Source organism: Dreissena polymorpha, chromosome 5 (assembly GCF_020536995.1).
Source record: "Dreissena polymorpha isolate Duluth1 chromosome 5, UMN_Dpol_1.0, whole genome shotgun sequence".
Lineage (NCBI taxonomy): Eukaryota > Metazoa > Mollusca > Bivalvia > Myida > Dreissenidae > Dreissena > Dreissena polymorpha.
Genome location: NC_068359.1, coordinates 6310295 through 6520294, shown reverse-complemented (window position 1 = coordinate 6520294; position 210000 = coordinate 6310295). Strand labels below are relative to the sequence as shown.

The 210000-nt window shown below is 34.8% G+C and overlaps 7 protein-coding genes and 2 long non-coding RNA genes across 10 annotated transcripts in view; 3 read left to right on the top strand and 6 right to left on the bottom strand.

Annotated features, from left to right (window-relative positions):
* Positions 1-17284, top strand: part of LOC127882377 (uncharacterized) — a 21303-nt gene extending 4019 nt beyond the window's left edge. Inside the window, exons 6-12 of the mRNA XM_052430976.1 lie at positions 1-181; positions 2830-3320; positions 3618-3809; positions 4712-4797; positions 12923-12979; positions 14669-14750; positions 17107-17284. The exon at positions 1-181 is cut by the window's left edge and continues 90 nt beyond it. Coding sequence (XP_052286936.1) covers positions 1-181; positions 2830-3320; positions 3618-3809; positions 4712-4797; positions 12923-12979; positions 14669-14750; positions 17107-17231 — 1214 coding nt within the window. The 3' untranslated portion in view covers positions 17232-17284. The remainder of the gene's footprint in view (positions 182-2829; positions 3321-3617; positions 3810-4711; positions 4798-12922; positions 12980-14668; positions 14751-17106) is intronic.
* A 2223-nt stretch (positions 17285-19507) lies between these two features.
* Positions 19508-25473, bottom strand: LOC127880567 (antiviral innate immune response receptor RIG-I-like). The gene is made up of 5 exons (XM_052427883.1): positions 25311-25473; positions 23830-23971; positions 22947-23189; positions 22585-22752; positions 19508-22069 (listed from the first exon to the last, which is right to left on the bottom strand). The coding sequence occupies exons 1-5, from the start codon at positions 25461-25463 to the stop codon at positions 21441-21443; spliced, it is 1335 nt and encodes a 444-aa protein (XP_052283843.1). The 5' UTR covers positions 25464-25473; the 3' UTR covers positions 19508-21440.
* A 723-nt stretch (positions 25474-26196) lies between these two features.
* Positions 26197-34025, bottom strand: LOC127880563 (antiviral innate immune response receptor RIG-I-like). Its single transcript, XM_052427880.1, has 8 exons — positions 33934-34025; positions 31692-32181; positions 29924-30103; positions 29351-29437; positions 28712-28870; positions 27455-27543; positions 27011-27271; positions 26197-26826 (listed from the first exon to the last, which is right to left on the bottom strand). Exons 2-8 carry the CDS (start codon positions 31930-31932, stop codon positions 26620-26622), a joined length of 1224 nt encoding a protein of 407 aa, XP_052283840.1. The 5' UTR covers positions 31933-32181; positions 33934-34025; the 3' UTR covers positions 26197-26619.
* Positions 34026-38143: 4118 nt separating this feature from the next.
* Positions 38144-153972, bottom strand: LOC127880561 (antiviral innate immune response receptor RIG-I-like). Its single transcript, XM_052427877.1, has 31 exons — positions 153655-153972; positions 153101-153201; positions 148122-148214; positions 147568-147668; positions 145926-146063; positions 136479-136579; positions 135401-136028; positions 134812-134976; positions 134206-134484; positions 132554-132617; positions 131062-131160; positions 130764-130925; positions 128046-128270; positions 127783-127836; positions 125483-125587; positions 124349-124486; positions 123864-124226; positions 123604-123666; positions 110454-110543; positions 101441-101566; positions 99096-99161; positions 83123-83350; positions 64080-64168; positions 63227-63475; positions 62888-63053; positions 61910-61996; positions 61512-61684; positions 60979-61120; positions 60540-60782; positions 40656-40823; positions 38144-40447 (listed from the first exon to the last, which is right to left on the bottom strand). The coding sequence occupies exons 7-31, from the start codon at positions 135980-135982 to the stop codon at positions 40074-40076; spliced, it is 4500 nt and encodes a 1499-aa protein (XP_052283837.1). The 5' UTR covers positions 135983-136028; positions 136479-136579; positions 145926-146063; positions 147568-147668; positions 148122-148214; positions 153101-153201; positions 153655-153972; the 3' UTR covers positions 38144-40073.
* LOC127880565 (uncharacterized) lies at positions 51434-53182 on the top strand. The gene is made up of 2 exons (XR_008049583.1): positions 51434-51702; positions 52402-53182. It is a non-coding gene; the product is annotated as an uncharacterized LOC127880565 (long non-coding RNA).
* Positions 153973-163534: 9562 nt separating the features above from the next.
* On the bottom strand, positions 163535-166483 carry LOC127881335 (antiviral innate immune response receptor RIG-I-like). Its single transcript, XM_052429093.1, has 3 exons — positions 166327-166483; positions 166046-166213; positions 163535-165837 (listed from the first exon to the last, which is right to left on the bottom strand). The coding sequence occupies exons 1-3, from the start codon at positions 166481-166483 to the stop codon at positions 165206-165208; spliced, it is 957 nt and encodes a 318-aa protein (XP_052285053.1). The 3' UTR covers positions 163535-165205.
* Positions 166484-172419: 5936 nt separating this feature from the next.
* Positions 172420-180021, bottom strand: LOC127880564 (uncharacterized). Of its 2 annotated transcripts, none has more exons than XM_052427882.1 (6): positions 179661-180021; positions 174726-174864; positions 174339-174395; positions 173491-173604; positions 172850-172984; positions 172420-172577 (listed from the first exon to the last, which is right to left on the bottom strand). In XM_052427882.1, the coding sequence occupies exons 2-6, from the start codon at positions 174769-174771 to the stop codon at positions 172444-172446; spliced, it is 486 nt and encodes a 161-aa protein (XP_052283842.1). In that variant the 5' UTR covers positions 174772-174864; positions 179661-180021; the 3' UTR covers positions 172420-172443. The 2 variants fall into 2 exon arrangements, with proteins under 2 accessions (XP_052283842.1, XP_052283841.1); XM_052427881.1 differs by having other exon boundaries at positions 179665-180018.
* An 8950-nt stretch (positions 180022-188971) lies between these two features.
* The window catches only part of LOC127880562 (antiviral innate immune response receptor RIG-I-like), a 22366-nt gene continuing 1337 nt past the window's right edge, over positions 188972-210000 (bottom strand). The window contains exons 3-19 of the mRNA XM_052427878.1: positions 200670-200811; positions 200121-200225; positions 199228-199365; positions 198746-199108; positions 198476-198538; positions 196196-196408; positions 195929-196018; positions 195357-195584; positions 195006-195094; positions 194625-194873; positions 193031-193196; positions 192692-192778; positions 192302-192474; positions 191651-191792; positions 191190-191432; positions 190840-191007; positions 188972-190619 (exon numbers count right to left, since the gene is read on the bottom strand). Coding sequence (XP_052283838.1) covers positions 189997-190619; positions 190840-191007; positions 191190-191432; positions 191651-191792; positions 192302-192474; positions 192692-192778; positions 193031-193196; positions 194625-194873; positions 195006-195094; positions 195357-195584; positions 195929-196018; positions 196196-196408; positions 198476-198538; positions 198746-199108; positions 199228-199365; positions 200121-200225; positions 200670-200697 — 3168 coding nt within the window. The 5' untranslated portion in view covers positions 200698-200811 and the 3' untranslated portion in view covers positions 188972-189996. The remainder of the gene's footprint in view (positions 190620-190839; positions 191008-191189; positions 191433-191650; positions 191793-192301; positions 192475-192691; positions 192779-193030; positions 193197-194624; positions 194874-195005; positions 195095-195356; positions 195585-195928; positions 196019-196195; positions 196409-198475; positions 198539-198745; positions 199109-199227; positions 199366-200120; positions 200226-200669; positions 200812-210000) is intronic.
* The window catches only part of LOC127880566 (uncharacterized), a 7780-nt gene continuing 7439 nt past the window's right edge, over positions 209660-210000 (top strand). Inside the window, exon 1 of the long non-coding RNA XR_008049584.1 lies at positions 209660-209870. This is a non-coding gene — a long non-coding RNA (uncharacterized LOC127880566). The remainder of the gene's footprint in view (positions 209871-210000) is intronic.

The following is a 210000-nucleotide window of genomic DNA, read 5'->3' as shown; positions in this document are numbered from 1 at the left end:
ACGTCACTCTTGAAAGAACACCGGCACGCCGAGACGATCACCATAACCATGGACACAGCTCATGCCACTTCAACAGTCAACAAGGGCACCATAGCTACTGCCAATACAACGGCCATAATAGCAACCACAATGGCGGCAGTAACCACAATGGCGGCGGTTCATCTCATGGAAGCCATAACAAGTAGTGTTAAATTAAAATTATCAATATCACGGCCGTAAATCAGGGGGCAACCTCTTTTTGCTATGCATCGATAAATTAACCCATGCTACTTCCGATGTGGCGCTAAGGACCTGGTGTTTTGATATATCATGGATAATTCTATAGAGTGAGTAGGTTTATATGTGTTTGTCAATATGTATCGCCTTATCTTAACAAGAGCACCGCATAACGGGTGCCAACGCTCGGCTGCGAAAGCTTGTCAGAATTTTTTTAGAGGTCACAGTGACCTTGACCTTTCACCTTGTGACCCAAAATTGGGTGTGGCGTGTAGAACTCATAAAGGTGCATCCACGTATGAAGTTTCAAAGTTGTAGGTGGAAGCACTTTGATTTTAGAGCATATGTTAAAGTTTCATATTAGAGGTCACAGTGACCTTGACCTTTGATCTAGTGACCCAAAAATAAGTGTGGCGTGTAGAACTCATTAAGTTGCATGCACATATGAAGTTTCAAAGTTGTAGGTTGAAGCACTTTGATTTTAGAGCGAATGTTAAGGTTTATGTTAAAGTTTTATATTAGAGGTCACATAGACCTTGACCTTTGACCTAGTGACCCAAAAAATGGGTGTGGTGTGTAGAACTTATCAATATGCATCTACATATGAAGTTTCAAAGTTGTAGGTTGAAGCACTTTGATTTTAGAGCCAATGTTAAGGTTTTAGCACGACGCCTACGGCGGATGGCGGACGAGCTGGCTATGACAATAGCTCGGGTTTTCTCCGAAAACAGCCGAGCTAAAAATCAGGCAATGCAGTAAGATTCAGCGAAGATGTTTTCATCCACAAAAGTACAGACACATAAAATAACAACCCATTTGGAACGTGATGACCTAAATACGTTGTGGCATGGAGAAGTTTTTAACAGGAAGTCGATGTATTTTGCCTGAATGACGTGCATTTTGCCACCCAACGAAATCGCTAACAACATTAAACAATTGCTTTGAACATGTATTAGTTTTTTCCATGCAAATTAAGGTTTCTTGTCGATGTAATAGATAAAATGTTACTTTTTCAAAAGAGAAGAAGCCAATTTCGGGGGGGGGGGGGGGGGGAGCTAATTACAGAAGGTGGCGCAAATGCACATTTTGAGCTATTTTAATTTTCGATGCCGACCATACACTTTTGTGTCGTATTCCAGGTTGAGTTTTCGATATTTTTTTTTTTTGATTCGAACATAATTATATATAATTAAAAAAGCAAAGTCTACATTACTATGAACAAACATTTTTAAAAAGAGCATTTGAAGATTTCTGTCGATGAATATACAATATAACTGTAAAAGATCTTGATTATCAAAAAGGAAAACAATCAAAGCCGGAGCTATCCAATTTTTTGCAAATGTTAGTAGGAACAGACGACATAGTTTAGCCTATATTTCGTTGACCTTTGCCTTAAAGTAAATTAATCAATTGGAATAGGAGACAAAACTCATCGTTTCAAGCAGAAGTAACATCTTTTAATTATTTCGTGAATAATGTTTCTTTATAAGCACATTTGTTGGAGAAAAAATATTTTGACAATTTTGAGAATTGAATTGTTGGATTTATTGAATGTGACATATTTTGGGTTTATATCGTACATTATGTTGTTTATTCATGTTATTAACTTCTTAATTTAGTATGTTACACATATATTTACATATTTATTTTTTTAATAAAATGTGTATATGTTCTGTATAGATTCAAGTATTTGCGTAAAAAAAAAGAAATATGAAAAAGGAACATTATTTTTCAAATGTAAGTCATGTGATGATTCATTTATCGTGCATTGGCACCGCCTCCTGTCTTTTGCGCCACCGCCTTGGCATTGGGTCCATCTCTTTTGGATTTTTTATTTTATTTATTTGGTCTGTAGGAAGCAAATGTGTTTGTACATGCAGCGACTAGTGGATGTTGAACGCAATCGGTTGATGTCGTTCGCTAAATAATCGGGTGGACATTTGCTCGTCACACAGGCAAAAAACATCGATTTGCTTTCAAAAAACTGCACAATGCCACAACTTATAAAGGTCGCCGCGTTTCCAAACAGGTTGTGATTATGTTAAATTATGAGAAATATATGTGTTGCAAAAACATATAAAACATATAAACCCCGCTCACCCAGAAGAATTATCCGTGCAATTCTGGTCTTTATCGCAACCTCGGAAGTAGCAATGGCTAATTTATTAATGCTTCGCATATAAGAGATTTCGCCTATGATTAACGACCGTGAAAGTACCAAAACTTGCAAATTGTGTATTCTTTTTAACTGAACGTAAATGCTTTTTTGTTATTTTTTAGCCTATTTAGTAATCTTTGAACATTGAATTATTTAAGTCGAGAATGAAAACAATGAGTTTTTAAGCTGTTAATTGAGGACTCAATCAGTTCTTATATGTTATATAATACCTTAAAACAATTATATATAATGGCAAACTAATTGTACGACCAAAATTGAAATACTGTTTAAAGGTGCATTCACTTGCACGGAGGTGGTCTGATACGGATGGTATTTTCGTTAAGTTGAACTAGTATATATACTGCAACATTCGACAACTTAGTCAATAAGCGAGAGGTGACCTTAACACTTTAATATAAATAATGTTTTAATAACCATCACGCTTACAAACACAGCCCTGTCTCAACTGGACACTGCATGAGCAACCTTCACAACAATCACCATGGTTTCACGACCTCCCTGAACGCGCACTTCCATCACGGTCATCACGGACACTGCCACCTCTACTCCAATGGTGGTCATCTGCACCAGCATCAGGGAGCTTCCCTTAGCTACAACACCCAAACTAATCAACTGGAATTCCACGTCAGCACCCCAACGCGCAAATGGACTGTCCAAATCCAGATTAACCTCAATTTCGGTGTGACCCACCAAATCTCCACGTCGTGGCATCCGCAAACCGGTGCGCATGTAACGGTTAACAACAACCATGTTGGTTCCTGCGGTTTAGGACGGCCCCATGCAACGCCCCATAACCAGGTTGTCGATCTGCGATTGGGCGACGGGCACATTAACATAGCTGTGAATGTGAACATCAACATGTCTCTCTCAGCCCTTAACATGTTCCCGGCACCGACCTGTCAACTCCAGCAAGCTGGAATTAGTGGTAAATGGTTACCTGCTATTTCATTGTTAGAAGTTATTAAGTACTCATAGTAAAATAATTTGCGATAACACATTTCACGTTAAGGAATATCTCAAACAGATACTAAACTCCATTTTGAACAAACACGGATACATGATAACGTAAATGATACATGCAAATGAAAAGGAATAAGCTGTTCAGAAAATAAGAAACATACAGAGCACAGCTCAAAATACAGGTCATCAAACCAGAACAAATCATTTATTATTAAATACACAAATATATACATTTCATCATCTACCCGCTTACTTTGCATAGGCCCATACACACTGGCAGCTCCTCCTGCAACCCAGCCGACTCAACCAATAATGACGACAACACCTGCCCCTGCTACTACTGCCACCACCACAACTGCTGGTGCCACGACCCAAACGACGACGTTGCCTCCTGTCACTGCGACAACCACGCATGCGCCGACCACCTCAACAGCGACCACTCCGACTACCACAGGTAATGGAATGAATGAAATGGTATTAGTTTATATATTTTCTCCCATGAATTTCCTCCCTTTTGTTGATGAAGTTGTTAATGGGTTAATTATCCCAACGATCAACAGAAAATTTCTCATTTGGTCAAATCTTCAAACACAAAACACATAAATACAATACAATACACACAAAAAACACGTAAATAAAACAACAACATACAGCTGTTAGAAGCAAGCGTTCAAATTAACATAGATACTCGCATTTAATGAACTACGTTTGTGTCATTAAAAATTCAACGCGACTTCAAACACATAATTTTCTAAACTGTAAAACGTCGTGTGTGTTTAAGTCGATTGCTGATTAAAGTAGACACTAATGTATGCCTTTCAAACACGAAAACAGGGTCTTAAAGAACAATGGACAAAATACTATAAAACAATAAAAAAATTATTATATGTGGGTACATTTCTCCTTTTACAATTAAAGCTTTTTTAATAACCTACTAAAACGGTTATAATACTCTTAATTATTAAAGATTTATGTCAATAATGATTGGCTGTTAACTTCTATGGACATTTTTTTCTTGAACTTTAAAACGAAGTATTTAAATGCTTAAATATTTCGCAAATAAGTTAATACGTTGATACTTGTATTAGTCGTGTTCTGTAAAAACTGGGCTTAACGAATGTGCGTTAAATGTCGTTCTAGATTAGACTGTGCACCCCGCAAACGCTGTAAGAGAACGACAAAAATTATGATTTGACGGTATTTGTCCTTTGAATTAAGTCATGTCTTAGTGAAAATCAAGATTAGGCGGAAAGTGTTGTCCCTGATTAGACTATGCGGACAGTACAGACTAGTCTGGTTAGAAATTTAACGCATATGCAGTAATCCCAGATTTTCCAGAATGATATTTGTTCGCAGTTCTGAAGGGACCGGCTTGCTACGAGTATAGTTGGCAGCCGAGTATTGGGTCCGTGCAGACACAGACGCGGTGTGCACCAGGAGAGGTGAGCCCCTATCTAACACACTGTAATAACTATACCAGGAGAGGTGAGCCCCTATCTAACACACTGTAATAACTACAGGAGAGGTGAGCCCCTATCTAACACACTGTAATAACTATACCAGGAGAGGTGAGCTCCTATCTAACACACTGTAATAACACCAAGAGAGGTGAGCCCCTATCTAACTCACTGTAATAACTATACCAGCAGAGGTGAGCCCCTATCTAACACACTGTAATAACTACAGGAGAGGTGAGCCCCTATCTAACACACTGTAATAACTATAACAGGAGAGGTGAGCTCCTATCTAACACACTGTAATAACTACAAGAGAGGTGAGCCCCTATCTAACACACTGTAATAACTACAGGAGAGGTGAGCCCCTTTCTAACACACTGTAATAACTACTGGAGAGGTGAGCTCCTATCTAACACACTGTAATAACTACAAGATAGGTGAGCCCCTATCTAACACACTGTAAAAACTATACCAGGAGAGGTGAGCCCCTATCTAACACACTGTAATAACTACAAGAGAGGTGAGCCCCTATCTAACACACTGTAATAACTACAGGAGAGGTGAGCCCCTATCTAACACACTGTAATAAATATAACAGGAGAGGTGAGCCCCTATCTAACACACTGTAATAACTATAGCAGGAGAGGTGAGCCCCTATCTAACACACTGTAATAACTACAGGAGAGGTGAGTCCCTATCTAACACACTGTAATAACTATACCAGGAGAGGTGAGTCCCTATCTAACACTGTAATAACTACAGGAGAGATGAGTGCCTATCTAACACACTGTAATAACTACAAGAGAGGTGAGCCCCTATCTAACTCACTGTAATAACTACAAGAGAGGTGAGCCCTTATCTAACACACTGTAATAACTATACCAGGAGAGTAGCCCCTATCTAACACACTGTAATAACTACAAGAGAGATGAGCCCCTATCTAACACACTGTAATAACTACAGGAGAGGTGAGCCCCTATCTAACACACTGTAATAACTATACCAGGAGAGGTGAGCCCCTATCTAACACACTGTAATAACTATAGCAGGAGAGGTGAGCCCCTATCTAACACACTGTAATAACTATAGCAGAAGAGGTGAGCCCCTATCTAACACATTGTAATAACTATAGCAGGAGAGGTGAGCCAGAATCTAACACACTGTAATAACTACAAGAGAGGTAAGCCCATATCTAACACACTGTAATATCTATACCAGGAGAGGTGAGCCCCTATCTAACACACTGTAATAACTATACCGGGAGAGGTGAGCCCCTACCTAACACACTGTATTAACTATACCAGGAGAGATGAGCCCCTATCTAACACATTGTAATAACTATACCAGAAGAGGTGAGCCCCTATCTAACACACTGTAATAACTACAGGAGAGGTGAGCCCCTATCTAACACACTGTAATGACTATAGCAGGAGAGGTGAGTCCCTATCTAACACACTGTAATAACTACAGGAGAGGTGAGCCCCTATTTAACACACTGTTATAACTATAGCAGGAGAGGTGAGTCCCTATCTAACACACTGTAATAACTACAGGAGAGGTGAGCCCCTATCTAACACACTGTAATAACTATAGCAGGAAAGATGAGTCCCTATCAAATACACTGTAATAACTACAGGAGAGGTGAGCTCCTATCTAACACACTGTAATAACTACAGGAGAGGTGAGCCCCTATCTAACAGACTGTAATAACTATAGCATGAGAGGTGAGTCCCTATCCAACACACTGTAATAACTACAGGAGAGGTGAGCCCCTATCTAACACACTGTAATAACTATACCAGGAGAGGTGAGTCCCTATCTAACACACTGTAATAACTACAGGAGAGGTGAGCCCCTATCTAACACACTGTAATAACTACAAGAGAGGTGAGCCCCTACCTAACATACTGTAATAACTATACCAGGAGAGGTGAGCCCCTATCTAACACACTGTAAAAGAGGTGAGCCCCTATCTAACACACTGTAATAACTATAGCAGGAGAGGTGAGCCCCTATCTAACACACTGTAATAACTATACCAGGAAAGGTGAGCCCCTATCTAACACACTGTAATAACTATACCAAGAAAGGTGAGCCCCTATCTAACACACTGTAATAACTATATCAGGTGAGGTGAGCCCCTATCTAACACACTGTAATAACTACAGGAGAGGTGAGCCCCTATCTAACACACTGTAATAACTACAAAAGAGGTGAGCCCCTATCTAACACACTGTAAAAACTTTACCAGGAAAGTTGAGCCCCTATCTAACACACTGTAATAACTACAAGAGAGGTGAGTCCCTATCTAACACACTGTAATAACTACAGGAGAGGTGAGTCCCTATCTAACACACTGTAATAACTATACCAGGAGAGGTGAGTCCCTATCTCACACACTGTAATAACTATACCAGGAGAGATGAGTCCCTATCTTACACACTGGAATAACTATACCAGGAGAGGTGAGTCCCTATCTAACACACTGTAATAACTACAGGAGAGGTGAGCCCCTATCTAACACACTGTAATAACTACAGGAGAGGTGAGCCCCTATCTAACACACTGTAATAACTATACCAGGAGAGGTGAGCCCCTATCTAACACACTGTAATAACTATACCAGGAGAGGTGAGCCCCTATCCAACACACTGTAATAACTATACCAGGAGAGGTGAGCCCCTATCTAACACACTGTAATAACTATACCAGGAGAGGTGAGCCCCTATCTAACACACTGTAATAACTATACCAGAAAAGGTGAGCCCCTATCTAACACACTGTAATAACTATACCAGGAGAGGTGAGCCCCTATCTAACACACTGTAATAACTACAAGGGAGGTGAGCCCCTATTTAACACACTGTAATAACTATACCAGGAGAGATGAGCCCCTATCTAACACACTGTAATAACTATACCAGGAGAAGTGAGCCCTATCTAACACACTGTAATAACTATACCAGGAGAGATGAGCCCCTATCTAACATACTGTAATAACTATACCAGGAGAAGTGAGCCCCTATCTAACACACTGTAATAACTACAAGAGAGGTGAGCCCCTATCTAACTCACTGTAATAACTATACCAGGAGAGGTGAGCCCCTATCTAACTCACTGTAATAACTACAGGAGAGGTAAGCCCCTATCTAACACACTGTAATAACTACAGGAGAGGTGAGCCCCTATCTAACACACTGTAATAACTACAAGAGAGGTGAGCCCCTATCTAACTTCACTGTAATAACTACAGGAGAGGTGAGACCCTATCTAACACACTGTAATAACTACAAGAGAGGTGAGACCCTATCTAACTCACTGTAATAACTACAGGAGATGTGAGCCCCTATCTTACACACTGTAATAACTACAGGAGAGGTGAGCCCCTATCTAACTCACTGTAATAACTACAGGAGAGGTGAGCCCATATCTAACACACTGTAATAACTATAGCAGAAAAGGTGAGCCCCTATCTTACACACTGTAATAACTACAAGAGAGGTGAGACCCTATCTAACTCACTGTAATAACTACAGGAGATGTGAGCCCCTATCTTACACACTGTAATAACTACAGGAGAGGTGAGCCCCTATCTAACACACTGTAATAACTATACCAGGAGAGGTGAGCCCCTATCTAACACACTGTAATAACTACAGGAGAGGTGAGCCCCTATCTAACACACTGTAATAACTACAGGAGAGGTGAGCCCCTATCTAACACACTGTAATAACTATACCGGGAGAGGTGAGCCCCTATCTAACACACTGTAATAACTATGCCATGAGATGTGAGCCCCTATCTAACACACTGTAATAACTACAGGAGAGGTGAGCCCCTATCTAACTCACTGTTATAACTACAAGATAGGTGAGCCCCTATCTAACACACTGTAATAACTACAGGAGAGATGAGCCCCTATCTAACTCACTGTAATAACTATACCAGGAGAGGTGAGCCTCTATCTAACACACTGTAATAACTACAGGAGAGGTGAGTCCCTATCTAACACTTTGTAATAACTATACCAGGAGAGGTGAGCCCCTATCTAACACACTGTAATAACTATAGCAGGAGAGGTGAGCCCCTATCTAACACACTGTTATAACTATACCAGGAGAGGTGAGCCCCTATCTGACACACTGTAATAACTACAAGAGAGGTGAGCCACTATCTAACTCACTGTAATAACTACAGGAGAGGTGAGCCCCTATCTAACACACTGTAATAACTATACCAGGAGAGGTGAGCCCCTATCTAACACACTGTAATAACTACAGGAGAGGTGAGTCCCTATCTAACACACTGTAATAACTATACCAGGAGAGGTGAGCCCCTATCTAACACACTGTAATAACTACAGGAGAGGTGAGCCCCTATCTAACACACTGTAATAACTATAGCAGGAGAGGTGAGCCCCTATCTCACACACTGTAATAATTATACCAGGAGAGGTGAGCCCCTATCTAACACACTGTAATAAGTACAAGAGAGGTGAGCCCCTATCTAACACACTGTAATAACTACAGGAGAGGTGAGTCCCTATCTAACACACTGTAATAACTATACCAGGAGAGGTAAGCCCCTATCTAACACACTGTAATAACTACAGGAGTGGTGAGCCCCTATCTAACACACTGTAATAACTATAGCAGGAGAGGTGAGCCCCTATCTAACACACTGTAATAACTATACCAGGAGGGGTGAGTCCCTATCTAACACACTGTAATAACTACAAGAGAGGTGAGCCCCTATCTAACACACTGTAATAACTACAAGAGAGGTGAGCCCCTATCTAACTCACTGTAATAACTATACCAGGAGAGGTGAGCCCCTATCTAACTCACTGTAATAACTACAGGAGAGGTAAGCCCCTATCTAACACACTGTAATAACTACAGGAGAGGTGAGCCCCTATCTAACACACTGTAATAACTACAAGAGAGGTGAGCCCCTATCTAACACACTGTAATAACTACAAGAGAGGTGAGACCCTATCTAACTCACTGTAATAACTACAGGAGATGTGAGCCCCTATGTTACACACTGTAATAACTACAGGAGAGGTGAGCCCCTATCTAACTCACTGTAATAACTACAGGAGAGGTGAGCCCATATCTAACACACTGTAATAACTATAGCAGAAAAGGTGAGCCCCTATCTTACACACTGTAATAACTAGGGATGGCAAAATTATTCGAATATTCGATTGAATGGTCAGCATTCGAATAATAAAAATGATATTCGCATATTCGCATTTTTATCCAAACGTAATTTCACCAAAATTGAATGACTTGCGAACCGCCTGCTAAAAAGCAACCAAATCACCTGGGAGTAACATATTTGACGTGACGTTCTTCGTGTCAAACTGATAACGCGGCCCGTATCAGTGTTGATTGCGCAATGCAATATACACGCTCTAGGAAAGGCCCCGACTGTTGTTTGACAATGGGATGCCAATTAACGGTTTCAATTGACTGGCGAATAATAATTTAGTTTTGTGATCATAGTATGTACAGCCATTAAAATGTGTGAATTACTAAAATCGCGCAATGCAATATACTTACTATAAGAAAGGGCCCGAACTGTTGTTTGTCAATTAGGTACCAATTAAGGGCTTCAATTTTCTTGCGAATAATAATTTAGTTTTTGTGATCACAGTTTGAACAGACGTTTAAATATGTGAATTTCTCAAAAGTAACAGATGATATAAAAACAATCATCAAGGAATCTTAATTCAAATCTGAAAATGCCACCAACCCCTTCTGCAGTATGGAATACTGTACACGGTCTGCGGATAAGAAGACCGCAACGTGTAATGTGTGTAAATTTAGTTTTACATACGCGCGGTCTGCTACAAATCTGTGGAATCATTATAAAAATAAAATTATATGACACGATGTTTTTCATTCTATTTGTGCCCGATCACAATATCGGTCATAGAATTAGTCGCCAGCGATACAATATTTCAATAGCAACGTTAATAAGCAGCCTCGTATTAAGCAAACGGATATAACTTACAAACCAATGGAAATTAACACATAACAAGGTAAAATCAATCCAGCCGTTTTATGCGAATATTCGAATATTCGATTGAATGAATTTGCGAACATTCGAATACCGATATTGGTATTCGATGCCATCCCTAGTAATAACTATACCAGGAGAGGTGAGCCCCTATCTAACACACTGTAATAACTACAGGAGAGGTGAGCCCCTATCTAACACACTGTAATAACTACAGGAGAGGTGAGCCCCTATCTAACACACTGTAATAACTATACCGGGAGAGGTGAGCCCCTATCTAACACACTGTAATAACTATGCCAGGAGATGTGAGCCCCTATCTAACACACTGTAATAACTACAGGAGAGGTGAGCCCCTATCTAACTCACTGTTATAACTACAAGATAGGTGAGCCCCTATCTAACACACTGTAATAACTACAGGAGAGATGAGCCCCTATCTAACTCACTGTAATAACTATACCAGGAGAGGTGAGCCTCTATCTAACACACTGTAATAACTACAGGAGAGGTGAGTCCCTATCTAACACTTTGTAATAACTATACCAGGAGAGGTGAGCCCCTATCTAACACACTGTAATAACTATAGCAGGAGAGGTGAGCCCCTTTCTAACACACTGTTATAACTATACCAGGAGAGGTGAGCCCCTATCTGACACACTGTAATAACTACAAGAGAGGTGAGCCACTATCTAACTCACTGTAATAACTACAGGAGAGGTGAGCCCCTATCTAACACACTGTAATAACTATACCAGGAGAGGTGAGCCCCTATCTAACACACTGTAATAACTACAGGAGAAGTGAGTCCCTATCTAACACACTGTAATAACTATACCAGGAGAGGTGAGCCCCTATCTAACACACTGTAATAACTACAGGAGAGGTGAGCCCCTATCTAACACACTGTAATAACTATAGCAGGAGAGGTGAGCCCCTATCTCACACACTGTAATAATTATACCAGGAGAGGTGAGCCCCTATCTAACACACTGTAATAAGTACAAGAGAGGTGAGCCCCTATCTAACACACTGTAATAACTACAGGAGAGGTGAGTCCCTATCTAACACACTGTAATAACTATACCAGGAGAGGTAAGCCCCTATCTAACACACTGTAATAACTACAGGAGAGGTGAGCCCCTATCTAACACACTGTAATAACTATAGCAGGAGAGGTGAGCCCCTATCCAACACACTGTAATAACTATACCAAGAGGGGTGAGTCCCTATCTAACACACTGTAATAACTACAAGAGAGGTGAGCCCCTATCTAACACACTGTAATAACTACAAGAGAGGTGAGCCCCTATCTAACTCACTGTAATAACTACAAGAGAGGTGAGCCCCTATCTAACACACTGTAATAACTATAGCAGGAGAGGTGAGCCCCTATCTAACACACTGTAATAACTACAGGAGACGTGAGTCCCTATCTAACACACTGTTATAACTATACCAGGAGAGGTGAGCCCCTATCTAACACACTGTAATAACTATAGCATTACTTGTTATTTTACGACCCTAAGATCTGAATTGGCATTCAGATAGAGCGTTATTCTTTTTGTCAATGTTTTGCCTGTAAGGTACATGTATCGGCGATGGATTACTTGCCTAAAGTAGAAGTATAACGAATGTTAGTTTAATGTCTTTTCTGACAACTTTTCGTGAGTTTCATATTTTTATATTAAGACTTAAAAAGGAAATATTAGGCATTCATAAGTTTAATTATTAATGCACGCCTTTTACCAAACTTAACGTCTGGAAATTCTGCTCGTCAATAATGAGCCGTCAATGAGATGGTGTTAAGCTTCCTAAACTCGGATTTTTTTTATATCAATCAATGCACTTCCACCTGAATACAAATGATAAAAAACTATTCATGTTGGTAACACCACTATGATTATGTTAAACCACTAAGTACTTATGAATACTGGCGTAAAAGACTTTTTGACCATATTACATCGAACACACGTATATTCAATCTTCGTTGTCAACATATGATTCTACAATTATCGCCAATTTTGTTTGATGCGATATTGTTACAGGCAAAAGTTACATTTTTCTTGCATTTTGTTTAAAGGTGTGTGTCCTGTACAACGATCCGAAGGGATACACAGCGAAATGTATGAAGAAGGATGTAAGTTATTATATAAATGGACCGTGCTCTGTGAAAAGGAGTTTAATGCATGTGCGCAAAGTGCTGTCTCATACTAGCCCATGCAGTCCACAGAGTATTATCAGGGACAACATTTTCTTTTTTATGCCCTTCTTAGCAAAAGTTTCTTGGGTAGAGGTGTCCATGATTAGCCTGTACGGACTGCACATGCTAATCTGTGACACCACTTTACGCACATGCATTAAACCCCCTTTTCACAGAACACGGTCCAAATACTTTTTATTGGCATATATAATTATCACACCTGAACACATTATGCTCTTTACGGATGTTGTTATGTCAGTTGTCAGTTGTTTTTTCGTGCGTAAGTTCTCCCGCGTATTAACGATTTTTTTTTGCGCCTGAACCAATGGGCAGATTTGTTATTTCTTAACTGCACAAACATGATTATTGGCGACTCACGTTTAAAGGTGTAAAAATTGTTCCGGTATATTTTATATATAGGTCAACACAGCTAGATTTTGCAAATTACTAGAAAATTTTATTATTTAGCATATAACTTTGCAAATAGTTCGGTCTAAATCGTCAAGGCCAATGGGTGTTATATTTGGCATACAACATTGTATGGTAGTCTTATACAAAGTTTATTAAAAAAATGTCTCTGGGATAAAAATTCGCCCCGCCCGGGGTTAATTTGGAAAATATGATCGAATCTGGACATGACTTTATTTTCAAAGCCATCAGGCATCCTGATTCGAATACTTGTTCTTATGATATATATCCGAACTGATTACGGTATAATCGAAAAGTTCTTCACAACAATTCTATTGCGTCGGGCAAGATGAGAGGCTTTAGGCATTTGAGCATCTTTAAAAAACATCTTTACCATAAAATGTGTCGCGTTCTGAGAAAATTGGGCTAAATGCATGTGCGTAAAGTGTCGTCCCTGATTAGCCTGTGCAGTCCGCACAGGCTAATCAGGGACGACACTTTCCGCTAAAATTGGATGTTTGCTAAGAAGAGACTTCATTTAAACGAAAAATGACATAAAAGCGGAAAGTGTGGTCCCTGATTAGCCTGTGCGGACTGCACAGGCTAATCTGGGACGACACTTTACGCACATGCATTATGCCCAGTTCTCTTAGAACACGACTCAAATAATCATACGATATGCATTCTCAAGATCGGACTATATAGTAAAAAAGTAAATGACACAATGGCACAACACGACGAACCAAACTGCCTGAGCATGCAAAGGAAAGCGAAATCAACATTTGTCATTTGACTCCGGGGGTCTGCTGACAAAAACGTTGATTCCGCTGTAGTTGTGCGAAAAAGACAAGTATATGACTCTGAATGTCTGCAAATAATGACGGTTGTCATGGCGCGGAAGTTGTCGGAGAAAGGTGTGTCTTGTAGATTTCTATCGAGTTCAATTGGGATTTCACATATGAACATCCTCCGCAGAAAACTTGTCAGTTGGGTAATGGTGCAAAATAACGGAGATGTCTAGTTCCTGATAGTAAAATTTGTCTATAAATGCTCGGTATGCAACCAATACACTTAAGATCAGTCTGAGATATTTTAGGGTTAAGCGGCGAATCTAGCCCGCGATTTTTGCTTTCTGGAAGCAGTGTGTTGCTTCAACACCACATATAGATCCGTATGCGAGGCATGTTTAAGTGTCTAGGTGTCTTCATGTCATTGTAGTTGTGCGATGCGGGTAAGACTCTGGCCCCTGGGTCGTGCTGGGAATGCTGCGACAGCTACCTGTGTAACGACCATTGCTCAGGTAAAATCAATAAGTTCTAGGTCACCGTTTCGCGTGATTTTTATGGAAAAAATCGATGCTTAATAGAGCATGTAGAAATTATAGAAGCGTAAAATATTTTTGCGTTTGCTGTGTTGAAAAGTTGCATAATTATGCTTTGCATACTTTAAAATACATTATAAAGATATATAGTCTATGGCATTATCATAACATTACAAAAAAAGAGTAAAATAATGAAAATTGTTATAAGGTCATATAAATGCGGAAGTTTAAAAAATAATCTACATTATGCTGAGGAACTTTTAATTTAAATGTAAAAACAGCAATTTTAGATAATAAAGTTAACATATAAAGTTAGGCAACGTTTTTACGTCACATGTAGATAAGATGTTAATGTGAACTCATATATATGCTAAATGCAGTTATGTAGAAACACCACAGATATGTGGTCTCATTTCAATAATCTAACATGATATAAGAACAACTCTTCGGCCAGTATCAGTTGTAATTGTAATCGTATATCATATGCCTAAAAACAAAACTTAATCACTATTTTTTTGCTCACTTGAATCAAAGCGCCGACGGCATTGAACATCTATTGGCAAGATACAGAGAAATTTCTGCTTAAGTAAATATGAAAGGAACAATTGGCTGAATGTAAATGCTATCAACAAGAACAGTTTTTTGTTAAGGATAAGAACAAATAAATGATCAGAAACAAGAAACGATGAACTGTTGCAACAATCCTATTTAAATGGGACACTCAGAAACACGTTTCAAGGGAACTTGCCAGCAAGTAAATGCCCGGATATAAATGTTATTTCTGATTTGTTGGACGTTTTGATCATGCTTTTGTTTTAATTAGGAGAAAAATAGTTCTCTACATATCTATCCGGTATATGTTTATTGAAAAAACGAAGTGAATATTTTATAACTATAACAATCTCCGTTGAGATATGTGGACAAGATGGTAATTAACGTAATCATAACATCATTATAATTTTATAGCCTGAAAGACTTTTCATTCGGAAGCTTAGATCAAATATATTGCTTTGTTTTTCTGTTTTTTGTTTGTTTCTACTATCATAACTGTTACGATCGCTTTATTTTCATTTTTAGCAGAAAGGGACAATTCGTTGTTGTTGTTGTGTTTTTCTTGGTGTTTTATTTTACGACAACGATACTTACGCAAAATACTACATGAACGCTGTATTTTGGAGCACACGTTCTGAAAGTTTTAAACCTTAGCCGCCCCAAGTCTCAAGATAAATGTTTGACGCCAACAAGTTTAACGATATTACAACCTAACACAATCGTCAGTCGTCTGCAAGAAATAAAACAATTATTTATCCGTTGATTTTGTTGAAACACAATAAGATTCACCTTGTTATACACATAAGTTCATATATATATAGTATAGTAAGTATTTAGCAAAAATGTTAGGGACATAATGTACGGTTCCCTCAACCGAGCGTCCCCTGGTATTGATCATTTTGTTAACATTAAAAAACGAGACTCTCCTGATGACCAAACGCGCATGGTTTCAATTTTTTTAAATACTTTCATATACCAATGTTGCTCTTAAGAAGACTGGCCGATAGATCAGAGAGTAGTTAAATTGTAAAAACAATTTATACAAATATTTAGTTACTGTTTAAGTTGATATACACCTTGTTCTGGGAATAAAATGCTTAGTTTAGTTGACCTAAAGCTATGGTTATTCCGATGTGACGTCTCGATACGAGGTAGCCACGCGCATAGTGAATGATATTGCGGGTGTGTATGGAACTATCGGCATTGCGATAATAAATAATGTAAAAAAAAATTGGACATGGATTTGAATGGATTAAAATATTGTTTTGAAGGTTAATAGGTTATTGTTGCATTATTTGCATTAATTTAGAAATTAAGTTACTTGTTGCCTTAACTTAAGAGCTCGATACGCGATAACCAGAGGATTTTATTCGACTGATAGCATCTATGAAACAAGCGGTGAAACTGCGATAATTTAATCAAGCTATCGTTCCACTCCACGATTTAAAGGTTATTGTCCACATATTTTGACAATTATTAATTGTCATTGAATATGATTGCGTACAAATATTTCATGTGTTTAATAGTCTTAACTACTTATTTAGAAAGAAACAACGTTGAACCGGAGGCTCGGACGCACTGCGCCACGCAAAATGTAATGAAAGTCCGCGAAACATAACAACTATAGTTATCGTTATCTATATCGTTTGCCAATCTCCTGGCCTTTCCCGACCGCAATAACACGCACCTGACTGCGAGACGTGTTTCTTATTTTTATTACTATTCTCTATTGGTAAACTGCTAACAGACTAAAAATGATTCCAAAACATTAACTTCATTGTAGCCTCTTCAACTGCGACATGCGCAGACAAACCCGCCTGTCAAACTATGATTGCCACCGGATATGACGTATGCAGCGACACCAAGATGGCAGTCGACATTTGTAGCAAGACTTGCAAGATTTGCTAATTTCTATGAAAAGGTCCATAACCAAGCTTTACCTCAAATAAAAATATTCGCTTTGTTGCGTTCTTTATGTTTGTAGAGGTGAGTCATGTGCAATGACCCGAACGGATACACATCAAAATGTACAAACACGAATGCTTATAATTATTTATTGTTTTTAAATGTAACATATTACAATTGTATAATTAATATCATACAACAAACATAGATAAACGTTTTCGAAATAAGACTATATATGAGTATATAATAATACATGGTAAATGACATAGCGGTACAACACAACTAAGAAAACCAGTGTGAGCATGCATATGATAATGTGCAGCTTGTCTGCTGTTAATAATGATTTTATCGCATAATAAATGTGCGAAGCAGTAAAGAATCTAACCTTTGTTTGTTGCTGGGTGTGCTACGACAGCAATCTGTGCAACTACAGTGGCTATGATTATAGAATATACTTTGCCAAGCAAATGTGCTGTGTTCTCTTAGCGCACTACATTGAGTAGCAATATTTTTCAAATGTGTTCTTTTGAGTGTTTTAAGTAACTTAATGTTAAAATGAAACAAACTTAATGCAGGTTTTATTTCAAAATACATTAGGCTTGAAGCCCATGAGTACACATACATATAACAATGTAGTCAAAAGTGGTCAATGACATACAGACATATACGTATATAATTTGTTTGCAATATAAATTAAGATTTAAAAATAAAAGGAATTTGCAACTCTAAAGACATGCATATTGAAAATAAACAGCTATTTTAACAGGTAATTATATTTATAACAGTATTAACCGTTACAAACTAATTTAAGGTAAGTATATAATATGCATTTTATAGAGTCGTATCTTATTAAAATATAGTGGAATGTTCTAAGAAAGTGTATAAGTTCGCATGTTATTTTTAGATCATACAGTTGACTTATTAAATCCTGACTTTTTACATAATTACATGTACATCAGATTTTCCTTATAACTCAGACATATCCCGCATATGTGGTTAGTTGAAACTTCACAAATTTTCAGCGTCATTACCAAACTAAACCTTATATACAAATATTTTCTTGAAACGTTTGTTATTTTGGTTATACAGTATGTCGGTGTAATATCTACATCTCAAAATTGTCTTGAAAAAGTATTGATTTATTGCAAATTCGAAAGCCTTTTAATCAGGATGAGCTAAAACATCTTCAATCTTTTTCGTCATATTTTAATAAAGTATGCAAACATGATTTAAGAATCACTTATCTTTAATTTTACTCTGTAAAACGAAAAACATATACTCCATTTTGTACGAAATCAAATTAAAGCGAATACCATAAATAAATGAAATAAATAGCTTAATACACGTATTCATAAAGGGTCTTTTTCGCGTATTTTTTGAATGCTTTGAAGTTTGTGAGTTAATGCGTAAAATGTATAATTGCAAACATCTGAACTTACGAGCTCCAGTAAAAAACAATAATATAATTACACAAAGAAAATAAAGTAATGCAGAAAAGAGCTCGAACCACTGGCCATTGGAGTTTATAGCTTAAACTATTCGTCCATAGGTGCTGCTATAGAAATTGTTGCATTTTATTCTTTATATAAGCAATCCTCGTTATTTCACGAAATATAACGATAACAACAGAACTCTCCAAAATATTCAATCGCTTCGCGTTTTTAACACTTTATAACCTTCAGATTTTCAAATCGTTAAACTATTCATGCAATCGATATTGTAAAGCATGGCAAATGATCAGTATTACTGTTTAATTGCAAAAAGCATAACTGCAACAACAATTTACAACTCTGAAACATTTTTCTCAATTTTGTCTATTTATCAACATGTGAACAGGTCCTTTCAAACTTGGTGTTAACTTGGATAAATAATCGCAGACATGCTGGGGATGTTGATGTCAATCTGAAAAAATCAATATATGCCGGCATATGAGTGCCATATTCTGGTACACGATCTTATTAATTATACAGAAGTTAAGACAGACAGACAGACAGAATGTTTTATTGACGTCAAATTTACAGTTTATTGTCATCCACAAATAGTTAGTCATATATCAACATATACTTATGTCAACGTTAACATAATTGCTTTTAATTAAATATAATATTAATCGCGTATGGTTTATCACATACATAATAATACATTTTGAGTGATTTTACACAAATAACAGAATATGCAACTGTTATAAGAGTTTTGTTCGACTTATAAATGATTAGTCAATTTTTGAATATATATAATAAATTCAACAATTAAATTGTACATAGAATTTAGAGGATGAAACTATAACATAGTGCAAGGTAAAAATGAGTTATACAGCGTTTTGTCAGACAAGCAAGTACACTAAAGAATAAATTGAATTTAAATATTAGGTAGCACAAAAAATGCGTTGATTTTTATGCGAATATACTATTCGATTAGTTTCACAAAAATGACAGAGGATGAAAACCATAAACAAATACAGTCAAATGAACGTTAGACAAGAGGAGTTGGTAAAAAAACAACAACAACAACACAACACAACACAACACTTACAGATGAAGAGGAATAGATACATTAATATTTAGACAACTATGTCCAGGATGAGTTATGTTGGATCATGTATTAGGGCTCTACAGATATACTTGCTCAGGTTTTTCATTTGCTGTTTGTTTGATGAACCCATTATTTCAACAAAATTAAACATACTTGGTTTTCTATAGTAGTATGCTTTGATACACTCTTTTCGCAGTGAATTGAAGGCTGGGCATATCATAATGAAATGGTACTCGTCTTCAATATCCCTGACATGACATTTTGTACATAAGATCTTTCTATATTGTTATGTCTACCTGTTTCAATGGCTTATTTAAGGTCTGATATCAGCCAAATCGCCAATAATAACAACAACTTTCTTGTTGTCACGCTTTGGTATTGTATATAGTAATAATGGAAACTAATTAGAAAATTCTCTTTAGTCAAGCCGTATTTTCTATGTTTACCGGTAACTATGTTATAACTATATTTAATTTTATTTTGTTATAAAGAATTAATGGTTTTGAATTCGGGTGAAATTCTAAAAAAATGTAGGGGTTTACTTATATGCTTTACAGTTTTCATTGCAATGACACTTCGATCGCGTGACTTTTTGAATAGTTGTATACATAAATAATTATTCCGCATACATTTTCATCAGATTTCGTAAATAGTGGTTGAAGTGAGATCTACCTTCGCCTACGACAAATAGACACGTTGTGAAATTATGCGTAATGTATATGGTGTCCGCCTAACGACAAGGAGGTCACGGGTTCAATCCCACGGGTTCTTTAGATCTCCCACTTGGACACCAAGTACTTGTTCTAGTTCAAGGAAACGGTATTGAGAACATTTTAATTAAAAAGTAAGTACTTCAAATGCAATCGAGCTAAAATAAATAGGTTTAAATTGAACTAAAACAATTGAAAAATAATACACAACCCAATATAAATATTCGTTGTCTACATTACATTTAATGGAAACGACTATTTTGGTGCAACCGACTGTACAAGGAACCGATGTTAATGTGAACATATTTCAAAGATGTTTAAACATACATTTTGTTTGCTTTAATTCGGCGCTCTTCGAAGGCAATTAATAATTTATTATTTGTTTAAAATATCGAAAGAAAAACACGTTTACCATTGTAACGTCGATTGTATGGTTTATGCCATATTTTGTTAAAGCGACTCGATAAACTCACGCTTGCATATGACTGGCAAAGGTGCAATTTTTCTTCGTTTAGCATCGAACTTTTATCATCAAACACACTCAATAACTTGTTGTTAATTTACCATATGCAGCTACTTATCTTAAGCAAAGTTTTGCCACAGTATTAAATATGGAAATATCTATTGGTACCCTCGAAAAAGTATCTACAGGTACGTACAAAACTGAATATCTGACTAAATAACAAAAACGATTATTTTATGAAAAAAACTTTCAACAATATCTTGTTGGCAAGCTAACGTCTTCATTTAAGGAATTCATGGCGGTAAAACTGTCTTCCAGTCAGACGTCAGAGAAAAACACTGTCAAGCACTTATTTTTGTTTTACCATGAAACAGAAATAGGTTGAACTGTATAATTTGTCAGTGAACTCGTTTAGAAAATGCATGCATATAATCAATAATTGTATTTATAACACAACTATACAAAAGTAATCCAGACAAAATATTAATTACGCCTTTAATGTGCATTTCATTGGCCAGATACACTTGCTTCAGTCTCATTCTGATATAATTTAGGTATATCGTCCAATCCTATTTCTGGTACTTCATATGGCACGTCCAGCCACTGCTTATATTGCGAAATGACACCAGTTAGGGTATTCTTCATCTTGAACGACGTAAGCTTCAAGGTGTAATAGTAGAAACCATCTCGGTCGGAAACTACACCCCATTCCCATGGACACTTTTTGCAATTCATTTTAAGCTTCTTGTCAAATTGATCATATTTCTTTGGATTCTTATGAGGCATTGTCGTAACCTTTGATGGAAAATCCTTATCTACAACAAAATGATGTTTTCCGATCTTTCGAACATTAGAAACCAAACATGCAAATGCACTACAATGCCGACACATAATTTCAAGGTCAACGAGACTTCTTCTACTTGTCTTTGCCTTTTCGTACTCGATTTTGGTCCGGTGTTTCTGCATTTCATCAGCTTGAAAATTCTTAACTTTTTGCCCAATGCGTAAATCACTTTTATTAAGCTCCTCAATAGCTTTATACATCATGTTTGCTTTATACGCGTTAATCTCTTCTTGTTCCAATAGCTTATCATCCCCCATTACAGTAATTGTTGCTCCTTTCTTTCTGCTTCGACCTGGAAACAATGAGATTAAATTAGAGTACATTCGTTTGAAACAAATTAATGCATGTTCAAGTTGTATTATCATTCATAAACAATTATTGTATTGAAATTGTGTGTTCCAAACAATAACCCAGTATGTGTTTTTTTTCGTGTTTATTTTCATTATGCATATAATTATTACCTATAATAAAACGTTATGCAAATTTAAATTATAAAAATTTCCACCATAAGTTAGCATTCCCAATAATATGGATAGCTTAATTCGATTGATGTGAATGTTCAAAATTAATAGGTTTTACACACAAAATACTTGAAATGAACCATTATTCTATGATAAATACTCGTAATGTTTTTCATAAGATGCACACATATAATTTGTATTGCAATTAAGTAGTGTTTCGTTCAAGAATGTGACTTCTGTTTGTATAAAGTTTGTATAAACAATATACATATTTGTGGACAAAATCAACACAAATAATTCAAGAATAATATCTTATGTATAAGAATCTGGAGAGAAATTATCTCACCTTTCATTTGAATCATGGTGATTTCATTCCCAGAATAGTTGTAGTTGATGACGATGTTGCAATCCGGAACGTCAATGCCCTCTGTACCCACTGACGTAGATACCATCACCTTGAAATAACCGTCCCGAAATGTCTGCAGTATTTCATTCTGAGCACTTTCAGTCATACCTGGAAAAGACACATTTATCATTGTGTTTTTCTATACATATACTAGTTACCTGTATGCTTGCTATGCGAAATGAGCCTCATCGAAAACAAGTTAAAATACCATCGTTAACATTGTATGTGTAACTATAAATGCCTTCTTAAATATTCACCAATTAATTGGCTCTGTAATTTTCTGTGCACGTGCACATGTATACCTTCATCTGCCAACTTGGTTTGCTGACCATAAAATGGACTGACCCGAGCACCGATTCTTCTAAGATCGGTTTCCAAAAATTGGGCTAGCGCGTGGCATGAAGCTCTTGCCTTTACAAATACAATCGCACGTGATGCGTCTCCCTTTTCTAAAATCATCGTCTGAAGCCGTTCGCTCACAGTCTGCACGTTTGGATTTGCGGCATCTTTGTCGTTTCTCAGCTTTATTAAATTCTTCTGTACGTCTGAAACAATTCGTTATTGTTCATAAGTCATTCGAACTGTAAATATATGTAATTTATGATAATTTTACATTATAAATGTAAATCAACAAACACGATGAAATAAACTATATAAACATAATCACCAGGATTTAAAAGAAGAAATATTAATATTAATATAAAAGTATAGTTTATACAATAATAATATTCATTCGTTTTAAAAAGACCTTGTATGTTGCCGTTTTATCTGTGAGTTTATGATAGGAAAAAGGCATGGTGTTTCAAAAAGACACTGTCAGTATTGAACTGAAATATTTTAAAATGGTAAAAAAAACGATTAAAGAGGCAAACTCTTGTATTTTGGAACAATTATTTAATACAGAAAGCACCTAACTGTACCAGATTTCACGAATTGTGAGATATTCTGATTAAAACAGTTCAATATTAACAGGAAACCGAACTGAACCGAATTGAACTTTGAAGAAACGAGCTCAAAATAATTGGAATGAAACCAAGGATGCGGGTACAGTTTACATGTCTAGAATTAGTAATTATGTAAATGTTATTTTTTAAAAATCCCAATACAATACGTATAACATTTCTCAATCGAAGTGATTCGATTTCCTCGTCGATAAACTAACACCTATAGAGCTATATGTATAACCTTTCAATTTGTCAAACAACTTCTTTTCCATTTTGGAATGTTTATTATGGCCCTCCGCTCCTCGACTGTGCCTCTCTGCAAGATACCTGGCTACATCTGTGATTTGAAGTAGATTGCTGACTTCTATCGCCGAGTTATACACCTGAAGAAATACAGTGCTGTAATTACTGGCGAAAATAATGCAATACTTCTTAAAACATGTAAATATTGTAATAAATTATAAGTCGGGCAAACAGATCGAAATGTATCCCGCACAATAACTAGCCATATATTTGATATCAAGAACTTTTCGATGTACTCACAATGACTGTACTTAATCTGATTTCTCTTTTGTACCTATTGATGTTGTTGGAACCCATCTAGACCGTTTATGCAAATAAACATTGTGGATAAATAAATTAAAAACGATGATTCATTAGGATCTAACTACTCTACTGAAGGGATTTACTTCAAACTTAAAATATAAACAGATGGTAAGTAGAAGAAGTGCAGTGACTAAAAACAATAACTCTATCTACCTTAGTTTTTGAAATATCTCCCTTTATTTAATTTCAAAATAAATGTTTGTCCTGAGCATAACTCTAAATCTACTGAAGGGATATACTTAAAACTAGAAATATAAGCAGATAACAGCTAGGAGAAGTGCAGTGAACATGGACCATAACTTTATCGGCAGTAGTTTTTCGATTATCTCCCTTTATTTAATTTCATGAAAAAAATTGTGTTCGTTTTGTCCGGAGCATAACTCTAAATCTACTGAAGGGATTAACTCTTAATTTAATTTGAACACTGAAGTTTTCACTGTGAAATGAATAGATGAGTTTAAGGAAAAATACAGTGATCCAGTAACTGTTTATAACCTTCTTTAATAATTACCTCCTTTTATTTCATTTCCAGATATTTTATTCTTTACAGCATAACTCCAACACTATATAACTAATTCATCCTTGAAATATAATTAGATGACACGGTGCCATGTTTTACAAATATTATTCTACCCCTAAATAATGTTTTCATACAAGCAAACACATTTCGTCGGGGATGGCCATGTTAACATGCCTCTTGTATTATTTGTAATTACTGGCACGCACACAAGTTGTACGCAATCACTATTAACGTCGAGGATGTTGACCCTTAGATAAATTCTTCTTTTTTTTCTTTTAAATTAAATATACATAAAACAATGCCAACTCATAAACGCTTTAACTTAAGTAGAAAGCACATAGTATTACATGGGTTACTTATAAATATTGATTAATCCTAAGTTAAGTCTGCCTGGCTAGATCAGTTGGAAGAGCTCATTCTCCGGCCTCTGATTCAAAAGGAGCAGTTCTCAGTTACAGGCATAAGTGTGTGCATAACATACATGTAAACCAATTAACCTAGGAAAGTTAGAGTAAGTAAACGGATCGCCATGAATGGCTGAATAACTGTTATAGCGGCGAACACCCATCCAAATAAATCTTAATGTTTTAACTTACATTTAAATATACTGCGCATGCACTGATATCCCGTGACATTTGCGGATCATGTACGCTAGAAAGCTGAGCACGCTTTTCAAGGTCCGCTGTCCAATTGTTGTACGCCTGTGTATCCCTTCCAGCGGGACGGTTTTCTAACAGCAAATCGATCATGCGAGGTTGAAGAAACAGCAGTTCTAATTCAAATCAGAACCGTAATTAAAATTATGTACGAAGTGTGTAACAGTTTATGTATAACTTTCAATGTATTTGTTGGTGCGAATCTGTTTAACGACAAAACTGTACATACAGTTATATTTAGAATAAAATGTATTTCCATTGACTAATATTTCACACAGTCTAATCTACTAAAGTACATAAGGTAGTAACACGAATATGGCAAGCTCACGTATTTTCAGGCTGTACAACGCATACTTCAAATCGTTTTCGATATAAAGTTATTATGAACAAGTATTATTGTTTTTTGTCCAACAATTGTGGTGAAATTCGACGAGACCGCACATAAACTCTTGAATAGTAGTGCTTATCAAAAGATTCCTAAAGCATAAGTGTCATCATATGAACTATCTGGAGACAATACACATCCGGAAAAGAAAATGACACAAATACAATACGATTTGAAACAGAACAATGGTAATTGAATACGCATATGAGACTTTTGTTTGATACTTAAGATATCAACGTGCATATGCTAAGATAAAAAATATCCCGATCGGTGAATGTCCGACACAAATAAACACTTATAGTAATGAACATGCTCATGCATGTATTGTTGTGTAACTGAATCGCTTGCAATGGATCAACATAGCGAAACGCTACGTTAAAAAGAACTTGTGCTTATATTATTTGCATTATAGAAACATTGGGTTTAATATTGAGAAGCAATTATGTATCTTGCCTTCAAGAAGGGATTCTGCATCTTCGATTGCAGCCAGCAAAATATCTTTGCACGGATCAAGGTCCTTTACAGTCATCTTTATTTTTTCTGAAATTCACGCGCATACACACAAAAAACAATGACTAGATTTACAATCAGTAATAGCTCCATTAAGAAAACACACTAAAACATAGGTAATTCGAATTATACAGTAACCGGCTTCATTGTGTAAACCAATAATATACACACAAACACGAACGCATGCACACACGAACGCACACAAGGACCGCACAAGCAAACTTTTATATTCTCACGACTGTAGAACGTTTAACACAGAAAATATTTTCGTCTTTCATGTACTGATATATTTAGGTTCGACGACTCGTCATGTCAATACATACGCTGATTAATCATAAGCTGTGTTTTGTTCATTTAGTGAAATTTATATGAGATATATCTATCCTCAATCTTGCCTTCCTTCGGCGTTATAACCCATTTCTTCAAACTCTCCCTGCTTCGAACTACGGTAGATATCGGTGGTATCACATCCAGCAATGCACACACACGTAGAATGTTGTCGACAGCTTCGTCCACTGTACTGGACCTACCAACTCCTATGGAAGCAGTAAGACCAACAATCTAGAAATATATATGTACATCACACAAGTATAAAACAGTCCTTCACGTAAATGTGAAATGAATACAAGGATAATGTCTTTTATCATACGGAATGTAGCATTCTCGAAAATAATTTGGGATGTATCGGTATTATGTGGGTACATAAATACTATTAAAATATAAATGAAATCAAACACTAGCAAACCTGCGGGAGTTGGGTTTGTCCGTCAACAGTGTGCATTTGTTTCTCTATTAAATATTTTCTCGCAAGCATTGCATAGGGCTCGTCGCCTCGTGTGTTATGACACTCGTCAAACACAAGAAGAGAAAATTTGGAAAGGCTTTGTACGTTCCCGCTGTCAAGAGCGTTGATCAATATTTGCGGTGTAAAGCATATGATGTCTTGCATGGAAATGAAGGCATCGACATTTCTTGACTCTTTATCATCTTTGGTCAAAAGCTTGGTCTAAAATACACGTATACTTGATACATGTAAATGCATCATTACTATGGATATGATATGGATTGTTACTACATTAATGGTAACGAAACTTATTTTTTAATGTGTTTCATTTTTGAAAAAAGACTCAAACATAGTCTTAAGCTAATAGTAACTGCTGTGTGCTATATATGCAATTGCTACACTTACTTTGCAATCAGGAAGATATTTCCTGAAGAGATTGTATTGTTGTTTTATCAGCGCACTCGTCCGTGCCATAAACGCTACTTTGCGGGTACCTGTTAAACGTTGTGTAACACGACAAGTATAACAAATGAAATTAAAAACAAGCAAACCGATATATAGATAATTGGATCGCTCATTTAAGTTTAAGGCGCCGTTACGACTGGTAAACAGTTAAGCATGTCGGGGTATCTTTGCAGTCATGTGCGGACAATAAATAATACTGATAGTGATAATAACAAAATAAGTTTGAAAATATAATCACTCTCCAAACTTTAAAATGTTTTCTCACGCCGGAACGGAAGATTGAAAGTGTTTAATATAGAATATTTAAAAAAATGGTATTTACTACAATATTTTCAGGAATTAATAAGACCCGCCAAGAAATTGTCAATGTTTACCCCATACATAGGGGTTATACCCCATAGATAGGGATAGGGGTTGGACAATGTTTTGTGGAAAATAAAGAACCACTCACAAATAATTATTTTTAAGATATTTATTGCATACATAATAAGGGAACCAAATAGCCCCCTTGGGCGAGGATAGTGTTTACCTCAGGATCTTAATTGGCAAAGGTTTCGGTCTTAATTTCACAGGGGTCCACGTCTAATAGTTGTTGCATAATTGGACTTCGACCGCAGATATTTAATTAACCATCCTGTACAACTTACACCCTATTAATTACTGGATATAGTCTTAAACGTTCGCTTAACAGCTCTTTAATATAAATGATAACCTTCACACACATTTGCAATACGATGTGTGTAAAGTAATTTGAAAAGATATACACATGAGACACATCTACATAGTTTCTTATTTAAGCGCAATTGGAACTGAACTTAAAATGAAATTAGTTATATGTATACACAATTTAATAGTAATATCCAAAGATAACACATACAAATCATTTATGTGAATATAATGTAAAAACACGGACGTTCAATGAATTAGTATCTATGTTCATGGATGGAATAACGAATAGTCTGCAAATAAAATTCAATATGGTAAAATTAGCGACCGTTCTCCGTCTAAATACATGTACATTAGCCAAATAAGTATAGCGTGCACGTAAGACCTCTGAACAAATTACTGATTCTACAATAACTGATTTGATTATACAAACATATACAATCAACCCATTATCGCTCTTCCTTGATAAACAAGAACATGAAGAAGCAAAAGGGCATTACATTTACATGTGTACACATTTTATATATTTACCTTTAGATGTCTGTGAAATATGCTTGTCGATAATATACAGAGCTACCCATGTCTTGCCCGTACCAGTTTCAGCGCAGATGATGGTGTTCTGTCCAAGTAAAGCCTTCTCTGCAAGTTCCTTCTGATAATCATGAGGTGCGTAGATCCGCTTATGTTTTTCTTCAAAAGAAACAGAAGCTACGCTTGACAATACATTAAACTGATTGTCCAAAAACATATGCTATTATTCTGATCTTAATAAACTATCCAGGCAAACATGTACACATGTTGACAAATATGTTCATAATAAACATTTTGCTACATAAGCAGTAATACTATTATAGTAACGCAAGAAAAAAGAACAAATCTATCTAAAATTTGGTTCGTGAACTGGACCAGCTTACTCATGGTGGGTACATTTGCTGTTCACAATACAGAAATCGGTTCATTTAGCACTGATTATATAGTTTGAATTACTCTCGATATAAAATTCCAACGGACGCACGAACCAAAAGCAATTGTAAGTTTCGCTCCTATGGAATTGAACGGACAAATTAACAATTAAGTATGCTGAAAAGAATCGTTATTTCATGTTTTTAAACAAATACGCCATGATAATCAAATCACATAGTATAGATAGATAATACAATCCATATTTACCCGGTAAATCATCTTCGTCGATGTCGCTTCCTCCATTTTCGGATGCATACTCATTATAGTCATTGGAATCTTTATTGTCGTCGCTTTCTGGAAACAAACATACCCCATAAATGTGTACACTAAGAAAAAGGTAAATAAGGCAAATTCCATGTATTAAATGCATCGAAACGCGTTCATGTATTTCCGAAAGAATGGGATGCAGTTGTTTTTCACGCACCCGAGTGCCACGCAAATGAATAAGTAGAATCCGAGTTTCGTTTATCTGTGTTTAATAGAATCGTTACAGAAGCATTCAAAACTAGTCGTATCAAAGGTATAATTTTGAAATTCACTAAGCTTATTTATATTTAAATGGACAAAAATAAATAAAGAAATACTGCCTCAGTAAATCAAATACTTTTTGTTCATTCGACTTTGATTTTAAAATATAGATAATTACATTGGATTAAACACAATTTTTTGTTTTTTTGGAAATATGTTGCATAAGATACAATACAGTAAACGCATTAGTGTAAATTTTTTTAATCGTAAAAGTAATATATTTCAAGAGCACATACAAATTTAATGTATTACCTTCGTCAGATCTAAGCCGTTTTGGTTGAGTGGTTTGGTCTTCTGAGTTCATTTCATTAAGGCTGCTACTCCTTTCCCTTTTTATTTGCCCTGCTGATAGTGTATCATCTGCTCCAATCGTTTGTGGTGAATTCCCCGCTGAAACTGGCGTGGCACATACGTCGTTGTAAGGATCGGCATCTACATGATATTATACCAAGGAATAATTATGCCATTTATGTCGTATTTTGCTCGAAAGAAGTCGATGTATTCGACATATGACAGGAAGTCATATGCCATGGACAGATTAAATTTTAAACTTCGACCTCTATCGCAAGACAATGACGTAGTGATTGAAAATGAAAATGATATGAAAACTAATACCGATTTCTAAAATATTATATATGCTGTGAACAGGGATATATGCAAGTCATTTCACGCTCAATGTCTATATCTATTCCACCGGATTTTAACGGATATGTTCCTTCAATAAAAAGTCGTTTCATGCAACAAACTGTATGATATTCAATCTTGTATACTCAACTTGTTGTTCCATTTATGTGAACATGTCTTTTTTAAAACGACATGCTCATTCATAGGTTCAAGGTTTCCAAAAGAAGACTATAAATGTTGTTTACCCGCGGGACATCGGTAAAAAAGCATTGAAGATTAAATAAGATACGTTTAATCGATATCATGAATGATCAGGCTTATCTACCATATATGACATAATTATATGTTTGAAATGATTTTCAAGAAAACTGTAAGTAATTGCTAAAATAATTATTGAATTTGATAAATAACACATGCTTTCATTTGCTTTAGGTCTAGTTTAAAATGTATAACAAATACACAATCTGTTTTAAGTTATGTACTTGTTGAATATAATTATCAACCGATATTTCTAGTGTTAAATGATGTAACCAACATCAACTTCTTATATGAGCTTTTAAAATGTAAAATCAAAAATGACAAGCAATCATATTTACACAATATTCAAATACGATTCGTCATATACACTTCAGTAACTTTATAAGTGGCTTTTTTTCAAACCAGAAACCTGAACATAATTAGATTCTATTGAATGTTTTCAGAAAACACGCTCGTTTTCGCTGAAAGAAAACGTCTACATAATCGTTTACACACTTTCATTGGTTGATTCGGTGCATTTTGTATCGGATTAAAAATATAATTTGTTAACCGATCTTTACTTCACTATATAGTACATTGAAATTGTGGACATTCCACTTATTGATGTATAAATTATAAACCCACGGTAGATAATTTGCTGTTGATACGGTTGTGCAGTGTTTCCTAAGGTAGAACAAAATGACGTGTGTGCGTGTGTTTTAATGCTAAAACTTATTGCATGACACAAGACATATTTTTATAGGAGCGGTATTTTAAAAGTAAGACAATGAAATACTGATTCACAGAATGAATATGCGTGTGAGCCATACATAGATAAAGTAATTGTTGTTTAAATCGGTTTGATGGATTTATTCGTACCCCTTTTGTTCTACAGTCATCGAAAATATTCGCAAACTTTAGACATATTTCAACCCATATAGCAGACATTAATTTCTATATCGTTTGATAAACGTTATTGTAGGCATGTGTGTAAGGGTTGTGTGATTGTATACACGATTAATTTCCCCCTTTCCATAATGCGAATGTCTTAATCTTTTCAATTAAAAGATAATTGAAGGTACAATATCTCACTACATTTAAATTTGTCGGGATTTTGGTTGCGAGTGAAAACTATATTTAACACTATGTTTGTACTTACTGTGACATTTTGTAACATTTTCGCCTGATATCGGCACATTTTTTGTCAAGGCATTAACATGTCCATGCAAAGATTCAATGGCCGACATTATCTTTGACGTTCCATCGTGAAAAGTTTTGTTCAATGTCATTTCAGCGTCTTTTATAGTTAATTTTATTTCACTATTTGCAGACTCGGTGTGTTTCTTTATTGTTGTTAAAACCTCTTTTGTAGAATCGTGAATACAATCCTTTATTTCCATGTGTGTGCCTTCCGCATTTGTTTAAATATATATTTTAGATGTGTCAATATCCGCTGCAAGATTGATTTCAGTCAACTTAATTTCACTCTTTACAGACTCAATATGTCTCTACATTGTTGACAATACCTCAGTTGTAGAATCTTGATTGTGGTTTGCTTAATCCATTGCGGTGTCTTCGACTGTAAGCTTTAATACATTTTAGATTGTTCAATTGTGGTCGGCGATTTGAAGTTGCAAGTTTTCATTCCCCTAAATCAACATGAAAATTTAAAACTCATTATTATTGCGATAAACTACAACGTAGACAAATATAACGTATTATTACTACGACAACCACTACTTCTATTCCTACTTGATTTTGCTTCGCTTGCTTTATTTTATAACAACTCAGTTACTGGTACACGCAAGATAAATACATATTATAGAGATGCTTTCTACAATAAATACATGCATATAGTTGCACATTTTTATAGCTAAAATAAACAAACAACGCATTAATGTAAATACATGAAAATCAATTGAAACATTAAACGTAGACTATAGTTTCCTTGCATTTATATATTTGTTTTGGCACTAGCAGGTATCTTTTAGATTTATAAACAAAACAAAACAAAACAAATAGTGTATATGGATTTAAGGAGTATATTTGTTTAATTCGATTTCTCTAAATAAGCCGGTGTTATATTTGATAAATTACACGCTATCGTGTAAATATGCACATGTAATAAACGCAAGATTTATTGACAACGCCACTTTACGAATTTTATCGTATAAGTAAGCATACCGTTTAAAAAACAACAAAATATGTTTCAAATTAAATATGTTATTCTGTTCATTAAGTCCGTGTTAAACGATTTCTTGATTATAAATTTGAAACTATTTCTGAACCGATGACGCGCTAATTTTCGAAACAATCGTCATTTTTTAAACATTCTAAACATATTTCATGCATCAACTTGTTTGCAAATCTTTACGTTACATAACGTTTTACAAAACAGTATTTAGTTTAACCGCTGAAATGTTACCATGTAGATCTTGTCGAAATCATGTACTTTTACTCTAATAACAGAATGATATCATAAACCGATAAGCCAGGACAAAGATGTTCGTTACTCTACCCTTTGGTCCTCACGTTATGAAGAGAAGACAAAAAAGAAGACGTTCCTTAAAGTATTATTAAAACCATTTTGGCTTGTTTTCATCTGTATTTTGACTTCTATTTTCTATTTCATTAACATTGGAAAACTTCACAAAAATGTGGCCCAGTTTGAGCCGTGTAGACGGGTTATCGGTTGAATATAACACACAATTTAATTACAGTCTCAGCTCTTAACGTAAAGAAAAACATCATAATATGCAAACATATGATAGATGCTTAAAAGGAACAGTCAACCGCCCTTGACGAAAAAATAAAAGTTCTAAAATACCGTATTTTTTTACAGTTATTAGTTTATATTGATTAAAATATCACGACTGGTATATTACATTACTTGAATAAAGTTCTAATTTTTAGTATATTCGGTAATAAAAATTCGCGATGTGAAATGGAAAGTACATCGCGAAAATAGGTGACATAACGATATACACACTATAAATAATGCAAGTATATTGATCATTATATATAAACAATAAATACAATTCACTACGCATGCACAATTTGCATTCCTGTGTTTACCACGTGACGATGATGATCAATCTACTTGCGTTATGTATAGTTAACTGGTAGTTACCTGGTACCTGTACCCTGTAAAATGTATTACCGAACATACTGAATATATGAAACCTTAACAACTTTTTTCAAGTAATGTAATATACCAGTCGTTATATTTTAATCAATATAAACGAATAATTGTAAAAATACGGTAGTTTAGAACTTTTCTTTTTTCTCAATTGACGGTCTCTTTAAGCCTGCATATTAAAACGGATGTGTACTGAAATAGCGGTACAGTTAAGTTTTACGCATTTTCTCTATAGTTATGATATGCAACTAATGAAACATACCTGTGTACAATCTACTCCGTAACGAATATATTACGATAGAGACCCTGTTGTCTACCGATATTTAATGAAGTGCGCACGATCGAATGTCGAGTTATATTGACGTCATGTAATATGATAACGGACGGGATTTGTATACTTAAACTATGCCTTCATATGATTCTAACGAGTCGGACGGGTAAAACTAGCGCTGTACATTAACAAATCAATAGAAGTAAATCTTTGGTATGCGGTAGTTATTTTTACTTCACTGAAGCGACAAGGGTGAAACAGTATTTAGCAGACGATTTTATCATATGATTTTCTTTCCATCTTCTGTCTATTTAATAATGTGGTGAATAGGAGGATTTGACATTTTATGTTATCATGATCACTTATCATTTTCCTTCTCGACCTCTTGTCGATAACACACGACCCCCACACGACTCATTCACGACGTCCACTCAATCATCTTTCCGATTTCCGCACGATCATCTCGGCCTATACGCGAGCCCTATACGATCTCAGCTCGACCAAGTGGACCTCAGCTTTCGCTACCAGATCTTCACACGACCAGATCGTGATGGTCGTACTACAGTCTTACAAAGCGATCTAAAATAACTCGGGTAGAGGTCGAGCGGATCGGGTACAGAGCTCGTGTATGGTCGAATAGCAATCGGGAAGTGATCGTGTACGGTCGAGTAGCCGTCGGGTAGCAGATCTGTACATCAAATCGAATAGAGGTCGAGTGGATCGTGTTGCGATCTAAAATAACTCGGGTAGAGGTCAAGCGGATCGGGTACAGGTCGTGTAAAAGATGTCTATCCGATCGCCACACGATTGCTTCACGATCAACTCGATCTTCTACTCGACTCATACACGACCACTTCCCGAGCGCTGCTCGATCCATTTCCTTCTCAACCGCTACTCGATGTTTTTTGACTTGCCAAAAAATATTGGGTAGGAAGCCCGACCAATGCCGACCTACCCGACCGCCCCCGACCACTCATGCCGACCGAACCAGACCAGTACCCGACCGCTTGGTCGGGCTTGATCGAGTTGATCGCATCGGCAGTGGGAACCCAGCTTAACATACATATTAGCCATTATTATCAAGATGTGTTTACCTATCATGCGGATATATCAAACCGATTGACAAGATTGCGTGGAAAAATTAGTCTACGTCATTTGTTTGTTTCAGTCGAGCTTTGTCCATTTGAACACCGACATATTAATGGCGTTATTGACGAGGGACAGATTGACATTATCAAATAATAATAATAGTAGGAGGAAAAAAAGCCGAAGATGATAAAAGCAAGAGACCGATGCACATAAACGGACAGACAAACTGTTGGTTTAAAAACAGTTCAACCTGTTGAGCAATCGTCATTCCCTCCGCCATCCCGCATGTGTTTTTGCATACTTATATCAAGTTTTGATATATAGAGAATAACAGATTACTGTCCCATCGTTTTGTAATATATCAGGCGAGGCTTAGAATAATATAATGGCGAGGCTTGCCGATTATTTTATTCGTGCCGAGGGACGATGGGACAGTAACCTGTTTTTCTGTTTATCATACCACATTTTCCTAAAAACCTGCAAAACAATCTATTTTGTATATTTAAATGTACGGATCCCCGCTGATTTTGCTGATCCGAATTTTACACGTTGACATACATGTAGCAACGGCGTTCGAAAGGACGACACGAATAATCGCTTATTTTACACATCTTATACAGAAAAAAAGTTTGACCTACGAATGGGAAGAGTACACCCGCTTTAATAATAAACGTATTGAATTGGAGATCTGGAATGGACTGCAGCGACAAATTCAATCGAAGAACACACTTCCCCGAATAGTTTTGAGACGCCATTTTGGAGATGTGTATTGAAATTGACATTTTGATGATGGAGTCAATATTGCCATAAGCGTGTTAAATCGTTTGTTTAAATAGTTGAGGATTAGCATACAGTTATCATTTGTCTTGACTTTCTGTGCAACACTTGCGAGTGCAAAGACTACATCGATATTTAAGATTTATTGCCCGATTGATGACGTCATTTAACTTCTGTAGTGCGGGTTGATGTGATTTAAAAAAAAACGTTTTTGTTATTTATGACTTTAAACTAGAATACAATATGTACGTTCTTGGTATCAAATTGATTGTTTTGTTGAGCCTGATTTATGTTGATAGAAATGGTTGACTTTATTGCAAATTCCACATAACTCCAACATTGACTGATATAAGAACTTCCTGTTGACCAAGATATACAAAATATACCAGGGAACGTTATATCAGGCAGATATCAATGCGGTGGTATGATGAATTGTTAGATCGTTTTTTTTAAATAAAATATATACCATCAGCATACACTATATATAAGTCGAGAAGCATGGACGCCTAAACAAAGACCTGTGTGCGGGCAATCATGAACAATAGCAGAGTATTTCTTATATGTTTCGTCAATAAATGTTTTAAACGTAAGGAAATTTTATTTGCGATTTACCATATGTATTTAATTGAAAATCATGTATTAAATTTCGCACTGTGATAAAATGGAAACGCCACATTATAACGCAATATAACTGCACACACCCCTATATTCGTAAATTTTCTTTAAGTACTCTATAAGCTGAATTAATTTTAGCAATACACAATGTCATGTTGTTTGCAATTAAGAACTTAACCGAAAACAAAATCGACTATTTTTGCACCGTCTTATTTCTGCCGTTTTCCAGTTGAATGTAACACATTTCAATGCAATGTTTTACTACAGTCTCCCACATTATTATTGTTCGTCAGTTAAAACGATGCTGGCTTTGAGAATATGAGACTGGAATTTGTTAAGTTGTCCAAACCATATGGGAGACATTAACAAGAGTACAATTTTGGTAGGCCTTCATTTTAGAGTAACGTTCGTGAATGTTGGCAACTCAAATTTCGTTAGGGGCATACTTTAAACAATGATATTTGTCATCGTATATATTAAAAAAAATATTTCCCACATAGAGCAAATTGGTTTCTTCATCTTTATTTTTAAATACATAAAGGTTTCTAAGCATTTTCGAGACTATGCTTGAAAGTTTGAACGCATGAAAGACGCTAAATATATGAAGTGTGTGGATGTGACGCGGACAAAAATACTTAGATTGACTTTATCAGCCTGAAATAAGGAAACTGTCGTACAAAGAGAATTTTGAAAGATAAAAAACTAGTGTTATACGCAATAACATATAATTTGTTCCACAAAATCGATATTTTGTTCGTGTACTTATTTGGAATTATTTCATATTAAGAAATGGTCGAGCTCGTAATAAAGTAATCGGTAGGGAGTTAAGGTGTCGGCCAAGCGAACGAATGGAGTTGAGTGTGGTCGCTTGGCGAAAAGTAGTGTCAAGATCTTCCGGGCAATTTCAATAGAAGCGGTGATGTATCTAACAGTCAAACATTTTGCATAAAGGAAGAATTACAATTGTTTTTGAGAATCCCTTGACGCTTTAAAATTGGTTGATTTGTTGACACAATTTGTTTGTAAATTGTATGTCAATGCATGTGTTATGATTGAAACGTGTGCCGTACATTTAAACTTGAGAAACTGTGTTACTTCCGTTATTTGGATCTACCCGACAAATATCTGTAACAGGTTTTGATGTACCAGCAGTTTTAATTTTGTGTTTGATACATTTGAACAATCATACACCGTAAATAAAGCTGAAATATTATCCATTAGATAGATCTGCAAATAAACGATCTTTAAAAATACCAGTGAAAACAGATTTAAAGTCGTCTTAAGTTTTAAGATTTGTTTAATGTCTTTTAATCTGGTCCATCACCACGTCTGTTTGTTCAACGTTTGCTTCCAGTAAATGCCGGGTTGTCCGGAGCTGTGTCTATGCGTCTTTTTTGTTCGCTTTGTTTCATACCTTTCAATATGTATGGTATGGATTTATTAATTCTTTACACTCTGTAGAGAAACAGATTCAGCATCTTTGAACTTTTAAATAATACATGGTCACACTTCTCCTTAAACGTTTGATTTTTATTTCACCGTCTGATGAGTAACAGATGGGAGACTTTCATATTTGCACTCTCAAACGCGGAGTTACTGTAAACTGGAAAAAACAAACAGAGATACAGGTGGACAAGGAGGAAGGTTACATACATTTGTAATTTACAATAATGCTCGTTATGTCGTTCTTTGGACTCACCAACTTCGAGCAAGGATTAAAAAAAAAACGACCATTTATTATAAACACCGTAACGAACTCGCTGGTATGTTTAAGTTATACATGCATCTAAGCAATCACAACACTATATAACAATAAGAACATAGCAAATATCTTATAGTTATTAAATTTCATTCAACAGATTAATCAGCGTCGATTAAAACCAAGCCCTTAAATATCAATAAATATGGTCCAGTGAACGTTAATGTTGGCCGAATATTTCACAGAAACCTACTTTTTTAGCGAGATGCGATTTAATGCTCGAAAAATAAAGTACGTAGTGATTATATACTTTTTGTGAATTTACTTTTGAAACATCACCAGAGTGTTTATAATGTACGAACAAATTACATACTCGTTATTATTATCACGAAATAAATTAAATGTCTTTAATAATAGCAATACACTACTTCGTTTATTTTAACGAGAAACAGTTGTAGGCTGGGATTCACAACATGTTCATGCACATTAATAAACTATTCAAAGAACCTTCACATCGCAAACATTTAACAGTATACACACTAAGAAGTATATAAACGTACATTAAATCTACAGCACCAAATAAATGTTCATATGATAAATGTTATTTATATATAACTGCATAGATAATTTACGAACAAACATGGCTTTTAAACGAATACTACTCTGTTTAAACTATACAAATAATGTTCAATTTTTCAGATGGAAAATGGGGTATATATATGTTGAGACTTGCTTTAGATTTAATAAAACGATAATAAAAATCAAAGCGTGAATGTATTTTATTTCGTATTTTTGCTCGTGGATTAATTCTATATTGTATTTGTTAACTTCGAAAGTTTTTACTACTAAAGTAAGTGTTATGAGCATAAGGTTCCCTTAAATTAATTATATTTGAAAATGCCGAACACACATAATTAAAAAATATGCTACGAAATACTAAAACTCAAACAACTAGTTATACTTCGAATATTGGAAAACATATTCATGCACATTAATATACTTTTAAAAGACTCTTCAAATTTGAAACACATAACAGTATACACACTTCAAAGGTTATAGACGTACATTAACTACACAATACGAAAAAATTTATCACAGTATGTTATTAAGTTAAATAAATGTACACTAGTTGTAATAAACATATTCATAAGATAACTTAAAAAAACTATGTATCTATCTGTATGGACAAATTTACGAACAAACATTGCTTGTTAACTTATACCATTCTGCTTAAACTGCACAAATAATGTTCATTTCCTCTGATTGAAACTATGGTATATGATGCCACTTGCTTTAGATTTAAGAAAACAATAACACAAATCGAAACTTGACTGTATTCTATTTAGTATTTTGCTCGTTTATGAATTCGATATGAAAGTGTTTCCTTCGATAGTTTTTACTAAATTCGAGGTTTTATAAGCCACGTGATACCTTTAATGAATTATATTTTAAAACATCGCACATGCATAATTTAAAAATACGCTACGAACATCGTAACTCAAACAACTTTTTTAACTTCGATCATAGCAAAATGCACATGTGTAAAACATATTTTACATATCCACATTTTCTTTTTTTACATCAAACACAGTTTCATGTTTTGTTTTTATTTTAGAATATTTATAACATTGATGACAATCCATTCGTCCGCCCACAACACAGTTACACACTGGACATTTAATAAAGGAACGGTTTACTCGGGAGATGCATTTCCTTCCGTCTCATTCCTGAAGTATTTCGGTATATCTTCTGGTCCCAACTCTGGTACATCATATGGGACATCTAGCCATTTCTTATGTTGCGAAACGACACCCGTTCTCATGTTCCTAAGCTTGAAGCATTTCAGTTTCAGAATAAACAAGTCGACACCATCGCAATCAGCTACTATGCCCCAGTCCAATGGACACTTTTTACAATACATCTTCCCTTTCTTTTCTATGCCATCGTATTTCTATGGGCTTTTGTGTGGTTTTGTCGTAATCTTTGATGGAAAGTCTTTTGCTATCACAATATGCTGGCCTCCACGTTTTCGCACATCTGACACCAAGCATGCCATGAAGTTGCATCGCTTACACAGAATTTCGAGGTCATCTTCCGATCTTCGACTTTTCTTTGCCTTTTCATACTCCGTTTTGTATCTGAGCTTTTGCATCTCATCGGTTTGAAACATCTTCAATTTATGTTCAACAGCCCGTGCATTAATTTTTTTCAACTCACTTATTGCTTTGTACATCATGTTTGCTTTATACGCGTTGATCATTTCCTGTTCTAATTGTTTTTCATCTCCCATTACGACAATCGTTGCGCCTTTCTTTCTGCTTCGACCTTATAACATTTTCGGATAATAAACATATATAAGATATAAACACGACAAAACAATTTTACAGAGCTCATTAAACCACCACAACATTATGGCATATTTTATCAAAATAATTACGAACGGATTTTATTATTATTTTCAACCTTTACAGTTGTTCAGATTTAAGTTTGTAATGGATATACATCGAGTGCGGTTACTTAAATTGATCCCGACCTTTCATCTGAATCTTTGTGATTTCGTCTCCGGAGTAGTTGTAGTTGATAACGATGTTGCAGTCCGGTACGTCAATACCTTCTGTACCAACAGAAGTACAAACCATCACCTTGTAAAAACCGTCTCTGAATTTCTGAAGGGTCTCGGTCTGGACAGCTTCGGTCATACCTGGAGCGATAAAATATATGCAGGTGATTGATGTATACATCCAAAAGATACACTACTTCTGTTGGTTAGGAAGTGTATTTAAGAACGTAGTAACTTCAATATTAAATGTATACCTTCATCCGCTCCCTTTGTTTGTTGTCCATACAATCGACTAGCCTTAACTCCGATCTTCTGAAGATTTTCATCCAAATATTTAGCTAGCGCTCGGCATGTTGCTCTAGCCTTTACAAAGACAATCGCACGTGAATCGTCGCCTTTTTCCAGTATCATTTTTTGTAGCAGTTCGCTAACTTTCTGCACGTTCGGATTTGCTGCATCCTTGTCGTTTTTTAATTTATTGAGCTTCCTTTGAACATCTGAAACAATGCAAAAACAAGCCTTATTTTGTTATATTTATGTTTTATCGACTTAGCGAGTGAAAATTATATTATTATGCACATACATGTTTATGCCAATGAAAGCAAAGTTAAATCTAGAGTGGCGACAATATATATACAATAAGAAGAGTGTCGAAGTTAGTAAGTGTTGAATGTATTTTACAATTATTTTACCAATAAGATTATCCAACAACTTTTTTTCCGTTTCAGTATGTTTCTTCCTGCCCATCAATTCACGGTGATGCTTCTCAGAGAGATATTTGGCTACATCGGCGATTTGAAGAAGATTGCATACTTCGATTGCAGAGTTGTATACCTGTAAAACATGCTAGTTGTGTTATTTCTAAAACAGAGACATATACGTATATTTAATTACCATGACATTCAGTTCTGCACATCTATAATAATCCTATGAATGCCCATGCTTTGTATAAAGGTCAAACATGCATGTGTGTTTAGGATTGAAACTCCAAATACTATATTCCCATTAGACATGTACTTATTAATCGAAGGCGTAATCTTGTGTTTTAATATTGTATATGCATTTGACTATGTTGTTAAGATTAAATAAAATGTGTCTAGCTTATCCAACCGTTAATCAATTAAACAAATACTTCAGATTAAATGGAAACCTTTACATCCATTGAACATGTGCAACTCGATTACTTATTAGCAGAAAACGCTTAAATGTACATATTGTTACGTACATTCAAATAAACTGCGCACGCACTGATATCACGTGATATCTCATGATCATTTACATTCTGTTGAGCGCTCTTTTCGATGTCCACCGTCCATTTGTTGTATGCTTGGGTATCTCTTTCACCAGGGCGCTTGTCGTACAGCATGTCGATCATTTCAGTTTGGAAATACATCATTTCTGAGAAAGAGCAGGTTTATAATAGTAAGGCTATATTTTTTTCTATGTAGCAAAATATGGCTTATCAAAATTTAGTCGTTTACATGTTCATAATTCTTTGCAGCACGAGTTTTCCCACACTCGATAAGGTGTTCTAAAAAGCTTTATTTTAGTACATATGCATGTGGAATATGTTAGTTTCTCCGTATCGCACATTCGTTAAATGAGCACAAAAAAGGTTTCCTGCCTTCGAGAAGTTTTTCCGCGTCTTCCATTGCTTCCAATATAATGTCCTTGCAAGGGTCAGGATTTTTAACGATCATCTTGATTGTTTCTAAATCATAAAACAATCTCAACCTGAAACTTCACTATAAACACAAACAAAACATAAAAGACACATCAACAGAAAGTATCAATTCATATCCGCATGTAAAACATACCGGTGTTCTTTACGCGACTAGATGTTCATAGTACCCATTAACAAACTTTCACAAAAGAAGGTGTAACCAGTTATTAATTCTTTTTAAAAGTTTTCTCATTTGTGTGCATGTTTTTTTTACTTATTTTCGTTACTGTACATCGAGTCTCTTGGTCGTTGTTTCCTTCCCGCTGTAGCAGGAGAATTTTATGAATTGATTAGGAAGGACATGCTTTTTAAAAATTTAATATGGGCTCTACTTTGAGGTTAGTATAAGTATCTTGATTGCAATAGTGTTTTAATAACAATTATGGATAATATATTAGTTTTTTAAAAGTATTTATCTAATAAGTTGTGCATTTATATAAATTTGTTATGTTTTTCTTCGACTTAGTAAAATGTCATCGCTTCATAGAAAAGCACATTCCTTTATTCAAATCACTATTTATGTATGCTGCATTCAACTTGCAGAGGCTAAAATATTCACGGAGAGACCAGTATATGAGGGTTTAAAGAAACCATTCCATAAAATGTAAGATAATGAAATTGTGATAAATGTATGAATGTATTATGCTGGCATATATGTATGTTCTATAGTTACCATTATATGCTTTTTTTAAACAACTTTGTAAACAAGCCACTAGATGACCATCATATCGTAGCACTTAATAAAATAGACATAATCTTATAAAAGATTGTTTCAAAACCAAGCACTCGTGGAACACTATACTATTTTATACGTATATACACTACCACTATTACAAAGAGATATTATTGCTGATCATATTCGTAATATGCATTTCGGTACATGGCCATTGAATTACCCTCCTCCGGCGTGTTCACCCATTTCTTGAAACTCTCTCTGCATCTCTCCACGGTAGACAGAGGAGGTCTAACATCTAGCGATGAACACACACGTAGAATGTGTTCGACCGCGTCTTCCACCGTCCTAGACTTACCAACGCCTATGGAGGCAGTAAGACCAACAATCTGAAAAAGTTGACATTGTTATGGACTTAAGATATTTGAAAAAAGTATTCTCCTGTAATAGTATCGGGTTCGAAAGTGTAATATTCCCAATTGAGAAAACATGTTTACATTTACACCTGTTGAATGCAGTGTTAATTATTAATATTATGTTTTGAAACATTCAACAAACCTGCGGGAGCTCCTTTTGTCCATTAGCTTTTTCTACCAAATATTTTCTCGCAAGTCTTGCGTAAGGCTCGTCTCCTCTTGTGTGATGGCATTCGTCGAAGACAAGAAGAGAGAATTGGGAAAGGCTACTTATGTTACCACTATCAAGACTGTTGACCAATATTTGTGGCGTGAAACATATAATGTCGTTCGTGGGGATGAAGGCATCTACCATTCTGGTATCTTCGTCATCTCCCGTTATAAGCTTGGTCTATCAAATCAGGAAGAACATAATATGACTACATTATGGCTTAAAAAATGAGGATTGTTATTTTACGTTTTAGTTCAGACTTCAATCTTGGTATAAACAGAAATACAAATAAAGTTTGGTATCATCAGATGGCCCTCAATCCGAATCTCTACCGAATACTACCCACCTAGCTTATGTTGTCTTTAATTAATCTCAAAATTGATACCTAAGTTTTATTTATTTTTGTTACCATGATCTAAACTTGTTTTCTGACAAACAATGTGATAATACGCATATTTCTTGTACGACCCTCTATCCACTTTTTAAATTGCATCGACCAAGCTTATTCGTTTTTGGGGTATTAGTCCTTTCCAATTACAACGGTAAGAAACAGCTAGCTATAACTCGTAAACTTACATTGTAATGTGGAAGATACTTCTTGAACCGGTTTGATTGTTGTTTAATTAAGACACCAGTCCTAGCCATAAACGCAACTTTTTTAGGACCTGTTTACGATATTGTAAAACAAAAAAGCAAGGCTGTAATATATATATATATATATATATATATATATATATATATATATATATATATATATATATATATATATATCAGCTAGCGTCTATACAAACACATTAAAATGCACGTTTTGATTATTTTTACAGAACCATTGGTTATTATAGAAAATTAACCATGGAAAGGAATTTAGGTTGTATGCCATTCAATTGTGTATGCGCATGTTTCATTTAAGTTACGGAATGCGTACATACGTACAAATGCAATCTAATCTATACTTATTGATGAATAACATGTTTATGTATTTGCCTTACTTTTAGAAGCCTGTGAGAGGTGTTTGTCGATGACATACAACGCTACCCATGTCTTTCCTGTCCCAGTTTCAGCACAGATGATCGTATTCTGGCCACGTAGAGCCTTCTCTGCTAATTCCAGCTGATAATCACGAGGCTCGTAGGTCCGCTTATTTCGTTTATTTAATCCTTTGGTCAAGGCTCCAGTAGCCTCTCTTGTATATAAGGTTTCCTTGTTTTCAAATCCTTCTAAGAAATGAAACAAAGATGTTACAGGCGGGGCAATAAAGTAAATGCAATTGCCAGATTCTTTTTTTTTAATTGAAAATTATTATATAACAAGTATTATATATTTCTGTTATTTTAAATGGCGTTTTTTTATTTAAAAGTTAAGAACAGCTTCATCATTTGAATTTATAATGATCATAATTAATGTTAATAAATGGATCTATAGCACGAGAGACATCTTAGCGGATGCGAACACCAAATTTTGAAACGTTACTACAACAACATTGTTTAAAGTCGCTGATATATACTATATAGATTCATATCAAGTCTGCACCTTGATTGTCATCATTTTCCTCGAAGTCGCTTCCGCCATTTTCGGAATCCCATTCATTCGAATCAACAGAATCCTCATCCGAGTCATGCGCTAAAAATGCACAATACTACAAATGCTTGTTTTTGACACAGTATATATTGCATAAAAGCTGAAAATCATAATTAGATTATGATTATTTCAAATCAAACTATTATCGTAATTCTCTTTAAAACTGTTGAATAAGACACACACCAATAATCTACATTAACGTGTACAAATCGTTCAAAAAAACGTACCAACATTATCTACAGATTTGTTCCTTTCCGGTTTAATGTTGAGTACTTTCATATTGTCTTTAAGAGCTTTTGTGTCATCAACGATGCTTGTCATAGCTTTTGTATCCTGACACTTATATGACGACTCATCGTCTTTAAATGCCCCTAACGACCGAGCTGTTTCAGGGAGACAGTTTAAGTCATTGTCGGGTTCAGCATCTACCTGGTCTAAAAGCACATACATTATTAGACAAATATAGTGTGCATATCATTTATAAAGTTAGGCAATATTTTATACTAAATTATACATGACAATACTATTCATGCATATTGTTTCGTGTAAAAACAAATATAATGAAATGTAATGCATTAAACAGGCATTTGCAGAAACCTGTACGAGGATGTGGATGGAAACAAAACCTACTTCCAAGTATATATTTCATTACATATTCGCCTTGTAAAGGTTCGTTAATTAACAAATTCTTACATTCTTCGCATGATTTCTGTCAATACCGGTATACATTCAAATGACAAGACCGGGAATGGTGGAATTAAAACCAAACAACTGATCGGGTATTAAACGTTACTCACCAGTCATAACATGCTCCTTGAGTATGTCTTGGTCTGCCAATTTATTCGACGATGAACCTAAAGCAAACACATAATTTAGTTAAATATGCATTTATCTAAGGGGACAATAATACTAACATGTTTAACTCCACACAAGACCATGCCGTGAAAGCTCAAAGCTTCCTCCATTTTCGGATGCATACTCATTATAGTCATTGAATCTTTATTGTCGTCGCTTTCTGGAAACAAACATACCTCATAAATGTATACACTAAGAAAAAGGTAAATAAGGCAAATTCCATGTATTAAATGCATCGAAACACGTTCATGTATTTCCGAAAGAATGGGATGCAGTTGTTATTCAAGCACCCGAGTGCCACGCAAATGAATAAGTAGAATCCGAGTTTCGTTTATCTGTGTTTAATAGAATCGTTACAGAAGCATTCAAAACTAGTCGTATCAAAGGTATAATTTTGAAATTCACTAAGCTTATTTATATTTAAATGGACAAAAATAAATAAAGAAATACTGCCTCAGTAAATCAAATACTTTTTGTTCATTCGACTTTGATTTTAAAATATAGATAATTATATTGGATTAAACACAATTTTTTGTTTTTTTTGGAAATATGTTGCATAAGATACAATACAGTAAACGCATTAGTGTAAATTTTGTAATCGTAAAAGTAATATATTTCAAGAGCACGTACAAATTTAATGTATTACCTTCGTCAGATCTAAGCCGTTTTGGTTGAGTGGTTTGGTCTTCTGAGTTCATTTCATTAAGGCTGCTACTCCTTTCCCTTTTTATTTGCCCTGCTGATAGTGTATCATCTGCTCCAATCGTTTGTGGTGAATTCCCCGCTGAAACTGGCGTGGCACATACGTCGTTGTAAGGATCGGCATCTACATGATATTATACCAAGGAATAATTATGCCATTTATGTCGTATTTTGCTCGTGAGAAGTCGATGTATTCGACATATGACAGGAAGTCATATGCCATGGACAGATTAAATTTTAAACTTCGACATCTTTCGCAAGACAATGACGTAGTGATTGAAAATGAAAATGATATGAAAACTAATACCGATTTCTAAAATATTATATATGCTGTGAACAGGGATATATGCAAGTTATTTCACGCTCAATGTCTATATCTAATCCACCGAATTTTAACGGATATGTTCCTTCAATAAAAAGTCGTTTCATGCAACAAACTGTATGATATACAATCTTGTATACTCAACTTGTTGTTCCATTTATGTGAACATGTCTTTTTTAAAACGACATGCTCATTCATAGGTTCAAGGTTTTCAAAAGAAGACTATAAATGTTGTTTACCCGCGGGACATCGGTAAAAAAGCATTGGGGATTAAATAAGATACGTTTAATCGATGTCATGAATGATCAGGCTAATCTACCATATATGACATAATTATATGTTTGAAATGATTTTCAAGAAAACTGTAAGTATTTGCTAAAATAATTATTGAATTTGATAAATAACACATGCTTTCAACTGCTTTAGGTCTAGTTTAAAATGTATAACAAATACACAATCTGTTTTAAGTTATGTACTTGTTGAATATAATTATCAACCGATATTTCTAGTGTTAAATGATGTAACCAACGTAATTAGCTTATATGAGCTTTTAAAATGTAAAATAAAAAATGACACGCAATCATATTAACACAATATTCAAATACGAACCGTCATATACACTTCAGTAACTTTATAAGTGGCTTGTTTTCAAACCAGAAACCTGAACATAATAAGATTCTATTGAATGTTTTCAGAAAACACGCTCGTTTTCGCTGAAAGAAAACGTCTACATAATCGTTTACACACATTCATTGGTTGATTCGGTGCATTTTGTATCGGATTAAAAATATAATTTGTTAACCGATCTTTACTTCACTATATAGTACATTGAAATCGTGGACATTCCACTTATTGATGTATAAATTATAAACCCACGGTAGATAATTTGCTGTTGATACGGTTGTGCAGTGGTTCCTAAGGTAGAACAAAATGACGTGTGTGCGTGTGTTTTAATGCTTAAACTTATTGCATGACACAAGACTCATTTTTATAGGAGCGGTATTTAAAAATTAAGACAATGAAAAACTGATTCACAGAATGAATCTGCGTGTGAGCCATACATAGATAAAGTATTTGTTGTTTAAATCGTTTTGATGGATTTAATCGTACCCCTATTGTTCTACAGTCATCGAAAATATTCGCAAACTTTAGACATATTTCAACCCATAAAGCAGACATTCATTTCGATATCGTTTGACAAACGTTATTGTAGGCATGTAGGTAAGGGTTGTGTGATTGTATACACGATTAATTTCCCCCTTTCCATAATACGAATGTATACTTAAAAGATAATTGAAGGTACAATATCTCACTACATTTAAATCTGTCGGGATTTTGGTTGCGAGTGAAAACTATATTTAACACTATGTTTGTACTTACTGTGACATTTTGTAACATTTTCGCCTGATATCGGCACATTTTTTGGTAAGGCATTAATATGTCCATGCAAAGATTCAATGGCCGACATTATCTTTGACGTTTCGTCGTGAAGACTTTTGTTCAATGTCATTTCAGCGTCTTTTATAGTTAATTTTATTTCACTATTTGCAGACTCGGTGTGTTTCTTTATTGTTGTTAAAACCTCTTTTGTAGAATCGTTAATACAATCCTTTATTTCCATGTCCGTGCCTTCGGCATTTCTTATAATATCTATTTTAGATTTGTCAATATCCGCTGCAAGATTGATTTCAGTCAACTTCATATCACTCTTTACAGACTCAATATGTCTCTGCATTGTTGACAATACCTCAGTTGTAGAATCTTGATTGTGGTTTGCTAAATCCATTGCGGTGTCTTCGACTGTAAGCTTTAATACATTTTAGATTGTTCAATTGTGGTCGGCGAGTTGAAGTTGCAAGTTTTCATATCCCTAAATCAACCTGAAAATTTAAAACTCATTATTATTGTGATAAACTACAACGTAGGCAAATATAACGTATTATTACTACGACAACCACTACTTCTATTCCTACTTGATTTTGCTTCGCTTGCTTTATTTTATAACAACTCAGTTACTGGTACACGCATGATAAATACATATTATAGAGATGCTTTCTACAATAAATACATGCATATAGTTGCGCATTTTTATAGCTAAAATAAACAAAAAAAGCATTAATGTAAATACATGAACATCAATTGAAACATTAAACGTAGACTACAGTTTTCTTGCATTTACATATGTGTTTTGGCACTAGCAGGTATCTTTTAGATTTATAAACAAAACAAAACAAAACAAATAGTGTAAAGGGATTTAAGGAGTACATTCGTTTAATTCGATTTCTCTAAATAAGCCGGTGTTATATTTGATTAATTACACGTTATCGTGTAAATATGCACATGTAATAAACCCAAAATTTATTGACAACGCCACTTTACGAACTTTATCGTATAAGTAAGCATACCGTTTAAAAAACAACAAAATATATTTCAAATTAAATATGTTATTCTGTCATTAAGTCCGTGTTATACGATTTCTTGATTATAAATTTGAAACAATTTTTGAACCGATGACGCGCTAATTTTCGAAACAATCGTCATTTTTTAAACATTCTAAACATATTTCATGCATCAACTTGTTTGCAAATCTTTACGCTAGATAACGTTTAACAAAACAGTATTTAGTTTAACCGTTGCAATGTTACCATGTAGATCTTGTCGAAATCATGTTCTTTTACTCTAATAACAGAATGATATCATAAACCGATATGCCAGGACAAAGATGTTCGTTACTCTTTGGTCCTCACATTATGAAGAGAAGACAAAAAAAGAAGACGTTCCTTAAAGTATTATTAAAACCATTTCGGCTTGTTTTTTTCATCTGTATTTTGACTTTTATTTTCTATTTCATTAACAATGGAAAACTTCACAAAAATGTGGCCCAGTTTGAGCCCTGTAGACGGATTATCGGTTGAATATAACACACAATTAAATTACAGTCTCAGCTCTTAACGTAAAGTAAAACATCATAATATCCAAACATATGATAGATGCTTAACGGAACCGTCAACCGCCATTGACGAAAAAATAAAAAGTTCTAAAATACCGTATTTTTCACAATTATTAGTTTATATTGATTAAAATATCACGACTGGTATATTACATTACTTGAAAAAAGTTCAAATTTTCAGTATATTTGGCAATAAAAATTCGCGATGTGAAATCGAAAGTACATCGCGAAAATAGGTGACATAACGATATACACACTATAAATAATGCAAGTATATTGATCATTATATATAAAAAATAAATACAATTCACTACGCATGCACAATTTGCATTCCTGTGTTTACCACGTGACGATGATGATCAATCTACTTGCGTTATTTGTAGTTAACTGGTAGTTACCTGGTACCTGTACCCAGTAAAATGTATTACCGAATATACTGAATATATGAAATCTTAACAACTTTTTTCAAGTAATGTAATATACCAGTCGTCATATTTTAATCAATATAAACGAATAATTGTAAAAATACGGTAGTTGAGAACTTTTCTTTTTCTTCAATTGACGGTCTCTTTAAGTGTATAAGCCTGTATATTAAAACGGACGTGTACAGAAATAGCGGTACAGTTAAGTTTTACGCATTTTCTCTATAGTTATGATATGCAAATAATGAAACATACCTGTGTACAATCTACTCCGTAACGAATATATTACGATAGAGACCCGGTTGTCTACCAATATTTAATGAAGTGCGCACGATCGAATGTCGAGTTATATTGACGTCATGTAATATGATAACGGACGGGATTTGTATACTTAAACTTTGCCTTTATATGATACGAACGAGTGGGACGGGTAAAACTAGCGCTGTACGTTAACAAATCAATAGAAGTAAATCTTTGGTATGCGGTAGTTATTTTTACTTCACTGAAGCGACAAGGGTGAAACAGTATTTAGCAGACGATTTTACCATATGATTTTCTTTCCATCTTCTGTCTATTTAATAATGTGGTGAATAGGAGGATTTGACATTTTATGTAATCATTATCACTTATCATTTTTCTTTAAAGTTCCAATATTTTTGTAAAGTGAGAACGATAATATAAATACTTGCCAGGATACAAAGTACTTCAACATTTATTTTACAAATCAACGCTGTCTGATGAATCGATATCATTTTGTAGTTTTAAAGCTGCTAAGTAAGTCCTGCTATAGAAAATTCAAATTGCAATCGAGAAAAATGTTTAAAAAATTGATTTGTGGGTGAATCATGTTTGTTAATTATTTTGCGTCGAACTATTGCATTTTTGTGGTAGTTAGTTTAGGTTTTCATGATGATCCCAAAACCCTTGTACCGTTACACAGCTCAAACATACACAGACGTGAAAATGTTAACGAATTGCACGTAAAGCTGTAAATACTATTGAGGCCAATCGTGTGCTTTTGTAACACACATATTAGCCAATATTATCAAGATGTGTTTACCTATCATGCGGATATATCAAACCGATTGACAAGATTGCGTGGGAAAATTAGTTTAAAAATAAACTGGAAGGTGCACATAACGACGATAAAGAAATGAAAAACATTACGGTAAGGAAATCTTTAAACTTGATAGCGTTATGCGTTTTTTTACACCAACTTCTAATTGCCATACATTTGAATTGACACTTATATGGACACTGTTTATATTTTTAGTACATACAATATAGATGATACTTAAATCACTTCATGTACGTGCACTTATAGTCAACATTCCGATAACTAGAGTAACCGTGTAAACTATTAACGTGCAGTATGCGTCATGCATAAATTCCTATCCTACGGAAGCAAATGCAACTCAAACAATATCTAGAGCAAACAATGCGCTGAATACATGCACAACATCACTACATTACTCGTTATCTTTTATGATTACATTGATTCAATCTAAGTTGTGTCGGTATAATTTATGATCGTATATTTAGTGAGGTAATAATCACAAAGACTCTATGGATCCGCACCACAGGGTCGATGTCATATGCTTTATTTACATTTGATTCGAGTTATCGCAGCTGCATTACCATATGCACACAAAACAAAGAGGCAATACGTTTTGAATAATAACAAAGCAGTCGTATTTTAAATCGTGTTTAAATATCTTAGAGAATATTGATTGTAATGAATTTATTGTTTACACAATTCCAAAATAAGAAACAAAACATTCCTTTTATCAGTTGCATGACGTATGCTCCATCACAGTGCGTCGTAATTTTGCGGTATTAAATATCTACGTCATTTTTTTTGTTTCAGTCGAGCTTTGTCCATTTGAACACCGACACATTAATGGCGTAATTGATGAGGGACAGATTGGACATTATCAAATAATAATAATAGTTAGATGAAAAAAAGCCGAAGATGATAAAAGCAAGAGACCGATGCACATAAACGGACAGACAAACTGTTGGTTTAAAAACAGTTCAACCTGCTGAGCAATCGTCATTCCCTCCGCCATCCCGCATGTGTTTTTGCATACTTATATCAAGTATTGATGTATAGAGAATAACAGGTTACTGTCCTATCGTTCTGTAATATAGCAGGCGAGGCTTAGAATAATATAATGGCGAGGCTTGCCTAGCCATTATTTTATTCGTGCCGAGCCTGATATATTACAAAACGATGGGACAGTAACCCGTTTTTCTGTTTATCATACCACATTTTCATAAAAACCTGCAAAACAATCTTGTTTGTATATTTAAATGTACGGATCCCCGCTGATATTGCTAATCCGACTTTTACACGTTGACATGCATGTAGCAACGGCGTTCGAAAAGACGACACGAATAAACGCTTATTTTAAACATCGTATAGAGAAAAAAAGTTGTTTGACCTACGAATGGGAAGAGTACACCCGCCTTAATTATAAACGTATTGAATTGGAGATCTGGAATGGACTGCAGCGACAAATTCAATCGAAGAACACACTTCACCGAATAGTTTGGAGACGGCATTTTGGAGATGTGTATTGAAATTGACATTTTGATGATGATGTCAATATTGACATAAGCGTGTTAAATCGTTTGATTAAATAGTTGAGGATTAGCATACAGTTATCATTTGTCTTGACTTTCTGTGCAACACTTGCGAGTGCAATGACTACATCGATATTGAAGATGTATTGCCCGATTGATGACGTCATTTAACTTCTGTAGTGCGGGTTGATGTGATTTTTAAAAAATAAACGTTGTTGTGCTTTATGACTTTAAAATAGAATACAATATGAACGTTCTTGGTATCAAATTGTTTGTTTTGTTTAACCTGATTTATGTTGATAGAAATTGTTGACTTTATTGCAAAAATTCCACGTAACTTCAACATTGACTGATATAAGAACTTCCTGTTGACCATGATATACAAAATATATCAGGCAACAATAAATCAGGCAGATATCAATGCGGTGGTATGATAAATTGTTAGATCGTTTTTTTATCAATAAAATATATACAATGAGCATACAATATATATATAAGTCGAGAAGCATTGATGCCTAAACAAAGACCTGTTAGCGGGCAATCATGAACATTAGCAGAGTATTTCATATATGTTTCGACAATAAATGTTTTAAACGTAAAGAAATTTTATTTGCGATTTACCATATGTATTTAATTGGAAATCATGTATTATAGTTCGCACTGTGATTAAATGTAAACGCCACATTATAACGCAATATAAATGCACACACCCCTATATTCGTAATTTTTTTAAGTGCTCTATAAGCTGAATTAATTTAAGCAATACACAATGTCATGTTGTTTGCAATTAAAAACTTGACCCAAAACAAAATCGACTATTTTTGCACCGTCTTATTTCTGCCGTTTTCTAGTTGAATGTAACATTTCAATGCAATGTTTTACTACAGTCGCCCACATTATTATTGTTCGTCAGTTAAAACGATGGTGGCTTTGAGAATATGAGACTGGAAATAGTTAAGTTGTCCAAACCATATGGGAGATTTTAACAAGAGTAAAATTTTGGTAGGCCTTCATTTAAGAGTAACGTTCGTGAATGTTGGCAACTAAAATTTCGTTAGGGGCATACTTTAAACAATGATATTTGTCATCGTATATATTTAAAAAAAATATTTGCCTCATAGAGCGATTTGGTTTCTTCATCTTAATTTTTAAATACATACATGTTTTCAAGCATTTTCGAGACTATGCTTGAAAGTTTGAACGCAAGAAAGACGCTAAATACATGAAGTGTGTGGATGTGACGCGGACAAAAATACTTAGATTGACTTTATCAGCCTGAAAAAAGGAAACTGTCGTACAAAAAGAATTTCGAAAGATAAATAAACTAGTGTAATACGCAATAACACAATTTGTTCCACAAAATCGATATTTTTTTTCGTTTACTTATTTGGAATTACAACATATAAAACAAGAGGGCCATGATGGCCATGTATCGCTACACTGTTTTTTATGCGAAAAAAGCGGGCAATGTGCATGGGTTGAAATTTACTTAAGCATGTGACTTTCTCTTTCTATCCCTCGTCCCACTGGGCGCTTAAATTTGGAAGGGTGAGCATTTTTATATATAAATTTGGTCCCAGGGGCATAATTTGAACAAACTTGGTAGAGAACTATAAGATGTCACTACTTACCAAATTTGGTAGCCCTAGGCCCATTGGTTATGGACAGGAAGATTTTTAAAGTTTGCACAAAAGAGGCTTTATATAAGCATATGTTCAGTTTTGTGACCCCTGAGGCAGAGTATAATTTGAGCCCAGGGGAATAATTTGAACAAATTTGGTAGAGGACTATAATATGTCACTACATACCATATTTAGTAGCCCTAGGCTCTATAATTATGAACAAGAAGATTTTTAAAGTTTGCACAAAATAGGCCTTATTTAAGCATATGTTCATCTTTGTGATCCCCGGGACAGGGTCAAATTTGACCCCAGGGGCATAATTTGAAAAAAACTTGGTAGAGAACTTTAAGATTTTAATACATACCAACTTTGGTAGAAATATGCCCAATGGTTATGGACAGAAGATTTTTAAAGTTTGCACAAAATAGGCCCAATATAAGCATATGTTCATTTTTGTGACCCCTGGGGAACGGTCAAATTTGATTCCAGGGGCTTAATTTGAACAAACTTGGTAGAGGACTATTAGATGTCACTACATACCAAATTTAGTAGCCCTATGCCATATGGTTATGGACAAGTAGATTTTTAAAGTTTGCACAAAATAGGCCTCATTTAAGCGTATGTTCATTTTTGTGACCCCCAGGGCAAAGGTCAAATTTTACCACAGGGGCATAGTTTGAACAAACTAAGTACTGAACTATTTGATGTCCCTAAGTACCAAATTTGGTAGCCCTAGTTCCTACGGTTATGGACAAGACGCTTTTTAAAGTTTGCACAAAAGAGGCTTTATATTAGCATATGTTCATTTTTGTGAACCCTGGGGCAGGGTCAAATTTGACCCCAGGGGCATAATTTGAACAAATTTGGTAGAGGACTATTAGATGTCACTACATACCAAAATTGGTAGCCCTATGCCATACAGTTATGGACAAGTAGATGTTTAAAGTTTGCACAAAGTAGGCCTTATATAAGCATATGTTCATTTTTGTGACCCCCGGGGCAAGGTCAAATTTGACCCCAGGGGCATAATTTGAACAAACTAAGTAGAGAACTATTAGATGTTACTACATACCGAATTTGGTAGCCCTAAGCCCTACGGTTATGGAAAAAAGATTTTCAAAGTTTGCACAAAATAGGCTTTATATACGCATATGTTCATTTTTGTGACCCCCGTGGCAGGGTCAAATTTGACCCCAGGGGTTAAATTTGAACAAATTTGTTTGAGAACTATTAGATGTCACTACATACCAAATTTGGTAGCCCTATGCCATACGGTTATGGACAAGTAGATTTTTAAAGTTTGCACAAAATAGTCCTTATTAAACGTATGTGCATTTTTGTGACCCCCGGGGCAGTTTCAAATTTGACCCCAGGAGCATAATTTGAACAAACTAAGAAGAGAACTATTACATGTCACTACATACCAAATTTGGTAGCCCAATGCCATACAGTTATGGACAGAAAGATTGTTAAAGTTTTCACAAAATAGGCCTTATATAAGCATATTTTCAATTTTGTGACTCCCGGGGCAGAATCAGATGTGACCCCAGGGGCATAATTTAAAGAAATTTAGTAGAGGACTATTAGATGTCTCTACATACCAATTTTGATAGCCCTAGGCCCAATGGTTATGGACGAAAGATTTTGAAAGTTTTCACAATATAGGCCTTATATAAGCATATGTATCAATTTTGTGACCCCCGGGGCAGGGTCAAATTTGACCCCAGAGGCATAATTTGAATTTGGTAGAGGACTATTAGATGTCTCTACATACCAAATTTGATAGCCCTAGGCCCAATGGTTGTTGACGAGAAGATTTTGAACGTTTTCACAAAATATACCTTATATAAGCAAATTTTCATTTTTGTGACCCCCGTGGCAGGGTCCAATTTGACCCCAGGGGCATAATTGAACAAATTTGAAAGAGGTTCACCCCAGGAACATTCCTGAGAAATTTCATCAGAATTGGACCAGTAGTTTAGGAGAAGAAGATGTTTAAAGGAAAAGTTAACGCACGCACCCACGCACGCACGGACGCACGCACGACGGACACAGGACCATGACATAATCCCCGCTGGCCTTTGGCCAGTGGAGCTAAAATGGTCGAGCTCGTAATAAAGTAATCGGTAGGGAGTTAAGGTGTCGGCCAAGCGAACGAAAGGAGTTGAGTGTGGTCGCTTGGCAAAAAGTAGTGACAAGATCTTCCGGCCAATTTCAACAGAAGCAGTGATGTATCTAACAGTCAAACATTTTGCATAAAGAAATAATTACAATTGTTTTTGAGAATCCCTTGACGCTTTAAAATTTAATACATGGTTGATTTGTTGACACAATTTGTTTGTAAATTATATGTCAATGCATGTGTTATGCTTGAAACGTGTGCCGTACTTTAAACTTGAGAAACTGTGTCACTTCCGTTATTTGGATCTACCCGACAAATATCTGTAACAGGTTTTGATGTACCAGCAGTTTTATGTTTGTGTTTGATACATTTGAACAATCATACACCGTAAATAAAGCTGAAATATTATCCCTTAGAGAGATTAGCAAATAAACGATCTTTAAAAATACCAGTGAAAACAGATTTGAAGTCGTCGTAAGTTTTAAGATTTGTTTAATGTCTTTTAATCTAGTCCATCAACACGGCTGTTTGTTCAACGTTTGCTTCCAGTAAATGCCGGGTTGTCCGGAGCTCTGTCTATGCGTCTTTTTTGTTCGCTTTGTTTTATACTTTTCAATATGTATGGTATGGATTTATTCATTCTTTACACCTGTAAAGAAACAGATTCAGAATCTTTGAGCTTTTAAATAATACATGGCCACACTTCTCCTTAAACGTTTGATTTTTATTTCATCGTCTGATGAGTAACAGATGGGAGACTTTCATAATTGCACTCTCAAACGCGGAGTTAATGTAAACTGGAAAGCACAAACAGAGATACAGGTGGACAAGGAGGAAGGTTACTTAATTTACAATAATGCTCGTTATGTCGTTTTTTGGACACACAAACTTCGAGCAAGGATTTATAAAAAACGACCATTTATTATAAACACCGTAACGAACTCGCTGGTATGTTTAAGTTATACGTGCATCTAAGCAATCACAACACTATATAACAATAAGAACATAGCAAATATTTTTTAGTTATTAACATTCATTCAACAGATTAATCAGCTTCGATTAAAACCAAGCCCTTAAATATCAATGAATATGGTCCAGTGAACGTTAATGTTGGCCTAATATTTCACAGGCTTTAGCGAGATGCGATTTAATGCTCGAAAGATAAAGTACGTAGTGATTATATACTTTTTGTGAATTTACCTTTGAAACATCATCAGAGTGTATATAATGTACGAACAAATTACATACTCGTTATTATTATCACGAAATAAATTAAGTGTCTTTAATAATAGCAATACACTAGTTCGTTTACTTTAACGAGAAACAGTTGTGGGCTGGGATTCGCAACATGTTCATGCACATTTATAAACTATTCAAAGAACCTTCACATCGCAAACATTTAACAGTATACACACTAAGAAGTATATAAACGTACATTAAATCTACAACACCAAATATATGTTCATATGATAAATGTTATTTATATATAACTGCATAGATAATTTACGAACAAACTAGGCTTTTAAACGGATACTACTCTGTTTAAACTGCACAAATAATGTTCCATTCTTCAGATGGAAAATGGGGTATATATATATGTTGACACTTGCTTTAGATTTAATAAAACGATAATAAAAATCAAAACGTGAATGTATTTTATTTCGTATTTGTTGATTAATTCTATATTGTTTTTGTTAACTTCGAAAGTTTTTACTACTAAAATACTAAAGTAAGTATTATGAGCGTTAGGTTCCCTTAAATTAATTATATTTGAAAATGTCGAACATACATAATTAAAATATACGCTACGAAATACTGTAACTCAAACAACTAGTTATACTTCGAATATAGCAAAACATATTCATGCACATTAATATACTTTTAAAAGATTCTTCAAATTTGAAACACATAACAGAATACACACTTCAAATGTTATAGACGTACATTAACTACACAATACGAAATAATTTATCACAGTATGCTATTAAGTTAAATAAATGTACACTAGTTGTAATAAACTTATTCATAAGATAACTTAAAAAACTATGTATCTATCTGTATGGACAAATTTACGAACAAACATTGCTTGTTAACTTATACCATGCTGCTTAAACTGCACAAATAATGTTCATTTCCTCTGATTGAAACTATGGTATATGATGCCACTTGCTTTAGATTTAAGAAAACAATAATACAAATCGAAACTTGACTGTATTTTATTTAGTATTTTGCTCGTTTATAAATTCGATATGAAAGTGTTTCCTTCGATAGTTTTTACTAAACTCGAGGTTTTATAAGCTACGTGATCCCTTTAATGAATTATATTTTAAAACAACGCACATACATAATTTTAAAATACGCTACGAACATCGTAACTCAAACAACTTTTTAAACTTCGATCATAGGAAAATGCACATGTGTAAAACATAGTTTACATATCCACATTTTCTTTTTTTTACATCAAACACAGTTTCATGTTTTATTTTAATTGATGACAATTCATTCGTCCGTCCACAACACAGTTACACACTGGACATTTAATAAAGGAACGGTTTACTCGGGAGATGCATTTTCTTCCGTCTCATTCCTGAAGAATTTCGGGATATCTTCCAGTCCCAACTCTGGTACATCATATGGGACATCTAGCCATTTCTTATGTTGCGAAACGACACCCGTTCTCATGTTCCTAAGCTTGAAGCATTGCAGTTTCAGAATAAACAAGTCGACACCATCGCGATCAGCTACTATGCCCCAGTCCAATGGACACTTTTTACAATACATCTTCCCTTTCTTTTCTATGCCATCGTATTTCTTTGGGCTTTTGTGTGGTTTTGTCGTAATCTTTGATGGAAAGTCTTTTGCTATCACAAAATGCTGGCTTCCAAGTTTTCGCACATCTGACACCAAGCATGCCATGGAGTTGCATCGCCTACACAGAATTTCGAGGTCATCTTCCGATCTTCGACTTTTCTTTGCCTTTTCATACTCCGTTTTGTATCTGAGCTTTTGCATCTCATCGGTTTGAAACATCTTCAATTTATGTTCAACAGCCCGTGCATTAATTATTTTCAACTCACTTATTGCTTTGTACATCATGTTTGCTTTATACGCGTTGATCATTTCCTGTTCCTAATTGTTTTTCATCTCCCATTACGACAATCGTTGCGCCTTTCTTTCTGCTTCGACCTGACAACATTTTCGGATAATGAACATATATAAGATATAAACACGACAAAACAATTTTACAGAGCTTATTAAACCACCACAACATTATGGCATATTTTATCAAAATAATTACGAACGGATTTTATTATTATTTTCAACCTTTACAGTTGTTCAGATTTAAGTTTGTAATGGATATACATCGAGTGCGGTTACTTAAATTGATCCCGACCTTTCATCTGAATCTTTGTGATTTCGTCTCCGGAGTAGTTGTAGTTGATAACGATGTTGCAGTCCGGTACGTCAATACCTTCTGTACCAACAGACGTACAAACCATCACCTTGTAAAAACCGTCTCTGAATTTCTGAAGGGTCTCGGTCTGGACAGCTTCGGTCATACCTGGAGCGATAAAATATATGCAGGTGATTAATGTATACATCCAAAAGATACACTACTTCTGTTGGTTAGCAAGTTTGTTTAAGAACGTAGTAACTTCAATGTTAAATGTATACCTTCATCCGCTCCCTTTGTTTGTTGTCCATACAATCGACTAGCCTTAACTCCGATCTTCTGAAGATCTTCATCCAAATATTTAGCTAGCGCTCGGCATGTTGCTCTAGCCTTTACAAAGACAATCGCACGTGAATCGTCGCCTTTTTCCAGTATCATTTTTTGTAGCTGTTCGCTAACTATCTGCACGTTCGGATTTGCTGCATCCTTGTCGTTTTTTAATTTATTGAGCTTCCTTTGAACATCTGAAACAATGCAAAAACAAGCCTTATTTTGTTATATGTATGTTTTTATCGACTGAGCGAGTGAATATGATATTATTATGCACATACATGTTTATGCCAATGAAAGCAAAGATAAATCTAGAGTGGCGACAGTATATATACAATAAGAAGAGTGTCTAAGTTAGTAAGTGTTGAATGTATTTTACAATTATTTTACCAATAAGATTGTCAAACAGCTTCTTTTCCGTTTCAGTATGTTTCTTCCTGCCTTCCAATTCACGGTGATGCTTCTCAGAGAGATACTTGGCTACTTCGGCGATTTGAAGAAGATTACACACTTCGATTGCAGAGTTGTATACCTGTAAAACATGCTAGTTGTGTTATTTCTAAAACAAAGACATATACGTCTATTTAATTACCATGACATTCAGTTCTGCACATCTCTAATAGTCCTATAAATGCCCATGCTTTGTATAAAGGTTAAACATGCGTATGTGTTTAGGATTGAAACTCCAAATACTATATTCCCATTAGACATATACTTATTAATCGAAGGCGTAATCTTGTGTTTTAATATTGTATATGCATTTGACTATGTTGTTAAGATTAAATAAAATCTGTCTAGCTTATCCAACAGTTAATCAATTAAACAAATACTTCAGATTAAATGGAAACCTTTACATCCATGGAACATGTGCAATTCGATTACTTAATAGCAGAGAACGCTTAAATTTACATATTGTTACGTACATTCAAATAAACTGCGCACGCACTGATATCACGTGATATCTCATGATCATTTACATTCAGTTGAGCGCTCTTTTCGATGTCCACCGTCCATTTGTTGTATGCTTGGGTATCTCTTTCACCAGGGCGCTTGTCGTACAGCATGTCGATCATTTCAGGTTGGAAATACATCATTTCTGAGAAAGAGCAGGTTTATAATAGTAAGGCTATATTTTTTCTATGTAGAAAAATATGGCTTATCAAAATTTAGTCGTTTACATGTTCATAATTCTTTGCATCACGAGTTTTCCCAAACTCGATAAGGTGTTCTTAAAAGCTTTATTTTAGTACATAAACATGTGAAATATGTTAATTTATCCGTATCGCACATTTGTTAAATGAGCACAAAAAAGGTTTCCTGCCTTCGAGAAGTTTTTCCGCATCTTCCATTGCTTCCAATAAAATGTCCTTGCAAGGGTCAGGATTTTTAACCATCATCTTGATTGTTTCTAAATCATAAAACAATCTCAACCTGAAACTTCACTATAAACACAAATAAAAGACACATCAACAAAAACAACCAATATGTAAAACATACCGGTGTTCTTTACACCACTAGATGTTCATATTACCCATTAACAAACTTGCACAAAAGAAGTTGTAACCAGTTATTAATTCTTTTTAAAAGTTTTCTCATTTGTGTGCATAGTTGTTTTAACTTATTTTCGTTACTGTACATCGAGTCTCTTGGTCGTTGTTTCCTTCCCGTTGTAGCAGGAGAATTTTATGAGTTGATGAGGAAGGACATGTTTTTCAATAATTTAATATGGGCTCTACTTTGAGGTTAGTATAAGTATCTTGTTTGCAATAGTGTTTTTATAACAATTATGGATAACATATTAGTTTTTTAAAAGTATTTATCTAAAAAGTTGTGCATTTATATAAATTTGTTATGTTTTTCTTCGACTTAGTAAAATGTCATCGCTTCATAGAAAAGCACATTTCTTTATTAAAATCGCTATTTATGTATGCTGCATTCAACTTGCAGAGGCTAACATATTCACGGAGAGACCAGTATATGAGGGTTTAAAGAAACCATTCCATAAACTGTAAGATAATGAAATTGTGATAAATGTATGAATGTATTATGCAGGCATATATGTATGTTCTATAGTTACCATTATATGCTTTACTATACAACTTTGTAAACAAGCCACTAGATGACCATCATATCGTAGCACTTAATAAAATAGACACAATCTTATAAAAGATTGTTTTAAAACCAAGCACTCGTGGAACACTATACTAATTTAAACGTATATACACTACCACTATTACAAAGAGACATTCTTGATGATCATATTCGTAATATGCATTTCGGTGCATGGACATTGACTTACCCTCCTCCGGCGTGTTCACCCATTTCTTGAAACTCTCTCTGCATCTCTCCACGGTAGACAGAGGAGGCCTGACATCTAGCGATGCACACACACGTAGAATGTAGTCGACCGCTTCTTCCACAGTCCTGGACTTACCAACGCCTATGGAGGCAGTAAGACCAACAATCTGAAAAAAAGTTGACATTGTTATGGACTTATAAGATATTTGAAAAAAGTATTCTCCTGTAATAGTATTGGTTTCGAAAGTGTAATATTCCCAATAGAGAAAACATGTTTACATTTACACCTGTCGAATGCAGTGTTAATTATTAATATTATGTTTTGAAACATTCTACAAACCTGCGGGAGCTCCTTTTGTCCATAAGCTTTTTCTACCAAATATTTTCTCGCAAGTCTTGCGTAAGGCTCGTCTCCTCTTGTGTGATGGCATTCGTCAAAGACAAGAAGAGAGAATTTGGAAAGGCTACTTATGTTACCACTATCAAGACTGTTGACCAATATTTGTGGCGTGAAACATATAATGTCGTTCATGGGGATGAAGGCATCTACCATTCTGGAATCTTCGTCATCTCCCGTTATAAGCTTGGTCTATTAAATCAGGAAGAACATAATATGACTACATTATGGCTAAAAAAATGAGGATTGTTTTTTTACGTTTTAGTTCAGACTTCAATCTTGGTATAAACAGAAATACAAATAAAGTTTGGTATCAAGACCAAACAAGTGCTTCGTAACGGACAAAACAGCAGTCTTTTACCGGTTGTTGTCGGGTTATGAACAGGATCTCCAAAAGTTTCATCGTATTAATACTTTTTTATTTATAGCGTGGTATATTTTGTTTAGTTGTCAGATATTTATTTTAATAAAATCAACTACACTTTTGGTCTGCACAAATACTGAAAAAGCGTGCATATTCATCAGATGGCCCTCTATCCGAATTTCTGCCGAATACTACCCACCTAGCTTAAGTTGTCTTTCATTAATCTCAAAATTCATACTTAAGTTTTATTTATTTTTGTTACCATGATCTAAACTTATTGTTTTCTGACAAACAATGTGATAATACGCATATTTCTCATACGGCCCTCTATCCACTTTCTAAATTGCATCGACCTAGCTTAATCATTTTTGGGGTATTAGTCCTTTCCAATTACAACGGTAAGAAACAGCTAACTATGACTAGTAAACTTACATTGTAATGTGGAAGATACTTCTTGAACCGGTTTGATTGTTGTTTAATTAAGACACCAGTCCTAGCCATAAACGCAACTTTTTTAGGACCTGTTTACGATATTGTAAAATTAAAAAAGCAAGACTGTAATATATATATATATATATATATATATATATATATATATATATATATATATATATATATATATATATATATATATATATATATATATATATATAAATAAATAAATATATATATATATATATCAGCAAGCGTCTATACAAACACATTAAAATGCACGTTTTGATTATTTTTACTAAACAATTGGTTATTATAGAAAATTAACCATGGAAAGGAATTTAGGTTGTATGCCATTCAATTGTGTATGCGCATGTTTCATTTAAGTACGGAATGGGTACATACGTACAAATGCAATCTTATCTATACTTATTGATGAATAACATGTTTATGTATTTGCCTTACTTTTAGACGCCTGTGACAGGTGTTTGTCGATGACATACAACGCTACCCATGTCTTTCCTGTCCCAGTTTCAGCACAGATGATCGTATTCTGGCCACGTAGAGCCTTCTCTGCTAATTCCAGCTGATAATCACGAGGCTCGTAGGTCCGCTCATTTCGTTTATTTAATCCTTTGGTCAAGGCTCCAGTAGCCTCTCTTGTATATAAGGTTTCCTTGTTTTCAAATCCTTCTAACAAATGTAACAAAGATGTTACAGGTAAATGAAAGTGCCAGATTCGTTTTTTTTATTGAAAATTATTATATTACAAGTATTATAGATTTCTGTTATTTTAAATGGCGTTTTTTTATTTAAAAGTTTATAACAGCTTCATCATTTGAATGTATAATGATCATAATTAATGTTAATAAATGGATCTATAGCACTAGAGACATCTTAGCGGATGCGAACACCAACTTTTGAAACGTTACTACAACAGCATTGTTTAAAGTCGCTGATATATATACTATATAGATTCATATCAAGTCTGCACCTTGATTGTCATCATTTTCCTCGAAGTCGCTTCCACCATTTTCGGAATCCCATTCATTCGAATCAACAGAATCCTCATCCGAGTCATGCGCTTAAAATGCACAATATTACAAATGCTTGTTTTTGACACAGTATATATTGGATAAAAGCTAAAAATCATTATGATTATTTCAAATCAACAATTATCGTAATTCTCTTTAAAACTGTTGAATAAGACACACACACCAATAATCTACATTAACGTGTACAAATCGTTCAAAAGAACGTACCAACATCATCTACAGATTTGTTCCTTTCCGGTTTAATGTTGAGTACTTTCAAATTGTCATTTAGAGCTTTCGTGTCATCAGCGATGCTTGTGATAGCTTTTGTATCTTGACACTTATATGACGACTCATCGTCTTTAAATGCCCCTAACGACCGAGCTGTTTCAGGGGGACAGTTTAAGTCATTGTCGGGTTCAGCATCTACCTGGTCTAATAGCTCATAAATTATTAGACACATATAGTGTGCATATCATTTATAAAGTTAGGCAATATTTTATACTAAATTATACATGACAATAATATTCATGCATATTATTTCGTGTTAAAACAATATAATGAAATGTAATGCATTAAACAGGCATTTGAAGAAACCTGTACGAGGATGTGGATGGAAACTAAACCTACTTCAAAGTATATATTTCATTACATATTGGCCTTGTAAAGGTTCGTTAATTAACAAATTCTTATATTCTTCGCATGATTTCTGTCAATACCTGTATACTTTCAAATGACAAGACCGAGAATGGTGGAATTAAAACCAAACAACTGATCAGGTATTAAACGTTTACTCACCAGTCATAACATACTCCTTGATTATGTCTTGATCTGCCAATTTATTCGACGATGAACCTAAAGCAAACACATAATTTAGTTAAATATGCATTTATCTAAGGGGACAATAATACTAACATGTTTAACTCCACACAAGACCATGCCGTGAAAGCTCAAAGCTTCCTCCATTTTCGGATGCATACTCATTATAGTCATTTGGAATCTTTATTGTTGTCGCTGTGTGGAAACAAACATACCTCATAAATGTATACACACTGAGAAAATGTTAAATAAGGCAAATTCCATGTATTAAATGCATCGAAACACGTTCATGTATTTCCGAAAGAATGGGATGCAGTTGTCTTTCAAGCAGCCGAGTGCCACGCAAATGAATAAGTAGAATTCGAGTTTCGTTTATCTGTGTTTAATAGAATCGTTACAGAAGCATTCAAAAGTAGTCGTATCAAAGGTATAATTATAAAATTCACTAAGCTTATTTATATTTAAATGGAAAATAATAAATAAAGAAATACTGCCTCAGTAAATCAAATACTTTTTGTTCATTCGACTTTGATGATAAAATATAGATAATTACATTAGATTAAACACAATTTTTTGTTTTTTTGGAAATATGTTGCATAAGATACAATACAGTAAACGCATAAGTGTAAATTTTGAAATTGTAAAAGTAATATATTTAAAGAGCACATACAAATTTAATGTATTACCTTCGTCAGATCTAAGCCGTTTTGGTTGAGTGGTTTGGTCTTCTGAGTTCATTGCATTAAGGCTGCTACTCCTTTCCCTTTAAAGTTGCCCTGCTGATAGTGTATCATCGGTGTCAATCGTTTGTGGTGAATTCCCCGCTGAAACCGGTGTGGCACATACGTCGTTGTCAGGTTCGGCATCTACATGATATTATACCAAGGAATAATTATGCCATTTATGTCATATTTTGCTCGAGAGAAGTCGATGTATTCGACATATGACAGGAAGTAATATGCCATGGACAGATTCAATTTTAAACTTCGACCTATATCGCAAAACAATGACGTAGTGATTGAAAATGAAAATGATATGAACACGAATACCGATTTCTAAAATATTATATATGCTGTGAACAGAGATATATGCAAGTCATTTCACGCTCAATGTCTATTTCTAGTCCACCGGATTGTAACGGTAATAATCCTTCAATAAAAAGTCGTTTCATGCAACAAATTGTATGATATACAATTTTGTATACTCAATTTAATTTTGTTGTTCCATTTATGTGAACATGTCTTTGTTAAAACGACATGCTCATTCATAGGTTCAAGGTTTCCAAAAGAAGACTATAAATGTTGATTACCCGAGGGACATCGGTAAAAAAGCATTGAAGATTTAATAAGATACGTTTAATCGATGTCATGAATGATCAGGCGTATCTACCATATATGCCATAATTATATGTGTGAAATGATTTTCAAGAAAACTGTAAGTAATTGCTAAAATAATTATTGAATTTGATAAATAACACATGCTTTCAACTGCCTGCTTTAGGTCTAGTTTAAAATGTATAACAATTACACAATCTGTTTTAAGTTATGTACTTGTTGAATATAATTATCAACCGATATTTCTAGTGTTAAATGATGTTACCAGCGTAATCAACTTCTTATATGAGCTTTTAAAATGTAAAATCAAAAATGACACTCAATCATATTTACACAATATTTAAATACGAACCGTCATATACACTTCAGTAACTTTATAAGTGGCTTGTTTTCCAGACACCTGAACATAATTAGATTATATTAAATGTTTTCCGAAAACACGCTCGTTTTCGCTGAAAGAAAACGTCCACATAATCGTTTACACACTTTCATTGGTTGATTCGGTGCATTTTGTATCGGATTATAAATATAATTTGTTAACCGATCTTTACTTCACTATATAGTACATTGAAATCGTGGACATTCCACTTATTGATGTATAAAGTATAAACCCACGGTAGATAATTTGCTGTTGATACGGTTGTGCAGTGGTTCCTAAGGTAGAACAAAATGATGTGTGTGCGTGTGTTTTAATGCTTAAACTTATTGCATGACACAAGACTCATTTTTATAAGAGCGGTATTTAAAAATTAAGACATTGAAAAACTGATTCACAGAATGAATCTGCGTGTGAGCCATACATAGATAAAGTAATTGTTGTTTAAATCGGTTTGATGGATTTATTCGTACCCCTTTTGTTCTACAGTCATCGAAAATATTCGCAAACTTTAGACAAATTTCAACCCATAAAGCAGACATTCATTTCGATATCGTTTGATAAACGTTATTGTAGAGATGTGGGTAAGGGTTGTGTGATTGTATACACGATTAATTTCCCCCTTTCCATAATTTGAATGTATACTTAAAAGATAATTGAAGGTACACTATCTCACTACATTTAAATCTGTCGGGATTTTGGTTGCGAGTGAAAACTATATTTAACCCTATGTTTGTACTAACTGTGACATTTTGTAACATTTTCGCCTGATATCGGCACATTTTTTGTCAAGGCATTAACATGTCCATGCAAAGATTCAATGGCCGACATTATCTTTGATGTTCCGTCGTGAAAAGTTTTGTTCAATGTCATTTTAGCGTCTTTTATAGTTAATTTTATTTCACTATTTGCAGACTCGGTGTGTTTCTTTATTGTTGTTAAAACCTCTTTTGTAGAATCGTGAATAAAATCCTTTATTGCCATGTCTGTGCCTTCGGCATTTGTTATAATATCTATTTTAGATTTGTCAATATCCGCTGCAAGATTGATTTCAGTCAACTTAATTTCATTCTTTACAGACTCAATATGTCTCTGCATTGTTGACAATACCTCAGTTGTAGAATCTTGATTGTGGTTTGCTAAAGCCATTGCGGTGTCTTCGACTATAAGCTTTAATACATTTTAGATTGTTCAATTGTGGTCGGCGAGTTGAAGTTGCAAGTTTTCATATCCTTAAATCAACCTGAAAATTTAAAACTCATTATTATTGTGATAAACTACAACGTAGACAAATATAACGTATTATTACTACGACAACCACTACTTCTATTCCTACTTGATTTTGCTTCGCTTGCTTTATTTTATAACAACACAGTTACTGGTACACGCATGATAAATACATATTATAGAGATGCTTTCTACAATAAATACATGCATATAGTTGCACATTTTTATAGCTAAAATAAACAAAAAACGCATTAATGTAAATACATGAACATCAATTGAAACATTAAACGTAGACTTTAGTTTACTTGCATTTATATATTTGTTTTGGCACTAGCAGGTATCTTTTAGATTTATAAACAAAACAAAACAAAACAAATAGTGTAAAGGGATTTAAGGAGTACATTCGTTTAATTCGATTTCTCTAAATAAGCCGGTGTTATATTTGATAAATTACACGGTATCGTGTAAATATGCACATGTAATAAACGCAAGATTTATTGACAACGCCATTCTACGAACTTTATCGTATAAGTAAGCATACCGTTTAAAAAACAACAAAATATATTTCAAATTAAATATGTTATTCTGTACATAAAGTCCGTGTTATATGCTTTCTTGATTCTAAATTTGAAACTATTTCTGAACCGATGACGCGCTAATTTTCGAAACAATCGTCATTTTTTAAACATTCTAAACAGATTTCATGCATCAACTTGTTTGCAAATCTTTACGTTAGATAACGTTTTACAAAACAGTATTTAGTTTAACCGTTGAAATGTTACCATGTAGATCTTGTCGAAATCATGTACTTTTACTCTAATAACAGAATGATATCATAAACCGATAAGCCAGGACAAAGATGTTCGTTACTCTACCCTTTGGTTCTCACGTTATGAAGAGAAGACCTAAAAGAAGACGTTCCTTAAAGTATTATTAAAACCATTTCGGCTTGTTTTCATCAATATTTTGACTTTTATTTTCTATTTCATTAACATGGAAAACTTCACAAAAATGTGGCCCAGTTTGAGCCCTGTAGACGGGTTTTCGGTTGAATATAACACACAATTAAATTACAGTCTCAGCTCTTATCGTAAAGTAAAACATCATAATATCCAAACATATGATAAATGCTTAAAGGAACCGTCAACCGCCCTTGACGAAAAAATAAAAGTTCTAAAATACCGTATTTTTTACAATTATTAGTTTATATTGATTAAAATATCACGACTGGTATATTACATTACTTGAAAAAAGTTCAAATTTTCAGTATATTCGGTAATAAAAATTCGCGATGTGAAATCGAAAGTACATCGCGAAAAAAGGTGACATAACGATATACACACTATAAATAATGCAAGTATATTGATCATTAAATATAAAAAATAAATACAATTCACTACGCATGCACAATTTGCATTCCTGTGTTTACCACGTGACGATGATGATCAATCTACTTGCGTTATTTATAGTTAACTGGTAGTTACCTGGTACCTGTACCCAGTAAAATGTATTACCGAATATACTGAATATATGAAAACTTAACAACTTTTTTCAAGTAATGTAATATACCAGTCGTTATATTTTAATCAATATAAACGAATAATTGTAAAAATACGGTAGTTTAGAACTTTTCATTGTTCTCAATTGACGGTCTCTTTAAGTGTATAAGCCTGTATATTAAAACGGATGTGTACGGAAATAGCGGTACAGTTAAGTTTTACGCATTTTCTCTATAGTTATGATATGCAAATAATGAAACATACCTGTGTACAATCTACTCCGTAACGAATATATTACGATAGAGACCCGGATGTCTACCAATATTTAATGAAGTGCGCACGATCGAATGTCGAGATATATTGACGTCATGTAATATGATAACGGACGGGATTTGTATACTTAAACTATGCGTTCATATGATACGAACGAGTGGGACGGGTAAAACTAGCGCTGAACATTAACAAATCAATAGAAGTAAATCTTTGGCATGCGGTAGTTATTATTACTTCACTGAAGCAACAAGGGTGAAACAGTATTTAGCAGACGATTTTACCATATGATTTTATTTCCATCTTCTGTCTATTTAATATTGTAGTGAATAGGAGGATTTTACATTTTATCTAATCATTATCACTTATCAATTTCCTTTTAAGTTCCAAATATTTTTGTAAAGTGAGAACGATAATATAAATACATGCCAGGATACAAAGTACTTCAACATTTATTTTACAAATCAACGCTGTCTGATGAATCGATATCATTTTGTAGTTTTAAAGCTGCTAAGTAAGTCCTGCTATAGAAAAGTCAAAATTGCAATCGAGAAAAATGTTTAAAAAATTGATTTGTGAGTGAATCATGTTTGTTAAATATTTTGCGTCGAACTATTGCATTTTTGTGGTATTAAGTTTAGGTTTTCATGATGATCCCAAACCCTTGTACCGTTACACAGCTCAAACATACACAGACGTGAAAATGTTAACGAATTGCACGTTAAGCTGTGAATACTATTGAGGCCAATCGTGTGCTTTTGTAACACACATATTAGCCATTATTATCAAGATGTGTTTACCCTTTCATGCGGATATATCAAAACGATTGACAAGATTGCGTGGAAAAATTAGTTTAAAAATAAACTGGAAGGTGCACATAACGACGATAAAGAGATGAAAAACATTACGTTAAGGAAATCTTGATAGCGTTATGCGTTTTTACACCAACTTCTAATTGCCATACATTTGAATTGACACTTATATGGACACTGTTTATATTTTTAGTACATACAATATAGATGATACTTAAATCACTTCATGTACATGCACTTATAGTCAACATTCCGATAACTAGAGTAACCGTGTTAACTATTAACGTGCAGTATGCGTCATGCATAAATTCCCTATCCTACGGAATCAAATGCAACTCAAACAATATCTAGAGTAAACAATGTGCTGAACTCATGCACAACATCACAACAACACTCGTTGTCTTTTATGATTACATTGATTCAATCTAAGTAGTATCGATATAATTTATGATCGTATATTTAGTGAGGTAATAATCTCAAAGACTCTATGGATCTGCACCACAGGATCGATGTCATATGCTTTATTTACATTTGATTCGAGTTATGGCAGCCGCATTAACATATGCACACAAAACACAGAGACAATACGTGTTCAATATAACAAAGCAGTCGTATTCCAAAATAACAAACAAAACATTCCTCTTATCAGTTGCATGACGTATGCTCCATCACAGTGCGTCGTAATTTTGCGCTATTAAATATCTACGTCATTTGTTTGTTTCAGTCGAGCTTTGTCCATTTGAACACCGACACATTAATGGCGTAATAGATAAGGGACAGATTGACATTATCAAATAATAATAATAGTAGGATGAAAAAAGCTGAAGATGATAAAAGCAAGAGACCGATGCACATAAACGGACAGACAAATTGTTGGTTTAAAAACAGTTCAGCCTGCTGATCAATCGTCATTCCCTCCGCCATCCCGCATGTGGTTTTGCATACTTATATCAAGTATTGATGTATAGAGAATAACAGGTTACTGTCCCATCGTTTTGTAATATATCAGGCGAGGTATATATTAATATAATGGCGAGGCTTGCCGAGCCATAAATTTTTTCGTGCCGAGCGTTTTGTAATATATCAGGCGAGGCTTAGAATGATATAATGGCGAGGCTTGCCGAGCCATTATTTTATTCGTGCCGAGCCTCATATATTACAAAACGATGGGACAGTAACCTGTTTTTCTGTTTATCATACCACATTTTCCTAAAAACCTGCAAAACAATCTATTTTCTATTTTTAAATGTACGGATCCCCGCTGATATTGCTGATCCGACTTTTACACGTTGACATACATGTAGCAACGGCGTTCGAAAAGACGACACGAATAAACGCTTATTTTAAACATCGTATAGAGAAAAAAAGTTATTTGACCTACGAATGGGAAGAGAACTCCCGCTTTAATTATAAACGTATTGAATTGGAGATCTGGAATGGACTGCAGCGACAAATTCAATCGAAGAACACACTTCACCGAATAGTTTGGAGACGGCATTTTGGAGATGTGTATTGAAATTGACATTTTGATGATGGTGTCAACATTGACATAAGCGTGTTAAATCGTTTGTTTAAATAGTTGAGGATTAGCATACAGTTATCATTTGTCTTGACTTTCTGTGCAACACTTGCGAGTGCAATGACTGCATCGATATTGAAGATTTATTGCCCGATTGATGACGTCATTTAACTTCTGTAGTGCGGGTTGATGTGATTTTTGAAAAATAAACGTTTTTGTGATTTATGACTTTAAACTAGAATACAATATGTACGTTCTTGGTATCAAATTGTTTGTTTTGTTTAACCTGATTTATGTTGATAGAAATTGTTGACTTTATTGTAAATTCCACGTAACTCCAACATTGATTGATATAAGAACTTCCTGCTGACCATGATATACAAAATATATCAGGCAACGTTATATCAGGCATATATCAATGCGGTGGTATGATAAATTGTTAGATCGTTTTTTTATCAATACAATATATACAATGAGCATACAATATATATAAATCGAGAAGCATTGATGCCTAAACAAAGACCTGTTAGCGGGCAATCATAAACATAAGCAGAGTATTTCATATATGTTTCGACAATAAATGTTTAAAACGTAAAGAAATTTTATTTGCGATTTACCATATGTATTTAATTGGAAATCATGTATTATAGTTCGCACTGTGATAAATTGGAAACGCCAAATATAAATGCACACACCCCTATATTCGTAAATGTTCTTTAAGTGCTCTATAAGCTGAATTAATTTAAGCAATACACAATGTCTTGTTGTTTGCAATTAAAAACTTGACCCAAAACAAAATCGACTGTTTTTGCACCGTCTTATTTCTGCCGTTTTCTAGTTGAATGTAACACATTTCAATGCAATGTTTTACTACAGTCTCTCACATTATTATTGTTCGTCAGTTAAAACGATGGTGGCTTTGAGAATATGAGACTGGAAATAGTTAAGTTGTCCAAACCATATGGGAGACTTTAACAAGAGTAAAATTTTGGTAGGCCTTCATTTAAGAGTAACGTTCGTGAATGTTGGCAACTGAAATTTCGTTAGGGGAATACTTTAAACAAAGATATTTGTCATCGTATATATTAAAAAAAATATTTGCCTCATAGAGCGATTTGGTTTCTTCATCTTTATTTTTAAATGTTTCTAAGCATTTTTGAGACTATGCTTGAAAGTTTGAACGCATGAAAGACGCTAAATACATGAAGTGTGTGGATTGTACGCGGACAAAAATACTTAGATTGACTTTATCAGCCTGAAATAAGGAAACTGTCGTACAAAGAGAATTTTGAAAGATAAATAAACTAGTGTAATACGCAATAACACATAACTTGTTCCACAAAATCGATTTTTTTTTCGTGTACTTATTTGGAATTACTACATATTAAACAAGAGGGCCATGACCCCTGAGGCAGAGTAAAATTTGAGCCCAGGGTAATAATGTGAACAAATTTGGTAGAGGACTATTAGATGTCACTACATACCATATTTAGTAGCCCTAGGCTCTATAACTATGAACGAGAAGATTTTTAAAGTTTGCACAAAATAGGCCTTATTTAAGCATATGTTCATCTTTGTGACCCCCGGGATAGGGTCAAATTTGACCCCAGTGGCATAATTTGAAAAAATTTGGTAGAGAACTTTAAGATTTTAATACATTCCAAATTTGGTAGAAATAGGCCCAATGGTTATGGACAGAAGATTTTAAAGTTTGCACAAAATAGGCCCCATATAAGCATATGTTCATTTTTGTGACCCCTGGGGAACGGTCAAATTTGATCCCAGGGGCTTAATTTGAACAAACTCGGTAGAGGACTATTAGATGTCACTACATACCAAATTTAGTAGCCCTATGCCATATGGTTATGGACAAGACGCTTTTTAAAGTTTGCATAAAATAGGCTTTAAATAAGCATATGTTCATTTTTGTGACCCCTGGGGCAGGGTAAAATTTGACCCCAGGGGCATAATTTGAACAAATTTGGTAGAGGACTATTAGATGTCACTACATACCAAAAATTGGTAGCCCTATGCCATACAGCTATGGACAAGTAGATGTTTAAAGTTCGCACAAAGTAGGCCTTATATAAGCATATGTTTATTTTTGTGACCCCCGGAGCAGGGTCAAATTTGACCCCAGGGGCATAATTTGAACAAACTAAGTAGAGAACTATTAGATGTCACTACATACCGAATTTGGTAGCCCTAAGCCCTACGGTTATGGACAAAAAGATTTTCAAAGTTTGCACAAAATAGGCTTTATATAAGCATATATTCATTTTTGTGACCCCCGGGGCAGGGTCAAATTTGACCCCAGGGGCATAATTGAACAAATTTGAAAGAGGTTTACCCCAGGTACATTCCTGTGAAATTTCATCAGAATTGGATCAGTAGTGTAGGAGCAGAAGATGTTTAAAGGAAAAGTTAACGCACGCACCCACGCACGCACGGACGCACGAACGACGGACACAGGACCATGACATAAGCCCCGCTGGCCTTTGGCCAGTGGAGCTAAAAATGGTCGAGCTCGTAATAAAGTAATCTGAAGGGAGTTAAGGTGTCGTCCAAGCGAACGAAAGGAGTTAAGTGTGGTCGCTTGGCAAAAAGTAGTGACAAAATCTTCCGGGCAATTTCAACAGAAGCAGTGATGTATCTAACAGTCGAACATTTTGCATAAATAAAGAATTACAATTGTTTTTGAGATTTCCTTGACGCTTTAAAATTTAATACATGGTTGATTTGTTGACACAATTTGTTTGTAAATTGTATGTCAATGCATGTGTTATGATTGAAACGTGTGCCGTACTTTAAACTTGAGAAACTGTGTTACTTCCGTTATTTGGATCTACCCGACAAATATCTGTAACAGGTTTTGATGTACCAGCAGTTTTATTTTTGTGTTTGATACATTTGAACAATCATATACCGTAAATAAAGCTGAAATATTATCCATAAGAGAGATTAGCAAATAAACGATCTTTAAAAATACCAGTGAAAACAGATTTAAAGTCGTCTTAAGTTTTAAGATTTGTTTAATGGCTATTAATCTGGTCCATCAACACGTCTGTTTGTTCAACGTTTGCTTCCAGTAAATGCCGGGTTGTCCGGAGCTGTGTCTATGCGTCTTTTTTGTTCGCTTTGTTTTATACTTCTCAATATGTATGGTATGGATTTATTCATTCTTTACACCTGTAGAGAAACAGATTCAGAATCTTTGAGCTTTTAAATAATACATGGCCACACTTCTCCTTAAACGTTTGATTTTTATTTCACAGTCTGATGAGTAACAGATGGGAGACTTTCATAATTGCACTCTCAAACGCGGAGTTACTGTAAACTGGAAAGCACAAACAGAGATACGGGTGGACAAGGAGGAAGGTTACTTAATTTACAATAATGCTCGTTATGTCGTTTTTGGACACACAAACTTCGAGCAAGGATTTTTTAAAAACGACCATTTATTATAAACACCGTAACGAACTCGCTGGTATGTTTAAGTTATACATGCATCTAAGCAATCACAACACTATATAACATTAAGAACATAGCAAATATTTTATAGTTATTAAAATTCATTCAACAGATTAATCAGCTTCGATTTAAACCAAGCCCTTACATATCAATGAATATGGTCCTGTGAACGTTAATGTTGGCCGAATATTTCACAGGAACCTACTTCTTCAGCGAGATGCGATTTAATGCTCGAAAGATAAAGTACGTAGTGATCATATACTTTTGTGAATTAACTTTTGAAACATCATCAGAGTGTATATAATGTACGAAAAAATTACATACTCGTTATTATTATCACGAAATAAATTAAGTGTCTGTAATAATAGCAATACACTAATTCGTTTACTTTAACGAGAAACAGTTGTGGGCTGGGATTCACAACATGTTCATGCACATTTATAAACTATTCAAAGAACCTTCACATCGCAAACATTTAACAGTATACACACTAAGAAGTATATAAACGTACATTAAATCTACAACACCAAATAAATGTTCATATGATAAATGTTATTTATATATAACTGCATAGATAATTTACGAACAAACATGGCTTTTAAACGGATACTACTCTGTTTAAACTGCACAAATAATGTTCAATTCTTCAGATGGAAAATGGGGTATATATATGTTGACAATTGCTTTAGATTTAATAAAACGATAATAAAAATCAAAACGTGAATGTATTTTATTTCGTATTTTTGCTCGTTGATTAATTCTATATTGTTTTTGTTAACTTCGAAAGTTTTTACTACTAAAATACTAAAGTAAGTGTTATGAGCGTAAGGTTCCCTTAAATTAATTATATTTGAAAATGTCGAACATACATAATTAAAATTTACGCTACGAAATACTGTAACTCAAACAACTAGTTATACTTCGAATATAGCAAAACATATTCATGCACATAAATATACTTTTAAAAGATTCTTCAAATTTGAAACACATAACAGTATACACACTTCAAAGGTTATAGACGTACCTTAACTACACAATACGAAATAATTTATCACAGTATGTTATTAAGTTAAATAAATGTACACTAGTTGTAATAAATATATTTATAAGAAATACTTAAAATACTATGTATCTATCTGTATGGACAAATTTACGAACAAACATTGCTTGTTAACTTATACCATTCTGCTTTAACTGAACAAATAATGTTCATTTCCTCTGATTGAAACTATGGTATATGATGCCACTTGCTTTAGATTTAAGAAAACAATATTACAAATCGAAACTTGACTGTATTTTATTTAGTATTTTGCTCGTTTATAAATTCGACATGAAAGTGTTTCCTTCGATAGTTTTTACTAAACTCGAGGTTTTATAAGCCACGTGATCCCTTTAATAAATTATATTTTAAAATATCGCACATACATAATTTAAAAATACGCTACGAACATCGTAACTCAAACAACTTTTTAAACTTCGATCATAGGAAAATGCACATGTGTAAAACATAGTTTACATATCCACATTTTCTTTTTTTTTTACATCAAACACAGTTTCATGTTTTGTTTTTATTTTAGAATATTTATAACATTGATGACAATCCATTCGTCCGTCCACAACACAGTTACACACTGGACATTTAATAAAGGAACGGTTTACTCGGGAGATGCATTTTGTTCCGTCTCATTCCTGAAGAATTTCGGGATATCCTCCAGTCCCAACTCTGGTACATCATATGGGACATCTAGCCATTTCTTATGTTGCGAAACGACACCCGTTCTCATGTTCCTAAGCTTGAAGCATTGCAGTTTCAGAATAAACAAGTCGACACCATCGCGATCAGCTACTATGCCCCAGTCCAATGGACACTTTTTACAATACATCTTCCCTTTCTTTTCTATGCCACAGTATTTCTTTGGGCTTTTGTGTGGTTTTGTCGTAATCTTTGATGGAAAGTCTTTTGCTATCACAAAATGCTGGCTTCCAAGTTTTCGCACATCTGACACCAAGCATGCCATGGAGTTGCATCGCCTACACAGAATTTCGAGGTCATCTTCCGATCTTCGACTTTTCTTTGCCTTTTCATACTCCGTTTTGTATCTGAGCTTTTGCATCTCATCGGTTTGAAACATCTTAAATTTATGTTCAACAGCCCGTGCATTAATTTTTTTCAACACACTTATTGCTTTGTACATCATGTTTGCTTTATACGCGTTGATCATTTCCTGTTCCAATTGTTTTTCATCTCCCATTACGACAATCGTTGCGCCTTTCTTTCTGCTTCGACCTGACAACATTTTCGGATAATGAACATATTTAAGATATAAACACGACAAAACAATTTTACAGAGCTTATTAAACCACCACAACATTATGGCATATTTAATCAAAATAATTACGAACGGATTTTATTATTATTTTCAACCTTTACAGTTGTTCAGATTTAAGTTTGTAATGGATATACATCGAGTGCGGTTACTTAAATTGATCCCGACCTTTCATCTGAATCTTTGTGATTTCGTCTCCGGAGTAGTTGTAGTTGATAACGATGTTGCAGTCCGGTACGTCAATACCTTCTGTACCAACAGACGTACAAACCATCACCTTGTAAAAACCATCTCTGAATTTCTGAAGGGTCTCGGTCTGGACAGCTTCGGTCATACCTGGAGCGATAAAATATATGCAGGTGATTTATGTATACATCCAAAAGATACACTACTTCTGTTGGTAAGCAAGTTTGTTTAAGAACGTAGTAAATTCAATGTTAAATGTATACCTTCATCCGCTCCCTTTGTTTGTTGTCCATACAATCGACTAGCCTTAACTCCGATCTTCTGAAGATCTTCATCCAAATATTTAGCTAGCGCTCGGCATGTTGCTCTAGCCTTTACAAAGACAATCGCACGTGAATCGTCGCCTTTTTCCAGTATCATTTTTTGTAGCTGTTCGCTTACTATCTGCACGTTCGGATTTGCTGCATCCTTGTCGTTTTTTAATTTATTGAGCTTCCTTTGAACATCTGAAACAATGCAAAAACAAGCCTTATTTTGTTATAGTTATGTTTTTATCGACTTAGCGAGTGAAAATGATAGTATTATGCACATACATGTTTATGCCCATGAAAGCAAAGTTAAATCTAGAGTGGCGACAGTATATATACAATAAGGAGACTGTCTAAGTTAGTAAGTGTTGAATGTATTTTATAATTATTTTACCAATAAGATTGTCAAACAACTTCTTTTCCGTTTCAGTATGCTTCCTCCTGCCTTCCAATTCACGGTGATGCTTTTCAGAGAGATACTTGGCTACTTCGGCGATTTGAAGAAGATTACATACTTCGATTGCAGAGTTGTATACCTGTAAAACATGCTACTTGTGTTATTTCTAAAACAAAGACATATACGTCTATTTAATTACCATGACATTCAGTTCTGCACATCTCTTATAATCCTATAAATGCCCATGCTTTGTATAAAGGTTAAACATGCATATGTGTTTAGGATTGAAACTCCAAATACTATATTCCCATTAGACATATACTTATTAATCGAAGGCGTAATCTTGTGTTTTAATATTGTATATGCATTTGCATATGTTGTTAAGATTAAATAAAATATGTCTAGCTTATCCAACCGTTAATCAATTAAACAAATACTTTAGATTACATGAAAACCTTTACATCCATTGAACATGTGCAACTCGATTGCTTAAAAGCAGAGAACGCTTAAATTTACATATTGTTACGTACATTCAAATAAACTGCGCACGCACTAATATCACGTGATAATTCATGATCATTAACATTCTGTTGAGCGCTCTTTTCAATGTCCACCGTCCATTTGTTGTATGCTTGGGTATCTCTTTCACCTGGGCGCTTGTCGTACAGCATGAGCATTTCGATCATTTCAGGTTGGAAATACATCATTTCTGAGAAAGAGCAGGTTTATAATAGTAAGGCTATATTTTTGCTATGTAGAAAAATATGGCTTATCAAAATTTAGTCGTTTACATGTTCATAATTCTTTGCATCACGAGTTTTCCCAAACTCGATAAGGTGTTCTAAAAAGCTTTATTTTAGTACATATACATGTGAAATATGTTAATTTATCCGTATCGCACATGTTAAATGAGCACAAAAAAGGTTTCCTGCCTTCGAGAAGTTTTTCCGCATCTTCCATTGCTTCCAATAAAATGTCCTTGCAAGGGTCAGGATTTTTCACCATCATCTTGATTGTTTCTAAATCATAAAACAATCTCAACCTGAAACTTCACTATATACACAAATAAAAGAGACATCAACACAAAGTACCAATTCATATCCGCATGTAAAACATACCGGTGTTCTTTACACCACTAGATGTTTATAGTACCAATTAACAAACTTGCACAAAAGAAGTTGTAACCAGTTTTTAATTCTTTTAAAAAGTTTTCTTATGTGTGTGCATAGTTGTTTTAACTTATTTCGTTACTGTACATCGAGTCTCTTGGTCGTTGTTTCCTTCCCGCTGTAGCAGGAGAATTTTATGAGTTGATGAGGAAGGACATGTTTTTCAATAATTTAATATGGGCTCTACTTTGAGGTTAGTATAAGTATCTTGTTTGCAATAGTGTTTTATAACAATTATGGATAACATATTAGTTTTTTAAAAGTATTTATCTAATAAGTTGTGCATTTATATAAATTTGTTATGTTTTTCTCCGACTTAGTAAAATATCATCGCTTCATAGAAAAGCACATTCCTTTATTAAATCGCTATTTATGTATGCTGCATTCAACTTGCAGAGGCTAACATATTCACGGAGAGACCAGTATATGAGGGTTTAAAGAAACCATTCCATAAACTGTAAGATAATGAAATTATGATAAATGTATGAATGTATTATGCAGGCATATATGCATGTTCTATAGTTACCATTATATGCTTTTCTTTACAACTTTGTAAACAAGCCACTACATGACCATCATATCGTAGCACTTAAGAAAATAGACACAATCTTATAAAAAAATGTTTTAAAACCAAGCACTCGTGGAACACTATACTAATTTAAACGTATATACATTACCACTTTTACAAAGAGACATTGTTGATGATCATATTCGTAATATGCATTTCGGTGCATGGACATTGACTTACCCTCCTCCGGCGTGTTCACCCATTTCTTGAAACTCTCTCTGCATCTCTCCACGGTAGACAGAGGAGGCCTAACATCTAGCGATGCGCACACACGTAGAAAGTAGTCGACCGCTTCTTCCACCGTCCTGGACTTACCAACGCCTATGGAGGCAGTAAGACCAACAATCTGAAAAAAAGTTGACATTGTTATGGACTTATGAGATATTTGAAAAAAAGTATTCTCCTGTAATAGTATTGGTTTCGAAAGTGTAATATTACCAATAGAGAAAACATGTTTACATTTACACCTGTCGAATGCAGTGATAATTATTAATATTATGTCTTGAAACATTCTACAAACCTGCGGGAGCTCCTTTTGTCCATTAGCTTTTTCTACCAAATATTTTCTCGCAAGTCTTGCGTAAGGCTCGTCTCCTCTTGTGTGATGGCATTCGTCGAAGACAAGAAGAGAGAATTTGGAAAGGCTACTTATGTTACCACTATCAAGACTGTTGACCAATATTTGTGGCGTGAAACATATAATGTCGTTCGTGGGGATGAAGGCATCTACCATTCTGGAATCTTCGTCATCTACCGTTATAAGCTTGGTCTATTAATCAGGAAGAACATAATATGACTACAGTATGGCTAAAAAAATGAGGATTGTTATTTAACGTTTTAGTTCAGACTTCAATCTTGGTATAAACAGAAATACAAATCAAGTTTGGTATCAAGACCAAACAAGTGCTTCGTAACGGACAAAACAGCAGTCTTTTACCGGTTGTTGTCTGGTTATGAACAGGATCTCCAAAAGTTTCATCGTATTAATACTTTTTTATTTATAGCGTGGTATATTTTGTTTAGTTGTCAGATATTTATTTTAATAAAATCAACTACACTTTTGGTCTGCAAAAATACTGAAATAGCGTGCATATTCATCAGATGGCCCTCTATTCGAATTTCTACCGAATACTACCCACCTAGCTTAAGTTGTCTTTCATTAATCTCAAAATTCATACTTAAGTTTTATTTATTTTTGTTACCATGATCTAAACTTATTGTTTTCTGACAAACAATGTGATAATACGCATATTTGTCATACGGCCCTCTATCCACTTTCTAAATTGCATCGACCTAGCTTAATCAGTTTTGGGGTATTAGTCCTTTCCTATTACAACGGTAAGAAACAGCAAACTATAACTAGTAAACTTACATTGTAATGTGGAAGATACTTCTTGAACCGGTTTGATTGTTGTTTAATTAAGACACCAGTCCTAGCCATAAACGCAACTTTTTTAGGACCTGTTTACGATATTGTAAAGCAAAAAAGCAAGGCTGTAATATTAATATCTGTCAGCGTCTATACAAACACATTAAAATGCACGTTTTGATTATTTTTACAGAACAATTGGTTATTCTAGAAAATTAACTATGGAAAGGAATCTAAGTTGTATGCCATTAAATTATGTATGCGCGTGTTTCATTTTAGTTACGGAATGCGTACATACGTACACATGCAATATAATCTATACTTATTAATGAATAGCGTGTACATGTATTTGCCTTACTTTTAGACGCCTGTGACAGATGTTTGTCGATGACATACAACGCTACCCATGTCTTTCCTGTCCCAGTTTCAGCACAGATGATCGTATTCTGGCCGCGTAGAGCCTTCTCTGCTAATTCCAGCTGATAATCACGAGGCTCGTAGCTCCGCTTATATCGTTTATTTAATCCTTTGGTCAAGGCTCCAGCAGCCTGTCTTTTATATAAGGTTTCCACGTCTTCAAACCCTTCTAAAAATATGATCGAGTTGTTACAGGCGGAGCTTTAACAGTAGAGTTACTGATTTTTCGCATTTAATCGGTAAAAAACATTCTATACATAGATGATGACGTCACTACGTTATTGTCACCTCTTTACTAAGACGAATGACATTCCCCTGGTTTGGGGAATAATGCTTCCGCCATAGTAGTTCTGCGTAGGAATAAAAATGTTAATAATGAAAGAAATATCGCTTTTTAATGTGTGTTTACAACGGAATGTTGTTTAAAGAAATGTTATTTAATTATGTGTTAATGTGATTGTTAATCTCTATTAAGACTGATTATCAGAAGCGCTTTTACCTGATCTAATTTCGCTTTCACTTTTCACTCGTAAAAGAGGTGCTACACACAATTCCTTTCTCGTTAGTACACAGGTCAGTATGACCGGTGTGCCCAAAATGCGGTAAAAATCGCTAAAAAAGCGTTTAAACCGATTTAACCGCTTAATAGATTTTCAGTGGTTATGAAGCGTTTTAAACGGATTCCATCGGTTTTTAAGCGTTGTCATCCGTTGGATTGCGCAACCACTTTTTTAAAACGAGTTTACGCAATTAATCGATACGCATGCGCATTTGTCCAAGCCGCTGAAAAGCGCTGAATGGGCAAAGCCTAACAGAGGTAGTAGTGTTATAAAATATTTATTTATAGATCCTTGCTTATCCATGTGATCCATTTTCAGTTTGAACGTTATTATTATTACTTTTATTGTGTATCCAACTAAAGTATATGTTCTTTAAGAAATATAATTTTTATTGCAAAGCCTAACAATTTGCGATATAAATAATTTGTCAAATGTTTTGTGACATAAATAAAGTATTTTACTGAAAACCAAATGCTATTAATTATGTGAATTAATATTGGAGCAGTCATTATAATTATTGTAATGAATGAACCGCGTTAGTTCATTTATACATGTAGATCAGTATATTTTGGAACACACAAATGCAGGTGGTAAATTGAAGAGTAAAATAAACATACAGATAATTCATTAGATTAAAACAATTATATTAATATAAAACATTTTTTAATCCTTTAATGAACAAATAAATCAATATAGGTAAATTGTGTTTTTGCGCATTGTAGTACGCGTATATGCATGTAGCAATGATTTCATAATTTATGTGTCAACAACGTACTCGATCAACATAAATACTAGTCTAATTTATAAGACGCTCAAAGAATTTAGAGTTACTTTTTATAAATTGTTTGGAATATCCAAATATTACCAAAATAAAAAGCAGCCTAAAGCCACACAACTTATTTGGAATAGTAAATTTAAGTATTAAATAAGAAACATATTTTATCTATGCCAATTCAAATATATCTGGTGGATACAAGATAGAAATCCGTTTTTTTTGCACTAAAAAATAAAATAAAATAATAATCGCTTTTGTTGAAATCGACGTATACGTCTAGAATTTCTACTTGCAATTTTAAAAGCGGTACCGTTTGAAAAATAATAAATTACTTGCTAACTAGGCTATAGATTTAATTTTATCTATACCAATACGATTGTGTCTGGTTGTTACAAGGTAGAAATCCATCGTTTTTGAGCTTTAAAACTGATAAATAATCGCGTTTGTCGAAACGGACGTATACATATAGGAATCCTACTTTCGGTTTTAAGAGCGGTACCGTTTAAAAAATAATGAATAACTTGCTAACAAGGCTATAGATTTTATAATTTTTTTGCACACTTTCAAATTGCATCTATATGAACTGCAGTGAATTTTTGGGCTCAAAATTACCACCTCTTACAGGCTGTTTCCCAGTTCCAAAAAGTGAAAAAGGCTGTTTCCCAATTGCAAAAAACAACATTTATTCCCAAATATCTCACCGAAATTTTTCCCCCAAAATATGCCAAAGTTTTTAAATAAACTCAATAGTTAGTTTATTGAGTTTATTATGCAGAAATTTAATTTCTTAGCACTTAATAATATGAATTTTAGAACGCAGTTGAATATGCACGTATGAACAATTGGTATACTTTTATTTATAATCATATTAAACATGTTTAATTTTTCCTAATTTCCTGGTCTATCACGATTTTTTCCCAATCACCTTAAAGGAACAGGCTGTACAATATAAAGCGAAGAAAATTCAGTGTATTTCATTTCAAAGTCACAGGCTTATATATTTGTAGAACGTCAACATGTTGGACGAAATAAATAACACTTACGTACGATGAGCTTCCTATGTTATTATTAAGAATAAATAGTTTTTAATCAAATGTATGATTAAACATTGTTCACCACAAAATGATATATCATTTTGATGCTAAAATAATCGTAATATAACATGTTTACAAGGTCAGCCTTTTACAAACAATATATAAAGATACAGGTTATCAATACTTTACGACAGATGGTGATACTGCTGCTGCTGCTGATGATGATGATAATGATGCTGATGCTGATGAATGTAGTTGATGCAGTTGATGATGATTAAAAGCTCGAGCATTCGCTGATTGCAGTCGAATATTTATGTTTACTGAACCGCCATTTTATCAAAAATACAATCTTATGTTTTCTAAAAAGTTATTTATTATAAATGATACAATTAAGTTTCGGTGTGTTTTGAAGATTTAAATTATTTTGGAAATTATAGTAACTTTTAACATAATATATATAGATCAGTGTTTTGCCAACCACCTTTTGCCAACCAGTGGGCGGAGTCTGTCTTCAAATAGCAGGTTAATGTGACGTCACTCGTCAACTTGTCTATTGGTATTGGCATTGGTCATTTCATTCAGTAACATTCCCTTTCGACTTGTTTTGATTGTTACTGTTTACAATCGGTAATTTACACGCATGCGCATACACTGGTTGACAAAAGTGCTGGTTACTGATATGGAAAACAATTTAAATATGCAGGTGGGTTAGGGATTTTGTTCCTGGATTAATCCATTAAGGATCCCTAAAAAAGATTCCTTATCCAACGAATTTATCCAAATTCGTTTGTATTCACATTCCCAATCTGATTTTTGTGGGTGAATTTCATTAATTCATCCCTTCAAAGGATAAATCTCTATGGACAGTCTTAAGAGGTGAATATGGATAAAATAAGATAAACCAAGCGCAGTCCATAAAAGGGATGAATTGGGATGAAAAGGCAGAGTTAATCAGTGCCGTCAAAGAGTAGAAGGGTCTTAAACAACTTTTCTGAGCTGTATAATTTACTTTTGTCGGTTGTGTGCATATTAAAATTGATATTATAATGTTGCATACACAATAGTTTATTTAAGCTAATAAAGCGCATCATTTGTAAATTCAACAAATAACTGTTTTTGTACCCAAGATTCGCAAACGAAACTGTGCGTATTTTTTTAACACAGTACAACTAGGATTATATGTGATAATATTTGCCATGCTGCATTTAAATCGTGCAATCTTATATACAATGCATGCATAATTTTTGTTAAATATTTGAACCTCTTTGGTATGCTTTAACTTAATTGGTAAATAACGTATTAATGAAATCTTTTTACTGCTGCCCATCATCATAAGTTTTATAATCCTATTATATTTTGTATGCCCCCGATAGAGTGGCATATAGCAGTTGAACTGTCTGTCCGTCTGTCTGTCCGAACACTTTGACATTGGCAATAACGTTTACAATATTGAAGATAGCAACTTGATATTTGGCATGCATGTGTATCTCATGGAGCTGCACATTTTGAATGGTGAAAGGTCAAGGTCAATGTCATCCTTCAAGGTCAAAGGTCAAAAAACAAATCCAATGAAAGTAACAAGCTTTAAAGGGAGATAATTTATATTTATTATTTGGCAGGTTCAGATCAGTTTTACAAAGGAAGGACTATTTTTAAACGGATATAATAAAAAAACAAAAATAAATAAATCAAAGCGGGGCAGTAAGGTGCATTGCGTTTCTTACAAACACATCTCTTGTTCCTTATTGTGTTACAAACTATCCGGCCTTTTTAATCACACTCCTCCAGGGTAGCAATCATTAATAACTTATGAAATATTATCCATACCAATGATCAACAGACGATAAATAATTTTCAGACAAGTAATTTTGTCTGTATTTGATATTTTCTCAAATTCAAAGTATTACAGCAATCATGAATGTCAATTGCCCCTGGAAAATTTTGGTCCGGGCAAGTGATATGAAAATCTAGTTGTTTGGTCAGGCAAGTACATGTAGAAGATTCGAAATAACTAATCAACACAATTATTTGTGAATAAATGGGTTATGGCACAAATTTACTGAGGTGGTGTTTTTAAGTGTAATACATGTATAATTAAGAAAGGGGTCTCAAAGTTGTTTTGGGGAACATAACCTGTGCTCTCAGGTGAGGGAAATTACGCACCATTTTTCCTAACAGGAATTTAACATAAACACAAGACACACTTAAATACATTGTCAAGTCACTTGATACCGGTAAATCTTTCATACCTGCATCTATTTACATATTTCACTTAATTTAACAATTTATTTTGATTGTGAACATTGTGAACTTCAACTTGACAGCTCTGGGTCTTAATCAATCAATTTGTTTAAATGTTGGGGGAATATCTGAAATGGGTGGCAAAATATATACTTCTTTGCAGGGTGAATGCCCCCAAAACCAGTGATTTAGATCCCTGATATATGATTATACAATCGCCCCATTCAACAAGAATATTTTGTATTGTGAGGACTATAAACCTTAATCATGTGTTTACAGTATATTTGTTGAATACATGTTGAATCATTTAATATACTTTTTTTACTTTTTTGTAAATTTGTCATAAGGCCAAATTTGCTACACGCTGGAGGTATTTCCATCTGTTTATAGTGTTAAAAATGCTTTTAAGGCTAGTAAATTTAATTTGTATATGTATCATCAAGTTTTTTTATTTAATCAATTGTTCTAATCGTATACCAGGTACTGTTAAATGATATATGAGCATGACTAATTTGTGTAACATCTAGTGGGCCTCTACAAATATTGCTCAAAGTATGACCATGGGTTCAAAATAGCCCTGCCCTGGAGGCGGCCAAAGTGTTAACATTTTGTATCCATATTGTAAACATGTACAAAAATCACCAAAATAACAAGGCCTAGATTATAAGTATTTTGCATAAGACATATTCAAGTGGACCTTACCAAGTTTATTCATATTAAGGGCCCTGGGTCAAAATAAGCCATGCGATCGGAACCAATGTATTTTCTTTATATCTTTATAGTAAAACTTCTCCAAAACTGAAAACATAGAGCATATGAATTTGGCATGTACCATCTTTTAGATGACATCTACTTAGATTTTTTCATTAATTTCCCTGGGTTCAAGATGAGTATTTTCGTATGTATGCAGAGTTTATTCTCACTTTTGGGGGAATGGGGCTTGGGCCCTTTCAAATGGTTGATTTACATAAAATAAATAACTTTCAAGGGGAATGCTTTTAAGATCCAAAGTAATATCTACAGGGCTTTTATTGGGTCATATACCCAATGGCAAAACATATCTAATTTTCCCAAATCCAGTAAAAAAATCCCAATGGATTGTTTCAGTTTTAAAAAATTAGAAAATTTAGAAATAACCATGTTACTGTTTTATTTTAATTGATATCATTCTAGTTTTAATGTTTTACTTTGTGCACATCATTAATATTTACTAAAAATAATTTCCCAAATGTCTGTGAATTGACGCTTTAATTCCCAATTTCAAGGGAATAGGTCATATTTCTTACATGGAGAAAAAAAGCCCTGATCTAATAAATACCTTTATAATCCTTCAGGGTGTTTTCTGGCCATTTTTGGACAAAGAGTCTAGTCAAATTAGGATGTATTTTATTGGGGAAAATAGCTTTAAGTGGGATTTTTTTACCAACAGCGAAATATCACATTTTATTTGCATTCATTTATACGGACTTAAAACATGTGTAAGTGATTTCCACCACTCCACCTAAAAATATCTTGTTTCCACATTTTCAATTGGGAATTTGATCCCTTTTGGAAACTGGACCGTTTGCATTGGGATCGCGTCCATTTTACGGCCTCAAATACAGAGCAAGAAATCCCCAGTCATCATTGATACTTTTGGTGATTAAAAACATGTTTGAATGGTATTTAGTAATTGCTTCACTGTAATAAATCTAAAACATGTATATACGAATAAGTAGTTTTTAATCAAATGTATGATTAAACATTGTTCACCACAAAATGATATATCATTTTGATGCTAAAATAATCGTAATATAACATGTTTACAAGGTCAGCCTTTTACAAACAATATATAAAGATACAGGTTATCAATACTTTACGACAGATGGTGATACTGCTGCTGCTGCTGATGATGATGATAATGATGCTGATGCTGATGAATGTAGTTGATGCAGTTGATGATGATTAAAAGCTCGAGCATTCGCTGATTGCAGTCGAATATTTATGTTTACTGAACCGCCATTTTATCAAAAATACAATCTTATGTTTTCTAAAAAGTTATTTATTATAAATGATACAATTAAGTTTCGGTGTGTTTTGAAGATTTAAATTATTTTGGAAATTATAGTAACTTTTAACATAATATATATAGATCAGTGTTTTGCCAACCACCTTTTGCCAACCAGTGGGCGGAGTCTGTCTTCAAATAGCAGGTTAATGTGACGTCACTCGTCAACTTGTCTATTGGTATTGGCATTGGTCATTTCATTCAGTAACATTCCCTTTCGACTTGTTTTGATTGTTACTGTTTACAATCGGTAATTTACACGCATGCGCATACACTGGTTGACAAAAGTGCTGGTTACTGATATGGAAAACAATTTAAATATGCAGGTGGGTTAGGGATTTTGTTCCTGGATTAATCCATTAAGGATCCCTAAAAAAGATTCCTTATCCAACGAATTTATCCAAATTCGTTTGTATTCACATTCCCAATCTGATTTTTGTGGGTGAATTTCATTAATTCATCCCTTCAAAGGATAAATCTCTATGGACAGTCTTAAGAGGTGAATATGGATAAAATAAGATAAACCAAGCGCAGTCCATAAAAGGGATGAATTGGGATGAAAAGGCAGAGTTAATCAGTGCCGTCAAAGAGTAGAAGGGTCTTAAACAACTTTTCTGAGCTGTATAATTTACTTTTGTCGGTTGTGTGCATATTAAAATTGATATTATAATGTTGCATACACAATAGTTTATTTAAGCTAATAAAGCGCATCATTTGTAAATTCAACAAATAACTGTTTTTGTACCCAAGATTCGCAAACGAAACTGTGCGTATTTTTTTAACACAGTACAACTAGGATTATATGTGATAATATTTGCCATGCTGCATTTAAATCGTGCAATCTTATATACAATGCATGCATAATTTTTGTTAAATATTTGAACCTCTTTGGTATGCTTTAACTTAATTGGTAAATAACGTATTAATGAAATCTTTTTACTGCTGCCCATCATCATAAGTTTTATAATCCTATTATATTTTGTATGCCCCCGATAGAGTGGCATATAGCAGTTGAACTGTCTGTCCGTCTGTCTGTCCGAACACTTTGACATTGGCAATAACGTTTACAATATTGAAGATAGCAACTTGATATTTGGCATGCATGTGTATCTCATGGAGCTGCACATTTTGAATGGTGAAAGGTCAAGGTCAATGTCATCCTTCAAGGTCAAAGGTCAAAAAACAAATCCAATGAAAGTAACAAGCTTTAAAGGGAGATAATTTATATTTATTATTTGGCAGGTTCAGATCAGTTTTACAAAGGAAGGACTATTTTTAAACGGATATAATAAAAAAACAAAAATAAATAAATCAAAGCGGGGCAGTAAGGTGCATTGCGTTTCTTACAAACACATCTCTTGTTCCTTATTGTGTTACAAACTATCCGGCCTTTTTAATCACACTCCTCCAGGGTAGCAATCATTAATAACTTATGAAATATTATCCATACCAATGATCAACAGACGATAAATAATTTTCAGACAAGTAATTTTGTCTGTATTTGATATTTTCTCAAATTCAAAGTATTACAGCAATCATGAATGTCAATTGCCCCTGGAAAATTTTGGTCCGGGCAAGTGATATGAAAATCTAGTTGTTTGGTCAGGCAAGTACATGTAGAAGATTCGAAATAACTAATCAACACAATTATTTGTGAATAAATGGGTTATGGCACAAATTTACTGAGGTGGTGTTTTTAAGTGTAATACATGTATAATTAAGAAAGGGGTCTCAAAGTTGTTTTGGGGAACATAACCTGTGCTCTCAGGTGAGGGAAATTACGCACCATTTTTCCTAACAGGAATTTAACATAAACACAAGACACACTTAAATACATTGTCAAGTCACTTGATACCGGTAAATCTTTCATACCTGCATCTATTTACATATTTCACTTAATTTAACAATTTATTTTGATTGTGAACATTGTGAACTTCAACTTGACAGCTCTGGGTCTTAATCAATCAATTTGTTTAAATGTTGGGGGAATATCTGAAATGGGTGGCAAAATATATACTTCTTTGCAGGGTGAATGCCCCCAAAACCAGTGATTTAGATCCCTGATATATGATTATACAATCGCCCCATTCAACAAGAATATTTTGTATTGTGAGGACTATAAACCTTAATCATGTGTTTACAGTATATTTGTTGAATACATGTTGAATCATTTAATATACTTTTTTTACTTTTTTGTAAATTTGTCATAAGGCCAAATTTGCTACACGCTGGAGGTATTTCCATCTGTTTATAGTGTTAAAAATGCTTTTAAGGCTAGTAAATTTAATTTGTATATGTATCATCAAGTTTTTTTATTTAATCAATTGTTCTAATCGTATACCAGGTACTGTTAAATGATATATGAGCATGACTAATTTGTGTAACATCTAGTGGGCCTCTACAAATATTGCTCAAAGTATGACCATGGGTTCAAAATAGCCCTGCCCTGGAGGCGGCCAAAGTGTTAACATTTTGTATCCATATTGTAAACATGTACAAAAATCACCAAAATAACAAGGCCTAGATTATAAGTATTTTGCATAAGACATATTCAAGTGGACCTTACCAAGTTTATTCATATTAAGGGCCCTGGGTCAAAATAAGCCATGCGATCGGAACCAATGTATTTTCTTTATATCTTTATAGTAAAACTTCTCCAAAACTGAAAACATAGAGCATATGAATTTGGCATGTACCATCTTTTAGATGACATCTACTTAGATTTTTTCATTAATTTCCCTGGGTTCAAGATGAGTATTTTCGTATGTATGCAGAGTTTATTCTCACTTTTGGGGGAATGGGGCTTGGGCCCTTTCAAATGGTTGATTTACATAAAATAAATAACTTTCAAGGGGAATGCTTTTAAGATCCAAAGTAATATCTACAGGGCTTTTATTGGGTCATATACCCAATGGCAAAACATATCTAATTTTCCCAAATCCAGTAAAAAAATCCCAATGGATTGTTTCAGTTTTAAAAAATTAGAAAATTTAGAAATAACCATGTTACTGTTTTATTTTAATTGATATCATTCTAGTTTTAATGTTTTACTTTGTGCACATCATTAATATTTACTAAAAATAATTTCCCAAATGTCTGTGAATTGACGCTTTAATTCCCAATTTCAAGGGAATAGGTCATATTTCTTACATGGAGAAAAAAAGCCCTGATCTAATAAATACCTTTATAATCCTTCAGGGTGTTTTCTGGCCATTTTTGGACAAAGAGTCTAGTCAAATTAGGATGTATTTTATTGGGGAAAATAGCTTTAAGTGGGATTTTTTTACCAACAGCGAAATATCACATTTTATTTGCATTCATTTATACGGACTTAAAACATGTGTAAGTGATTTCCACCACTCCACCTAAAAATATCTTGTTTCCACATTTTCAATTGGGAATTTGATCCCTTTTGGAAACTGGACCGTTTGCATTGGGATCGCGTCCATTTTACGGCCTCAAATACAGAGCAAGAAATCCCCAGTCATCATTGATACTTTTGGTGATTAAAAACATGTTTGAATGGTATTTAGTAATTGCTTCACTGTAATAAATCTAAAACATGTATATACTATCTTTTTAAAATTAGTGTGACATGTTGTGCACTTTTGTTTTTGTTGGGGCGGGAGTGCCGGACTTAGGGGAAATATACCTTTTTGAGGGGGGAAGTGGGGATTATTTCAGCCCAAAACAGTCACACAAACCAGGGCTAATTTTTTTCGCTCTCATAAAAAAATGCAAGCAACTTAAATTTCAGCTCGTGAAATCATGGACATTCTCGTCGCAAATAATGCGGGAAATATTAAAAAAAAGAAGTTTTGCCATAAGTCTATAGAATAATTTAACTAGCACTGAACCTTGATTGTCAGATTTTGACCAACCTTATAACAAGTGTCACCATATTGTCACCATATTGAAACCATGGAACATATTGCTTATCAATTTACAGACCTGATGTCTATTTGGAAACTGCTTTGTATAGACGTAACTATGCAGCATTTATTATGCGGTGACATGATGCACATGATGAAGTGTTTTTGTGTAATAAGATAAATTATGTATGTATCTTATTAAAGAGATATAAACACAAAAATATCTCCTTTGATAATTGGTCACATGGTTAGGCATGTATTGCAGGCACATAAATGTACTGAATTTCAGTTCCATCAATACATTCTCAATTTGGATACCAAAATGTTTAGTATTTTATTTTATAAAATTACTATGTGATGAGCCACAGATGGGAATTCTCACACAATGCAGACTCAGGCAAACTAGGTCGCACACATAACATACTTATGATCAACTAAATACAAATGTAAGGTGCAAGTCATTAATTTATGAAATATCCATGTTGATTGGATGATGAGTCTTTGTGCAAATGGTATTTGTCCTATTATATAAAAGAAGTAAATTTATTTCCTTGTTTTAATGTTATTAATATTTTAAATGGTATATTTTACTTTGAAAATGACTGGGTTATGTCTATGAAATATGTGTTGAATTAAAATTATCAGCAAGTGGCTACTTGAATATTCTGACCTTTAAATTTTAAAATTTTCTAGTTTATTGTATGAAGTCAAGAAGATTATCAGATAGCCCCAAGCTAGTGGACCACAAGTAGTTCTTATCAGCGTTTGATTGGGCACCCTACTGTGCCCTTTCTGCAGTCCCAAGCATTCAATACAACTAAGGATATTCAGCTTCAGCAATGATCGGTTAAATCTCTCTAAAAATGGTATTGAACTGTTGGTATTGGTCAGTATTTTTATCACCATTGTAATTGAACATGAAAAAACTAGTGCTCATGTTCACAAACCGATTTGAAATAAATTTCAATATGATTGTGAACTTACGTTTAATAGTAATCCATTGTTGTTTGTCAAGCAATAGTAAACTTCCACTGTCAGTGTGATACTGTGTCATGAAATGCCATTTCTGACTATGACTCATAACAGTAAATAATGTAAAATTGGAAGCAAAACAAAAACATAAATTATTGTTCTTCTTGTATATGAATACAAAATATTGTACTGCTAGCCACGCTTCAATCAAGTTTTTCAAATAGGCTTTAAAATGCTGACACAACCATTATTTATATGCAAATTGGAATGTTATGTGAAAATTGTGATTTGATCACTCAATGCAAATTACATATTTACAAACATGCATATAATGTAAAGTTTTTGAACTTTATGAAATACGGACATTTACCCGTTCATGACTTTTCACTAGGCGGGCAAATAACCAGCCATAAACAAATACAGGGCAACAATTACCCGTTCATTAACAATTTACGGCGGACATTTACCCGGTTGTGAATAACGAGGAAGAGAAATTCGGGTATTTTGTAGTTAATTCATGCGTGGTATATCGCGAAGATTAACAAACTGTGTGATCTGTTTTATATATAATTTTAATCATGTCGTGTGTAATCACACAAACAATTAAAAGATAGCCAAGGCAAAGCAAATCAGATAATTAATCCATTTAGATGTCAAAAACCAAAATGTCCTTACTACTTATTAATTATATACTCAACATGTGCTATTTAAATCAGACTCCTGTCTTCAGCTCAATAAGTTGAGAAATATATTTTTTAATAGTAAGCGTGAATACGACTTCTTTCTATAGCATAATGAAAACAATAAATGGGATATTTACAAGTCTTAATAAGCGGCCGGATAAATGTCCGCACATAACTTTTAACGCTCGGGTAATTATGCGCCCTGTAATTTATCTAGCCGGGTATTTGTCCGCCTAGTCAAAAATAATCAACGGGACAAGGTTCCACCAGGTAAATATATGGATACCGTTTTTTACATTTAGTATTGAAACACTAGCATATTTATTACCTATTAATTATGACATTTGATATTTTTGAAATGGCATAAATATTTATCTTAATACCTTTTGTTTATTTAGTCACAGTTTTTATGTGTTTTGCCGTGTATTTATTCTAGTTAAACTATAATCAGTAATTGCACTTGACAGGATGAACATTGTGAAGAACATCCATTCCAAACGCGGGATATTAGATCTACAGGACAAAAACCCTCCCGTAATTTCAATAGGGGGCAGACATAAGCTCTCCAGTGAAAAAAAACGGGGCGGACAAAAGCTCTCCCATGTAAAAAGTTACCACGGACACTAGTTTATTTCGTTTTATACATGACTTATACTGACCAAGTCATGTACAAAATTATGTCATATTAATTTTTAAGACATTTGTTTTACAAAAAACACAGTAGACACTTTAGATAAATACACCCAACACAAAAAATTAACTTCAATTATGTTCACCTGCACAGTCACTTCTGTTTGATGTAATGATCAAATGTAACTTTGAGTAACTGCTACTAATTAATTAATGCAGCATGGTGTGAAGCAATTGCATAATTCGGTGTTTAATTGCTTTTAATTCCGTCTGTGTTTATAATAATTCATAATGACAAATTTAATACTCGCGACATATGACAGTTAATTATTATTTGACAGTTTGAAATGTCTGTAGCAATCGAAAATTATTTTATGCTGCGCATTTATTGTTGCACGAAAATCATAAAGAGGTGACACTAAATGTTTTGATACATCAGTTACTTTCCTTTTGAATCCCGGAATAAACCCCCTTCGGAAGAAACACCCTTCCCTAAAAACGGCATAGCGGAAGAAACATCCTTTAACATGTTGCACACACGGAAGAAACACCCTTCCATAGCAGAACAAACCCCTTTCCAATTTTCAGACAGGCGGAATTAACCCCCTGCATAATTGTTATTCAAACTGTTCGATAACCATTTACACATAATTCAATTCAAATGTTTTATGTTTGAAGCAATAATAAACATATTGCATATTACATGCTCACATTAGTATCATTACATTATATATTCAAGCTGTGAATTTCAAACATCGTTATCGAGATAATTTACCCATTTGAAAGAAAGATGGTAGATAGAATTAATCAAGATGGTAAAAAAAAAGAATAATTTATGATAGGAAAAAAAACTGAAGGATAAAATAGACAGAATATAATAATATATATTTACATTTATTTACAAAGATCAAACAAGCATATATTAAACAAGCAATAAACACATTGTCGATGAACAAAGACTTTAAAGGTCATCAAAAGCAGACGCATAAAAAGGCGTCAGTTTGAGGCAATTCGTTTATAAAAAACACACACATTTATTATCAACGATAAACAAGCATATGATAAATAACACTAATCACATAGTTGACGAAAAAACTAATGCAGATGCATAAAAATGCGTCAGTTAGTAGGAATGACCAACACACATTTATTTAAGCTGAATGGGACAAGTTCCACCCGGGTACTACTTCCCCGTACCCCGGGTATTTCAAGTATACTTCACCGTACACGGATTTTCAATTTATACTTTTAGGTACCCCGGTATACTTAAAGGTACCCTTTCTTTCATAATTAAATAAAATTCGTACCTAACATGTTTTTCGTACCCAAACCTGTCGTACCCACATTTTTTTCGTACCCAAAATTTTCGTACCCAATTTTTTTTTCGAACCTAAATTTATTTCGTACCCAAATTTATTTTGCTTCCCTGAATTGTTTTAGCATTTTTTTGGGACTCAAAATTTGTCGTACCAACATTTGTTTTCGTACCCAAAATTGTCGCACTCACATTTTTTGTCGCACCCAAATTTTTGTACCCACATTGTTTTCGTAACCAAAATTTTCGTACCCACGTTTTAGTACCCAAAATGTTCATACCCACATGAGACACATTTCTTCGTTATCAAACAGGGGAATTAAGTCGGACAATAAACTTGTGAGCGTGCTTCACGTCGATCCCCTCATCTATTATTGAATTATGTTTATCCCACAAACAGTTTCCTACAGATATGTTTTGAATTTGTGTTAGGATTTGCAATAAGATAATATTTCTTAAATAAGATATGTTTAAGTTGAATACACACTACAAGCAAAAATAATTATAACTTTAAAACTGAAAATGGATAACACATGGATAAGCAAGGATCTATAAATAAATATTTTAGGACACACCTACCTCTGTAAGACTCCGCCTATTCAGCGCTTTTCAGCGGCTTGGACAAATGCGCATGCGTAGCGATTAATCGCGTAAAATCGCTGTAAAAAGTGGTTGCGCAATTCAACGGATGAAAACGCTTAAAAACCGACGAAATCCGATTAAGACGCTTAATCACCCCTGAAAATCTATTCAACTGTTTAATCGGTTAAAAAAGCTTAATTTTTAGCGTTTTCTTTACCGATTAAACGTAGAACACAAACGGTAACGCTACTGTACTACCAGCATCGTTTAAAATAGCCTAAACTTTATCATCACAGACTGAACCGATCAATCCGTGCTTTGTGTCAGACAAATAAACATAACCTGAATTTGCAGGGCTCCTGGCTTAAACATTAATTTTGATAGGTTTATAGGTTTACGAGGGTCTCCACAATTAAGAATAAAATTTATATTACTAAATTAAAACAATTAATTTTGATCGATATGTTTTCGGTAATATTTAAAGTGATATTATAGGCATCAAACAGTTTATAGGTGTCTATCGCAACCGTTGTTTATTTTTCGTGTTTTCACTTCATATTCACTTATATTTGTTAATGCAGAATCAACATACTAAAACAACATCCCGGAAAGAGAAAAATAATGCATTTGAATATCAACCGTACTTTCGTTTGACGACTGATCATGCATGTACGATTTGAACCTAAATTTAGTTTTAGTGCAGATTCGTTCATACGACACAAAGACACAATTTTGTTTTACGGATTATTTCGGCTTACAGGACTGGGTGGGTCACGTAAGATATTAAATATAAAATATATTTTTTATAAACAACTGGTAGCAAGATGAGTTCCAGATAATTGGTCAGTAACCACATTTTAACTAACTCTATTGACCAGTTAATTCTGTTCAGCTCAATTCAACTGTGAAAAATGCCCATAATATCACTTTAAGTAAGCCATATAAATATGGCATTAAAACAAATTACTCTTACTTTTGTTAGTCTATTAGGCAATCATAAACAATTGTTCAACATAACATGTAAGCGACATATCATGAGCATAATTGTCTACACTTTATGTGCTAAGTTCACTAATGCCAAACAGGCAATACTTTCGAGGTCGCGCTTAATGTTTGCAAGCATTCAATTCTATAAAAATGATCTTCAATTGTAAAACCTATATCAGATCTAACTATAATGAAAACTATTTTGCAGATACCGACCTTGTACGTAGACTACAAAACACTCTAAATCCGTTGAAAAAGCGTCTTCAATGCACTTGTATTGATCTGTAATGGGTAATTAATAAGTTTCATTTACATATAATGATGTAAGATGACATCTGTGATAATTGTATAAAAATGTATCATACTATGGACGAGAAAGATAATAAACCAAAACAAACACGTACAATTTGTTTGAGTTTCCAAATCGAGATGAATCGATTTTCAAGCTAATAATGACTAAATCATTTACATCATGGCTTGAAAAGTTCCATCCACGATAATATATTCATTTATTATTTTAGATAAAATACATGAACTATATATTTCGAATACTTTTTCGGCTAAACAATGTATTATGAGGTTTTCCCCCCTTGTTAATGATGGATTGTGGCAGCATACAATTTGTTTCTTAAAGCAGATATCACGCATATTTATTGACATTTATTTAGTTAAATGACATACATAAATGAACAACTTTAAAAAGGCGAATGTGTCTATAGAATAAATTATTGAAGGTCTTAGAAAAATAAAACAAATAAACCGAGGAAGGGACTCTTAAGTTTTGCAAATATATGGACAATTGGATGTCTCTCTTAAAACTCACCATAACAGCTTAATGCTTATAAGTTGTTCCATTTGCAACAAAAAGGAAACACAAACTAAAAATAGATCATAATGGTCCTTAGGCTCCTACATGTGATTTCAAAGTGTACATGTTTGGGAAGACTGATCTAGTTATCTACTTATATTTTGTATGTGTGTTTGCTTTACACATGTTTTAACACGGTTTATACACGGCGGTCTCAATCATCAGACTAAGTACCATGCTTTCTGTCAAACTGAGTGTGAAACTATTAAACATATATTATGGGAATGTACGCATGTCAATCAGTTAATAACTGAATTATTTTCGGGATGTAATTATTTTTTCGATTTTTTAAAATATGCCTTGATTCATACTTGGACATGCAATACAAATGGACCCTTATACTTAACATGTGTTTTGATAAAAATGTTTTTGTATAATTGTAAAATGAGTAAAACTTAACCCACTCTAAAAGCAGCTAAATCGTACCTAGATTTGCATCGCCATGTACTTTACAATATTTTTTTTCATGATCTGCGTCAACGAAAAGAATGGGAGCTATTGTTACCCCCTTTCCAGTAGTTGTGTTTTGGGACTTAATTTTTCTGTTTTGGTCAAGTATTACTCTAACAAATGCTTTTTATATTGTTATGTTGAAGGTTTTGCTTTTGAAATGTAATTAAATATGCATGTATTGTCTGTAAACTCTGTACGGTGTAACGTGGGATGCCCTCGACCTTCGCACACATATTCGCGAGGACAACAACAAGTACCAAGCTTTTCAGATTCACATCTAGCATGCTCATAGGTTTGAACTGATAACACATTTTTTGATCGCATATAACCCAATTTCAATATTTACATAGTGTTTGTCACTATAATTTGATCGATTATATAATGGTTACAATGTTTCTCTAAAATTTTATCTGGAGACCTAGATTTGATCCCACATAATCATTTTTAGATCTAGATGTTGTGAAAATTCTGGATAAAATCCATCAATATTGAGGCAAAACTGTCGAGTCGAAGAAGCAAACAACGTTTAATCTATACTTTGCTTGGTGACGTAGTTTTTAATTCCATATGAGTCCATTGTTACGTTCGTTTAGACATTGTAACAAGATTAATCAAGATGGAGTTAAACGCTTGTTTTCTAAAATGGTAACACGGGTTTACCTGGTAATCTAGTATTTTAACCCTTTTTTATCCGAACTTTGCCATATTATAAATGTTATAAACACTCTTGCCAAGATCAATAAAACTGAATCAGAAATATTTCTTCTGCATCGGTAACATGGTAGTTTTTTCTAAGGTTTAATCGGGTAAACTTGACGTTATAAACACTTGACTCGGTTTTGAATTCGGCCAAGATATTGTCAAGATAATGATTCCGGGAAATTTAAATCAAGTTTAAGCCACAGTTGTGGCCTTTTTAGTGGTAATTAGGTCAATTGTGAAAACGCATGATGCAAGACGAACGACGACGGATATAGACGGACCACATAAGGTTAACCTTAGATGATTCATGTTCATAGCTCGTTGACGCATGAATAAAAGAGAACCTCCAATTTAAACATATTTGTTTAAATATCGTGACGTACACAACATAACCACATAATATGTTTCCGATTAATACTACCATAAAGCTCCAACAATGTAATCCATTTTTAATATCAAATATATGCCATATTTGCGGGTTTTCATGGTCAAATTAAAGTGAAGACAAACTTAATTTAGCGTTAAAATTATCACTTACCATTACACGCCTTTGTAAATAATGCCCAATGTCCGTCCGTAGATGTGTTTTTCATCACAAGAAGAACATTAGTGTGTTTATGTTTTTCATCGTCGTAGTATGAACTAAGTTTTTCGATTCGGGGTCCTGAAACGATGACACTGAGATGAAACATGTGTTAATATGAATAACCTTTTTCTTCTACGTTTTTGTGATTTTATAATAATCATTATAATTTGATGTTGATATTTTTTTTTCTAGGTAATACATGTGGGGCATTTGTTACTAACAGGGTATAACCGTGAAATAATATTCTTTTGGCCTAGTATTTGGGAGAATTTGTCTCGAATTTAAACTCGGCCTGGATATTTAAGGTAAGATAAAAAAATGTATTCTCTATAGTGGTAACCAGCTTAAAGTGGACGACGCACACCGGACAGCGAATAGCGGCGGATGCCAGACATAGGATGATCACAAAAAACACACATTGAGATCATATGAGCTTACAATACACAGAGCCATGGCGTTCATGTTTTTTTTTTTACGGAACAGAACAATTTTCGTTACATCATTTAGACTAAGCGTCTGATCCCGTTTTACAATGTTTGTGCAAAAGCTTAGACTTTTAGCGTGTTAACCAGCTACATTTTGTTTCTATCTTGTAGGCTAGTTGTTGACCACCGGTGTTCAATTTTCGAACACAACTGAGATAACATGGGAAAAAAATTCCGATAAGGTTTCATAAAAATTGGGCATCACATTAGGTCCATAGATTTTCATTTGTTAAATGTTTACGACAGACGGAAGTCGAAAGACCGCAAAAGGTGATAACAATAACGTACCATGATAACGTTGTGCTCAGGTGAGCTAAAACTGGGTCTCGGTTTACATACTTAGATACGAACAGTGAATATAACATAATTTTCAATGACTCACCGGTCAATAATGTACACAGAGTATAGTTCATTTTGTTTGTATGGCGTATTGAGTAGATTAAAAGTTAATATAACATTAGAGATCCAATGAACACATACCATATACTCAAAGTCAAGGTCATCATTAAAGGTCAAAGGTCAGGGTCAAATATATGGGGGGCGACATAGCGTTTCACAAACACATCTTGTTTGATATATATAAGTCTCATTTTGAAATTCTGTTTCAATAGTTTTTTTAAGTCCAATATTCTGCCTCATTTTGGACCAAGTACCAAGACTCTGTCTTGCTAAAATGCATAGTGCTAAAATTCTGTCTTTTTAAAATGAAAAGCATAAAAATTATGTTTGGTATAATGATATGTACAGATGAAATTCTGCTTCATTGTAATTCTGCTTAAAAAATCTGTACAGATTTCGAGGCAAATTCTGGGTATGTGTCCTCTTTGTACAGAATAAATGAATTATGTCTTGATTCTGGGCAGATTTTGTACAGACTCTGTACAGACTTTGCATAGACTTTTCGTACAGGTGAAACTCTTCTATTCTATGAATGGAGTAATGCATTACATGTGTGTTTTTATGATTTATACAGTATTGTTAATTCTCAGAATATTCTTTTACGCTGTATTATAATAGATAAACATGTATTAATTAAACAACTATACAACTTAAATAGGTTGGTATATTATATAAGTTATTAAAATTGCTTCAAATTACACGGAACTCAGGTGAGAAATTGCTTATCTATGATATTGAGGTTAACGGCTAATAAAGTGCCAACCTTTTCCTTGTGTTTATATAATCCTACTCATTAAAGGCTTGGGCTGATTGTATGCAAAACAGTATTCAGTTTTTTAAATTATTGTAACACGTTGAACATCTTTATATTGGACAGGTGACTGGGACCATGTTGAGAATACTTTTGTAAGCGTTTCTTAACAATTTCATCAATCAAGTATATTTGTTCCTAGTGGTCTTATGTTAATAAAATTTTGACTTTATAAAGGGAAATACGGTGTGCATCTTTAATTGAACATATGTGATGTCAAAGTAGTGACGAGCTAAAATGGTTACACAATGACACAACTATGAAATAATTATGTAGAATTACATTAATCCACAAATACCATTATCCAAACATCCGTTTTCTTTTCCGACTTGTTACTGCTTTTACTTCACTTTTATTTTACAGACAAAACACTCGCCCGGAATTCGCGCCAATCCACGAAATTCGATGCACATAACAACTTTTCTCTATTCGTAACGTTTGAGCGATTAAGGTTTTATTGGCTTTTACGAAGAAACAAGGATAACGTCCAATATATAATTATAACAATGTGTTTGAAGTTTTAAAACACAATTATAATCGCGTATGTGCATGAACAATATTGTTTGTCAAAGTAGAAACCATTAAATCCGTAAAAGTAATCGCTTTTGCCAAGAACAGAATTATTTTACGAATGAACTTTGTGTTAGTTTCTAAGAACATTTTTTCATGTAAAACGGTTTTAGCGAAAAATTCACTTAAAATGGTGTAAGCAATATTGTTCTAAGAAAATGTTAGACATAAGTGTCTAAGTAAAATAAATGTAAGAGTTACACTAAATTAAATATCTATTTCGTCTGCCTCTACAAAGATTTACTTAAGTATGGACCGGATGCCACAATTAGCCCCGCCCTGGGACGGAATGTGTTTTCCTTATATGTCTATAGTAAAAACGGCAAAAATCTTCTTTTCTTTTGCATACAACATCGTCAAGTGGACTTCTGCATAGAAGTAATAGAATTAATGTCACCATTGCGGTTCACAAATTGATCAGTAAATACAGAGTTAATTGATAAAAAAATAATGAATGTCAAATTTTTGTTTCCTCTCCAGAGATGATTCTCCGTTACATTTGCATGGAAATATATTGAAACTTAAAATAAATGTGTTCTGTTATTACGCTGTGGTGGTGCACACATACATTTTGTTCGGATAGCCTTGGTATTTCCATAGATATGCCCCCTTGAGATTTGTTTTTCGCCGAGATCTGTTTCTCAATAACTACCGCATGGTAATTCAGTAACTAGTGCATCGAAGTTAAAGTTACTATGTATCATAATAATGCTGTTGCGCATGACCAAATACTGTTGGGACAGTCTCAGTATCTCGAGAGTTATGTTCCCTTAATTATTTAAGAATATATTTTCTCAATAGGTATTGCATGGCAGCTGGCAGCTCAGGAAACATGTAATATTATTCATCAGTGATGAACAAACAGCTTGGTAAATTAAGTTATGCCCCTTGATTGTAATTTTATAGAATTGTGTATGCCAAGAGCTGTTTCTTAGTAACAATCCAAAGGCAAAAGGGACATTTGATAAAAAAAACTTATAACAAAAATGTTAAAAAACAAGAGGGCCAAGACGGCCCTAGTTCGCTCACCTGAGAGGAGTCGGTTCATTCAATCTTTACCAAATGTCAAACTTGATCTAGATATTGTCCAGACAAACATCCTGGTCAAGTTTAATCATTTTTCATCTGCGAGTCATGATCAATATACCTATGAAGTTTCATGATCCTAGGCGTAAGCATTCTTGAGTTATCATCCAGAAACCATTTTTCTAAGTTGAGTTACCATGACCTTGACAGCAATTGTGTGAAAACGTTATATGGCACTGTGACCTTGACCTTTGATCTAGTGAACTGATAATCAATAGGGGTCATCTGCGAGTAATGATCAATATACCTATGAAGTTTCATGAACGTAGGCATAAGCGTTCTTGAGTTATCATCCAGAAACCATTTTACTATTTCAGGTCAACGTGACCTTGACCTTTAACCTAGTGACCTGAAAATCAATAGGGGTCATCTGCTAGCCATGATCATTGGACCTATGAAGTTTCATGATCCTAGGCATAAGCGTTCTTGAGTTATCATCCAGAAACCATTTTACTATTTCAGGTCAACCCGACCTTGACCTTTGACCTAGTGACCTGAAAATCAATAGGCGTCATCTTCGAGTCATGATCAATGTACCTATAAAGTGTCATGACCCTAGGCATAAGCGCTCTTGAGTTATCATCTGGAAACCATTTTACTATTTCGGATCACCGTGACATTGACCTTTGACCTAGTGATCTGAAAATCAATAGGAGTCATCTACGAGTCATGATCAATGTACCTATGAGGTTTCATGATCCTAGGCCGAAACGTTCTTGAGTTATCATCCGGAAACCATTTTACTATTTTGGGTAATCGTGACCTTGACCTTTGACCTAGTGACCTGAAAATCAATAGAAGTCATCTACGAGTTATGATCAATGTACCTATGAAATTTCATGATCATAGGCATACGCGTTCTTGAGTAATCATCTGGAAACCATTTTACTATTTCGGGTCATCGTGACCTTGACCTTTGACCTAGTGACCTGCAAATCAATACGGTTATCTGCGAGTCATGATCAATGTAGCTATGAAGTTTCATGATCCTAGGCATAAGCGTTCTTGAGTTATCATCCGGAAACCATTTTACTGCTTTGGGTCACCGTGACCTTGACCTTTGACCTAGTTACCTGAAAATCAATAGGGTTCATCTGCGAGTCATAATCAATGTATCTATACAGTTTCATGATCCTAGGCATAAGTGTTCTTGAGTTATCATCTGGAAACCATTTTACTATTTCGGGTCATCGTGACCTTGACCTTTGACCTAGTGACCTAAAAATCAAAAGGAGTCATCTGCGAGTCATTATCAAACTAGAAATGGCGCGGCAGAGGCCGACGCGTATCCCCACGCCGAATGCTTGACCTAGGTGTGCCCCAGGGTTGGTAATGGGGCCATGCATAGCTGAGATTGACCGTATTGTCATAAGAGAAGTTCATCATCAATTAGAAGTGAATTGGTGTAGAAATGAAGAAGTTATAGTAAAAGGCAATTTTGGGTGGGTGTGACATATGTGGGCAGGGCGCCCCAGGGTTGGTAATTGTGCCATGCATAGTTGAGATTGACCGTATTGTCATAAGAGAAGTTCAGTATCAATTTGAAGTGAATCGGTGTAGAAATGAAGAAATTATAGTAAAAGGCAATTTTGGGCGGGTGTGGTCTATGTGGGCGGGGCCCCAGGGTTGGTAATGGGGCCATGCATAGTTGAGATTGACCGTATTGTCATAAGAGAGGTTCAGTATCAATTTGAAGTGAATCGGTGTAGAAATGAAGAAATTATAGTAAAAGGCAATTTTGGGTGGGTGTGGTCTATGTGGGCGGGGCGCCCCAGGGTTGGTAATGGGGCCATGCATAGTTGAGATTGACTGTATTGTCATAAGAGAAGTTCAATATCAATTTGAAGTGAATCGGTGTAGAAATGAAGAAATTAAAGTAAAGGCAATTTTGGGTGGGTGTGGTCTATGTGGGCGGGGCCCCAGGGTTGGTTATGGGGCCATGCATAGTTGAGATTGACCCTAATGTCATAAGAGAAGTTCAGTATCAATTTGAAGTGAATCCGTGTAGAAATGAAAAAATTATAGTAAATGGAATTTTTTGGTGGGTGTGGCCTATGTGGGCGGGCGCCCCAGGGTTGGGATTGGGGCCATGCATAGTTGAGATTGACCCTAATGTCATAACAAAAGTTCAGTATCAATTTGAAGTGAATCCGTGTAGAAATGAAAAAATTATAGTAAAAGGAAATTTTTTGTGGGTGTGGCCTATGTGGGCGGGGCGCCCCAGGGTTGGGAATGGGGCCATGCATGGTTGAGATTGACCGTATTGTCATAAGAGAGGTCCAGTATCAATTTGAAGTGAATCGGTGTAGAAATAAAGAAGTAAATGTAAAATAACCTAAAAAAATGAGTGATAATTTCTGACGCAGCCCCACCCCAACCGCTATAACTTTTGACCCAGGGGTCAGATCAAAATTCCAAATAGTGCAGGGTCGCACATATGCTCATAGCTACCATGTGTGTAAGTTTCAAGGTTCTAGTGCTTTTAGTGTAGGAGAAGATAGTGGCCAGGACGGACGGACAGACAGACGGACGGACGGACGGACGGACGGACGGCGGAGATAACCACAATATCCCCACCTTTTTTTCAAAAAGCGTGGGGATAAATACCTATGAAGTTTCATGATCCTTGGCATAAGCGCTCTTGAGTTATCATCTAGAAACCATCTGGTGGACGGACGGACCGACATGAGCAAAACAATATACCCCTTCTTCTTCGAAAGGGGGGGCATAATGAGAAAACTGCCCCCTCCCAGCAGCCATGTTATTCAACTGACCGGAACCAAATTTGAACTCAACTCTCGTATCAAGGAAACAAATGTTCTGAGCAAATTTCATGAAAATTGGGCCAAAAAAGTGACTTCTACTGTGTTCACATGTTTTCACTATATACATATAGAGAAAAATGCCCCGCCCACTGGCAGCCATGTTTTTTCACCAATCCCAACCATTTTCAAAATCGTCCGAGATATCAATAAAACCAATGTTTTGATTAACTTTCATGATGATTGGGCATATATTATGACTTCTAGAGTGTTTACAAGGTTCCTCTTTAGCCAAATAGGGAAAACTGCCACTATATACATATAGAGAAAAATGCCCGCCCACTGGCGGCCATGTTTTTACACCGATCTCGACCATTTTCGAACTTTACAAGACATCAATTGAACCAATGTTTTGACCAATTTTCATGATGATTGGGCAAAAATTGTGACTTCTAGAGTGTTTACAAGGTTTCTCTTTAGCCAAATAAGGAAAACTGCCCCGCCCACTGGCGGCCATGATTTTCAACGGATCGGAACCACTTTTGAACTCAAACAATATATCATTAAGACAAATATTTTGACAAAGTAACATGTAGATTGGGCATGAAATGTGACTTCTACAGTGTTTACAAGGTTTTTCTTTTTTTTGACCTAGTGACCTAGTTTTTGACCCAGCACAACCCAGTTTCGAAGTCGGTCGAGATTTCATTGGGACAAAGCTTCTGACCAAGTTTCATGAAGATGGGACAAGAAATGTGGCCTCCAGAGTGTTTACGAGCAAATGTTAACGGACGGACGGACGGACATACGACGGACAAAGACCGGTCAGAAAAGCTCACCTGAGCAATCAGGTGAGCTAAAAACAAACGAAGTAGGGATGGAACTCCTGACTGAGGGGTGATAAGAGGAAATAACGTGAGACAGCGTTTTAACCAACTGAGTTATTTTGCTAGTTACATATAAGTTTACTTGATTACAGTGACATTGATCATTCAATAATAATGACGTCAAAATGAAAACATCTAAAGGGCCAAACAAAAACCAAAAACTTTATATAATGAATTTTATTTCAAAACCCATATATAAATTTCTCGTAAAATATACTCAGTATAAACCGTAATTATATGTTAATATTATATTCTTATTTTTGTTCAGACTTTGTCTCCTTGGGGCCCTTCAAAGTGACCTTTTCCCTTTCAATGTTTAATATCTTATTTTGGTTGTCGTAGAAAAGTTTCGTAAGAATGACTTGATCAGTTCAGAGTTGTACCCTTTAATTGCAACTAAACGATAAATTCATTTGGCGCGAGATACCAATTCAGTTACTTGTTCAGTGTGTCTCAACCCCAACATAACAATGCATGACACATTTTGTTTTGTATGATCCCGAAGGGCGGCATATAGTTTTTCAACTGTCCGTCAGTGAGTCTGTCCGTCCGTCCGAAAACTTTAACCTTGCCCATAACTTTTGCAATTTTGAAGATAGCAACTTAATATTTGGCATGCATGTGTATCTCATGGAGCTGCAAATTTTGAGTGATGAAAGGTCAAGGTCATACTTCAAGGTCAAAGGTCAAATATATGACTTCAAAGTGGCGAAGTAAGGGGCATTGTGTTTCTGACAAACACATCTCTTGTTGTTCCAGGGATCCAATGGCAGACACTTAAATGTTTTGCTCCAGTCAAGCCTGCGGGATGGCCCTGGAGCAGTGCCAATTAGAGTTCCAAACTATGTTGAACACCTCAACCGTGACCAGCAAGATGTGCTCCAGGACATTCTTCAAAACGACAAGGAGCAAAAAAGGCACCATGACGGAGTCAGCAATGGCATTTGTGACATGTGAGCAAATAGCAAACTTTGTTTGTGTAAATTCGTGAAACAAGAATTTCGATGTCTTTTCAAAGAAGATTGACAAGCCAGAACAATTGATTTTAGGTTTAAGTAAATGTGTCAGTAAAGTTCGAAACCAAAATGAGTTGGGGGCATCTGACATCTGTTAAATGTTAACGACAGTCAGGATTCGGACAATTTTCAAGCATTTGATACGTTTGAATTAGATTGTAGTAGTTTGGATGTTGGTTTTGTTGGTGCGGATAGTTATTCAAGTGTTTCAGTGAAAGGTAGTTTGGTTGTTGGTTTTGTTGCTGCGGATATTTTATCACGTGTTTCAGTGGAAGTTCGGTGCTCTCGTGCTCTTAGTGAGCAGGATGTAGGACTAGTTGGTGGTGATCAGTCTGATGTTAACAACAGTGATCGGGGTGTAGAAATAGTTTGAATAGGTCGGTCACGTGTCGTTGATAGTAGGAGGGCTGCAGGAATAGTTGGTGGTAGTCCGTCTGGTGTTGAAAGCGGTAGAGCAGAAAAAATAGTTGGTGGTAGTCAGTTTGGTGTTGCTAAATATAGTGCACATAAGACCCGCCTTTTTATCGGTTTTAATCGCTACGCATGCGCAATTAAATAAGCGCAAACAAACGCTTAAAACGGTTTAAAACAGTTATAAATGAAATCGCTATTAATCGCAACCTTACGGAACATAATCGCTTACTCTACTGTAAGTGATTGTCAGGCTCGATTTATTTAATGTATATATTTTTTTTATAACAAGATAATGGATTTCAAGTCTAAAAAAGGCCATTTTTGGACTAATTATTCTTTAACAACTTGATCATTTGAATATATAAAAAGCATAATATAATTTAATAATATATAAGAGGAGGGACATCTTATTTTAGGACGAGGTCCTTAATTTATGGAACGGTACTTTATATAAATAATTAAAGGTTAAAGTGAAAAATACGTTACATATTACATTATTATTAAGCGCTGGCATGTTTTGTATATATCGTCTTACCTTGCTTTTCATCGATTTCATCGAAGTCACTTCCGCCATGTTCCGAATCCCATACATTTGATTCAATAGAATCCGCATCAGATTCACGTGCTAAAAAACACACTTCTGTAAATGCTTGTTTTGGGCACATAATTCATTGCGTATAAACCAAAATAAATATATCTATCGAAAATAAATTAACTATTGTAATGCTATTCTTAAACTGTTGACTTAAATACACACCCTTTATTTGCATGAAATTTTACAAATCAGTAAAGACAACTTACCGGCGTCATCTACATATTTAATTCTTTCCGGTTTAATGTTGAGTTCTTTAAAATTATCATAGTGACCTGAAAATCAATAGAGGTCATGTTCCAGTCATGACCAATGTACGTATGAAGTTTCATGAGCCTAGGCCTAAGCGTTCTTGAGTTATCATCCGGAAACCATTTTTCTATTTCGAGTCAATGTGACCTTGAACTTTGACCGAGTGACCTAAAAATCAATAGGGGTCATCTGCCAGTCATGATCAATGTACCGTGAAGTTTCATGATCCTTGGCGTAAGCATTCTTGAGTAATCATCCGGAAACCATTTTACTATTTCGAGTCTCTGTGACCTTGACCTTTGACCTAGTGACCTGAAAATCAATAGGGGTCATCTGCAAGTCATTTCCAATGTACCTATGAAGTTTCATGATTCTAGGCCTAAGCGGTCTTGAGTTATCATCCGGAAACCATCTGGTGGACGGACGGACCGACATGTGCAAAACAATTCTTGATTGCAACAAAGCAACACTGCAAATAATCAAAACATAACCTTGATTGTCACAACAAATGTGTACTGCTAGAAACACGTTAGTGAATTGATTCACGTCATCAGCCTTGTTTCTGGCAGGAAAAAGCGTTGATTGGAAGTTTGATGAGCAATAGGGATGAATTTTTGTATGATTTAGAGATGTATTTGTCAGAAACACAATGCCCCCTATTACGCCGCTTTGAAATAACATTTCAATATATCATTTGGCAGGTTAAGAAATTATCTCCCTTTTAAAGCTTATTACTTCCCTTGGATCTTTTTTTTTGAATTTTGAACTTAAAGAATGACATTGACCTTTCACCACTTAAAATGTGCAGCTTCATTAGATACACATGCATGCCAAATATCAAGATGCTATCTTCAATATTGCAAAAGTTATGGCCAATGTTAAAGTTTTCGGACGGACGGACGGACGGACAGACAGACGGACAATTTAACTGCTATATGCAACACTACAAGGGGCATAAAAAGGAATTAAAATTCAACATTTTCTAGCAAATGCTACCAGTTTACCAATCAGCAGGTTAACCTGTTGGATCCCTGGTTTCAATTAATTCACTTATGTTACTTTTCCTTTTTTCCTCAGCAGTTTGTACTAGCATTCACATTATTTGTTAAGCTTTCACATGTGGCGATATCCAGGGGAGGTTTCAGTACAACAATACAAACCGTCAGCAGAGCTTTCATCAGTGGAAATATACAGGGGAGGTTTCAGTACAACAATACATACCGTCAGCAGAGTTTTCATCAGTAGAGGTATCTAGGGGAGGTTTCAGTACAACAATACATACCGTCAGCAGAGCTTTCATCAGTGGAGGTATCTAGGGGAGGTTTCAGTAAAACAATACAAACCGTCTTTGTAGCTTTTTTTGACCTTTGACCTAGTGACCTGAAAATCAATAGGGGTCATCTGCCAGTAATGCTCAATGTACCTATGAAGTTTCATGATCCTAGGCGTAAGCATTCTTGAGTTTTCATCCGGAAACCATTTTACTATTTCGAGTCACTGTGATCTTGACCTTTGACCTTGTGACCTAACAAGAGCTGTCAGAGGACAGCGCGCTTGACTATTCGAGTGCTTGACAGCATAACGTAAGTCATCATAGGGAAATTGTTTATATTAAATAATTTATTAAATAATTTATAAGACGATCTTTCAAAAATAAAAAAAGGAAAAAAAAAAATTTTTTTTTTTTGGGGGGGGGGGGGGGGGGTAGGGGGGGTAGGGGGGAGGGTGAGAGAGGGGTATAATGCGGGGTGTGGTAATAAATTGTTTAAAAAAAAATCTTATTTTTTTTGGGGGGGGGGGCATGGGTGGGGGGTACGGGGTAGAGGGGAGTGAGAGGGGGGTATAATGTGGGGTGTGGTAATTTATTAGATGTTTAAAAAAAAAATATTTTTTTTGGGAAGGTAGGGGGGGGGGGGTGAGAGGGGGATATAATGTGGGGTGTGGTAATTTAGGAGATGATGTTTAATTGTTTTCAATTTTTTTTTTGGGGGGGGGGGTAGGGGGGGGAGGGGGGAGTGAGAGGGGGTATAATGTGGGGTGTGGTAATTTATAAGTTGTTTAAAAAAACATTTTGGGGGGAGATGGGGGGTAGGGGGGGTCGGAGGGTGAGAGGGGGGTATAATGTGGGTTGTGGTAATTAATGAGATGTTTAAAAAAATATTGGTGTTTGGGTGGGGGGGGTAGGGGGATAGGAGGGGAGTGAGAGGGGGGTATAATGTGGGGTGTGGTAATTTATTAGATGTTTAAAAAAAATAATTTTGGGGGGGGGGTGGGGGTGGTAGGGGGGGGGGGTGAGATGGGAGTCTATTGTGGGGTGTGGTAATTTATTAGATGATGTTTAAAAAAAATTGGGGGGTGAGGTAGGGGGAAATATAGGTTGGGGTGATGTTGGTAAACAAGTATGCAAAATATAATAGCAATATGTCAAGGGACAATGAAAAAAATAACAAATGATCTCACACTGACATGAACAAATAACCTCTATTTATTAAAAATGAAATTTAAACTTATTGCATTTGTTTCCCCTGTATATAAGAAATATATAATAGTGTATTACCTCCCCTGTCCTGCTTATATTTTTATTAATCAACAAAATTAAACATTAACACAATCTTTAATATACAAAATGTACAAAAAAATCTCATATTCTGATAATATTTTTACTGATCCACTTTATTTTACTCAAATGATGATGTTTCATTGGACTGATAATTATAGATTAAGGATTACAGACCAGTTGCTTCAGTTATATTGTTCAGAGGTCGCCCTGTTGGCCGCGTAAGCGTTCTTGAGTTATCATCCAAAAACCATTTTACCATTTTGAGTCACCGTGACCTTTGACCTAGTGACCTCAAAATCAATAGGGGTCATCTGCGAATCATGATCAATGTTCCTATTAAGTTTCATGATCCTAGTCCCAAGCGTTCTTGAGTTATCATACGGAAACCACCTGGTGGACGGACCGACACACCGACCGACCGACAGACATGTGCAAAGCAATATACCCCCTCTTCTTCGAAGGGGGGCATAAACATATTGTTTTGTGTGAAACACTATAATAAATAATAATTCAGTGAACAGGCATTTGAAGAAATATTTGTACAAGAAGTTAAAGATAGCCGTACGCACATTTATGCCTTTCATTCCATATCGAGCTAGATTTACTTTGATTTACTATGTTAAAATAGTTATTCAAAGAAATACACAGTTGAAATATTATTCCAATTGCTTTTCTATATGTTATACAACAAGCTAAGTTTAACACTTCAACAAGCATAATAACTGCAAATAGGTACTTTCCAGAACAAAGGTTGAATTATTATAACATAAATTATATATAATATACCATTGTTTTCTGACACGTGTCATTAAAATCAGTGTTTTTTGTTCAAAATAATAAACCAAACTAAATACAGTATGTGTACATAAACACTTGGTAGTAATAATAAAAAATTAATACCTTCCAAAACGTGTTCTTGCATATCAGCATGACCGGTGACGACTTCGGGTGCATCAATAGGCCCTGTTAAATAAGCACGTATTTGTCATGTGAAACAAAACTGAACAACGACCATTTTAACATGAAACTTGTTTTTCATCATTTAATATCTATATTTAAATTCTGAATTATTCAGTTGAATTATAATTTAGTCAAGTTTTTCAATTCAATATATGTTAAGATTGTATTAAATATGTAACTTGCGCACATCCACCAAAATGATATTACCAATTGGATGAAATCATGTTTTATAACTAACATCAGTTAGGCTGGCATACTTTACAACTTGACCTTGTTATTTTTGACAATGCCCTGTATAATCCCCCATATAGCAGTGCATCAATTATGTGTATGTTTACGCGATCAAACAGAATCATATTAACGGTAATGCATACTTTTTCCTGTCAAAACATGGGCAAATAAAGAAAAAAATGTAAATATTTACATGTTCAACCCATCATAAAAAGTGAAATGAGATATTTGACCTTGACAATTTACCTCAAGGTCATCTCAAGGTCATTGCTGGATAGACAGTATATAATTTACTATAAGTCTTCAACACATACAATGCACTTTAAACGACTAGTTATGGTGATATTTTGGAATAAAGTTGGAATGGCGGCCATTTTGGCGGCCATTTTGAAAATCGTTGACCACAGCCTTCCTGGGTGGCTGCTGATCTGGATCCATATCTAGATTTGTTTGTAATGGGTCAAAAGATAATTGTGCCAAGTTTCATGCTTCCACTCAAAAGTGCAGGAATAATTGGTATAGCAGCTGTTCTATTACGCTGTGGTGGTGCACACATACATTTTGTTCGGATAGCCTTGGTATTTCCATAGATATGCCCCCTTGAGATTTGTTTTTCGCCGAGATCTGTTTCTCAATAACTACCGCATGGTAATTCAGTAACTAGTGCATCGAAGTTAAAGTTACTATGTATCATAATAATGCTGTTGCGCATGACCAAATACTGTTGGGACAGTCTCAGTATCTCGAGAGTTATGTTCCCTTAATTATTTAAGAATATATTTTCTCAATAGGTATTGCATGGCAGCTGGCAGCTCAGGAAACATGTAATATTATTCATCAGTGATGAACAAACAGCTTGGTAAATTAAGTTATGCCCCTTGATTGTAATTTTATAGAATTGTGTATGCCAAGAGCTGTTTCTTAGTAACAATCAAAAGGCAAAAGAGACATTTGATAAAAAAACTTATAACAAAAATGTTAAAAAACAAGAGGGCCAAGACGGCCCTAGTTCGCTCACCTGAGAGGAGTCGGTTCATTCAATCTTTACCAAATGTCAAACTTGACCTAGATATTGTCCAGACAAACATCCTGGTCAAGTTTAATCATTGTTTCATCTGCGAGTCATGATCAATATACCTATGAAGTTTCATGATCCTAGGCGTAAGCATTCTTGAGTTATCATCCAGAAACCATTTTTTTAAGTTGAGTTACCATGACCTTGACAGCCATTGTGTGAAAACGTTATATGGCACTGTGACCTTGACCTTTGATCTAGTGAACTGATAATCAATAGGGGTCATCTGCGAGTAATGATCAATATACCTATGAAGTTTCATGAACGTAGGCATAAGCGTTCTTGAGTTATCATCCAGAAACCATTTTACTATTTCAGGTCACCGTGACCTTGACCTTTAACCTAGTGACCTGAAAATCAATAGGGGTCAACTGCTAGCCATGATCATTGTACCTATGAAGTTTCATGATCCTAGGCATAAGCGTTCTTGAGTTATCATCCAGAAACCATTTTACTATTTCAGGTCAACCCGACCTTGACCTTTGACCTAGTGACCTGAAAATCAATAGGCGTCATCTTCGAGTCATGATCAATGTACCTATGAAGTGTCATGACCCTAGGCATAAGCGCTCTTGAGTTATCATCTGGAAACCATTTTACTATTTCGGATCACCGTGACCTTGACCTTTGACCTAGTGATCTGAAAATCAATAGGGGTCATCTACGAGTCATGATCAATGTACCTATGAGGTTTCATGATCCTAGGCCGAAACGTTCTTGAGTTATCATCCGGAAACCATTTTACTATTTTGGGTAATCGTGACCTTGACCTTTGACCTAGTGACCTGAAAATCAATAGAAGTCATCTACGAGTTATGATCAATGTACCTATGAAATTTCATGATCATAGGCATACGCGTTCTTGAGTAATCATCTGGAAACCATTTTACTATTTCGGGTCATCGTGACCTTGACCTTTGACCTAGTGACCTGCAAATCAATAGGGTTATCTGCGAGTCATGATCAATGTAGCTATGAAGTTTCATGATCCTAGGCATAAGCGTTCTTGAGTTATCATCCGGAAACCATTTTACTGCTTTGGGTCACCGTGACCTTGACCTTTGACCTAGTTACCTGAAAATCAATAGGGTTCATCTGCGAGTCATGATCAATGTATCTATACAGTTTCATGATCCTAGGCATAAGTGTTCTTGAGTTATCATCTGGAAACCATTTTATTATTTCGGGTCATCGTGACCTTGACCTTTGACCTAGTGACCTAAAAATCAAAAGGAGTCATCTGCGAGTCATTATCAAAATACCTATGAAGTTTCATGATCCTTGGCATAAGCGCTCTTGAGTTATCATCTGGAAACCATCTGGTGGACGGACGGACCGACATGAGCAAAACAATATACCCCCTCTTCTTCGAAAGGGGGGGGGGCATAATGAGAAAACTGCCCCCTCCCAGCAGCCATGTTATTCAACTGACCGGAACCAAATTTGAACTCAACTCTCGTATCAAGGAAACAAATGTTCTGAGCAAATTTCATGAAAATTGGGCCAAAAAAGTGACTTCTACTGTGTTCACATGTTTTCACTATATACATATAGAGAAAAATGCCCCGCCCACTGGCAGCCATGTTTTTTCACCAATCCCAACCATTTTCAAAATCGTCCGAGATATCAATAAAACCAATGTTTTGATTAACTTTCATGATGATTGGGCATATATTATGACTTCTAGAGTGTTTACAAGGTTTCTCTTTAGCCAAATAGGGAAAACTGCCACTATATACATATAGAGAAAAATGCCCGCCCACTGGCGGCCATGTTTTTACACCGATCTCGACCATTTTCGAACTTTACAAGACATCAATTGAACCAATGTTTTGACCAATTTTCATGATGATTGGGCAAAAGTTGTGACTTCTAGAGTGTTTACAAGGTTTCTCTTTAGCCAAATAAGGAAAACTGCCCCGCCCACTGGCGGCCATGATTTTCAACGGATCGGAACCACTTTTGAACTCAAACAATATATCATTAAGACAAATATTTTGACAAAGTAACATGTAGATTGGGCATGAAATGTGACTTCTACAGTGTTTACAAGGTTTTTCTTTTTTTTGACCTAGTGACCTAGTTTTTGACCCAGCACAACCCAGTTTCGAAGTCGGTCGAGATTTCATTGGGACAAAGCTTCTGACCAAGTTTCATGAAGATGGGACAAGAAATGTGGCCTCCAGAGTGTTTACGAGCAAATGTTAACGGACGGACGGACGGACATACGACGGACAAAGACCGGTCAGAAAAGCTCACCCGAGCAATCAGGTGAGCTAAAAACAAACGAAGTAGGGATGGAACTCCTGACTGAGGGGTGATAAGAGGAAATAACGTGAGACAGCGTTTTAACCAACTGAGTTATTTTGCTAGTTACATATAAGTTTACTTGATTACAGTGACATTGATCATTCAATAATAATGACGTCAAAATGAAAACATCTAAAGGGCCAAACAAAAAAACAAAAACTTTATATAATGAATTTTATTTCAAAACCCATATATAAATTTCTCGTAAAATATACTCAGTATAAACCGTAATTATATGTTAATATTATATTCTTATTTTTGTTCAGACTTTGTCTCCTTGGAACCCTTCAAAGTGACCTTTTCCCTTTCAATGTTTAATATCTTATTTTGGTTGTCGTAGAAAAGTTTCGTAAGAATGACTTGATCAGTTCAGAGTTGTACCCTTTAATTGCAACTAAACGATAAATTCATTTGGCGCGAGATACCAATTCAGTTACTTGTTCAGTGTGTCTCAACCCCAACATAACAATGCATGACACATTTTGTTTTGTATGATCCCGAAGGGCGGCATATAGTTTTTCAACTGTCCGTCAGTGAGTCTGTCCGTCCGTCCGAAAACTTTAACCTTGCCCATAACTTTTGCAATTTTGAAGATAGCAACTTAATATTTGGCATGCATGTGTATCTCATGGAGCTGCAAATTTTGAGTGATGAAAGGTCAAGGTCATACTTCAAGGTCAAAGGTCAAATATATGACTTCAAAGTGGCAAAGTAAGGGGCATTGTGTTTCTGACAAACACATCTCTTGTTGTTCCAGGGATCCAATGGCAGACACTTAAATGTTTTGCTCCAGTCAAGCCTGCGGGATGGCCCTGGAGCAGTGCCAATTAGAGTTCCAAACTATGTTGAACACCTCAACCGTGACCAGCAAGATGTGCTCCAGGACATTCTTCAAAACGACAAGGAGCAAAAAAGGCACCATGACGGAGTCAGCAATGGCATTTGTGACATGTGAGCAAATAGCAAACTTTGTTTGTGTAAATTCGTGAAACAAGAATCTCGATGTCTTTTCAAAGAAGATTGACAAGCCAGAACAATTGATTTTAGGTTTAAGTAAATGTGTCAGTAAAGTTCGAAACCAAAATGAGTTGGGGGCATCTGACATCTGTTAAATGTTAACGACAGTCAGGATTCGGACAATTTTCAAGCATTTGATACGTTTGAATTAGATTGTAGTAGTTTGGATGTTGGTTTTGTTGGTGCGGATAGTTATTCAAGTGTTTCAGTGAAAGGTAGTTTGGTTGTTGGTTTTGTTGCTGCGGATATTTTATCACGTGTTTCAGTGGAAGTTCGGTGCTCTCGTGCTCTTAGTGAGCAGGATGTAGGACTAGTTGGTGGTGATCAGTCTGTTGTTAACAACAGTGATCGGGGTGTAGAAATAGTTTGAATAGGTCGGTCACGTGTCGTTGATAGTAGGAGGGCTGCAGGAATAGTTGGTGGTAGTCCGTCTGGTGTTGAAAGCGGTAGAGCAGAAAAAATAGTTGGTGGTAGTCAGTTTGGTGTTGCTAAATATAGTGCACATAAGACCCGCCTTTTTATCGGTTTTAATCGCTACGCATGCGCAATTAAATAAGCGCAAACAAACGCTTAAAACGGTTTAAAACAGTTATAAATGAAATCGCTATTAATCGCAACCTTACGGAACATAATCGCTTACTCTACTGTAAGTGATTGTCAGGCTCGATTTATTTAATGTATATATTTTTTTTATAACAAGATAATGGATTTCAAGTCTAAAAAAGGCCATTTTTGGACTAATTATTCTTTAACAACTTGATCATTTGAATATATAAAAAGCATAATATAATTTAATAATATATAAGAGGAGGGACATCTTATTTTAGGACGAGGTCCTTAATTTATGGAACGGTACTTTATATAAATAATTAAAGGTTAAAGTGAAAAATACGTTACATATTACATTATTATTAAGCGCTGGCATGTTTTGTATATATCGTCTTACCTTGCTTTTCATCGATTTCATCGAAGTCACTTCCGCCATGTTCCGAATCCCATACATTTGATTCAATAGAATCCGCATCAGATTCACGTGCTAAAAAACACACTTCTGTAAATGCTTGTTTTGGGCACATAATTCATTGCGTATAAACCAAAATAAATATATCTATCGAAAATAAATTAACTATTGTAATGCTATTCTTAAACTGTTGACTTAAATACACACCCTTTATTTGCATGAAATTTTACAAATCAGTAAATACAACTTACCGGCGTCATCTACATATTTAATTCTTTCCGGTTTAATGTTGAGTTCTTTAAAATTATCATAGTGACCTGAAAATCAATAGAGGTCATGTGCCAGTCATGACCAATGTACGTATGAAGTTTCATGAGCCTAGGCCTAAGCGTTCTTGAGTTATCATCCGGAAACCATTTTTCTATTTCGAGTCAATGTGACCTTGAACTTTGACCGAGTGACCTAAAAATCAATAGGGGTCATCTGCCAGTCATGATCAATGTACCGTGAAGTTTCATGATCCTTGGCGTAAGCATTCTTGAGTAATCATCCGGAAACCATTTTACTATTTCGAGTCTCTGTGACCTTGACCTTTGACCTAGTGACCTGAAAATCAATAGGGGTCATCTGCAAGTCATTTCCAATGTACCTATGAAGTTTCATGATTCTAGGCCTAAGCGGTCTTGAGTTATCATCCGGAAACCATCTGGTGGACGGACGGACCGACATGTGCAAAACAATTCTTGATTGCAACAAAGCAACACTGCAAATAATCAAAACATAACCTTGATTGTCACAACAAATGTGTACTGCTAGAAACACGTTAGTGAATTGATTCACGTCATCAGCCTTGTTTCTGGCAGGAAAAAGCGTTGATTAGAAGTTTGATGAGCAATAGGGATGAATTTTTGTATGATTTAGAGATGTATTTGTCAGAAACACAATGCCCCCTATTACGCCGCTTTGAAATAACATTTCAATATATCATTTGGCAGGTTAAGAAATTATCTCCCTTTTAAAGCTTATTACTTCCCTTGGATCTTTTTTTTTGAATTTTGAACTTAAAGAATGACATTGACCTTTCACCACTTAAAATGTGCAGCTTCATTAGATACACATGCATGCCAAATATCAAGTTGCTATCTTCAATATTGCAAAAGTTATGGCCAATGTTAAAGTTTTCGGACGGACGGACGGACGGACAGACAGACGGACAATTTAACTGCTATATGCAACACTACAAGGGGCATAAAAAGGAATTAAAATTCAACATTTTCTAGCAAATGCTACCAGTTTACCAATCAGCAGGTTAACCTGTTGGATCCCTGGTTTCAATTAATTCACTTATGTTACTTTTCCTTTTTTCCTCAGCAGTTTGTACTAGCATTCACATTATTTGTTAAGCTTTCATATGTGGCGACATCCAGGGGAGGTTTCAGTACAACAATACAAACCGTCAGCAGAGCTTTCATCAGTGGAAATATACAGGGGAGGTTTCAGTACAACAATACATACCGTCAGCAGAGCTTTCATCAGTAGAGGTATCTAGGGGAGGTTTCAGTACAACAATACATACCGTCAGCAGAGCTTTCATCAGTGGAGGTATCTAGGGGAGGTTTCAGTAAAACAATACAAACCGTCTTTGTAGCTTTTTTTGACCTTTGACCTAGTGACCTGAAAATCAATAGGGGTCATCTGCCAGTAATGCTCAATGTACCTATGAAGTTTCATGATCCTAGGCGTAAGCATTCTTGAGTTATCATCCGGAAACCATTTTACTATTTCGAGTCACTGTGATCTTGACCTTTGACCTTGTGACCTAACAAGAGCTGTCAGAGGACAGCGCGCTTGACTATTCGAGTGCTTGACAGCATAACGTAAGTCATCATAGGGAAATTGTTCATATTAAATAATTTATTAAATAATTTATAAGACGATCTTTCAAAAATAAAAAAAGGAAAAAAAAATTATTTTTTTTTTGGGGGGGGGGTAGGGGGTAGGGGGGAGGGTGAGAGAGGGGTATAATGTGGGGTGTGGAAATAAATTGTTTAAAAAAAATCTTTTTTTTTGGGGGGGGTGGGTGGGAGGTACGGGGTAGAGGGGAGTGAGAGGGGGGTATAATGTGGGGTGTGGTAATTTATTAGATGTTTAAAAAAAATATTTTTTTTGGGAAGGTAGGGGGGGGGGTGAGAGGGGGATATAATGTGGGGTGTGGTAATTTAGGAGATGATGTTTAATTGTTTTTAATTTTTTTTTTTGGGGGGGTAGGGGGGGTAGGGGGGAGTGAGAGGGGGTATAATGTGGGGTGTGGTAATTTATAAGTTGTTTAAAAAAACATTTTGGGGGAGATGGGGGGTAGGGGGGGTCGGAGGGTGAGAGGGGGGTATAATGTGGGTTGTGGTAATTAATTAGATGTTTAAAAAAATATTGGTGTTTGGGTGGGGTGTAGGGGGATAGGAGGGGAGTGAGAGGGGGGTATAATGTGGGGTGTGGTAATTTATTAGATGTTTTAAAAAAAAATAATTTGGGGGGGGGGGGGTGGGGGTGGTAGGGGGGGGGTGAGATGGGAGTCTATTGTGGGGTGTGGTAATTTATTAGATGATGTTTAAAAAAAATTGGGGGGTGAGGTAGGGGGAAATATAGGTTGGGGTGATGTTGGTAAACAAGTATGCAAAATATAAAAGCAATATGTCAAGGGACAATGAAAAAAATAACAAATGATCTCACACTGACATGAACAAATAACCTCTATTTATTAAAAATGAAATTTAAACTTATTGCATTTGTTTCCCCTGTATATAAGAAAGATATAATAGTGTATTACCTCCCCTGTCCTGCTTATATTTTTATTAATCAACAAAATTAAACATTAACACAATCTTTAATATACAAAATGTACAAAAAAATCTCATATTCTGATAATATTTTTACTGATCCACTTTATTTTACTCAAATGATGATGTTTCATTGGACTGATAATTATAGATTTAGGATTACAGACCAGTTGCTTCAGTTATATTGTTCAGAGGTCGCCCTGTTGGCCGCGTAAGCGTTCTTGAGTTATCATCCAAAAACCATTTTACCATTTTGAGTCACCGTGACCTTTGACCTAGTGACCTCAAAATCAATAGGGGTCATCTGCGAATCATGATCAATGTTCCTATTAAGTTTCATGATCCTAGTCCCAAGCGTTCTTGAGTTATCATACGGAAACCACCTGGTGGACGGACCGACACACCGACCGACCGACAGACATGTGCAAAGCAATATACCCTCTCTTCTTCGAAGGGGGGCATAAACATATTGTTTTGTGTGAAACAATATAATAAATAATAATTCAGTGAACAGGCATTTGAAGAAATATTTGTACAAGAAGTTAAAGATAGCCGTACGCACATTTATGCCTTTCATTCCATATCGAGCTAGATTTACTTTGATTTACTATGTTAAAATAGTTATTCAAAGAAATACACAGTTGAAATATTATTCCAATTGCTTTTCTATATGTTATACAACAAGCTAAGTTTAACACTTCAACAAGCATAATAACTGCAAATAGGTACTTTCCAGAACAAAGGTTGAATTATTATAACATAAATTATATATAATATACCATTGTTTTCTGACACGTGTCATTAAAATCAGTGTTTTTTGTTCAAAATAATAAACCAAACTAAATACAGTATGTGTACATAAACACTTGGTAGTAATAATAAAAAATTAATACCTTCCAAAACGTGTTCTTGCATATCAGCATGACCGGTGACGACTTCGGGTGCATCAATAGGCCCTGTTAAATAAGCATGTATTTGTCATGTGAAACAAAACTGAACAACGACCATTTTAACATGAAACTTGTTTTTCATCATTTAATATCTATATTTAAATTCTGAATTATTCAGTTGAATTATAATTTAGTCAAGTTTTTCAATTCAATATATGTTAAGATTGTATTAAATATGTAACTTGCGGCGCAGAAGTATTTACCTAATTTCTTCGAGGTAGGGAAATATTCAGGTTCTAATAACAGTGCAATGTGCTCAAATTGAGTTTCCCATAACACTGTTAGAAACTCTTGCCACCACTTGTGCGGTTCCATGTAACACTGGATACGCTGCAATAAAAGTCTCATTCCTTCTGCTTTCGACTTGGTTTGAGTTATATTTTGTATTTTATCTGCGTCTTCTTCCTTGATAACGCTGCTATCTAGCAGTCGCGTTATGAGAAGCATAGGGTTTATATCTCTTTCTAAGAACGGTCCAAACTGCGAAAGGAGTTGCCTTCCTCGTTCTCTTTCCTCGGGAATTTCAACTCTTACGTTTATCAAGCGAGACACCACAAAATCGTAACCTATAATTAAATAAGATTGCCACCAAAGCTACCATCAAATAGATAAACATGATAAACATTTAAACCTTTCATAGAACTTTATTTTTATATTATAATTTAGATTTCATTCCATACAAGCCTACCTGCTTCCTTTATGGCGTCAACAAATATTTTCCATTTTCTCGTCGGAGCATGTTTCTTGAACAAAATATTGAACATCTCACTTGATGCGTCTCGGGATGACTTTTGGTCGTACATTTCAATTAATATGGCAGTCTCTTCTGGAAAGGAACACACTAACAATTTGCATAAATTATTGCATTTAGACATATTTCTTCACAAAAACAGTCATACAGAATGAAACGCAATAGCGCTATATCAGGAAATAAAAATGATTACTCGACAAATTCAGACACGTTAATGCACGTAATTAAGACTTAGATATCAAAAACATTAATTATATTATTCATTTGTGATTTTGTGACTTCCCTAAATTAATCATTACTATGAAATTACGCAAATGTTTGTAAATCAATTGGGGTATTTTTCTTGCATCGTGGACGAAGTCAAAGCGAGTATAAAGGATTTTTATGAAATACTTCAAAAAAAAGGTTGATGAATGAAACACTAGAATACAAGGTCTGGAAACTTGTTACCAAACCATTGAGTTGTATACTATTTCAAATAAGTTTCGCTTGTAGAGTAGAAAACTCATTGATGTTCACAAATATGCACACATTTAGGAACTTGACATTTTTCTGTGAAGATGTTTACATTCGGCATTTAGACATTTTTTTTTCGGCAACGCACACGAGTACAATTTTTGGCATCGACAGAGGATTTCAAATAAGAATACATAGTTTAATTTATTGTACCATTTCATATCAGTTAAAATACTTTATTTAAAACTCATCTTAAATATATAAATATTGATTAAAGACCATTCAAAAGTGACATTTAAATTCCCTTAAATATTAGTGTATCAATGGTATGTAATCCCTTAAGTAATAGAGTGTTTCCTTTTAAAAATGTCAGTCTGAACATAAGCATTTACTTTAATTTCCTAACATGAGGCATTTATAATTCTGGATGCGTACGATCCGTAGATCAATGCTAGTCAGATTCAAACACACATGTTTAAAGATATAAGTGCCTTATTAAAGTACGAAGCTAAACTGCTGCATGCTTAATCTTAACCTAATTTAGAATTCACTACAAAATCTTCCCAAAGATAGTAACTTGTCATGAAAACCGCCCGCATGAAAACTGTAACAAACCTGCATCCAAAAGCCCATGTTGTGCCAGTTTAGTAACCACATCCGACTTCTTTAAGTAGTACTCTATAGCTGGCCGCCACATTCTCACTCTCGAATCCAGTGTACCTGAACAGAACATCTATGTGCGCTTACTATTTTCACGGATATGTTTAAAATTGACTGCATTCGACTTAATCAGGTACAACATTGGTCAATTAACGACTTACATTGGTGAACGATAAAACATGCTTCCATAATTCAGCTATAAAAATCACCCTTGTCTGTACAATTCCTGTCTGAAGGGTCCCGCGCTCTTTCAAAACAAAGTAAATAAATACCATTTCAATTGACAGAACGAAAAGACAAATAAGCCAACCGTACTTTTAGAACTCTTGTGAAGTGGATTTTATGCATCACGTTTAAGTTTGCAAAATGTGATAGGCAATATACATTTGAATGCCTATACGGAAGACTCGAAGAAACTAATTGTATTGCATATCAAAACCTGGACGCGACCACACATTAATATAACAGATGAATACTAAAACCTTGGTGTATGAATACCGTAATTACTCGTATATACCGTAAATTAGTTTTCGGACACTAAATTTTCAGACACCCACGTTTAAGCCAAAGTAATTATTTTTCGTTACTTTCGTGACTTGTCGTTCATAATTAATGGGGAAGCGGAAAACGACAACGAGGGAGGCCTGATAATGTCATGCGCATGTGTCAACGAGGTACTTTAAATAGATTCTGGAATTTTATGTTTATAAATAAAGTGGTCAAAGTATAGCCTGTTTTATTTTTTAGGTGTGTGAAACGCACATGGCTGTATTACCTAGATTCGGCTCATTTACACGCGAAGGAACCGACATGGACGGAAGTTTTCTATGGAAACAAAACAGTCATTTCGGATATATTAAATCTTTAATCGATTGTGAAGATGTGATAAACGAATTTGAATATTCTACATGCACTTCTTTTGTACAAGTGCGTTCTACGAAGTTTTGATCTTTCAGGTAGATATTTATGTATGATGCTGATAACTGCATATTATTATACAACTATATCTGGTTTTTCCCGCTTCGGAACATTAAGGTAGTTTTTAGTGTATTGAAAATGTAATTTGCTCAGTATTCAAGGGGGTGACGTCGTTGTATGTTTCTGAAAAATCTCAAGGATTCACCCATCGGAATTGAAGATCATTGAACCAAGTAACCTCCGAAGTGGAATTTGTCTGCCGTTAACAATAATAACAGCTTATGTACAGTGCATAATAAAACAATGGTGTTTATTTACTTGTTCGCTTTAACATTTCGGAGTGTAACCGATGATGCACCAGTCCAATTGAAACCAAATCACGCCACCAACCCCCGGGGATTGGCGGGGGATAGCGGGGGAGCAATCCCGTGTTTTACCTGTTGTCATGGGTATAGCCGGACTTTCTCCGTAGTTTGATCAACAGTTATTCATGCACGATGTATGTTTGCATACAGTTCATGAAAAAATTGAAACGTGTAAACAATTAAATTAACTCATCCATGGCTATAAGTGAGATGTATGCGTATGTCCATATGTTCTTCCTTCTGTCATGTACTGGTTGCCGACCAATTTTCTTAAGAAAATCGATCATTTTTTAAACATTATAAGAAAACGGAACGATGCATTTCTTTTGCCAAAATAAATTAGGTTCAAGTTGATCTTCTATCCTGTGTGCAAATATGTTCAAGACTTAATTCGGGGCTTCAAAAGTGAATCAAAATACGCTAAAATTAACAAACTTAAGAGTAGTATTGCTGAATGGGTCAAGGTCCCCCCGGGTACTTCTTCCCCGTACCCTGTGTACTTTGAATTTATTTCACCGTACACCGATTTTCAAATGATACTTTTGGATACCCTGGTATACTTACAGGTACCCCATCTTTCCTAATTAAAACATTCGTAACAAAATGTTTCGTACCCAATTGTTTTTCGTACCCAATTTTTTTCGTACCCAATTTGTTTTTCGTTCCCAAATTTGTTTTCGTACCAATTTTTTTTTCGTACCCACATTTTTCTTGGCATAATTTTTTCGTTCCCAAAAGTTTCGTACCCAAATTATTTTTCGTAACCAAAATGTTCGTACCCACATTTTGTTTTCGTACCCAAAATGTTCGTACCCTCATTTTTCACATATGGGAACGAAAAAAAAAAGTGGTATTGCTTAGACATATAAACAATATTTTATTTAAAAAGCATGTGCAAAATGTACAAAACTATATATCTGTTTGGATCTGGTAAAATCTAAAATAAAGACTATTAGTTTCTTCTACACATACCTGCTGCAGACACATCATTTTCAATTGCATTCAGTATTGATTTCAAGTAGTCGACTGAAACAAAAAAGTTAAGTAAAATATCTAAAAATACATAAAAATAACTGCGATATTTTCATGCGAACTTTGCAAGTAATTTTGACGCCACCTAATTATGGAAAATACACCAATAAAAGTGTATGTATAATTACATTTTTTTAAGGATTATCAGACACAAGTTAACTGTGCAAATGTCGACAATATAACAATTAAAACCCTTCACATACCTGAAGACTTAACACAATGCATGAAGTGTTCTTCATCTAATTCAAAATTGAAAGTTAGATTTTCCCACCCTTCGTATGTCTTCAAATACCTTTGGACCGGTTGGAAGGCTCTGGCAAGAGAACCACTGAAGAAGTCTTCACACAATTTAATCCAGCTGTTTATTGATTGTGATTCGATGTGGAGCTGCAGGCATTTGTTTTTGTGGTCGATAACTTTATTACCGTCTGTTGGAAATAAATGATATTAAGGTAGATCTTAACACTTTCATGCTATTTAAAAACACGTGTTACAAACGTGACGCATAGACTCTTATGTTATTAAATTGATAATATAAACATATCTCTTTATTATGTTATTTTCCAACGTCGTTAACATAATCAAAGGGTCAAAATACTGAGAATACTGCGGGTATTAATACGCGATAACGTCATTATACTGACTTCATTTGAGTGTAAAAGTTTCAGGACCAAGTAAAAGTGAACAACTACCAACAGAACGCGAGAAGGGCATAAGGCTTCCCTCTCGATGGGCGAAAGCAGGTCGCATGGAAAAACGCATTCTGGATACCCAACGATTTGCAAATGTATTCTGAATTGGCAAGCAACAGGTCTCTGAAGGAGATGGACTTTGTAAGAGAGAAAATTAAACTAGCAGGGGATTGGCAGTACCATCCTACCAAGTAGTAATTAGTATTTTAATATTTATAGCCATCAAAACTCGAGAGATGGAAGCGTATTGTCCACTGAACAATCCGAATGAACCCTATCGTACGCAGGACGTTACAGGTTGCGGACGATCAAGTAATGCAGACATCCTGGAGTTAGAAAGAAGAAACCAACGTCATGAAAAACAAGAGGCCAAAATGTCACCAGATGTTTAAGATAATGATGCACAGCGATTGGTAGTAAGGCCACTAGCGTACTACATGAGGGAAGGCAATTAGAAATGAAGGTCGATATAGATAACTTTATTACCGTCTGTTGGAAATAAATGATATTAAGGTAGATCTTAACACTTTCATGCTATTTAAAAACACGTGTTACAAACGTGACGCATAGACTCTTATGTTATTAAATTGATAATATAAACATATCTCTTTATTATGTTATTTTCCAACGTCGTTAACATAATCAAAGGGTCAAAATACTGAGAATACTGCGGGTATTAATACGCGATAACGTCATTATACTGACTTCATTTGAGTGTAAAAGTTTCAGGACCAAGTAAAAGTAAACAACTACCAACAGAACGCGAGAAGGGCATAAGGCTTCCCTCTCGATGGGCGAAAGCAGGTCGCATGGAAAAACGCATTCTGGATACCCAACGATTTGCAAATGTATTCTGAATTGGCAAGCAACAGGTCTCTGAAGGAGATGGACTTTGTAAGAGAGAAAATTAAACTAGCAGGGGATTGGCAGTACCATCCTACCAAGTAGTTATTAGTATTTTAATATTTATAGCCATCAAAACTCGAGAGATGGAAGCGTATTGTCTACTGAACAATCCGAATGAACCCTATCGTACGCAGGACGTTACACAGGTTGCGGACGATCAAGTAATGCAGACATCCTGGAGTTAGAAAGAAGAAACCAACGTCATGAAAAACAAGAGGCCAAAATGTCACCAGATGTTTAAGATAATGATGCACAGCGATTGGTAGTAAGGCCACTAGCGTACTACATGAGGGAAGGCAATTAGAAATGAAGGTCGATATAGATACAAATGTTGAATTCTCAGACGTGATTCAAACAAGCCACCGCAATGACATTGCTATCTATTCAACGGCCTCAACGCAGATGATACTCCTGGATCTCGCACTCCTGTGGGAAGACCAAAGAGAAGAGATCCATGCGAGGAAAATTTCACTGTACCAAGATTTAGCAGGCAAGTGTAAGGAGAAAGGGTACATCATCTGAATTTTTTCAGTTGACATGGACGAAAGGGCTTTCCTGCTAGATAAGTATCGATATCACTTATAGCGATGGACATCAACGGCAAACCGCAGAAAAGCACCGTGAAGTATCTAAGCACAACAGCAGAGAAAGCGTCAAGTTTGGCTTCGTTGTTACAAACCAACACGAAAACCATCACCGAAAAGCAGTGTTTTATTAACGCTGCTTCCCCGCAATCAGGAGGGCGTTCCGGGATATGGGGCGGAACGACTTATGGGAACTCGGCTTTTGAGTAAGCAAAACAGCCTACATATATCCACATATCTATAATGTACCAGCCGTGGCGAACAGTTAGTAACATTTATGTCTCATTATTGAAAACAATGTTTGAATCCTTATAACGTCATTTTAATGATGTAAGAAAACGTAATCAAACGTGTGATTGTATTTATGAAAAGGTAATAAACTTATAGTTTACAGTACCATTGTTTTGCATTCAGTGAACGATATACTATAATTTAACTTCATATTATTTAAAACAAGTGAATTGTTTATCTGGGCTAATCCACCTTAGATAGTGTTGTCTTCATTTGAAAAAATGATAGCATTCAATAAAAGCATAAAATATATTCTAAATAGAATACAGAACAGGTTTTACAAACGACTTCCTGTGTGGGACATAATCAAGAGATGGGTGCTTCAACTCCTAATTGTGTGTCACCAGTTTTCGTTTTCATATCAAACCATATCGACCAATTAATACTGCTGAACTTTTAACACTATAATTTTAAGGCGAATGCCTTCAAAAACATCTATTCTGCAAACCTTTCTTAATATCCTCAATAGCAGAACTTAAATAGTTTAGGAGTACAATATTCCTTGTTCGTGGGCGCATGTTATTGATAATCTCTGCAGCTGAACTATCCAAACGTCGTGAAACTTCTTCCTCTGAATCCACGTTTTCTACATGGATGGTTAGCCTGGATTCTAAACGCATATGTCATGTTTTAACAAAAGTAATATGTATTTATCAAAATACATAAAAATATTAATTATTGCATTTAACTGGCGATGGTGTTTGTGATACAAAAAAACACATAAACGTGTTACTTGATGAAAGTACCTAACGTTCGAGGTAACATTATGGCTGCTATCTGCGAGACCTCTTCACTGCTCTTACGAGCTTGCAGCGAGTCCACCTTTACATGAAGAGCTTTCACTTCTGTTTGCGAGGTATAAAATCGTAAACAAAACGTACATGATACCATCCGCTGTTGGCGAGGTATATGATCATAAACAAAACATGCATACCATCCGCACTTTTAAGAGCGCGCCGTCTATATGACGTTAGTCTGACAGAAGCATATTACAGGAGCAATATTACGCGTATATGGTATATTTACAAGCACATATGCCTGAAGGTCAAAAGTTATTTTAGTGTACTGTATATTGACCTATGTATTTGAATAATAGTCTTTGTTTATTTATGACAAAAATATAAAGCTAAACTGATTTTGTTTTATCAAAGTTGGAAATAAAGTGTTTAATACAATATCTGAAGAAATAGTAATTAAAATAGTATTCGTAGAGAAGTAGACGTAGTAGAAGTTGTAGTCTCAGTAGAAGTAGAAGTAGTAGTAGTAATAGTAGTAGTAGCAGCAGTAGAAAAAGTAGTAGTAGCAGTAGACGTAGTAGACGTAGTAGTAGTAGTAGTAGTAGTAGAAGTAGTAGTAGTAGTAGTAGTAGTCATAATAATAATAATAATAGTAGTAGTAGTAGTAGTAGTAGTAGTAGTAGTAGTAGTAGTAGTAGTAGTAGTAGTAGTAGTAGTAGTAGTAGTAGTAGTAGTAGTAATAATAGTAGTAGTAGTAGTAGTAGTAGTAGTAGTAGTAGTAGTAGTAGTAGTAGTAGTAGTAGTAGTAGTAGTAGTAGTAGTAGTAGTAGTAGTAGTAGTAGTAGTAGTAGTTGTAGTAGTAGTAGTGGTAGTAGTTGTAGTAGTGGTAGTGGTAGTAGTAGTAGTAGTAGTAGTAGTAGTAGTAGTAGTAGTGGTAGTAGTAGTAGTAGTAGTAGTAGTAGAAGTGGGTTTCATTGTTGTAGTAGTTGTTTTTGTTGTTGTAGCAGTTGAAGTTTTAGTTGTATCAGTAGTGGTGGTGGTGGTGGTGGTGGTGGTGGTGGTAGTAGTAGTAGTAGTTGTAGTAGTAGTAGTAGTAGTAGCACTAGCAGCAGCAGCAGCAGTAGTAGTAGTAGTAGTAGTAGTAGTAGTAGTAGTAGTAGTAGTAGTAGTAGTAGTAGTAGTAGTAGTAGTAGTAGTAGTAGTAGTAGTAGTAGTAGTAGTAGAAGTAGTAAAAATAGTAGTAGTAGTAGTAGTAGTAGTAGTAGTAGTAGTAGTAGTAGTAGTAGTAGTAGTAGTAGAAGTAGTAGTAGTAGTAGTAGTAGTAGTAGTAGTAGTAGTAGTAGTAGTAGTAGTAGTAGTAGTAGTAGTAGTAGTAGTAGAAGTAGTTGTAGTAGTAGTAGTAGTAGTAGAAGTAGTAGAAGTAGTAGTAAAAGTAGTAGTATATCCAGTTTAGCAATAGTTAAAGAAAGGGTAGTAGTATTAGTATTTTTTAAAAACTTACCATCCAAAACAATCATCATCTCTTTTCTGGTAGCTGACAACTTTTCGTCATTTTCCTTGTCCTTCTAAAGTAAATAATCAATATAATAATAACAATACAAAAAAGTAATGATTTGACTATCATAACAATTGCACAATTACCTTTGAACATGTTCGAACAAAATTGATGACAAAATAATATACATTTGGTTATTGATACATGAATATTAATATTATAACACAAAATCGACGGCAATAAAATATTTGTTTAAAATGTTGACAGTTGTGGCATATGACTATTCATTATTTTAGGTGTTATTATAAAACAGCAGGCATTAGATAAATATGAGTCACCCTGTCGGTATGTCAGTCGTTCGGTAAGACCGTAAGTCTGTCAACACGCGTTGTTTTAGAGAAGGTCTCTCACATTCCGCAAGAAAAGAAACTTGTAAATATAAAGCTTTTTTTCTGCGATCTACATATTGCTGAATATATTGCAATTGAACATAGCTTTCAACGCATAGCGGGGTTATGAGTCACGTGAAAAAGCAATAGTTAGGTTATAACTCAGGCAACATTGTACACTGTATATTCTTTTGTAACTTTTTAAAGTTGTTCTCTAAACTTGAAAGAGCTTTTCTCTTTATCCAATTGTATTCGTAATATTGCATTTATTATCATAATTATGATCTGTATGATGTAGTATACATTTTCAGAAGAGAATTTGGTCTATTATATGTACTGCTTTGTCAACACTGAAGCAATTTAATTGGCAAATGTTTGATTATTCAATGTATCAGGACTACGATTTTAAGGACAAATCAATACCTACAATTTATGCGTTTAAACCTAATCAACATGTTTTGTTTATAGCCAATTAAAATATATGCTTTTATATCATTTCATGTTGCTCGGAACTAATTTAGTTTCCTCATACCATGTATACACAGACCTCACGCATCATCGAAGAACATAAACTAATCAAGATATTGATTTTTGACAACCAGAATAGACGCGCAGTTCTTGCCAATATATGAAGTAATAACCTAACCCTCTGTTTATATGAAGTATAATCCACCTTAGGAAATGGTGTTGTTTTTTAAACAAGTGTCTGGCATGATTACGATATCTTCAGTCGGTAAATCCGTGTCATTGTGGTTATTAGTCGCTTCGAAAATTGTTTCATGTGTGCTAATATCGGAGCTTTCGGGTAAAGATTAGCATGTCAACAGAAAATATTAGTTTTCGTTTGAGGAGAGGCTGCTATGTTTGGTGTTTTCTGCTAAGAAAGGTTGCTTGAGTTTGATATGTGAGTTCATGTTTTGATCGATCAATGACTATTCTAGTATATTTTCCATCTTTTCAGTCAGGTCATTTGGACCAATTTTAATTTTGCGTAGAATCATTTTTTTTAATTAACTCGATTAAATCAAGGTCCGAAACTAACTTTCATCATTATTAATACTGGCTTGCATTTTAGAATAGTTGTGCCTGTAAAGTTCCATTTCTGTATTTTAATTTTACTTTCGTTGCGAATTTTGCAGTCTCTTAAGCCAGATAGGATTGTAAAGGTTTCATAAAGCCAGTGTCTTCGAAAGAGCCAGTGCCTGGTGAAACAGTTTTTGTACGATCGTGAAGATCGAACCCAGTCATACATAGAGATATGTGACCTACCTGTTGATAGCGGTACAATAAATGCTGGTATGTATTCGAACGATCCGATAATCCTTGAATTTGGGCAGTATGTTCAGTAATCAACTGATTTGACATTCTACATTGCTCTTCTATTTCTGAGAGTCTGGAATCAATTATTCCAGTCTGATTGACATGAGCTGTAGATAAGGTATCTAATTCAGACTTCAGTTCTAAGAGAGAATTTTGTACTCCAATTATTGCATCGTTAATAGCATCTGATTCGTGTTGTTTTGTAACACTGAATTTCTCATTTGATATCTGCAAAATAAGACAGGGGCAATAAATTTGAATCAAATACTTTGTATGACCTTTAATAGTGTTAGAAAACTCACGATTTAATCGTCCGATGGCATTTACACTGTATCGGTGTTAAAAGCATAATTACGTGAAATCATGAGGACTTTGCTTTACAAAGTACATCAGTAAAATACAAAGCACATACTAAAACACCGCTCTGAAATTGATTCTACATTGTTTCTTTCTAATACAGTATTATGGAACAATCATTACAGCTGATTAGCGGCATTTATTGGTAGCTTCCATTGAGTTAATAGTTTTTTTCTTTGATTATACAAAAAACATTACCCGTTTAAGCACGCTTAGTTGATGGTCAATTTCTGGGCGACAATCTGAAAATTTGGTAGCAACTTCCTTAAGGCATATCTCCGTATGAAATACAATATCTTTTATTTCATCGTTTGAAACCTTCATCGAACTGGAATGATATATTTCATTTCTTGTCTTGCGAATCTTAAAAAGAAACAAAAACATCTATTGTATATTTACTTTATATCAAATACGTGTTCTTGAACAAAAAACTAAAGAGTTCATCGAGATCAAACCAATAAACTAAGCCATATAATTTTCAACAAGTTAAACATTACTTTGACACTTTTTTTTAAATACTCGACATTTATTTCATGTCCTTTTGTTTTGTTGCAATTGGTTTGTATGTTCAGATATGGCCGATATGATTTATGTTCACCGTTAAAGGACCGTAATACAATATTTCACAAAATGCGGTTTTCTGATATGGTAATTTACCTCAGCAACCGATTAGAAATACCGATTGTCAAGTTTCCTTAGGAATACGTTGCATCTACATGTATCATCCTTACTAATATACTAATCTAAATTGTTTGAATAAACATTAACATTTAGCTCAAACATGTACCTCATGTAGATACCCACTGCTTGTGCCAATCAATGCGTTGATTTCTCTGTTATTCGAAGATATTTGAAGAAGAGCAATGATGTCTGCATCGCAAATAGTCTTTGTCTCCTTGTAACCCGGTGTGGCGATATAACATTTCATCTGTTCCCATGGACAAATTGACCACATTGTACTGTCAGTGTTAAGCCAATTTGGATCATTAAAAGCATGCATTGCTTTTATCTGGTCATAAATCACACCGCAAGCCTCGTTTTCGGGGCATGTTTGTCTAACATTGTTTTTACAGTCGCACCTTCTGTACATACATTGTCCTCTTTTGTGAAATGGTTTTAGGGTTTTGATGTCACATTGATTGCACGTGTATCTTGAAATATTACACGTTTTTAAAACGTGTTCAATGTTGTCAGTACTGTGTTTTATGCAGTAATGTTCAACTAATGGAATCATTCCATCTTTTACACATTTAATAGCCAAACAAGCTTTGACCCAGTTTTGAAATTCACTGTTTGAGAACATCGCCATGACTTTTATCAACAATATGCTTGTACGTGATTCGATTATTGTTGTGAAAACAAACCACATGACGTGCTTGTTCTTGTATAAGTTCCTGACATTTTGTCTTTTCGTACTGGAGGAACAAATGTACATAAGGCATTGACGTTAGCAAAATATTGAATATTAGTCTGTAAAAATCTATACAACTACTTTGAGCTTTACACCCCTAATCCAATGTTTATTTAACGTGTCTAAGTCGAAAGTGTTACTTGTCATTAAACTTTTCAATAATCGCTATATAAAAAGCGACATTTACTTTGAGCCGGCCCACAATGTAAAGTATTATTTGCGATAAGTTTGTTTAATTTATTTATGCAGTTGTATAGTTATTGCTAGTGACTGAGCTTAAGAGTTAAAACCATTGATCTTGATATTGGCTGAAAAAGTGTGCAACAAGGCTCTTTGTTTTTCCACAATTCTCAATAAAGTAACCAGACTTGACCAATGGGTTAATTAAATACTCAAAACTATATGTTAAATCTCAAACATAATAGTTAATGTCATGATTGAAAAACGTGCTTACCTTAAATATCCCAATACACAATAAATCAATACGCTTTTGGTTTATCAATTCATATCCACTGATTTCTAAATTCACAATCTGATAAAGACACGTTCGTTGAGCTAAAAAAATAAAACTACACTGTCAAACAGAGACACGGTGCCTATACCACGTGACTTTTTAAGATCTGTGTTGGGAGAATAAAGCGCGACCCAGTTAACATTTTTAATGATGTCTTTTTTAATATTTCACCATTTTCAAATACTTATTTGTTTAAAAAGATCCTGGTCCCTTAAAAATGTTAACTGGGTCGCGCTTTATTCTCCCAACACAAATCCGAAAAAGTCACGTGGTATAGGCACCGTGAGAGAGCTACCCAGCGTTTATAAACATATCGACATTGAGTTTATCAAGATTCCAAAAATAGCATGTGCGGGCTACAACTAGGTCACTTGGATTAACTTACCAAGTATCCGAGTTATATTAAATTTCGATACAAATATAAAATGTTGTTAAAATGATCGGCATAGTCTATTCCACGAATGAAAAAAGCAAAAATAAAATACCTTCATAGCATGAATATAACTGCGTAATATTTAAGTTTAAATGCTAATTCAATTTTAAAATTCTCAAGATAGCTACCAAATTTTTTTTCGTACCCAAGTTATTTATGGCATAAATGTTTCGTACCCAAAATGTTCGTAACCACATTTTTTTGTACCCATATTTTTGCTACCTGAAAAATTTTTTCGTACCCAAATTTTATTTGTGCATATTTTTTTCGTATCCACAATTTTCGTACCCACATTATTTTTCGTACCCAAAATTGTTGTACCCACATTTTTTTCGTACCCCAAATTTTCGTACCCTTATTTTTTTTTCGTACCAGTATTTTTCTTACCCACAATTTTTTCTTTTGCCCCAATTTTTGTTTAATCCAAATTTTTTTCGAATCAAAATTTTTCGTACCCACATTTTTTTTTTCGTACCCAAAAGTTTCGTACCACATTTTTTCGTACCCCAAAAAAGTTCTATATGTCGACAATAGAATACTGTGCCTTGACTGTAGTCATGAACGCATAACAACAGGCGGAGAATGTTCTATATGTTGATAATAGAGTACCATGCCTTGGCTGTTGTCATGAACGTATAACAACAGGCAGAGCATGTTCTATATGTTGATAATAGAATACCATGCCTTGGCTGTTGTTATGAACATATAACAACAGGCAAAGCATTTTCTATATGTTGACAATAGAATATCCTGCATTGACTGTTGGCATGAGCGTATAAAAACAGACAGAGCAGTTCTATATGCTGATAACAGAATATCTTGCCTTGACTGTTGTCATCAACGTATGACAACAGACAGAGCATGTTCTATGTGTTGACAATAGAATACCATGCCTTGGCTGTTGTCATGAACATAGGACAACAGACAGAACATGTTCTTTATGTTGACAATAGAATACCATGCCTTGACTGTTGTCATGAACATATAACAACAGGCGGAGCATGTTTATTTTATTTACAATAGAATAACATGCATTCACTGTTGTCTTGAACATATAACAGACGGAGCATGTTCTGTATGTTGACAATAGAATACCATGCATATTGACTGTTGTCATGAACATATAACAACAGGCGGAGAATGTTCTATATTTTGACAATAAAAGATCATGCCTGGCCTGTTGTCATGAACATTTAACAACAGGCGGAGTCTGTTCTATAGGTTGATAGTAGAATATCCTGCCTTGACTGTTGTCATGAACATTAAACAACATACAGAGCATGTTCTATATGTTGACAATAGAATATCCTGCCTTGACTGTTGTAATGAACATATAACAACAGGCGGAGCATGTTCTATATGTCAACAATAGAATATCCTGCCTTGACTGTTGCCATGAACATATAACAACAGTCAGAGCATGTTCTATAATTATATTGAAAATAGAATACCATGCCTTGACTGTTGTCATGTACATATAACAACATATAGAGCATGAACGTATAAAAACAGGCGGAGCATGTTCTATATGTTGACAATAGAATACCATGCCTTGGCTGTGGTCATGAACATTTAACGTCAGGCGGAGCATGTTTGTTATGATGATAAAAGAATACCATGCCTTGGTTGTTGTTATGTACATATGATATGAGGAGGAGCATATTCTATATGTTTCAATAGAATACCATGCCTTGGCTGTTGTCATGTACATATAACAACAGGCGGAGCATGTTCTATATGTTGACAATAGAATACCATGCCTTAACTGTTGTCATGAACATATGACAACAGGTGGAGCATGTTCTATATGTTGACAATAGAATACCATGCCTTGGCTGTTGCCATGTACATATAACAATAGGCGGAGCATGTTCTATATGTTGACAATAGAATACCATGCATTGACTGTTGTCTTGAACAGCAACAGACAGAGCCTGAGCTGTATGATGGCAATAAAGTACCATGCTTGGATTGTTGTTATGAACGTATTACATTAGGAAGAACATTATGTATATGTTGACATTGGAATACAATGCTTGAACTGTTGTCATGAGCGAACAACAACAAGAAGAGCACTGGCCTCGTATACTTTGGATGTTTTACTTTTTTTTAAATTACTTCTTTTTATGATAACTTCACTATATGTGGCCACTCACTACAGGTTTTCACCGTATCCGCTTCAATATGACACACATGTCAGAAAAGGAACTCATATACCATCTACTGGTGCACAAATTGTTATCGTCGGCTATCGGTTGCTTGAATGTCACCAAGGTCCTGACAATAGGAACAAGAGGGCCAAGATGGCCCTAGTTCGCTCACATGAGAGGAGTCGGTTCATTTAATATTTACCAAACGTCAAACTTGACCTAGATATTGTCCAGACAAACATCCTGGTCAAGTTTCATCATTATTGAACCAAAATACGGGCGTATGGAGTGTTTTTGTAAGATTTTACCGGGTGACCTATATTTTGAGTTGATTCCCCTTACCAAACATCAAACTTTGCATACAAAAATAAATATTTTGACCAAGATTCATAAAATCTGAAACAAATTGTGACCTCTAGAGTGTTTACAAGGATTTTGTATAATATAATGAAAATATGGACAATCTAAGGGCAATAATAATGGCATTACTTATGTGATTTTGCTCATTTTCAAACTTGAATGAGATCTTTCAGCAACTTTCATAAACAATGCTAGTGTTAACAAATCAAATGTGGACGAACGGACGGCGGACAAAAACCAATTCTAAAACCTCACCTGAGCAATCAGGTGAGCTAAAAAGTGTGTTTGACCGATCTGAGCCATTTTCCAACTTGTCTGAGAAATCAATAAAACCAATGTATTGACTAAGTTTCACGATGATTAGGCAAAACATGAGACTTCTATAGTGTTCGATCACAAGGTTTCTCTCTAGTCACATAAGGAAAACTGCCCCCCCACCTGGCGGCCATGTTTTTTGACCGAATGGGGTCATTTTCGAACTCATCTGAGATATATATAAAACCAATCATTTCACCAAGTTTTATGATGATTGGGCAAAAAAATGTGACTTCTAGACTGTTCACAAGCTTTTTTTACTTTATAAATATAAGAAACTGCCCCCCCCCCCTCCCCGGCAGCCATGTTATTTAACTGACCGGAACCATTTTTTAACTCAACTCTCGTATCAAGGAAACAAATGTTCTGACCAAATTTCATGACAATTGGGCCAAAAATGTGACTTCTAGAGTGTTCACATGTTTTCAATATATACATATAGAGAAAAACGCCCCGCCCACTGGCGGCCATGTTTTTTTTACCGATCTGGACCATTTTTAAACTCGTCCGAGATATCAATAAAACCAATGTTTTGTCCAACGTTCATGATGATTGGGCAAAAATTGTTACTTCTAGTGTGTTTACAAGGTTTCTCTATAGCCAAGAATAAGAAGAGTTGTCTCCGATGTTACATGACCTTAATTCATGATTGTTTACAAGCCTTTTTTACTCAATAAATATAAGGAAAACTGCACCGTCCCCCTGGCAACCATGTTTTTCAACGGACCGGAACCATTTTCGAACTTAACTCACGTATCTAGGAAACAAAAGTTATGACCAAATTTCATGAAGATTGGACCAAAAATGTGACTTCTAGAGTGTTCACATGTTTTCACAATATATATAGAGAGAAAACTGCCCCGCCCCCTGGTGGCCATGTTTTTTCACCGATCTGGACCATTTTTGAACTTGTCCGAGATATCAATACAAGAGGGCCATGATGGCCCTGTATCGCTCCACTGTTTTTTTATGCGAAAAAAACGTGCAATGCGCATGGGTTGAAATGAACTCATGCATGTGACTTTCTCTTTCTATCCCTCGTCCCACTGGGCGCTTAAAGTTGGAAGGGTGAGCATTTTTATATATGGAAAAAGTTACTACCGTGTTAACTAAACAGACTAAAAAGCCTGGGAATTGTTTCACAGGTCCTTTGCTTATAACGTAGGTACATTTATCTCTCCAAAAGATATTGTCGTTCTTTCTATTTCACATATTTTCAGATGCTGAAGATCAAATCTACTTATTTAATTTGAAACAGATTCACAAGACCCATATGAATCAAAATGCCTTAACCCTTTACCAAACGACACATTTTGGACATTCCCAATTTGAAAGAGGTTGCAGACGACAATTAAATTGTAATGGAATCTGAAGGAAATCATAAGCTAGGGAAGAAATAATTGTGATAAAAGGAGAAATTGCTCATCTTGAGCAATTTCTCCTTTTATCACAATTATGTATAAAGTCGTCAGCTACAAACCTGTAAAATCCTGTATGTGTTTGGTAAAGGGTTAATAATCTCTGGTTCCTTCTTAAGAGCCTTTCACACATTTATAACAAATACAATAGTAGCATCTTTCTTTGTAAAGAATCATCTCAAAATATAACAAGGGCTGTTTGTAAAACATGCATGCCCCCCATATGGGCTTTCAGCTACAGTGGCTGCCATTGTGTGAATACGTAATTTGGCACTGTGACCTTGACCTTTGACCAAGTGACCATAAAATCAATAGGGGTCATCTACGAGTCATTATCAATGTACCTATGAAGTTTCATGATCCTAGGCGTATTAGCTTTCTTGAGTTATCATCCGGAAACCATTGTACTGTGTAAAGTCACCGTGACCTTGACCTTTGACCTAGTGACATGAACGTCATTAGGTGTCATCTGCGAGTCATGATCAATGTACCTTTTTAGTTTCATGATCCTATGTGTAAGCCTTCTTGAGTTATCATCCGGAAACCATTTTTCTAAGTTGAGTCACCGTGACCTTTGACCGGGTGACCTGAAAATCAAAAGGGGTTATCTGCGAGTCATTATCAATGTACCTATGAAGTTTCATGATCCTAGGCATAAGCATTCTTGAGTTATCATCCAGAAACAATTTTACTTTTTCCGGTCACCGTGACCTTGATCTTTTACCTAGTGACCTAAAAATCAATAGGGGTCATCTGCGAGTCATGATCAATGTACCTATGAAGTAATGATCCTAGGCATAAGCGTTCTTGAGTTAACATCCGGAAACCATTTGCATTTAAGGTCACCGTGACCTTGACCTTTGACCTAGTGACCTGAAAATCAATAGGGGTCATCTGCGAGTCATGATCAATGTACCTATGAAGTTTCATGATCAAGCGTTCTTGAGTTATCATCCGTAAACCATTTTACTATTTCGGGTCACCGTGACCTCGACCTTTGACCTAGTGATCTGAAAATCAATAGGGGGTCATCTGCGAGTCATGATCAATGTACCTATGAAGTTTCATGATCAAGCGTTCTTGAGTTATCATCCGTAAACCATTTTACTATTTCGGGTCACCGTGACCTCGACCTTTGACCTAGTGATCTGAAAATCAATAGGGGGTCATCTGCGAGTCATGAACAAATTTGGTTGAGGACTATTAGATATCACTACATACCAAATTTAGTAGCCCTAGGCTCTATAATTATGAACAAGAAGATTTTTAAAGTTTGCACAAAATAGGCCTTATTTAAGCATATGTTCATTTTTGTGACCCCGGGGCAGGGTCAAATTTGTCCCCAGGGGCATAATTTGAACAAGCTAAGTAGAGACCTATTTGATGTCACTACATACCGAATTTGGTAGAAATAGGCCCAATAGTTATGGACAAGAAGATTTTTAAAGTTAGCACAAAATAGGCCCAATATAAGCATATGATCCCAGGGGCTTAATTTTAACAAACTTGGTAGAGGACTTTTAGATGTCATTACATACCAAATATGGCAGCCCTATGCCAAACGGTTATGGCCAAGAAGATTTTCAAAGTTTGCACAAAACAGCCTTATATAAGCAAATTTTCAATTTTTTGAACCCCCAGGGCAGGGTCAAATTTGACCTCAGGGGCATAATTTGAAGAAACTTGGTAGAAGACTATACGATGTCACTACATACCAAATTTGGGAGCCCTAGGCCCAATGGTTATGGACAAGAAGATTTTTAAAGTTTTCACAAAATAGGCCTTATATAAGCAAATTTTCAATTTTTTGACCCCCCGGGGCAGGGTAAAATTTGACCCAAGGGGCATAATTTGAAGAAACTTGGTAGAGGACTATAAGATGTCACTACTAACCAAATTTGGTAGCCCTAGGCCCAATGGTTATGGACAAGAAGATTTTTAAAGTTTTCACAAAGTAGGCCTTATATAAGCAAATTTTCTATTTTTTGACCCCCCGGGGCAGAGTCAAATTTGACCCCAGGGGCATTATTTGGAGAAACTTGGTAGAGGACTATAAGATGTCACTACATACCAAATTTGGTAGCCCTAGGCCCAATGGTTATGGACGAGAAGATTTTTAAAGTTTTCACAAAATAGGCCTCATATAAGCAAATTTTTAATTTTTGATCCCCCGGGGCAGGGTAAAATTTGACCCCAGGAGCATAATTTGAACAAATTTGGAATAGGTTCATCCCAGGAATATTCCTGAGAAATTTCATCACAATTGGACCAGTAGTTTAGGAGAAGATGTTAAAAGAAAAAGTTAACGCACGGACGGACGCACGCACGCACGCACGACGGACACAGGACCATGACATAAGCCCCGCTGGCCTCTGGCCAGTGGAGCTAAAAACTCATTAATGTAAATACATGAACATCAATTGAAACATAAAGTGTAGACTATAGTTTAATTGCATTGATATATATTTTGGCACTGGCAGGCATCTTTGAGATTAATAAACAAAACAAAACAAATTGTGTAAAGGGATTTAAGAAGAAAAGTTTCACATATTCGTTTTATTCGATTTCTCTACATAAGCCGGTGCTATATTTGAACAATTGCACGTTATCGTGTAAATATGCAAATGTAATAAACGCAAGATTTATTGACAACGCAACTTTATGAACTTTATCGTATAAGTACGCTTAAAACAACACAATATATTTTAAAAGAAATATGTTATTCTGTGCATGAAGTCCGTGTTATACGATTTCTTGATTATAAATTTGAAACTATTTCTAAACAAATGACGCGCTAATTTACGAAACAATCGTCATTTTTTAAACATTCTAAACATATTACATGCATTAACTTGTTTACACATCTTTACGTTAGATAACGTTTGACAAAACCGTATTTAGTTTAATTGTTGAAATTTTACCATGTAGATCTTGTCGAAATCGTGTACTTTTACGCTAATTATAGAACGTTATCATAAACCGATAGGCCAGGACAAAGGTGTTCGTCACTCTACCGTTTGGTCCTCACGTTAGGAAGAGAAAACAAAAAAGAAGACATTCCTTAAAGTATTATTAAACCCATTTCGTCTTGTTTCCATCTGTATTTTGCCTTTTATCTTCTATTTCATTAAAATTGGAAAACGTTGTGTTTAGTTTAATGAGCAAAAATGAATCGCAAGGAAAACTGAAAAGAACGTTTATGTATTTCTGTTCTCCACGAACTATGTTATACAATAAATGTATTTTTAAATTACCAGTTATCGCAAAACGACCAACGAAAACTTGCTGGCTTTACAAAAATGTTGGCCCAGTTTGAGCCCTGTAGACTGGTTATCGGTTGAATATAACACACAATTATATAACAGTCTCAGTTCTAAACGTAAAGTTAAACATCATAATATCCAAACATTTGATAGATAAAGGAACCGTCAACGCAATTGACGAAAAATGAAAAGTTCTAAAATACCGTATTTTTTTACAATTATTAGTTTATATTGATTAAAATATCACGACTGGTATATAACATTACTTGAAAAAAAAATCAAATTTTCAGTATATTCGGTAATAAAACTTCGCGATGTGAAATCGAAAGTACATCGCGAAAATAGGTGACATAACGATATACACACTATAAATAATGCAAGTATATTGATCATTATATATAAAAAATAAACACAATTCACTACGCATGCACAATTTGCATTCCTGTGTTTACCACGTGACGATGATGATCAATCTACTTGCGTTATTTATAGTTAACTGGTAGTTACCTGGTACCTGTACCCAGTAAAATGTATTACCGAATATACTGAATATATGAAAACTTAACAACTTTTTTCAAGTAATGCAATATACCAGTCGTTATATTTTAATCAAAATAAACGAATAATTGTAAAAATAAGGTAGTTTAGAACTTTTCTTTTTCTTCAATTGACGGTCTCTTTAAGTGTATAAGCCTGTCAATTGAAACGGATGTGTACGGAAATAGCGGTACATTTAAGTTTTACGCATTTTCTCTATAGTTATGATATGCAAATAATGAAACATACCTGTGTACAATCTACTCCGTAACGAATATATTACGATAGAGACCCGGTTGTCTACCAATATGTAATGAAGTGCGCACGATCGAATGTCGAGTTATATTGACGTCCTGTAATATGATAACGGACGGGATTTGCATACTTAAACTATGCCTTCATATGAAACGAACGAGTGGGACGGGTAAAACTAGCGCTGTACATTAACAAATCAATAGAAGTAAATCTTTGGTATGCGGTAGTTATTATTACTTCACTGAAGCAACAAGGGTGAAACAGTGTTTAGCAGACGATTTTACCATATGATTTTCTTTCCATCTTCTGTCTTTTTAATAATGTGGTGAATAGGAGGAATTTACATTTTATGTAATCCTGATCACTTATCATTTTTCATGCTATAGAAAAGTCAAAATTGCAATCGAGAAAAATGTTTAAAAATTTGATTTGTGGGTGAATCATGTTTGTTAATTATTTTGCGTCGAACTATTGCATTTTTGTGGTAGTTAGTTTAGGTTTTCATGATGATCTCAAACCCTTGTACCGTTACACAGCTCAAACATACACAGACGTGAAAATGTTAACGAATTGCACGTAAAGCTGTGAATACTATTGAGGCCAATCGTGTGCTTTTGTAACACACATATTAGGCATTATTATCAAGATGTGTTTACCCAATCTCTTGCACGACGGTTACATTTCATTCACCTCTGTGTTGGGCTTAGGTGGCACACTACAGTTTTTTTAGTCTCGGCCAATCTCGTACACAAGCAGGAGCGAACCAATGTCTGGAAACTGGTCACCTCGCAAATCTGAAAATAAACCAAGCACATTTCCAGAATGGTTGAGGCTGTGCCTTCTGAAAAATCAGTAACATTCAAATCAAATGAGTTGGGGCAAAATGTTTTAGTATTGATGATTTCAAATCAAAACATGAGAATTCTGTGTGTTTCCGAGCCTTTTTAAGCCAGTTTCAACAACAAACTGCCACTTTCCTGCAGAAGCAATGTGCCTGGAAACCATGTTTTTACATTGGTAACTTACCAAGTACTAAAAAGCAATGGAGAAAATTGGGGGTCAAAGGATTAGATTTTTTGTAAAAGTTCAATGTCTGTACGCCCTTTCAAATTTCCAACAGAAATACTGACCGGAGCCAGCATTACACCTGTTTTCGAATTGCATTAATTCTACTTCCTGTATGCAGCTATAGTTAAAATACCAATGTTTTGGTAACTAACAAACATCCAAGAAAAATCACCACAACTCAAACCTGACATTCATTATTATGTAGACACTCAAAATGGTGCTTACTTGAGCAATGTTCTCTTTATTTAGAAATTTGACCGGGGCCAATTCGCATTGGTGGCTTAAAAGTGTGGTGTGCAGCCTTAAGGGCCAGCAAAGTCTTAGAACTGCAGAATATGGACTTGTTTTCTTGAAATTTGGACAAAAACAAGCAAATATAATACATTCTTGACCAAGTCTGAAGGCTTGTTTGTTATTTATAAAGCGTTTAATCCGACCCCTGTTTTCCCTATTTTTTCTATGCCATTTTCAGGGTCATTGTAGAAGTCATGGTAGTGAAAAGCTACCTCACAGAAACATATTGCAACAATTAAATGAAGTCTTAATCACATTGAGATGACAAATGGTAGTGCAGGTGACTTGGTCAGCCTTTAAATAATAACTTTATCAAAGAAGCAACACAAAAACACACAGTTTTGGGCCAATAAATACTTGGCGTTGCTTAGATTTTTACAGCTCTCACAACAAATGCACATGTTTTTGCTTAAAGTAATAAAAATATAAATAAATTGCATGCTTAGCATGATCTTGAAAGGCAAGTTAAGCATTTGTACCTTTAATCTGTTGTAAAAACACAACATTTAAGGCCCCTGTGTAGAAATCCCTTAAACAGGCCCATGCAAGGGAGATAACCCAATCATAGCATAAATAATTGGGGCTGACATATTGAGGAAATACCCCTGATATGACACTAATGATTGCCTAAAAATTGACATCTGAGATAAATATTAATCCATATTTCTTGGAAACAGAAAAAGTAAAACTTCTAGTAAGCTCAGATCATTGTTAAAAGGCATACAACAATGTGAGGCACTTGCAAGAGTCACTTCTTCACAATAACTTTTTATTTGCTTATAAATAACATCAGTTGAATTGCGCATAATGGCGAAAAGTAAGTTATGGCGCTGTTATAGATTAAACAAAGCACGCAGGACATTTTGGTATAGACCAGGAAACACATTCCGACAAACATGCCAACATTTACCTAGCCCACTGAAGATGTCGTTTTACCTTCAGTAACTGCAACGGAGTGTCTTTCCGCTGACAAGGCTGTTGACGTACTTTAGTTCTTCTCCAGGGACTATCTTGCCTTACAAGCCAATGACTAAAACCTGAAATAAACAACATTCCACACTGATTTCAATGCGAAAGCATGCACATTGTTAACATGGAAACAATGTTAACAAGATTGTTACCAGGCCATAGGTCCTTAACAGTACTAAATTCTGCCCAAACGGCCATTTTGAATCATCGTTTTGACTGGATTCTTATATTGTTTGCTATAATTTTTGACATTATATGAAAATAAAGCCCTTCTTCACCACAGAGTAGTAAGTTGTCCATCCCGGCTACATATTGAACACATTCTTCATACAGAACTGTTTGAGAATTGCAGACACCAGTAAACATGATTCCGAATTACCTCCCTTGATTTACGAACAGTATTGGTCATACAATAGTGTTAAGGGCAAACACTCTGTTAAAAAACAAAACCTTAGGAATATATAAGTAAGCAAAAGCATGTTTCATGGGTGTTTGATCATTTTGGAAATTTGTCGTTTTACCTTAAGGTGGCACACTACAGTTTTTTTAGTCTCGGCCAATCTCGTACACAAGCAGGAGCGAACCAATGTCTGGAAACTGGTCACCTCGCAAATCTGAAAATAAACCAAGCACATTTCCAGAATGGTTGAGGCTGTGCCTTCTGAAAAATCAGTAACATTCAAATCAAATGAGTTGGGGCAAAATGTTTTAGTATTGATGATTTCAAATCAAAACATGAGAATTCTGTGTGTTTCCGAGCCTTTTTAAGCCAGTTTCAACAACAAACTGCCACTTTCCTGCAGAAGCAAGGTGCCTGGAAACCATGTTTTTACATTGGTAACTTACCAAGTACTAAAAAGCAATGGAGAAAATTGGGGGTCAAAGGATTAGATTTTTTGTAAAAGTTCAATGTCTGTACGCCCTTTCAAATTTCCAACAGAAATACTGACCGGAGCCAGCATTACACCTGTTTTCGAATTGCATTAATTCTACTTCCTGTATGCAGCTATAGTTAAAATACCAATGTTTTGGTAACTTACAAACATCCAAGAAAAATCACCACAACTCAAACCTGACATTCATTATTATGTAGACACTCAAAATGGTGCTTACTTGAGCAATGTTCTCTTTATTTAGAAATTTGACCGGGGCCAATTCGCATTGGTGGCTAAAAAGTGTGGTGTGCAGCCTTAGAACGGACTATTGTTATGAAAGCGTCTCATTTATGTCATGATCATTCCAAGCGTTCATCATTGAGGTTACAGAATACTAAACAATCTCTTGCACGACGGTTACATTTCATTCACTGCATTAAAGAAAACCATCTCATACCATGATATCTTATATCAGTCTTAATTCATTATTATAAAATTGATATGTTTTTTTTTTTATGTTAACAAACCAACATACATACACACGTCGAAGCAATTCCTAACGTCACTCAAAAAAAATATGTTCAATTGTTTACATTTGTGAAGTGCGTGGAATGATTCCATCTGCGTAAATGGGCAATAAATTAGTCCCAAAGAGTTGCATTAAAACTCGCAAGTTTTTGCACGATTTATCGTACATTTAAAAGTCATATTTCTTAATTTAATGCATTGATATATATTTTTGGCACTGGCAGGCATCTTTGAGATTTATAAACAAAACAAAACAAATTGTGTAAAGGGATTTAAGAAGAAAAGTTACACATATTCGTTTTATTCGATTTCTCTACATAAGCCGGTGCTATATTTGAACAATTGCACGTTATCGTGTAAATATGCAAATGTAATAAACGCAAGATTTATTGACAACGCAACTTTATGAACTTTATCGTATAAGTACGCATAAAACAACACAATATATTTTAAAAGAAATATGTTATTCTGTGCATGAAGTCCGTGTTATACGATTTCTTGATTATAAATTTGAAACTATTTCTGAACAAATGACGCGCTAATTTACGAAACAATCGTCATTTTTTAAACATTCTAAACATATTACATGCATTAACTTGTTTACACATCTTTACGTTAGATAACGTTTGACAAAACCGTATTTAGTTTAATTGTTGAAATGTTACCATGTAGATCTTGTCGAAATCGTGTACTTTTACGCTAATAACAGAACGTTATCATAACCCGATAAGCCAGGACAAAGGTGTTCGTGACTCTACCGTTTGGTCCTCACGTTAGGAAGAGAAAACAAAAAAGAAGACGTTCCTTAAAGTATTATTAAACCCATTTCGTCTTGTTTCCATCTGTATTTTGCCTTTTATCTTCTATTTCATTAAAATTGGAAAACGTTGTGTTTAGTTTAATGAGCAAAAATGAATCGCAAGGAAAACTGAAAAGAACGTTTATGTATTTCTGTTCTCCACGAACTATGTTATACAATAAATGTATTTTTAAATTACCAGTTATCGCAAAACGACCAACGAAAACTTGCTGGCTTTACAAAAATGTTGGCCCAGTTTGAGCCCTGTAGACTGGTTATCGGTTGAATATAACACACAATTATATAACAGTCTCAGTTCTAAACGTAAAGTTAAACATCATAATATCCAAACATTTGATAGATAAAGGAACCGTCAACGCAATTGACGAAAAATGAAAAGTTCTAAAATACCGTATTTTTTTACAATTATTAGTTTATATTGATTAAAATATCACGACTGGTATATAACATTACTTGAAAAAAAAATCAAATTTTCAGTATATTCGGTAATAAAACTTCGCGATGTGAAATCGAAAGTACATCGCGAAAATAGGTGACATAACGATATACACACTATAAATAATGCAAGTATATTGATCATTATATATAAAAAATAAACACAATTCACTACGCATGCACAATTTGCATTCCTGTGTTTACCACGTGACGATGATGATCAATCTACTTGCGTTATTTATAGTTAACTGGTAGTTACCTGGTACCTGTACCCAGTAAAATGTATTACCGAATATACTGAATATATGAAAACTTAACAACTTTTTTCAAGTAATGCAATATACCAGTCGTTATATTTTAATCAAAATAAACGAATAATTGTAAAAATAAGGTAGTTTAGAACTTTTCTTTTTCTTCAATTGACGGTCTCTTTAAGTGTATAAGCCTGTCAATTGAAACGGATGTGTACGGAAATAGCGGTACAGTTAAGTTTTACGCATTTTCTCTATAGTTATGATATGCAAATAATGAAACATACCTGTGTACAATCTACTCCGTAACGAATATATTACGATAGAGACCCGGTTGTCTACCAATATGTAATGAAGTGCGCACGATCGAATGTCGAGTTATATTGACGTCCTGTAATATGATAACGGACGGGATTTGCATACTTAAACTATGCCTTCATATGAAACGAACGAGTGGGACGGGTAAAACTAGCGCTGTACATTAACAAATCAATAGAAGTAAATCTTTGGTATGCGGTAGTTATTATTACTTCACTGAAGCAACAAGGGTGAAACAGTGTTTAGCAGACGATTTTACCATATGATTTTCTTTCCATCTTCTGTCTTTTTAATAATGTGGTGAATAGGAGGAATTTACATTTTATGTAATCCTGATCACTTATCATTTTTCATGCTATAGAAAAGTCAAAATTGCAATCGAGAAAAATGTTTAAAAATTTGATTTGTGGGTGAATCATGTTTGTTAATTATTTTGCGTCGAACTATTGCATTTTTGTGGTAGTTAGTTTAGGTTTTCATGATGATCTCAAACCCTTGTACCGTTACACAGCTCAAACATACACAGACGTGAAAATGTTAACGAATTGCACGTAAAGCTGTGAATACTATTGAGGCCAATCGTGTGCTTTTGTAACACACATATTAGGCATTATTATCAAGATGTGTTTACCCAATCTCTTGCACGACGGTTACATTTCATTCACCTCTGTGTTGGGCTTAGGTGGCACACTACAGTTTTTTTAGTCTCGGCCAATCTCGTACACAAGCAGGAGCGAACCAATGTCTGGAAACTGGTCACCTCGCAAATCTGAAAATAAACCAAGCACATTTCCAGAATGGTTGAGGCTGTGCCTTCTGAAAAATCAGTAACATTCAAATCAAATGAGTTGGGGCAAAATGTTTTAGTATTGATGATTTCAAATCAAAACATGAGAATTCTGTGTGTTTCCGAGCCTTTTTAAGCCAGTTTCAACAACAAACTGCCACTTTCCTGCAGAAGCAATGTGCCTGGAAACCATGTTTTTACATTGGTAACTTACCAAGTACTAAAAAGCAATGGAGAAAATTGGGGGTCAAAGGATTAGATTTTTTGTAAAAGTTCAATGTCTGTACGCCCTTTCAAATTTCCAACAGAAATACTGACCGGAGCCAGCATTACACCTGTTTTCGAATTGCATTAATTCTACTTCCTGTATGCAGCTATAGTTAAAATACCAATGTTTTGGTAACTAACAAACATCCAAGAAAAATCACCACAACTCAAACCTGACATTCATTATTATGTAGACACTCAAAATGGTGCTTACTTGAGCAATGTTCTCTTTATTTAGAAATTTGACCGGGGCCAATTCGCATTGGTGGCTTAAAAGTGTGGTGTGCAGCCTTAAGGGCCAGCAAAGTCTTAGAACTGCAGAATATGGACTTGTTTTCTTGAAATTTGGACAAAAACAAGCAAATATAATACATTCTTGACCAAGTCTGAAGGCTTGTTTGTTATTTATAAAGCGTTTAATCCGACCCCTGTTTTCCCTATTTTTTCTATGCCATTTTCAGGGTCATTGTAGAAGTCATGGTAGTGAAAAGCTACCTCACAGAAACATATTGCAACAATTAAATGAAGTCTTAATCACATTGAGATGACAAATGGTAGTGCAGGTGACTTGGTCAGCCTTTAAATAATAACTTTATCAAAGAAGCAACACAAAAACACACAGTTTTGGGCCAATAAATACTTGGCGTTGCTTAGATTTTTACAGCTCTCACAACAAATGCACATGTTTTTGCTTAAAGTAATAAAAATATAAATAAATTGCATGCTTAGCATGATCTTGAAAGGCAAGTTAAGCATTTGTACCTTTAATCTGTTGTAAAAACACAACATTTAAGGCCCCTGTGTAGAAATCCCTTAAACAGGCCCATGCAAGGGAGATAACCCAATCATAGCATAAATAATTGGGGCTGACATATTGAGGAAATACCCCTGATATGACACTAATGATTGCCTAAAAATTGACATCTGAGATAAATATTAATCCATATTTCTTGGAAACAGAAAAAGTAAAACTTCTAGTAAGCTCAGATCATTGTTAAAAGGCATACAACAATGTGAGGCACTTGCAAGAGTCACTTCTTCACAATAACTTTTTATTTGCTTATAAATAACATCAGTTGAATTGCGCATAATGGCGAAAAGTAAGTTATGGCGCTGTTATAGATTAAACAAAGCACGCAGGACATTTTGGTATAGACCAGGAAACACATTCCGACAAACATGCCAACATTTACCTAGCCCACTGAAGATGTCGTTTTACCTTCAGTAACTGCAACGGAGTGTCTTTCCGCTGACAAGGCTGTTGACGTACTTTAGTTCTTCTCCAGGGACTATCTTGCCTTACAAGCCAATGACTAAAACCTGAAATAAACAACATTCCACACTGATTTCAATGCGAAAGCATGCACATTGTTAACATGGAAACAATGTTAACAAGATTGTTACCAGGCCATAGGTCCTTAACAGTACTAAATTCTGCCCAAACGGCCATTTTGAATCATCGTTTTGACTGGATTCTTATATTGTTTGCTATAATTTTTGACATTATATGAAAATAAAGCCCTTCTTCACCACAGAGTAGTAAGTTGTCCATCCCGGCTACATATTGAACACATTCTTCATACAGAACTGTTTGAGAATTGCAGACACCAGTAAACATGATTCCGAATTACCTCCCTTGATTTACGAACAGTATTGGTCATACAATAGTGTTAAGGGCAAACACTCTGTTAAAAAACAAAACCTTAGGAATATATAAGTAAGCAAAAGCATGTTTCATGGGTGTTTGATCATTTTGGAAATTTGTCGTTTTACCTTAAGGTGGCACACTACAGTTTTTTTAGTCTCGGCCAATCTCGTACACAAGCAGGAGCGAACCAATGTCTGGAAACTGGTCACCTCGCAAATCTGAAAATAAACCAAGCACATTTCCAGAATGGTTGAGGCTGTGCCTTCTGAAAAATCAGTAACATTCAAATCAAATGAGTTGGGGCAAAATGTTTTAGTATTGATGATTTCAAATCAAAACATGAGAATTCTGTGTGTTTCCGAGCCTTTTTAAGCCAGTTTCAACAACAAACTGCCACTTTCCTGCAGAAGCAAGGTGCCTGGAAACCATGTTTTTACATTGGTAACTTACCAAGTACTAAAAAGCAATGGAGAAAATTGGGGGTCAAAGGATTAGATTTTTTGTAAAAGTTCAATGTCTGTACGCCCTTTCAAATTTCCAACAGAAATACTGACCGGAGCCAGCATTACACCTGTTTTCGAATTGCATTAATTCTACTTCCTGTATGCAGCTATAGTTAAAATACCAATGTTTTGGTAACTTACAAACATCCAAGAAAAATCACCACAACTCAAACCTGACATTCATTATTATGTAGACACTCAAAATGGTGCTTACTTGAGCAATGTTCTCTTTATTTAGAAATTTGACCGGGGCCAATTCGCATTGGTGGCTAAAAAGTGTGGTGTGCAGCCTTAGAACGGACTATTGTTATGAAAGCGTCTCATTTATGTCATGATCATTCCAAGCGTTCATCATTGAGGTTACAGAATACTAAACAATCTCTTGCACGACGGTTACATTTCATTCACTGCATTAAAGAAAACCATCTCATACCATGATATCTTATATCAGTCTTAATTCATTATTATAAAATTGATATGTTTTTTTTTTTATGTTAACAAACCAACATACATACACACGTCGAAGCAATTCCTAACGTCACTCAAAAAAAATATGTTCAATTGTTTACATTTGTGAAGTGCGTGGAATGATTCCATCTGCGTAAATGGGCAATAAATTAGTCCCAAAGAGTTGCATTAAAACTCGCAAGTTTTTGCACGATTTATCGTACATTTAAAAGTCATATTTCTTAATTTAATGCATTGATATATATTTTTGGCACTGGCAGGCATCTTTGAGATTTATAAACAAAACAAAACAAATTGTGTAAAGGGATTTAAGAAGAAAAGTTACACATATTCGTTTTATTCGATTTCTCTACATAAGCCGGTGCTATATTTGAACAATTGCACGTTATCGTGTAAATATGCAAATGTAATAAACGCAAGATTTATTGACAACGCAACTTTATGAACTTTATCGTATAAGTACGCATAAAACAACACAATATATTTTAAAAGAAATATGTTATTCTGTGCATGAAGTCCGTGTTATACGATTTCTTGATTATAAATTTGAAACTATTTCTGAACAAATGACGCGCTAATTTACGAAACAATCGTCATTTTTTAAACATTCTAAACATATTACATGCATTAACTTGTTTACACATCTTTACGTTAGATAACGTTTGACAAAACCGTATTTAGTTTAATTGTTGAAATGTTACCATGTAGATCTTGTCGAAATCGTGTACTTTTACGCTAATAACAGAACGTTATCATAACCCGATAAGCCAGGACAAAGGTGTTCGTGACTCTACCGTTTGGTCCTCACGTTAGGAAGAGAAAACAAAAAAGAAGACGTTCCTTAAAGTATTATTAAACCAATTTCTTCTTGTTTCCATCTGTATTTTGCCTTTTATCTTCTATTTCATTAAAATTGGAAAACGTTGTGTTCAGTTTAATGAGCGAAAATAAATCGCAAGGAAAACTGAAAAGAACGTTTATGTATTTGTGTTCTCCACGAACTATGTTACACAATAAATGTATTTTTAAATTACCAGTTATCGCAAGACGACCAACGAAAACTTGCAGGCTTTACAAAAATGTTGGCCCAGTTTGAGCCCTGTAGACTGGTTATCGGTTGAATATAACAGACAATTAAATTACAGTCTCAGTTCTAAACGTAAAGTTAAACATCATAATATCCAAACATTTGATAAATGCTTTAAGGAACCGTCAACCGCAATTGACGAAAAGTGAAAAGTTCTAAAATACCGTATTTTTTAAAATTATTAGTTTATATTGATTAAAATATCACGACTGGTATATTATATTACTTGAAAAAAAGTTCAAATTATCAGTATATTCGGTAATACAATTTCGCGATGTGAAATCGAAAGTACATCGCGAAAATAGGTGACATAACGATATACACACTATAAATAATGCAAGTTTATTGATCATTTTATATAACAAATAAATACAATTTACTACGCATGCACAATTTGCATTCCTAGGTTTACCACGTGACGATGATGATCAATCTACTTGCGTTATTTAGGTAGTTACCTGGCACCTTTACCCAGTTAAATTTATTACCGAATATACTGAATATATGAACACTTTTAGAGCACTTTTTCAAGTAATGTTATATACCAGTCGTTATATTTTAATCAATATAAACTAATAATTTAAAAAAAATACGGTAGTTTAGAACTTTTCTTTTTTCTTCAATCGCGTTTGACGGTCCCTTTAAGTGTATAAGCCTGTATATTAAAACGGATGTGTACGGAAATAGCGGTAAGTTTTACGCATTTTCTCTATAGTTATGATATGCATATAATGAAACATACCTGTGAACAATCTACTCCGTAACGAATACGATAGAGACCCGGTTGTCTACCAATATTTAATGAAGTGCGCACGAACGAATGTCGAGTTATATTGACGTCATGTAATATGATAACAGACGGGTTTTGTTATGTATACTTGAACTATGACTTCATATGATACGAACGAGTGGGACGGGTAAAACTAGCGCTGTACATTAACAAATCAATATAAGTAAATATTTTGTATGCGGTAGTTCATTTTACTTCACTGAAGCGACAAGGGTGAAACAGTATTTAGCGGACGATTTTACCATATGTTTTTCAATCCATCTTCTGTCTATTTAATAATGTGGTGAATAGGAGGATTTGACATTTTATGTTATCATGATGATATTTTTGTAAAGTGAGAACGATAGTATAAATTACCTGCCAGGATACAAAGTACTTTAACATTTATTTTACAAATCAACGCTGTCTGATGAATCGATATCATATTGTAGTTTTAAAGCTGCTAAGTAAGTCCTGCTATAGAAAAGTCAAAATTTCAATCGAGAATAATGTTTAAAAAAAAGATTTGTGAGTGATTCATGTTTGTTAATTATTTTGCGTCGAACTATTGCATTTTGTGGTATTTAGTTTAGGTTTTCATGATGATACCAAACCCTTGTACCGTTACACAACTCAAAAACACATAGACGCGAAAATTTTAACGAATTGCACTTAAAGCTGTGAATACTATTGAGGCCCATCGTGTGCTTTTGTAACACAAATATTAGCCATTATTATTATCAAGGTTTGTTTACCTATCATGCGGATATATCAAACCGATTGACAAGATTGCATGGAAAAATTAGTATAAAAATAAACTGGAAAGTGTACATAAACAAATGAAAAATATAACGTTAAAGAAATCTTTAAACTTGATAGCGTTATGTGTTATTACACCAACTTCTAATTGCCATACACATGAATTGACACTTATATGGACGCTGTTTATATTTTTAGTACATACAATATAGATGATACTCAAATCACTTCATGTACATGCACTTAACATTCCGATAACTAGAGTAACCGTGTAAACTATTAACGTGCAGTATACGTCATGCATAAATTCCCTATCCTACGGAATCAAATGCAACTCAAACAATGTCTAGAGCAAACAATGCGCTGAATACATGCACAACATCACTACATTACTCGTTGTAGTTTATGATTACATTGATTCAATTTGAGTAGTATCGATATAATTTATGATCGTATATTTTGTGAGGTTATAATCTCAAAGACTCTATGGATCCGCACCACTGGGTCGATGTCATATGTTTATTTACATTTGATTCGAGATATCGCAGCCGCATTAACATATGCACACAAAACACAGAGACAATACGTGTTTAATATAACAAAGCAGTCGTATTTTAAATCGTGTTTAAATATGATTTTAATGAATTTATTGTTTACAATGATAAATACATTTGCGAAAGTTAAGATATGTATGCAAACATATTATCAAAAGAGCCAAACTCAATTTTATATTTCTGACCTGTTAGGTACATGAACATAGTGTTTTGTCTTTCTAGTAGAATGAATGTTGGAGTCTTTTTGCGCAATAACATGTCTCCGAATAACAGGAAAAAAAAGTTAATACGTTATTACGTTATTAGGAAACATAAAATGAAAATCGGCAATTCCAAAATAACAAACAAAACATTCCTCTTATCAGTTGCATGACGTATGCTCCATCACAGTGCGTCGTAATTTTGCGCTATTAAATATCTACGTCATTTTTTTTGTTTCAGTCGAGCTTTGTCCATTTGAATACCGACACATTAATGGCGTAATTGATGAGGGACAGATTGACATTATCAAATAATAATAAAAGTGGGATGAAAAAAAGTCGAAGATGATAAAAGCAAGAGACCGATGCACATAAACGGACAGACAAACTGTTGGTTTAAAAACAGTTCAACCTGCTGAGCAATCGTCATTCCCTCCGCCGTCCCGCATGTGTTTTTGCATACTTATATCAAGTATTGATGTATAGAGAATAACAGGTTACTGTCCCATCGATTTGTAATATATCAGACGAGGCATAGAATAATATAACGGCAAGGCTTGCCGAGCCATTATTTTTTTCGTGGCGAGCGTTTTGTAATATATCAGGCGAGGCTTAGAATAATATAATGGCGAGGCTTGCCGAGCCATTATTTTATCCGTGCCGAGCCTGATATATTACAAAACGATGGGACAGTAACCCGTTTGTCTGTTTATCATACCACATTTTCCTAAAAACCTGCAAAACAATCTATTTTGTATATTTAAATGTACGGATCCCCGCTGATATTGCTGATCCGACTTTTACACGTTGACATACATGTACCAACGGCGTTGGAAAAGACGACACGAAAATAAATGCTTATTTTAAACATCGTATAGAGAAAAAAAATTGTTTGACCTACGAATGGGAAGAGTACACCCGCTTTAATTATAAACGTATTGAATTGGAGATCTGGAATTGACTGCAGCGACAAATTCAATCGAAGAACACACTTCACCGAATAGTTTGGAGACGGCATTTTGGAGATGTGTATTGAAATTGACATTTTGATGATGGTGTCAATATTGACATAAGCGTGTTAAATCGTTTGTTTAAATAGTTGAGGATTAGCATACAGTTATCATTTGTCTTGACTTTCTGTGCAACACTTGCGAGTGCAATGACTACATCTATATTGAAGATTTATTGCCCGATTGATGACGTCATTTAACTTCTGTAGTGCGGGTTGATTTAAAAAAAATAAACGTTTTTGTGATTTATGACTTTAAACTAGAATACAATATGTACGTTCTTGGTATCAAATTGTTTGTTTTGTTGAACCTCATTTATGTTGATAGAAATTGTTGACTTGATTGCAAATTCCACGTAACTCCAACATTGACTGATATAAGAACTTCCCGTTGACCATGATATACAAAAATATATCAGGCAACGTTATAGCAGGCAGATATCAATGCGGTGGTATGATAAATTGTTAGATCGTTTTTTTATCAATAAAATATATACAATGAGCATAAAATATATATAAGTCGAGAAGCATTGATGCATAAACAAAGACCTGTTAGCGGGCAATCATGAACATTAGCAGAGTATTTCATATATGTTTCGACAATAAATGTTTTAAACGTAAAGAAATTTTATTTGCGATTTACCATATGTATTTAATTGGAAATCATGTATTATAGTTCGCACTGTGATTACATGGAAACGCCACATTATAACGCAATATAAATGCACACACCCCTATATTCGTAATTTTTTTTAAGTGCTCTATAAGCTGAATTAATTTAAGCAATACACAATGTCATGTTGTTTGCAATTAAAAACTTGACCCAAAACAAAATCGACTAATTTTGCACCGTCTTATTTCTGCCGTTTTCTAGTTGAATGTAACATTTCAATGCAATGTTTTACTACAGTCGCCCACATTATTATTGTTCGTCAGTTAAAACGATGGTGGCTTTGAGAATATGAGACTGGAAAAAGTTAAGTTGTCCAAACCATATGGGAGATTTTAACAAGAGTAAAATTTTGGTAGGCCTTCATTTAAGAGTAACGTTCGTGAATGTTGGCAACTAAAATTTCGTTAGGGGCATACTTTAAACAATGATATTTGTCATCGTATATATTTAAAAAAATATTTGCCTCATAGAGCGATTTGGTTTCTTCATCTTTATTTTTAAATACATAAATGTTTTTAAGCATTTTCGAGACTATGCTTGAAAGTTTGAACGCAAGAAAGACGCTAAATACATGAAGTGTGTGGATGTGACGCGGACAAAAATACTTAGATTGACTTTATCAGCCTGAAAAAAGGAAACTGTCGTACAAAAAGAATTTTGAAAGATAAATAAACTAGTGTAATTCGCAATAACACAATTTGTTCCACAAAATCGATATTTTTTTCGTTTACTTATTTGGAATTACAACATATTAAACAAGAGGGCCATGATGGCCATGTATCGCTACCCTGTTTTTTATGCGAAAAAAGCGGGCAATGTGCATGGGTTGAAATGTACTCAAGCATGTGACTTTCTCTTTCTATCCCTCGTCCCACTGGGCGCTTAAAGTTGGAAGGGTGAGCATTTTTATATATAAATTTGGTCCCAGGGGCATAATTTGAACAAACTTGGTAGAGAACTATAAGTTGTCACTACTTACCAAATTTGGTAGCCCTAGGCCCATTGGTTATGGAGAGGAAGATTTTTAAAGTTTGCACAAAAGAGGCTTTACATAAGCATATGTTCAGTTTTGTGACCCCTGAGGCAGAGTCAAATTTGAGCCAAAGGGGAATAATTTGAACAAATTTGGTAGAGGACTATAAGATGTCACTACGTACCATATTTAGTAGCCCTAGGCTCTATAATTATGAACAAGAAGATTTTTAAAGTTTGCACAAAATAGGCCTTATTTAAGCATATGTTCATCTTTGTGATCCCCGGGACAGGGTCAAATTTGACCCCAGGGGCATAATTTGAAAAAAACTTGGTAGAGAACTTTAAGATTTTAATACATACCAAATTTGGTAGAAATAGGCCCAATGGTTATGGGCAGAAGATTTTTAAAGTTTGCACAAAATAGGCCCAATATAAGCATATGTTCATTTTTGTGACCCCTGGGGAACGGTCAAATTTGATCCCAGGGGCTTAATTTGAACAAACTTGGTAGAGGACTATTAGATGTCACTACATACCAAATTTAGTAGCCCTATGCCATATGGTTATGGACAAGTAGATTTTTAAAGTTTTCACAAAATAGGCCTTATTTAAGCGTATGTTCATTTTTGTGACCCCCAGGGCAAGGTCAAATTTTACCACAGGGGTATAGTTTGAACAAACTAAGTACTGAACTATTTGATGTCCCTAAGTACCAAATTTGGTAGCCCTAGGTCCTACGGTTATGGACAAGACGCTTTTTAAAGTTTGCACAAAAGAGGCTTTATATTAGCATATGTTCATTTTTGTGACCCCTGGGGCAGGGTCAAATTTGACCCCAGGGGCATAATTTGAACAAATTTGGTTGAGGACTATTAGATGTCACTACATACCAAAATTGGTAGCCCTATGCCATACAGTTATGGACAAGTAGATGTTTAAAGTTTGCACAAAGTAGGCCTTATATAAGCATATGTTCATTTTTGTGACCCCCGGGGCAAGGTCAAATTTGACCCCAGGGGCATAATTTGAACAAACTAAGTAGAGAACTATTAGATGTTACTACATACCGAATTTGGTAGCCCTAAGCCCTACGGTTATGGAAAAAAGATTTTCAAAGTTTGCACAAAATAGGCTTTATATACGCATATGTTCATTTTTGTGACCCCCGTGGGAGGGTCAAATTTGACCCCAGGGGTTTAATTTGAACAAATTTGTTTGAGAACTATTAGATGTCACTACATACCAAATTTGGTAGCCCTATGCCATACGGTTATGGACAAGTAGATTTTTAAAGTTTGCACAAAATAGTCCTTATTTAACGTATGTTACTTTTTGTGACCCCCGGGGCAGTTTCAAATTTGACCCCAGGGGCGTAATTTGAACAAACTAAGAAGAGAACTATTACATGTCACTACATACCAAATTTGGTAGCCCTATGCCATACAGTTATGGACAGAAAGATTTTTAAAGTTTTCACAAAATAGGCCTTATATAAGCATATTTTCAATTTTGTGACCCCCGGGGCAGAATCAGATGTGACCCCAGGGGCATAATTTAAAGAAATTTGGTAGAGGACTATTAGATGTCTCTACATACCAATTTTGATAGCCCTAGGCCCAATGGTTATGGACGAAAGATTTTTAAAGTTTTCACAAAATAGGCCTTATATAAGCATATGTTCAATTTTGTGACTGCCGGGGCAGGGTCAAATTTGACGCCAGAGGCATAATTTGAATTTGGTAGAGGACTATTAGATGTCTCTACATACCAAATTTGATAGCCCTAGGCCCAATGGTTGTTGACGAGAAGATTTTGAACGTTTTCACAAAATATACCTTATATAAGCAAATTTTCATTTTTGTGACCCCAGGGTCAAATTTGACCCCAGGGGCATAATTGAACAAATTTAAAAAAGGTTCACCCCAGGAACATTCCTGAGAAATTTCATCAGAATTGGACCAGTAGTTTAGGAGAAGATGTTTAAAGGAAAAGTTAACGCACGCACCCACGCACGCACGGACGCACGCACGACGGACACAGGACCATGACATAATCCCCGCTGGCCTTTGGCCAGTGGAGCTAAAATGGTCGAGCTCGTAATAAAGTAATCGGTAGGGAGTTAAGGTGTCGGCCAAGCGAACGAAAGGAGTTGAGTGTGGTCGCTGGGCAAAAAGTAGTGACAAGATCTTCCGGCCAATTTCAACAGAAGCAGTGATGTATCTAACAGTCAAACATTTTGCATAAAGAAAGAATTACAATGGTTTTTGAGAATCCCTTGACGCTTTAAAATTTAATACATGGTTGATTTGTTGACACAATTTGTTTGTAAATTATATGTCAATGCATGTGTTATGCTTGAAACGTGTGCCGTACTTTAAACTTGAGAAACTGTGTCACTTCCGTTATTTGGATCTACCCGACAAATATCTGTAACAGGTTTTGATGTACCAGCAGTTTTATGTTTGTGTTTGATACATTTGAACAATCATACACCGTAAATAAAGCTGAAATATTATCCCTTAGAGAGATTAGCAAATAAACGATCTTTAAAAATACCAGTGAAAACAGATTTGAAGTCGTCTTAAGTTTTAAGATTTGTTTAATGTCTTTTAATCTAGTCCATCAACACGGCTGTTTGTTCAACGTTTGCTTCCAGTAAATGCCGGGTTGTCCGGAGCTGTGTCTATGCGTCTTTTTTGTTCGCTTTGTTTTATACTTTTCAATATGTATGGTATGGATTTATTCATTCTTTACACCTGTAAAGAAACAGATTCAGAATCTTTGAGCTTTTAAATTATACATGGCCACACTAATCCTTAAACGTTTGATTTTTATTTCATCGTCTGATGAGTAACAGATGGGAGACTCTCATAATTGCACTCTCAAACGCGGAGTTAATGTAAACTGGAAAGCACAAACAGAGATACAGGTGGACAAGGAGGAAGGTTGCTTAATTTACAATAATGCTCGTTATGTCGTTTTTTGGACACACAAACTTCGAGCAAGGATTTATAAAAAACGACCATTTATTATAAACACCGTAACGAACTCGCTGGTATGTTTAAGTTATACATGCATCTAAGCAATCACAACACTATATAACAATAAGAACATAGCAAATATTTTATAGTTATTAAAATTCATTCAACAGATTAATCAGCTTCGATTAAAACCAAGCCCTTAAATATCAATGAATATGGTCCAGTGAACGTTAATGTTGGCCGAATATTTCACAGGCTTTAGCGAGATGCGATTTAATGCTCGAAAGATAAAGTACGTAGTGATTATATACTTTTTGTGAATTTACTTTTGAAACATCATCAGAGTGTATATAATGTACGAACAAATTACATACTCGTTATTATTATCACGAAATAAATTAAGTGTCTTTAATAATAGCAATACACTAGTTCGTTTACTTTAACGAGAAACAGTTGTGTGCTGGGATTCGCAACATGTTCATGCACATTAATAAACTTTTCAAAGAACCTTCACATCGCAAACATTTAACAGTATACACACTAAGAAGTATATAAACGTACATTAAATCTACAACACAAAATATATGTTCATATGATAAATGTTATTTATATATAACTGCATAGATAATTTACGAACAAACTAGGCTTTTAAACGGATACTACTCTGTTTAAACTGCACAAATAATGTTCCATTCTTCAGATGGAAAATGGGGTATATATATATGTTGACACTTGCTTTAGATTTAATAAAACGATAATAAAAATCAAAACGTGAATGTATTTTATTTCGTATTTGTTGATTAATTCTATATTGTTTTTGTTAACTTCGAAAGTTTTTACTACTAAAATACTAAAGTAAGTATTATGAGCGTTAGTTTCCCTTAAATTACTTATATTTGAAAATGTCGAACATACATAATTAAAATATACGCTACGAAATACTGTAACTCAAACAACTAGTTATACTTCGAATATAGCAAAACATATTCATGCACATTAATATACTTTTAAAAGATTCTTCAAATTTGAAACACATAACAGAATACACACTTCAAATGTTATAGACGTACATTAACTACACAATACGAAATAATTTATCACAGTATGCTATTAAGTTAAATAAATGTACACTAGTTGTAATAAACATATTCATAAGATAACTTAAAAAACTATGTATCTATCTGTATGGACAAATTTACGAACAAACATTGCTTGTTAACTTATACCATGCTGCTTAAACTGCACAAATAATGTTCATTTCCTCTGATTGAAACTATGGTATATGATGCCACTTGCTTTAGATTTAAGAAAACAATAATACAAATCGAAACTTGACTGTTTTTTATTTAGTATTTTGCTCGTTTATAAATTCGATATGAAAGTGTTTCCTTCGATAGTTTTTACTAAACTCGAGGTTTTATAAGCTACGTGATCCCTTTAATGAATTATATTTTAAAACATCGCACATACATAATTTAAAAATACGCTACGAACATCGTAACTCAAACAACTTTTTAAACTTCGATCATAGGAAAATGCACATGTGTAAAACATAGTTTACATATCCACATTTTCTTTTTTTTACATCAAACACAGTTTCATGTTTTGTTTTTATTTTAGAATATTTATAACATTGATAACAATTCATTCGTCCGTCCACAACACAGTTACACACTGGACATTTAATAAAGGAACGGTTTACTCGGGAGATGCATTTTCTTCCGTCTCATTCCTGAAGAATTTCGGGATATCTTCCAGTCCCAACTCTGGTACATCATATGGGACATCTAGCCATTTCTTATGTTGCGAAACGATACCCGTTCTCATGTTCCTAAGCTTGAAGCATTGCAGTTTCAGAATAAACAAGTCGACACCATCGCGATCAGCTACTATGCCCCAGTCCAATGGACACTTTTTACAATACATCTTCCCTTTCTTTTCTATGCCATCGTATTTCTTTGGGCTTTTGTGTGGTTTTGTCGTAATCTTTGATGGAAAGTCTTTTGCTATCACAAAATGCTGGCTTCCAAGTTTTCGCACATCTGACACCAAGCATGCCATGGAGTTGCATCGCCTACACAGAATTTCGAGGTCATCTTCCGATCTTCGACTTTTCTTTGCCTTTTCATACTCCGTTTTGTATCTGAGCTTTTGCATCTCATCGGTTTGAAACATCTTCAATTTATGTTCAACAGCCCGTGCATTAATATTTTTCAACTCACTTATTGCTTTGTACATCATGTTTGCTTTATACGCGTTGATCATTTCCTGTTCCAATTGTTTTTCATCTCCCATTACGACAATCGTTGCGCCTTTCTTTCTGCTTCGACCTGACAACATTTTCGGATTATGAACATATATAAGATATAAACACGACAAAACAATTTTACAGAGCTTATTAAACCACCACAACATTATGGCATACTTTATCAAAATAATTACGAACGGATTTTATTATTATTTTCAACCTTTACAGTTGTTCAGATTTAAGTTTGTAATGGATATACATCGAGTGCGGTTACTTAAATTGATCCCGACCTTTCATCTGAATCTTTGTGATTTCGTCTCCGGAGTAGTTGTAGCTGATAACGATGTTGCAGTCCGGTACGTCAATACCTTCTGTACCAACAGACGTACAAACCATCACCTTGTAAAAACCGTCTCTGAATTTCTGAAGGGTCTCGGTCTGGACAGCTTCGGTCATACCTGGAGCGATAAAATATATGCAGGTGATTAATGTATACATCCAAAAGATACACTACTTCTGTTGGTAAGCAAGTTTGTTTAAGAACGTAGTAACTTCAATGTTAAATGTATACCTTCATCCGCCCCCTTTGTTTGTTGTCCATACAATCGACTAGCCTTAACTCCGATCTTCTGAAGATCTTCATCCAAATATTTAGCTAGCGCTCGGCATGTTGCTCTAGCCTTTACAAAGACAATCGCACGTGAATCGTCGCCTTTTTCCAGTATCATTTTTGTAGCTGTTCGCTAACAATCTGCACGTTCGGATTTGCTGCATCCTTGTCGTTTTTTAATTTATTGAGCTTCCTTTGAACATCTGAAACAATGCAAAAACAAACCTTATTTTGTTATATTTATGTTTTTATCGACTTAGCGAGTGAAAATGATATTATTATGCACATACATGTTTATGCCCATGAAAGCAAAGTTAAATCTAGAGTGGCGACAGTATATATACAATAAGGAGAGTGTCTAAGTTAGTAAGTGTTGAATGTATTTTACAATTATTTACCAATAAGATTGTCAAACAACTTCTTTTCCGTTTCAGTATGTTTTTTCCTACCCTCAAATTCACGGTGATGCTTTTCAGAGAGATACTTGGCTACTTCGGCGATTTGAAGAAGATTACATACTTCGATTGCAGAGTTGTATACCTGTAAAACATGCTAGTTGTGTTATTTCTAAAACAAAGACATATACGTCTATTTAATTACCATGACATTCAGTTCTGCACATCTCTAATAATCCTATAAATGCCCATGCTTTGTATAAAGGTTAAAAATGCATATGTGTTTAGGATTGAAACTCCAAATACTATATTCCCATTAGACATATACTTATCAATCGAAGGCGTAATCTTGTGTTTAAATATTGTATATGCATTTGACTATGTTGTTAAGTTTAAATAAAATATGTCTAGCTTATCCAACCGTTAATCAATTAAACAAATACTTCAGATTAAATGGAAACCTTTACATCCATGGAACATGTGCAACTCGATTACTTAATAGCAGAGAACGCTTAAATTTACATATTGTTACGTACATTCAAATAAACTGCGCACGCACTGATATCACGTGATATCTCATGATCATTTACATTCTGTTGAGCGCTCTTTTCGATGTCCACCGTCCATTTGTTGTATGCTTCGGTATCTCTTTCACCAGGGCGCTTGTCGTACAGCATGTCGATCATTTCAGGTTGGAAATACATCATTTCTGAGAAAGAGCAGGTTTATAATAGTAAGGCTATATTTTTTCTATGTAGAAAAATATGGCTTACATGTTCATAATTCTTTGCATCACGAGTTTTCCCAAACTCGATAAGGTGTTCTAAAAAGCTTTATTTTAGTACATAAACATGTGAAATATGTTAATTTATCCGTATCGCACATTTGTTAAATGAGCACAAAAAAGGTTTCCTGCCTTCGAGAAGTTTTTCCGCATCTTCCATTGCTTCCAATAAAATGTCCTTGCAAGGGTCAGGATTTTTAACCATCATCTTGATTGTTTCTAAATCATAAAACAATCTCAACCTGAAACTTCACTATAAACACAAATAAAAGACACATCAACAAAAACAACCAATTCATATCCGCATGTAAAACATACCGGTGTTCTTTACACCACTAGATGTTCATAGTACCCATTAACAAACTTGCACAAAAGAAGTTGTAACCAGTTATTAATTCTTTTTAAAAGTTTTCTCATTTGTGTGCATAGTGGTTTTAACTTATTTTCGTTACTGTACATCGAGTCTCTTGGTCGTTGTTTCCTTCCCGCTGTAGCAGGAGAATTTTATGAGTTGATGAGGAAGGACATGTTTTTCAATAATTTAATATGGGCTCTACTATGAGGTTAGTATAAGTATCTTGTTTGCAATAGTGTTTTTATAACAATTATGGATAACATATTAGTTTTTTAAAAGTATTTATCTAATAAGTTGTGCATTTATATAAATTTGTTATGTTTTTCTTCGACTTAGTAAAATATCATCGCTTCATAGAAAAACACATTCCTTTATTAAAATCGCTATTTATGTATGCTGCTTTCAACTTGCAGAGGCTAACATATTCACGGAGAGACCAGTATATGAGGGTTTAAAGAAACCATTCCATAAACTGTAAGATCATGAAATTGTGATAAATGTATGAATGTATTATGCAGGCATATATGTATGTTCTATAGTTACCATTATATGCTTTACTATACAACTTTGTAAACAAGCCACTAGATGACCATCATATCGTAGCACTTAATAAAATAGACACAATCTTATAAAAGATTGTTTTAAAACCAAGCACTCGTGGAACACTATACTAATTTAAACGTATATACACTACCACTATTACAAAGAGACATTGTTGATGATCATATTCGTAATATGCATTTCGGTGCATGGACATTGACTTACCCTCCTCCGGCGTGTTCACCCATTTCTTGAAACTCTCTCTGCATCTCTCCACGGTAGACAGAGGAGGCCTAACATCTAGCGATGCACACACACGTAGAATGTAGTCGACCGCTTCTTCCACCGTCCTGGACTTACCAACGCCTATGGAGGCAGTAAGACCAACAATCTGAAATAAAGTTGACATTGTTATGGACTTATAAGATATTTGAAAAAAGTATTCTCCTATAATAGTATTGGTTTCGAAAGTGTAATATTCCCAATAGAGAAAACATGTTTACATTTACACCTGTCGAATGCAGTGTTAATTATTAATATTATGTTTTGAAACATTCTACAAACCTGCGGGAGCTCCTTTTGTCCATTAGCTTTTTCTACCAAATATTTTCTCGCAAGTCTTGCGTAAGGCTCGTCTCCTCTTGTGTGATGGCATTCGTCAAAGACAAGAAGAGAGAATTTGGAAAGGCTACTTATGTTACCACTATCAAGACTGTTGACCAATATTTGTGGCGTGAAACATATAATGTCGTTCGTGGGGATAAAGGCATCTACCATTCTGGAATCTTCGTCATCTCCCGTTATAAGCTTGGTCTATTAAATCAGGAAGAACATAATATGACTACATTATGGCTAAAAAAAATGAGGATTGTTTTTTTACGTTTTAGTTCAGACTTCAATATTGGTATAAACAGAAATACAAATAAAGTTTGGTATCAAGACCAAACAAGTGCTTCGTAACGGACAAAACAGCAGTCTTTTACCGGTTGTTGTCGGGTTATGAACAGGATCTCCAAAAGTTTCATCGTATTAATACTTTTTTATTTATAGAGTGGTATAATTTGTTTAGTTGTCAGATATTTATTTTAATAAAATCAACTACACTTTTGGTCTGCAAAAATACTGAAAAAGCGTGCATATTCATCAGATGGCCCTCTATCCGAATTTCTACCGAATACTACCCACCTAGCTTAAGTTGTCTTTCATTAATCTCAAAATTCATACTTAAGTTTTATTTATTTTTGTTACCATGATCTAAACTTATTGTTTTCTGACAAACAATGTGATAATACGCATATTTCTCATACGGCCCTCTATCCACTTTCTAAATTGCATCGACCTAGCTTAATCATTTTTTGGGTATTAGTCCTTTCCAATTACAACGGTAAGAAACAGCTAACTATGACTAGTAAACTTACATTGTAATGTGGAAGATACTTCTTGAACCGGTTTGATTGTTGTTTAATTAAGACACCAGTCCTAGCCATAAACGCAACTTTTTTAGGACCTGTTTACGATATTGTAAAATTAAAAAAGCAAGACTGTAATATATATCAGCAAGCGTCTATACAAACACATTAAAATGCACGTTTTGATTATTTTTACTAAACAATTGGTTATTATAGAAAATTAACCATGGAAAGGAATTTAGGTTGTATGCCATTCAATTGTGTATGCGCATGTTTCATTTAAGTTACGGAATGGGTACATACGTACAAATGCAATCTTATCTATACTTATTGATGAATAACATGTTTATGTATTTGCCTTACTTTTAGACGCCTGTGACAGGTGTTTGTCGATGACATACAACGCTACCCATGTCTTTCCTGTCCCAGTTTCAGCACAGATGATCGTATTCTGGCCACGTAGAGCCTTCTCTGCTAATTCAAGCTGATAATCACGAGGCTCGTAGGTCCGCTTATTTCGTTTATTTAATCCTTTGGTCAAGGCTCCAGTAGCCTCTCTTGTATATAAGGTTTCCTTGTTTTCAAATCCTTCTAACAAATGTAACAAAGATGTTACAGGCGGAGCATTAAAGTAAATGCAATTGACAGGTTCGGTTATTTTAATTGAAAACTATAATATTACAAGTTTTATATATTTCTGTTATTTTAAATGCCGTTTTGTTGATTTAAAAGTAAATAACAGCTTCATCATTTGAAGTTATAATGATCATAATTAATGTTGATAAATGGATCTATAGCACGAGAGACATCTTAGCGGATGCGAACACCAACTTTTGAAACGTTACTACAACAACATTGTTCAAAGTCGCTGATATATATGCTATATAGATTTATATCAAGTCTGCACCTTGATCATTTTCCTCGAAGTCGCTTCCGCCATTTTCGGATTCCCATTCATTCGAATCAACAGAATCCTCATCCGAGTCATGCGCTTAAAATGCACAATATTACAAATGCTTGTTTTTGACACAGTATATAGTGGATAAAAGCTAAAATCATTATGATTATTTCAAATCAAACAATTATCGTAATTCTCTTTAAAACTGTTGAATAAGACACACACTAATAATCTACATTAACGTGTACAAATCGTTCAAAAGAACGTACCAACATCATCTACAGATTTGTTCCTTTCCGGTTTAATGTTGAGTACTTTCAAATTGTCATTAAGAGCTTTCATGTCATCAGCGATGCTTGTCATAGCTTTTGTATCCTGACACTTATATGACGACTCATCGTCTTTAAATGCCTCTAACGACCGAGCTGTTTCAGGGGGACAATTTAAGTCATTGTCGGGTTCAGCATCTACCTGGTCTAATGACACATACATTATTAGACAAATATAGTGTGCATATCATTTATAAAGTTAGGCAATATTTTATACAAAATTATACATGACAATACTATTCATGCATATTGTTTCGTGTAAAAACAATATAATGAAATGTAATGCAGTAGACAGGCATTTGAAGAAACCTGTACGAGGGTGTGGATGGAAACTAAACCTACTTCCAAGTATATATTTCATTACATATTGGCCTTGTACAGGTTTGTTAATTAACACATTCTTATATTCTTCGCATGATTTCTGTCAATACCGGTATACATTCAAATGACAAGACCGGGGATGGTGGAATTAAAACCAAACAACTGATCAGCATTTAACGTTACTCACCAGTCATAACATGCTCCTTGATTATGTCTTGGTCTGCCAATTTATTCGACGATGAAACTAAAGCAAACACATACTTTAGTTAAATATGCATTTATCTAAGGGGACAATAATATGCTTACATGTTTAACTCCACACAAGACCATGCCGTGAAAGCTCATACTTTGGTTTTAAACATGACGTCAGTGTACACGCTGTTCACTAGTATGTTAACACTTTAGCTAAGTTATTTTTTACGTGTCCCTTAATTAAAGTCATACGTTTATCCATGATTAAAATATAACAAATGATCAGAACACTTACCAGCGTCAAACTCTAGAAGATCAGAAGAAGGGACGTATTCAGGTTCTATTTCTTTCACCTTCTTTTTATGGCCGTTTTTCCACAATGCATAAAGAAGATGGTTCCACCAGTCACAAGGTTTCAAATAACACTGTACTCGGTCCAACAGATACATCATTCCCCACACCATAGACTTGTTCAGTGTAAGATTAGTGATTTCATGCACGTCTAGCTCTAAATAATAGTGTTTATAATAATGTTAATTTGTGTGTATAAATGTAAAATGATTACGTAAGAAAACATCATTTTGAGTCGTCAATACCATGGTAAAACCAATAAGAATGCTTAAGTAAGGTAATTTTAGTATTTATTTGCAATATACATATTTAGGTAAAGTGAAGAAACTATATAATAATAATCGAATGTTACTTTTCTTTGCTATGGAACAATTACATTTCACAATATACGACTTGTACAATCTTTTACAATTTTTTCAAACACACCCATATTTTTTTTAGATAGAATCGGGCGAATTCTTAATACATGTTAACCTTGAAGAGCTCCATGATTTTCGAGATAATTCAGTAGTGGAATCGGATCAATGTCATGTTCCAGTGTTGGGACCGCACAATTGCGCGAGCTTTCGTCCCATGTTCGCGTTCTGCAGGTGTTTCCGTTTTATATGGGATAAGACGCGACTTCACAAATATATAACCTGAAACACATCTTAGAATCTCGACTATTGGTTTATAATAATAATTCTGTTATTTTTTTAATGATTACTATTTAGATTGCAAAGAGCTCATATTAGTTCATTTATGCAGGTGTGCATTTATATGTAATATGATTTTAAACCTTCAGACAAAATGGCTACGATAAGTATTAATTCGTACAGTTTATTTATATAATAATTGACCTCTACTAAATATCTTAAACCTGTTCGATGATGACATGTTTTTTTCTGATCGCGTTGTGTATAAAAAATACCTTCTATTTCCAAGGCTTTAATAAAATCCTGCCACTTTCTTGGAAGGTTTTTGTTGATAATGATTTCAATCAACTCTTCAGTGGCAACATGCGGTGGATGGTGGTGATACAGGCTGACAAGTCGGGACTTTTCGTCTGTAAGTGTTCGACGTAAATAACAGTACGCAGAAGATCAAGAACTTAGCAAACATACGGAACACGATAAAGATAACATTTATCGCCTCACTGAGTGATATGAAGGGTATAAGTACTAGGGCAGCTATTGCGTACAATATTTTGAGCACGTTAAATCGTATAATTGCATGGAGAAGTATTAAAGACGTTTATTATTTTGTATAAGGCTTAAATCTTATACAACTGGATTAAAGCAAATGTAACAGACAATCAATCGCAAGGAACATTGATGTGAAGTTTCTGACATTCAGTCTATTGATTTCCGAGGTATGTAAAAAAGTAAACACACGGGCAAATCCGTAAAAACACTTTACCTACTACTGGTATAGAAAATAACAACTAAACACATAAACAGCCTTTTGTTAAACTAAACATCTGATAAGTGTATTGTCGAAAAGTGTTTCGGTTTATTTGATGACGATATTTGTGAACCTAAAATTGGTGGAAACGAGATTAACATTTCGTACCGGCATTTATAATGTCAAATTGAGCCAGTCTAGAAGCTAGAAGGGGCGTTTGTATACAACGAACTATTGCCGATCGCCACCATTTAAGGTTGTCTTCAATCAGTTCGTCTTGGTCTAAAACACGACAATCATAATTTAAGATCAATATCTTAAAACCTCACTATTTGGTCAACACAAACCCGATAGTTATTCAACAGCGATTTGTTTTTATGATTATTGATGTATTGTATGTATCTGTTTACATTTATAATTGAATTGAGAAAACATATTTGTATATTTTGAAGTTGATTTATTATTAATGGTCAGATTAATGGGAATATTAAAAATTTAGACATGTTCGTAACTAATTGACTGTTCATCACATAAACAAAAACATACAAGTAATTCATATAAGTAGTGCATCAATTTCTTCATACACCCATAACGAAACTTTCTGCAGGACATACTGTGTAAGGACGTTCAGATCATTATGTGGTTGCGAAGCGACATGAACTGTGTATAAATTAAAATCTGATTTAACCTACACATATGTGTATTGAGGAATACACCAATGGTGCTTAAAAAAACAAATATGTGACTATAAGTGTTTTTTCTTTGACGTAATTTGATTTAACCAAAATCTCTATATATTTCCTACAAGTTCCTTTAACAATTAAAATAATACGGAATAATAACACAGAGTTGATTTTCAGACAAAACGATTAGACAAAAATAAAAATCTTATTAAAGATGTATTATTTTTCTGTAATCACAATCGGTGTTCTATTTAATTTCAAACAACACGTCAAAATTAACAAAGTGTGTATACATTGACGTTTGGCAGTTGATATTAATTGATAAATGTATACCTTCCAGAACATTTTCTTGCATATTCGAAGGAGCTCTGTCATCTTCCTTAATATACCCTGTAAAGTATGTGCGTATTTTTCACGTAAAAAATAATCATCAACTATTGCAACACGAAACCCGTTTTGTAATCGTGTATTATCCAAATTTAAATTCATATTAAATAATGTATATCTTAGCTTTGGGTCACTTATCTGCTTTTTCAGCAAAGAACTTTTCCAACTTGTCAATCGGATCGCATGCAACGCAATTAAGTTTGCAGATATTGATAGGCAAAAACATATTTTAATTCCTGACAAATACATCTGTTTATGAATAATAAGACCCTTTCTTGGAAACACCGTATATCATGAGACAATATTTTTGCGAAAATAAATGGTTCTACATACCTTCATCCACACACGATCCTTCATCCAGAGGATCGTGTGTGGCCATGGCCCTTGTTGCACGAAATTAAATATAGTTGCTTAAAGGAGAAAAAGTCGCTATTCACTGTTGTGTATGAGGGTTTCGTGCGAGATGTAGGAACTGTGGATACAAAAAACCAATGATATCACATCTTCAAGCTCATTTACACGAAGGGTTATGGTTAGATCGGAGTGCAGGGTTTTGTTCTACCTAGCAAAAACTGTCGATTTCGTCCAATTTGTCAGTTTGTTATTCGTAAACGGTTGCAATGTGACCAATTTTTTTATGGACGAGGTTTTCAAACGATATTTAGCTACAATTTTATATATAGGTTTATAAATTTTAAACGATAATGACTTTGTAACTTGCTCTCTTATTGAATTTGTGTCATTCTGTCTATTTGCCAAGTTTAACGCTTTGACTATGGTTTCTGCTGTGATGCTCACTTTTAATGGAAGGGAAAGTTTTCAATTGAACTGTATATAATAATAGCAGGCATTATACATTGTACAAAAAGAACATAAATCTCTCGATAGTGTTGTTTTTTGGTTTATCGCCTTTGAATGAAATTTCTTGTGCAGAGAATAACCTCTATATTATTGAAGATATAAACAAATCACATTTAGAGAGTGCATTGAGAGTGAGTGCAAAGTACAATAACCTCAACTCTCTTATAAGTATTTTGGATTTATTGTCCTTTGCCCATTTTGTATATAGTTCATAAAATGATAGATGGCTTTAAAAGAAAAGGGAAAATATGCTATTTAAGGACAGTCTATGTAGTATAAATAAGTTATCACCCTTTACTATTTTTACAAAACATTCCTAATAAGTGGAAGAGAATTAAATAATACCTCATGTATTTGTAGATAACATGTTGTGAAATGAAAAAGGATTCACAAACGAAAATTATTTTTGTTATATTTTTGGAGTTGTTATCATTTGTTAATTTATTTTGCAAAACATATTTGCATAATTACAAAATGTCAGAATGAAAGAAATATAATAATCTCTTGAGTGCCTTGAAGGTATTTCCTTACTATTTTTGATGAGTAAAGTCCAGTTACACTGTATTTCTTGTTTTGTTTGCATTGTGCAGAAAAAACCCACTAATGGAATTTAAATACAACTTTTAATTGGTGTCAAAATCTAAAACACCTCCAATTTAATATTTGTTGTTGAACTTTTCTATAATGACAGTAATAGCATTTCGTTAAAAAATTGAGTGCATATATTCCCCTTATAGTATCACTTTATGTACTTTAAGACAATTGTCTAACATTTGATCAGTTGACAGCAGACACACTGTGAAATAAATTGGGTTGTATAGTCAAATGTACTTTGAAAAACGTTGTGCAATCACACAATAGCATGCAAGCTAAACAAATTCATTCGTAGTGACCACACAATTTATGTGTCAGCAATGTGATGATGTTGATTAGTATATTTTCATGTTTCTCTTCTTATCAGATTTTCTAGTTGCGGATGTCCATATATTTTGACAAAATAGAATAGCTAAATAAAAAAAGTCTGGATTTATAGAAACACAACACAAACTGTATCATGAGCAGTATTCACGTATGTTTCAAGTTGGCAGCTATACAAAATGTTCAATTTCTGAAAACACACCTTTGTTTTACTATAAACATGTTTATGATATTGCATATCTGTCTAGGGCATTTTTATATTTTGCTGTTATGGTTTTGTCTTATATTCTCTAAAATTGTAATAAATATGACATAAAGAACTTTTTGTTCAATGACAACCATGAGTATTTATGATTTATAATAATACTCATACCCGTAGCCAGGGGGGGGGGGGGGTGCGTTGGGTGCGTTCGCAGCCAATGTTTTTTGACGAGTAAAAAAAATATTTGAACTATAAGATGCACCCAACTTTATTCGACGCAAAAATTATTATTTATCTTTTCCCGGAATCCTGTGAGTCTTCGTATTTAAGCGTTACAATAATGTTGAATTCAATATGCTACCGACAGGAAAGAGAGAACATTTTAGATTATAATTAACGGAATGTTATGCCAGCTTCCGAAAATGACGGAAACAAAAGACACCCGTCGACTTTTGCCGAAGACTAATGAGTCACTGGTTAATAATTTTGCATTATACCACGATTTATAACAATTAACGATTGTACACAGCATTTTCGACAGACTGCATTGTCTTTTTGTTATGTCCCCGTACAACCATTTTCGGATCACCTTAAGGGTTTTCAGACAAAAAATATCAGCTATGCTCAAGACAGGATAATTTTTTGTTGTTGTATGGCAAGAAAACAAATCATTTCTACAAAGCAATGTAGCTTTTTTGTAGTTTACTAAATCAACTTGTATAATTAAAAAAATACAAGTAACCAGTTACAACAATTTTATTTCTGTTTAGTATTGATGCAGATAAGAGAAGACCCAGTTTTGTTAATCAGTGTTTGTTGTACAATACATTATTAGCACGTTGAGAGCAATTCTAGGCCTCGGCAACTATCCATAGTAGAAGACAAACAGTTGTTTTGAAAAAAAAGTCGATTTTTTCCTTTTAATTTAGTTGATTTAGGAATGGTAGAATTTTGAAATGGTAAATTCACCAATGTTATCAAGATTCCAATAAATACATATATTTTATACCGTTCTTATTGTTGATTTTATATTGTTGCAATGTGTTGTTGCATATGTAAACAAAGTGTGTGCGCGCATACTAGCTTCGGGTATAAAATAATGTATCTCCGTGACTGATCAAACGAGGTGGTTATTGAAAGACGGCAGTGGGGAATACATGTGTTTTATATCATATTCATGTCGATCAGTCACTTAGTAAAGTCAATGAATGTGAATTTTCATATAAAAATGCTCTATAACTTCAGTCTCTGAAATCATATAAAAAGCCACCAAAATGCAGGACTTAACTTTTCATTTTCAAAATTTTCTAGATGAAGGACCTCCAAACCCCCGATTTCAGGAAGGGGACAACCAGTCCCCCACCTACCGCTTGTCACTTCGTTGCTAAATAACAATCGTTTATGGGAAAATTCGCACCCCCCCTTTTCAAAACTCTGGCTACGGGCCTGAATACAATAAAAGCTATATTTTGTCATCAATTATTTTCATCGTCATACGCGAATAATGGAGTTATTATCAACAACTACCTTATCAGCATAACATGTACTTAAACTTATTGAATTAAAACGTCCTGTCATTCAAAACGGCGCTTTTCGGCGTTTGTGACATACAACACAAATATGACATAATTCGTCATTTTTAGGAATTGGATGCTTAACTGTCAGATTTTGATTATTAAGATGTAGAACATTTTTTACCATATGGGTCAACTTCTCGTTCCGAGCCACATTTATATTTATACACACGGCAGTGGTGGGCCGGACGTCAATAATCGACCCGCGGCTGACATAACGGATCGAGAGCCTTTATGCGGCTAGGGCCGATTAAATACCATTATCCGGCGAAGATATGCCGTTTGTATCGCTAATATCGTCCTATTGTGTTCCCTAACTAAAAACTATGATCGATATTTCATTTTCATTCAATTAATTTTGCATTTTATTACTTATTACTTATATCGTTTGACCAAACACTTCAAAACGTATTTAAGAACGTGTTTGCATAATTTGAAACTTCGATAGGAATTTAATAAATCGCTCTGCCCCCTCAATTGAAATCATTCGCTTTCGTTAATCGTGTTTTGGTCAAAATGGTTATCATTCGTTACAAACGTATCCAAACGTTGAAAAAAATAGTGTGGTTTAAAATAAATCTATATAAACGGATGAAAGAACAAGAAGTGGAAGTGCATATCGCAGTAAGTTATTGTTATAAGCATTGGAATCTAGTAGTTGTCGTTTACTAAATTGTGTTTTTGGCGACTCCTGTTACAGCTCAAATAGTGTTAGCAATCTGCATCTGCATTAGAGTTTCATTAACAATCTATATTTGTTGATATCTTACTGATATTCTTACTTAAATTATCATTATGTTCGATTCTTTTGTTGCCGTGTGGCTTAAGTTTATTTATCAACTAATTTTGTTTCAGACTGAACGTGGACGCAGTAGTTTTACCATTCAAGTCGCGCGATTCGATTCTTTTCAGATATGAAAATTCGACCCATGATTACATATCGGCTTAAAAAGAGGAAAAATGCATGTGAAAATTTGTGAAGCACATGGTTATTTGGTTATGTTAAGGGAAACTAAGATATGCGACTAAAATATTGAAACCTGTTTTGAAAGTACATTTCTATTATGTAATTGCAAAGTGGTACCGATAACTAGTTCTTGTATTACAGCTGTCTTTTGTCATACTTTCTGCAAATCATATAAACAGTTTTGGCAAAACAAACGAGTTTATATTAGCTATCACTTTAACTATGTGTTTCATGCATACATTCTATTTTAAAAGCAATAATTAAATTTGGAAAACTGAGCTGCGTCTTATATATATATATGTGTCATGTTCTGACAAAACTGGGCATAATGCATGTGCGTAAAGTGCCGACCCAGATTAGCCTGTGCAGTCCGCACAGGCTAATCAGGGACGACACTTTCGCTTAAACTTGATTTTCGGTAAGAAGGGACTTCCTTCAAACTAAAAATACCATAACAGCGGAAATTGTCGTCCCTGATTAGCCTGTGCGGACTGCACAGGCTACTCTGGGACGGCACCTCACGCACAAGCATTAAGCCCAATTATCTCAGAACAAGACACATATATTTATATTATGCGATTTCGAACAACGCAGTGCCTGTGAGGCTTTGATTATCTGAACCATTACACGCATCAGTTATCAGTAATGTTAAAAATACGTATTTCATAAAATTCACATTAAGACCCATCATAACAATACATGTAAAAAAATAGATATAAAGCAAAATGGCATTAAATAAATCGTACTTGCCCTTGTCATTGTTGTCTTCTTAAATCCGGAAAACCATAAACGTCATAAGACACCCATCACATTTTTTTTCTGAAAACCAACGTACAGGTGTATCTATAACCATAAACATCATAAGATTCCATTACGCATTTTCTGAAAACCGAGGTACATGTATATCTACTTCCGTATTCGTTGATAAGAATGTTTTCTCAGCGTGTGTGTCAATAAGCGTGTAAATGCATTCGCGCAAAGTTTTTTTTATATTAACCTACTTACAACTTTATTATGAAATAATAGTATATGTTCGTGATTTTAATCGACATATGAAAGAAACATAAATATCAGTGTTCCTTATAGCAATTGCCAAAGTTTCAACTCTAGATTTGGTATGTTAACATGGATGTAACCAGATACAATATGTCCCATTTTAATTTCCTGCAACGATATCTATTCATAAGAAACATGAACACTAACTTGGTACATGAATATGTGTTGAATATATAGTCCATATATAGAGCAAATATAAATCGATATAGATACAAATCTATGTTACCAGACCACATCTAGCATTGAAGTTTTGGCTATTTATATAAGGAACATTGATTTGTATGTGTTAGCTTTATGTTTCAAAATTATGTACGAAACATTCGTTGCATTTGAGGGTTTATGGGTTTTGAAGTATGCAGACTGTAAAATTTTTAATTACTCAACAATATGGATACGCGTTTCGTTACATACATAGTTTAAAGCCAACGACATATCAAAGATTTACTGTATCATTTCCTATGACAGAATACATAAATTCATTTCATGAAGCTTTTAAAGAAAAATGTTCACCTGCCATTGTGTTAATGCGTAGTTAAATCCGCACATAAACATTAAAAGCAGTCCATTTAATTCTTCATATTGCGTTCTGAGTCCATTTGATAGCCCTACTTTCGTTTTCGCTCTTCATGATATCATCCATTAACGCTTTAACATATTCGTACCAAAATGGTATCGAAATCGTCTGCTTCGTGTATTAACATAGACCTATACAAACCAAACTAAGCAGGTGGGTTTTATGTAGAGATATCCAAGTACATGATTAGACTTTATAACGAGCCATATGATGTTCTTTATATTTGAAGCGCATTGATTTTGTCTGTAACCATATATTTTACACAGGCTTGCATTTGTTTACTGTTCAGGTTGTTTGAATATGTGTAAGCGTAAAGCGTGATTGCTGCACACGAGTTACGCACCTTGTACAAAGGTATTACAAGATAGTGACATCGGCGGTTAGAGTCCGGCAATTCTGGTTAGAACAAAATTGCATAAAAAAATTAATGATGTTTTTGCTGTTTAAAATATCCTGTGTATTAACTCGACCTTTTCATGTTATTTAAACTTTATATTGATATATGTAAACATTGGATTTACTAACAAACAAGAACAAAATTAAAGAAAAAAAACCCAGTAACCCTTAACTGGGCTCGAACCACTGACCCCTGGAGAAATTCTATCGCTTAGACCACTAGGTCATCCAGCTCATACAATGATAGATGTATTTTATAATTTATATAACCAATCCTCGTTGTATCACACAATATAAAACGACAGCAACAGAACTCTCCAAAATATTCAATCGTTTCGCGTTGCAACGCTTTATAATTTTCAGGTTACAAAAAATCGTCAATAGATGCATATAAATGATATTTTAGAGCTTGGTAAATGTTCAGTATTACTGTTTCCTAAAAAATATCATACCTACAACGAACATTGGCGTGTCAGAAACAATTTTTGTTAATGTTGTCAATTTTTCCAAAACATAAAAAGCCCATGTTGATTATTTGCCCTGCAGGGTTGTGAAACACGACGTCACAAAATTGATAAGTGCGAGACAACCCACCGAAATACTCATGGTATATTCATACATACATATAACCTAATGGAATATTTCTGTTTATCACATGCCATACCCTGTTTCCCATGTTTTATTGGCGTCGCACTGAAGTGCGGCGACTAGTATGTAATACGTTTTTTTTCGGAGAAGTTATTTTACGGATCAATGTATATAATTTTGTTGTCAGAATATCTTGCATAGTGGTGATTGTTTGTGTAAATTGGTGTAAATAAGTACTGCAATTGTGCATATTACATTTACTACAACATTTATTGCCAATAATTTAAAGCTAATTCTTTTAATTAATAACTGATCACAGGGACTGGGCAATAATAAAAGATCACAGGGACTGGGCAAATACGCGAACCGGTGAAACTTTCTGGTTTTGTATAAAACAAAACTTCTTTGTTCCACTATCCTAGCAACCACCTAGTTACTAATAAAGGCGCTATAGAGCGCGAAGCGCGACATATATTATTAATTGTAATAATGAGTCTTGATAAAGGAAGCAGCGGCGTATCAATGAGGACCACCATCACAGCACCCCAGTCTCATTACTATCAAGTCTTCCTACAGATTTTTTTAAGAACCAAATATAGAAGGCCGCAGGCCTGACTCGTATCTTGCCAGTGGTATGGACCCTTTGGTATGGACCTTGAACCCCGCTCACTATCCAGCGTTTAAACTTCTGGGTTTACATTTAAATCGACTATTAATAGCTTATTAATATCTTAGTAAGAAGGTGATTTTTCAAGCGGTTCCGTAATGTAGTGGTTACACGCTCGCTTCACATGTGAGAGGCCCAAGGTTCGAGCCCCAGTAGAATCAAATTATTTTATTTGTGTTCTAAGCTAACTTTTTGTTTTGATGTAGACATTTTAGTTTAAATAAATATGCTGTTTTATTGTAACCATTTTTTGTTTTTATTATGCCCATGATATATATGTGTGAAAGGGTGGGGGTGGGGGTTCGTAAACACATTAAAACTTTTACAGTTTTGTCATATCAATGAATACTCAACCCCTATCGTAAATGAGCAACGTAAAGTTCAGAATCATCTCACCTTGAAGTTGAGAAAAATATGAAATTACGCTTACAAGATGAAGCAGATTTTTTAAAACCTACACAGTTCTGTTCCATTAATGAAAACTGCACACGGATGCCAGTAAAAAAAGGAAACCAATGTAAATAAAATGAACAATGAAATATTTGGGGGTTACAACACAAAATCATATATAATGGTTATTTGGGGGTTATAACACAACATCATAGATAATGGTTCTTTGGGGGTTATAACACAAAATAATAGATAATGGTTATACCAGTATCTTTTTCTATTTTGTTTAAAATAATCGGCCAATATATTAATATTAACAGTAGAAAAAAATCGTTCCATGTAACTTCATTGAGTGCCTTTTTCACTGAAATTCCCGACGCCTTTTGATGCTTTGCATCATTACTTATCTTGTAAACATTACAATTGAATATTGTTATCTTACACGTGTGTAATATACTTTTTAATCGTTTTCATTGGCTTAGTTTTCGTTCGATTGACCAATTGCCGTTTGTTATTTTGCTGAACATGACGTTGCAACGTCAAATGACGTCATGAAATGTAAACAATATTCTGGATTTATCATTATGTTTGCGTAAATATTTATTTATTTGCTCATTTAAAAGCATGTGATCAAAAAGATCATACACTCGTTGTCAATTCATACCATATTTTATTAAACTCGTCAAGGAATTTCGTTAGTAAACTCGCCAAAGGCTCGCTTACTAACACAATTCATGAACTCGTTAAATACAATATAAAGAATTGAAACTCCAGCTGCTTGAGCAGTATTGAATTCTCATTATATACAATTAGTTGGTCCTTTATTTTAAGCAAGTGACCATTTGCCCAAACAGTACAAAACGTTACAAAACAGCACAATATAAAACAACATAAACACATATTGTTAAACACATAGCAACCAGAGCAACAGAGTTACAACTTTTTAAGGAACGATAAAATGAAACTACGAACAAGTGTCAACTGCATTCCTTCCTTATGGTATTATATGACAACTCGTGCCAGATCCTATATATATATTTATTGAGTTGAACTAATTTATAAAAATGTGTATATTTTCGAATCAAACGATCTTAACAAACGGAAGGGGATGCAAATTATCATGTGCATCAAATTTGAACTGTCTTGGCTATGTCCATTTTGCATAGATATGGTGCATGTTGGAACAAAATAAATGATGCTTTATGCATTTTTGTAGCATTCAATAAAGTTAGCAAGCGAACATGTGTACATCGAATTTTAATCGTTTAATAAATTCCCTTATAAAACAGACGTCATGATAATCATCTAAGAAAGCAAGAAATGATTTGACAATATACTTGTCAACAAACATGCAGAAATGAGATAATTGTAAGCATTTCGATAATATCTGATCCAACAATTGATATGAGTCTTTCGTCCTTCAAGACTAAAGAAACGAACTAATGGTTATGATCCTAGATTTAAAGGGAACTTTTTGCGTTTTGGTAAATTGACAAAATTGAAAAAAAAGATGTTTCAGATTTGAAATATTTATAGTTATGATATATGCGAGGAAACTGTTATACTAAACATGTACCATGCTGTAAACTATCTATTAGATGAATTTTTGAAGATTTAAAATCCTCAAAATTATAAAGCGTTACAAACATTTAAGGCATGAATAAGTTAAAGAGTTCTGTTGCTGTCGTCATAATTTTTAACATGACTGGGCTTGCTAATATACATAATAAAATACACTACGCACTACATAAGCACGGATTTCCGCTTGGTTTAATTGCTACACTTTTACCCCAAGGGTAAGTGGTTCGAGTCCATTTGTAAGTTACTTTATTTTCTATGTTTATCTCACCGTTCAATCGACTAACGCAACGTCTGTGGTTCATCGATCGGCTGAGCTATTAGATACATGTCGGTTAAAAGCGGCGTGTAAGTTTTTCTCTATTCTTTATATTTTACGTATTGAATTGAGCAGGTTTGAGTGTTATCTTTGAGAGCCTAAATAAGAAGGACTTTGTTACCTTCCTAGCTGCTAACTTTTTAAGAAATCAGTTAGAATGTGGTCAAAAATCAAACAAAATTCACCACTCTCTCAGTCAAACTCTTATTACTCAGGATTTAGACCAAAGATAAATATGAACAACATTTTATTGAAATCTTTAATCATTTGTCTTCGGTTATTCCGAATTACGGCATCCCACATGAACACACAACATTTTTATTAACTTTTAATTTCGAGTGGGGTTTGAAAAACGGCTCAAGACAACGGCCATGGCTACTTATTAGATGGTCATGCCAACGGCTACGAAAATAAAATTATGCTCATCGCATCGGCTGAGGCAATGGAGAATGGCATGATGAGATTTGGAAGTTACTCCTTGACCATATTCGTTAGAACTATCAGATATTGTGATCACAAAAAAGTTTTCAGATTATCATTAGTATTTTGAAATTAAATGGGACGGGTGAGCGTATTTATTTTTAAATAATTCATACTTTAACATTATTGAAACAAGTCATTACCACGTTATATGTCTCCACATCATCTAGAGTACACTTGACTCTCGCTATGCCGAAGTCGGATATATCTAAATAATGGAAACTTCGAACATAAAAGTTAATTCCCTGCTAAATTTGAGATACAAGTTTTTTCTTAATTGAAACGCATGAATGCATTTACAAACTTAAAGACAGCTACATGCATGGATAATTCTAAGCAGTAACGGATTTCAAGTCAAATGAGCGACCATGTTTATGTAGTTAATGACATCACAATCAATGTGACAATTAATGGAAATACAAAAACTCATATATGCATGCACACAATGTATAAATCAAATCACGTAATCAGAAAAGGAATATCTTTAAAGCAATACGCGATGATACAGACGAAGTCTGTTAATTATATGCAATAATATTAAAATATTTGTTTCAATTCTAGCCTCAAGACCGCGTCTGCGGTCCAGTCAGTATATATGATATCATGCTATATTGGATATACTAATACTCGAGTGCAAATTTGGGTGACGATGAAGAGTCGTTGGTATTAATTGCAGTTGTTAATGAAAATTTATTCTCGCGAAGGGGCCAGTTCTCACGATATTGGGGTCGCATCCAAGGCGCCTGCGCCTACGGTTCCGACGCATATGATTTAGGCAGTTAAAACCATTCCGAAGCTCTTTGTCCTTGATAGATATATGTTCATTATTGTTTGAGCAGATTCAGGTATAGAATGTCGAAGTTGATGATCTATAAAATACCAATCCAATTGGCGAAAGACGTATTCGCGCAGAAATTTGACTGTTTCTTGGCAAATTTAATGATTGCGATGCGGGGGAAACCGGAGTAACCCACATGTCGAGTGTGGTGACCACCATGCAAACTCGCATGCGCTAAAAACGTTGATTGAACAATGAAAATTTATTCTCGCGAAGGGGCAAGTTCTCGCAATATTGGGTCGCATCCAAGGTGTCTGCGCCTACGGTTTCGACGCCTATGATTTATGCAGTTAAAACCATTCCGAAGCTCTCTGTCCTTGGTAGATATTTGTTCATTATTGTTTGAGCAGATTCAGGTAAAGAATGTCGAAGTTGATGATCTATTAAATACATATCCAATTGGCGAAAGAAGCATTCGCGCAGAAATTTGACTGTTTCTTGGCAAATTTAATCTTTGCGATGCGGGGGAAACCGGAGTTACCCACATGTCGAATGTGGTAACCACCATGCAAACTCGCATGCGCTAGGAACGTTAATTGAACACTAAGATAACCGGGCAGCTCTCTTCTTATGTAAAGAATTTGGGATTTTCGTAACTAGGAAGTTGTCTCCCATTCGGGTAGGTATCACGAGTATCCCGGGTAAAAAGCGGTCCGTCTAAAATGCGTATATGACTCATATCCGCGGATATAGTAGCGAAAAGACGATTATCGCTATTTAAATGAACACCCAACACTACCACACACATGGTACCCGGATTTAATAATACAATTCGAGCAATCAGTTCCGCTTGACTACCCGGTAAAAAAAGGATTTTTTCCAACCAGTGTCGACAGTTTATTGTCACCAATAATAGACTGCCAAATATTACTGAGATGACTGTTAAATTTTCGCAAAATCATAATTAATCAAGTGGACGTTTAAAAATGTGTTTGTTCTATATGAAGTCCACCTATAAATAGCGTAAATTAAGTTAAATAATGACACATCAGAAATGACGAACAACAATATACACAATGCAAAAGCGGCGGTTGAACAATGTAGCATGGTTAAGTCAGAAATGATTCTATACAATATAGTTCAACTTCAAATAGAATATGCTGCCTATACTTGACGTCGGTATTATTTTACTTATATTCGGGGTAGGTTTGGCATGGATGTCCCCTATTAAAGGTTCGATTTTGGGTATACATGTATTTATATTTGTATGTACACTGTTTGTTTTGTTTGCTGTTAAGATCTAAACAATACATACTTAAATCATTACATTTATAATTGGTGCCGAAATACATTAGTTTACATTTTATAATGTTTTATAACATAAATTTAAACTACTACTATTCGGTATCGGCTATCATACACTCATCAGTTTTTACATTTTGCAAACTCAACCACGACTACGTTATATAGTATGCCCATTCAAAATGAGATTTTTATTTCCTTTAAAGGCAAACCTTTACTATTATTAAAGCAAGAAAAACTGTGTTTTATTTTCAATTATCACAATTAGGATAAACATTTCGATATATAAATACATAGCAAATACAATTATATAAACTTTGTTTTTATCTAGATCATTTATATGTACACATTTTGTTTTCACTGTTTAAATCAAATAAATACAGCTGGTGCAACATGTCTTATAAAATGAAATCGCATCGTTGACAGTCTCGAGTGTCGGAAGTTGCAACCTGATACTTGACAATATTATCTGTGGCACTAGAGAGAACCTCGTTTAATTTTACAACAAATGAATCAAATGTTGAAGATAGGGTCTAATGCACAGTTTATTTCTTTTATTTACATGTATGACACGTCGGCAGGTCAACTAACGCATGCCACCAAATCTGTTTAGGAACGAATGTCGGCTGCGAAATCCATGGGTACAGTCGAAAGGCGATACAGCATATTCAAGGGAGATATGGAATTATTCATTGTGTCACAACTTTTGTAGTTTTGCAACTTTGAGAATGTGAAGCATCGTAAACGTCATGGCGTGTTTTTACTGATCAATAAACGTTTAGACCGGTATATGTACAATATATTGCCGTACGGAGAATTAGAAATCTTGTCAACACTCTTATTTATATATAACGTCTCACATATATGCCGTCAGTTCACTATATCGTGTATAAAATTATGTACAGTTTATGGTGTCGACCTTTTTTAAATGTCAATTTGATAACTTGAGAATTGTGAACGCTGTTCGTTCTACGAATTTATAACATTTTATTCTTCTGTCATAAACATGACTTTGTTCAATAACAAAATACCAAAAAAACGTATGGACCGATGGGCCAAGTTTCTGGCACATCTCCACTTCATGGTGTCGAAATATATACGATTCAAATTCAATCGCTATAGAAATCCAAGGCCATGACGAAGTGTGTTGCATATTCACGATTAATATTAATGATATTATTTAAGTTAAAATTCAATAGCTTGATACATGTAGAAGTAATTTGTTACTCAAACTTAAACAATATTAACGAGGCAGACAGATTGAACAACCAGACCGACCGACAGCGTGACTCCAATAAACTTTGTTACCTGTTCGCAAGTGTATTATAATCACATATTATGGCCCTTTGAACAAACAACTTTTAACACATTTATAAACAACCGTACCATTTTTATTATTGAATGAACAAGATACAACATTAAATACTATAATTGGGAAAAAACTACAACAAATTAGTAAAGAAATTAAGAAACTCATTAAACCACCGTACATGATGCACATTAACGGTATCCCTCCTAAATTCTAACATTATTAAAATAATTCATATTCCATATTCAAACATAAGTTATTGACTTAATTATACTGATATATGGATGAAATACATATAAACAATATATATAATTGTCAAAAGAGATTGTTTGGTAAACGCCTCGATCGAAAATTTAACCCACACATACACAAATTGCCTACTTTTCTGAGAAATGTACCCCGATACACACAAGTTATCGACAGTGCGCTTGCGTATAGCGTAACTTCATACACATTGCATAACGATATTACCGCTGCAAATGATTGTTAGTATCACCGGGAAAACGTTTTATAATTGGAAATATACTTTTAAACGATAGCATAACATTTGTAAATATAACCGTTTTACCGTCGATATGTCCCTTTTATTATATAACAGTATATGACACAACACAACTAAATTAATCAATGAATTGTATTAAATCACAACTATTTGGTAAGAAATTCATTGAATAATGTTTATGTTCTAAATCGCTTAATACGAATTAATTGATAAAAGCGACGTTAAGTACATACGGAGTATACACATTTTGTTCGTATTGCTTTACCAAGGGATAACATTCGGCATCGCGTTAACGACAACTGAAATATAAATAGTAAAGAGATCCATTAAACACAGAATTGTATGTTGTGTATTGTATTGGTTAGAAACCCATTAGTTTGTTGTTTAAAAAAGGCTTTCAGTGCAGTTTCACATACGCTACTACGTATTGATATGTTATATTAATTAACTTGGAAATTCTAGCAAAGTTTAATATGCTTATCACAGAGACAATATAATTAAATATTCCACCTTTCGATACAAAGCAAACGAACTCGACGACATCAATTCAATTATCACATAATGTTTATAAAAACAAATATATACAACAATCTATAACAAAAATATATTATATACTAATCTAGTTATTCTATTACACATATTACAAGAAATATAACATAGCAAGCTGTTTCAACCACAAACATAGCATTCGTCTCTGACACTCGTGTATATGTAGACAAATGGTTAAGGTTACACATTACTAATGTCGATGCATACATATCCAAACTTATCGTATTGATTTATTCCACAGTGCACCGTTTCCGTTTTTACTCTCTCTGTCTTCTTTATACGTTATATGTTCCATTGCGTCTGAGTGCGTTTTGATTACATTTGCTGTGAATAGATGTTACAATCCCCCTTCGAACAGTACTTTGAATACAGTCGCGCTTGTGTTTCAAATATTGTGACTTACACAGTTAGATCACTTTTGATCACAATTGATACTACGTTTCTTAGAATTATAACATAATCACATGTTTCTTTCATCACGCAAAAGTTTGTATCAGGTGAACTATTTTCATTATCAAAAATACATTTGTATCAACGTATTCAAACTTGCAACAAAAAATACACGCTAAACATTGCATTTACCGAATGTACAGTTTACTTAGCAGATGTGCTAGCTGCAGCGACAAGTGTAGGGATATCGTCCAGTCCTACCTCTTGCACTTCATATGGGACATCTAGCCACTTTTTGTGTCGCGAAACGACACCGGTTCGCATGTTTCGCAACTTTAAATGTTCTAGTTTCAGGATAAATAAATCGTCACCGTTGCGATCAGCTACTATGCCCCAGTCCAAGGGGCACTGTTTACAATGCATCTTCCCTTTCTTTTCAATGCCATCGTATTTTTTTGGACTTTTGTGCGGCGTAATCGTAACCTTTGATGAAAACTCTTCAGCTAACACAAAATGTTGGCTTCCAAGCTTTCGTACATCTGACGCCAAACATGCAATGGTGTTGCATCGCTTACACATAATTTCAAGGTCATCCTCTGCTCTTCGACCTTTCTTTGCCTTTTCGTACTCAGTTTTGTATCTGTGCTTTTGCATTTCCTCTTTTTGAAACATCTTTATCTTATAATCGACATCTTGTGCACCGACTTTCTTCAACTCTCCAATGGCTTTGTACATCATGTCTGCTTTGTAAGCGTTGACCTTTTCTTGTTCTAACAGTTTATCATCCCCCATTACGACTACTGCTGCCCCTTTTTTTCTACCGCGCCCTGTAAGCATATTGAAACAAATGTTTTTTATATCGTTCATTAATATTTTTAAGAATTTCACAGACAAACACATTGTAACTGTCTATATAACAACAAGAAGAATAATGCCACTGTTTAAACGAATTTAAATAATAGTTCAATATTAATAAATAATCCAGCAGTATAGTGGTTTAATGTTACTCCTTTAAGTTATAGTTCTGATTCTATAATAAAGTCCCACCTTTCATCTGAATCTTGGTGATTTCATCCCCGGCATAATTGTAGTTAAGGACAATGTTACAGTCCGGGACGTCGATACCCTCTGCACCAACTGAGGTACATACCATTACCTTGAAGAATCCGTCTCTGAATTTCTTTAAGATTTCAGTCTGAACACTTTCAGTCATACCTGGATGCGATATAAAACATGTTATTTTTAATTTTACGTACACATTAAAGAATATATCTCAACATCATGTGTATTGTCTGCAGACTGTGTCTGACGTAGTAGGTTGTGACAAAGGTTAACAGCAGTGAAGCTTTTGTACATAAATATAAATCATTGTTCATTATTTAAGGTAAAATGCATACCTTCATCTGCTCCTTTTGTTTGTTGTCCATACAATGGACTAGCTTTAGCCCCAATTTTTTTAAGATCATTATCCAAAAATTCTGCAAGCGCGCGGCATGTTGCTCTGGACTTCACAAAAACTATCGCACGTGAATCCTCTCCTTTTTCTTGCAACATTTTTTGAAGCTGCTCGCTTACTATCAGTACATTTGGATTTGCGGCATCTTTGTCATTCCTCAATTTTAATAGCTTCAGTTGAACCTCTAAAATAGTGTGTTGACACCAATTACTTAGTGCAAATTTTCATCAGCAGTAATATGCACATTTTCAAATTACTTTGAATTATTGGCTGAACATGCCCATTTAGCTTGAGCACCATGAATGCTTTAAAAACTTAGTTGTGTCGATACAACTAAAATCAGCAACTCGTCTTCTTAATTACAAGAAACTAAATTAATTAGCGCGTATTATTTTAATTTACCCGTTAAATGTTCAAACAACTTCTTTTCCGTTTCTGTATGTTTCTGCCTTCCCTCCGATTCACGCCGTTGCTTCTCAGCCAGATACCTGGCTACTTGTGCGATTTGAAGAAGATTACTAACTTCAATTGCAGAATTGTATACCTGCAAAAAGACCATTTTTGTTATTTGCGCAACAGTTTTAAATTGCATTTGCCTTCACTAAGGTTTATCCTTAAAACAAAGTAAGCCCCGTCTATGTCGCGAGATGTGATGTTTTAGGAATGTACACATCTAAACAGCGAGGAACCATACACAAAATAATTGTTTTGATTACCTTAATGACAAGTTTCACAAAAATCCAAAACAAACGTATTGTCATTTCATGTGGAATATTAACACTGAAATATTCCTTTCGTGTATTTCTCTCATTATATCATGTTCAAACCTGACTGACACAATCTTCTTGTATGTCTTGATGTATTTGTATAATGGCTGATATGTCTTCAAGATTAGACAAAACATTTAAAGTGTATCCGTTGATCAATCAATTGAACTAGTATCATCAATGAAATTGGGACACTGATCAGGAAAGCTTGAACAGAACCAGATTCATAATGTTAACTTATTTTTAATAAACATATAACACTTAAGACACAAATATCGTTACTTACGTTCAAATAAACTGCGCACGCACTGATATCTCGTGATATCTGATGATCATTTACATTTTGTTGGGCGCTCTTTTCAATATCCACTGTCCATTTGTTATAAGCCTGACTATCTCTTTCACCAGGGCGCTTTTCGTACAGCATGTCGATCATATCGGGTTGAAAAACCATCATTTCTATGAAACGTTTTAAATAATGAGTCTTTATTTTTAATATATGTTTTACGACATTGCTTATATTTAGATCAATATCCTGATCGTCGTAAACATTAATATTCTGCTAAGCCTGATTGATAATGAAGTGTTAATTGCAACGTGAAAGCTGGTGATGCACATGCTAACATATTAGTTTAATAGATTTGCACTTGCAATAAGCCAAAGTAACTAGTCCTGCCTTCTAGAAGTGCTTCTGCATCCTCCATGGCTGCTAATAAAATGTCCCTGCATAGGTCAGGATTTTTTACGATCATTTTGATGGTTTCTGAAACATATTAAAAACAATTCACCGACTGAACTTCATTAAACAGAACAACATTCCATATTAAAAAGAGACCATCAACACTCGAACAAAACACCCGCCAAAAAGTATTAATACATAGCGTCAGTATTGTAAACATGACAAGATCTGTACTGTACATACATAAACACTGGGACAATTCGAGGCACATAAACAACCCAAATCATACAAATATGTTACGTTGTCATTCTATTAATTGCCACGGCACTGACTTACCCTCTTCCGGCGTGTTCACCCATTTCCTGAAACTCTCTCTACATCTCTCCACGGTAGACAGCGGTGGCCTAACATCCAGCAATGCACACACGCGGAGAATGTAGTCGACAGTTTCTTCCACCGTCCTAGACCTACCAACTCCAATGGAAGCCGTAAGGCCAACAATCTGGAACAAGAATATCAGTAAACGGAATGATGGGCGCTCACCGCTGAAAGGCTTGGTCGACATATGGGTTAATTATGTTGACACGAGTTTTTGTAAAAGGGAATAGCTCTTCGAAAACTCACAGGAGCGGGACCCCATGCTAATGTGAGTAAATTCATCCAATAGGAATACTTACAAAGATAACTTAAATTAGGATAAATAGCTTTAAATTCCTAAAAAAATGTCATATAATATTTCAAAAGGCAAAAACTGCCTAAAGAGTACTGAAGCTGAACAACATAAACATATACGCATGTTCATCTAATAGAGTTCGGTATATTAAGAGTAACCATTAGTGTCCGAGATATAACAAAAGGGAAATAACCTTTTACAAAATCATCCGATCAGAACGAATTGTCAGTAAATCTACACTTGCAGGAAATTGCATGTTAATTTTCACGAAATTCGGAACAGCTTCTGAATGATTTAAAAGCTGTTTTTCGAGCGGCTGGAGTTCATCCGATTCCGCTGCTCAAAAGATACATGTATTCTCCTGCAAAAGTCCCTTCTTAATTTAGATTTATTTATAACGATTTGTACAAAAAAATCAAGAATCACGTGTATTAATGTTACCAGCTATTTAAATCATGCAAAATGTTGAGCTTATTGTAATTTAGCTTACGTAGAAAATCAATTTATTTTTTGCTTCAAAAAAGGAGAATATAAAAACAATTTTTATCTACAAAAAGTAATCCCCTTTCGTTTTAATATCCCCCAATTGTAGGTCCATCCGCCTTTCTTCCAAAAGAAAAATACGAACTATTAGTCTCTTTCGGAAACGAAACAAGACATAATAATAATAATTACAATAATTATAATAATAAAATAATAATAATGATGAGCATGAAGTTAAATCATTGACGGGAATAACTCAATTAAAAGGCATTTAACCGGAACAATGCTGGAAAGGATTCGAATGTCAACCCTTTACATATGCATCATATCAAGTTTCATCTGTAGTGTTTGAAATCTCGCGATGAACTGAAAAATGACTTGTTTATATAGAGCAATAAAACCCTTGACACTTGATGGACCTGAACGACCTGACAGTTATGTTCATGTCTATTTTAAAGTTTATCACATTTATGATTTATTCATTAGTGTCTAAGATCTCCCGTGAACAAAACACAAATTAGCATATCAATCCAATAGGAAAATCGTCTACTGGTGCTACCTGACAGGAATGTGTGCGTCGACCTCAAAGGTTTGCTGCATTTAAAGTTTTGTCGAATTCGGTTCATCGGTGTGCGAACACTAAAAGTGTCATAGCATTCTAAATCAAGGTATTCCCGACATTTTATGTTTACATAATATGTGTTATATAACAAAAGTGAACTACGCTCACAACTTTGAAAGGTTACAAATGAATATTAATATATTTTGGCGAACCTGTGGGAGCTCCTTTTGTCCATTACTTTTTTCTATTAAATATCTTCTCGCAAGTTTCGCGTAAGGATCGTCCCCTCGAGTGTGATGGCATTCGTCGAATATAAGGAGAGAGAATTTGGAAAGGCTGGTAATGTTACCACTATCAAGATTGTTGACCAATATTTGTGGCGTGAAACAAATGATGTCGTTCGTGGGGATGAAAGCGTCGACCATTCTTGAATCTTCGTCATCTCCCGTTATAAGCTTGGTCTATAAACACAGATTTTTTTAAATAAAACTGTTATGTGCATCTTATAAAATAGTTAATAGACATTTGCAAACAAATAACACATGTAATGTTTGTTTTTGAGACAACATATGCTACATAGCTAACAAACTTACATTATGACGGGGAAGAAACTTCTCCAACCTGTTGTATTGTTGTTTGATTAGGATACCCGTCCTAGCCATAAACGCAACCTTTCTTGTTCCTGTTTACATATTACCATATTTATAGCTAAGTGGTATAAAATGTTATACATTAACCTTAAATGCACTGGTATTGCTGATTTCACATTATTTACTGAGCTTTTGATAGTAAACATTCTAAGAAAAGGAATACAACTACGTGAATATTTAAGCGAACAGAGGCTTTAATTAGTTACACTAGGGGTTAGTTCTGCTAAAGGCAATCAACATTTGATTCAATAAATAACTTTCGTGTTTATTATACCAAATTCATATTTCATTTACTTTTAGAAGTCTGCTGTAGATGCTGCTCGATCACATGCAGCGCTACCCAGGTCTTTCCTGTTCCAGTTTCCGCACAAATGATAGTATTTTTACCACGTAGAGCCTTCTCTGCTAATTCCAGCTGATAATCACGAGGCTCGTAAGTCCGCTTATTCCGTTGATTTAATCCTTTGGTCAAGGCTCCAGTAGCCTCTCTTGTATGTAAGGTTTCATTGTTTTCAAATCCTTCTAACAAATGTTACAGAGTTGTTACAGGCGGAACATTTAAGTGATTGGCAGGTTCGATTTATTTAATGTATATGTATTTTATAACAATATTATGGATTTTAAGTCTTACAAAAGCCATTTTTTGTACTACTTATTCTATAACGACTTCATCGTCTTAATATATAAATAACATAACATAATTTAATAGTATATTAGAGGAGGGAAATAGTATTATAGGACGAGGTCCTTGATTTATGAAACGGTACCTTTAAAAAATAATCAAAGATTAAAGTGAAACATACGTAATATATTATATTGTTGTTAAGCGCTGGCATGTTTTTATATAGAGTCATATATCGTCCTACCTTGCTTTTCATCGAATTCATCGAAGTCGCTTCCGCCATTTTCGGAATCCCATTCATTTGATTCAACAGAATCCGCATCAGATTCACGTGCTAAAAAACGCACACTACTGTAAATGCTTGTTTTGGGCACATAATTCATTGGGTATAAACTAAAATAAATATACTTATAAAAATAAAACAACTATTGTAATGCTATTCTTAAACTGTTGATTACAATACATGCCCTTTATTTGCATTAAATTTTACAAATCATTAAAGAGAACTTACCAGCGTCATCTACAAATTTAAATCTTTCCGGTTTAATGTTGAGTTCTTTTAAATTCTCATTAAGAGTATTTATGTCATCAGCGGTGCTGGTCATTGCCCCAGTATTCCGCCCTGTATATGTCGACTCATTGTCTTCAAATGCCCCTAACGAATACGATCGAGCTGGTACAGGAGGAGCATTTAAGTCATTGTCAGGCTCTGCATCTACCTGGTCTAATAACAAAGACAAACGTAATGCACATATAATTAAGTAAGTAAGACAATATGTAATTTTAAATAGTATCACACTGCAAAACATATTGTTTTATGTAAAACAATATAATTAATGATACATCTGTTAACAGGCATGTGAAGAAATATGTACAATAAGTTGAATATAGCCCTACGCACAGTTATGCTGAGTATTCCAGATCGAGCTAGTTAAACTTTGAGAGAAAAGAGGATTTTCTATGTACTTTCAAAGAAATACTCAGTTCAAATATTATTTAAATGACTGTTCTACAAGAAATATTATTTAAATGACTGTTCTACAAGTTAAACATCAAGTTAAATATAACACTTCAAACCTGAAATATTAACTGCAAATAGGTACTTTGCGTTAAACTATTACATACGCTCTATGTGTTTAAATACATTACTTTTACTGACACGTGTCATTAAAATCAGTGTTTCTTTGTCTATCCCAGCAAGAAACCGTCGGAGACGGGTGCTGCTCCCCAAAGTTTTTTTTGGTCACAATATTGCACTATATATTCAGATAAAAGGAAACGTCTTGAGGGACATACCTTTGGACAAAATAATAGGATGGATGGCTTAGCAAATTAACAATTTCAAAGGGCCATAACTCTCTAAATAAATCATCTAACCAGAACCAACAAATAACATGCGCATCTCCTCAAGGTAGTTAAGCTTCCCATTAAGCTTCATTGAATTCCAGTCAGTAGTTGGGGGACAAAAATTGCACGATATGTACAGTGTATAGAAAATTTCAAAGGACCATAACTCAATGAAAAATCATCCGACCAGAACCGGCTTATAATATGCACATCTCTACTTGGTAGTGAAGCTTCCCATAAAGTTTAATTGAATTCCGGTCATTAATTGCTGAGAAAAAGCCCGGACAAAAATTGTGCACGGACGGACACACGCATGGATAGACGAAGCGGCGACTATATGCTCCAAAATTTTTTGGGGGAGCATAATAATAAACCAAACTACACATAGTATGTAAACCTTAAAGCTTGCTTGTAATACTTTATAAAACAAGAATATCAGTGAAACTGATGAATGCTACCCGATGATGCGCTTTGTCAATGTATGTGTTAATAAACACCTAAAAATATCTATTATTAGCCTCTGTGACCTTGACCCAGTCGACCTCATATCTCATTAAAAGGTAGAGGTCCATGCAAGGTACCTACATGCCAAATATGAAAGCGATTGGTTAAGTATTGAAGGCGCTATGAGAAACGGTGGCAAAACAGTGACGAAAAAATATATTATTAGCCTCAGTGACCTTGACCCCAGTGACCTCAATCCTCATCAGAAGGTAGAGGTCCATGCAAGGTACCTACATGCCAAATGTGAAAGAGATAGGTTAAGTATTGAAGGTGCTATGAGAAACTGTAACAAAAGAGTGACGGAAAAATCTATTATCAGCCTCAGTGAATTTGACCTTAACCCCAGTGTCCTCAAACCTCATCAAAAGGTAGAGGTCCATGCAAGGTACCTACATGCCAAATATGAAAGAGATCGGTTAAGTATTGAATGTGCTATGAGAACCTCATCAAAAGGTAGAGGTCCATGCAAGGTACCTACATGCCAAATATGAAAGAGATCGGTTAAGTATTGAAGGTGCTATGAGAAACTGTAACAAAAGTGTGACAGACGAATATATTATTAGCCTCAATGACCTTGACCTTGACCCCAGTGACCTCAAACCTCATCAAAAGGTAGAGGTCCATGCAAGGTACCTACATGCCAAATATGAAAGAGATCGGTTCAGTATTGAAGGTGCTATGAGAAACTCTAACAAAAGAGTGACGGAAAAATCTATATTAGCCTCAGTGACCTTGACCTTGACCCCAGTGACCTCAAACCTCATCAAAAGGTAGAGGTCCATGCAAGGTACCTACATGCCAAATATTAAAGAGATCGGTTAAGTATTGAAGGTGCTATGAGAAACTGTAACAAAAGTGTGACGGAAGTAAGGAAGGAAGGAAGGACAGACTGGCAACTATATGCTCCGCCGAAATGTTATTTCGGGGAGCATAAAAATACCTTCCATAACGTGTTCTTCCATAGCAGCAGGACCTGTGATGCATGCGGCTTCATCTATAGGCCCTGTGCAGTAAGCATGTATTTTTCATGTAAAACAAAACTGTACAGGGGCCATTTTAACATGCAACTTTTTTTTGATCATTTAATATCTATATTTAAATTCTGAAATAGCTTAACTTCAGTTGAATGGTAATTCGGTCAAGTTTTTCAATTCAGTATATGTTAAGACTGTATAAATATGTAATTTTTAGCTCAGAGGTAAATAGTTACCTAATTTATTCGACGAAGGGTTATATTCAGGTTCCAATAACAGTGCCATGTGCTCAAAGTTAGTTTCCCACAATACTTTTAGAAACTCTTCCCACCACCTGTGTGGTTCCATGTAACACTGGATGCGCTGCAATAAAATTCTCATTCCTTCTCTTTTGGACTTTGTTTGAGTTGTATTTTTTATTTTATCTGCGTCTTCGTCCTTGATAACGCTGCTAGCTAGCAGTCGTGTTATAAGAAGCAAAGGGTTTATATCTCTTTCTAAGTGCGGTCCAAACAACAAAAGGAGTTGCCTTCCTCGTTCTCTCTCCTCAGGAATTTCAACACTTTCGTTTATCAGGCGAGACACCGCAAAATCGTAACCTATAAAATATGATTGCCACTAAAGCTACCCTCTCATAGATCAACATGATAAATATAAAAACCTTTTACGGATCTTTATTTTTATATTCTAATTTTGATTTTATTCCAAACAAGTCTACCTGCTTCCCTAATGGCATCAACAAATATATTCCATTTTCTCGCCAGAGCACGTTTCTTGAACAAAATATTTAACATTTCACTTGCTGCGTCTTGGGAAGGCTTTAGGTCGTACAGTTCAATTAATCTGGCAGTCTCTTCTGGAATGGAACCCAATACAATTAGCATTTAGTATTGCATTTGGACAATTGTCTTTACAAAACATTGATATAGAATAAAAGTCTACAGCGCAATATCGAGAAATAAAAAGAATTACTCGACAAATTCAGACACGTTAATGCACTTAACTAAGACTTGGATATTTAATGTATTAAATATATTATTCATATGTGAATATTTGAGTCTACCCTTAATCTCAGCTATGAGATTATGCAAATGTTTGTTCAATAACTGGAGTATTCTTTTGCACGGACGAATTAAAAGCGAATATAAAGGCTCTTAATAAAATAAATCAAAACAAAGGTTGATGAATGAAACACTATAAAACAAGTTCTGGAAACGTGTTACCAGAAAATGTAGTTATATAATTTTACAAATAGGTTTCGCTTGTAGAGAAGAAAACGCTTTGATGTTCACAATTATGCGCACTTTTAGGAACCATATAATTTTACGTGAAGATGTTTCTAGTCGGCATATAGACATATTTGTTTCGGCAACACACATGAATACACATGAATGTACCATTTCAGATCAGTTAAAATACTTTATTTAAAAACACCGTTTATATTCAAATATTGATTAAAGACCAGACAAACGTGACATTTGAATATCCTTAAATATTAAAGTGTTTCCATTTGTATGTAATTCGTAGGATCCATCGAACTATGCTAGTCAGATTCACACTCACACAGATTAAAAAACAACAACAACGCCCGAATGAAAAACTGTAACAAACCTGCATTCAACAGCCCATGTTGTGCTAGTTTAGTGACCACATCCGACTTCTTAAAGCAGTACTCTATAGCTGGCCGCCACATTCTCACCCGCGAATCCAGTGTACCTGAATAGATCATATATTTGCACGTATTATTTTAACGGATATGTTAAACGTTGACTACATACGATCTAATGAGGTGCTACGTTGGCAATTATCGACGAACATTGGTTAACAAGAAAACATGAAAGATATTTATACTAAACTGCGTGGTATTTTACAAGCACGTGCTATCATTCGTTGAATCATTTGACGCTTTGCACAATGCATTCCGGTTTCCGATCATCAATGCAATATGTTTAGAGTGTCTCTCAATTTTCGAACACCTGTTTCTTTTGTCTCTAAATTTTCGGACATTTTTATTATTTGGATATTTTTATATCTAAATTTTCGGACAAGGAAAATAAAAATTATTTTTAAACTTAGCTTTATAACGGTAATCAAATCTTTCTATAAAAAAATCGATGACATTTGAGGAAATACTCTACAAAAATATGTGGTCCTACAAACCTTCATCCAGATGATCGTATGTGGTCATGGTTAAAGTTGCACAAAATCCAATCAAGTTTCTGTTGACACTTTAAGGCGAAGAATTTCGCCGCCCTATCATACACGCGTTGTTGTTTTAAAGTGTTGTGTATGTTATTTTAGACTGTGGAGAAAAAACAACAACATGATTACATCTATAAGTGGGCATTGTCTCACATGTTTTTAACTTAATAAACGACTGAAATAAATTAAGATCTGGCCCGAATGAAATGAATTGGAATTTATTCACGAGATGAGATGACGCCGCATATTACATGCATAGCTATGAATATGTTGACTAATGTAAGATTTATTATGGCTATATTAATATAATTGTGCACAGTATTTGTTACGCATATTACAACAGGTTTCCACCTTTTTGTATTCATTTACTCAAAACAATCAATATTGATTGCTTTAGTGGTTTTCCACTGTGTAATAATACTAACATGCTTTAACAGTAAAAACGTATAATAAGAATGTTACCTCACACTCTAAATGCAGCACTAGTTATTTGGCCCGGAAATCGGAACATTTTTACTGACGAAAGGAACCCCATGCAACATATTTTGGTAGGACAGTTAATTGCTATGGTTAAATGACGACGCAGTTAAGATTAAATTGATACGTAGTAATCCAACTAACCTTACAGAATCCGTTCATATAACTCTTAAAGAGTAGAACATTTTAAAACGAGTAGATATGAGGCGAGGACGTGGACACAAATTCAATGACATCACCGAATGATCCACAACCAATGGAAGTGGACCATGCGATACCTACTAGGAAATGTTTTAAATGCGGTAGAAAACATCACTTACGTCGCGATTGTAAAGCGATGCGCTCTTTCAACAATAAAAGAGCAAAGCAATTTCCTATTAAAATATGTTGAGAATGCTGATCGAAAGACCATTACAGAAGAAACTGTCCGCGTTTAAACTAACAAGAACCTCACGATATGGACCAATCGGGGTGGGGGGAAAGGTTACACAAGGCCACACAATATAAATTGCATGACCACCGGACTTCTTGTTTACTTAAATTTAACTCAAACGTAAACAACGTGAAACTTAACGTTTACCAACGATGACTTATCGATACCGGTAGCGAGTTAACGTTACTAAGCGTAATGTAATTTCAACCAATTCCTGTACGAACATAACTCAAACGGTTAAACATACACTTGCAATCAGTAAGTGGGAGTAGTCTTTAAGTCATAGTATCTTTTCATATGAGTTGTATGTTAGATAAACAAAGATTGACACACGAGTTTATTATTGTTAGGGACATTAATCGAAACTGTACTTTAAGTAGCGATTTTTTTTCAAGCGATTCAGTTTTCGATTTTACTTTCATCTTAAAAGGATACGAATAAATTTAGACTACTTTCCAATTGAAAGTGTTATACATATATCTTCATTAGTCATAACATGTCGAACTATTACTATCCAACCCATACAATAGTTACTACTATAGGCAAGGTTAAACAAAATTCAACTTTAATTGAAGGTGAATATGATATTTAAGTCTTATATCAGATTGTATTAATGATCAACCCGGTTTTTATTAAATGGACAGTCTAGTTACCGCAACAAGAATTAGACGATTTCCATGTTATGTGGTTAACCTCACAGGTCAAACATTGTTAGTAGGTTAAGATACTATCGTTGGCAAACGGTATTGGTCATTTGCGGTCAATTATACTTTTGTTCATAATAAAGACGATACTTCTGATGAAGATGGTAATACAGATTTGGAATTTAAGTACAATCCTGAATACAATCATCTAATAAAACCAGTGTTAGAACGCAACAGAGATCTATTTCACGAAAAAGCGATAAGGATTTAAGGCTAAATTTAGCTATAAAAGCAACTATTGACACGAGGGACCATAAACCAATAAAACTTAGAAGGTATCCAACGCAAATAAACATAGAGACATTATAGTAAAACAATTCAAGAAATGCTTGAAGCAAGGATAATCGAGCCATCAAATTCTTGGTCTATCCCAATTTGTTTTAGTAAATCCGACGGCAGTCTGAGGTTTTGCGTTGGCTTTCGACAATTAAATAAGATAATTATGTCCAATCCATGGCCATTTTCGAGAATCGATGAAATTTTAACTTTTTTTCAAAACTTGATCTTATATCAGGATTTCGGCGAATTCCAGTTGATGACAATTCTTAGGAAAAATTTGCATTTACTTGTGCAAGACATGCATTGTATCATTGTCTCGTCATGCCATTCGGTACAAAGGTAGCACCTTCAATTTATCAAAGGTTAATGGACACAGTGTTAAAAAGTTTTGAATCATTTGCAATACCGTATTTAGATGGTATAATTATTTTTTCGCGAGGGGATGTCACAAAATACATAGAACATATTCAACTTGTTTTGGATAGGCTCAGGCAATACACATTGAAATGAAAACTTTCCGATTGCAGTTGTTTAGAGGTTGAAACCTAATATGTAGGATTTATTCTTAATAAACAAGGTTACAGACCAGATCCGTGTAAGGTTAGTGCTATGAAACAAATTCCTGCTCCACATTCGATTAGGGAAATTCGCTCTTTCAGAGGCATGTGTGGATTCTGTAGGTTTATTTTTCCGAATTTCTTCGAGATTGATTCACCGCCCATTGCTCTAACTAAAAAGTATGTACGATTTGACTGGACGGCCGAATGTCGAATTGCATTGAAAACATTAAAAGAACAGTTGACAAGTATTTCGTAACTACGTTTTCCTGACCGAGATAACGGGTATAGACTCTATACAGACGCGTCGAATGACTGCATAGGCGCTGTTCTCTGTCAAGAGTGTGATGAGTAAGATAGCATTGTTCCAGGTATACCAAATGAACGACCGATACATTTCTTATAGCATATGCTTAAGCCTTAGTCCGTCTATCCAAAGGTATTATGTTATCGAAACTGAAACATTTACTCTCAAATAACGTTACACGAATGACAAATTTATGTACGGACGTGACTCCGATTGATATTTTATTACAACCCCGACGGATATATCTTGTCGAGGACACTTCCAGGTATCATATTGAAAATTTACATAGAGCAGAAGCGTATATCAATATAAAAACAATTCTAAACAGAAGATAAATCAACGAGCGAATTTAGACGCCAAGGAACCCAAAATAGACGTTGTTTAGGCCGTAATGATTAAGAATCATGGACGTACCAGTAAAATGGACAGTTTTTACAGCTTATTTCTTGATAATTGAACATATAACGTATGTTACATTTTAAGTTAAAATCAGTGTTAATGGAGCGGAACAAATTGTTAAAGCTAGAAATTTGAAATCTGTAGACATAAATACATGGTTAGTACCGCAAGAACGCCTCAAAGAAAGTAGAGGTAAGCGTCAGTCTACCTATGTTGTTCCGCCGTGTGATGAATACAACTCGGAGGTAAGTATAAATCCAAATAATAGTGTAGGGAGTCATGAGATCGAATCTGACTTTGCTAACACTGATGATAACGTTCTGTTGGCTAGGTTTATTAAGCGACGAACGTATGAACGTAGTTACACATCGGAAAGCGATGATGATGTTCCGTTTGCCGAATGGAAGCTTAAAAACAAGCGCAAGGCAGAGCGTATACGACAATCTGAAGCCGGTTGGAAATCGGAAAGTCAAAATTACACAGGTATGAAAGTTAATATGTTAGGCCTAAGAAAGTCGCGACGAGGCCGTCAGATTACTAATGACATTGTCTAAGGTTTAATAAGAAATGTTAGAGTAATTTGACGGAGAATATTATCTAGGTGATTAACTATATTTTCAGAAAAATGTTAGACAAAGGATTATTGACGAACTAACTATGGACTTGACGTCGACATTTAGTTTTGGACGGATAAGTTGTCAACCTATTGTCCGACTTAACTGGTTCCCGGTTGAATATAACCATTGCCTCCGTTGACAATATTAACAACAGGTACAGGCTAATATATCGGCGATTTTAATTGGATAACACGAAAACCAATCGGTAGCGCTGTTCGTGACATGACGTTACAATGTCATGATTCGCGCGCCGTGTTTCCCAGATTTGTAAAATCTCTCTATCATTCCGTTTATAACTAGATCAAATGCAAAGATTCGCATGCTCACAAATCAAGATTTTCCACTTTAAAGTAACGCGAGGATAGTATGCATCATGTAGTATTCAAGTTGCATATGTATTATGAATCTTATTTGACTAGAACGAGCTTTTATTCTTACCCGTCAGCTGTCAAAAAGTTCGGGACAATAAACCAGAAATGGTAAAGGATAACTTCCACTTAACCTCCTATAATCTCGCGATATGTTTCTCAAAATAAACGGTTCAATTTTGTACCGGTATAATTAGCTTGTACCGATCCCTATATAGAGAGTATGCGATAGATGAGGGGAGGTAACCAATCTATTGTCCGATATAATGTTATATTTGTGCAAGTCACCTTCTCAAGTTTGTCAGTTTACACAACCGTTGTATCCTGTAGGTCTCTATGTCAGTTGTTGTGTTCACTTGTTGATAAATGATCTTGAGAAAAGTAAATCCATTTGTAATAAGATTGTGCATATTAATCTCGATAACGAAGGTCAGAATATATCTCAGATGGTGTATGGGCTATCAACACATTAAAACAATTAAGGTTATCTAATAAATGTAAACGAGAAGCGAATCTCGAGTCCAGTTGGAAGTAGGTATTGATAGTATAGTTGATAGTGTTTCAATCCCTGCTGGTTGCGTTGCCACAAACGATTTTATTACGCTTCCTGTTACATGTGAATACTAGAAATGGCGCGGCAGAGGCCGACGCGTATCCCCACGCCGCATGTTTGACCCAGGGGCGCCCCAGTGTTGGTAATGGGACCATGCATAGTTGAGATTGACCGTATTGTCATAAGAGAAATTCAGTATCAATTAGAAGTGAAATGGTGAAGAAATGAAGAAGTTATAGTAAAAAGCAATTTTGGGTGGGTGTGGCCTATGTGGACGGGGCGCCCCAGGGTTGGTAATGGGGCCTTGAATAGTTGAGATTGGCCGTATTGTCATAAGAGAAGTTCAGTATCAATTAGAAGTGAATCGGTGTAGAAATGAAGAAATTATATTAAAAGGCAATTTTGGGTGGTTGTGGCCTATGTGGGCGGGGCGCCCCAGGGTTAGTAATGGGGCAGAGCATCGTTGAGATTGACCGTATTGTCAAAAGAGAAGTCCAGTATCAATTTGAAGTGAATCGATGTAGAAATGAATAAATAATAGTAAAAGGCAATTTTGGGGGGTGTGTGGTCTATGCGGGCGGAACGCCCTGGGTATGATAATGGGGCCATGCATAGTTGTGATTGACCGTATTGTCATTAGAGAAATTCAGTATCAATTTGAAGTGAATCGGTGTTGAAATGAAAAAATTATAGTAAAATTCAATTTTGTGTGTGTTCTATGTGGGCGGGCGCCCCAAGGTTGGTAATGAGGCCATGCATAGTTGAGATTGACCGTATTGTCATAAGAGAGGTTCAGTAATAATTTGAAGTAAATCGGTGTAGAAATGAAGAAATTATAGTATAAGGCAATTGTAGGTGGGTGTGGCCTATGTAGGCGGGGCGCCCCAGGGTTGGTAATGGGCCCATGTATAGTTGAGATTGGCCGTATTGTCAGAAGAGAAGTTCAGTATAAATTAGAAATGAATCTATGTAAGAAATGAAGAAACTATAGTAAAAGGCAATTTTGGGCGGGTGTGGCTATGTGGGCGGGGCGCCCCAGGGTTGGTAATGGAGCGATGCATCGTTGAGATTAACCGTATTGTCATAAGAGAAGTCCAGTATCAATTTGAAGTGAATCGATGTAGAAATGAATAAATTATAGTAAATGGCAATTTTGGGTGGGTGTGGTCTATGAGCGCGGAACGCCCCAGGGTTGGTAATGGGGCCATGCGTAGTTGAGATTGACCAAATTGTCATAACAGAAGTTCAGTATCAAGTTGAAGTGAATCGGTATAGAAATAAAGACATTATAGTAAAATGCAATTTTGTGTGTGTTCTATGTTGGCGGGCGCCCCATGGTTGGTAATGAGGCCATGCATAGTTGAGATTGACCGTATTGTCATAAGAGAGGTTCAGTATCAATTTGATGTAAATCGGTGAAGAAATGAAGAAATAATAGTTTAAGGCAATTGTGGGTGGGTGTGGCCTATGTGGGCGGGGCGCCCCAGGGTTGGTAATGGGGCCATGCATAGTTCAGATTTACCGTATTGTCATAAAGAGGTTCAGTATCAATTTGAAGTAAATCGGTGTAAAAATGAAGAAGTTAGTGTCAAATAACCTTTACAAAAATGAGTGAAAATCTCTGACCCGGCCCCACCCCAACCCCCATAACTTTTGACCCAGGGGTCAGATCGAAATTCCAAATATTGTAGGGCCGTACATATGCTCATAGCTACCATGTTTGTAAGTTTAAGGTTCTAGTGCTAATAGTGTAGGAGGAGAAAGTGACCAGGACGGACGGAAGACGGAGATCAACACAATATCCCCACTTTTTCTCCGAAAAACGTGGGGATAATGAAACCAATGTCACCGCCATAGATGATTTTGTTAATTTCATGGAATAGGTATTGGTTATCTCTGCAATATCTATGTGGCAAGATTATAATTAGAAGCTTATTACATATGATCCGAATACATATACCTCAATCGTTATCAACTCTGGACTATGTTCCTTTGTCTGTCTTAAGAAACGAAATTCAATTGGCTCAAGAATAAATGTCACCGGCACTACAATTCTCTCATAAGAAATTCAAGAGGTATCCACTTACAGTCACTTATAGAGACGGCACTTATACGTTTGTCACCTGCGAACAAGTAATGTGACTAAAAAATTTGTCGCAGTCTATTAGAACGAAAAAACTAACTTAGATGAGCTGTTGAAAGGCCCCCTAATGTATTTTGTAGCGTTATGTTTTTTATTAACAGTAGATGTTCGTAAAACTTCATGTTGGCATGAGAAGCATATTGTGACGATTATTAACCACATTAAACGTAAGAAAATTAACAAACGTTTTTACAATTTGAGCAATCGGAATCAACCGAAAACATACCGGTATTATTTGGCCCGAAATATCAACATGGGAATTCCGCCCATACTATAAAAATATGTTGTCCACAGATATTGATTTCCGTGTTGAAGGTTTTACTATACTACTCTTATCAACTGCTGATGTTTCATGCGAAATATGACACTAAGTGAGTCGAATTTTAAATTTGTATAACTTTTTGTTCTTTTTGATGAACTAAACGCATTAAAACGAAAAGACATTTGAAATAATTCGCCCCAACCTCGTTTCTCAATCGACGACTGGATTGAATTTCACTGTTGGGTAGGCGTCGTATTTTTAAAGGGGCTTTTTCACAGATATGGCATGTATTGAAGCATGTCATAAAATGTTTTAAATTGATACATGTAAACATTGAATCTAAAAAGCTCCAGTAAAAACAAGAATGCAATTAAAGAAAGAAAAAAACACCCTCAACTGGGCTCGAACCATTGACCCCTAGAATAAAAGTCTATCGTTTAGATCACCCGGCCATCCGTGCTCATAATCTCAAAAAGAGATGTATTTTATACTTTATATAAGCTATCCTCGTAGTATCCCAAAATATAACGACAACAATAGAACCCTCCAAATTATTCAATCGTTTCGCGTTGCAATGCTTAATAATTTTAGGTTTTTATCTCGTCAAATGATGCATATACTTGATATTTTAGAGTATGGAAAATGTTCAGTATTACTGTTTCCTCACAAATATCATAACTACAACGAAAATTTGCGAATCTGAACCAATAGTGTTAAATTGTGTCAATTTACCAAAACGTGAAAAGGCACCTTTAAACAATTAATATAACCTACTCAAACATTAAAGTGATATTATAGGCATCTAACAGTATATAGGTGTCCATCGCAACCGTTGTTTATTTTTGGTGTTTTCACTTCATATACACTTATATTTGTTAATGCAGCATCAAAATACTATAACAATATCCCGGAAAGAGAAAAATAATCCATTTGAATATGAAACGTACTTTCGTTTTGACAACTGACGACAGAAATGATTCGATGTACGATGTGAGTTTAAATGTAGTTTTCATGCAGATTCGTTCATACGACACAAAGACACAATTTTGTTTTACGGATCATTTCGAGGACTGGGTGAGTCATGTAAAATATCGAAAATAGTATATTTTTTAAATAACCGGTAGCAAGATGAGTTGTAGATAATTGTCAGTTACCACCCTTTAACTAATTATTTAGACCTGTTAATTCTTTTCAGCTCAATTCAACATTGAAAAATGCCCATAATATCACTTTAAGTTCGTCGAAAGCGTAACATGAACAATTGAATTTGAATGATGTCAGTAATCAAACAAATGCTGTCACAGGGTGATCACTTTGGGCAGTATAGAATTAAGCATGTCGATAACACTCTTTTAAGCACATCAGATTTTTCGACAGGTCATATGGCTTAGATACCGACGCAATAGAATATCATTCGGATGCCACGGGTCGTGAGACAATACTATCCTCAGTTTATATCATCAATGTTTAAACCTGCTATGGCACTGATTGGCGAAGTGACAAGATGGGAACGAAAATGGATTCTTTTGGTTAAGGGTATGCATTATTTTGTCTTCAATGTTCGTTTGTCATCCAAGAGGTTCTCAATGGATGGGTCATTAAAAATCGAAATTCAAAGGGATAAACTACATGCAACAATGGTTAACGAATGGTGTTTGAATATAATGAAATACAAAGAATTACTAAATGTACACAAAATATGAGTCATCATCAGATTATAAAAACACAATTAGCGTTCAACAAGCTTATATTACAATGTAGTGTATCTCACTGCATATGCTGATAAGGGCGAAAGCAGTGGTGTACGATGTTTAAATGGTGTTGCGCATGATGGTTTTTATGATGGTGATTATGATGATGTTGTTGTTATGTTTATGTAATGAAACGGATAAGAAACACTTTATTTAGGGAGGATTAATTTAAACCACTTTCATGTTATGATCGCTACGTGCGGTTCGGAGTCTAGTTGACATCGAAGTGCTACCTTACAGGACAAATTTATTCGCACCAAAGATCAATTTGTTCGCGAGTTCAGTCCGTCTCTCTGATCTTTTTATGAGGTAACTTCTTGTATAACAAATATTATATGTATGTAATGCTAGATAGACAAATTTAGGCTAAAAGAGTATTAAATTTTCAAAAATAAGATTAAATTTTATAAAACATGTATTTAATTGTTGTTTGACACAT

What these genes read in the sequence shown, in the direction of transcription:
- LOC127880564 (XM_052427882.1), bottom strand. Translation starts at nt 174,771, where the DNA reads ATGGCCACACACGATCCTCTGGATGAAGGATCGTGTGTGGATGAAG. An exon ending in AGGATCGTGTGTGGATGAAG is followed by an intron (nt 174,396 to 174,725) that starts GTATGTAGAACC and finishes CATACTTTACAG; the next exon opens with GGTATATTAAGGAAGATGAC. An exon ending in ATTTGACATTATAAATGCCG is followed by an intron (nt 172,985 to 173,490) that starts GTACGAAATGTT and finishes GAACACTTACAG; the next exon opens with ACGAAAAGTCCCGACTTGTC.
- LOC127880567 (XM_052427883.1), bottom strand. Translation starts at nt 25,463, where the DNA reads ATGATCGATTTGCTGTTAGAAAACCGTCCCGCTGGAAGGGATACACAG. An exon ending in GTTGTTTGACAAATTGAAAG is followed by an intron (nt 23,190 to 23,829) that starts GTTATACATATA and finishes GAATTGTTTCAG; the next exon opens with ACGTACAGAAGAATTTAATA. An exon ending in AACCAAGTTGGCAGATGAAG is followed by an intron (nt 22,753 to 22,946) that starts GTATACATGTGC and finishes TGTCTTTTCCAG; the next exon opens with GTATGACTGAAAGTGCTCAG.
- LOC127880561 (XM_052427877.1), bottom strand. Translation starts at nt 135,982, where the DNA reads ATGTGGTTTGTTTTCACAACAATAATCGAATCACGTACAAGCATATTG. An exon ending in TATTGTACCGCTATCAACAG is followed by an intron (nt 132,618 to 134,205) that starts GTAGGTCACATA and finishes TATTTACTTTAG; the next exon opens with AAGGACAAGGAAAATGACGA. An exon ending in GACAAAAGGAGCTCCCGCAG is followed by an intron (nt 63,054 to 63,226) that starts GTTTGTAGAATG and finishes ACTTTTTTTCAG; the next exon opens with ATTGTTGGTCTTACTGCCTC.
- LOC127880563 (XM_052427880.1), bottom strand. Translation starts at nt 31,932, where the DNA reads ATGGAAATAAAGGATTGTATTCACGATTCTACAAAAGAGGTTTTAACA. An exon ending in AAATGTTACAAAATGTCACA is followed by an intron (nt 30,104 to 31,691) that starts GTAAGTACAAAC and finishes AATATCATGTAG; the next exon opens with ATGCCGATCCTTACAACGAC. An exon ending in GACAAACCCAACTCCCGCAG is followed by an intron (nt 26,827 to 27,010) that starts GTTTGCTAGTGT and finishes ATATATTTCTAG; the next exon opens with ATTGTTGGTCTTACTGCTTC.
- LOC127881335 (XM_052429093.1), bottom strand. Translation starts at nt 166,483, where the DNA reads ATGATACTGGAAAAAGGCGACGATTCACGTGCGATTGTCTTTGTAAAG. An exon ending in AACAAAGGGGGCGGATGAAG is followed by an intron (nt 166,214 to 166,326) that starts GTATACATTTAA and finishes TTATCGCTCCAG; the next exon opens with GTATGACCGAAGCTGTCCAG. An exon ending in CACAAAGATTCAGATGAAAG is followed by an intron (nt 165,838 to 166,045) that starts GTCGGGATCAAT and finishes AAATGTTGTCAG; the next exon opens with GTCGAAGCAGAAAGAAAGGC.